The sequence below is a fragment of the Bos grunniens genome, chromosome 2 (genome assembly GCF_055505025.1).
Source record: "Bos grunniens cultivar Pamir isolate PY7600 chromosome 2, Bosgru_T2T1.0, whole genome shotgun sequence".
Classification (NCBI taxonomy): Eukaryota; Metazoa; Chordata; class Mammalia; order Artiodactyla; family Bovidae; genus Bos; species Bos grunniens.
The window spans coordinates 95,454,664-95,743,021 of NC_141166.1; the positions used below are offsets into that span (position 1 = coordinate 95,454,664).

General features: G+C 37.2%; 1 protein-coding gene and 1 long non-coding RNA gene across 6 annotated transcripts; one reads left to right on the plus strand and one right to left on the minus strand.

The window, feature by feature from the left end:
* Nucleotides 1–23,236: 23,236 nt before the first annotated feature.
* LOC147378368 (uncharacterized) lies at nucleotides 23,237–42,722 on the minus strand. The gene is made up of 3 exons (XR_015152041.1): nucleotides 42,584–42,722; nucleotides 28,240–28,368; nucleotides 23,237–25,231 (listed from the first exon to the last, which is right to left on the minus strand). It is a non-coding gene; the product is annotated as an uncharacterized LOC147378368 (long non-coding RNA).
* Nucleotides 40,956–238,429, plus strand: KCNJ3 (potassium inwardly rectifying channel subfamily J member 3). Of its 5 annotated transcripts, XM_086369052.1 has the most exons (4): nucleotides 40,956–42,149; nucleotides 52,008–52,224; nucleotides 183,111–183,171; nucleotides 235,131–238,429. In XM_086369052.1, exons 1-3 carry the CDS (start codon nucleotides 41,448–41,450, stop codon nucleotides 183,152–183,154), a joined length of 963 nt encoding a protein of 320 aa, XP_086225178.1. In that variant the 5' UTR covers nucleotides 40,956–41,447; the 3' UTR covers nucleotides 183,155–183,171; nucleotides 235,131–238,429. The 5 variants fall into 5 exon arrangements, with proteins under 5 accessions (XP_086225178.1, XP_086225179.1, XP_086225177.1 ...); XM_086369053.1 differs by lacking the exons at nucleotides 183,111–183,171; nucleotides 235,131–238,429 and adding an exon at nucleotides 90,510–93,616 and having other exon boundaries at nucleotides 40,961–42,149; XM_086369051.1 differs by lacking the exons at nucleotides 183,111–183,171; nucleotides 235,131–238,429 and adding an exon at nucleotides 58,870–59,345 and having other exon boundaries at nucleotides 40,961–42,149.
* The last annotated feature ends 49,929 nt before the right edge of the window (nucleotides 238,430–288,358 follow it).

Sequence of the window (288,358 nt, forward strand, 5' to 3'; positions counted from 1 at the left end):
GAACTCTGAGTAACAGAAAGCACAGCTTAGTAATCATAGTTATCTTTCTGGTAGTGTTTTCTTTCGCAAACTCTGTTATATAGAATTTCAAAGATCACTACATTGCAAAAAGTGATCATAAATGTGAATCTGAAGTATTTCTTTTCAATTTTTGGTAGCTTATCTTTAACCTGATTTTTATTTTGGAGTTCTCTAAATCCAACACTATTTGAACTTAAAATACAACACTATTTGAACTTAAAATACTTATTCTATAAATACAGTGTTTAGAGGTATAGTGCATAGATTATTTTAAAAGATGGCCTTTTATTTAGTTACCCATTTTTATAACTTTTATAATTTAAAGTTAATTAACTTCAATACATACAAAATGGTACTCAGCATGGTGATTTCACTTATTGCCAAGATTCTGTGATTCTTACGTCATATTTAGAGATGTAATATTATTTTCCCTCCTCAAACATATAAAGACAAAACAGTGGAGAAAAGGTAGAGTTCTAAAACTATATTCTTTAACAGTTAGTATTTGAAGGTAAAAGGCATTATTTCACAGTTGAGGTGACAGAATAAAGGCCATTATTGTCAACCCCCTGTTAGAATGATTGACTGTGAAGTGTTTATTTTCTCTGAACTTTTCCTTTTCTAATTTGTTCCCCTATTTAGAAGTTGGAAAAAGAATGAGCAAATTAGCCAAGAGGGACTTTTATATATTTTCACAAAGCAATTAATGCTTTATTCAACAGACTATTGGATAAAACCAATATTTATTAAGCATCAACTGTGCAGTAAACTAGGCATTTCCGTAAGTATATTTAACCCTATAGGTGAATGCTGTTATTTCAATTATTTGGATAGAGAAACTAATGCTAAAAAATTACACCAATTTGCCTGGAGTCATGCAATACATTGAAGTTTCAACTTTAACATAAGAAAGTGTTAATTCTATAGTTGTGGAATTTCCCAGTTTCCACTGATGCTGCTACAATAACAAGATACCGGATGATCAAATTAGTTGCATACATAACCCAAGTTCATATGAGACATTCCTGATGTAAAACCTTTGGAAACTCTATATATTTAACATGTCAAACATTCTTTTAAACAATTATAGTATGATATAATATTGAATGTATTATATTGATACAAAATAGGTTTGCACATAGAATTAAAATTGATTACTATAATAACTGTGAATTAGGTGGGATGATGATATATTGACCACATAATTAATAGATAAGGAAATACATACAAAGAAGTCTTAGTGTTATAGGTACAGATAGAAAAGTGTCAGAGTTTTAAGAAACTCTCAGAACTTCTCTACCCTGTCCCTTTTCCCTGTGTAAAGACGCTAGACCCTTCTGCATAACCACCATTCACCCTCACAAATGCCGATCGAGATTTACACACACACACACACACACACACACACACGTGTTTTTTCTTACTTTGTAATTTGAATTTGAATATGGTATCAGAATTGGTACTTGATAAGTTTTGTGGCAAGGATATAGAAGAGATTTATAGAATTTCTTCTTCAGAAGTAATTTAAACTAGAAGTGATTAGAAGTAAATATACTGTGTTTTTTTTTTTAAGTTGATATTTCAATCCTCTACTTGTATAACTTTGAAAAATTCATCATAATTTTTATAAAACATTAACTTAAAGAAGAAGTAATTCACAATTGATTCAGATCAGATCAGTCGCTCAGTCGTGTCTGACTCTTTGCGACCCCATGAATCGCAGCACGCCAGGACTCCCTGTCCATCACCAACTCCTGGAGTTCACTCAGACTCACGTCCATTGAGTCAGTAATGCCATCCAGCCATCTCATCCTCTGTCGTCCCCTTCTCCTCCTGCCCCCAATCCCTCCCAGCATCAGAGTCTTTTCCAATGAGTCAACTCTTCGCATGAGGTGGCCAAAGTACTGGAGTTTCAGCTTTAGCATCATTCCTTCCAAAGAAATCCCAGGGCTGATCTCCTTCAGAATGGATTGGTTGGATCTCCTTGCAGTCCAAGGGACTCTCAAGAGTCTTCTCCAACACCAAAGTTCAAAAGCATCAATTCTTTGGTGCTCAGCCTGCTTCACAGTCCAACTCTCACATCCATACATGACCACAGGAAAAACCATAGCCTTGACTAGACGGACCTTTGTTGGCAAAGTAGTATCTCTGTGTTTGAATATGCTATCTAGGTTGGTCATAACTTTCCTTCCAAGGAGTAAGCGTCTTTTAATTTCATGGCTGCAGTCACCATCTGTAGTGATTTTGGAGCCCAGAAAAATAAAGTCTGACACTGTTTCCACTGTTTCCCCATCTATTTCCCATGAAGTGGTGGGACCAGATGCTATGATCTTCGTTTTCTGAATGTTGGGCTTTAAGCCTACTTTTTCACTCTCCTCTTTCACTTTCATCAACAGGCTTTTTAGTTCCTCTTCACTTTCTGCCATAAGGGTGGTGTCATCTGCATATCTGAGATTATTGATATTTCTCCCAGCAATCTTGATTCCAGCTTGTGTTTCTTCCAGTCCAGCGTTTCTCATGATGTACTCTGCATAAGTGATTAATTTTGTATAAAAATTAAAAAAAAAGTGTTCAGAGCTATTTTGGCTTTAGTTATAATATTATTTGTTCTTTTTGTTCAATATAGTTCTGCATTTGGCTACTTCTGCTCCAATGTGATGCTGACATAATATGCAGTGAAGGACATTTACGTCAACAGATCCAAGAGCCCTGAAACAAAACCAGGTAACACTTGAAAAGGTTTCTTTCACCTTCCTAGGAAAACCGGAATGCAAAATGACAACTGTGCCTTAGGCATAATTTTTGAAATTTGTCTTTCTTCCTCTAAGGACTATTTTTCTGAATATGTTTTCTTACCAAATATCATGCCCTTATAGACATGTTTGAGCAATCCAACATTTTACTTGGTTCAGTAATTCCCTAAAATGCCTTTATATTCCAAATGTAAGTTTTGTGTAACTGATTCTGGGCTAGTGAATCTCAAGTTTTCAGTCAGGAATGTATGGAACTTACTGAACCCACCATTTAATTTTAACAGACATAAAAGTTTCAAATTGCCCTGTTAACTTTTAAAATTGGACACAAACATCACTGCTCCCTTACCCATTCTTAACATTCTGGGAGCAGAAAATTCTTTTGAGATTAAAAATTGAGACAAAAGCTATTTTTTGGTGTCAAGAAATGTAAGTAAATGATTGTCTAAAAGGTGTTCAACCACAATGATGCTCATAAATTTTTCTTAGTACTGGTACTTTTTGGCTGTTGGAGTAAATAAATGACATTTTACATGTAGATCTTAAATGACATATTAACCATAGATCTTTCAATAGAGAAATTCTATTTATCTATTCATGTATCATCTACCTATCTAGAGAAATGATTGGGCATAGGTACAGAGAGACATTTTCCTATTTTACAGACAGATAAAACCGTCTAGCTGCAATTAAGATTAAAAGAATACCAACTGAACAGTGGCCTCATAGAAGGAAAAAGACAATCACATAAATGATTAATAAATAATAATTTTGATAACTAATATAAAGATTGAGCCAAAGTATTGGACATGATTCATACTCTATATATATTACCTTATTTAATATAGAAATCATATGGTAGTTACTACCATTGTCCTGATTTTCAGATAAGACAACTAAAACTTAGAAAGGTTAACTACACTTCTTAAGTTTTATTATGAACTCAATGTTTGTGTCCCCTGAAATCAGTATATTAAATCTCTAATCCTCAAAGTGATGGTACTGGAGGCAGGGCCTTTAGGGAGTAGTTAGGTTTCAGTGAGGTGATAAGGGTAGGATCATGATGGGATTAGTGCCCTTCTAGGAAGAGGAAGAGACATAAAAGCTCTCTCTCCAGGAGTACACCCTGAGGAAAAGCTACATGAGGACACGGTGAGAAGGCAGCCATCACAATCCAGGGGAAGGGCCCCCATCTGACACCAAGTCTCCTGGCCCCTTGTTTTCAGACTTTGAGTTTCCAGAACGTGAGAAATATAACTCTGTTATTGAATAGTTGTGTTATCTTGTTAGAGGTAAAATAAGTTTACATGCTAGTAAGTTGTAGATCTAGGGCTCAAAATTACTCTCTGCCATATTCCAGAGAACACGCAGTTAACCATTAAAATATAAACTTGGATGAACAGTGTTTTATCTTCCTACCACTCTGGCTAACATGGTTTCATTCCAATTCCCAAGATAAAGAAAAGAGTGAACAGGATGAATGAGAGAACCTGTTCAATAAATTTCTGGATCATTCCTAGAAGATACTTAAGCATTTGCTACTTTTATATTTGGGCTCCCCTGGTGGCTCGGCTGGTAAAGAATCTGCCTGCAGTACAGGAGGCCCCAATTTGATTCCTGGGTCAGGAAGGAATCTTCCAGGTTCTATTCCTGGCTTCGATTCCTGGCTTTGATTCCTGGGTTGGGAACTTTTCACTTCCTGGGTTCGATTCCTGGGTCGAGACCTGGTTCTATTCCTAGGTCAGGAACTTTTATATTTACTTCAGAGATTTTTGACAGTCCTAAGGCTTTACTTCTGGCTGCCTTAGAATTAAGGTTTCACTAGACCATTAATTTTTAAGATATAAATTATTTGTTGCTAGGAATGTGTAGTATTCCCCATTTTTACATATTAAATTTAAATGAGTATAACACGGTTGTTGGTACAGGTAGACTATTTATGTACCTCTACCAAAAATACTATGTTTAAAACTTAACCCTCAAGATGATAATATTATGAAGTAGAGTCTTTGCAAAGGGGTAGTTCTGTGGCTCAGTGGTAAAGAATCTGCCTGCCAGTGCAGAAGACACAGGTTTGATCCCTGGTTTGCAAAGATTCCCTGGAGAAGGAAATGGCAACCCATTCCAGTATTCTTGCCTGGGAAATCCCATGGACAGAGGAGCCTGACAGGCTACAGTCTACAGAGTTGCAGAGTCCAACATGACTGAGAAAGTGAGAGCTCAGAGTCTTTGGGAGGTGATCAGGTCCTGAGAGCAGAGTTCTCATGATTGGAATTAGTTCTCATGATTGGCCTTTTAAAAAGAGAGCTCCTTCATCCTTTCTACTATGTCAGGACACAGTAAGACAACTTCTAGGAAGCAGGAAGCAGGCTGTCACCAGACACTGAATCAGCACATGCCTTGATATTGGACTTTCCAGCCTCTAGAACTGCAAAAAATACAGTTAATTTTGTGTATACTGTATTCAGTTTATCGTATTTTATGATAGCCACCCAAATGGACTGAGACAGTGGTCTTGGATAAAATTGCAGCTATGAAGTTTGTCAGAGGGATGAAGCAGATATTAAATCAGATGCAGCTATTTTCATTGCAGTTTAATTCATCCTAAGTAAATTAACCGGTTTATATTTTTGAATGTTGGTTGACTTGTTTTGAGCAGATTCCATTTGAATCCATATTCACCTGTCACTCATTAGATTGACAAGACTTCGTTAGATTACTGCTGCTGCTGCTGCTGCTAAGTTGCTTCAGTTGTGTCCGACTCTGTGTGACCCCATAGACGGCAGCCCACCAGGCTCCCCCGTCCCTGGGATTCTCCAGGCAAGACCACTGGAGTGGGTTGCCATTGCCTTCTCCGTTAGATTACTAGACTTCTACTAATACTCTCAATACATTTGATTTAATCATGATGATATTGCAAATACGAAGACTAATGAGTTTAAGAGAAAAACTTAACAAATGTGAATCTCATGAGTTTTATATTTGAATATCTTTGGCAAAATGGGGCAAAATTATAACAAATGAGAAAATAAACTCTGGAAAAAACAATGTCTTTAGTTGTGTAAAAACCTCCTTTTACATGTAAACTTTTACTAGTTTTGCTGTAATGCAATACATATATTTGATCTGAATTTCAAATTCTTTGCACCTTCTCATGAATATTAATATAAATATTGCTAAGAAATTGCCAAGATGGGCAAGAGTAGGAAAAAAGGAAAAAATTACTGGCTTGAATAAATCCTTAGGTTTATTAACAGAGTGAATCAAATCAAGGAGCAGAAGTCAGACTGATTTGTGGTGTAGGATTTCAAGATTTCAAGCTCATTAACCAATGGAAAAAGGTAGGGAAATAGTTTAGGATATTTTACAGTGCAACGATACTTTAGAAGTTTTATTGGGACCTGTAATTTCAAAGATCTAATAGTCTCATTGAGAGAAAAAGAACAGCAATGTCTTAAGCAGACTATAGAGATATCAGTTGTGTGAATGAAGCAGGGATTTCAGGCTAGATACACCTCTGAATTTGGCTCCATCTTCTCTGAAGGTTTACACCGTCAGGAAGAAGTAGTATAGGGCAAACATAAGATGAAGACACTGACGATGCATTTTAATGTTTATAAGTGAAAAGCACAACTACACAACACGGTACCACGCCCACTAAAACCAAGTTCTGGGGGTTGCAGATATGTTTATTTCTGGCCCTTCACTTCATTTCTGCCTTTGCTCTATTTTGCTGTGTAACTGAATGCTGAACCTGAAACTTTGACTCCTATCCTTTATTCTTTGCCGTGTTCACCTTAGGTACACTTTCTTCTTTTAATCTATGGAACATTATCATAGATGAACTGCATCTATGATAATTCATCTGATCTCATTGCATTTTTTTCAGACAGTCCCATGTGACATAAACTGGGGGATAGAAAGCCACTCTTGTGTCAAATCCTACTTGTTTGTCATTCTCAGCGACCTACTGCTCTCCCCAACCTCAGCAACCTATCCCCTCCCTCTTCTACCTTTATGCCCTCCTCCTAAAAGTGATCATGTATGTAACTCAGTAATATCTCTGAATATTCCATCATTCCCAGAAATGGATGAAATGGATCATTGTGGAAGATCTAACACTTTTCGGAATAAAACTAAAAAATGATGTCTTGAAGGCAGCAGGTAGGATTTGATTTGATTTGACAGGTAATTGGGAAGTTCTACAGAATGGAATAAATTATTACAGGTATGTATGTGTGCATATATTTAGGGACATTTAGCAGGAACTACATTCACATATGAGGTCAGCCTATTACATGAGATGATGTTTGAAGTGATTCAGAATTAGACTAAATATGTGACTGAAAAATTGAAGAAACTAATTCTCAATATCTTGAACTCTGAAACACTTTTCATGTTTTTTTCTAGCTACCTCATTCTTTTCTCCCTTTCTGGTAGAATAGAGTCATTTACATCTAATCCTAAATTGTTCTGGAAAGTACATCACAGGCATATTTTGATATTCAACTTAATCCCACACCTGACACACAGGGATTTTATTTTCATTGCAATTAAACTAATTAATTAATTAATATTTACAACATCCCATGGTTTTTTTTTTTTTTTTCCTGTGAGACAAATTTCCTCTGTTCATCAGTGGAGAGGCTGGAAAATCAACTTCATCATCACATCTTATATCTGTTTCCATTCTTCTATAGTCATCCAGGACTTCTGAGCATCTGTGAAGCAGAAATCAAAGATGTTGGCTAGGTTCCTACTCATTTGCTTTTTAGCTATAGTCACTCCTCTGCTTCTTCATGCTGAAATTCAGCCCTGTAGTCTATCGTTTTTTCTTGGACACGTCTTTTTAGAAAGCTTAGAAATTCCCCTAACAGCAGCCCTCCTTGCTGATGAGCCCCATGGGCCTTCAGCCATTTCATTTGTATCTCTGCTCTCTTGGGGAACTCTCATTCTGTCCATGATCTTCCTTGTCCATTTTCCCCATCAAAACACTTTCCTATTTCCAAATTCCTTGCAGGGACTTTGTACAAAATTCCACTCAGGGGACCATTAGAAACTCAGTGCTGGCTTCATCTAGATTTGGATGGAAATTCTAAAATTCATATGGAAATTCAAAGGTCAAAAATAGATAAAGCAATTATGCAGTAGAACAAACCTTCAAGATGGAAGACATATTGCATAGTTACAGTAATTAAGTAAATGTAGTTTTGGAGCAAGTGTGTGTGTGGGGGTGTGGGCAGGACAAATGGCCAATAGAACAAACTAGAATCTAGAAAGACACCTTCATGTTCAACTACCTGATTTATGAAAATGCAGTGTTGTCTGGAGAAGGCAATGGCATCCCACTCCAGTACTCTTGCCTGGAAAATCCCATGGACGGAGGAGCCTGGTAGGCTGCAGTCCATGAGGTTGCTAAGAGTTGGACACGACTGAATGACTTCCCTTTTACTTTTCACTTTCATGCATTGGAGAAGGAAATGGCAACCCACTCCAGTATTCTTGCCTGGAGAATCCCAGGGACAGGGGAGCCTGGTGGCCTGCAGTCTATGGAGTCGCACAGAGTCGGACACAACTGAAGCGACTTAGCAGCAGCAGCAGTGTTCTTGATGTGCTCAATCATTGGATATGCACATGAGAAGTATAAATTTTGACTCATTTCTCATACCAGCAATGTTTGCAGTACCAGTCTCCATATCTTCATCAACACTTATCAACCATTCTGTTTTCTTTTTGGCATATTAATTTTGCTTTAATTTGCATCCCCATGTTCATGCTAAGTAACTTGCCATTTGTTTGTTGGCCTTCTGATTTCAAGACTGAATCTAAATGGGGATCTTCTATAACATACATCTAATCCATCAAAATTATAAAAAAGAATATAAATACTTAAATTGCTGAGCTAGACTACAAGAAGAGAAATGCTTGGCAGACAGAGAGCTGAGAAATTCCAACCAGAATTAATCCTTTCTATTCATCTTTTCTCTTCCAGAACATGGCTTGAGCCTATATTTTGGCATTCATTTAATTCTTGTTACTAGAGTTGGACAGTTTTATGTCCTTCTGCTCCCTTTAGTTAATAAGCAAGATATTAAAAGCCATGTTGTTGTTTTTATCTGGATCCACCAAATAGGCAATAGAGCCATTTTATAAATGCAGTTAATGTGTGTTGAATAATGTAACATTGAAATTGAGAAGAAACCTCTTAAGCTGGATATAATAGTTTTCCAGGTCTGAGAATGAGCTTCCCAAAGCCTATTCGTCTGTTATATTTTAAAATAAAAGCTAGTGTCCTCCAAGAGAGCATACAAAGTCATAATCTTCCACTCTATATAACATTAAAATAATATATTTATGAGTGGGTAATCAGACAAAGGAAAACATATTTTTTAAAAATACCCATTTCAAATAATATTATAAACTCATTTTTATGAATGAAATTTGTTGATCAAGTTTGAATGTCCCATTTTTGATGTTAAACTATGGAAGGAATATCTAGGCAGCTTCCGGAGAACCTCTCTACTGTAGACACTTCCAATAAGTATTTTCTCAAAATATTCATAAAAGTACACACCACGTGTGTACACGTGTACATCCAAGTGACTAATTGGATGAAGATACATCTTTAATAGTTATCATCGAATATTTAAGTTGCTGTTTGGGTCTCTAAATTGTGACCTGAAAATAAGTTGCTCATTTATCAATAATAGTCCATTTAAAACATAATTAATAATGTTGCCCTAAAAGGCTTATTAATATATCACACAAGACATGGTTTATTTTAGAAGTTATTTTAAAAGCATGAAAGCACAGAAAAAGAAGTTTCTAGTCCAAAGAAACATTATATTTTCAGCTCCATAATTATTGTCATTTGCAGTGCTGTAAAGCTTTAATCCAGGGGAGCTCATCAGTGGAGTATGACTCAGTTTGATCTGAAAGTCCTTGAGAGGAGGAGAAATATCTGCAGATGGTGGTTCATCTGCATCGTGTAATTACAGTATATGTTCACACTCTAATAAACCTAAAAATATATGAAGACCAATATAGCCAATCCTCTGAATAAGCAATAACTAATGAACATCTGGGAATGGCTGCATGACATATAATTGAGTAGATAATTTCCAAATCAGTCAATGAAGTGGTGGCTGTTAATTTCTTAGTATAAGTACATACTCCAGTGCCATCTAGCTAGACTCATTTGAAAGGACTTCCCAGACGGTGCTAGTGGTAAAGAACCCGCCTGTCAATGCAGGAGATGTTAGAGATGCGGGTTCAATCCTTTGGTTGGGAAGATTCCCTGGAGGAGGGCATGGCAGCTCACCCCATTATTCTTGCCTGGAGAACCCCATGGACAGAGGAGCCTGGCAGGCTGCAGCCTATAGGGTCGCACAGAGCAGGACATGACTGAGGTGACTTAGCATTCATGCAGACCCATTTGAAACATTTCTTTATGCAAGTTATAATATATACTTTTAAACAAGTCTGTATATGAAAATGAATTGATTGGAGATAAACCACCACACAGTTGGGTGAACAACTGGTAACACAGATAAAATGATTCTAGGAAAAGCAGACAAGTGGGAAAATATATAAGCCCTGTTAATATATTTACTATAACTATAGCTGAGCCATAGGGGGAAAAAAGCACTCTCAGGAAAAAAGATTCAGAGAGGGCCAACTAGGACTAGCCTCAGTTCCAAAGACATTGCATTTTCTGTTGCCTTTCTAATTCAGTTACACTTACCATTTTTGTGGCCTTTGCAAAAAATGAATTGCTAAGCTTATTCACTGAAAAACATTACATTCTATAAGATAATGGTTTTCTCAATTTGTTATTTAACTTAGTGTTCCAGGCTCCTGGCTTCCTGAGTCTGCTTCAACAAGAGGAGCTCTGGTTTTATTTTCATGTTTCAAATGACATTAGTGCTTGTTTTAGTAATGCAGTGGGCTAACAAAAAGCAAGGTTTGAAATATTTTATTGTAAAAAGCCAGGTCAACACTTGACATCAACAGGTGAAACAACAGAGAAACTTGGCCTGGACAACCAGATCCTTAAAAATCTGTGATCTACATCACCCTTGGTTCCAAAGTCCCTTCCTTTTTGTTACCTCTTCAAGGAAGTAATACTTTGAGAGAATTCAGAGTGTGTCACTGTGTAAGTAAACTGGCCCTATTTGCTCTTCAATTCATATTTTTCTTGGGTATGTGAACAGAAGCAAGAATAAATAATGTGTATTTCAGTAAACTCAAAATTTAATTACCTCTTACTTAAGTACAAAAATATGATTAAGAAAAATGTTTTCAACTTAGGAGTCAATGATTATTTTCCCCCAAAGTAGACACTACATTATTTATTTTGGTGTAATAGATGGTGCTTAGGTTATTATGAATTTGAATGTATGCATTGCTATTAACTTATTTTCTAATCTCTCAACTAGTTTATGAGAAATAAAAATGACTGGTTCAAAACCAACATAATACTGCAAAACAATTATCCTTCAACTAAAAATAAATTTTTAAAAATGATTGGCTCTATTTCTTTAGAAAAAATTTTTTTACTTTGCTTTCATAAGAGCATCATTTGGTACTTTACAACAATTTTTTTTTTAGTCCTAAATCTGATACATTTATTTAAGATGCTATTTTAAAGTGATTTTTCTACCTGACAAAAAATTATTTTAACATATTTCATCTGATATTTTGTACTTGGTTGTCAAAAAATCATGTGAGTTGCTTAAGACAGTATACATTTTTTTAATGAATTAACTTTGGAGATAACATTGGTTTATAACATTATACAAAGTTCATGTGTACACTTTATATTTCTACTTCTGTAAACACTGAAACATGCTCACCACCAAAAATTTCCTTTTCCTCCATCGCCATACAGTTGATCTCCTTTACCCCGGTTGTTCTCCCCCCACCACTTCCCTTCTGGTAACCACTAGTCTATTCTTAGTATCTATATGTTAACTCTGTGTTTATTTTTGCTTAGTTTGGTTTGTTCATTTACTTATTTTCTTTCTTTTTTATATTTCACATAGGAGTGAAATCATATGGTAATAAGAAATGTAGGAGAAAAGGCAACCCTCCTACACTGTTGCTGGGGATGTAAGTCAGTGCAGCTCCTGTGGAAAACAGTACAGATTCCTCAAAAAAAAAAAAAAATTAAAAATAAAGCTATTGTATTATCCAGCTATTCTACTTCCGGATATTTATCGAAAGAATATGAAAACACTAATTTGAAAAGATACATCCACCCCTATGTTCATCTCAGCATTATTTACAATAGCCAAGATATGGAAATAACCTAAGCGTCCATCAACGATTGAATGGATACAGAAGATGTGTATTACATACAAAAGAATACTACTCAGTCACACAACAGATGAAATCTTGCCATGTAATAATAGGAATAGACCTTGAGGATATTCAGCTAAGTGAAATAAGTCAGATGAAGAAAAAAGAGAACAGCTCTTAAATGTTCTCATTACAGAAAAAACTGTAATTATATAATAGATGTATTAGTTAACATTATAGTGGCAATCAGGTTGCAATATATATGTGTATCAAATGACTGTGTTGTACACCTTAAAATTACATAATGTTGTATGTCAATTCTATCTCAGTACAGCCTAGAAAAAATAAAAATTAAAATACTATGTTTGATTTCTGTAATTATGTATGTTCTCTTGGCCAAGTGATACTTCTTTTTTTTTTCTATTTTTTAAAATTTTTATTTTATTTTTTAACTTTACAATATTGTGGGATGATTTGGGAGAATGGCATTGAAACATGTATAATATCATATATGAAATGAATTGCAAGTGGTACTTCTTTGCAAGTCATTTGCCTTGATTTCAGGAAACTGAAACAAATAATCAACATCTCTTACAACTTGTTATTCATATAATTTATTAGAATGGTTACTGTTAAAGACTGAATTCTAAACCCCCAAAGTCCATATGTTGAAGCCCTGACCATTAGCATCTTATCATATGACTGTTTTGGAGATGCCATGGATGTGTTCTGGCACAGAGGAAAGTTTATGTAAGTCACAGGAAGAAAGCAGCCACCTACAAACCAAGGAGCAAACCCTCGAGAGAAACCAAACCTGCTGACATTTTGATCTTGGACTTCCAGCATCCAGAAGTGTGAGGAAAAAATTGTTTAAGCCACCCAATCTATGGTAATTTATTATGGCAACCCTAGGAATGAATATAGGGCTTATTAAGTTTCTTGGTTGTGTAAATATGTGTGGACATAGAAGAACAGAACTCATTTGGACAGAACAAATTGACAGCTTACCTTTCATCTTTTGCTCACGCAGTGACTTACAAGACAAATATTTAAGAACTATGGAAAGACAGCCAATTTATAAGTGCCTAAATCTATGGGATGAACGTTTTATCATTATTTTCCTGTCCAATTTTAGAGAGGGTAATCATCATAATCATTATACTCAATTACTGATCATCTAAAGGATGTGGCATTAGATTAGATTCCAAATTCTAATCATGTCAAATCATCAAACATTAGAAAACAATTACCTGATAATGAGTCAATCTAAATAGTTTGGATCACAAAGTCTTCTCTTATTCTCTAGTTGCTTCTATATTTCCTCAAATCCATTCTTCTCACTCAAAAGAGTAACCATTCTGAAATGCCTTTGACCATGGAACTTTTGGGAAAACACTTTTGAATTGTTCCCTCATTAATTCAAGATAAATCTCAATCTCTGGAGCATAGCACAAAAAGTCTATGGTAACTTGATGACTTCTGTCTTGTCAACTTTCCTCCCAGGCCCTACCCTACTCTGTAGTCCAGCTCCCCAACCTACTGTGTCCCTGGGTTTTCCTTTTTGACATTTCACCTGCCTCTCTCTTTGCTTGGTTAGCCTTTCTCAAACACACCATGCTTGACAAATGAGTGTAGTGGCTAAGATTAAGAACTCTGATGTTAGACAAATCCCAGTTCTGTCATTAATTAGCTGTATGATCTGTCTGCTTTAGTTTTCTCATCTGTATGTATCTACAAGATTAAATTCATATCAAAATTAACATCTCAGGATAGTTACACTTAATAAGTTAATTCATGAAGAAAAAAATATTATTTGACTCATTATAAACATTCAGCAAATGTTGTTGTTCAGTCTCTAAGTTGTGTCCAATGCTTCTCCACTCCAGGAACTGTAGCACGCCAGGCTTCCCTGTCCTTCACTGTCTCCTGGAGTTTCCCAAACTCATGTCTGTTGAGTCAGTGATGACATCCAACCATCTTACCCTCTGTCACCCTCTTTTCCTCTTGCTCTCAATCTTTCCCAGAGGCAGGGTCTTTTCCAATGAGTCGGCTCTTTGTATCAGGTGGCCAAAATGTTAGATCTTCAGCTTCAGCCTCAGTCTTTCCAGTGAATATTCAGGATTGACTTCCTTTAGGTATTAAGATTTAGGATAAGGGTCTCCTCCTCCGGGGAACTGTCCATGAATAGAGTAGCTACCCTCCAAGTTTTTCCAATGTTATCAAGTCCATATTACACTTTATTTTAATTGACAAATACAATAGTATCTGTGATACAACTAGAGCATCTTGAAAAGAAGAATATGGTCTTATTTTCATTGCATTCCCAGAGCATATCACTGGACCAGATATATAGAAAACCTTTATAAATATTCATTGGATAAGTGAACAAAACAGTGGAGGAGCAGTGTTCGATTCAAAGATTAAAAAGGCTTAAAATAAATACTTGAGAGAGATGTTGTTCTTATACATAAATCAATTCATCTAGAATAACAATTTTCATTGCTTCTACCAACTAGTGTTTTTAAATATTGAATCACTAGGAAGAAATTTTTCATTATGAAACCAATACAAGTTTATTAATAAAATTAATAGTTACTTAAATGTTTGAAAATATGAACAGGAAAAATAAATATGAAAAATCCATAATAAAATCATCCAAAGATAGATGTTGTCAACATTTTAATATATTTTTGTCTTTTTACTCTTTAAAAAAGAATGTACATATTTTCTACATTATTCCAATATCTTCATAAACATAAACCACACAATAGATGTATCATTGTTTACTAAAATATTTTTTATTGTAGGTCACGGGTTTGACCAATCTTATTAGGCCATAAACAGTGTAAACAATAAACATCTTTTTGTATGAACCTTGTTTCTGCATATAGAATTATTCCTTGGAAAGCCATGTGAGTAATTCAATTTCCAGTTCAAAGTTTGTGGACACCATTAAGACACTTCAAATCTACTCATAAATTGGCTTGCAAAAGATTTATATTAACATATATTTTGTGAATTTTTCTAGTATTTCAAATTACTATTATAACTATGGAAATGTTTGCTTATCAAATAAATACCTTCCTTTGAATTATTATCTGTACTTTCCTAGTCTCCTTTGCTGTTTACTCACATCTTGCTAGAAAATGATTAATAATTTCCTTATATCCTAAGCCTTCTTAGGACAGGTAGTGAGAATTAGCAAACATAACAAAACCATTCTTAATGATCTCTTTTTCTTTGGTAAATGGGATGGATGAGCAAAGAAAGAGAAACCAAAGGCATGGAAGAAGAGAATAGGGCTAACCAGGAAGGATGTCTTGCTGCTAGATGAGTCTCATTTCAAGGTCTGTCCCTCCTTTTCTTAGGATTAGAAATTAAATTAGAGGCCACAGGATTGTGGAAGAAAGTTTTCTGTTAAATATACTAAGGGAGCTGATGCATAAAAACCTGAATGTCAAATGACTAATAAACAGTGAGAATAATAATTATATTTACTGCTCAAGAAATCTTACATGAGAAACCGAATTATTATTAAAAAATCACTGGGTGACCATGCAGTTAGAAAATGGAGAACTAGTTGCAATATATCTATGGCTGGTGTTGTCAAGTCAGGAATAGAATACAGCCTTCACTTCTGTTGGATGTATGTTACACAGAACCCGTGATCTTATTTATGGAGCACTGTTGGCATGTCAGCAACTTCCCATTTGGCTTATTTTTCCTCTACCTTCACAACAGAGAAATTGGCCTCTCATTAACAGTCTTACATTAGGTATGCTAATGTTCATAGTTTACAGAGCCTAGTTTAGCGGTCTGACAGTCATTTTGCCTAATGATGAAGACAATGATGGTCATTATACTGATGATGATATTGGGCCTAAAATTGCTTTCTGCTTTTCTGCTTTAGCTCTTTGTTGTTGCTATTTGTTGTTGCTTAGTCTTTAAGTCATGTCCAACTCTTTTGTGACCCCATGGACTGTAGTCCACTAGGCTCCTCCATCTACACACACACACACACAAATGCACCATGAATATTATCCAATTTCTTTGATTGTCAATATACAATGATGGAAAGGGGGCCTGGGGTGCTGCGATTCATGGGGTCGCAAAGAGTCGGACATGACTGAGCGACTGAATTGAACTGAACTGAACTGAATAATGGTGAAATGAATTTCTCTTTCTTTTACATTATAGGAAGTCAGGACCATACAGGTAAGACCACTTATCCCCTTTTGTGTGTGTGTGTGCACTCAGTTGTGTCCAACTCTTTGCGACCCCATGGACTACAGCTCCAATTTTACAATTTTACAAGAAGAATACTGGAGTGGGTTGCCATTTTCTTCTCCAGGGAATCTTCCTGACTCAGGGATTGAACCCATGTCTCTTGTGATTTATTCCTTTGCCTAGTTATAAAGGAAGCACAGCTTTTCTCTTTAGAAGTCTTTCATACCCAACACCAACTATGACCCAACACCAGTTTTGGATTTGCTTGTGACTTTCTTTAAAATCTCTCAGATTCTGCTGAATTTCAAAATTCAGTTGCTAACTCAATCTTATACATCTGCCATTGAAGTCACGCAAATCAACTGAACCATCACTGAACATTTTCTTTCTGGATGCTGTGGCTGCAATGGATTTATCTTTTTATCGTGTCATAATTCCTGTTTCCCAGTTGTTGCCAATGCTGTGCCTGTCAATCGGACCCACAGATCTCTGTAGCAGAAAGCAGAGTGCCAGACTCAAGCAATTACCCCAGGCGTGTGTGTGAGCACTTTTAGGAACAGCCTCACTGCAGTTATTTTGACTACAGGGTGAGGCTAATGAAGCAACTCCAAGAATTCTTCATAGTAAAAGCAATTACCCAGATATTGGGCTTGAACAACAACAACATGACCTTCCATCATGACACTCTCTTTATTAATATTTTAATTACTTCTATGCAGATACCCAGTAATATTGGCCACGTTTTATCTGATAATTTTGTTTTTCTGCAACCCCTGGATCATAGGTCAAAGAAACTGTTGTAGCAAAATTTGGGAGGAAAGAGTCATATATTTATACTTATCATCATATTCCCCAAAAATAACAAAGCCTTTTTTTTTTTTTTTTACTTCATTAACTTTGCTGACTGCTGAGTTCTTTTTGCCCTTGGTTGTAACATAGACAAGAAAATGTATATTACTTAAGTAATATAACAAAAAATATCTATAAAAGATATAAGACTTCTGAATATTTCAAAGTATTGACAATGATATCGTGCCAATATGAATATTATGATTATATACAGATTAGCCTAATTTACTGCTTTTCATTTGTTATTTTCATTCATTAATAATGCCACTTCTGATTATGCATCTTCTCAATAAAATCTGTGTGTGTCTTTGTAGATAAAAACTAAATTTACCTCCAATTAAAGCATAAAAGCTTAATTTACTAGAACTTTTGAGGCCAAATATACTAATACTTGGGATATTTTAGTTTTTGTGCAGGCTACTCTCTCAGGATCAAGTGAATCTTAACTCATAACATAGACATTATTTTTGCGTTCTTGTCATATATTCTGTGAAAATATACAGCCCAACTGAATTAAAATATAGCAGGCAACATAGATTGGTGGTGGTGGTGGGGTGTGTGTGTGTGTGTGAAGAGAGAAGTGAATGTGTATATCAACTTGTGATTATCTGTGGTGAAACTGTGCTTTACATTCATTGGCAACATTTATATTTTAACATAATTGACAGTTCCTAATCAGCTTAATTACCTGTTTGTTGACTTACTGTTTTAATTAGAAGGTCTTGAATTGCAAATAGCAGAAAGCTCCACTTTAATTGGCTTAAAAAATAAAGGAACATTCTGGTTGAGTAGATTTATTGGTGGAAAGGGAAGGACAGACTCAGGCAGGGATTTATCCTGAGATTTATAATATCATGAGGGATCTAGCTCTGGGTCTCTCAGCTCTGTCCATCTTCATTTATTGGTTTTTCCTCCTGATGACTTTATTAAACTGGTTGCAGCAGACTTAGGCCTCACATCTATGCAAAAAATTGTCTAGGGAAGAGAGCCCAGTCACAGCACATCAACAACCCTGAGGTTTACCATTCTCAGGTCAGTTTAGAATGAATATTCAGGTCTGAACCCCATGACTGTGCTGAAGAGAATAGGATGTACTGAGTCAAGATCACATTCCTGCGCCTGAAGCTTGCAGGATGCTCAGCTCCCATTACCTGTACCAGAAGGTAGGAGGGGAGCCAGTTTTCCTGGAAACACTGGGATGTCTAAATAAAAATCAGGGACTGTTAAAAAGGGATAGGATAAAAGGAAAAATGCATACTGAAAATAAAATCCACAAATAAGTTGTTGTTTTTTTTAAATCTGCATTGCCTACTGCAAAAATAGTCTGTGGTACTCACATGCTTATTTTGCTTTTCTGTATGGACTGACATGATTCTAAAAGACATTGAGCCATTCCTTGTGGTGTTAGAGAGTGGGAGTCAAAGAGAAATTCGGCGGGGAAGCAGAATGCAAAGAAAGCTGGACCATTTCCCAGCTCTCCTGAGTCAGGTCTTCACAGTATGGCTTCATTAATCTCTTTGAAGTAATTTCTCAGAACATCAGACACACATTCAAATGTTAGTACAAAAATACCTTTCAAAGCCAAATATGACTGCTTTTCACACCATGTATCATTTTGGATTAACCATATCTCTCTGATCAGGTGTAACTATTCCTCCGGGTTTTAGGCAGCAATGGCTTCGGTAGACCTATGTATGTTATGGGCTTCTGCCAATTGCAGCACCCCCAGCCAAGAAGATGGGTTGTCAGCTAATGTTCCTAACTTATGAGTCCAGGTAAAATGACAGCCTGCTTAGATCCTTCCACAAGGAATCCTTGCATAGTTATATTAATAGCAAATTTTTAAGATTTAAGAAAGATTTATTATTTAAAGAATGCAACTCTAGAGGTAAAAATGGACGCCAAATGACTTTATATTTGTGAGTATGGGGTCTCTTCCATTTCTTTCACTCTTGGTCTTTCACTATTTGGCCTACACTTTTCTACTACAGTCAGTCTGTCAGTCAGTTCAGTTGCTCAGTCGTGTCCGACTCTTTGCGACCCCATGAATCGCAGCACGCCAGGCCTCCATGTCCATCACCATTTCCCCGAGTTCACTCAAACTCACGTCCATTGAGTCGGTGATGCCATCCAGCCATCTCATCCTCTATCGTCCCCTTTTCCTCCTGCCCCCAATCTCTCCCAGCATCAGAGTCTTTTCCAGTAAGTCAACTCTTCGCATGAGGTGGCCAAAGTACTGGAGTTTCAGTTTTAGCATCATTCCTTCCAAAGAATACCAAGGACTGATCTCCTTTAGAATGGACTGGTTGGATCTCCTTGCAGTCCAAGGGACTCTCAAGAGTCTTCTCCAACACCACAGTTCAAAAGCATCAATTCTTCGGCGCTCAGCTTTCTTCACAGTCCAACTCTCACATCCATACGTGACCACTGGAAAAACCATAGCCTTGACTAGACAGACCTTTGTTGACAAGTAATGTCTCTGCTTTTCAATATGCTATCTAGGTTGGTCATAACTTTTCTTCCAAGCAGTAAGTGTCTTTTAATTTCATGGCTGCAGTCACCATCTGCAGTCATTTTGGAGCCCCCCAAAATAAAGTCTGACACTGTTTCCACTGTTGCCCCATCTATTTCCCATGAAGTGATGGACCAGATGCCATGATCTTCATTTTCTGAATGTTGAGCTTTAAGCCAACTTTTTCACTCTCCTCTTTCACTTTCATCAAGAGGCTTTTTAGTTCCTCTTCACTTTCTGCCATAAGGGTGGTGTTATCTGCATATCTGAGGTTATTGATATTTCTCTTGGCAATCTTGATTCCAGCTTATGCTTCTTCCAGCCCAGCGTTTCTCATGATGTGCTCTTTGGTATAAAATGCTGTTTTATAAATAGATAATTTATCAAACACACTTAAGCTTTATGATAAATAAGAATAAATGCACCTCCTAATTATAAATTATGTCTCCTATAGTTATAACCAGTTTATTGTTTTATCTTGTTTTTCATCTGTTGCTCCTGCATCAATGATCTGCCAATTATTTCTTACTTTATCTTCTGGGAGAATATGTGCTGAAATGAAACCACCTTGTCTTTGACTACTGTCCACTAATTGTCTGCATTCACAGCTCTGCCAATGTACAGGGCCCACTCTTGAGATCAGCCAAGCCATAAAGAAGGATCGTTTTGTTAGAAAACTGAATTTTTCTCAGAGAGGCTGCTGGTAACTTCTGGAAAAATTTTAGTAACTACTTTTCATTAGTCACCTATAGTTTCTTGATGCCATAGTCATTGTTCAGACTCACAGTGGAAGTATAACCCTAGAGTCAAGAAAATCAATTCCCTTAGTAGATTAGACAACATTTAGACATATTTGTATAACATCGGGAATAACTCATATTGGCATATGTGGGTCTATTAATAAATAAAATAAAAATCAAAGAAACTTTTAGTGAAGTGATTAGAACTGGATTTCCACTGACTGTAACTGCTATAGAAACTGCTTTTAATTGCATCTTCACTTACATTCTAAGCCAAAGAGAAAAGAAAAAAAACTGCTTTGAAGGATCATTTGGAAACTATTGATCTCTTTTTTTCCCTTCTTCTCAGAACAGCAATGCAGTATCTTAAGCATGGATAAAAGAAGCACATCTTGACCATACTTTAAATAAGTTAAAAAAATTCTTAGTGCAACCATTTTACACTTTTTAATTCAGCTCGTTTCTCATTTCTGTAATAATTCATAGTCCCTAGAACCAATGTGTTCTCAAAGAAGAGAGAGTACTGAGCTTGTCAGTATGACAATTAGTCCAAAATTTATTTCTGTATTCTAGACATACATATTCAACTTTGTGCATTTAAAACTTAAATGTCCAAGATAGAATTAAAACTTTGATTGTATTGCATTGATCCTATTTAGTAAAATGGTAGAATCTTGTGATCTATTGCTTGTAGAAACCCAGGAGTCATGGCTCACTCCCTCACTCTCTGCCCACATCCAGACAATCAATTGACAATTTCCCATCAGTTTCATCTCTTAATGTACCTTGAATCCATCAACTTTTTATTCTTCACTGCTATTTCCCTCACCCAAGTCACTTAATCTTCTGATGTTCACACTTTACCCTCCCTACCCAATTCATTCTGTCCCAGCTGTCAGCATGAGCATATAAAAAAAATCCTTAAGCCTGATAAGGACACCTTTTTATTCAAAAGCTTTGAGTGGTTTCCATGACTCCTAGAATTAAAAATAAACAAAACCACTGGCCTTGACATTGAACATAAACACTGATATCAGTGGTTCTCAGTCCTGGCTTCAATATTTCAAGTACCCCAAGGCAGATTGATTTTACTATTTCAGTTTTATTTCTGATGTTCAAGGGACAGAGTCTGGTTGGTTTATCCAGACATGCAGGGTGGAGTGGTGAAATGGGCATTCTCAGCAGTTTATAGAGTCCTGCAAACCAATCAATACAAATTCCAGAACCCAGCTTGAGAAACGTTAGAAGTTGATTAATTGGGCAACTGCTGACATTGTTTTCCCTGTGTATTAGTTAGAGTTCTCATGAGAAACAAAACCAATAGGATAGATTGATCTGTCTGTCTATCTGTCAGAATAACCTCTCGTGATTTTGGAAGACTTAAGTCCAAAATTTGATGGGGATAGGCTAGCAGGTGAGAACCTTCCTTGGTGGCTCAGATGGTAAAGCTTCTGCCTATAATGCAGGAGACCTGAGATCGATCCCTGGGTCGGGAAGATCCTCTGGAGAAGGAAATGGCAACTCACTCCAGTACTCCTGCCTGGGAAATCCCAGGAGGAGAATAGTAAGCTACAGCCCATGGGGTCATAAGCAGTCGGACACAACTGAGCGACTTCAAAGTAAATAAGTAAGCAGGTGAGAGACTAAGGAGACTTGCAGTTCAAATCCAAAGGCAGTCTTCTGGTGAAGCAGGAAGAGGTGCTGTTGCAGATGAAGTCTGAAGGCAGTGTGCTGGAGAATTTCCTCTTTCTCAGTTGGGAGTGGGGAGGTCAGCCTTTTGATCTAGGCAAGTCATCAACTGATTGGATAATGTTGCCCACATTATAACAGGCAATTGGCTTTACTTTAAGTCCACTGATTTAAGTGTGAATTTCATCAAAAACTTCACAGAAGTTCTTATCTTCTAATCTTCCCAGAAATATTAGAATAATGTTGGACCATCTATCTGGGCACCATGGCCAAGCCAGGTTGACACATAAAATTAGCCATCATACCCTATTCATTCACTTTCTTTTGTGTAGCCTTTCAATGGATTGTTATAAGTGAAGGCAGGGTATGTACATGTGTTATCTGTTAGCTCTGGACTTTTTGCATAAGAATTACAAGAAAAACTTGTTAAAGGACAGATTCCTGAGTCCCAATACAGGTTGATGTAGTCAGAACTTGCCTCTTTTAATAAAATTTGGCAAGTCATTTTCTACCTAGTAAAATATGAGAATAATTTGTGTTTCTTCTTAAATACCCTAATCAAAAAGTATTTTTCACTATTTCCTTGGATTGTTTGTTTTGGTACTTACATAATAATGATCAATGTGCTTATTTTCCATTGTCAGCTTTGCCCTGAGTTCTCGAGGTCTCGAGCCAACAATTTAGTGAAGGATATGAATACAATCCAGAAAAAAATACATGATAATTTATTTATTATTGTTATTGTCAGGAATATGAAATCATCCACAATATTTGCTTAGAATGGCATTGAAGAATTAACCTTGCCCTGTGTTCCTTTCATCTGCCTCGAAGAATAGTTTAAATTTAATTATAAGAAAACTATATAACCTTTGGGTTATATTATATATTCTTCTGATGAATAAAGATATATATGAGAGGAACCTGTCTTTATTACTGTCTAATAGTGAATTAGTGAACCTGCTCATAAAAACATTTTCAAAATAATTTCCTTAAAGTGTAACTCATTTCAAATATTGGTTTGGTAGCAAAATGTTCAGTGAATATTTTTATACTACATTGCTTTTTTAAGATTCATGATATGCATTAAAAAGAGATTCTGAGTAGTCCAGTTAAAATTATTTCATTTTTTTTCTAATATGTCCCCAATTGGTTTATCTACAAAACCATATTTATATATGACAGTATTTTAATATACTTCTGAAACATATTTTTGAAAGATCCTACTTTAGCAATTCCTGTCTCTATTCACTCAATAATAACCATTTTTGAGATCATACTCTGTTCTAACTGATAGATTATACTCTGGGGCATACAAATATGAATAGTATAGAGTTCTTATTATGATGGAAGGCTTAATTTAGAATTTCCAGAAACATAAATGGTTGACATATACTTCAAAACTAAGATTGAGATGTTTAATAGATGCTTGAACAGTGGAGTACCAGGAGTTGAGGGTTATATATATTTGTCTTCCAGGCAAACTTGAGGTTAAAAAATATTGTTTAAAAAATAATCCTTCTGTGAAAAGTGGGAACAAGGGAGGTTTTAAAACAGGAGAGGGACATGATCAATTAAAAATGCTTTCAGGAAGATCATTTGGCAGGAATTTGATGGAGGGACTATAGTAAGAGAGCCTGGTGAGAGAAGGAACAGATGGGAAGCTATTGCAATATTTCAGATGAGTGATCCCGAGTTCCTGAATTAAGGCAGTTGCAATGGAATTAGACAAGACAAGCCAGACTTGAGAAAGAATTAACAAGAGAGGCTGATGTGTTGAATATGGGGAAGAAAGGAGCCAATGATGACTCTAAGATTTCCATCTCAGGGCATGGCAGGGATAACAATTTCAATAGCGCCTCAAGACAGAAGAAGGACTACTGATGTGTCCTGGGAAAGAAGTACTGATTTCAGATTTGAGCCCACAAAATTTGATATGGGTGTATAGCAGCAACATGGGAGAAATATTGATATGGAACTCCAAAGAAATCAGGGTTGACAAAATAGATTTGAAAATCATCAGCCTATGGATAATTGTATTTGAGAGTGTCAACAAGATCATTCAGAGGGCATGGAGTGAGGACAAACAAGGCAAGGATGTGGCAAATCTCACATGCACAGTACAGACCTGGGTGAGAGTCCTTGAGGAGACCAAAGACATGCAATTCAGTGACACTGAAGGATAACAAGGAGAGGGCAGGGTTCTGGACTACACAGAAGGAAACAGCTTCAAGAAACGCATCAGTGCATCCCTCAGCGCTTCAAAGAATTGGGACTTCCCTTATCATTTTCTTTTGCTTTGCAGTCTCCTCTATCTCCAATGTTTTTATAAGCTTTTAGAGATGAATATACATCAATATCACCTTTCATTTAATTGTTTCATTTTCTATTTTCTTCTGTCTACTGGCATTTATTTTGGGGTAAGCATTGGCATACGGGTTTAAGTTGATACCTGACTTCCACACAATAGTTAATTTATTATTATTTTTTTTGGTTTCAGATACACACTACTTCAAAATGGTTCTCCCTCAGCCCTTCCATCTCACCGTTTTACCTGCTCCAACCCCAATAACTGTAGCCAGAACTAACGGGGTAGACTATGACCAACTTCACAACACAGACCTCCTGCCCTGAGGCCTTCTTACGGAAGAGTAGTGATGTAGAGGCATTTGTATCTGATGTCAAAATATATACAAGCGGGGACGTATGTGTGTGGCGTATACATGAGTGTTGTAGGAACTGGAGTAATTAATCTTTTGGCGGCACATCCTTGACTAACCAATAACAGGTGGGGGGACAACTAGGGATCACTTTTTTTTTTGCCTTATGAGAAGCTGTTGTCCATAATGCCTCTTAGAAAATGGTCTTTTGAGATGGAGCAGTCAGTCAACTCAATCCTTGCATCTTCTATTGCCTTTTCCCCCCTTCCTAAACTCATTCTCCTTTTCTTCACTCTCACTATCTAGGATTATATTCCCTGATACAGGGGTATCTCATGAATCTTTGCCACAGAATCTGCTTTTCAGGGATCCCCGGTTAAGACATTCCTGGGACGTTCTTGGCAGTCTAGTGGTTGGGACTTTGTCTTCCAGTGCAAGAGGTGTGGGTTCGATCCCTCATCATGAAGTTAGGATCCTACATGCCTTGTAGCCAAAAATATAAGAACATAAACAGCAGAAGTCAATATTGTAACAAATTCAATAAAGACTTTAATAAAAGACATTCCTTAACAATAACAACAACAACATTTATTACGAACCCACTCTGCATCACGAGTTTGGAATTCTTTTAGGTTTTTATGTGGGTTCTGGGTATGTAATCTGTTTAGTTAGTATCTCTTTAGCCTGTTTATTATAGCTATATAACATATTTTAGTATGATATTTACCAATTATCTTTAGAGAATCATTTATTTTCCAATGTTCTTATTTCTTTTGGTTGATGCATAATGCTATCAATGTATAATGTGATCACTGGCCCATGTGATCCATGGGTAATGTTATCGAGTTACAGCTGTGCTTCATTCACCAGGAGTCTGGAAAGTCATGAACAATGCAGTAGTTATGAAGTCCCTACATTTCTGAAATAAAGTGTCACAGACAACCTTGAGACATGCTCAGAGATCATAAAATTGGTTCAGTCAAAATTATGTCACCTGCTGTTTAAAAGGCTGTAGTGAGACAGCTTTTCAAAGAATTGACAGATTATTGTGTGTCCTCTTCACAATCTCCCAAGAGGGGAAAAATGAAAGACAACTCCAGATGGAAGGATTTTCAAGAAAATATTTTGGAAGGCTTGACATAGATTCCCTGGAGCTTGGGGGACCCTGGAACAAGAACCTGAGTCACACCAGGAAAGTGGAACAAAGCTTTGCTTTGATAGAACATCTGAAGCGGCGAAATAAGAGGCGTATCCCTGCGAACAAGCTGTAAAGTATCTGTGGGGAGTGGAACTGGCTGAGGACCATTTTGGAAAAGCCCCCAAGGGTGTTCCTGCTTGGAAAGCAAAAGAGAAAAGAGATGCACTCCCAAGACAGGAAGCTAAAGATGGAACTCTAGGCAGCCAGCACTGTCCATCTGCAATCAGAGGGCACCAGAGAAATTCTGAGGGTTCTCAAACAGAACCCTCAAAAAGCCTTTAAAAAGAAAATGTTCAAGCAATAAGGCAGATGCCTAGAGGATCGAGTCCTTTTAGTTCTCTGTCACTTCATGAACTTGAGACAGTGAGGCTTGGACTAAGGTGGATGCTAGTAGCAGGGAGCTTTATAGCTGCTGAGGGGCACTAGGGTGGCTCAAGTTGAGGCACTGTCTGAACCAGCCCCTTTGGAGCACATCTAGGAGACTGTTTTCTCTAGCCAAGGTTCCAGTTCTGGTGAATAAAATTTTCTCATCATATATAAGGCTACCTCTCAGAAAGGCAAATCTGGGTAGAAGCCAGCTTCCTACCATCTCATGGACACAGAATACATGGCTTCTTTTGCATTCTCTCTCAACCACATGGGGCCACAGTCTTTACCATCCTAAGGCTATGGCCTCCTCTGTGCATAAGTAAAGCAATTTCCCGTGATTCCAAGATGGATTACCTTTCTTAGCAATGCTAGCCTCAGTGATTCCACAGTAACTTTGTCTTATCTGTCTTGTAATGTAGCATCAGCTTTTCACATTAAAGAAAAAAGAAGGGAAGTCCACACATCTAATTTCATGTAAGGTGAACAGAATGAAAAGTACCTATGACATGTGAGCTCTAGAGGGCCACTGAGCTCTACTCAGCACAGAGAAGTATGGTTGGAATATTCTGGAGGTGCAAAGACAGAGTGTATAAGTAAGTACAGAAATAATTTGACCAATTACTTTCTTAATACTTGAAAGAGTAAAGGTTATGCAGTCTCCTTGCTGTCTAGTTGCTAAGTCTTTTTGAGACTCCATGGACTGTAGCTCACCAGACTCCTCTCTCCCTGGGATTCTCCAGGCAGGAATACTGGGATGAGTTGCTATTTCCTTCTCCAGAGGATCTTCCTGACCCAGGGACCAAACCCATGTTCTCCTGCATTGCAGGCCACTGAGGCACCAGGGAAGCCCCTCCTTCTCTATAGTTAACCTCTTATTCTGTTGTTGCCACTTGATCCTAGCACTTTCTTTTTCAACTAATGCAACTTCCACCATCCATCATATTTTGGGGGGAATCTTTTGGTGGTCACTCACTATTGTTGAGGTATAAGTCTAGGTCTGGTCAAGTAACAGAGGCTTTTTTTTTTTTCCTATTTTTTCCTGCTCTGCTGCCTCTCAGGGAATGGAAGTTTCCACTCAGGGGAGGAACCTGTGCGTACTGTCAGCTCTGTCACTTCTGACACTGTTCTCCCCTTGAGGAATCACACATGGAGCTGACTCTTCTGGGCATTTTGCTCTCCCTCTGTGACAGCCCCTGTTCTGAAGCTAGGATCAAGATTACTCCATCTCATAGCAGGTAGGCTAGGCAACTTTTGCATATCCCAATGCTCAGAAACCAAGCTTTTTCAAAATAGCTCTCATGCAGTGTTAATACCATTCCACAAGGGCACCAAAGTGTGCTGTTTATACTCAACATTTTTTTCCTCACAGAATTCTTAATGAAACAGTGTATTCTTTTTGAATTTAGGCTCCCATCAATCCTTCCCCACACCTGCACATCTGTAAGACTCATACATTATATCAGACCATTAGTGCCTGGATGAGGACATTTGGTGTGCTAGGTAACCTATGGCACAATTGCTCATCCCTCTATGACTAAGGCTTTGTTACTAGCTTCTCAACCTCACTCCTTCTTCTCTCAGAAGGAATGGACTTCCTTTCATGAGACTTTTAAGTCCTTCAAGGAATTCACTTTCATCAGTTCAGCCTCTTCATTCCTCAAATGTCAGAGCATCCTGGAAGTGGACCTGGTTTGGGATGAATTTGGCATCTCTCCCTCATCCTATCTCCATTCCATTCTATCAATTAAATTCCAGAGACATGGAGCATATGCCCTTCTGAGTGCTATAGTTTCTATTTGTGTTGAGGAGATTCTCTGCCACAACCCAGCCTCAACAGGAATAGCTCTGCTTTTATCTGCTTTATTTTTCCTTCCTTGTAAGTTCTCTTTTAAGAAGGAGTTCTAAGAATATTATTCTTCCTTACCTTCAATTACAGTTCTAGATGGTACATAGGGTCATGAGTTATTTAGCACTGGAAACTCTTCAAAGTAACCCTGGTATTACTGGAGCCAATTAAAACTTGCAGCAAACAGATGATGAATGCTATCAAATTCTAAAAAACAATATAAATATTTCTTATTTCCACATACTCATTGTGACAATTTCATGAAACTAATTGATTACTTATAGGTGTTTTGACTTTTGAAAATAAAATACTCTTGCTTTAGAAATGTGTGTATTAAGATGTTTCTTAGAAAAGTATATATATCACATATGTATTTATATAAATATGTATATATACATATGTGTATATATATAAATATATATACTGCTACAAGTCTTTACTTTTATTTGAAGTAAACCCTAAAGTTATAGCTTTTCATACTGTTTGAAAGGCATGTAGAATTGAAGTATCAGTATCACTTTTTATAGTACACCTATTTTGCCTTTAAATAGCACCAGTTTAAACATGCACTATTATGTTAGGTGGGTTTACTTTCTAAAGTCCTTATTTGAAATACTCTGATAGCATTTCCAGATTGTTATTTGCACAGTTATTTTAATAACTTAGCCCATCGCTATCTCTTAATTTCCAAATGCCCTTTTCTCACTTGTGTCACTTTGTAACCCACACAGAACACAATGAAAGGTTAATGGTGATTAAGCTGATCTGGTGCAGCCACTGGTCTCTTTGACTTAATAAGGAAAATGTTTTTAAATAAATCCAAAAAACAAATCAGGATTGTAAACCACGGGTCATGTTGGAGGCTCCTTACTCATCACAGAACTATTCCAACTTGATTTGACCCTTATGGCCTCACCCAATCCAAAGCCCTCCCAAGATGTCTCTGTTTTCAGGGCTTATTTCTTCCTGCATCTTTTTATCGTTCAGATCTTGCAGCTGCAAGGACCATCTTGGCTTTCCTTTATGTTATATCAAGAGGAATGTGTGTCCCAAGCACTTCACTGGGTTCAAAAACAATCATCAGACCAATGAACTTTGTGAATTTCAAAGACTGTCATTGGGAGGTCTCCCATCAGCACTGAGACTACTCTCAATTCTTCCTCTCTTCCTTTTGTCCTTCTTGCTCTCTCTCAAGACTAACAAGCACCTCTTGAAGTCTGACTTTGAAATAGTTCCATCCACTTTCACATGTCTCAGACTCTGCTCAAACACTTACACATCACAAAAAGTGCTCTGGTGAATACTTCTTTCACTGTTTCATTACAGGAGAAAGTTAAGGAAAGTTTTATTCTGTTTTGCTTCTAGCAGGAGTTTTGTTATTGTGGATAATGGATGAGGGCTGTCTTTTTGTTGGACTGCTAAGAAGCCCATTCTTTTCTTATACTGATGCAAGGACTTGGGTAGGGGTGGGGGTGGAATGAGTTGACCTGTGGACTTCTTCCATCAATAAGCAAAGGTATCCTGAATGAGTGAATGCAAGTGCCCATTAGACCAGAAATAGTAGACCCAGGTGGCGAAACTTCAGATACAGCCAGCATTGAGTGAGAAACAGGGAAATGGGAGAGCGGAGGGAAAGAAAGGGCTTTCCTGGTGGCTCAGCTGTAAACAACCCACCTGCCAATGCAGGAGGCTGAGGTTCAGTTCCTAGGTTGGGAAGATCCACAGGAGAAGGAAGTGGCAACCCATTCCCAAGTGGCAACCCTTGCCTGGGAAATTCTCTGGACAGAAAAGCCTGGAGGGCTACAGTCCATGCAGCTTGCAAAAGAGTCGTACCCGAATTAGTGACTAAGGAACAACAACAGGGAATGAAAACAGGCACATTCATTTCTGTTGACTTGAGAAAACAGAGTTTATAACTTGTAACTTACAATGTTACCTAAGAAGGTGAATATACTAAAATCTTTAGTTGTTGCTTTAATTTCATTATATTTCTGTGGCCGTAAAATCATCTGTAGGCTAATAGCAGGTGAGACGTTCTCCCTGTGCATATTTTATTCATTTAAAGATAATTTTTATTTGCTTTTCAGTGAATTTGAAAATATTTTGTGCCAAATATTAGACACTATGATTTATTTAGATTGTCAGTTAATTCTCACATCATACTACCTCAAAAAAGTTACTTTTATCTTATTTTAACAGTAAGAAAAGTGAGAAACAGAGACATCAGTAACTTACCTAAGATCACAAAGCCAGAAATTTCAAAGCAAGGGTTCATATTCCAACAACTGGGGACAGTATCAGAGGTCACAGTGAAGACCCCCCCCCCCACACACACCAAAAGCCTCGAGATTCAGTTAACATAGAATTGTGTTTCGAACATCTAATTTATTAGTACCTGTCAGGATGATGAACAGAGGAAAATGTTAGTAGAGTGTTATCCCTAATAAAACAATGTTTTAAAATTATTTTTAATATTTGAAAATGTATGGTGACAGATTTATAATCACCTTTCAGATTTTACTGATTGATTTGATAAAATATTTTCACAATGCTTAGTTTTATCCCATTGACCTACCTTAGAGAGAAGGAAATGGCAACCCACTCCAGTGCCCTTGCCTGGAAAATCCCATGGATGGAGAAGCCTGGTAGGCTACAGTGCATAGGGTCACAAAGAGTCAGACACGACTGAGCAACTTCACTTATCTCATTTAGCTGGGAGAGGAGACAAGGGATTCAGGAACAAAGGGGCTGGATATCTTAGTCCCTTTGTGTATATATTGCAAAGATTTTATCACTGTGTCATTTGGGTTTATTTTGTGTTATCCAAACTTTATTGGTGATAGCAATCTCCTGTAAGTACATGGACTTCAAATTCAATACCAGAAGAAAGAACATCTGAAACAACATGCAAATAAAGGAGAAAAATAAATGACACTTCTCCTTCAGTATGACTATCCACTTGATAGCAGGGATTCAGAAAGGCATTTAATCATTAAATGCTTTGCATTAAGTTGTTTAGTCAATATTTTTTCAATCAGGAGAATCACAGTTGTGTCTACTGTGTAGGCTGCTGGTAACATACCTAATTTAATGGCACAGTTTAAATGAATTTCTGCTGACTACGCTGTCCTTCATCTGTGTTACCCTAACAATTGATATGCAACCTCTCGCAGCTATAGAGGCAGCCTTGTCATTCATTGGTATTGTCAAGAAGCATAAATAATCACTATGTGACATTTTGACACAAGGGTTTATTTAGTGATGTTTGCATTCTGACATTGACAGAATATGTGAGGACATTTCATCAGCAGCAACTTTAGCCTCACAGAATACAAAAAAAGATAAGCACTTTACTGATGGCTAGAACTGGGCTATGACCTCGCTATTCCATCCTCTCTTTCTCCCCTTCTCTAATTGTTGCATCCTTGTTCTTTGATTTTGCTAAAAACTACTTGCTGGAAAAATTTTATTTCTACATACATGGAATTATTTGGTCCATTATTTGGTCATTTCACAGTATGTTTAATTTCTTTCTTTGGTTGTTCATCTTGATGCAAAACAAAAACAGTATAGAAAGGTAACTATTGAACAGCAGGCATCTTCTTTATCTTACCTGCATAATAGATTCCTAACACCTATCCTCTCTCTCCAGAGAAATTCACTAATTAAAAAAAAAAAAAAAAAGTGTCAATCACCTAAGCTCTGTTTGGAGGAGAGACTTTTCAATTAGTAGAGATGAGAGAGGGAAAAAAAGACTAGCTTTGGAGAATCATTACATTTAATTATTACTTCAATGCCAAGATGCTTTCAGAGCCTCAGTATAATCTATGGTGTCATAATAAATAGGTAGAAGCTCTTTATGAATAAACTAGATATAATCTTTACTTTCAGAGCAGTTTTGACAATAATTGCTTAGTCTAGCCAACCAGAAATTTGAATTGCTGAAGTACCCACTTTGAAAGTTGGAGGAGGAACCATGTAAGAGGGAAACGCAGAGTTTTAGTGCACTTCCTCCACTCTACCCCTGGAGTTTACCAACCCACAGCGCCTCTTCTGTTATCTCATAAGGAACATGAAGATGATCGCTGGATGGCTGGATCATCACTAACACGGGTGAGTTTACGATGTCATTTTACTAAATGAAAGCAAAGCTAAATGAAAAAAAATATTGAGAGTTTTCTCTGAGTAAAAAACTGGGAGGAATTTTAGAAGTAAGTGTGTATAAAAAGGACATTCCGGTTTCTAGTTGTTATTGTCTTTATTTCTGTAATTGTTCTTTACCCAGTCTTCTCCAGCTAATCATGTAATACAAAGCATGTATTAGCTGAGATCTGCTAATCTCAGCTTGGCTGTCGGCCGACGCGGCCACCTAGTTTCACGGGTAACGTGCTCTGCCACAGGTTGATCAGTGATCTTTGTGAGAGTTTTAATTTTTGTGCTCTTTCTTCTTCCCTCCTTTTCTTCCTTCCGCTCTCCCTCCCTTTCCTAGTTTCAGTGTTTTTAATTCAGGAAAGTATGATAAATAGTGGTGAAGAGAGATTATAAAGGCAGAATTTCTAAATTTACATCTGCATTCAGGGAAAGTTGTAGAAACATTATTAATGACAAAACTTAAAACATTAATAGGCTTAAGAATTTAGTGGCCCCAGATCCTTCTATTCAGTTGCATTATTTATGAGTGTGGGTGGTAGGACTGGATGAAACTGCAAGCAACCTGCACTGCGTCCTGCTTAGCCCAGGTGCTTTTCAAGGAGGGAAAGATCTTCCTGTTACGTTGCATTCAGATCTGCAGGTGTTGGACTCTGGTGATTTGTGACAGTTCATAGAACAAGGGGTTACTAATCCCAACTGTCTTTCTCCAGTTAATCAAAGGACGGGGCCTTTGAGGAATGGGGAAGAAAGAGTGATGATACTTCTACATGTGACATTTCCCAGGGAAGCTCATCCACCATAAGCAAGCAGTTCCTACAACCAATGTTTCCCAGTCCTAGCTGTGCTGTCAGAACCACCAAGGGGGCTTTTGAAAAACACTGATGCCTGGGCCTTATGCAGAGAGAATCTGATATAATGAGCTGGGGTGAGGTCACAAGGCGATGCTAATGCACAGTTATTGATAGAAATGATAACAGGATAATTAGATTTCAGAAAATTCTACATGTTGTTCCGCTTTCCTTTCTGGGGCTTCCCAGGTGGCACAGTGGTAAAGAATCCACCTGTTAATGCAAGAGATGTGAGAGACACGGGTTCAATTCCTGAGTTGGGAAGATCCCCTGAAGAAGGAAATTCCAGCTCACTCTTGCCTGAAAAATTCCACAGATAGAGGAGACTGGTAGGCTACAGAACATAGGGTCTCAAAGAATCAGACACGACTGAGCACACATAGCAGCACTTTCCTTTCTAATCTGGGTTTCCTGCTATGAAATGTTGCTTGATTTCCATCCTCCATCTCTTTATCATCTCGTGTATTTTCTGCCATAATTTATCTTTTTCTCTCTTCTCCTGTCCTATGCCTAACTGTTTCATGACTCTTGTCTCTCCCTCTGTCAAGCTGCCTCAGTCTTGGAAGATGCTAAAAGAAGTTATATATATATATATATATAGTCCTACCCTCTAGAATACTAAAACTGAAGACAAGATCAACATGGCCATAGGCTATTACTCCCTTCACTCCTGCCCGGGAAAAAAAAAAAAAGAGAGAGAGAGAGAGACATTCATGTCATTGTACCAGGACAAAACTGAAGATTTATGAACACAGTCATAAACAGTTGTTTAGACTATACTAGTATTTCTGGATATTTGTAACAAAACTTCTGAAAAGACTCTGATAGATTACACTTCTCTGATTAGCAGCCATGGAGGTTTGCCATATGATCTGCCCTGGAGAATGCCTTCAGCTGGAAGGAGCGCAAGGGATGGTCTGGCTTCTGGTGACAGCATCTTCCTGGTCTGCTGCAGCATTCAGCCAGTCATGTTCTTCTGAGGGCATCCCCTAGCCAATGACAGCTCAGTGAGCCCATGGGACAGGGCTATCTGTGCCTGACTTTGTATGGACACTATTCCAGGGGTCAAATTTTGCTCCCCATGGGGTTGGCCAATTTGCATCACAGTCTGAGTGTCTCTCTATTCTACTTCCTCTCACCTTTCTTTTCATTAGCATCAGATCAACATCACAGCCTAAAGGCTCTTTCTGCTTCATTCTGTCTCTTCCTCTTCCAAGTGTCACCCCTAAGAAAACTTTTGCCCTCCTAGCTTTGTCTGTGTATCTGCTTCCAGATAAATTGTACTGACACAATCTGTCAATCTTCTAACATTTTAATGAAAATGGCGAAAGTTGCATTTTTACTTTCCCATAGTGGAAACTAATTACAATCTTTTCTGTGTATACTAGCACAAAAATTAGCATGAAAAATGTACTCTATTGTTCCAAAATGCTACTCTTCGTATTTTTTCTTCCAGTATTTTAGTGTTTAACTTTTTATGAGTATAAGTGACTTCTTATTCCATTATGTAGAAATGTTACCTCTTAGAATTCTGGACATTAAAACTCTGTCTTTGGATATCTAAAATAAAGTCATTTGGATAGAGATAATTTAATGCCTAAAAATGTATGTGATTCATAGGTTTGGAAAACTCACCTTCAGAAGCATTTCCTAAAGAGACTCGTTCTTGTGAACCTTAACTAAAGCAATCTTTTTCCTTTAGATGCTCACTACATTGTATTATTATTGCTGTTGTTACATATTTTATTTATGTTACATCGTTATCATTTCTGACGTGCACAACCCTTGGCATAGCGCTGGGCACATGGTTTATGCACATTAAGTGTGTGTTGTATTGAACTAAGCAGCATTTTTGTACATATTTTGACATCTGGGACTTTATCAGTGTTCTCAGGGGAGAAATTCTCAGACATATAACTTCAACTGACATAATTCCAATAGGAAATTATTTTTTCTTTCATATCCTTAATAAACCCTTGAGTCTGATAATTATTTCTTTTCTAACAGACCTTAGTTTTGAAAGACTTTTTAAAAGTCTTTAGTCTTTCATAAACCAGAGTATTCCCATGTATGGGACTGGTGTAAAGAGCAGGTTTATGTCAGAAAAATTCTCACTAAATAAACGGTCTCCAAGTGACAATGGCATCTTGCCTTTCTCTGAATCCTCTGGCAGAGGCCAGGATTCGGAGCCAAGATGAAGGACTGGATGAGTCATCTGCTATGGTATGGCAATGCCTCTGTTCTCAAGTCTGTGCAATCAGATCTCAAACTGATTTCTCCCTTTCATTTTTTTTTCCTTCTTTTTTTGGCAAGAGAGAAAATAACTTCAGTATTTCTTTTTTTAGGAGGATTGGAAAAAAAAAAAAAACACACCATTCTATTGCCCAAAATTGCATACAGAATTTCAAAGAGTGACCTCTTCCCAAATATAGCAGAGCTTATGGTGGTAATGGGATATGTTAGCTTTTGAAGCATAAGAGCTTCAGATCCCAAGCCTGCCCATCCCTTCACCAGACTTTGGAGAATGGTAGGACTAGGAGTAAAGGAGTATTAAATATAATACCATTTTCACCTGGGAGTAATTAATATTTCTGGCCATGCAGACTGTCGCGTGGTGGGAGTCACAGTAACAATAAGTGAATGACGAGGAGATGAACCCCAGGTATGCTGAAATGTTCAAAGCCTTGCTTTTTTCACAGTTGGCAGACTAAGTCATTTTTAGAATTTGGACTTCTCGGGGGCAGAGGGTTTTTTCTTTTACATTAAATATACTCTTTTCTCCACACTGTTCTGTTATATAATAGGGTGAGTGCAAGTGCAAAGTCATGCTTTTTCAGTATTAAAACACAGAATCATATCCTTCATTTTTAAAGTTACAGTTATTCGTGTTATTACTAATTTTGGACACAGCAAATAAGACATTGCCAGAATCACTTTCTGGGAAGAATAAATGTGTAGCTTGTTTAGAACTGAGTTGGTTGTTAAATATAGCTTTGATTCCTTCCCCTCCTCCAGCTAAGAACTGCATGGTAGTTTTGTTGATAATCTACCACCCTGTCTTTAAATGGTAGCTTGTGTATTCTCCAGTTCTATTTTCCACATTGTTCTGGCTTTGTGGCCTTGGCTGAAACTGTGTGCCTCTCCTGTCTTTGACCCATTCTGTCCACAGTGTTTCACTTCAGTTCATCAGACAGCACCTGATTAGGTGGCCTTCTGTCATCCATTCTCTACACGTCTTGCCTGACCTCAGCACCACGGGGCTGGCTGCTCTCCAGAACCTCATCATGGAAGCAGCTGCCCTGACAGGGGAAGATGTGCTTGATTCATCTTTAAACATTTTCAAGGAGTGGGACTGGATGTCACAAAGAGGTCAAAAGCTCAGTCACATGTAAAGTGTGACAATGATGGCATCCTGAAAAATCTTTAACTTATCAGGCAGTACTGTTTCTCTCCAAGAGATACCTTGAAAATGGGGAGACATGCTTTGGGATCTCGTCTCTACCATCTTGCAGGCTCTGAAACAGGAATAGTAACTGTAAAGTTTCAAGCAAGTTTCCTGGCATGTTACAGTAGGCTCAGTAGTTTATGTTCTTTTTTAAAATGTATTAAATATTTAACTTTGCAAGGCAGGGTTGGGTAGCTGGAGTGCTAGATGGTATCTAAATATCAAGAGGTGGATGTTCAGGGTGTTTACCATTTTACAAGGGAAATCTTGGTAAATTCTGAACTCAGGCACAGGCCAGAAAGTAAAAGCCATATTGCAAATCTAGGGGAATTAGAATTCAGTGAAGGGATGATTGTGGCTAGGGGGAGCATAAGGTAAAGCTGGGGGAGATGGCACTTGAAATAAAAACTAAGAAATTTCCCCCTTCGCTTATGTATACACTGCTGCTGCTAAGTTGCTTCAGTCGTGTCCGACTCTGTGCGACCCCATAGACAGCAGCCCACCAGGCTTCCCGTCCCTGGAATTCTCCAGGCAAGAACACTGGAGTGGGTTGCCATTTCCTTCTCCAATGCATGAAAGTGAAAAGTGAAAGTGAAGTCGCTCAGTCATGTCCGACTCTTAGTGACCCCATGGACTGCAGCCTACCAGACTCCTCTGTCCATGACATTTTCCAGGCAAGAGTACTGGAGTGGGGTGCCATTGCCTTCTCCATGTATACACTAGAGATGGTAATTTGGACTTTTCAGGAATAGAAAAAGAAAACTTAAAGTGACAGGACAGACATTGAGCAAATGCAGTTAATGTTCAGGAAATTGCAGAACCAAAGTTGTCTGAATCAGAGACCACATTAAAGGGAACAGAGGAGATAATTTTGGAAAGATAGGTTAGGCTATATTCTGGTGGACCTTAGATCTCAACCTGTATGAGCAGTGTGGTGGAGTGGAGGGAGACCCTGGCTGTGGAGCAGGAATCCCAGATTCCTTTCTATGCATCTGGGAAATGATGGCAGAGCAACCAGGTTCTAAAGAGTCATTGCTTTGGGTTCAAATCTCAAAGTTTCTACGTATTAAGTCTGTGACATTGACCCAAGTGATTTCCCCCTTCTAGCCTCTAGACTAGACTATGCTTCTTAACATATAAACTTGTTTATAAATTTGGTTGTTGGTTAGGGACTTTGGGAAGGTCATGTACACACTGCTATATTTAAAATGGATAACCAACAAGAGCCTATTGTATAGCACATGGAACTTCGATCAATGTTATATACCAGCCTGGATGAGAGAGGTGTTTGGAGGGAATAGATGTATGTATATGTATGGTTGAGTACCTTCGCTGTTCACCTGAAACTACCACAACATTGTTAATTGGCTATACCCCAATACAAAATAAAAGTTTAAAGTTTGGGAAAAAAGATTGGGTGTTGGAAAATGGCAAAGGTTTTTCATAGAAAAACTTTTTTTTTTTTTAAGTGGGAATGTTTAAAAGCTTGGAAATGATATAATTAAATGAAATAATCAAATAACTCTTTGGTTTCCATGCCACTGATAAATGGATACGATTCTAAGGAGACAGACCTAGTAATATTACCTAGGACAGCCTGAAGGAGTAAAAGGCTAAAGGTAAGAACATCACTTGACTTTGGGTCTAAAACGAAATGACGATTTGAAGAAAGTAGCATTTAAAAAAGAGAGATCAGAGGGACAATCAAAGGATTTGGCAACTGACTGAATATCAGTTTGAAAACTAACAAGCACAGGAAGGATTGCTTTAATTTACGTGCTTTTTTATATTAAATTATTTAAGTGACCTGATTTAGGGATAACTTTTAATTTTGCATTACTCAGTACAGGTGGAGTTTCTAGTGATATATGTATGTTGGTATATGCTACTGATTGAATAAGTATTTATTGTGGACCCAGTACATGACAGATAGTGTTCGAGGTGTTAGGGACAAGATGTGTGCTTTTCCATTCCAGGACTCTGACAGAATGAGAGAGAAACAGGAAACAAATGAAGAAAATAGTAGCTGGAAAAAGAAGTATCATGAAGATGAACTAAGTTGATGTGATAGGGGGTAGATGAGAGGCTAGTGAAAGAGCTCCTTAAGGAGGACACATTCAAGCTGAGGTGAATGATTGAAGAAATCAGCAATATGGAATGCCATGGCAAGAACATTTCAGAAAGAGAACACAGATAAACAAAGGTCCAAGGATGAGGATTATGCCTCAGTGGGTTTCAGGATTTGAAAGAAGCCAGCCTGGCAAGGGCATCATGACTTAGGAGGAGAGCAGTCAGAGATGAGAGGAGAATATGTGCTAGTTCACAGCTTGAGACCAACTCCAAACACTCATTCCTCATCTCTTGGCCTCATTGCAACTTTACAGCCCAGTCTATGACATCCTTTGCAGCTAGAAGAGTTAATAAAACCACATTCATTCTCCTTTTCAGGTATCAACTTTGGGAAAATGTTCAAACTCCTAATTTTCCAGAATAGAAAGCTGAGGGTCAAAGACGTTGTGTGCAACTTGTTCAGGGTCACACAGTTTGTAAATAGCAGGGCCAAAACTCAAATCAGGTCTATGATCCAGGCCCAGAGAAATTTCCGCTTCCCACAGGGTCACTTTCCCTTCTTACCTAATCCTAAAGAATCACAGTCACTGACCTCTTATCAGACAGCCTGCAGCAGAAGTCTGTAACCTGGCGTAGGGATTTTAACCAAACCACAGGGCAAGAGTCCTCTACTTATGGCTGACCTGCACTAAGGTTGAGAGAGAATTAGAAGAGAGCACCTATTAGAGGAGAATTAGTAGAAAGATTCATTTTCCTTTGCCTGGGAGTCTTACAGCAGCCCCTTGTTTTCATAATCCCATGATTTGATGATTTTCCAACAACTCAATTTTATGGATCTGGAATGAATGGAATATGCCATAAGAGACCATGGCATCTTAGAACAAACATGAAATGTGGTAAACAAACTGATGTTTCCACATGGGCGCTATATTAGCTATTTCTGCACTTTGCCCTTCCATTAAGTTAACTGCCAGGCCTGGGCTGTTACAATCCAGCCTTCATCCTTCAATTACAGCCACACATTAACTCCGGACATTCTGAGCCTTTCTGATAGAGCCATTCTCAGGCAGGACTGTGAGCTCTCCTAAGAGTGTCTCCCGTCTCTTCTGTTCCCATCTTGAGCCCCCTCTGCTACTGGCAGCTCTGAGTTCTGAACAGGTTTATCACGAAGCCAGTTGCGGTCTCTCTTTATGGTGCATCCTTAAACCCAGGCATCCGTGTAAAGGAGAGCCCTAGTTATACAGACACATTATACTTCTCCCCTTTCAAAGAGAAGCCTTTCCTGCTTGTTGGGGGGTTTCTGCCTGATGCAGAGGGACGAGGAAGAAGAGTTGGCTAGCTTTGGGGAGCAGATTTAGAGTCGCATCTCATTGGAGGGGCTAGCTTTTTCCTGAGCTGCCAGACACTGCAGGCTCAACTGAGGCGCGGAGGTGCAATTCAGGCTGGTGAAACAGCGGGGGAAGCAGGACAGGCGGGGCTAGCGCGGCTCTGCAGCGGATCACAAGCACCCGCACACACACCACTCTCCCGCCGCCCCCGGCTCGCGCCTCGCTCCTTCCCACCCGGGCCGCAGAGACGCGGACCGGGAGTGGGGGGCCAGGGAGGGAAGAGGAAAAAGGCAGGCGCCGTGAAGCCGAGGAAAAGCTGGAGCGGCGCTGGTATTTCACCTGAGAGTCTGACCCGAATCCCGAAGCTCAGACCCCCTTCAGCAGCACCTTTGTCGGCAGCTAGGAGAGCGCGGCGGTGCCCAGGAACCCTCGAGTCCCGCTCCCAAGTCTTCCTGTGCCCGGTGCACCAGGATCCTCCCGGTGGGGGCCGCGCGGTGCCCCCAGGAAGGCGCGGAGCTTGGGGGACCGGCGTTGGCGCCCATCGTGGTGCGCCGGGAAAAGTGGAGGCGAGAAGAGCCTTGAGGGCAGAGTGCGAGGCCCTGCGGCCGCTGCCGCCCGCGGCGCCGCCTCCTGCCCTCTCCCCCAGGGTGAGTGCCGGGCTGTAGCGCACCGCCACCTCTACCGGGCGCGGGGGCGGCCGGGGGGGCCCTGGTGGCGCCCGTGGAAACTCCGCGGCCAGCGGACGGCAGGCGGACGCGTCTCTGGAGTCCGGAGAGGGGACTCTGAGCCGGGAGGACGTGGGTAGGGGCTGCTGCACCCGTGCCCGGGCAGAGATGCCTTTGGGCGGGATTTGGGCCAAAAGATAGGAGGCGGGAGCGCCGGAGGGAGCCGGCAGCCGTCCCGGGGGGTGGGGGGGACGGGCGAGCTGGGAGCGGCGGGGTGGGGGGGGAGGGTCTGGTCGGAGCAGGTAGTGCTGCTTGGGCAACCCGGTGAGTTGGCCGGTGGGGAGGAACTCGCTGGTCAACTCGTTAATTTTAAAGCAGTCAGTTTGGGAGTGCGGCAGGATAGTCAGGGGGGCTGTGAGAAGGCGAGAGGTGGCCCCCGGGATGCCGGTGGTGGGGGCAGAGAGGAGAAGCCTGGAAAAGCTTGGAGGCGAATTCGCGCTTGGGTTCGTGGTCCTCGCAGCCCTCCTGCCTTGAGTGTGGGAGAACACTTTTTTCGGTTTTAAGACTCAGCGTGGAGAGAAAGCCTCCGTCCCAGGGGAGGAGAGACGTCTGCGGGGGGCAGAGACCGCAGCTACCGCCGGGTGCGCCCCCCACCCCAGGCGCGCCGGTTTTGGTCCCCCCTTTCTCTCCCGCCCCCACCTCCTTATTGGTGCTGGTTTGCAGCGCTCGGCTCCTGCGCCTTCGCTTCGCGTTTGAATCTGGCTCGCCCCTCCGTATTATGTCTGCACTCCGAAGGAAATTTGGGGACGATTACCAGGTAGTGACCACCTCGTCCAGCGGCTCGGGCTTGCAGCCTCAGGGGCCGGGCCAGGGCCCGCAGCAGCAGCTTGTGCCCAAGAAGAAGCGACAGCGGTTCGTGGACAAGAACGGCCGGTGCAATGTCCAACACGGCAACCTGGGCAGTGAGACGAGCCGCTACCTCTCGGACCTTTTTACCACCCTGGTGGACCTCAAGTGGCGCTGGAACCTCTTCATCTTCATCCTCACCTATACAGTGGCCTGGCTCTTCATGGCGTCCATGTGGTGGGTGATCGCCTACACTCGGGGCGACCTGAACAAAGCCCACGTCGGCAACTACACGCCCTGCGTGGCCAATGTCTATAACTTCCCTTCGGCCTTCCTCTTCTTCATCGAGACCGAGGCCACCATCGGCTATGGCTACCGCTACATAACCGACAAGTGCCCCGAGGGCATCATCCTCTTCCTCTTCCAGTCCATTCTCGGCTCCATCGTGGACGCCTTCCTCATCGGCTGTATGTTCATCAAGATGTCCCAGCCCAAGAAGCGCGCGGAGACCCTGATGTTTAGCGAGCACGCGGTGATCTCTATGAGGGACGGGAAACTCACGCTCATGTTCCGAGTGGGCAACCTGCGCAACAGCCACATGGTCTCCGCGCAGATCCGCTGTAAGCTGCTCAAAGTAAGTGCTGTCCTCCCCCTCCCCACCTGGCGGCCGCCATTCCCCACGCTCGGGGGAATTAACCCACTAGAGAGCTACCTTCAGGCTCCTAGTCTGTCTTACGCTACAGGCAAACTTGTTTTTTCGGGGTGGAGGATGGGGCAGAGTACAATCGACAGTTCTGTTCTTTTCCCACCCATTCTCTTGCAGTTGTTTGTTTTATTCTTATTTATATTCATCGGACATACTTGTATCGCTTTCTGAAGGACTAATAACACTTACCGAGTGGTGTTGGCTCCTGGACTTCTGAGGTACAGGAATGCCCTGTTCTTCCTACCCTGGCTCTTTTCCTATTTAGAGAGCTTTGAATTTGTTGTCAGTACACGATTCCAGTAAACTTGAAGTAGTAAAACTGAACAGGCTTTTAGTCTGAAGACAAAAGGTGCTGAACTTACCTCAATTTTCACCTAAGGCTTTATTTATTTATTTGTAGTTCTCTCTCTTCCTCCTCCTCCCCCTCCCTAGTAGTACCAGCAAGTGGATTATTGCTTCAGGCCCAATAACTCTGTGGTTATCTTTTTAACAAGTACACAGATGGGAGAAGCAGTTTATAAAGTGAAAAAAGTAACACCTGGTTGTTATCAATTTTTATTTTTACTAAGTATTATCCTAGAGAAGTACTCTGTGCAAGCTGAGTGCTTTTCCTGCAGTCTCTTTAATTTTATTCTTAATTGCTTGTTTCTATGAAGCCTTTGTCGATTACAGATTTCACCTGAAACTTCCTAGTACCTATTAAAGAAGATTACTTCCTACCAACAGCCGTGTAAATGCAAAAAGAAATCGCTTCTGGAGTGATTTTTAAAGCAAGGTCCATCTAGTCGTTAGAGGGCACCACTACAAACAAGGAGAGAAGCCCACTCTGCACACTAACCCAATTAGAGTGAGGGATACAAGCCCAGTTCTCTGTGTGTTATTTATAGTTCATCTTTTTGAAGGATTCTCCTTAGTTTTCAAATGTTCATAAACTGAGAAAGATGACTGCAATACAATCTCAACAATTTATCTGACATTGCATAGAAAGCCATAGCCACATTCACAATTTTAGCACTAATAAAAATTTTAGGTTGACATTTTACCTTTGAAATTTCAATTCTATGTCCCAGGTCTATATGGTTTTATACAGCTTCAGTTTACATGGCAGTTAAAGTAGAACTGCGTGCTTTTAAAAAGTTTGGCTCTTGTGTTATTTTTATCATTCATTTATAAGGTCTTGCCCTAATCAATTTTGACTATCTTGCTCAGGATTGTGTTAAATTAAAGTAGCTCAGTTGTCCTGTCACTTCACATCATATGCATATACTTCCTATGCTATAGACAGTAAATAAACAAATTGTGTGTAGCTTTCTGGAAAATTTTTAATCTAGTTCCAATGTATATGTTAATTAAGATAATTGTGTAATTTGAGTGGATCATATTCTTTATAAAACTCCAACGAGCTGCATGTAATTTTTAAAACATTTTAACTTAGTGTATCCTGCTATGGACCACTGTTTGAACTGAGATATTTGGATCAGGCTAAACATGCTGTAGACATGTTTGTTGTATGTGCCTGTTTCTATGTATAGAACAAGATACATAGCCTCTTTTTTAGGTTAGGTGTACTGGGCACATTTTGTAAATATATTGCAAAAGTCTCTCGTGGAAGCCATGTTTGTGTGTCACTTTGAGATTCTTACTGAAGAATAGTTTACCATATTGATTGATCTACTAGAAATTAAAAATTAGACCTTAAAGGTCAGTTATTGCTATTCTCTAGTGTTTCAAACATATAAATAATTTATTAAATCATATCTTTTTAAGGAAACATATTTAGATGTTTGTAGATTGATCAGAAGTCAGAAATAAATAGAATTAATATACATAGCATGTTTTGGTTATGTTTTTGCTTTTTACAAAGTTATAGTGAATCTAAAGCCCTGGGTCTCTAGTGATTCAGGACGCTGATAGTGATTTTTCTGCATGAGACCATGTAGCGCATGTACTGTAAGAAGTGTCTTTATTAAAAAAATAGTTTTCTAGTGTTGGAAAATTTGGAGCAAGGTGCTATATTAACACAAGGTGATTAAAAACATCTAATTAAAACAATATGTATACTATTAAAATTCTTTACTTTTGATATGTTGGGAACATGTCAGGGTTAAAAGTAAAATTGATTGGCATGTGGCATCAGTTTCTATCTAAACAAAATTATGATGAAATTCTGTCCTGATTTTTTTGTGAAGGGAGAGGGTTGATGAGTGGCAACTCTTCATCCAGTCGCTTACTGTAGTTTGCTTGAAGTTGATTTGTCCAGTAGCCATGGTGACTAAAATGAATTCTCAGAGTTCTTGTCATTTCCTTAGACTTCATTAAAAAGGAGCCATGTTTTATTGGGAAAATGATAACATTCAGCAAAATTAGAGGGAAGATTTGCCTTTAGTAAATGACTCTTATTTTCTCTTAGGGACTGAGATGAAGTGACCCAAAGCAGCCAACTATATTTTTAAAGTGAAGCTATACCAAAAGCTTAAAGCAATAATATTTTGATGTTAGTCTTATACATCTTATTAAATATTGTTACACATTTCAGTTTCTTTTCTTAACCCATGTTTGAGATTTTAAATGTAAAATTTATGTATCTTTAATACAAAGAAATACATAGATTTTTAAGGCAACAAAAGCTTAATATTTAACAATAGTTATTATAGTCTGTATGAGTTCTTCCTATTACCTAATTTAATTTCATTTGTATTTTTTTCTATTGCTGTTTTCTTATTTGCTGAGTAAAGCCTATTGTAAACATTAATGTAAGAATTCTATTTGATGATTGTAAAGCGCTTTCTATTCTTGCAAAGACAGTAAGAACATTCATGTGGCTTTCTAATCCTCACCACTGTGAGGTTTTTCATGCATTTTTGGGGGTTCTCTTTCTTGATGGAAGTTTTTTTTATAGTTTTTCTGCTTAATTATTAACTGTTGTTAACTTACATGAAAGCAAATTTTATTTCAACTCTATTCCTATCTTCTGAGCTTGCAAATACTGAAATTTATTTTGATATTTAAATATAGATCTTCCAACTGTATGCTTGGAGTGATCAGTCCTTTTCTACTTAGGAAAAAATGAAAGTAGATTAAATAAAAATTTTAGAATATAATTGGAAATTATTCTTTAAAATTTATAATATTATTATAAATACAGCTATAGGAAGCTCTTTTAAGATGAGTGGTCTTTCTCTTTTCATCCCCATATTTTTTTTTTTTTTGAATTTTCAGTTTATTTTAGCTGTCTTTTTTAAGAAATCTAAAATATAGGAACTAATGAATGGCACAGTTGTGTTAAGTTAACATAACATCCAGTTTAAAATTTTAATAAAAATGCCTGAGTTAGGGAGTTGAGACTAATGGTTGATACTTTGGACCTTGTAATTTAGTGTTGGATTAAAAGGATTTGGAAATCTCACTCCTTCCCACAAATCTAATACTAATGGTCGACTGCCCTAGACTTCCATCTTAATAGGGAAAGATTTAAACTTTTTGATGCATCATGTAAGAGCTTGCACACTTACTGTCAAGAAGCCATTATACTTACATGTATGCATTTGTATATGTGTGTGTATGTATAGATACTCGGTCAAACCTTGTTTACATAAAGTAAGCATAAAATCAACTATTGTTAGATACATAATTTAAAATTAAGTGGTAAAGATATTTTTTTCTCATGGAAATATAATTTTATTTTTTCATATTTTTATTCATGGAAAATAGTCATCATCTTTCTTTCCTAGGATGTCAGCTATGTAACCCTTAAACTCTCAGTTGGTGAAAAGTAATGGTTCCCAGTTATCTTTTAATATATCACTTATATTATTTTTATAGTCATGTTTTCTATTCTCCATTTATATGGATACTCAAAATTGGATGTTATCTGGTTTCCTCATATGATTGTGATCCAGTGAAGATGCTATAAGAAACAAAATTGAACCTGCAAAACTAATAAGCTCTTCATTCTCTTCATATGTCTTAATCTTTTAGCCACAGTGATTCCTGGACCATATAATTCCTGATTTTTTTCCATATATTTATTAGTTTGTCTTCATTCTATACCTTGCACTTAAATGTCATTATGATTTTTGACTCTATATGACCCTATTTTATATGACTGACTCTTTTCCCCAGTTGATCTTGGCCAGTTTGCACTTTAGTTTTAATCTTGAGATTATTAGTCATCTCTTTTAAATAAAATAATTCACAAATGAATATCTATTAAAAAAAACACTCTTATCCTGAACATTATACATGTGGCTAGTAAAAAGATTCAAGGAGTCTAGGACTGAGTACTCCAAAACTCTTGGGCTAGATCTTAATGTCAGTGAGGTTTTTTTAGGTGGGTTTATTATGTCTTATTAAAAAAGTAAAGTTCGTATTTAGCCTAGCTTTGCTTTCTCTGACACAAGTACAATAATTCTGTAATAGGTATAGAACTTGGGTTCCTTTTAAAGACTATAATTATTCTTCTTTTAAATAATAGTAATATGTTGTTTTGTTTGTTTTTTATTTTTAATATGGTTCCTGCAAAGTACAGGGTGGCTTGTGCTTAGGGGAATACAGCATGAACAGAAATAAGGGCACAAAGACCCACAAATACACAGCAGTAGGTAAGAACAAATGAAGAGAAGCAGGGAAAAACACTTGATGGATTTGAGGGTGTTTGGTGAGTAGGAGGACAATGTGTAAGTAGGGTTACAAATCCCATCCACAGTTATTATTATAAATTCCATAAAAAGTCCCCAAGGAATTATAAAGCTGTTCTTTCATTTGAATGGAATAAAAGCCTCACAAAAATTTATTACAAGATAAATTACATTCCATTCTTTAAGTTAACTTTCTTTTCACAAAAATGAACATATTTTTATGGGATAATTGGCTTAGCATTAAAAAATCTTTATTTTAGGTTTGATGTTGGTCATATTTTTTCCACCTGAATATTGATGGGATTTCAAACTTAAGGAGTAAAAAATGTACAATTGTAGTTTATCCAGATGAAATTCTAGGTCCATACTTTCCTCTGCCTGACTCTAATTTTGGTCTGATCCCAAAACCATTGCCAGAACAGCTTTGAGTCACAAGACGTTGTTGTTCTTTATCTTTGTACCTGCTTTTGGCTCATTTCCTAATTTTAGATTCCACATGGTACCCTGATGTCATTGCGTGTAATTTTCTAACTTCAGCATATATTCAACATACACATAGACACACACATTGCCCATTTAAAGAGAAGTGAAATTTCAGATAGAATAGGGGAGAGATGGTAGGCAAGAAGAGCCACCCTCTCCATCTTCACCTGCTTTGTTTTCTTTTCCTTTCTGAACCACTGGCCCTCATTGCCTTTTCCAGTGGAGACGTGTGAAAGGTGGTAGAGGCGTAGATCAAGTCTTAGAATATGATAAAGGTGCATTTCACATGTCAGATGTTAGTGATTAAATGTTTTTTTTCTTTTTTCCCCAGATTCCCCTTGCTTGATTCTGAGCTAGGAAAGGTCACAACAGTTAAAATTATAGCACAGTTATGGGTTAGAGAGATGGGAGAAAGAGAGCAAAGAGATTGATTGTGTTGGTGAAGTTTGTCCATGTTGAATGAATGTGGTCAACTGACCACAAATTTCCCAGAAGGGGAATGAACAAACGTGGATCTGGTTATGCCAAGGGTAGTTGTAACTGTATCCCAGAGCACTGTGTGTGTATGTGTGTGTGTCTTTGGATATGTACTCAGCAGTCTTTCACTATAATAAGAAAGATATTTGTAAAGTACGTGACCACGATAATCCCTTCCAAGCATCTATGACTTTTGATTCTTTTTTCACCTATAGAATTTGTAATTGATTATCTTGCAGGCCTTTTTGGACTCTAAGGGAGTTCAAAGTCATTTGACATTAGCTGCTTCTTTGAAATTAGTACTTGTGACTATAAAATGAGTCACAAACCCTAAGTTCTAGACGTAAATCCATGTGACTTCTAACTGAAGGATATATAACAGAAATAGTATATTTCAATAATAATATTTTATTACAAATAATAACTTTATTGCTGAAATCTAAATTGTATAAAATAATTTCAAATATCTATGATATTCTACTTATAATTTATTTGGACAATAAATTTAAACAAACTTTATGCCTTAGATTTCCTTGATTTTTCTCTTAATTCCCAGAATTTTCTATATGCAACCAGCCAGAAAAGCTTTAAAATTTCAAAGAGATCTTTATTTCCTTTCGAAAAGTTATTCTATACAACTGAAAATAAAAGTTACATGGAAGTCATTCTGAGGTCCTAGTGTTTTCAAATTATGTTCTAAATTTTAAAGAATTAACTAATTTTCCATGAGCTGTTTTTCATTCCACCTTTCCCCCACTTATTCATCCAATAGTTTCAAGACTCTTAAGTGATTATTTCATCAAGTAAAGTCAACCTCAGAAATTTTAATAATTTACCACATTAATCTTAACCTTTAGCAGGTATTTTGAATTAATTTTTTGATTTTGACTGTATCTCTTTACATATTTTTATGTAAAAATGATCATGATTCTGTGTTCCCTTTGGAATTAGGAGGTATAATTTATAGAGCTAAAAGATACAACATAGACTAGGTGCAAACTGCTTTACTAATGAAAGATTCTTCTTTTATCAAAATTCTTAAGATAACATAATAAATTAAGGTTAAATAGGTTTTTCTCTAAATTTTTTCTGCCTATTATTAACATTTCTGAGTGAAATGCAGTAATTGTTATATAAATAAGATTATTAGAAATAGATGAAATATTATTGCTACTGATTTATTACATACTCAAGGTACAGATCACAGTTTAATTTTATAAAGGCATATACATAAATCCTCTTTTTTCTTTGTGTTTGTCATGTATGTATTACAATTCCTTGAGGAATAGTTCTCAAACTCCAGTTATACAAGTTGAGAAACTTAAAACTATCATAGGCTTTTTTCCCCCCTTGCTCCAGAAAATCTCTAGAATTGCACCAGAATTAGAAAATCCTGGATTATAATTCCTTGTAAGCCTAGAATAGAATGTGCCTGCTTCTAAAGATATATTTGGTAGGCATATATTAGTTTCTGGAATATTGTATTTGGCTGAGCGTTGATAAGATAACCTTGCTCTTGCCAGGAGCTCTGACTTCAAACAATTCCAGTTCTACAAGCACCTGCCAATCTCTTCCCAATCTTTAAATAGAAAAGCTTTCCTTTTAATTCACAGTGATTAATAGGCTTCCCAGTCTACTACAGAGTCACAGAAGCAAACAGAAATTAGTGAGGTAAGCATATTGATAGTTGAAATATCTCTTAACCAAACAAAATGGAAGAAGACTTGAAAGATAAAATTGTGGATATATGTAGTACTGCAGAGTCATTTAAATAAAGGTTTAGGTTTACCCACTGGGAAATAATTTCCAATGAATGTGTAGAGAATTTCACTTATCTAAAAAAGATGTAATTGTGAAAAACTTTATTCAGTGAAATGAAGTATTATTTTCCCTATAGTATCACAAAATAAATGCAGTTGTTAATTTTGTTTCTGCCAAGACTTAGGATATAAAGCATTTGGAGGAGGGTATAGGCATAATTTCGAGTATATGGAACACATTTTTAAAATCAGAAGATAATGTGGAGTCTGAATGAAATAGATTCATGCATATTTAAGTGTAAATTACCTATATATGAATTAACTGCCTTGCTAAAAATAAGCTATTTCTTGTTCTAGGTTGGCATTTTCCTGATAGCCAGTCTGTTTGTAGGCCACTTCTTTTCATGGGTTGTAGAATGAGCAGAGAATATGAAGCTAATAGCTTACTCTGAGAATGAGGCACATGTATAAATAACAAATATAAGAATGAGGGAGATGAATTTCAGTCTTGGTGTATTATATAAAAGTAAGAAAAATATATGTTCTTTGGGGGAAATTATTTTAAAATGAATAGGAAAGTGAGCTTAAAATTATATTTGTGAATATTTTTATTTCCTGCAGGAAAAGCAGAGCTTAGAATAGTTGGTAAAATGACCTAAATTCTGATATTAACTAGAAATGTCAGAATACCACCTTGTGTTTATATAGCACCTGTTTCTTAGTAGGTGGGAGAACAATGACCCAGGATTTTTGCTTTTATTTTTGCTTTGTATTTAGCTTTTATTTTGCTACATAATCAATATAACTATACAACTGTATACTTGGAAAGTTCTGCTGGCTTAGAAATGATTAGTTTTCTCCAACATTGGTTGTTAGAGCTGCTGTTTTTATTTTTGCACCATCAGGTTTTTCTGTTTGTTTGTTTTTTTTTCCCTTGTCAGTAATCATTTTCTTCTTCTTTTTAAAAATTTAATCAACTACTCCTAGGGCAGAGAAGAAAAATAGTCTCTGTCTTTTCATTGGATGTTTTTCCTACTCAAAACTCCTGAGTATCACTAATTACAAAGTAGCTTCATTAAATGAGTAGCTTTGTTTTTAAGAATCTGCAATTGCTGCTGTAACAATTTGTCACCAACTTTAAAGTCTTGGTTCTATTTTGCTGTGGAGGGCAGCTCACTATATACCATAGTTCTCAGTGTTTTCAAGCTCATTTACAAAACCTCTGTCTTTTCTGGAACTCTAAGAGTAAAGACTCTGTCTTCAATCTACTGATTCATTGGACAGATCAGTGTTATGGAGTCTGTTTTGTTTATTAAATTAGCTTTGCAAAGAGTCTCTTAAAATATATTGGATTCTTCCAAACCCCATTTGACCAGCAGCAAGCCTCCCTCCACCCTGATTTTTCTGTATGCAACTGCTTAACCCAGCTTTTATTTTACCAGCATCAGCATGTAAACCTAAATATTTGCTTTTGTGGTCCTTGTAAGTAAGATAAGGAATACGAATATGCAAAGACCAGATATGGAAAATGAATAGAAAAGGGAATTAAGTTTATTTTCATGGCTTGCTAATTGTTTATAATCATGTGTATACTTTTTTTTCACCATGTAAGCAGTTTGTTGAATTAACCTTTTCAGTGATTTTTATTGAATGCCACTGTCTTATAAAAATTTTAGTAAGCTACAAGTTTGTCTAATATAGATATTTTAAACTACATTTTGACTTAGATTCATTTGAGCATAAATTTTCACTATTTTTACAATTCGTTAAATAGGTAGAGAAATGAACAACTTTAATGCAGTTATTTAGTAGTAGTTCGAAAACCACTAGTTAACAGCATCTGCTTTTATTTTTATTATGTGAGTTGTTGTGTACATAACATTATTTAATATGATAACATCTTCACTATTCTAGTTTATATCTATTTATTACTTTTCAAATGTCCTGGAAAAATAAAGTATTATGCTTGTTTTGTAATAATGCAGTAAATCTGTTTTTAAATTATGATCAACCTTTTATCTTTAACTAACTCCATAAGAATTGCCTACTTATATGCTTTGAGAGGAAGAAACATCTGGCATGCAGTGTGTTATCATTTAGTGATTTATGTCAAGCCATAGCACATGTACAGTTAGTTCCACAGTTTGTGTTAACAGCCATTGTTGGACCAGGCGTTTCTCCAAAGCTCATGAGTTAGGGACTGGTAATTATAGTAAGTCGTATATTATAAATAATGCATGTATGTTCCACATGAGTTATGTGGGATTTCGGCCCATTTGCTAGAACATAGCCGCATAATGATTTGTTTGGATTTTGTTGCAGATGATTGATAGTGCAGAATGTTGGCAATAATGTAAATTACTGTTGGGCTTCCTTGCAAATTTCAGTACAAGTGGTGATTTCTTCTCTTTTTCTGTGTGCTTGTCTAGTCTCGGCAGACACCTGAGGGTGAGTTCCTTCCCCTTGATCAACTTGAACTGGATGTAGGTTTTAGTACAGGGGCAGATCAACTTTTTCTTGTTTCCCCCCTCACGATTTGCCACGTGATCGATGCCAAAAGCCCCTTTTATGACCTATCTCAGCGAAGCATGCAAAGTGAACAGTTCGAGATTGTCGTCATCCTAGAAGGCATTGTGGAAACAACTGGTGAGTAAAAACATAGCTATGCCATCAAATTTCTTTATTCCATAATAACTTTATATTACATGCATAATACCTCTCATAGATTGGGCTAAATGTCTCAGCTTGCAATAATGGAAGTAATGATTTGTCTGTTATTCTTTGTAACATTCAGTTGATACTGCTTTGAAAATGAAGATTTATTGTTGTGATGATTGCATGTGTAATGTTAACTCAGAAATACTTACTGCAAGACAAAAAAGGGAACTGAGATGACTCCTGGAAATGATTATGATGTTCTAGTTTAATTGTGGAGTTGGATTTCCTATAATCATATTTTTTAAAAGGTTTAAGGTTAAAATAAATTCAGGGCAATTAGTGAGCAGCCTGAACTCAGCAGGCATATTCTTGCCTTAGAGATGGTGATTTGGGTGTCACTGATAGAGCTTTGATATGCTACTAAGTGCAACCTCAGTGGAAAATTCCCTGTGTGTACATGTATATGTGTGTGTGCGCGTGTGCTAAAGCAGCATTTTAATTTCAAAGTAGGTCAGTAGATTTCCCCAGCTGAACCTTGACAAAAAAATATTTAAAAAGAAAATTTCTTCCTTTTCTGCTTTGCTATAGCTAGCTGTGTGCTGTATGTTATTCTTTAAGATGCAATGTTGGTAATGCTGCGAATACTCACAATTTGCTACTCTCTGAGGAGAACAAGGTTGGCAAAAGAAAAATAACAGTAAATCAGAGTGTATTATTTGGGACCTAAGCATTGCCAGTTGGTTCGCAATCTGCTGGATGCTTGAGACTAACAATGGAATATCTACATAGTTATATCTATCAGTCTATCTTGAGTTTTATCCTTGCTACAAATAGTGAGAAAGCAGAAATATTTTCACTTTCCTTTTTTTCTGGCAATATCATTCTAGTCATTTTAAAGTGCTAGTTATTATGTATAAACTATAGCACTGAAAGTTTTAATAACATTGGCAATAACATAGATGCATTCAAGCCTTATGTCAAGGTAGATGTTACAAAAGGAAAGAATCTCCCACCTTGACATAAAGCTTTGTCTAAGGAGTAGGGGGAGGCAAGCCATTGTAATATTATACATCTGCTAGATAATACATATTTGAAATGTCGGCAAGATACTTAATCTCTATAAACTTCTTTTTTTCTCTCTGAAAGGAGAAAGATATAATAATCACCTTGAAGCTACTTGTTGTATTACTATTATTTTGTTAACATTAGTGCTTCACTTTAAAATTTAAGGTTTGGAGGACAATGAGTAAAGACTTAATTCATCAATCTTTATCTGGAATTTGATTTCTGTGGACAATTTTATGGTTTAAATTCTCTAGATTTTTAACTTACAATTGAAATCATGTGATAGTATATTTTAAAAAATATATTGATAAATGATGAAACCAATCTGTAAAAGCTTCTAGTTCAAGAAATCTTTAAATTTAAGTTTTATTCTCCTCATTTATTGAAGTAATAATATATTGTTAGCGCTTAAACAGCAGATGGTTTTTATTGATTTGTTTTTGTAGCATATGGTTCTACTTTTGACACAGCTGGTTTTTATTTATTAATTGCTTATTATTCTAATCACTGCCACAGTGAAGTTTCTGTTTCACTTGACTGTCTCAGAAACATTTCACTAGTGATTTCTGTCTACCTATCTATCCATTCATCCATTTTTCCCTACTTATCTCTAGTTAGTGTGTATCTCTTAGGAATGAGAAAATTCTTCTACAAAATCACAATATAATTAAGAAAAAAATCAGAATATTAGACAATGATACAGTACTATTACTTAGCTCATACGCTACCTTCAGTTGTTCTCGTAATTTCCATCATGGCTATTTTTTCCTGGTTCAACATCAATTTAAGGATTACGCCCTTCTTTGTTTACTTGTCTTCTCAGTCTCAAGATGGAATAGTTCCTCAACCTTACTTTGTGTTCTTGACCTTGATGTACTTGAAGTGTAAAGGCCAGGTATTTAATAGAATGTCTCTCAACTTGGATTTGTCCAAGCCTTCCTTATTCATTAGTTCTTTCAAATTTTGCCTTCTACATGGGCATCTTAAGGGAATACTGAAGCGGACTGTTTTTAAAATACTCGTATGTGTTCTTGACTGAAGTGTCTCCATCAGATTTCAGAGGATCATGGTTAGTAAATGATATTCAACATAAAGTAATTTGGAGTTTTGTAACATTAAATTATTCATGAGGACTGTAGATTTCATTTAAACAATTTCTCTCTTCTCCTTTTTTTTTAAAAAATAATGAACCGGCAGAGAGTACTTTCCACAGAAAATGTGGAAACTTGACTGGAAACTGAATTTCTTATTTAGAGATCGCCTTTCATGGAGAAAAGAATAAAGTCTACCTCCTCTTAACCTCTTAACTAAGCCTGTTTTCTAGATCCAGTATAGCAAGAAAAACAGCAAAACATTACTCATAATTTATACATGTTATTTCATGGAAACTTTGATATTTTGTTTGTGTATATGCTCTAACTAATTAAATCATGTACTGTTCAAACTCTGTAAAATCTGTCTATATTCTCAGACCTTCCTGAGTCTGGTAAAAATATCATAAACATTCTTATGTCCATATGATCATTTAAAATTATACTGAGGCTTATTTAGATTCATTTTTCAGGATGTTTCCTCCTTTATCCTTTCATTCATAATACTTTCTCATAATACTTATTTGCTTAGAATAAGGCAAATATGATCTTTGGGGATGTTTTGAACATCAGTAATACCATTTTAGCTCCAGTGTTTTTTTTGTTTGTTTGTTTGTTTCACAGGCTTGTGACTGTTTACTCAATGTAACTTTTCATCATACTTAACGTTAAACCACTAAGATTTTTTTAAATCACTCATTCATTCACTAGATAAGTATATGAATACATGCTCTGTACTTGGAAAATATTTGAAATTCTGGCAATATAAAGCATGCTTCCCAGGCTTAGGTTGACAGTCAGGAAAGGTCTCTCTGAGAAGGAGATACCAAAGTGGAGACTTGCCTGTCAAGAAGGACCTTCTAGGTCTGTCTGGAGGAGAGCACAGCAGAGCTGAGAAGCAACTGGTACAAGGATCCTGAGTTGGGAACCAACCTAACTGATTCCAGGAACTAAAAGAAGGAGGTGGATGGTTAGGATAGAGTGAGCAATGTAGAGTGTGGGGTGAGAAGTCAGAGAGGTGGGGGGGCACCTCTACATGACAGAGGATTATATTGCATTGCTCCAGCAAGTGCTGGGATTTGATTCAAAAGCAAAGCCTGCATTGAAATGCTAAGAGTAGTAATTTAGTAATCTCAAACTCTATATAACTGACAAAAAGCTTTTTTTCATATAAACTGGATTGCATGCAGTTTACTTAAAAACAAGTGACCCCAATGCCTAGGGAATGTATTAAACTTTTGACAGTTTTTGTATTAATAGTACTAAACTTACAGCCTTTACCCCCCAGCACAGGCACACCATTGCTCACTTGGCTGCAATCCTCTGATGAGGATCTTCTGATGTCATTTGGTTTTTGCCTCTTTCTTTCCTATAGTCACAGTGGGAGTGGTGGTGGTGATGAGGAGGGGGGTGGAAAATTAGAAGCTTTCTCATTTCCTTGAGTCTCAGCTTCCAGCTCAAGACTCACAAATAATTACTTTCCCCACCTCCTTGGAAATACTCCTCAGTGATCAGGTTCAGGGATGCTGCCTTGCTTGTTTCTAATGAGCTGGTCTTTCACTTCAAGGAACAGAACATCCACCTCTTCATGAATAACCTCTGCTTCTTGGCTCACACAGCAAATTTCTAAACATAGGTTACCTCCAACTCTTGCTCTCTTTGCTGCTTCTCCCAGGAGGGAGAGCACTGCTAGCGGCAAACAGCATTGCAGATTTGGCTCATTAGAACTCGATGCTTTCAAACTTCAATCTGCTCTCCGCTGCTATTTGGCAGTCTTCTTAATTGTCTTTTCTGCACTCCCAGGCTCTGTCCCCATGAGATCTATTTTAGCCCTTTTCTCTCTTTCCATGCCCCTAGTCCCAGCTGTCCTGTGCCTTAGCGTACCATCTTTCCACCTAGTCTATCAAAAAGAATGTGATGCTTCAATTTTGATACTTTTTTTTTTTTGCCCTCTTTGTCCGTTTCTCATAACTATCTTCTCTTTTTCTTTGCTGGTGTCTGTGAGTAAAATATCTTTATTCTTCTTCAAAACCATCTCCTTTATCATTATGTTTATTATCTGTGACTCAAATGCCAATACTTATCATACCTAATACTTAAAATAACTGACTCTCATTTCTCTCAAACGTGTTCCAGGGTGTTCTTCATGAAAAAACATAATCCAATTATTTATTCCTTTATACTCAAGGTTCTTTCTGGAATTCAGAGACACCACATTCTCTCTCTCCTTCTTTTTTGTTTCTTCTAATTTTTATTTTCCAGTTGTTCCTTATAACCTGTATGACTGCCTCTCCCTATAATTTTTTCCTGGATCGCTGCCCTTCCCTCCTTTCCTTTTGAATCAAACTACTTGATTTTTTTTTTTAATGAATCCACAAAGTACTTTCAAGTCTGTTATTTCTCTTATCTCCAGCTATGAGAAGGAAATGGCAACCCACTCCAGTATTCTTGCCTGGAGAATCCCATGGACAGAGGAGCCTGGGAAGCTACAGTTCATAGGGTCGCAAGAGTCGGACACGACTTAGCGACTAAACTTCTACTATGAAGTCTCTCATTCAGTTGTGTCCGACTCTTTGTGACCCTGTGGACTGTAGCCCACCAGGCTCCTCTGTCCATGGGATTCTCCAGGCAAGAATACTGGAGTGGGTTGCCATTTCCTTCTCCAGGGGATCTTCCCGACCCAGGGATCAAACCCAGGTCTCCCATATTGCAGGCAGATGCTTTAACCCCTGAGCCACCAGGGAAGCCCCATGAAGTCTCTCATTGGCCTTATATATGCCATCAATTTCCAGGACATTCTTCTACTCAGATGTCACTTTTTTGATTCAGAGTCAACTTGTCTAAATACCAAGTAATCATCTTATCCTCAAATTACATCCTCATCTGGAAAGTTTGTCCCTTTTAATCATGACTGTTTTATCCAAGATCTCTTCCCCTTTCTTCCTTTTTAAAAATTATCAAATTAAATCATTTCACAAATATCTATTGAATACCTGTTACAGGCTAAACAGTATTCTAGACTTTGGGGACATGTTAGTTAACAAAACACAATTCCTGTTATAATCACATGTGGAAATGAGACAATAAAATGAAGAAGTGCCTCATTTAGAATGTTAGAAAATAAATGCTATGGAAAAAAAAATAAGAAAACAAGGCAAGAGGGATTAGAGTTGTAGGGAAGTCAGGGTAGGCTGCAATGAGAAGATGACTTTTAAGCCCAAACACAGTACCTTGAGTAAAGCAAATCCTTTTTCTTTGAAAGGGATTCTGGATAGAGCTTCAGCAGTTGTAAGTGCTCCGAGAGAGCCGGTAACTGGCTTCTGCTCTCTGTTAGTGATGTTTCTTAATTCAACTCTTCCTCTTTAAGTTCACTTCTAAATCACAGTAGTTGTCTCAGGAATGGATTTAGTATTTGCTTACATGGAGACTGTGCATTGAATGGTTGCTTGGTGAATTTGCTTCAACACTATCATAATAAACCTGTCCTCAAAAAGCCCTAATGACTGCCAATCAAAGTGCCTGTGTTCCTTCCTGAGAAAATTAGGCTGCTCTGCTTCCTGTAATGTCCATACACTGATGCTCCCTTTTGCTCCTATGTCTGGGATAATACCGTTTTCATTACCTAGGACAGCATTTCTCTCTTCTCTTACATGGTATGAGAACTGCCATATTTGTTTAGTTTTCCCTGGACTCTATAGTCCATGTGCTTTCCTTTAATAACTCATTTAAAATGCTGTTTTATTTTTTACTATGAAAGGGCTGTTAAATGCATTCTTATTATAGGAAAAAAATTAAAAATACAAATATGCAAAATAAAGACTTTAGTCTTATTTTCAGCTACTGTACAGTTAATGTATAGGTCATTGACCTTTCAAGTGTCCGTATTCAGATATATTGTTATTAAACATGTGCTGTTTTATAACGTTCTTTATTGTATAATATGTGTTTAACATCTCTCCTGTCAAATTACGGAGAAGGCAATGGCAACCCACTCCAGTACTCTTGCCTGGAACATCTCATGGACGAAGAGCCTGGTAGGCTGCAGTCCATGGGGTCGTGAAAAGTTGTACACGGCTGAGCGACTTCACTTTCACTTTTCACTTTCATGCATTGGAGAAGGAAATGGCAACCCACTCTAGTGTTCTTACTTGGAGAATCCCAGGGAAGGCAGGGCCTAGTGGGCTGCCATCTATGGGGTCGCACAGAGTTGGACAGCAGCAGCAGCAGCAGCATGTCAAATTAGGGTTCTACACCCTTCATCTTAATGACTTTATTGTATGCCAGTTGTATGTATTTGAATTTTTATTATCTGTCTCCTACTCTGGAATTTTTAGCCATTTCCTTTTTATTGAGATAAAGACCCTTATAGGCCATAGATTTAATTTATTACAACTTTACTATTTTATATTAATTCTTAGAGATGAAATTCCTGGGTAAAGGAACATATGTATTTATTTGTTTTTAACATCTATTTCAGGGTTGCTATATAGAAAGTTGACACCAATTTACATCTGGATATGAAGGTTCCCATTTCTTCATACCCTTGCCAATAATGGATATTATAATCAGTTTTATTTTTGCCAATTTGACATCATTTTATTCTAATTGATTACTAGCAAGGTTGAAATTATGGTATTTATTGACTATGAATTTTATTCCAGGAATTCTCAGATACTGTTGCTCATTTTGCTTGCAATTTATTGTATGTATAAATTGCTTATATAATTAGAACATTATTTTGAAAAACTCTATCCCTAGTAGTCTGTATACTATTATCAAAATAATTTCTTTATTATATATACATGTATGTATTTTTCACATTCATCTCCCATGTGCTTTATTAATATCTCGAGATAAACTGTAAACTGCCAAGATTGATTAAGGACTTTGTTTTGAGGCTATATTTTTTATATCACAAATTGTATATCATTGATTGCAAAAAGTAGTAGATACCAATAAACACTTCTAATCTGTTTTTTGTTATTTTTAACTGATTTTAATAGAGTTGCTCTCTATTTATAAGCTTGCTTTCTGAGTCACACATTATTTTCTTATAGGAAATTAATCAACAAATCCTTGTTGATGATTCATGTTATGGTAGGTGTACGTTCATGCCTGCTCTTTGTGACCCCATGGACTGTAGTCCACCAGGCTCCTCTGTCCTTGGAGTTCTCCAGGCAAGAATACTGGAGCGAGTTGCCATTTCCTCCCCCAGGGGATTTTCCTGACCCCGAGATCGAACCTGAGTCTCCTGTACCTCCTGCATTGGCAGGCAGATTCTTTACCACTGAGCCACCTGGGGATCCCCTATGGTAGGTGTAAGATATTACAAAGGTGATAAAGGAGGAAGCCCACAGTCCAAAGGGAGAAAGAAGTTGAACGAAATTGACTATTAGCAATGTGTGCTCAAACAGATGTATGTCATGCTATAGTATAGGCCAAGAGTAGTGGTTCCTGATGGATTTGTTCTTAAACAGTCTGAGAAAGCCCCCTAGGGGACACAGCATGGGTTGAGACAGGAAGGTGAAGCAGAAGGTCATAAGGAGGGTAAGGACAGCTGGACATTCCAGCCCAAGGAACAGCAAATGAGAATTCATTTTGTTAGAATCAAATCGTTTTATGTGGTCCGGATACAGGACAGGTGGAGGGGGATTGCCTGGAGATGAGCCTATCCCTGATCCGTGATTTGAACCTCATTCTACAAGTAGTAAAGCCCTCCAGGGATTTGAAGCAGGAGAATGCCACAATCCCATTTGCGGGATCGAAAGATCCCTCTGGCTGCAGGTGGAGGATGGATTGAGTGGGGCTGAAACCGGAGGCAGACCAGTCATTAGCTGTTACAATAGGCCAGACCAGAGATAATTGGTTCCTGCGTGAAATTGTCTGACTCAGACAACTATATAACTGTTGAAAGTAATGAAAAAGGCCTCTGGTTCCAAAGTTGTTACTTATGATTAAACACGAATGGGAAAAATCAGCTCCAGAATCTTTCCCACTGAAGTTCCTCTGGCTATTTAGAAGAAGCTGAGACAGAGAAACAATAAGATAAATTGAGAAAAATAAATCAAACAGCATGAAGAAGCCACTGACTTCTCCTTACTAGTGAAAAACAGTTGGAAATTTTCTAATGAAAAAAATCACAGAGCAGAAGCTCAACTTGTGAATAATTGAGATGTGCCTACAATTTTCCTCTGTGAATGAGTCTATAATATTTAGCTTTATTGGTGGTAATTAATAGTTACACTTTAATGATCCTTCCAAAGATAGTGTTCAGCAAACCCCTAGTGTTACTGCAAATGATGTAGCTCCCTCTTGACTACTGGAAATTTTATTCATCCTTCCTCATTGAAAGTACTGAATCATTAGCCTGTGGGCTCCTTGTCCCTTTTGTATTCAGGACCTAAATCAGGGATGTCTTGTTTATTTTCTGGTTTCCCTATTCCTTCCCAGGTTGCAGTTGCCTTTTAAGGTAAGTGGTATTTCAGAAGACTTATCTTGCCACATGAGACCCATGGATGTATATGTTTTGGAAATCTCAAAGTACCCTCCAAGTAACTTCTATGGTTATATATTTGTTTGACATTTATTGTTTCTTAATTGTGATTTTTTTTCTCTTTTAGAGATAGCTTTTGAATAATTTGTTGAGTCGAAATAGAATTCAGCATGGATTCTTTTTAAAATATAAGGGAATTTTTATGAATAATTTCTAAATAAAATCTTGTTTTTTTTTTTTTTCTTTTGATAGGCTATTATAAACATTTTCCCAGGGACTTTAAAAAATTAATGCCTAAACAGTGAGGCATGAAGTAGGATAACTAACCCCACTAATCTGAAACTGAAAGGTTTTCTGAGGCATGTAGCTTTCAGTGCTATAGGAGCTCTGAGCAAACTGGGATGGTTAGTCACCCAAATTCACAGTCAGGAATGTTAATTAAGCCCTCCTAGAAGCCTGCTTCAATATAATGTGGAAGTTTGCTTCATTGGTGGTGGAATAGGTCTTCTCAACTCATTATTGGAGTTACTCCACTGTTTTCCATATTCTGCCTTTATCAACGCTGAATCCTCAAAAATACATAAGAAGAATATTTTCATATGTTACTTTCTCTATTATTTTCCTATCTTGTATAGAATAATTAATACAATCCTCAGTGTTTTAGAATGAAGTTTATCATTTGTTGTGCAGGAGGGTGGTATGGGTAAGTTACTGAGGCTAAGGTGAGTTGGGAAGGGTTGACACTATATTTGTCACAATTTGCATATGAGGGATATGGTAAAGTAGTAGTAGTAATATGTGCACGCTCAGTTGTGTCTGACTCTTCGTGACCCCATGGACTGTAGCCCATCAGGCTCCTCTATCCACGAGACTTTTCCAGGCAAGAATTCCAGAGTGGGTTGCCACTTCCTACTCCAGGGGATCTTCTGGACCCAGAGATCAAACCCGCATCTCTTGTGTCTCCTGCGTTGGCAGGCAGATTCTTTACCACTGCGCTACCTGGGAAGCCAGCACAATAAAGAAGTCAGCAAACCTTATAGATAACATAGCTAATTGTTAAAATGTAAGCGTGAGGGATTGTAATTGGGGAAAACAGTTTTGATGAAGATGTGGCTTAGTCCAGTGACAAGGAACATCAAGATTTACACTTCAGGTAGTTTTCAGAGATTTTCAAGGTAGAGTCCTGGGACTGACTGCATTGGAGTCCCATGGGATACTTATTAAAATACTGACTTTGGGGCCCTCACTTAGTCTTACAGTGTTCAAATATCTGGTGTTTGCATTTGTAATTTGCATTTGTAATAGGCTCCCCCGTGATTCTTATTAAGAACATTAAAGTTTGAGAACTCCTCAATCCAGCAACTAGTAAAGCCACAAATATTTAGTGAATTAATTACTCAACTGAAATACGAAGGACTAATGAAAGAGAACATAGCTCTTTAAATTTCTGAAGTCTTCAGAGATGAAGCTTTGTGTCGACTCAGACTGTGCTGATCAATGTAGCCAAATGCAAATGAATGTGGGTGGAAAACAGTGAAAATCAGGAGTATGAATTAAAATGCATTGCTATTCATCATCTTAACGAAGAACAAGATGTGATAGCTATTGTAGAACATTGTGTGAAGATGTAATATAAATGCCAAACAGCAGTGTTAGTGCCACTCACTGCTGGAGAGTATTCCGATCACTGAAATCACTACATATGGGCTTGACCAGAACACTGCATGCAAGTATTTAATGCATGCAGTATTTACTGTTTCATAAGAGGAATTATGCCTGTGAATATCTTCAGCCCCCGGTCCCCACCTTATTTCTGAGTCTTATTTTTCTTTATTCTTCTGCGGCACTGCTCCCTCAGGTCGGTTCGTTGTTGGGCTGGTCCCAACATTTGGTGCCCAAACAGGGACCTGAGCTTTCAAGGCTTTCTTGACGGTGCCAAAAGACTCAGGGAATTCCAGCCGAGAGACTGGAGGACAGTGACAGTACTTGATGATGGACAACACCACTGGATACCAGGAAGGCATGTCAAAGAAAGGACGGAAGAGGACATAGTTTGACATCGATCCTCCTGGAGAGCCGCCAGTGATGGGGATAAGAAGACTGACAATCTGCAACTACTTGGAACAGGCTCCAAGGACCAACAAAGCCACACGGCCCACTTGGGGTCAATTGAAGAAATTGACCATTGAAGGGGAAACATTGGTCAAAGAGCAGGGACAGCTTTGACCTTGGCTGCCTTGTTCTTGGCTATGTTATCTGTGATAACTACCACGGTAGGTGCTAATCATACTTATTGGGCATATGTACTCAGTCCTCCCCTATTAAGCCCGATTACATGGAAGGATTCTTCTGTTCCAGTTTTCATAAATGACTCTTCTTTGTTACTCAGACCTTTGGACCCAACCTTCCTTTAAAACCAGAAGAGGGCCGACAACTTTCAAATGTTAGTGTTAATTATACTGTGGGAACAGGTCTTACACCTATATGTACGGGAGCGGAGACTCATTGTCTTGAGAGAGGATTTCAGAGTTGGTTATATATAGTTAAAGAACCTATAAAGAACCAGCGAACAAAACTAATTTTTTTAAATTAGAATTATTTTCCTTTAATATCACAGGAGAAAGTACTCCTATGTTTCTGCCCCATCTACTTAACCGTATTATTTCTATAAAATCTGGAATAGAACATTGGGTACAATGGAAATTGTGTAAAGCTAATACTGGACTTCCCTGGTGGCTCAGAGGGTAAAGTGTCTGCCTGCAATGCAGGAGACCTGGGTTCGATCCCTGGGTTGGGAAGATCCCCTGGAGAAGGAAATGTCAACCCATTCCAGTACCCTTGCCTGGAAAATCCCATGGATGGAGAAACCTGGTAGGCTACAGTCCATGGGGTTGTAAAGAGTTGGACACGACTTCACTTTCACTTTCACTTTCAAGAGGAATTATCTTTATGTTTACTGCAAAGTTCAATAGGACTTGTTTTTTTTTTTCCTTCATAATTTTACATTAATACTAACCCTGGCTGTTAATCATTAAAGCTAAAGATTTGAGGGCTTTGTTTTCTGGGGTAAGTTTTGTGGAAATTGCAGAGATTAAAGAGAAAGTTAAAATAGGAAATGGATAATGAGGGAGTAAGATTTGAGATTCAGATGGAGTGAGTTTATCTTGACAAATAAGGATTCTAGACCCAATTTTTGTTGCTTCACTTTGATTAGTTTTCTTTGTCCTAGGCTCTGTTTGGAAGAGCTGAGATCATTAACCCATTCAGCTCATAGCGGAGAGCTCAGAACTGCAGTTCAAGTGAAAAATCATGGCTGCTGTTGTTACTGTTGCAGTTGATAATGAATGTTGAATAAGATAAAAATATATGGAGTTATTTCATAAGCTTGTATTTTATTAGTCATAAATGATGGTAACAGAGTGCCATTACAAAACCGAGAAGCTATCATCCTGGGGCAGGAGAAAAAGGAGGACAATTCCTTCTTTGTTGTCCGAAGATGACTTACCTTTGGAGCCTAAACTTCATTGTGTTGATTATGGATGATGTGTATTTTCTGAATGTCTTGTGCCAAAAATAACTCACGAGCCTGAGAGTAGCTCTTGTTACAATCATTCCTGCTGTGTAGTTCAAAGAGTGATGTCTGGATGATTTGATCTTAAAGGCTTTTGAAAAAAATGCATCTTTGTCTTCCAAATATCTGTCAAGCAACCTTTTTGTACACCTCTAAATAATTTTTATTATAATTTATACCTTTTATTTTATTTTGTTTGATTTTGTTTTTACTGTAGATTTCTTGTCATTTAAAAAAGTTGGAAACTTAATGACATTAGTTTTCAGATCCCTTTTTAGGCACATGTAGTATTAACTCTGTAGCATATCTCAACATTTAGATACAGACAAAAATCTGAGTCCATGAGAGGAAATCTTTCTTCCAAATGTACAATATGAAGGGGTAACTTTGGGAAGGGAAGAGCTTTGATAATTAGGGAAGGATTGGACCTTCGGAACAGAATGTATATGTATAAGCTTCCAGCACCGTTTTTATTACTTTTTCAGTGCGAAGGGTTTACTTTCTGACTCATGCTCCTGATTCAGCAGTTTCCCAGAAATGGCTCTGATCCTTCCGTATTTGGCAGCACTGCTTAGAGAATGTAGAGAGAAAATGATGTAGCCTCTTTGTATGTGTGTATTTATTCAGATTAGCATTATCGGTTCCAAAAATGTTTTAACATGTGTTATCTGTTTCTTTCTAGTTTTGCTTTGCTCTACATTTCTCCCAGTGGCTTTTTTTTTCAAATGTGCTTCATTACCTTCATTTTAATTTGTATGCATTAAATGCAAAGGTTTGTTAAGCTTATTTGGCTTATTTTCTTCATTTAGTTAAGCTTTTAACATTTTATAGCCTGTAAATTATAGAATGGTAGTGACTCACCATAATCCCTTATGAAAAAGTTTAGGAGTCTTGAGTTTTTAAGGCCTGTTTGCCAAAATTGAGGACAGACTTTGGTCTTAAACTTTTAATGTAATACATTGATGGTTTGTTGTTTTTTGTTCAATTATTTATTAGTGTTTAAATTCAGTCTAACAAACTGAATTTTGCTTATCTTTTAAATATGTCTAAAACATTACTAAAGAAGGGACCTAACCTTTATAGAGTGCTTTTATATATTCCAGGTTCTCCTAGACCAGTTGTGTGGATATCAGTTAAAATATTGTATCTTAGTTGAACTGGTCATTTAATCATATCTGCCCAATATCATATGTTCCTTGGCTTGGATATGCTTGGTTAGTCTAATATGCTATTTCAGCTTTGAAGAAGTGTATTTCTTTCTTTTCTTTACACTAGAAGCCATAATATTACCAAAACCAGAGAAAGTTGACAGGAAGGAAAACAGGGCACATATATTATTTTTAAAAACTAATAGAATTGAAATGATAATATCATAAAGTACACCTTAGTGATATTTTAGTTGAAATGAAAATGGAAACTCTGATTCTATGAGGTAAAATAACTTGCCTGACTTTTGAGAACAAGTTGATGGAAGAGTCTGGAATATATTTTCGCACTTTGAGTCTTATTCAGGCTTTCTTCTCATTACCAACGATGATTCACTTACTTAAATGTAATTCTTGTTTACCATCTTCAAAATAATTAATAATGATGGCGATTGTGTATCTTTTAAGACATGTCAAGGATTTTCTCCCTGTTACTAGAGTTTTAGTTTTTGATCAGGTCAACAAGTTGCCCAGCTGAGGAGAGGGGAAGGTCAGTCAGGAGATGCATGCCTTATAAATAGGCCTGGTCTTGAACAGACTGCAAAGTCCTTTTGGGGATAAATACAATATGACTGATAGTTATCCAGCTCATTCATGTTTTCAATAACTATGTATTAAGTAACTGTGTATTTCAAGCACTGTTCCAGGCAGTGAGTACATGTGATGAATAAGAAAGTCTGAGGATGCCAGTTGGCAAAATTCATGATCCAGTGAGAACTAACACTTACCGAGGCAGTGAGAGTAATGTAAATTGGGAAATATACCGTTAGTGGTATAATTAGTAGGAGATGTCTCAAAGCTACAACCTATGCTTAGAAATGGTAAGGGAGTTAGCCAGGCTAAGAAGGAGTAGAGTACTACTGGAAGACTGAACAAACTTGGAAGACCTCAAGTGTAACAGACAGAGAACACTTGCTTTGTTTAAGGTATTGAGTGATGTTCACATGGTTAGAGATAGAGTATATATGGGGTTATTGTTGTAGTTCAGCTGCTAAGTCATGTCTGACTCTTAGCGACCCCATGAACTGCAGCACACCAGGCTTACCTGTCCTTCACTGTCTCCCAGAGTTTGCTCAGTTTCATGTCCATTGAGTTGATGATGCTATCTAGCCATCTCATCCTCTGCCACCCTCTTTTCTTTTTGTCTTCAGTCTTCCTGAGCATCAAGGTCTTTTCCAATGAATCGGCTCTTCTCATCAGGTAGCCAAAGTATTAGGGCTTCAACTTCAGCATCAGTCCTTCCAATGAATATTCAGGGTTGATGTCCTTTAGGAAAATATCATATGCAGATGATATATGGGGTAATGGAGAAATAAAGAAGTTTCAGGAGATGGTATTGGAAAAATAAAGGCTGGAAAATGTAGCACTTTTAAGACGTTTATGTGTTTGCACTTAATTATTTTGAGCAATGAGGAACCACAGATGGCTTTTAAGTAGAAGAATGATGTGATCATAATTACATTTTAGGAAAAAAATCACTCTGGCTGAATTTATCAAAAGTATTAAGCAGGAGAAAAAAATAAAGATGGGTTGATCAATTAGGGTGTTAGAGCAGTAATTTGGATGAGAAGTGATAATCTGTTGCTAGGGGAAGTTTGAAAATGCATCTGGTGGCTCAGATGGTAAAGAATCTGCCTGCAGTGTGGAAGAGCTGGATTCGATGCCTGGATTGGGAAGATCCCCTGGAGAAGGGAATGGCTACCCACTCCAGCGTTCTGGCCTAGAGAATTCCATGGGGTCGCAAAGAGTTGGACATGATTGAGCAATTTTCACTTTCACTTTGGCCAACATATTGGGAAAGACTTGTTGAAAAGTCTTGTTGAGGTATGTAAAATTTCACATTGCCCCTGATGAAATTTGATGTCTGAAGATGATGACACTTAAGATGAGGAAATTGCAGACTTAGGGGTGTAAAATACAGGGACTATATAGCATGAGATTTTCTAAATTCATATTTGGACTAAAGAGAGAGATGTATGCAGTGGAATAAGCCCAGAAATTACAGCTGGGAAAGTATTGGGAAGTCGTGGATAGATCTCAGGGCTGGAACTTCAATTTGTTAGGGAAAACAGAAGGTATAACAGGTATTTAGAGCAGGAGAGTGCTACGGTCAGATTTGTACCTAAAGGTCTCTGAATAATGATGTATAAAATAATAGTAGTGTATATATCAATTAACATTGTCTTTCTCATTTCATTGTTTTCTTTGTTCATTTTGAACCTCCTGGGAGAGGAAAGATAAATAAAATGGATATGGTTTGAATTCCTTTACCTTTTGAAAAATGCTTTACATCAATATGATTTGTAAATTTTGGAAATCAAATGAGAGATGCTAAATACTTTAGTTAAAATAAGTAGTCCTAAATTATTATTTTCCATCAATATTTGCTGCAAAAACTTATTCTTTAAATTAGATATGTAGAATGAGTTTGTCTTCAATGTGATCTTTTTTTTTAAAGACCTACTATAGTGTGGTATATAAACAAAAATGTCAAATTAGAATCGGAATTTAAAAACCTTTTTTAGATCTGTGTAAAGAAATCCTCTGTGTTAGTTGCTCAGTCATGTCCGATTCTTTGTGATCCCATAGACCGTAGCTCACCAGGCTCCTCTGTCCGTGGAATTCTCCAGGCAAAATATTTCTACAGGGAATCTTCCCAACCCAGGGATCAAACCCGGGTCTCCTGCATTGCAGGCAGATTATTTGCTCTCTGAACCACTGAAATGTTTATTTGTACTGTATAACTTAAAATTAAGTCCTAGAGAGCCCTGTTGAATTGTGCTCCACTTATCTTTCAGAGAAGGAAATGGTAAACCACTCCAGTATTCTTGCCTTGAGAATCCCATGGACGGGGAAGCCTTGTAGGCTACAGTCCACGGGGTCACAGAGAGTTGGAATGACTGAGCGGCTTCACCTTCACCTTATCTTTCAGAATTCTTTAAGAAATAAAATTATGACTCTGTGATGAAAACTAAAACCTCAGAAATTTTAAATGTGTTAAAATTAGATAAATGCTTTGTGTGAAGATAAAAATTGTAATTTTATAGTTATGGAAATTAGTCTATAAGTGACAACATCTAAGACGATACTGTGAGTGTCTGAACTTACAAAATGTTGATGTGTGTGTCTGTACAAATGTGTCTTCTGATGAATACACTTAAAATTAACCAAATGATGCTATTATTATTTTGATCTTTGCTATATTAAGAATAATTAAGTTCAGTGAGTGCTGAATATAGGTAAATTCTGCCATGTTTCTTTGAATAATATACTATTCAAAATGATCTCAGGAAAAATGATATAGAAAAGTTCATTTCTCCTTAGAGTCAAGAATTTTCTTTCAGTGTGTTGCCATATTGAAATTTAAGTTGTTATACAAAATCCCACGGATGGAGGAGTGTGGTAGGTTACAGTCCATGGGGTCGCAGAGTCGGACACGGCTGAGTGATTTCACTTTCACTTTCACAGTTCCTGCCTACGCAGTGGTTTTTACTCTGCAAGCAAAAGTGAGGTTAGAACATAACCTGTTGAAAAATGCCTTCCCTCACATTTTTCATTTCTTGGAATTGTGCTAGCAGTCACAGTCCTAGGAATGGATTATTTCCTTTACGTGAACACATAAGGAAATACGTGTATCATGTAATGATACTGAATAGAGTATCATTTCAAATTGGATGATGAGAAGCTTAACTGGCTGAACAAATTAAACCTGATGTAATGGGTTAAAGTAAATTCTATTCCAGTATTATATTATAAATGTAATGTTTCACTTTACATTATTTATAAAGTAAAATGTTACATTTTATGTTTAACCTACACATGTACCTTTAATGCAGAGCTGAGACTTGAAATATTACTTAACTCTGAAAGAGTTTTTATGACTCATCTGGACTTTTAGTGTTTCATTTGGGAGATTCTTCCGCAGCTTAATGGTTCATATTTCAAAAATAATTTTCTTAGACATTCAAAATCTCCTTCAAGAAATAAAACTTCACTGATAATAATATTAACTAGAGCCTTTTTACTTTTTTCTTTTTAAATGAAATCTTTGAATTTTTTTCTGGTTTTGACTGTATTCCCGCCATCACTCACTGGTCAGGTCAGACAATAAATGTTTATTTTCTTTTTTTTTTCCTTCCAAAATTCTCTTTTAGAAACTTGTCTTTTACTACTTTCTACATTTTGTATCTGGCAGCCTCCACCAACTACCTGTGTGTTTTGGGAAGACATCATTGAACAATTCCTGTTTTTAAAATTGGTAATAATACCTTCTCCACTTACCTCTCAGTTCCTATTCTAAGAATTCAAAGGGATGATGCCTAGACCATGCTTTGCAAAATTGAAGTTCTGTATAGTAAAACATCCTCAAACTCACTGTGTCTTCCATTTTTCACTTCTCCCCACACCTGTGCCACTTGTTTGAAAACATAAACTTATATGGTTTTGCTTCCTTTATTTTTCCCTAGTAATATTTGACTTAATTTTCTTTTGTCAAACTTTATTCCATTAACTCTTTTTCTCCTCTTTTTAAAATTTTTATTGCAGTATAGTTGATTTACAATATTGTGTTAGTTTCAGGTGTAGAGCAAAGTGATTCAGTCATATATATACCTACACTTTTTGAGATTCTATTCCCATATAGATCATTGCTGCTGCTAAGTAGCTTCAGTCATGTCCGACTCTGTGCGACCCTATGGACTGCAGCCTACCAGGCTTCTCCGTCCATGGGATTCTCCAGGCAAGAACACTGGAGTGGGTTTCCATTTCCTTCTCCACATAGAGATCATTACAGAGTATTGAATAGAGTTCCTTGTGCTATACAGTAGCTCCTTAGTTATCTGTTTTATATATAGTAATGTGTTTATGTCTGTCCCAATATTCCAATCTATTTGTTTCATTAACCCTTGACAATACTCTTAAACTTTCCATTTTTAGCTGTTTGGTGTGATCTACACAGATCTGCCAATAACCCAAAGATTATTTTAATTTATGGAAAGATTATAAATCAAATTTACTCAAAAGCTGAATGTTTATGTGTTTACAGAATACTGTAGATTCTTTTACATGATTTCTCACACTAACAGTTTGATTATATTGAAATCTAGAGTGCAGACATTATGTGTGGTATTAACTTTTTCAAGTGACATTTAGAGTAGTCTTCTACCAGTGTGGCCAGTTACTGTGCTAGAATGCTGAGTCAGAATCCAGTTCTGCCCCTAAATGGCCATGTTATCATCGCCAAGTCAAATAAGATCCTTGAATAAAATTTTCATTATTTACAATATATGAATAATACTCCTTGTTCTGGTTTTTGCTAAGGCCAAGGATAATTAATATTTTTGAAATTATTAAGTGCCATAATGTATAAAATATAATGATTTTGATGAATGGAAATAACAAATCTAGTTAGATTGCCTGACTTTAAAGACTATATGCTGTCTGTTATTCACATTGATTCTAGGAAAGTTGATTAATTTTCCTCTGCCTGGATATCTTCATCGGTAAAATGAAGGTAAAAGATTTTCCCATCTCTTTTTCTTCGTGTGTGTATGGGGGGTATTAAACTAACAATATTAAAACAAGATAATGTAGTGATTGTGCTTAGTATATTTAGGACTTAAGGGCCACCCAGTAAAATGACTACTTGCTGTTGCTATCATCAAAATCCTTAGGTCTTAGTTGAACTCATTTTTCAATAACTTATTAACATATGTAATATATACCAATTTCTTCAGACTAATGCTCTAAAACTATTGACTGACGATAAGCCTTTATGTGAAATTACAATGAAATTTTATTAATGAGTGGCAGAAATGAAGCCTTCTTCAGTTTCAGCAGGTTTTTAATTGACAAGTGCAGGTTTAGCATGATTAAAATGAATTGAAAATAATATTTATTTATTCCAGTTTGGAACAATTATATCCAAAATTTATTGTTGTTGTCATTGTTCAGTTGTTGTTCAGTCATGTTCAACTCTGTGATCTCATGGACTTCAGCATGCTAAGCTTCCCTGTCCTTCAATCTCTCCCAGAGTTAGCTCAAATTCATGTACATTGATGCTATCTAACCATTTCATCCTCTGTTGCCCCCTTTTCCTCCTGCCCTCAATCATTCTCAGCCTCAGGGTCTTTTCCAATGAGTTGGCTCTTGGCATCAGGTAGCCAAAGTATTGGAGCTTTAGCTTCAGCATCAGTCCTTCCAATGAATATTCGGGGTTGATTTCCTTTAGGATTGATTCGTTTGATCTCCCTGCAGTCCCAGGGACTCTCAAGAGTCTTCTCCAGCACTAGTATTCAAAAGCATCAATTCTTCGGTGCTTAACCTTCTTTATGATTTAACTCTTACATCTGTACATGTGATGGAAAACCATACAGGAAAAACCATAGCTTTGACTATACAGACCTTAGTCAGCACAGTGATGTCTCTCCTTTTTAATACACTGTCTAGGTTTGTCATAGCTTTCCTTTCAAGGAGCAAGCATCTTTTGGTAACTATACATGGAGGAATTTCGTCTATTTTTTATTTGCAAGTGCTGTAAAATGTCATAAAGTTCTAACAAGAGTAAGGAGCTTTCCTTTAACTGAGTCAGACATGGTCTTTAATTAAGTTCTTGAACTGGTCCATGAACTTGAATATAATATCCAGTGTTCAGAGCATTCTTAGATATTTTATGTGTAACTCCTAATTGACTTAGGCTTTTTTTTTCCTGTTCTGTAATGCTATGTTTTTGAAAGTGTTTTTCAGTAGCTTTATCATTTTATAAGCCACTGCCAATAAATCATATTGGCATAAAATGACTGACAAAAAAAGGTTAATTATTCTGACCTCTCATCAGTGAAAATCATGGACTTGGGACCAAAACGCTACATGTAGAGAGCAATAGAGACTATATTTTTTTGTTGTTGTTTAGTCACGTCCAACTCTTTTGTGACTCCATGGACTGTGGCCCACAGTCTCTTCTGTCCTTGGAATTTCCCAGACAAGAATACTGGAGTTGGTTGCCATTTCCTTCAATGTGCTACCTGGGAATCCTAGAGACTATGTAAATCCATTTAAAACACAAATGAATAAGAATAAGTTTTATTATAAAATAAACTACAGTGAAATAATTTAAAATCAGAATTACCTTAACTCAGAAATCTTGATGTATATTTGCAGTACTAAATAATACTGAATGAATTAGGCATGCATTTGATGGCAAATAGTAGAAAATCCAGTCAACAGTGATTTCAACAGCTAGAGCTTTATTTTTCATTTCTAACAAGATGTTCAGAAGCTGGCAGACAGGCTGGTCCAGCTGCTCAAAGACTGCTTGAAGACTCAAATACCTTCTTTCTTCTTGCTGTGCCATCTTTAACATATGTCTTTCCTGCCAGTGGCCATTATGGCTGCCTCACTTTTAGACATTATTTAAAGTTACAAGCAGAAAGAAGGGGAAGGAGGAAAGGCTAACAGAGCTCTGTCCTAGCTCTGTCCTAGTGAGACTTATATATCATATTCAGAGAGGAAATTTCCTAGCAGATTCTCTCTCCATTGCATGGGCCAAAACCTCCTCCGACTCTTATCACCCATGGAAGAGTTTTAGAGATTGAATATTTTGAGCAGTGCATAATTTCTTAGATTAAATCAAATAGTTAATATTAAGCTTTTATTTGTTTTTTTGGCTGTGCCTTGTGGCATGTGGGATCCCCAACCAGGGATCAAACCTGTGCCCCCTGCATTGGAAGTACACAGTCTTCACTGGACTGCCAGGGAAGTCCCTAGATTAAACAATACAATGCAGTATTACTCAGCCGTAAAAAGGAGCGAATGTAGTCAGTTGAACTGAGGTAGATGAACCTAGAGCCTCTTATACAGAGTGAAGCAAGTCAGAAAGAAAAAAATATTGTACATTAACACATTTATATGGAATCTAGAAAAATGATACAGATGAATCTATTAGCAAAGCAAGAATAGAGACACAAATGTAGAAAACAGACTTGTGGACACAGTGAGGAAGGAGAGGGTGAGACAAACTCAGGGAGTAGCATTGATATATATACATTTCCATGTGTAAAATAGCTAGTGGGAAGTTGCTGTATGGCCCAGGGAGCTCAGCCCAGTGTTCTGTAATGACCTAGAGGGGTGGGATTGGATGGGGGTGTTGTGAGGGAGGGTGAAGAGGGAGGGGATATATGTATATTTATGGCTGATTCATGTTGTATGGCAGAAACCAACATAACATTGTAAAGAAATTATCCTATAATGAAAAATAAATTTAAAAATACATTAAAAATATTAGAATGAAAATCTTGCTCTTTATAAGTTAAAGTTTCTACTTAAACCTTGTAAGGTAAGCCAAGATACCTACCTAATAGTTTAAAAAGTGCTGGCAGTATACTTTATTATTTTTCCTACCATTCTAAAACTCTTTGTAGAGATAAAGCTTGACAGAAAGTGAGTTTTTCTGCTGTGTCTAATTTTGCATATGTTTGTATTTTAAATTTCAAAATGTCCTAGGTATCCCAGGACAATTTTGTTGCTATGGAATTTGTCATTGTTTCCTAATTAGCATAGTATTTATGGGCTTTTCTCTTTCTCAACCCTTACTTCCTTTTCTTCATATCAGTCCATACTTTTCTTACCCACTGGTGTTTAGATAAATGAAAGACAATGGTAGACTTCAATGGACTCTTTAGAAACATAAAAACATCTTACAGGGTCATATTCTGGAACAGGATTCAAAAAGATTTGTGGCTTTCATCAATTTTTTTTCCCTTTGTATCACCACTTGGTTTGAAGTTTTTCTTGGATGCAGTGCCAGGCTGGCATCCCAAGTAGCTCATTAGCTGTTCATTTCTGCCTTCTTTGCATTATTTCACTAACTGCCCATCAAAATTCAGTGTGTAGCTCTAGGCCTGCTAAGAACAATCTGGCAAGATATCATTCAAAAGCATGTATTATTTACAGATCACTTGAAAGTATCAGGGATTAATCAAGGATAGAAAGTACAAAAACACATTTAGCTTCTATGAGTGATTCATTTTAAAAGTGGAAAATAAATCAGATGTTTAGTGCATTTCTAGAAAACAGAGGCTAAGTTTCACCACCATGATATTGGAAAAAGCAAGCAAGTAAAAGCTTTAGTATTGATTTTTAGACATTTCGTTTCTTGAAATCTACTTTCCTTATACAGATTTAGAGACTAAACCAGCCAGCTTACCGAGACAACCGACTTGTGTTAAACAAGGTGAAACTAAAGAGCTGTCAGTGTTGTGCTCCTCTGCCTCTAATCCCTCCTCCTACTGTCCTTTCCAGTTTTGCAGAACCAGCAGGTAGGAAAAGGGTGAGAGAGGTGATGGAGAGAGGGAAGGATCAAACCACATGCCTGCTTGTTTGGAGTAAAAGAAAAAAAAAGTGACATTGATGTTTGATTTTAGACAAGACTGAGCCATTTAATAGTAAAAGTGAATTGTCATGATCAGCAAACATACAGTTCTTTCCATGGAAATTGAGATGTTGTCATTCATTGAAGAATCAGGGGCCAACAGAGTGAACTGAAAGGAATTAAGTAGAGAAAAAGGAAGCTTTTTTTTCCTGTTCACCTGGCATTCAGGTTGTTCATTAAGCAGGTTCTGTTTACGTTCAGTCAGTAATAGCTCTGGCCTCAGCTTACTGGACTTTGCACCCAGCTGTTGTCTGTCTCCAGGTCACAGGAGTGAGTATCTTAATCTGTGTTGTTGTTGACACAAACCACCTGAGATTATAAGGCAATCAGCCTTCCAGGGTAAGAAGAGGCCTAATTTTGTGGCAGTTTTTCTCCAAACATGAAGGGAGACCCTGGAAATACGCTTAGTAAAATCCTACATTATTTTGTTTTCATCTGGGATGTAGTTAACTTAATTTGCTTGAATTATTGATTTAAGTACAAAATGTCTTTGAATATTAAGAAATCCATTTCAAAAGTGAAACTTGGCTTATATAGACACAGTGCCAATTGCTCTGAGAATTGTTTTTCTTTGTATATTATTATAGATGGCTTCATTTATTTAACATTTTTATATTTATTTTCTTCAGAATAGTCAAAGTTACATTTTGTAAAGTCAATGTGTATCACTCAGTTTCCCCCCCATATTATCTTTTAGGAGAAGCAAAAGAAAACTGTGAAATTTTGATTTTAAGTGACAGGTCCTGGACTGTTTCATAGAAAGATATTCTAGTTTGGCTTAAGAATTTTAGCTCTATCCTTCTAATTGGATACAATGAAGTAAATAAGCTCAATTCTGATTTTTAAGTTATGATTTTTGACTATTAGAAGAAGGCTACTGTGTCTCTATGAATGTCCTACGCCAGTGTGTACCATGTGTATGGCATTGCTCTTTGAAAATTCACAGTGTCTACTGAATAATTCTTGGAGTTTCTGTTTCCTGTGCTTCTTTCTCTCTTGTTGCTATAAACTATATAAGATTTTCCTGAACTTCACTGGTTGGTATAATAAGTCATAAACTTAGTTATTGCAGCTCTCAGTGCAGGTCACTTTAATGTCTAGAACTTGAGACTGTTTCAAAACTAATAGGCGCTGGATACTTCCCTGGTTGTCCAGTGGTTAGGACTCTGAGCTTCTACTGTGGGAGGCCAGGCTTCAGTTCCTAGTCAGGGAACTAAGATCTTGCAAGCTGCACTGCATAGCCAAAAAAGGAAAAACAACAACAACAACAACAAAACCCATAAAAGTAAGAGATCCTCAAAGCCATAAGAAGTGGGAGAAAGTGACAGGGTCACTGGTACTGAATATGAAGAAACAAAACAAAATGAAAAGACCTAAAGATTAAATTCTGCTTGTGCCAAGCCTGAGGATTTACAGTGTATATTTACTGAAGCAATAGAAATGGTAAAGAATAATGAATGTGGGGAGCAAAGAACAGACTCTTACTCCTTTTTTAAAAATATAAATTTATTTATTTTAATTGGAGGTTAATTACTTTACAATATAAGTCAGATATCTGTTTTTTTGGGTCAGACTCTTACTCTTAAAACTATACATTTAAAAGAAAAAAAACCAGATATCTGACTTAGCTACTAAATCATCATCATCCTGCAAAGATAGATTGACAGAGACAAAGTATATTATCTTGCCTGAAACATCTAAAAAAGAACACACTGTATTAGACAACAGTTTTCAAGACATTGGATATTAAACATGGAGAGGCTCTGATTCTTGAGACAAGAAACAAGTGAAGTGAGCCTGTGGACTGCTCCTGCTTGACAGGGTTGCAGGGAGAGAGCAGCAGGTGGAGCCTGGGGGTTTCCCTGAGTGAAAGGGAAGCGCTGGGAACCCAGAGAGATGAAAGTGCTGGAATATTCCAGAGGAGAGAGCTGCACAGAGACAGACTTTAGGAGATCTGCTGAGGTCTACTGTCTTCAGACTCATGTGCATGGTAACTACCTCAGGTGAGGGAAAGAACCACTGAAAAAGGTTAGAGGGATCTGACAGGGAGTGTTCTTATTTTCACCTGCCAGAGTGGAAAACCTCTTAATTTACAAGGCCTCAAAATTCAGTCTTGGGGAGAATGCACACAAAAATATACTGGCCTACTTAGGCTAATACTTCAAGATATAAGCTGCAGTGTATGCTTTGACAGATATGTTCCTTCTGCCTTTATTTTGATATTTGGGAAAGAATTCAGTATTTTCATTTGTGTTTGGCAGTTGACTAAGGTGGTATTGTGTCTTACAGGCATGTATGTGAGTTTTTTTCTAAGTAGAAATGAGAAGCAGTGAGGTGTAGAAATAGAAAACACTGGCTGATGAGAAGAAAACCTCCTTATCAATTTGCCTTAGAATGAAATGAAATACAAGTGGATAATTAGGGTTTCCTGGGGTGAAGTAAAATTTGAAGTTGACAAAATATTCACCTATGGTACTTCTTTAATTAAAATATTCACCTATGGCACTTCTTTTATTAATTCTTTTCTTTGGGTTATTTATTGGTGTTTGTTTTTTCTCATACATTGAAAGAGAAAGGAAAATTTATTTATTTGATTCTCTTTTATAGAGTTGTCTTCAGTGGGTCATATTAAGTCACTTAGTCATGTCCGACTCTTTTGAGACGCCATGGATTGTAGCCCACCAGGCTCCTCTGTCCATGGAATTGTCCAGGCAAGAATACTGGAGTGGGTGGCCATTCCCTTCTTCGGGGAATCTTCTCAATCCAAGGATTGAACCTGGGTCTCCCACATTGCAGGCAGATCCTTTACTGTCTGAACCACCAGGGAAGCCCATCATAGCTCATTACAACAGGCTTTATTAATGATTTTATTTTCCTCTGAAACACTAAATAAGTTAATAGCCATACTGGATTATTATTATTATTATTAGTGCTCCTTCCCACCTAAAACACAAGTCGAAATGTATACTGTTCTCTTACCTTTTAGAAATAAAGAAATAACAGATTTCTCTCATTTTCCCTTTCATTTCTTGAGAAATCTAGAATTACTTCTGACATTGGGGTGCTTTATAATCCAGTTTTTCTTAGCTAGTTTATATCTCTTATTTACAAAAACTGAACAGAATTTACAAATCATAAGGCTTTATCTTCATGTAAAAAGTCGTATGATATTTGGATTGCATGGCCGTATCATACTTCCCAAACAAAACAGCCTTCTTTATCTTTTTGAGTTTACTTAAATTTGAGACCTTTCAAGAGATCACCATCTGGCAACCTGTGTTGGATTTAGTTCATTGATGTATATGATGCCCATAGTTTTAAAATAATTCTTGGTATTTCTTTTTTAAAAAACAACAACACTTATGTAACTTGGAGATTCAAAGAGATGTGTTGTTGTTCAGTTGCTAAGTCCTATCCAACTCTTTGTGACCCCACGGACTGCAGCACGCTGGGCTTCTCTGTCCTTCACTTTCTCCTGGAAGTATGGAATTTCAAAATTTTATTTGGAAAGTGAGATTTAACTACACCAGGCTTGCTTTATCACACCCAGCTGAACAGCACTCATCTTCTGTCCTTGGGCCATTCTCTCTCCTGGTTCCCACAGTTCTCATACTGTTGGCCTCACTCATCCATGTTACCTGCTTGGCACTTGAAGTTTGCAAGCTTATGCTTTAGAAAATAAAGCCCTGCTCATCAAGTATACTTTCAGATTTAGCCCGATTGACAAACAGCTGAAGACTATGAAACCTTTAAAGCCAAGTTCCTCCTCTGATAGAATGAAAATCTAAAGGGAGTAAAAAATCAAGTTCAAAATACTTGAATGAGCATGAAATAGGTTTTACTAAAGGCTGTCTGTGCTTCTGGATCATAAATTCCCCAGTGTAATGGTATTAATTATAGATTGTTTTTCATTTTTCATGCTGAAAGCTGTCTTTGAATTATCAATTTTCATTATCAGGTCTCTATCTTTGTGTTGTTAAAACAGCAGGAGAGATTTCCTTATTGTTTTTCTTCAGCTCTGTGCTGTCATTAGAAACTATTTTTAGTAATGGCTTCTGTTATTATATTGCTGGTTGATCATATGTTCCCTGTTGTCACCCATGATTAAAAAAAAATACCTCCTGGTCTCTTGGAAACCAGTTCAATCCAGATTTTACTTCCCATCCCACAAACCAGTATGTTCAGTTTTGTTAACAAAATTTTAGTAGTATAACTAATGGAAGGCATTTTTCATTATGAAATGTGCTTTTGTTTTCTTCTTAATACTTTGTTGCCATTGTTACTGATGCTTTTTTAGAGAGAAATCATAGAATTCTGATGTCACGCCCTAGATGAGACTTTCCAGTTTTAGCATCTGTCCCCTTGGCATAATTCCTGGTGTTGACAGTTGGGTAAGAAGACACCCCTGGGTTTTAAGAAGTCCTCCTGCTACAGATGGTAGTTTTTGCTTGAGTCTGCTTTAGTACTGACTCTAATCTCCTTCCTATCTTTTTTTGTGTGTGTGTGTGAAAATTTTATATAATCAAAAAAAAAAAGAGAAGTTCCTCATATAAAATCAATATAAAATTTTACTATGGCATAGAACGTGAAATTAAAACCATATATTTTGAATTGGCCAAATCTACCAGTTCTGGCTTTATTTACTACCAGACAGAAAGTAAAAACAAATTGCAAATAAGCTGAAGACAAAGCGCTTTGGTCATTTTTCTTGAGCTTTTGAAGGATTGAGTACAGAGTAACTCAACATTTTCTCACTATGACATAGCTTTCCAGGGAATCCTGTAACCGAAATAATTCAGGTTGAAAGGATATATGGTCCGGATTTCCAGGCATTGCCATCTCTGTGCTTTCTGAGAAACACAGCTTTTTGTTTTTTGCCATATCGTGTGGCATGTGGGATCTTAGTTCCCTGACCAGGACTGAACCCCTGCCCCCTACATTGGGAACATGGATTTTTAATTAGTAGATCTCCAAGGAAGTCTCTACCTTTTAATAATTTTAAGAAATATTTATTGAGCAACTATTTTAGAGTAATTCTTATTTTGTGTCTTCATATATTATTTAAACCTCCTAATTAGGTAGACACTGTTATCATAGTTGATGAAAATAATTGTCAGAGAGGTTAAGTAACTTCCTTACAGTCACACAGCTGATCAGTGATGTCTTTGAGATACGAGCCCTAGTGGGCTGCCTCCAGCACATGTTCATTTGCTAATGAATAATATGCTGGACTGCTTGATTATCTCTAGGTTACTCCATGAACCTCTTTCATGTCACATTTGTTTGATAAGTTTAATTCAAACTATCCTGTATAGAAATAAAAATATATTTGGTTTAGCTTTGCAATATTATTTTCCAATATTGTAAGAAACATTTTGCTCAATACCCCCACACCTTAGGCAGTTTTTTTTCCTGTCTTCTTGAAATGGGTGACAAGGAATTAATTAAAAATTAATTAATGTGTTAAAAATTCTAATTCTTCATTTCTCCATTCAAATCTTCTTCTATGGAAGTAGGTAGAATAGGATGAAAAGTTGAACAAAAATTTTTCCAATTATTTGTGTGGAAAAGTATAGCTGGAAACACAACTTAGAGTATTGACTTGCCGTTTCAGATGGCAGGTTTAACATGTGAGTTTAGCCCAAATTTCATTGAAATGGCAGAAAAAGTAAATGCAAAAAATGAGTCCATTTAAGAATCATAGAAGCCAGAAAGGATACAGTCAGTAAATAAGTCACTTTGATGAATGTCTAAAGTATGTAAAACAAACGAAATGGAATAAGGGAGAAATCAGAGGAGAGAAATTCAAACCACAGAAGTCGAAACTGAAATTTGCTTCAGAGCAAATTGCTCCCAATGGACCTCACAAAATTTTTTTCCCCTTAGGGAGGGTGATAAACAGGAATTCTTGAAGACAGTCTGCTTAAGGGGTGGTCCATGTGGGTGCCTCTGCCCTTCTGCTTGATTTCGGTGCTTGTAACCTGGATACATCTGGGAGAACAGTTGTTTAGGTTAAGTGAGAATTTTCTCCTCTGAGACCGAGAGAAAGATGATATTGGCATGGACTGAGGGAAGAGACAGACAAACCTCATCGAACCCTCAAGACTCCAAAGTGATAAATCAGAGGTGCGTTTTCTGTTTGAAAGGAACTCTTGGATTAGTTTGTATATCCTAGCTCTGTGATACTTAAAATGACAAAGAAAGCTCAATTAGGGAGATGGAGCTATTACAGCAGATGAATAGGCAAAGATACACCAAGAAAAATGAACTCAATGATTTTTTAAAAACTCAAGTAATGTGTAATTTAGAGTCTAATGCATCAAATAGAAAAACAATTGTTAAAAGTTCCAGTCTACCAGAAGATAAAGCTTAAACCTCTTGGGTAATAAGTGGAAGAAACTTAAAAACGTTGAAATATTAGAAAAAAGTTACAAAATACAAGGAAAACTTGACAAATCTACAGTATTTCCAAAATTGATACTCATTTGACCACATTTCTTGCAACCATGACATAAAAATAGAAATTCAAAGCAAAAGATATATTTTTTACATCTCTAACCCCAATCTATAGCTCTGGAAATTTAAAAAGTTTAGAAAATGCAAAAATTAAACAAGCAGCAATTTATTTTATGACATTTTGAGTTTAAATAATTCACACTAAATTTACAGACTGTTTGATTCAAAATGACCAAGAATTCCACAAATTAAATCCTGTTTGGTGTCTAAATTTGTAGTCTTAATGGTATCTATTAGCAAATAAAAAGACATCACGAACTGAACTTAAACTAGAAAAGAACAATGAAATAAAGGTACAGAGGTAAATAAAACAGAGTAAAACCGAGATTAGTTAAATAAACCTCTCCACTCCCAAAGTAGAAGAGAACACAGAACCCTAAACTTGATTTGTTTAATGGGTTAAAAAAAAAAAAAAGACAAATAATTGGCAAATCAGAGTGAGATGCTGGGGGAGAAGATGTGATGCAAATGACTCTTTGAGAGTAAATGTGAACAGTAGTCTTGGTATCAACAATAAAGTTGAAGAATGTACAATATTATTGTACAATTGAGATTTGCTTCTTATAAAACGTGAAGCATGTATGTCACCTGTGGATTCTATTTAACTCACTTTACAGTCTTTTGAAATTAAAGTCACAAAGGGCTGACTTTGAATTACTGATTTCAGGTTAAGTGTGTTCCTAAGGAAGAAATAAAGCCATCTATGTATTGCAAGATTGTATTGCAAGATAGTGTCTTCAGATGCCTTATATTTTCTAAAATAAATTTGGAAAATAATGCTTTGCCAAAAGTATATGATTATATTAACATTATAGATTGGAATATTTCATTTGTATTTTGTCATGAAACAAAATTTCTGTATGCACTAAATTATTTGTGGTTATCCATTCCAGTATTCTTGCCTGGAGAATCCATGGACAGAGAAGCCTGGTGGGCCATAGTCCATAGCGTCACAGGAGTTGGATACAACTGAAGTGACTTTGCATGAATGCATACCTTACATACACACACACACACACACACACACACATATATATATATAGAGAGAGAGAGTTTCACTTTTGCTAAGTGAATAGTTTCACTTTTGCTAAAGTGATCTATTAAAAAAGCATTTATCTACAAATATGGGCTTTGGCATATGACAATAAAAGTGTCTTGACTTTTTAACAATGAATCTAAATGCCATAAATCAATATGTAATAGAGTAAGTATGCCAATAAAAGGGCTTAGAAATTAATGTGAATACCTCTTTGCTTCTTTATAGTACTGAGTGAAGTATTAGGAAAAGTCAAGGACTCAGTTAATTGTCCTATGATTATGACTGTGCCTCATAAGGACCATTTTCTCTATAAGTTTCTATTCAAATTTATAATGGAACTCTATTTGATATCTCCATTAGGAATTCCAGTATATATTTCCAATTTGGTTAGGATGAGTCTGGAATATGTGGATCTGGGCAAAGTCACAACTTTCATAAGCACAGAAAAAAAAAGCACATTTGTTTTCAAATAGCACACCATTATATATTAAGATGAAAATGTAAGGGATGTAATTATTTGTTTTTTAAGATTGTAAGGCAATTTAAATTACAGAATACAAAAGATGAGCTTTAGTCAAATATCTTCTAACCTGATGATTTTTTTCTTTTATATTATCGACTTGAGACACAAGATTTACATTTAGACTTGGTTTTTATTTAATTTTTATAAGTAATCAGCATCTGATATCTCATTTGATCCCTATAAAACCATGTGTATTCAAAATATTCTAATTTTATTAATGGAGAAGTTCAGAAATTTGTGCAAAGGTGAATAACTAATGCTTCTCTGTTGATTCAGTGGTAAAGAATCTGCCTGCTATTGCAGGAGACAAGGTTCAATTCCTGGGTTGGAAAGATCGTCTAGAGAAGGAAATGGCAATGTACTCCAGTATTCTTGCCTGGAACATAACATGGACAGAGGAACCTTGCAGTCTAGCCCATGAGGTCACCAAAGAGTCAGACATGATTTAGTGCCTTAACACAACAACATAACTTGTAAGTGGTGAAACAGTCAATGTGCTAGCCCAGAGACCCATTTACTCTTGAACTTAATGTTCATAATGGTTTACTTATAATAAACAATTTTGTACTGTTTTCTTATTACATTTTTAAATCCTTCAGGACAGATTTTATGTAATACCTTTCCCAAGTACTAAATATTTCTTGTAAGCTCTGCATAAATATTTATTAATTGATTTCTGATCCAAATTGGTGCTGGAGGAGGAGAGTTAGTTTTGTTATGTAGGAATCAAGCTTTGAACCAGTGAAAGTGAAGCATGTGCCATCAAGTGCAGTGTAGCCAAGTATTAATATTTGAAACTCCCAGACAATTTTCTGTTTCTAAATGTTCTGCTTTCTGTCTTTCCCATAGTCTAGACAGAAAACTTAACATTTTGCTTTTACTCTTTGACTTAGATCTCCTATTCTTGGTTTTGCTTCTGACTTGACTTTTTCTGCTGATTGATCTGCCTGTTTTAGATCCAGTCAACCCTGCTTTCTGATTACTTCTCTCATTTCAAGCTTTTGTTCAGATTCTGTGTTCTACAGTTGGCCTTCTATATCCACGGGTTCCACATCTACAGATTCAAACAACCAGGGATTGAAAATATTTTTTAAAAATTCCAGAAAGTTCCAAAAAGCAAAATGTTGCCACTCATTGGCAACTATTTCCATACCATGTACATGGTATTTATAACTATTTATATAACATTTATACTGTATTATATATTACAGGTGCTTCAGAGATGATTTAAAGTATAGGGGAGGATATAGGTAGGTTATATTCAAATACTACCCATTTTATATAAAAGACTTAAGCAACCTCTCAGATTTTGGTCTCTTCAGAGGTCCTGGAATCTATTCCCTGTGGATACTGAGGAACAGCCATATTCTAAGTTTGATTAACTCAGGCAGAGTGACTCATAAGAAAAAGCTAGGGCATCTTTCTAGCTACTTTCAGAATCAGTATTTTTGAGCCTGAATTTTTTAAACTTCTTGAGAGATAATTGCAAATTCACATGTATTTGTTAAGAAGTAATACAGATCCCATGTACCCTTTACCTCATTTCCCCTAATGGTAACCTCTTGCAAAACTATAAACATGACATCACAATTAAGATAATGACATTGGAATAGTCAAGATACAGAATATTTCCATCACTATTATATAGATTGCTTATGTTGATTTTTGAAAGTTCTTTGTATATTTTAGACACAAGTCTTTTGTTGGTTATGTGGTTTGCAAATATCCTCAACCAGTCTGTAGCCTATCTTTTTATCATCTTCACAGGGTCTTTCAGAGAGTAAAATTTTTTAATTTGTATGAGGTCCAATGTACCAACTTTTCACTTTATGAATTATGTTTTCCGAGTGAAGTTAATACCTCTTCCCCTGACCCTAGATCCCAAAGAATGTTTTTTGTTTTTTTCTAATAGTTTTTAGTTTTACATTTAACATGTAATAGTGTAAGATTTAAATCAAGGTTCGTTTTTCCATGTATGCCAATGAACGTTGAGTTTATCTAGCACTGTTGAAAGTGCCATCTTTCCTCCATCAAATTGCTTTTGCACCTTTGTCAAAAGTGAGTCCGACGTATTTGTGTGGATCTATTTTTGGATTCTCTACTCTGTGCCACTGACCTATGTATCTGTTGCTTTGACAAAACCAAATAGTCTTATTTATATAGTTGTATAGTAAGTCTCAAATCAGGTAGACAGATTCTTCCTGCCTTGTTCTTTATCAAGGTTGTTTAGAAATTCTAGTCCCTTTGCCTTTTCATATAAATTTTAGAGTAATTTTATCATGTCTATAAAACACCTTGCTGAGATTTTGAAACATATTAATTTGAACCTATAGATCAATTTTGGAGAGAATTGACTTCTTTACAATTTTGAATCTTCCAATCAGGAACAATGTATGTCTCCCCATTTATGAGATATTCTTTGATATATACACTTAGCACTTAATAATTTTTCAGGACACAAATCCTGTGTATGTTTTGTTAGATTTACTCCCAAGTATTTTCTTTTTTATTGATTGTGATGGTATTATGTTTTTTTTTTTTTTTTTTAATTTGAGTGTCTGTGTGTTCATTTCTAGTATATAGGGATAAAATAGATTTTAAAAAAATTAAAAAAATAGATTTTAAAATATTATACCTTGATATAGACTGAATATTTATGTTTCCTCCCCTCACCCCCAATTCATATATTGAAATTAAATCCCCAATGCAATGATATTAGTAAGGAGGGCCTTTAAGGTGGAACCTTCATGAACAGGAAAAGTGTTTGTATAAAAGAGATCTTAGAGCACTCCCTTGCCCCTTCTGCCTTGTGAGGACACAGCAGAAAGATGGCCATCTTTGAGCCAAGAAGTAGAAATTCAACAGACAACAAATTTGATGGTGCCATAAATTTTGTCAAATATTTTTCTGCATCAATTAATATGATGCAGTGATTTTTCTCTTTTAATGGGCTAGTGTGGTAGATCATATTGATTGATTTTTTCATATTGAAAGAGCTATGCATCCTTGGAATAAACCTCATTTGGTCATGGTTTATAATTACTTTTTACATGTTGCTGAACTCTATTTGTTTATATTTGTTAGAAATTTTGGCATCTATATTCATGAGGGATATCAATATTTTTTTAAAATTAACATGACAGTTAATAGTGTATTTTTCTTTCTTTATTTAAACAATGTTTTTTTGGCTGTGCTAGGTCTTTATTGCTGTCTGGGCTTTTCTTTAGTTGCAGTGAGCAGGGACTACTCTCTAGTTGCAGTATGAGGGCTTCTCATTGGGATAGCTTCTCTTGTTGCCAAGTGTAAGCCCTAGGGCGTGCGAGCTTTAGTAATTGCAGCACGTGGCTCAGCAGTTGTGGCTCTTGGGCTCTAGAGAAAAGGTTCAGTAGTTGTGGCACATGGGTTTAGTTGCCTGAGGCATGTGGCGTCTTCCCAGATCAGGGATCAAAACCGTGTCTCCTGCATTGGCAGGTGGATTCTTTACCACCGAGCAACCAGAGAAGCTTGGATATTGATATTTTTTGTACTGTTTTTGTTTTGGTATCAGGATAAGCCTTGCTTTATAAATGAATTTGTGAGTACTTCCTTCCTCTTCCATTTTTTTTCTTTTTGGAGGAGATTGTGTAAAATGGGTATTAGTTACTATTTAAATGTTTGGTAGAATTTTCCAGTAAAATTTTTTATTTGGGGGATTTTTAGGTAGGAATTAAATTCTTTATATCTGTAAGGCTGTTCATATTTTCTATCTCATATTCTATTTTGCTAGTTTATGTTTTTTTAAGGAATTAATTCATTTTATCTGAGTTGTCAAACATTTCTGTGTAAAATTGTTCATAGCATTCTCTTATAAACCTTCTAATGTCTACAAGGTCTGTCATCTTCCTTGCTGTGCATAGGCTTTATCTAGTTGTGGTGAGCAGGGGCTGCTCTAGTTGTGGCTCATAGGCTCTAGAGAGTAGGTTCAGTAGCTGTGGTGCAGTCTTTTTGCACGGTGGCATGTGGAATTATTCTGGAACAGGGATCACACCTGTGTTCCCTGTATTAGCAGGCAGATTCTTAACCAGTGGACCACCAGGGAAGTCCATGTTTTTAATTTCATTTTTTTAAATTTACTTCATTGTTTCTTCCTTCTGGCTTCTTGGGCTTATTTTACTTTTTTTTTTCTAAATTCTTGAAGTAGGATTTTAGAGTATTTATTTGAGGCCTCTCCTCTGTGCAAACATATGCATTTAGTGCTATACATTTCACTCTAGTGTTGCTTTATCTGTGTTGTGCTTTTTTCAATATGTTTTGGGGCTTCCCTGATGGCTCAGTGGTAAAGAATCTGCCTGTAGTGCAGTAGACTGCCTGCCATGCAGAAGACACAGATTTGATACCTGGGTAAAACAATCTCCTGGAGAAGGAAATGATAACATACTCCAGTATTCTTGCCTGGGAAGTCCCATGGACAGAGGAGCCTGGTGGGCTACAGTCCATGGGGGTCACAAGAGTCAGACATGACTTAGAGTCTAACCCACCACCAGGTATGTTATTTTTTTTCATTTTCATGCGGTTCATTGTGCTTTTTTGGATTTCCTCTGAGATTTCCTCTTGACCTATGAATTATTTAGAAGTATGTTGTTGGATTGTCAAGTATTTGGAGATTTCCCTTTTATCTTTTGTCACTAATTCTTGATTTGGTTCCATTGTGGTCAGTGAACTCATGCTGCATGATTTCAGCTCTCTTAAACCTGATGAGATTTATTTTATGGTCTACCTTGTTCTAGGTTCTGTGGGTATTGGAAACTAATGTACATTCTGATGTTCGTTAGTGGAATATTTTATAAATGTTGATTAGATTCTGTTGGTGGATGATGTTTGAACTTATTCTGTATCCTTCCTAGTTTTGGTGTAACTGTTCTATCAACTGTACAAAAAGGGGGTTTTGAGTGTCCAACTATAGTTGTCAATTTGTGTACTTTTCCTTTCATTTCTGTCAGATTTTGTTTCACATGTTTTTCATCTTTGCTGTTTGGGTATGAACACATTTAGGGTTGTTATATCTTCTTGGTGGTTTGGCTTTTTATCATTATTTAATGTCCCTCTGTGTCCCTGGTAATTATTATTTCAGTTATTGTGTTTTATACTTCTAAAATTTCCATTTTGTTTATCTTTATATCTTCTATTTGTTTGATGAGATTGTCTTTTCCATTTACTTCAAGTGGCTTTACACTTGCTCATTAAAGCATTTTTAGAAAGTCTGCTTTCAGTTTTTTCTCAAATAATTAACAGCATCTTTGTCGTCTTGGTTTTGGCATCTATTGGTTGCATTTTATCATTTGGTTTGAGGCCTTCCTGGTTCTTGGAATGACTAGTGGACATTTTATGGGTCTCTGAAATTCATTTAACCTTTCTGGTTTAGCTGGTTTCCTCTGACTCTGCTTGGATGGAAGACGGCAAGATGGCGGCAGAAATTTAGGTTCTCACTCAGCCTCCATTGACCCTGGAGTCTCCTCTTTACTGCTGAGCAGAAGTGGGGATTCTGGCCCTCTACTCAGCTTCTGCTGATATCTCTCTGTTGGGGAGGTATAGCAAAGCCACCGTACTTCTCCACAGGTGGCCTCCACTGACTGTAGAGGTGGAGGGGTGTGACATGGTTATGGAGAAATTTCTGTCTCTCTACCAGGCCTCCTCTGACACTGCCATAACGGTACTGGGGGGATACCTTGTTACTGCCTGTTGGTTATAGACATTCAGATTCCTCCTGCAGTCTCCACCAACACAAGAGAGAAGGCAGGAGTTCCCTGCTCAGTCTTCTCTGAGATCCCTCCAGTAGAAGTGGGCTACTTTGTTATAGTCAGGGGAGGGTGGAAATCTATATTCCCCACTTGACACTTGCTGGTGTGGGTGAGGTAAGGGTCGAAGGTTTTTGTGTGGTGTTTGACTGGAGTAGGATTTTTGCCTAATAGCTTTCCATCTTGTTGGGCTGTCCTTTCTCTTTCCTTTTGGCTAGAGGGAGCAAACTTTTGTTGAGGCATTTTATGTCTGTGCCCTTTGGTGTTTCTTAGTTGTGAGTTCTTTTGTTCCAAGTCTGGAATATATATGAAGTAAAAAGGAAATCCAGTGAACTAATTACTATGTCTTTTCTTGGGCCCTGAGATCTACCACTATTTTGCCTTATTCTCTTTCTTATGTTTGCTTTAAATATAACATCTATGGAGTTTAGTTGTACTTAACTGGAGACACAGGGATAAGTTTTACTCTGTCTTCCCAGGATTGGAAGTCCCTCTGAACTTTATTTTATTTATAAAATGTATACCATAAAATATATTAACTGGTATTCTACTAGAGAAATTTATAAAAATTTTTGATTCATAGATAGACATGTACTAATATTATAAAGACATGTAATGATATTATTATATTATTACTGGTGGTAAGGATGTACATACACACATATATATGTATTTGAAATGTATGTATTTTGAAAGGAAATGACAGTGAGCACAAAAATGTTCATAAAGATGGCTGAAGCTACATAGAAAATTAATAAGCACCAAATTCTTCTCTCACATGTTTCTTGCTATAACTTCCTGGAAAATCATTCATGAAATACATCGCCTGTCTTATGAGATCATAGTTATATGGACAGTGTTTTTATCTAAATGAGCAATAATTGCTTGCTGTTCAGATCATATCAATATAATTGAGTCTGCCCATTGTACAATGGCAGTAAGAACTTCTAGCAAGCAAACTACTTCCTGCTGTTGCTGTTGGAATATGAGGGAAGCTCCAGAACATTATTTTTGTGCAGCAGGGGATACATACCAAGCTTACAGTACTTTTTCACTACATAAATCCACTTTAAAGTTGTACTTTATAGTCTACTAAGAAGTGAATTGAAAATAATGCTTCTCTTGAGAGGTCAGTATTACATTTGTTATAAAATGTATACCTTTTGAGCTGTTAACAGTTATTCCTTGTACTCATTTATCAGTGTGATTAAAGCTATATTCTCTAGTTCTTTTAGAATGGTTTGCCAACTAGAAGAGTTACAAAACATAAGGCTAAAGAATTACTGAAAAGGAAATTGAGAAAATTCAATTAGTGTTCTACTTTATTTTTTTATTTTTTCTTATAAAATTAATGCAACAAGGTATATTTTTAAGAAGAAAACTAGTGTCCAGGTTTTTCTTTTAATTGTTGTTGCTGTGGTTCCGTTAGGGAAGAATGAATACAATATGTTTTCTATCCCTATTGTGGGAAAATGGGGGGTGGAGTGGAGGGGTAAAGTGGGGTGGTAAGGCACCGCATTAATATTTCTAAAAGTCTGAACTCTTCTTACATTACCCCCATCACTACAGGTAAACAGCCTTGCCATCTCATGCCCTTTCCAGACAAGTGAAAGAAGAGGTTATTGCTTGAATTTGAAAAGGACAAATAGCCCTCTGTGAATGTAATTTCTCAAGAGAAATGGGTTTAGAGCTGTAGATCTTTGAAATGGCAAGACTTTGATTGAGCCGAAAACACTATAGAGTCCCAGAGGAAGACCAGATGTTTGATAGAGCCAAATACCAAGGACCATGACTTTGGAAAATAAAGTAAAAGATTCCAGTGCCCAAGGCAGGAAAACAGTTAATCTTCAATGAACACGTGGGCTTGGTCAGGGAGCATTTTCTTAGTGTCCAGTTCTCACTAAACTCAGTTTTTCTTCAAGTTTTCTAGACAAAATATGCCTCCCTGGGACTCTAGTATATCCCTGCTGCTGCTGCTGCTGCTGTCGTGTCCGACTCTGTGCGACCCCATAGACGGGAGCCCACCAGGCTCTGCCGTCCCTGGGATTCTCCAGGCAAGAACACTGGAGTGGGTTGCCATTGCCTTCTCCATTGTGTGAAAGTGAAAAGTGAAAGTGAAGTCGCTCAGTTCTGTCAACTCTTAGCGACCCCATGGACTGCAGCCTACCAGGCTCCTCCATCCATGGGATTTTCTAGGCAAGAGTACTGGAGTGGCTTGCCATTGCCTTCTCCGAGTATATTCCTAGAGATCATTAAGCTTCCTTGCCTCTACCACCTACCACCTCAAAATATAATACATGAATAAGTTAGAATTTTCTGTGACCCTTTTATGACAAGAAATAAGCCTATTATATTATTTTGATTGTTTTAAATTTATATCTTGACTTTTCTTCCACTTGAATTCATAACCAAATTCGTAACTATCGCATATATGCCTATATGTGATATCTTTTTAAGCAATACTTAAAAAGATAATGTCACTCCTAATTCAAAATCAGCTTAAATTGATAGATCGATTGTCCTTTTTTTTTTTTTTTCTTTATTCTCTTTCATGCACTAAAGGTACAGTGGCCTTTCAAATAAAACTTCTGTAAAATATAAAAGTATTAGTTGCTCAGATGTGTCCAATTCTTTGCAACCACTTGTCTGTAGCCCACCAGGCTCCTCTGTCCATGGAATTCTCCAGGCAAGAATACTGAAGTGAGTAGCCATTCCCTTCTCCAGGGGATCTTCCCAACCCAGGGATTAAAGCCTTGTTTCCTGCATTGCCCACTCCCACTCCAGTACTCTTGCCTGGAAAATCCCATGGACAGAGAAACCTGGTAGGCTATAGTCCATGGGGTCACAAAGAGTCGGACACAACTGAGTGACGTCACTTTCACTTTCCTGCATTGCAGGAAGACTGTCTACCATCTGAGCCACCAGGGAAGCCAATGCATTGGCATCTTAGAGGTGTGATCGCTCACCTTGATTATCACCTTTAAGAACTGAGAAGTTGAAAAGTACAAGTGGGTTATCTGCAGAGGCTAGTTTTTCTTTTCCAGTTGTTGAGGTATAGGATATTATCCAGTGAAAACAAGTAAGGAAGCAATACTGTGTTACATTTCTAGGATGCCTGGTACCCTGTGTCTTATATCTTAGAACTAAATTCATCCAGTTGTAAGATCTAATTTAGAAGAAATATGAGTGCATTAAAAACTATCAGTCATACACTGATTGACAAATTTCTTAGACACCTATACTCCTTTATTCAGATGTATTAGGGAAATAGAATAAATACGATTTACATATTTACTTTACTTCTTTACTACTTTACTACATACTTCCTTTACTACTCAGGAAGCAGTGATAAAATTCAAATTTTTCTTTTAAATTTTACTTTCAGTGAGAAGACTGATATTCTGGGAAACACAAGTTGTTTAATGTGATTTTACATGGTAAATATACTATAGAAATGAATAAATTGACAGTTCTCTGTCAGCTGCTTGACTTTTCCCTCACTTGGTGGTGAAAATGAATTGGCTTGCAAAGCACTATACAGGTTTTAACTGACCAGACTCATTGAAAAAGAAACTGTTAATATTTTCACTATTCAACAGTAGCAGGAATTGTTCTCATTCCATTTTAAAAAATTACCAGATGCACTGCATAATGAGAATCACTGTTCTTGTTTTTGGTTGGAATGGGCAATGGTAGGGTAAATTCATGTCAACATAGATGTCAGTCTGTTCTTATGGAAGCTATTAATTTTGTATAAATTATTGATTAGGAATTTTGCCACTGACCACTAAATAACAGATTCACTGATAAATAAAAGACCTTTCAAATACACTTCAGTTCAGTTCAGTTGCTCAGTCGTATCCGACTCTTTGCGACCCCATGAATTGCAGCATGCCAGGCCTCCCTGTCCATCACCAACTCCCGGAGTTTACTCAAACTCATGTCCATTGAGTTGGTGATGCCATCCACATCCAACCATCTCATCCTCTGTCATCCCCTTCACCTCCTGCCTTCAATCTTCTCAGCATCAGGGTCTTTTCATATCAGTTAGCTCTTTGCATGAGGTGGCCAAAGTATTGGAGTTTCAGCTTCAACATCAGAACTTCCAATGAACACTTAGGACTGATCTCCTTTAGGAGAGACTGGTTGGATCTCCTTGCAGTCCAAGGGACTCTCAAGAGTCTTCTCCAACACCACAGTTCAAAAGCATCAATTCTTCGGTGCTCAGCTCTCTTTATAGCCCAACTCTCACATCCATACATGACTACTGTGAAAACCATAGCCTTGACTAGATGGACCTTTGTTGGCAAAGTAATGTCTCTGCTTTTTAATATGCTGTCTAGGTTGGTCATGACTTCCCTGCCAAAGAGTTAGTGTGTTTTAATTTCATGGCCGCAGTCACCATCTGCAGTGATTTTGGAGCTCCCCCCAAAATAAAGTCAGCCACTGTTTCCCACATCTATTTGCCAAGAAATGATGGGACCTGATGCCACGATCATCGTTTTCTGAATGTTGAGCTATAAGCCAACTTTTTCACTTGCCTCTTTCACTTTCATCAAGAGGCTTTTTAGTTTCTCTTCACTTTCTGCCATAAGGGTGGTGTCATCTGCATATCTGAGGTTATTGATATTTCTCATAACAATCGCCAGTCCAGCTTGTGTTTCTTCTAGCCCAGCGTTTCTCATGATGTACTCTGCATATAAGTTACTTAAGCAGGGTGATAATATACAGCCTTGATGTACTCCTTTTCCTATTTGGAACCAGTCTGTTGTTCCATGTCCAGTTCTAACCATTGCTTCCTGACCTGCATATAGGTTTCTCTTAGTTGACACCAAATGACCTCCACCCAAACTTAAAGTTTTCTCAGATGTCTAAATTTGTAGCCAGCTCATCTGTGTGTCCATGGAAAATTGAATTTGTTCAAAATTTTTAGGAGATCTGCTTTATCATAGTTCATAAAGGTTGTTAACTTGCCAGCCCCTCAGATGGTACCCAGTTTTCTGTCATCCTCAATGTTCTATGACTATGCTGTGTGAGCAAACAAGCAAAATAATCTTTGGTTGCATCTGATTGTCATATGTTGCATAGGCATAACCCCAAATTGTTAAACTCTACAAGAATGTAGTTATAACCCTCATCTCAGAAGGTTGTAACCCAAGATATTTTATCATTTGCTTTTCTGTATTTTAAACTGTGCTTGAATACTGTTGGTTTTTTTTTTTTTTCCCCTTAGTGTTTTGACCTTGGCAGAGTAACTTGACTTCTCTGATACTGATATCTCTCTTCTGAAATGAGAACAAGTTACTTCTGAATTTTTTGCTTCTATTATATTAGTTTGCTAGAGCTGCCTTAGAAAGTACCACAGACTGGTTGGTTGAAACAATAGAAATTTATTTTCTCACAGTTTTAGTGGCTAGAAGACCAAGATCAAGGTCTCAACTCAGTTTTTTCTGGCTTCTCTCTCCTTGGCTTGCAGATTGGCATCTTTTCTCTGTGATTTCACATGGTTTCCTTCTGTGTCTGCCTCTTGTATCTCTTCTTTCTATGACATCAGTCATACTGACGCAGGACCCACCTATGATCTCTTTTCAATGTAATTACTCATTTAAAAGCCCTATCTCCAAATACAGACACATTCTGAAGTGTTGGGGGTTAATTAGAACTTCAGTGTATGAATTTGAAGGGGACACAATTCAGCCTGTGACATCTACTAGAATTGTTTCTAATACATTTATGGAAATACAGCTTTTTAATTTTCATTTCAGTTAATTCTTTCTTAAACCAACTGTGCAAGCAAAATGGTTCTGTTTTAATAATCTTGAATACAGAAACAATGGATTAGTGTACTGAAATTGAGATTAATTTTCTTTTAAAATAGACTATTATCATTAAAAGAGTAATACCAATAAAGATCAGCAGTTTTCCTTTGCAACACCAATAACAAATTGAGAAATGTGATGAGAAAATTAAATCCATTCATAATAATAATATAAACTACCACATAAACTACAAAATATGTGTGAATAAATTTAAGAAATATGGAAGTTATACAAAAAGTATGAAGCTTAATAGGAGGATATGAAAAACTTGAAATGGAAATGCTTTTAAACTTTATGATTTAAAATATTAGTTTACTAAAATTTATCTATTTGGTATATCCTTAACTAGAGGAAGAGGAAATATGAAATTTCATTTGATGCTAATAATAGTAATCATGCTGCTGCTGCTACTGCTGCTAAGTCGCTTCAGTCGTGTCCGACTCTGTACGACCCCATAGACGGCAGCCCACCAGGCTCCCCCGTCCCTAGGATTCTCCAGGCAAGAACACTGTAGTGGGTTGCCATTTCCTTCTCCAATGCATGCAAGTGAAAAGTGAAAGTGAAGTCGCTCAGTTGTGTCTGACTCTTAGCAACCCCATGGACTGCAGCCTACCAGGCTCCTCCATCCATATAGTAATGGCTAACCAGAAGCCTTTTCTGAATATTTACCATTTGTAAGTTCCTCAGGTTCCTCAAATACGTATTACTTGTTAGGTCCAAATATTTCTCAAATAGTTACTCTATAAGATCCTCTGTAAACCTTCATATCACTAAATACATTGGTTTCCTTAACTGAAAAATTGAAATACTAATTGTTCTAGTAAGACATGAAGTGTTAGAAAGTTTGGGATTCTATTGAAACTGTTAGAACTCTGTAAGAAAGCTATTGTTAATATGACTATATGAAGATTAACATTTTTGTAACAAAAACATCATTAATGGATGAATGGCAGTCAGAAATAAAACATACGTGAAACATGACAAATTGTGTCTAAAACATCTTGTGTGTGTGTGTGTGTGTGTGTGTGTGTGTGTGTGTGTGTGTGTGCTCAGTCGTATCTGACTCCTGCGCCCTCATGGAGCCCACTAGACTCCTTTGTTTGTGAATTTTCCAGGGAAGAATACTGGAGCAGGTTGCTTTTTCCTACTTCAGGGGGTCTTCCCAACTCAGGGATTGAACTCACGTGTCCTGCATTGGCAGGTGGAGTCTCTACCGCTGTGCCACCTGGGAAGCCCAAACATTTAATAGATCTAACCAATCAGTATATGAGACAGCTTAATATAAGTAACACTGAACAGTTTTTATGTACCACATATTGTCCTGAAACAGCAATCCTATTTTGATTAGTGTTATTATTCACCTCAATGAAGACTTTAATCCTCTCTTATTGCACACAAATTTTGTCTAGTGAATTATAATATAATGACTATAGTTTTTGTAGCAAGACTTTTCGAGCTATTGAAATATTCTTTGTAATGCATTGTTAAAACTGTAATTATGAAGTCAAAGGCCAATAATGTGACAGCTCCCCATGCTTTCAGTGCAGGTTATATCAATTAAACTGCCCCATAAATGTTTATTTATATAATGTTTATTAATAGCAGCCTTTCTGATTGATGTGAAACCACTTAGAAATAGCATGACAAAATTGGCTTATTAAGTTTTTGTTGACACTAACATTTGAGAAAATGTCTCCTTTATTTCATATGTTATTTCTTTATATATTGTTGTTCTTTCTTGAATTTAGGATGATAAGAAATCATGTTCATTTTAGTATTAGTTCTGGACTCAGAACGGTAGTATAAATGCCTTGTCCTTCACCCAAATTTTAATTTCCAGTGAGTTTTTTCTTTTTTTCTCTTTGGTTTGTTTTAACCACATGAATGGCTTTGACTCACAAATTTAAAATGGCATTTTGAAAACTGTATCTGAAAAAGGAAAAAAAATAGAGGTGGAAAAGGCTTCCTGAGACTACTGAAAGGATGGGATGGGGAAAGGAAAAAAATTGGCATTAATATTAATATATAACAAATTTTATTACATTTTATTACATTATTCAGATGTTATTTCCAAAATTTTTTAATACATTTACTTCAATAGTATGATACATAGTTTCTCCTTTTCCCATGAAATTTGTCATATGCTTTCTTTTAAGATGCATTATTTTGAGATAATTTTATATTTACAGAAAACTTAAATAATATAGAGAGTTCCCACTTATATATCACCTAGCTTCTCTTGATGTTAATATCTTTCATAAGTGAGTGAAGTCGCTCAGTCGTGTCCAGCTCTTTGCGACTATGTGGACTGTAGCCCACCAGGCTCCTCCGTCCATGGGATTCTCCAGGCAAGAATACTAGAGTGGGTTGAATATCTTTTATAACTGTAATATAATTGTGAGAACCATTTTATATGTAATAGTTTGCATCTGCTGCTGCTAAGTCACTTCAGTTGTGTCCGACTCTGTGCAACCCCATAGACGGCAGCCCACCAGGCTCCCCCGTCCCTGGGATTCTCCAGGCAAGAACACTGGAGTGGGTCGCCGTTTCCTTCTTCAATGCATGAAAGTGAAAAGTGAAAGTGAAGTCGCTCAGTCATGTCTGACTCTTAGTGACCCTATGGACTGCAGCCTACCAGGCTCCTCCGTCCATGGGATTTTCCAGGCAAGAGTACTGGAGTGGGGTGCTATTGCCTTCTCCAAGTTTGCATCTACTAACCCCAAACTCCCAGTCCATCCTTCCTCTATCCTCCTCCTCCTGGGCAACCACAAATCTGTTCTCTGTGTCTGTATGATTGTTCTGTTTCATAGGTAAGTTCATTTGAGCTATATTTTAGATTCCACATGTAAGTATATCATATGCTATTTGTTTTTCTCTTTCTGACTTACTTCACCTACTATGATAATCTCTCTAGTTGCATCCATGTTGCCACAAATGGCATTTTTTTCCTTTTATGACTGAGTGGTATTCCATTGTATATATGTACCACATCTTCTTTATCCATTCATCTGCTTTCATGGTTGGCTATTGTGAATAGTGCTGCTGTGGGCATAGGAATGCAGGTATCTTTTGGAATTACAGTTTTGTCTGGGTATATGCCCAAGAGTAGGTATATGCTAGATCATCAAGAAATTATTTTTAGCTTTCTGAGGAACCTGCACCAACTTACATTTCCACCAACGGTTTAGGAGGGTTCCCTTTTCTCCACACCTTCTCTAGCATTTGTTACTTACTGACTTTTTAATCATGGCTATTCTGATTGGTGTGAGGTGATACCGCATTGTAGCTTTGATTTGTATTTTTCTAATAATTAGTGATGTTGAGCATTTCTGCTTGTGCTTTTTAGCCATTGGTATGTCTTTTTTGTAGAAATGTCTGTTTAACTCTTCTGCCCATTTTTTGGTTGTTTTCCTGTTGTTGAGTTGCATGAGCTGTCCGTATATTTTGGAAATTAAGCCCTCATCAGTCACATCATTTTCATCTATCTTCTGCATTTTCTTAATCCATTTATCTGTTAAAGAAAACTTTAGGTTGTAGTAGGTTTTAATTGCAAGTCTAATTTTTTTTTATCAGTAATATCATTATTCAGATTTTCTACTTTTTCTTGTATCAGTTTTGTCAGTTATATTTTTAAGAAATTTGTTTATTTATCCTAAGTTGTCAAATTTATTGGTACATAGTTGCTTATAATATCTATGTTTTACCTTTGTAATATTTTCAATCTATAATGATAGCTCCCTTTTCTTTCCTATAACTGGAAATATGTATTTTCTCTATATTTTATTCATCAGTCTTGCATGAGATTTTTCAACACTTAAAAAAGTTTTTCAAAAAACAGACTGTTTGCTGTGGGTTTTCAGAGCAGAAAAAGAAATAAAAGGAATCCAAATTGGAAAAGAAGAAGTAAAACTCTCACTATTTGCAGATGACATGATCCTCTACATAGAAAACCCTAAAGATTCCACCAGAAAATTACTAGAAATAATCAATAACTATAGTAAAGTTGCAGGATATAAAATCAACACACAGAAATCCCTTGCATTCCTATACACTAATAATGAGAAAACAGAAAGAGAAATTAAGGAAACAATTCCATTCACCATTGCAACGGAAAGAATAAAATACTTAGGAATATATCTACCTAAAGAAACTAAAGACCTATATATAGAAAACTATAAAACACTGGTGAAAGAAATCAAAGAGGACACTAATAGATGGAGAAATATACCATGTTCATGGATTGGAAGAATCAATATAGTGAAAATGAGTATACTACCCAAAGCAATTTATAGATTCAACGCAATCCCTATCAAGCTACCAACAGTATTCTTCACAGAGCTAGAACAAATAATTTCACAATTTGTATGGAAATACAAAAAACCTCGAATAGCCAAAGCGATCTTGAGAAAGAAGAATGGAACAGGAGGAATCAACCTACCTGACTTCAGGCTCTACTACAAAGCCACAGTTATCAAGACAGTATGGTACTGGCACAAAGACAGAAATATTGATCAATGGAATAAAATAGAAAGCCCAGAGATAAATCCATGCACATATGGACACCTTATCTTCGACAAAGGAGGCAAGAATATACAATGGATTAAAGACAATCTCTTTAACAAGTGGTGCTGGGAAATCTGGTCAACCACTTGTAAAAGAATGAAACTGGACCACTTTCTAACACCATACACAAAAATAAACTCAAAATGGATTAAAGATCTAAACGTAAGACCAGAAACTATAAAACTCCTAGAGGAGAACATAGGCAAAACACTCTCGGACATACATCACAGCAGGATCCTCTATGACCCACCTCCCAGAATATTGGAAATAAAAGCAAAAATAAACAAATGGGACTTAATTAACCTTAAAAGCTTCTGCACATCAAAGGAAACTATTAGCAAGGTGAAAAGACAGCCTTCAGAATGGGAGAAAATAATAGCAAATGAAGCAACCGACAAACAACTAATCTCAAAAATATACAAGCAACTCCTACAGCTCAACTCCAGAAAAATAAATGACCCAATCAAAAAATGGGCCAAAGAACTAAATAGACATTTCTCCAAAGAAGACATACAGATGGCTAACAAACACATGAAAAGATGCTCAACATCACTCATTATCAGAGAAATGCAAATCAAAACCACTATGAGGTACCATTTCACACCAGTCAGAATGGCTGCGATCCAAAAGTCTACAAATAATAAATGCTGGAGAGGGTGTGGAGAAAAGGGAACCCTCTTACACTGTTGGTGGGAATGCAAACTAGTACAGCCACTATGGAGAATAGTGTGGAGATTCCTTAAAAAACTGGAAATAGAACTGCCTTATGATCCAGCAATCCCACTTCTGGGCATACACACTGAGGAAACCAGAAGGGAAAGAGACACGTGTACCCCAATGTTTATCGCAGCACTGTTTATAATAGCCAAGACATGGAAGCAACCTAGATGTCCATCAGCAGATGAATGGATAAGAAAGCTGTGGTACATATACACAGTGGAGTATTACTCAGCCATTAAAAAGAATACATTTGAATCAGTTCTAATGAGGTGGATGAAACTGGAGCCTATTATACAGAGTGAAGTAAGCCAGAAGTAAAAACATAAATACAGTATACTAACGCATATATATGGAATTTAGAAAGATGGTAACAATAACCCAGTGTACGAGACAGCAAAAGAGACACTGATGTATAGAACAGTGTTTTGGACTCTGAGGGAGAGGGAGAGGGTGGGAAGATTTGGGAGAATGGCAGTGAAACATGTAAAATATCATGTAGGAAACGAGTTGCCAGTCCAGGTTTGATGCACGATGCTGGATGCTTGGGGCTGGTGCACTGGGACGGCCCAGAGGGATGGTATGGGGAGGGAGGAGGGAGGAGGGTTCGGGATGGGGAACACATGTATACCTGTGGCGGATTCATTGTAATATTTGGCAAAACTAATACAATTATGTAAAGTTTAAAAATAAAATAAAATTAGAAAAATAAAAATAAAAAAAACAGACTGTTGACTTTGTTGAGGTTCCCTGTTCTGTATCTGCCAATTTTGTTACTGATTTCTTCTTAACATTATTTTTTCTTTTTTTCCATTTCTTCTTGAGGTTGAGTTACAGTATTTTCCTAGCATCTTGAGATGAAAGCTTAGATTATTGATTCTTGATTTTTCATTTAATTCAAAATATTACCTAATTTTCATTGTGACAAAATCTGTCACATAGGATTTTTTTTGAAATTTTATGCTAAACATTAAATTATTGAATATTTTATTTAATCTGGTATTTCAGGCATTTACAAATATTATTCTGCCTAAGATTCATGCTAAGAAATGTTAAGACTCCCTGTGAATATTTGTGGCCAGAAAAATTACTCAATTCAAATTATTTTAATTTTTGTTAGAGTTTACTAGGTTGTTTGTCTCTATGGTCAGCATTTTATGTTCATAAAACCTGAGCGCAAAGATAGACATTTCATTCTAAGGTTCTCATTCATGTTTTTTCTCACAAACTCATTTTTCCTTTTAGTTTGATGTAGAATCAAGACTAATATATTCTCTATTGCTTTAAAGTTTACACAGAAATGAAGTTACACAAAAGGAATATAAAGAATGTAATATGATTTCATCTAAAGGTTAGTGAGATAGATTGGATAGTTTGGGTTTGGATTTTACCTCTAGTTTCTGCTAGCTTTTTGATATCAGATAAATTAATTAAACCTTCCTAGAACTTTTCACTTTCATGCATTGGAGAAGGAAATGGCAACCCACTCCAGTGTTTTTGCCTGGAGAATCCCAGAGACAGAGGAGCCTGGTAGGAGGCTGTCTATGGGGTTGCACAGAGTCGGACACGACTGAAGCAACTTAGCAGTAGCAGCGGCAGAGTTTCTTCATCTGTGAATTGGGGATAGTTAATATAGCTATAGGTATCTGGAAGACTCTGTCACCAGTTCTGTTTTAAGTGTGTTACTGTTCTTCCACATCATCTCCCCTTAAAGATGTCACTTTAAGGACCTTCACTGTTTACTTTTATTCCAGTGGTCTTCAGTATTTTTTTGTTATGGTTCCTGGATTTCCAGACAGTTTATGTCTTTGTGTAAATAGCATATATGATACATGCCTTCTTATTATCACCATTTGATCAATCCTAGAATACAATCTGTCTTCCTTACTTCAAGTTGATAGAAATTTCATGTTTATATATAGATAGTGCCTCTATTCTATACTTTTTTATATTCTTCATTTAGTGCACAAACAATGGGACTTAATTCAATAAAAAGGGAGTTAACTATTATCTATGAATATAAATGATAATAATGATAGTGATTGTAGCAATTATCATATATATTAATAACCTCCTATATATAAAGTTCTATCTTAAGCACTTTATATGTATGTAATTTAAAATTTCAAACTAACACTGTACTATGTACTCAAGGGCTGATATCCTCTAGTGTAATTGTGACTCATGTTTGATAATTCATTGAATAATAAATGAATTCATATTTTACATATTGGGAATCCTTACACTAGATTTCTATAAAATTGCTTCTATAGATGGTTGTATGTTCACAGTGCCATTTTTATCAAATGTGCTGTGTGGTATAAGAGAGCAAATACCTTTCTTTTAAGTCTAATTTAATATTTAGGATAAAAGAATTGGTTCAAATTTGTAAATTCTAAGAAATTTATAGTAGAAAGAACCCAAGATGTGTGTAAGAGGATTTTTTCTGAGATTTAGTGGGAAACTGTGTAATCTTGGGAAGTTATAAAACTTAACAAATCTAGGCTTCCCTATCCTTTCAAATTAAATAAGTAAAAAAAAAATGATAACTTGACAGGCTACTACAAATACATTAATAATGAATTTAAGAGATACTTTTAAGTAGGCATTATATAAATATTTTCAGAACAAATGTGGGTTTTTTAGAGTGAAATACAATGTATTAATAGATACAGTATTACAAATGAAGAATATAAATCAACATATTTGAATGCAACGGAATGTTCTTTCCATTCCTCATTTTTTTTTTTTTGGCTCTTTCTGGATGAGCAACTAAAGAAAGCTGCTGATTTTGTATTTGTGAGCAGCAGATCGGTATAATAAGTGAAGTGAATATTTTGGGGGAAGAAGGTTTAGTATTGCAACACCTGGTTCAGGCTGTTCCTTTATCAGAAATAGTGCCTCTAGACTATCAAAAATAGGAATAGGAACTTAAAATATAATTTTCACTCAATCAAGTAAACTTTGCCCTTTTTCACTTCTTATATTCATGTCTGTATCTCCCAACTTACAAATGTGCACATTTTGGCTTTTTCCCCCTTCACGGGAGATCTTATTATGTAGTATCAAATAGAAGAAAGATTTGGATACTTCAGTATATTTTGCAAGCTTAGTTTTAATCTCTGATTTTGATGGCCTCCTTAAAAATTATATGCTTAAAGTTAGAGAAATGCTCAGCATTTCAAGCTTATTGAACATAATCTTGACTAAGTAAGTTTCCTTAATTTCAGGCATTTTTGTAAATCTCTTGACAATAGAGAATCTTTTGACAATTAGTCCCTACATTTAAGTTGAGTGGTTTTGCAGGGATGTTGGCGGGGGATCCCTTAGAATTTCAGAACAAGGATTATTTTAGTGTGGGGAGGATGGCACTGGGTCAGCAACAGTGTTCAGAATTTATATCAAGTTTGACTTCCAGAGAAGTCATAGTATTTGAAATGCAACTGAGTACAAATTAAAGGCAAAGAACAAGAGGTAGTGATGTCCAAGCTGCTTCTAGCCAAGTTTAGAACTTTGCTTAGTACTATTGGGTGTCCCTGGAGGGACTGTAATCTTGGACAATAGGCGAAATGTGATAAAGGAAAAAGGATCTTTTTTTCATATGAAACAAATGCTAATTCTTTAATTGGATTAAATAATAAACTGAACATGTAAGAGACAATTTAACTACTTGAGAGCCCAGGTTTAAGTAAAAGAGTACCTCTAAATTGTCTTGAGAGCTCTTTTTTTAGCTTTTTCTTCAGGGCATTATGCTTAGTGATTGTAAGTTTGCAGCTTACACTGAAGATTGGACTCTTGAGTTGGCCCTGGAGGCCTCTGACAACAGAAAACAAGGCTCATAAGCAAAGAATTAAAACAGATGACAGAAATTCCCTGGTTTTGCTGACTCATGAACAGATGGTGCTCCCAATCCTTCCATTAAATGCTCTTTTATAAAATTGCTGTCTGTAGCCAACCGAGAATGAGTCTCATGGCTATAAAGTCTAGGTTTGTGTGAAATTGGGATGAATTTTGGAACAAACTCAGATTTCTGGGACACTAATGTCAATTCTTAGTCCTTCGTACAGTTGAACTGCACTCCAGTCTAGTGTTTAGCCTACGATGAATTTCAGATATACCAGAAGGATGTTGTACTTTTGATGTTAACGTGGTTCCAAGCAATTTTCCATTTGAGCCAGTTCCTTTTGCAATATACTTCAAGGATCTTCTTCATATTGGTTCTATTTCAATTGAATTTTATTTATAAAATATTTCAAACATATGGGTTAGAAGAAACATTTGTGTGTCCACTTCTCAGTCTTAACATTTGTTTGCAAGTTGAAATGTTTGAAATTTTGTTTTAAAAATACAAGTTGCTAAGATCTAACTGCACTTCTTTCCACTTCCTTATTCCCCCAAGGAAATTACTGTTCTGAAATGATGTGTATCAATACCATGCAGTTTTTTTATTTTCATCATATTTGTATGCATTTCTAAAATAAATATTGATTATTCTGCCCATATTTAAAATGTAAGTAAGTTATATCACTTGTGACTACTTGCTTGTTTTTTATTGTTGTTGACTTCACTGTGTGGGTTGAAAACTTAGATCAGCTTATCAGTTTCTAAAAAAAGACTCTCTAGAATGCTGATCAGAATCTTAATTTTAGACTTAAGTGGGGAAATTTGCAATTTTCATAATATTTAAATAATCATAATATTTATTTGGAAAAACTCATAATCTCCATAGTATTCCCATCCTTATATATTTTCAATATTTTTTATTGTTTTATTATGCTTTCTTAGGATACTCAGCATTACAGAACTTGTGAATATACTAATATTACCTTACACATTGAAAGGAGCTTTGCAGATGTGTAACTTGAGTATTTTGAGATGGTGAGATGATCCTGAATTATCCAGATGGACCCAGTATCACAACAAGTGCTCTTACAGGCTAAAGAGGAAGGTAGGAGGTAGAAAAAAGATTTGTAACTGATGGAAGTAGAGACTAGGTTGATGGGGCCACAAACCAAGTAATGTAGGCAGTCTTTAGAGGCTACAAAAGGCAAAGAATGGATTCTCTCCTAGAGCCTCTAGAAGAAACTCAGTCCTACCATTTCTTGGTTTTATATTTCTGACCTCCAGACATCTAAGATAACAAATTTGTGCTTAAACCACTAGCTGGTGATTTTTACTGAAGAAATAGGAAACAAATGGGCCTTCTGAAGAAATTGCTTTGCAAGGCTCTGATCTGATTTAGTGTGAGAAAGAAAATACCTTTAATATTATGTGTCAAATATCAAATGCTGTGTCTGTTTCTAAAAGGTTGTTATTTTGGTGAGATTAATCTGGAAACGAACATTTAGAAGAGGTTCATTCAGTCTTACCCAGTGTGTATAGGTGATGTATCCACATGTGTCTCAGAGAATAGGCCAGAATTTTAAGCCTGGTTGAAGGTGAAGGAGGCAGTTATTTGTAATAAGTAATGTAATAATGTTTGAGGATATGATGGTTACTTGTTTACATAAGTACCCCAGCAAAACCAGTTCACCTCCTGGGAACTTGGTTTCTATTTTTTGTGCAGGAGGATGTATACTGTTTCCTATATCCAAGAGTTGTTTGCAGAAACAAATAGGATTTTGTATATAAACTGTCAAGAGATACCACAAAGGGCTATGGTTAGAGGGACTCTAATCCTGGAGGCCTGCTGGTGGGGATCCTACCTGGATTCTTCAATGCCATTTAAATAAATTAGTCTCTCTGTACTCAGTTGTGGCATCAGTTTCTGTTGTCAGTTTACTAAGTCATTGAGTTAAGTATGAAAATCCACCTACAATGCAGGAGATGTAGGAGACTTGGGTTTAGTCCCTGGGTAGGGAAGATCCTCTGGAGAAGGAAATGGAAACCCACTCCAGTATTTTTACCTGGGAAATCCAATGGACAGAGGACCTTGCCGGGCTATAGTCCATGGAGTCACAAAGAGTTGGGCCAACTTAGCAACTAAATGGCAGCAGTTTACTGTAACTATATCAATTATGTTCTGGGATAAAAGAAATATCAATGTTAAAAGTAATGAAAGTAATTATTTTAAATGGAAGCTAAAGGGTGAAAGTGTCTCTGATTATAAAATGCCCTCCTCTCTTTGTCCCTTCAGGTTCTTTGGTTTGAACAAAAACCAAAGTTATGCTTGATCAACTATAGAATCTCACAGTTGCTCAGAGGCCAGTACAAGCCATGACATAGCCATTTAGTCACCATGTAGGCCTTTGTGTAGATCAGTGTTTTCCTTACTGTGTCTCATTTTACAGCAGAAGGTAAAGTTGAATCCTGCCATAATATACTGCCTGATATTTCCTTGAATAATTAAAATAACAGCTACTGGATTATTTAGGCAGAACAGCCTTTTTCATTACATTTTCCTCTAACTTTCTTGAGTGAATTTTAAGAATTGTTGCAGTTGTCTACACTGGCCTCCATCTGTGCAAACCCTCTCTTTGTTCTTTGGATGTACTATGAAAGTGGAAGTGTGGTCGCTCAGTCATGTCTGGCTCCTTGCAAACCCATGGACTGTAGCCTACTAGACCCCTCTATCCATGGGATTTTCCAGGCAAGGGAACTGTAGCAGATTGCCATTTCCTTCTCCAGGGTATCTTCCCAACCCAGGGATTGAACTCGGGTGTTCTGCACTACAGGCAGATGCTTTACCATCTGAGCCACCAGGGAAGCCATTGGATGTACTGTATTCTTACTATTTAAGAGTTTGTAAGTTCTGTTCCTTTTTCCTGGAATGCTCACTGGTCCCCACCAACCCCAAACACACACACACACACACACACACACACACACACACACCCCCATACCTATGTAAAGGCTTCTCAGCATTGTGAACATTTGGGGTCAGATAATTCTTTGTCAGGGTGTAGTACATGTGGGCTATGCTGTGTATTCTAGGATGTTTGCAGCATCTGTGGCTTTTACCTACTAGATTGCCTGTAGCATCCCTCCCAGTCACAACAGCTAGAATGTCTTCAAATTTTCCAGATGTCCCATGGGAAGCAGACTCACCTTCCATTAAAAATCACTGCTTCAGAGTTTAGCGCACATGTTATCTCTTTTAAGGAGGACTTCTTGTATCCCTTAAAGTAACTTGATTCCCTCCACCCATATTTATTCTCAAGCCAGCCTATGCTCTTTGTCAGTTTCCTTGTAGCCCTTACCACAAATAAAATGACATGATGAACATTTCTTTAGATATTTGGCATTAGTTGTTTTTGCTAGAATGTAAAGTGCAGGAGGGAAGTGACTTTTTTTGCCTGGTGCTTCATTGTATTCCTTGTGTCTCGTGTGCTGCAGCCTGTATGTAGGCACTCAGTATACATTGATCACCTTTGTGATCTTTGACTTGAGTTCAGTTGATATCCTGCTACATAAAATTAATAGTTTTGAAATGAATGATTCTTTGTTTGTTTTTGGCCACGTAGCTGTGGAATCTTAGTTCCCGGACCAGGGATCAAACCCTGGCCCAGGGCAGTGAAAACCCTGAGTCTTAACCACTGGACTGACAGGGAATTCTCGAAATGAATGTGATCATTGAAGCCCCAGCATTGAGTTTTGCTTTTGTGATCCTAAAGCATCCTTAGCCCTGTGGTTTCTAAACCACAGGCACTCCCATTGAACTCACAGGGGCTATGGAATATTTAAAATTTTCAAGGAAAATACAGTAACATTTCCCTTACACCCTACAAACTACATGCTCAAGTTAGTTCAGTTTCAACACCAGACTGCATTACATTACTTTTGATGATGTCATATATTTGTGAACTATAGGTTTTTGACAGTGCTGTGATATTACGAGAGCTATTACGAGAAGGAAAATTAATGTGTAACAGAAAATGGGGGTGATGATAGTCAAAGTGATTCTAGGATTTGAGATATGATATGGTGCCAAACAGGTGTACACATGCCAGTAGTAACTGTGGTTATTTAAGAATGAAATAAAATATTATTTTTCTTTTGAATTAGTTTTTAAAATGACTACTAAGTTGTTAAGGGCATAAATAATTAGTAAGTTGTTTGAACTTAACTACTTAATGAACAGAACAAGCAGATATTTCTTTTGGATAAAAAGGTAAAGAAAAAAATTACTGAAGCAGGAAGGGAGCAGTGAAGATAGAAAGTGTGGAAATCTCTGCATTCACCAATTTAACCATTTTCATTCTAAACATTATTTTTAATTGACCCTTAAGAAGTTTCTAGCTTCTTAAATAAGCAGTAACATATTTTAAAAGATCTGACTATATTTCTCATGTGATAAATTATTATTTCTTATGAAAGAATATGTGATAAGAAACTTAAGATGGGTATGAGTTGCAAATTTTCTTTTGCCCTTATGTGAAAATTCAGTCCTCCAGGAAAATGAGATTGGTTTTAGAGAGTTTTCTGTTACTCAAATTAGAAAGAAAAATATTTAGTTAAAATAATCTATTTTTTTATGTTCTCATTTTTATAGGGAGTGTCTGTTAATGCAGAAACTGAGCTTAATATATGTTTGACCTTATCGTTGTATCTACTAGGGTTACTAAGCTACTCATAGGTTATTAATATTCTTGGCTGAACTAGATAAGTTCCTTATAAGAAGTTATTTGGAATAAGCCTAAACTGTCACTTTTAATTAAACTCCAGATCTCTTTGCCTTTGCCTTTTCAATAACTTTCAGTAAATTGTACCATAGATTGCATAAATGCCATTATAATTAAAGCAAAATTATTTTAGCTGAAAATCTAAATTCTGTTTAATTGCTTTGATATTCTTTACATTTGTAATAGACTCCTTATACTGATACCAACATTCTGTGGTTATATGAATTACTGCAGACATGGGTAGAAGGGAAGCTTTATGAATGCTGAAACTATTAATAAATTTTGCATACTCATATTATTCTTCTATTGGTAGTTTAATGCAGAAATTTTCAGTAATAAATTCAGGTCTTTTAAAAGAAATTTATAATTATGATTGTATCTACAGACTTATTATTATCTCTGGCTCTGGAAAAGTACTACAATAAGAGATGAAATTTTAAACTGAGTTCCATACTGGGGAAATTCAATAATTTACAATTCTCAGTGTTAAACATATTTACAAAAGATACAACATTTTTTAAAAATTTATTATTATTTTTTAATTTATTTTATTTTATTTTTTAACTTTACAATATTGTATTGGGTTTGCCATATATCAAAATGAATCCGCCACAGGTATACATGTGTTCCCCATCCTGAACCCTCCTCCCTCCTCCCTCCCCATACCATCCCTCTGGGTCATCCCAGTGCACCAGCCCCAAGCATCCAGCATCGTGCATCAAACCTGGACTGGCGACTCGTTTCATATATGATATTATACGTGCTCCAATGGCATTCTCCCAAATCATCCCACCCTCTCCCTCTCCCACAGAGTCCAAAAGACTGTTCTATATATCAGTGTCTCTTTTGCTGTCTCGTACACCGGGTTATTGTTACCATCTTTCTAAATTCCATATATATGTGTTAGTAAGTATACTGTATTGGTGTTTTTCTTTCTGGCTTACTTCACTCTGTATAATAGGCTCCAGTTTCATCCACCTCATTAGAACTGATTCAAATGTATTCTTTTTAATGACTGAGTAATACTCCATTGTGTATATGTACCATAGCCTTTTTATCCATTCATCTGCTGATGGACATCTAGGTTGCTTCCATGTCCTGGCTATTATAAACAGTGCTGCAATGAACACTGGGGTACACGTGTCTCTTTCAGTTCTGGTTTCTTCAGTGTGTATGCCCAGCAGTGGGATTGCTGGATCATAAGGCAGTTCTGTTTCCAGTTTTTTAAGGAATCTCCACAACATTTTTAAAAATTATTTTATTATTGAAGAATAATTGCTTTACAGAATTTTGTTGTTTTTCTGTCAAACCTCAACATGAATCAGCCATAGGTATACATGTAATCCCCTCCATTTTGAACCTCCCTCCCATCTCCCTCCCCATCCCACCCCTCTAGGTTGGTACAGAGCCCCTGTTTGAGTTTCCTGAGCCATACAGCAAATTCCCATTGGCTTTCTCTTTTAATGTCAGTTTCCATGTTACTCTTTCCATACATCTCACCCTCTTCTCCCCTGTCCTCATGTTCATAAGTCTATTCTCTATGTCTGTTTCTTCATTGCTGCCCTGTAAATAAATTCTTCAGGACCATTTTTCTAGATTCCGTATATGTGTGTTAGAATACAATATTTTATCTTTCTCTAAAGGATATAGCATTTTTTGCTTTCTTACGCTTTCTCCATTAGTTCATATCTTTGAAATTCATTGCTGTCTCAACAGTTCTCTTTGAAATTCCAGATATTGTGCGCCTAACTAATTTGTTAAAAATTTGTGTCACTGAGATTTCTTGGAAGGATGGGTAGAATTCATGTTGGTGGAAATCTTCCTAGTCCTAAATTCTGCTCCAGCACAGCTCTTGGAAACTGGAAGCAGCATATTTGACAGATTGAAGGAACTGAGAAACAGGAATTTTTGCCTCTGTTTTTTAATTTTTTTCCTTGTCTTTCTTGCCTGCAGTGTTTTAAGGACTATTTATTATTTTTAAGGATTATTATTAAGAGTAATTATTTTGTACCGTTGCTAATTAGATGATTTTCTGAATTAAAGGGCTTGTGTTTTATGATTTTATTCATTCCGTGACTGATTAATCTTACAATATTGTTTTTGTTATTGCTTTGAAGTATTGAGGAGGCAGTGAATCCGGGGAAGTCAGGAATCATAAGGATCCATAAAGATCCTGTAATTTTCATTAACTAACTTATTAGAAGTAGTTTTGTTTTCCCCCATTCTAGTCTTCAGATGACAGCTTCCTCAGAGCAAAATACTGAAGCCAAACTTTTGAAGATGCTAGCAGAATTTGATTGATGTAATAAATTTGTGATAAAATAAATATTACATTTCTTTTCATAGATAATAAGCCTCAAGAAGATAAATTTTAAAGGTTGTTTGTTAAAATTAATTTGTTCAGAAGATGGAAAAAGGAGGACCAACTAGGATGTCTCTTCTACACAGACACAGAAAACAGGCCTTTTTGATAAATGATGCAGTACTTTTGATGAATAACACTAGAACAAGTACACAGTCATCTGGAAAAAAGTAAATGTGAATCTGTACCTCACATACGTGAGATAAATTACAAATGTTTTAAATATAAGAAATGAAGTAATGAAAGTAATAATAATAATATTGAGGGATTTTTGTGAATGTGGAATGGTGCTGTATAAGGCTAACTGTCAGTAAAAACTTTCTGTAGGAAAGTTTAAAGTTAATGGGGTCAGATAGCTGAAAAGTTAGTGATAGGGAGGCAGAACAGGACAGACCCAACTCTGGGAATTGAGAGGTGGTGTATTCCATAAAGTAGAACCTGTCATACCTTGGGCCATTTATCAAGCCACTGTTACTCATTAGTGTTGGTGTCAGCTGCATCCAACATGGTCACAGTATTCTGAGAGTCCAGTAGAAAAGAAACAAACACTTTTTAAGAGGATAGTAGACTCTAGGTACTCGACAATGTTATTCATCAATGGCAAGACCATAGCCTTACACTGAGGTCAGGATTTGGATTCCTCTAATCCTTAGAGGAGAAATTGGTGCTAGCAAGGTAGACTATACCAGTTACTATGTAAAGAACTTGGAGCACAAAATTAGTGGTGTCTTCATGCAAAGGGTGACTTTTTAAGAAGTATCAGAAATGATATATTAGTTTGAATTTCCCTTGTTTATGTTTGAAAATAAGCAGAGAAACTACATGGGTTGTAGACATTTAGTCCCATGTGTGCTGGGAAATAGAGGCCAAGGTAGAAGTGAAAGGAAATCTATCAAGATGCTGGAAATACATATATTGATACTGAGAAAGATGACTGGTTTTGAGTGAGGTCATAAACCAAAATTGACATAAACTAATCATCTGTATTGGAAATTTGGATTTAGGGAGAAATCTAAGCAGAAATAAAAGATTCTGAAAACTGCTTGCAAAGATGAAGGGTGTTTTTGTATTTCACATGCCAAATAATATATTCAGCAGATCAGTCTAATTCCCTATCCCCTATCCTTATATTTATATTCTCCCTGGGATAGGACACTGAGTAAAGAGAGGGAACAAGAAATAAAAGCTGAGAGTAATAGGCAATAGTTTCTCAGTTGTTTTTTAATTTGTTGCATACTCCTGGAATAAAGAAAACTCTAATGTGCAATTCATGGGTATTAAAAACACATCATGGAATTTGGATTGGTTGGAACACAGAAATATAAAATCTACACTAACGGTTGCTTTTGTTCTTGAGTATGGTTTTTGACAGTATGATGAATGGTAATCTTAACTTTTTACTTTCCTTGTGATAAGCTGTGCTATGTCGTTTCAGTTGTGTCTGACTGTGACCCCATAGACTGTAGCCCACAAGGCTCCTCTGTCCATGGGATTCACCAGGCAAGAATACTGGAGTGGGTTGCCATGCCCTCCTCCAGAGGATCTTCCTGACTCGGGGCTTGAACCTGTGTCTCTTATGTCTCCTGCATTGGCAGGTGGGTTCTTTACAAATAGCGCTACCTGGGAAGACCCTCACTTTCCTTGTTATTTTCCCTTAATTGGTAGAAAAGAAAATGTACTTTAGCAAGAAAAAACATACATAAAGCATTTGATTGGTTTTAAGCTTTACTTATACAGTGTAAGTGAGAAATAGATTTAAGGGCCTAGATCTGATAGATAGAGTGCCTGATGAACTATGGAATGAGGTTCGTGACATTGTACAGGAGACAGGCATCAAGACCATCCCCATGGAAAAGAAATGCAAAAAAGCAAAATGTCTGTCTGGGGAGGCCTTACAAATAGCTCTGAAAAGAAGAGAAGCTAAAAGCAAAGGAGCAAAGGAAAGATATAAGCATCTGAATGCAGAGTTCCAAAGAAGAGCAAGAAGAGATAAGAAAGCCTTCTTTAGCGATCAATGCAAAGAAATAGAGGAAAACAACAGAATGAGAAAGACTAGAGATCTCTTCAAGAAAATGAGAGATACCAAGGGAACATTTCATGCAAAGATGGCCTCGATAAAGGACAGAAATGGTATGGACCTAACAGAAGCAGAAGATATTAAGAAGAGATGGCAAGAATACACAGAAGAACTGTACAAAAAAGATCCAGGTAATCTTCACGACCCAGATAATCACGATGGTGTGATCACTGACCTAGAGCCAGACATCCTGGAATGTGAAGTCAAGTGGGCCTTAGAAAGCATCACTATGAACAAAGCTAGTGGAGGTGATGGAATTCCAGTTGAGCTATTTCAAATCCTGAAAGATGATGCTGTGAAAGTGCTGCACTTAATATGCCAGCAAATTTGGAAAACTCAGCAGTGGCCACAGGACTGGGAAAGGTCAGTTTTCATTCCAATCCCAAAGAAAGGCAATGCCAAAGAATGCTCGAACTACCGCACGATTGCACTCATCTCATACACTAGTAAAGTAATGCTCAAAATTCTCCAAGCCAGGCTTCAGCAATACATGAACCGTGAACTTCCTGATGTTCAAGCTGGTTTTAGAAAAGGCAGAGGAACCAGAGATCAAATTGCCAACATCCGCTGGATCATGGAAAAAGCAAGAGAGTTCCAGAAAAACATCTATTTCTGCTTTATTGACTATGCCAAAGCCTTTGACTGTGTGGATCACAATAAATTGTGGAAAATTCTGAAAGAGATGGGAATACCAGACCACCTGACCTGCCTCTTGAGAAATCTGTATGCAGGTCAGGAAGCAACAGTTAGAACTGGACATGGAACAACAGACTGGTTCCAAATAGGAAAAGGAGTTCGTCAAGGCTGTATATTGTCACCCTGTTTATTTAACTTATATGCAGAGTACATCATGAGAAACGCTGGACTGGAAGAAGCCCAAGCTGGAATCAAGATTGTTGGGAGAAATATCAATAGCCTCACATATGCAGATGACACCACCCTTATGGCAGAAAGTGAAGAGGAACTCAAAAGCCTCTTGATGAAAGTGAAAGTGGAGAGTGAAAAAGTTGGCTTAAAGGTCAACATTCAGAAAACGAAGATCATGGCATCCAGTCCCATCACTTCATGGGAAATAGATGGGGAAACAGTGGAAACAGTGTCAGACTTTATTTTTCTGGGCTCCAAAATCACTGCAGATGGTGACTGCAGCCATGAAATTAAAAGATGCTTATTCCTTGGAAGGAAAGTTATGACCAACCTAGATAGCATATTCAAAAGCAGAGACATTACTTTGCCAACAAAGGTTCGTCCAGTCAAGGCTGTGGTTTTTCCTGTGGTCATGTATGGATGTGAAAGTTGGACTGTGAAGAAGGCTGAGTTCCGTACAATTGATGCTTTTGAACTGTGGTGTTGGAGAAGACTCTTGAGAGTCCCTTGGACTGCAAGGAGATCCAACCAGTCCATTCTGAAGGAGATCAGCCCTGGGATTTCTTTGGAAGGAATGATGCTGAAGCTGAAACTCCAGTACTTTGGCCACCTCATGTGAAGAGTTGACTCATTGGAAAAGACTCTGATGCTGGGAGGGATTGGGGGCAGGAGGAGAAGGGGACGACAGAGGATGAGATGGCTGGATGGCATCACTGACTGGATGGACGTGAGTCTGAGTGAACTCCGGGAGTTGGTGATGGACAGGGAGGCCTGGTGTGCTGTGATTCATGGGGTCGCAAAGAGTCGGATACAACTGAGTGACTGAACTGACTGAAGCTTTACCTCAGAAAATCAGAGCAATGTGAAAGCTGAGAATCATTCTGAATTATTATCCATAAATTCTATTTTGAAAGGCCAGTTCTTATAAGCTAGATCAGAAATGGTAGTGGCATCTTTCAAAGCCTTATTCCCTTTACCAATCTCAGTGTCTAAAAAAGCTCAGAAAGTTTATAATTATTTGACCTGTACAGTTAAACAAATGTGTTGAAGTTTTTTTCTCAAAAATAGTTTTATTAATTCAGAACTGTATTAAATGATATTTCCAAATTTAAATTTCAGTTCAGTTCAGTTCAGTCGCTCAGTCGTGTCTGACTGTTTGTGACCCCATGAATCGCAACACGCCAGGCCTCCCTGTCCATCGCTAACTCCCAGAGTTTACTCAAACTCATGTCCATCGAGTCAGTGATGCCATCCAGCCATCTCATCCTCTATTGTCCCCTTCTCCTCCTGCCCCCAATCTCTCCCAGCATCAGAGTCTTTTCCAGTTAGTCAACTCTTCCCATGAGGTGGCCAAAGTACTGGAGTTTCAGCTTTAGCATCATTCCCTCCAAAGAAATCCCAGGGCTGATTTCCTTCAGAATGGACTGGTTGGATCTCCTTGCAGTCCAAGGGACTCTCAAGAGTCTTCTCCAACACCACAGTTCAAAAACATCAATTCTTCAGCACTCAGCTTTATTATAATTCCTTTGAAAATCATTGGAGTATTTTGTAGTTTTTGATATACCATTCATCAGCCTCCTGTACTGTACAGGAGGCAGTGATCAAGACCATCCCCAAGGAAAAAAAAAATGCAAAAGGGAAAATAGTTGTCTGAGGAAGCCTTACAGATAGCTGAGAAAAGAAGAGAAGCTAAAGGCAAAGCAGAAGAGGAAAGATATACCCATCTGAATGTAGAGTTCCAAAGAACAGCAGGAGAGGTAAGAAAGCCTTCCTCAGTGATCAGTGCAAATAAATAGAGGAAAACAATAGAATGGGAAAGACTAGAGATATCTTCAAGAAATTTAGAGATATCAAGGGAACATTTCATGCAAAGATGGCCACAATAAAGGACAGAAATGGTATGGACTGAAAAGCAGAAGATACTAAGAGGTGATAAGAATACACAGAAGAACTATACAAAGAAGATCTCAATGACCCAAATAACCATGATGGTGTGATCACTGGCCTAGAGCCAGACAGCCAGACATCCTGGAATGCGAAGTCAAGTTGTCCTTGGGAAGCATCATTACAAACAAAGCTAGTGGAGGTGATGGAATCCCAGTTGAGCTATTTCAAATACTAAAAGATGATGCTGTGAAAGTGATGCACTCAATGCCAGCAAAATGGAAAATCAGTAGTGACCACATGACTGGAAAAGGTCATATTTCATTCCAATCCCAAAGAAAGCCCATGCTAAAGAATGTTTAAACTACTACACAATTGCACTCATCTCACATGCCAGCAGAGTAATGCTCAAAGTTCTCCAAGCTAAGCTTCAACAGTACATGAACTATGAACCTCCAGATTTTCAAGCTGGATTTAGAAAAGGCAGAGGAACCAGAGATCAAATTGCCACCATCTGTTGGATCATTGAAAAAGGATAAGAGTTCCAGAGAAACATCTACTTCTGCTTTATTGACTATGCCAAAGCGTTTGTGTGGATCACAACAAACTCAGGAAAATTCTGAAAGAGATGGGATTACCACACAACCTTACCTGCTTCCTGAGAATTCTGTATGCAGGTCAGGAAGCAACAGGTAGAACTAGACATGGAAAGCAGACTGGTTGCAAATTGGGATAGGAGTACATCAAGGCTGTATATTGTCACCCTGCTTATTTAACTTACATGCAGATTACATCATGCAAAATGCCGGGCTGGGTGAAGCACAAGCTGGAATCAAGATTGCTGGGAGAAATATCAATAACCTCAGATATGCAGATGACACCACCCTTATGGCAGAAATTGAAGAACTAAAGAGACTCTTGATGAAAGTGAAAGAGGAGAGTGAAAAAGTTGGCATAAAACTCAACATTCAGAAAACAAATTCATGGCATCTGTTCCCATCACTTCTTGGCAAATAGATGGGGAAACAGCAGAAACAGTGACAGACTTTATTTTTGGGGGACTCCAAAATCACTGAAGATGCTGACTGCAGCCATGAAATTAAAAGACGCTTGCTCCTTGGAAAAAAAAGCTATGACCAACCTAGACAGCATATTAAAAAGCAGAGACATCACTTTGCCAACAAACGTCCATCTAGTCAAAGCCATGGTTTTCCAGTAGTGATGTATGGATGTGAGAGTTGGACTATAAAGAAAGCTGAGCACTGAAGAATTGATGCTTTTGAACTGTGGTGTTGGAGAAGACTCTTGAGAGTCCCTTGGACTGCAAGAAGATCCAACCAGTCCATCCTAAAGGAGATCAGTCCTGGGTGTTCATTGGGAGAACTGATGTTGAAGCTGAAACTCCAATATTTTGGCCACCTGATGAGAGGAATTGACTCATTTGAAAAGACCCTGATGCTGGGAAAATTGAAGGCATGAGGAGAAGGGGATGACAGAGGATGAGATGGTTGTATGGCATCACCAATTTGATGGACTTAAGTTTGAGTAAGCTCTGGGAGTAAGTTCCAGGGTGATGGACAGGGAGGGCTGGTGTGCTGCAGTCCCTGGGATCGCAGAGTCGGATATGACTGAGCGACTGAACTGAACTGATTCATCAGCCTCTAGGATGTCAGGTGGCAAATTCCAGTGAATAGATTGAGACAGTGAAGTTAGCATGAGATCTAAGAATATGCTCTGGATTAAAAGTTACTACATTTTTAAGGGGTAAGTGGTGTATTTCAGCAATTGAAATTAACTTTTAATTTATATTAATTTGTTTATATTTATTTTAATGTAGTCTTTGATTTTAAAATATAATCACCTCCTTAAAGAACTCACTGTATTTCTTTTAAACGTAGCACCATGGGATTTCTTTCTTCTTTGATAATTAGATAGCATCAAAGATGATATTTAAGAGTGTGTCTGAGGGATGGCTGTTAAATCTGGCAGCTTTTTGGATTGTGGGCCACTTTACTAGGTAGTTAACTTACATGTGATTCTGAAAATAAGAATTTGGTGTAGTTTAAGGGATGCATTTGGAGAGTAGATATGTAGAGTTTGGTAGAGATTTTATGATAGAGGTTTTTTGGAATACTTCTCAGTTTTGAGCAGATCCATGGTGCTGTCAAATTCATTTCTCTCCCACATGTTAAGAACCATTGAGTTGAGTTATTTGAAATCATGTTTCAATTAACAGCTTTAATTTCTAATGTGGGTATCTCTAGTATTTTAATATCATTTTAATAATTCAGACTTTTACCTTTGGGTTGCACATTTTTCTTTTATATACTTTTAAATGTTTTAAAGCATTATTAAAGTGATTGAATGTCTGCTATTCATACTTGAGAGCATGTTTTAATATACCTGCTAAAAACATTTGTGTTGTCATTATGTTACTTTTTTTCTTTAATACTTTGTCATAGAATGATTTTTTTTTAGATAAAAATTCATTAATTTTCAGCTGTTTTTATACTTACTGTGCGATTGTTAATACCACCAGTGCATAATTGCTAGAGGGTTTTCTTTATCTCTGTCCTTTCCTAAAGGTTCATATTTTCATTTATAGCATCACAATGAGCTGCAAAAAAAGTTCATCAAATGTACTTTTTGTCATATTAAGTTGGCCAAGGATGGGTATTGGTTTCCTCTATTTTATTAAATTTTAAAAAGTTAGTAAACTAATATTTTAATCACTTACAAGTATATTGATCAACATTTCCCAAGCATAATTTGCTTTCAAGCATGTCTGAAATGACACATATAATCAAAATGAAAAAAACAAAAAAATTCTGGTCCAGGGCAAATGCTTCAAAGTAAATCTTACAGAGTAGAACTAGTTCTCTCAGATTGAAACTAATTTCCATGTATATAAACTCTGCTTCATTTCCTCTCCAACACTGGATGAACAGCACTTGAATAAATAAGGTTACACTTTTCCACTTGCATTGATTCAGTGTTTTAACGAAGTCATTTATGATCAGATAGGTAAATTTAAGACTTTTATCAAATATTTATATATATTCCAATCTTTATTATACCCAAATAATACAAATATCCAATATAAGAGAATTTGGTCAGTTTAGTTTTATATTTGAGGCTTCTTGGGTGGCGCTAGTGGTAAAGAATCTGCCTGCCAGTGCAGGAGATGCAGGAGACCATGGGTTCAATTCCTGGGTTGGGAAGATACTCTGGAGAAGATAATGGCAACCCACTCTTTAGGTTGCCAAGTATTCTTGCCAGGAAAGTCCCACGGGGAGAGGATCCTGGTGGGCTACAGTCCATGGGGATGCAAAGAGTCAGACACTACTGAGTTCACACACAGTTTTACATTGAGAAATAAGTAATATAATTCCCTGCAACATCTTTGATTTATTTTAGGATTTAATTATTTAGGTTGATTTTTATTGGAGAAATATTTACTTTTTTTGACTTTCTATTTTGTATTGGAGTATAGCTGATTAACAAACAATGTTGTGATCATTTCAGGTGAACAGCAAGGTGACTCAGCCGTATATACATGCATGTATCCATTCTCCCCCAAACTCCTTTCCATCCAGGCTTCCATATAACATTGAGCAGAGTTCCCTGTGCTAGTAGGTCCTTGTTGGTAATCCATTTTAAATATGGCAATGAGAAATATTTATTTTTGAAGCATCAGATGCTTTCAGTGTTTCAAAAACTAATGTAGTAATAATGGGGCATATATTTTGATGAAATTGTGAAATCAGGTGGGGACACTATAATAAACAGGTGACAGAAAACATATACTTGATTTAAAATTACCAATTTTATACATAATGTGTAGGAGAAATTCTGAAATACATGGGAAAGACTTAGAATTCTGAACATATTAGCAAAAGCAAATGCAGAGTAATTTTTCTAAACCATGGTTAGCTTTTAAGGATGTCACTTATTTTTAGCATTTATAATGACAATGTAATAACTAGGCACTTTTTAATTATTAAATTCAGATAAATAGCCCATGAGGCTATTCCTCTTTTTTAACCTCACACTAAATTTTTTTTGCTACTTTTATTTCTTTTAGGATAAAAGAATTGTCTTCTCTATGATACTTTTGTATATCACAGAAAAGTGTCCTTCCTGTTGGATAGAATTAAAAAAAAATTCAAAGGAGCTTGGTCAGTTTATCTTGGTATTCAAGAGCCAGTATTTTGCAGAAAAGTTTTTTGCTAAACCACTCATCTATGTTATTTGTATCACATTCCTTTATTATAAGGCAGTTTGCTTCACAGATTTGGGTATCTATCTCCTTCTAGATTAAAGTTTCTTAAATACATAAATTCTTTTTATTTTCCTTTCTAATAGTTACTACTGCTAAAAAATAAAAGATTGAGGTTACAGCATATTTTATAAGTAAACATCAAAAATAATCAAATAGATTTTATAAAATATACTAGTTTAATTAAAATACATTTTTACTAATGTCATTATGTAAGACAATAGGCCTTCCTTGGTCCTGGTATTCAGTTCTGTTGCTCAGGAATGTCCAACCCATGTGACCCCATGGACTGCAGCACACCAGGTTTACCTGTCCATCACCAGCTCTTGAAGCTTGCTCAAACTCATGTCCATCGAGTCAGTTATGCCATCCAACCATCTCATCCTCTGTCGTCCCCTTCTCCTTCTGCCTTCAGTCTTTACCAGCATCAGGGTATTTTCCAGTGAGTGACACCTTCGCATCAGGTGGCCAAAGTATTGGAGTTTCAGCTTCAACATCAGTCCTTACAATGAATAGCCAGGATGTGCTTAAGGATGGACTGGTTGGATCTCCTTGCAGTTCAAGGGACTCTCAAGAGTCTTCAACACCACAGTTCAAAAGCATCAATTCTTCATCACTCAGCTTTCTTTATGGTCCAACTTTCACATCCATACCTGCCTACTGGAAAAATTGTAGTTTTGACTAGACGGACCTTTGTCGGCAAAGTAATATCTCTGCTTTTTAATAGGCTATCTAGGTTGGTTATAGTTTTTTTTCCAAGGAGCAAGTGCCTTTTAATTTCATAGCTGAAGTCACCACCTGCAGTGATTTTGGAGCCCAAGAAAATAAAATCTGTCACTGTTTCCATTGTTTCCCCTTATATTTTCCATGAAGGGATGGGACTGGATTCCATGATTTTCGTTTTCTGAATATTGAGTTTTAAGCCAACTTTTTCACTCTCCTCTTTCATTTTCATCAAGAGACTCTTACTTCTTCTTTGCTTTCTGCCATAATAGTGGTGTCATCTGCATAACTGAGGTTATTGATATTTTACCTGGCAGTCTTGATTCCAGTTTGTGCTTTATCCAGCCTGCATTTTGCACGATGCACTCTGCATATAAGTTAAATAAGCAGGGTGACAATACTGCCTTGACGTACTCCTTTCCCAACGTGGAGCCAATCTGTTGTATCATGTCCAGTTCTAACTGTTGCTTCTTGATAGGCATACAGATTTCTCAGGAGGCAGGTCAGGTGGTCTGGTATTCCCATCTCTTTCAGAATTTTCAACAGTTTGTTGTGATCCACACAATCAAAGGCTTTGGCATAGTCAATAAAGCAGGAATAAATGTTTTTCTGGAACTCTTGTGCATTTTCAATGATCCAATGGATTTTGGCAATTTGATCTCTGGTTCCTCTGCCTTTTCTAAATCAAGCTTGAACATCTGGAAGTTCTTGGTTCACATACTGTTGAAGCCTGGCTTGGAGAATTTTGAGCATTACTCTGTTGGCATGTGAAATGAGTGCAATTGTGTGGTAGTTTGAACATTCTTTGGCATTGGCTTTCTTTGGGATTGGATTGAAAACTGACCTTTTCCAGTCCTGTGGCCACTGCTCAGTTTTCCAAATTTGCTGGCATTTGAGTGCATCACTTTCACAGCATCATCTTTTAGAATTTGGAATTCCATCACCTCCACTAGCTTTGTTCATAATGATACTTCCTAAGGCCCACTTAAGTTCGCATTCCAGGATGTCTGGCTCTAGGCCAGTGACTGCACCATCATGGTTATTTCGGTCATTGAGATATTCTTTTTATAGTTCTTCTGTGTTCTTGTCACCTCTTAGTATCTTCTGCTTCTTTTCAGTCAATACCATTTCTATCCTTTATTTTGGCCATCTTTGCATGAAATATTCCTTTGGTATCTCTAATTTTCTTGAAGATATCTCTAGTCCTTCCCATTCTATTGTTTTCCTCTATTTGTTTGCACTGACCACTGAGGAAGGCTTTCTTATCTCTCCTTGCTGTTCTTTGGGACTCTGCATTCAGATGGGTATATCTTTCCTCTTCTGCTTTGCCTTTAGCTTCTCTTCTTTTGTCAGCTATCTGTAAGGCCTCCTTAGACAACCATTTTCCCTTTTTGCATTTTTTTTTTCTTGGGGATGGTCTTCATCACTGCCTCCTGTACAGTATTACAAACCTCTGTCTATAGTTCTTCAGGGACTCTGTCTATCTGTCTGGTGTCTATCTATCTATCTTCAGACACTCAGTCTATCCGTCTGTCTGTCTTCCCTGTTGGCTCAGTCGTAAATAATCCACCTGCAAGGTAGTATATTCAGATTGAATCTCATGGTTTGGAAGATCCCCTAGAGAAGGAAATGGCAATCCACTCCAGTATTCTTGCCTGGGAAATACCTTGGACAGAGGTGCCTGGTGATTATAGTCCATGGGGTCACAAAGAGTCAGACATGACCGAGCAACTCAACAGCAACACTGTGGCACAGTATTCATTTTAGAGTCGAGGGAATTCAGTATGTGTCTTTTTGAATGTGTATAGAAGTTTTTTAGTTAATGACTGTGCATAAGTAATTACACAGAATATAGAGGGAACAATAAGTAATTACACAGAATATAGAGGGGACAAGACTGAAGATCCTGGCAATCTTGGGAAATGGAAAAAGTACAAGGAAGTATGGAGATAATAGAATTTTGGTACACTTGCCTTATCTATGAGGCAGGATATTCCCTTCAAAATGCTGAGCTTGCTTTTTTCTTATTAGTCCATAACAAATTTCAAACTGAGCATTTTATGAGCACTTTTAATTGGAATTTGGGAGAAAGGAATTCTTAGGGTTTCTGCTGTTTCACTGTCTCAAGATTTCCTTTCTCATCCCCCTCTGCCTGGAAGTGTAGTGAGTAGATTGGGAAGGAGCTTGAATAAAAGCAGTTGTTCACTATCAGTCATGATAAAGAAGCATATGTAACATACTGATATACATATAATTAATGCTGAGCACCAAAGAATTGATGCTTTTGAACTGTGGTGTTGGAGAAGACTCTTGAGAGTCCCTTGGACTGCAAGGAGATCCAGCCGGTCCATTCTGAAGGAGATCAGCCCTGGGATTTCTTTGGAAGGAATGATGCTGAAGCTGAAACTCCAGTACTTTGGCCACCTCATGCGAAGAGTTGACTCGTTGGAAAAGACTCTGATGCTGGGAGGGATTGGGGGCAGGAGGAGAAGGGGACGACAGAGGATGAGATGGCTGGATGGCATCACTGACTCGATGGACGTGAGTCTGAGTGAACTCCGGGAGTTGGTGATGGAAAGGGAGGCCTGGTGTGCTGCGATTCATGGGGTCGCAAAGAGTCGGACACGACTGAGCGACTGATCTGATCTGATTGAATTAAATTTATTATATTTGAAGCTGAAGATTTCAGACATTTTTAAGTATTTTTGGTAAATTACTAATTTTGGTAAACATGTTTTGGTATTTGGTAATACCTAATATTTGGTAAAACATGTTTTTTCCATACCTAATATAGGAAACATTCTTTCAATTATGTGATCGTATCTCTACAGTATGATTCAGAAAGGACAGATAAGTACTTTACAAAATTATTCTTGATTATATTGAATAAATATCTTAGTCTAACTGAAGAAAAAAATATAGAGAGACAAATATAGAAATATGTACAATATTAGTTTTAAAAAATTACTATAGTTAAATGCTGATAATACCAGAAAAAGATGGCAGTACTAAATGTTTAGCGATGTTCTGCAGATTATTAAACATTTATTTTTGTCCTATATATTCATGTTTTGTAGCATCCCATGGGCAGAGTTGCCTGATAGGCTGCAGTCCATGGTGTCGCTAAGAGTCGGACACGACTGAGTGACTTCACTTTGACTTTTCACTTTCATACATTGGAGAAGGAAATGGCAACCCACTCCAGTGTTCTTGCCTGGAGAATCCCAGGGACAGGGGAGCCTGGTGGGCTGCCGTCTATGGGGTCGCACAGAGTCAGACACGACTGAAGTGACTTAGCAGTAGCAGTAGTATTGGTAATAAATGCTCCAGTCCTTGCTGTTGCAGTCAGACACGACTGAGCGACTGAACAACAACTTCCACATTTAGAAAAATTAGGTTTTCAGAAAAGCAGAATTATGTTCTGGTGTTCTATTTTTAAATGACATCACACATACCAATCACTCGGTTTCTAAATATTCCAAAGAAAAATTTTCAGAAGTCTCCTCAACCAATTCTCTCTCTCTCTCTCACACACACACACACACACACACACACAGGATCCAATTGGAAAGATGCAGTTGAGGCATAAGCTAAATTTGTCTGAATGATCAGAATGGTAAATCCAGCTTGAAAACACCTCTTCATACATAATGCACATAAATAAAAATTTTTTGTGCAAGTAGTATCTTTTCAAAGTTTTCACTGAGAATATATCGATTGAATCACAATCAGTTCAGTTCAGTTCAGTCGCTCAGTCGTGTCCGACTCTTTGTGACCCCACGAATCGCAGCACGCCAGGCCTCCCTGTCCATTACCGACTCCCAGAGTTCACTCAGACTTATGTCCATCGAGTCAGTGATGCCATCCAGCCATCTCATCCTCTGTCATCCCCTTCTCCTCCTGCCCCCAATCCCTCCCAGCATCAGAGTCTTTTCCAATGAGTCAACTCTTCGCATGAGGTGGCCAAAGTATTGGAGTTTCAGCTTTAGCATCATTCCCTCCAAAGAAATCCCAGGGCTGATCTCCTTCAAAATGGACTGGTTGGATCTCCTTGCAGTCCAAGCCTTGTAATTAACCTTTGACTATGTATTCCTGGACTTTGTGTGAGTATGAGTATGTGCATGTATGTGTCAAACTTAAGCAAATATTCTGTTTTTTTCCTTTTTATTCAATATCATGTGCATTTCTTAGTTTATCCAGGTTGATTTTATCTGCTGTCAAATATTATTGACCCAGTACATGCCAGACAACTATCAACAGTCCTGTGAAAGTCATTACTTACCTTCCTCTTTGCTGTCACTTTGTCAAATCCTCTTTATCATTTCTATTTCACTTTTCCCTCCTGTCCCATTCTGTGCCAGTGACCTGATACTTTTTATTCCTCTGCATGATGAAGGATGTTGAAAAGCGATAACCTTATTAATTGAATCAGTAACCACTCTACTCCCACTTCCATTGTTTGGTGTATTCTGTTTAAATATATTGGACTTTAGGAGTGTTTCATTTCTTAAATATTTTTTCTTTTGAAGTATATCCTTTAGTCATGCTCTTTCAAAGAATAAAAGTTTTTTGTATAAATGTGCTGAATATTTCAATCATAGCTGCTCTGAGTCAGTTGTTAAATTTAATGAACAGACTAAGTTGACAAAAGGAAACTAAAGAGAGAAAAGAGATTGCCTTTCTGTTAATCATAGGCAATAAAAATCAGTGTGAATATGGAGCTTTAATGGCAGAGAACCAAAAACTAACTCAGTGGACCGCTTCTTTCACCAACTCTGTTCCCTGCATGCCAACTCATGGATATAGTTTACTTTGTTCATTGGTTTGTTCTTAATTATTCTTCATAAAGAAAAGGAATAATCACAAATTTTAAAAGAAAGACACCAAATGTGATAATCTGTAAAATGTGTTATTTTCTAAATCTTTCTTGAAATAACTTTATGTCTTCTTATACAAGATGATTAATTAAAAGCTAAAGGTTTCTGAAAAATTTTTACAACTATATTTTATAGTCTCAGTATAGAGATCACATTTTGAAAAAAAATAAATTTCAAAAAAATTAAAAGACGCTTACTCCTTGGACGGAAAGTTATGACCAACCTAGATAGCATATTCAAAAGCAGAGACATTACTTTGCCAACAAAGATCCGTCTAGTCAAGGCTATGGTTTTTCCAGTGGTCATGTATGGATGTGAGAGTTGGACTGTGAAGAAAGCTGAGTGCCGAAGAATTGATGCCTTTGAACTGTGGTGTTGGACAAGACTCTTAAAAGTCCCTTGGATTGCAAGGAGATCCAACCAGTCCATTCTAAAGAAGATCAGTCCTGGGTGTTCTTTGGAAGGAATGATGTTAAAGCTGAAACTCCAGTACTTTGGCCACCTCATGCGAAGAGTTGACTCATTGGAAAAGACTCTGATGCTGGGAGGGATTGGGGGCAGGAGGAGAAGGGGACGACAGAGGATGAGATGGCTGGACGGCATCACTGACTCAATGGACGAGAGTTTGAGAGAACTCTGGGAGTTGGTGATGGACAGGGAGGCCTGGCGTGCTGCAATTCATGGGGTCGCAAAGAGTCGGACACGACTGAGCGACTGAACTGAACTGAACTGAGTAATTCTTTTTTTGTTAAAATATAGTTAATGATCAGCTACAGCTTCCATATTACTATGCTGTTACCAAGATTACTGTGTAGAACTGAGATACTTAAGGCCAAAGCAAAGCAACAAATATTGCTTTCAAGAATAAATGACAGATTTCTATTTTATAATTTTTATCTGGTAGACTAAAGCTCTAGTGTAGGAAGTGCTTTCTGCAGTATCACTCAGAGGGTATTGGTTTTTATTTTACTTATTTATCTGTTTATTTTTGGCTGCTCTGGGTCTGTGTTGCTGTGTGTGGGTTTTCTCTAGTTGTGGTGGTTCCTCTTGTTGCAGAGCATGGACTGTAGGCATGCAGGCTTCAGTAGTTGTAGTGCACGGGCTCAGTTGCTCCGCAGCATGTGGGATCTTCTTAGACCAGGGATTGAACTTGTGTCTCCTGCATTGGCAGGCAGATTTTAACTACTGGGCCACCAGGGAAGTTTGAGAGTGATGTTTTTGACAATTTAAAATACTAAACCTCTTTCAAACTTTTAGCCTATTATAAAGACTTAAGAGTTAAACTTGGTAGTTTTCCCTTAAGACAATTAAGTACTATTAAGTAAATATAAAGCCTATTATAAAGACTTAAGAGTTAAAATTGGTAGTTTTCCCTTAAGACAATTAAGTACAATTAAGTACATATAAATGATATAACAGCTTTAGTAGCTGAGATTAACTTTATTTAATTATTATTATTTAATCATTATAACATGTATGCGTACATTGGTCTCTTTTGGTGAGCAGTAATTTCCTTATGTATTTGAGACTGGAGATATTCTCCCTTCTCTGTAGTCTAAGAGAGGTTTATATTTTCTTTTTTCCTTTGTTTCAGGGAATGTAGGAAAGCCTACAGTTTAAGAGCATGGGCTTGTCTTTGGAGGGGACCAAAGCTTTGTGACTTTAGCAACAGGGGCTAGTGTAATGCCCTAATCTTTACTTTCTTCCTATGTGAAAGATAATATTCCTCTCAGTGAGATGTCATAAGGATTGGATCCATCCCATTATGTGTGTTGGCTCAGTGGCTTCAGTCATGTACGACTCTTGGCGACCTCATGGACCATAGCCTGCCAGGCTCCTCTGTCCATGGGATTTCCAAGCAAGAATACTGGAGTGGGTTGCCATGCCCTCCTCTAGGAGATCTTCCTGACCCAGAGATCATACTCATGTCTTCTGCATTTGCAAGCAGATTCTTTACCACTGAGCCACCCTGGAAGCCTCATCATAAGGATTAAATATATGTAAATCCAATACTTGCTTGGCAAAAAGTAGATGCCTAGTAAAGCATAGTATTACTTATCTTCTGAAATGAAAAGAAAAACAATACTAATTCATTGATGGTTTACTTTTTCTTATGTAGCACAAGGAACATCACAATATGTTGATCATTCATTGCATTGTGTAGTTGGAGATTGATTACTTACCTCTAGCCTGGAAGTAGTTTCTGTAGACTTTGTGCAAAGGAATTAGTGATAAAAGGATACCATCCTGGATGATACTTTGGGACCTGAAGTTGCTCAAGGTGTCTGCTTCTCTAACATGGCATCTCCAATGAGATAACTAGCACCTCAATGAATTTAAATACTTGATGACTTATCAGGCTAGTTCTCAGAGTCAGTGTTAGAATAATGCACTGATTAGCATATCTCTCAAATTGCTTCCAAAGTCTGACTCCCAAAGGAGTTGGACACTTCCATGTATTCTTCTAATTTAGGATTATAATGAGGTGTTTGAGTTTTTTTCTTTTTTTATTTTAAATTTTATTTTATTTTTAAACTTTACATAATTGTATTAGTTTTGCCAAATATCAAAATGAATCTGCCACAGGTATACATGTGTTCCCCATCATGAACCCTCCTCCCTCCCCATACCATCCCTCTGGGTCGTCCCAGTGCACTAGCCCCAAGCATCCAGTATCGTGCATCGAACCTGGACTGGCAACTCATTTCATACATGATATTTTACATGTTTCAATGCCATTCTCCCAAATCTTCCCACCCTCTCCCTCTCCCACAGAGTCCATAAGACTGTTCTCTTCTATTGTTTCAAAATGTGTCTCAGCACTTGTGACCTGGTAACTAAATACTAATAATAAGTTAGTATAATAAAATAATTATATATTACATATATAAGGCAATGCCAAAGAATGCTCAAACTACGGCACAATTGCACTTATCTTACACAGTAAAGTAATGCTCAAAATTCTCCAAGCCAGGCCTCAGCAATACATGAAGCATGAAATTCCAGATGTTCAAGCTGGTTTTAGAAAAGGCAGAGGAACCAGAGATCAAATTGCCAACATCCTCTGGACCATCAAAAAAGCAAGAGAGTTCCAGAAAAAACATCTATTTCTGCTTTATTGACTATGCCAAAGCCTTTGACTGTGTGGATCACAATTAACTGTGGAAAATGCTGAAAGAGATGGGAATACCAGACCACCTGACCTGCCTCTTGAGAAACCTGTATGCAGTCAGGAAGCAACAGTTAGAACTGGACATGGAACAACAGACTGGTTCCAAATAAGAAAAGGAGTACGTCAAGGCTGTATATTGTCACCCTGCTTATTTAACTTACATGCAGATTACATCATGCAAAATGCTGGGCTGGGTGAAGCACAAGCTGGAATCAAGATTTCTGGGAGAAATATCAATAACCTCAGATATGCAGATGACACCACCCTTATGGCAGAAAATGAAGAAGAACTAAAGAGCCTCTTGATGAAAGTGAAAATGGAGAGTGAAAAAGTTGGCTTAAAGCTCAACATCCAGAAAACGAAGATCATGGCATCTGGTCCCATCACTTATTGGCAAATAGATGGGGAAAAAGTGGAAACAGTGGCTGAATTTATTTTGGGGGGAGCTCCAAAATGACTGCAGATGGTGATTGCAGCCATGAAATTAAAAGACACTTACTCTTTGGCAGGAAAGTTATGACCAACCTAGACAGCATATTAAAAAGCAAAGACATCACTTTGCCAACAAAGGTCCATCTAGTCAAGGCTATGATTTTCCCAGTAGTCATGTATGGATGTGAGAGTTGGGCTATAAAGAAAGCTGAGCACCGAAGAATTGATGCTTTTGAACTGTGGTGTTGGAAAAGACTCTTGAGAGTCCCTTGGACTACAAGGAGATCCAACCAGTCTCTCCTAAAGGAGATCAGTCCTAAGTGTTCATTGGAAGTTCTGATGTTGAAGCTGAAACTCCAATACCTTGGCCACCTTATGCGAAGAGCTGACTAATTTGAAAAGATCCTGATGCTGGGAGGGATTGGGGGCAAGAGGAGAAGGGGATGACAGAGGATGAGATGGTTGAATGGCATCACTGACTCGATGGACATGAGTTTGAATAAACTCTGGGAGTTGGTGATGGACAAGGGAGGCCTGGCTGCTGCAGTCCATGGGGTCCCAAAGATTTGGACATGACGAGCGACTGAACTGAACTGCTGCTAAGTCACTTCAGTCATGTCCGACTCTGTGCGACCCCATAGATGGCAGCCCACTAGGCTCCCCCATCCCTGGGATTCTCCAGGCAAGAACACTGGAGTGGGTTGCCATTTCCTTCTCCAATGCATGAAAGTGAAAAGTGAAAGTGAAGTGGCTCAGTCGTGTCTGACCCTCAGTGACCCCATGGACTGCAGCCTTCCAGGCTCCTCCATCCATGTGATTTTCCAGGCAGGAGTACTGGAGTGGGGTGCCATTGCCTTCTCTGGAACTGAACTGATATTACATATATAATACAGTAATCAAAGAGTAACTTTTATTTCAGCAATATTTATTTAAAACCATCAGATGCTTCAGTTACATGTTGGATAGATTAAAAATGATGGTTGTACCATTCTTTCTCTTGAAGGGATGAGATTCTAGTCAGAGAGCAACAGAAATGAGAGAGACAGAAAGAGAGGAAAAGAGACAGAAAGAGGAGAGCAATATGTGTGTGAGTATGTGAGAGAGACAGAGAGAGAGAGAGAGAGATGTGGGAACACATATTTCAGTGCAACATGATAATATCACTAATAGAGTAGTGAAAATGAAAGTGAAGTCACTGAGTCGTGTCCAACTCTTTGCGACCCCGTGGACTGTAGCCCACCAGGCTCCTCCGTCCATGTGATTCTCCAAGCAAGAATACTGGAGTGGGTTGCCATTTCCTTCTCCAGGGGAATCTTCCCTACCCAGGGATCAAACCCTGGTCTCCCGCATTACAGGAAGATGCTTTAACCTCTGAGCCATCAGGGAAGCTCTAGAGTAGTATATCCTATTATATAAGGGAATACAGAGAAGGAAATATCCTACTTTGGGAAGGCCAGGGAGGAATTCACTCATGAGGAATTATTTGAACTGAATTACTAAAAGGACTTTTTGAGGCACACAAAGAAGGGATTTTTATAAAAGGGAAAACAAGGTACAAAAGCAGGAGACAGCCTGGCACATGCTGGGCATAATTATTTCAGTTTGGGGAGAGGAATGTATGTGTTTGTGCACATGTATGTGTGTATATGTTGCGATAGGATTATGTGTCAAGTGATTTGACTGCTGGATACTGAGACAGATTATTTTCACAAATGATTTAGTTTTATCCCACAGTGATACAGAACTATTTTAATCAAAGGGGTTATAACAGGATTACCATCATAGAAACTGACTGTCATCAGTGGGAAAGATGTTGGAAGAGGAAAAACCTGGTAATAGTAAATGTGTGCGTGCTCAGTCTTGTCTAACCCTTTCATGCCTTGTTGCTCAGTCATGTCGGACTCTTTGTGACCTCAGGGACTGTAGCCACCCAGACTCCTTTGTCAGTGGAGTTTTCCATGCAATACTGGAGTGCAATACTGGAGTATCTCCTGCATTGGCAGGCAGATTCTTTACCACTGACTTACCTGATTCTTTGCAACCTGCCAAAAGTAGATGGGCTTTAGTCCCAGGCAACAGAATTGAAGAGGGAGGAGAGGAACCTGATTATTGCTGAAGTGAGTTAGCTGGAGTGAGAGGGGATGGGTCCAGTAAGAGAACCTGAGTTCTGGTTTGCACAGTCTCTCAGGTGTGGGCTACAGGAGGTTTGTAGTGATGATGTTCTTGTTTTATCCATATGTATTACATGTTATGCACGTCTATTCAGAAGCTCTCCTTTAGGATTTCCTCTTTTTGGAACAGAAAGATTAGTGTGAATAATTTCTCAATATCAGAGAAAAACTGGCCTTTTTTGGTAGAGAGACTCATAGCCCTTCCCCCTGAAGATGTTCACATATGACTCTCAGAGCCTCTAATTAAATGTTACACTACAAGGCAAGGGGGAATTAAGGTGGAAGGTGGAATGAAAGCTGTTAACAAGCTGATTTTAAATTTGGGTGAGTCTCCATGATTTCCAACTTCCTTAATAAAGCTATCTCTCCTTTTATTCCCCACCCCAAATTAATAAATTAGGGAAAGTATTTTGAGTTATCTGGTGGGCCCAGTATAATCACCAGGGTCCTAAAATGAGGAGAAAAGCAGAAGAGTCAGTGTCAGTTGATGATTTGTGAGACTCAACCAACCCTTGCTGGCTTTGAAGATGGAAAGGGGTCATGAGCCGAGGAATTAAGGTATAATCATTTTTATAAAATGAAAAAAATCAAGGAAATGAATTTTCCCCTACAGCTTCCAGAAAGCAATGCAGCCTAGATGATACCTTGATTTTAGCCTGGAGACACTCATTTCAGATTTCTGATTTACATAACTGTAAGATAATACATTTATTTTGGACTACTGAATTTGTGATAGTTACAGCAGCACTAAGAAATCATTTCACCCTGGTACAACACTGAGCCTTATGACTGTAACTTTTGCCTTACAATCTTGTGTTCAATTATTTACATGAAGATTACACGTGCTACATTAGTACTAAAACATCACTCACAGTTTTCCAAAGAAGTCTTACCTTTGAATTTTAGTCTTTTGCTGATGGTAAAAGCAGTCTAGAGATAAAAAAAGAAGTAGCATGACAATAAAACAGAAATACAGAAACATGGATTATCCATGAGGACTGTTTAGAAATTTATACTTAACTAATGTGCATTTTAATTACTGAAATGGTAGAATTCAACAGCATGCAAGGTCTTGGCTTTTTATTGACTTGCTTCTTGGCTACTGATGATATGGTAGGACAAAAATAGATCTTAAAGGGAAAAAAATAAATATTTGGATACTTTTATTCCTCTGAACTATCTAGTAATTTATTTACTGTTGCTATATCTATGGGTAGAGGTTAATGATCTAAGTGTGGAGCACATCTGTGATTTTTTATTTCTCCCACTTTGCCTACCTTATATCTAGTGGGAGCTCAGTAAAGACTTAATGAATTCAGTTATTTTTATTTAGTGTTTTATTGGGTCAGACTAACAACAGTGAACTGGTGTGTACCACTGGGGAGAACATTCAGTGGTTTTGAGTTCTGCAAAGTTTTCTCAAGTGAGTGTATAATTCTTTGTGCCTTTAAAGATGTTATTGTGATTATTTGCCCTGTCAGTGAAATTGAATTAAGTATATTGCTGTTTTATTTGTGATACTTTAGGAGCTTCTTCTTGCTCATGTGCATTGTGATTATTGGAAAGTGTTACTTGATAAGGTAGTTTAAGGAAGCACTGTAGTGCTTGAGAAGAATAATTATAGAGCCAGAATACTAGCTTAAATGTGGTTCTGGTATCTGCTTACCATATAATTCTGGTCAAATTCCTTATCCTTTATATCCCTCACTTTCCTTATGTGTGAAATGATGATGATAATAATACCTATCTTAGAAGGATATTGGAAGAATCAAATGAGTTAGTGTATTTAAGATACTCAGGACAAGATAAGTACTAGACAAATGTTCAGTCAGTTCAGTTCAGTTGCTCGGTCGTGTCCAACTCTTTGCGACCCCATGGACTGCAGCATGCCAGGCCTCCCTGTCGATCATCATCTCCTGGAGTTTACTCAAACTCAAACTCAAAAATGGAGCCTAGTCCATTGAGTTGGTGATGCCATCCAACCATCTCATCCTCTGTCGTCCCCTTCTCCTCATGCCTTCAATCTTTCCTAGCATCAGGGGCTTTTCAAATGAGTCAACTCTTTGCATCAGGTGGCCAAAGTGTTGGAGTTTCAGCATCAGTCCTTACAATGAATATTCAGGACTGATTTCCTTTAGGATGGACTGGTTGGATCTCCTTACAGTCCAAGGGACTCTCAAGAGTCTTCACCAATACCACAGTTCAAAAGCATCAATTCTTTGACACTCAGCTTTCTTTATAGTCCAACTCTCACATCCATACATGACTACTGGAAAAACCATAGCCTTGACTAGACAGACCTTTGTCAAAATAATGTCTCTGCTTTTTAATATGCTGTCTAGGTTAGTCATAAGCATTAGCCATAATTATTTACTCTACACATGATTGCAAATGGGTGAAACATCCATTTTAAACTGTTATGAAACATAGCATATTCATATTCCTACAAAGCTTGTGCAGACACACACACACACACACACGATTCTTTCACCTCCAGCATATATTTTATAGATTAGAAAATTGGAGGCAAAAAGACATGATAAAATATCTGCTAATAAAACTGTGTCCCCAGCTGCCTGTCTGGTGCCATGCATGGGAACTAATAAAATGTTTCCTTGCAGTCTGCCTCAGTGAAAGATTGGGAAGAGAGATAGTTTCTTTACAGTATTCTACTCAGATCAATCATCTACAAAGAATCCTTATTTATTTTGTTTACTTTCTTAGTTGGCCAGGGTGTGTGAAGATACAAAAAGAGAATAAAGCTTAAAATTACTTCAGCCAAAATTTCATACGTCTTTTGAATGAAGAGCTCCACATTTAAATCATGGAAGAGTGAATTTAGCATGTTTTGGTGAAGAAACACTCCCAGGTGGCTGTAAAGCAACGGGCTTGGATTTCAGTAGCATTGGGATAGTCATGGATGTTAACGTTTTTAATCTCATCTGCCGGTGCATTTTGCATGAGTCCAGTGAGTTTTTTAAAAATGAGCTTAAATAATGTTCCCAGATCTATACCTTGTTTTTTGGTCTTTTTGTTTCACTTGGAATCAGATGGAGACGAGGAAACAGGTTGTTTTTTCATGACATAGTAAGAGAATGACTCCTTAGTACATATATTTCTGCCAACACTAACTTCCTGGATTAACCGCAAAATTATAATATTTCCATGTCTTTAAAAAATACATAGACGATACCGTGACTAAATCACAGTTTTAAGTGCCATATAAATGTAAACTTATTAAATCCTCATAAAAACTCTATCAAGTAGACACTATGATTTTCCACATAGAGCAGAAGAAAATGAGGCACAGAGAGGTTAAATAACTTGCCCAATGTCCCACAGCTATAAAGTGATGGAGTCATATCTGCACTCAGTAACCCTCTACTCTACTTTTCTCAACTACAGGAGACGCTGTGTTTTTTTTTTCTCCCATACAGGAAACTCATTTATAATTATTTCAATTATTCTATTTTTTTAATGCCTAGTTTAAATTCTGTGCATGCTACAGACTTAAAATGTATTTGGATTACTATGCTTTTATTGAATTAAGTGGAGAAAGCTATTTCTCAAACATATCATAATGAAATTCAACTTGGATTTATGAACAAGTGATGGAAGAGTGTGATACTCTTTCCAATTTATAAACTTTAAAATCTAAGTTTTATTTTTTTCTTTCTGGGAGATGAAGTTGGAAGTTTATAATATACGTCATTAAATTTTAGGGTATTACTTTAATGATATATCAATAATTGTGGCAAGGGTAATTTGGTTTTCCAACTGGTACTGTTACCAAGGATTTTCAAACAATTTTTAATATTTAAAAGTTCTCATTTACCACAGAAATATTATTTATGACCATTTCTAAACTGGAAACCTGGTAGGCTGCAGTCCATGGGGTCATGAAGAGTTGGACACAGCTGAGCGACTTCAGTTTCACTTTTCACTTTCATGAATTGGAGAAGGAAATGGCAACCCACTCCAGTGTTCTTGCCTGGGGAATCCTAGGGATGGTGGAGCCTGGTAGGCTGCCGAATATGGGGTCGCACAGAGTTGGACACGACTGAAGTGACTTAGCAGCAGCAGCATCAGCTAAACTGGAAAAAAATTCTATTTAGCTTATCTATCTGAACCAAAAAGGTATTGGTATTATATAAAAGAAAAAAAACTTTTGAGTGGAAAACAGGTATGACTTCTGTAATAAAAATTCAGGTTGTGTAAGGAGAATAATTGAACCAAAATGGACAGCAAATAAACTTTCTAAAAGGCAGAATACTATTTAAACCCTGTAATGTAAAATATAGTCCCAGTTGACTGCCAAAGTTTGTACTTTTGGCCAAGTTACCTACCACTCTGTGTCTATTTCTCAGTTAATAAAATGATCCTAAAAATAAATGTAACTGTGGAATCATGAGAATTGAGTGATTCAGTATGTCAAGCATTTAGAATAGTGCCTATAACATGCTAGTTACATTTTGCTGTTGTTGGAGTGATTAATGGTGGTGGATAGGAGGAAGAAGAGAAGGACTAGGAAGGGGAGAGCTTTACTGGATTGTGATCTACTGTGCAGATAGTACAACGCAGCATAGTATAAGTGAAACATTCCTCCAAATGTTGTTGTCAATTGTTCTCTAATAGAGAATATATGATGATTAAATAAACTGTGTAATGGTAAATTTCGTGTAAATGGTAAAGATGCATGGTAAAATTATCAGTATTAGTTTACTATGGATGCCGTAACAAAATATCCCAAACTGGATAGAATAAAAAACAAGAATTTATTTTTTAACAGCATTGCAGACTAGACGTCCAAAGCCAGGTGGCAAGTTTAGTTTCTTCTGAGGTCTCTGTCCTTGATTTGCAAACGGCCATTCTCACTGTGTCCTCACATAGTGTTTCATCTGTCTGCAGTCGTCCCAGGTCTCTGTGTGCAAATTTCCTCTTCATATAAGGACATCAGTCAGATTAAATTAAAGCCTGCCCTAATGGCCTCATTTTACTTCAAATAAAGATCATGGCATCCAGTCCCATCGCTTCATGGGAAATAGATGGGGAAACAGTGGAAGCAGCGTCAGACTTTATTTTTCTGGGCCCCAAAATCACTGCAGATGGTGACTGCAGCCATGAAATTAAAAGACGCTTACTCCTTGGAAGGAAAGTTATGACCAACCTAGATAGCATATTCAAAAGCAGAGACATTACTTTGCCAACAAAGGTCCATCTAGTCAAGGCTATGGTTTTTCCAGTGGTCATGTATGGATGTGAGAGTTGGACTATGAAGAAGGCTAAGCGCTGAAGAAATGATGCTTTTGAACTGTGGTGTTGGAGAAGACTCTTGAGAGTCCCTTGGACTGCAAGGAGATCCAATCAGTCCATTCTGAAGGAGATCAGCCCTGGGATTTCTTTGGAAGGAATGATGCTAAAGCTGAAACTCCAGTACTTTGGCCACCTCATGTGAAGAGTTGACTCATTGGAAAAGACTCTGATGCTGGGAGGGATTGGGGGCAGGAGGAGAAGGGGACAACAGAGGATGAGATGGCTGGATGGCATTACTGACTCAATGGACATGAGTCTGAGTGAACTCCGGGAGATGGTGATGGACAGGGAGGCCTGACGTGCTGCGATTCATGGGGTCACAAAGAGTTGGACACTACTGAGTGACAACTGAACTGAACTGAATGGCCTCATTTTACTTCATACCACCTTAAAGTTCCTATTGCCATATGTAGTCACATTCTAAGGACTAAGGGTTAGGAATCGATTCAAAAAATGAATTATAAAGAATGCAATTCAGCCATTAAGAGTCATATTTAGGATAGATGAAATTAAGACCAATCGCTAAGTATCTGGACCAAACTTGTTGTTGTTGTTTAGTTGCTCAGTTCTGCCCGAATCTTTGCAATCCCACGGGCTGCAACACACCAGGTTTCCCTGTCCTTCACCATCTCCTGGAGTTTGCTCAAACTCATATCCATTGATTCAGTGATACCATCCAACCATCTCATCCTCTGTTGTCCCCTTCTCCTCCTGCCTTCCTTCTTTCCAGCATCAGAGTCATTTCCAATGAGTCGGCTTTTTGCATCAGGTGAGCAAAGTAATGGAACTTCAGCTTCAACATCAGTCCTTCCAATGAATATTCAGGACTGATTTCCTTTAGGAATGACTGGTTGGATCTCCTTGAAGTTCAAGGGACTCTCATGAGTCTTCTCCAGCATTACAGTTTGAAGGCATCAGTTTTTTGGCACTCAACCTTTTTTATTGTCCAGGTCTCACATCCATATATGATTTCTGGAAAAACCATAGCTTTGACCATGTGGACATTTGTTGGCAAAGTAATATCTCTGCTTTTTTTAAAAAAAATAATTTATTTTAATTGGAGGCTAATTACTTTACAATATTGTAGTGATTTTTATCATGAACCCCCCTCCTGCCTCCCTCCACATGCCATCCCTTAGGATCATCCCAGTGCACTGTCCCTGAGCGCCTTGGCTCATGCATCGAACCTGCACTGGCGACCTATTTCACATATGGTAATATACATGTTTCAATGCTGTCCTTTCAAATCATCTCACCCTTACCTTCTCCCACAGAGTCTAAAAGTCTATTCTTTACATCTGTATCTCTTTTGTTGTCTCGCATATAGGGTCATCATTACCGTCTTTCTAAATTCCATATATATGCCTTAATATACTGTATTGGTGTTTTTCTCTGACTTACTTCACTCTGTATAACAGGCTTCAGATTCATCCACCTCATTAGAACTGATTCAAATGCATTCTTTTTAATAGCTGAGTAATATTCCATTGTGTATTTGTACCACAGCTTTCTTATCCATTCATCTGCTGATGGACATCTAGGTTGCTTCTGTGTCCTGGCTATCATAAACAGTGCTGCAATGAACATTGGGGTACACATGTCTCTCTCAATTCTGGTTTCTTCAGTGTGTATGCCCAGCAGTGGGATTGCTATGTCATATGGCAGTTCTATTTCCAGTTTTGTAAGGAGTCTCCACACTCTTCTCCATAGTGGCTGTACTAGTTTGCATTCCCACCAACAGTGTAAGAGGGTTCCCTTTTTTCTGCACCCTCTTCAGCATTAATTGTTCATAGATTTTTTGATAGCAGCCATTCTGATTGGCGTGAGATGGTACCTCATTGTGGTTTTGATTTGGATTTCTCTGATAATGAGTGATACTGAGCATCTTTTCTTGTGTTTGTTAGCCATCTGCATGTCTTCTTTAGAGAAATGTCTATTTAGTTCTTTGGCCTACTTTTTGATTGGGTCGTTTATTTTTCTGTAATTGAGCTTCATGAGTTGCTAGTATATTTTTGAGATTAATTCTTTGTCAGTTGCTTCATTTGCTATTATTTTCTCCCATTCTGAAGGCTGCCTTTTCACCTTGCTTTTCACTTTTCCTTCATTGTGCAAAAGCTTTTAATTTTAATTAGGTCCAATTTGTTTATTTTTGCTTTTATTTCCATTACTCTGGGAGGTGAGTCATACAGGATCCTGCTTTGATTTATGTAAGAGAGTGTTTAGCCTATGTTTTCCTCTAGGAGTTTTATAGTTTCTGGTCTTACATTTAGATCTTTAATCCATTTTGTTTATTTTTGTATATGGTGTTAGAAAGTGTTCTAGTTTCATCCTTTTACAAGTGGTTGACCAGTTTTCCCAGCATTACTTGTTAAAGAGATTGTCTTTTCTCCATTGTGTATTCTTGCCGCCTTTGTCAAAGATAAGGTGTCCATAGGTGTGTGGATTTATCTCTGGGCTTCCTATTTTGTTCCATTGATCTATATTTCTATCTTTGTGCCAGTACCGTACTGTCTTAATGAATGTAGCTTTGTAGTATAGTCTGAAGTTAGGCAGGTTGATTCCTCCAGATCCATTCTTCTTTCTCAGATTGCTTTGGCTATTCGAGGTTTTTTGTATTTCCATATAAATTGTGAAATAATTTGTTCTAGTTCTCTGAAAAATACTGTTAGTAGCTTGATAGGGATTGCATTGAATCTATAGATTGCTTTGGGTTCGGTTCAGTTCAGTCTCTCAGTTGTGTCCAACATTTTGCGATTCCAAGAACTGCAATGCTTCAGGCCCTCGGTCTATCACCAACTCCTGGAGTTTACCCAAACTAGAGTCAGACATGACTGAAGTGACTTAGCAGCAGCAGCAGCATGCCCATTGAATCGGTGATGCCATCCAAACATCTATCCTTTGTCATCCCCTTCTCCTGCTGCCCTCAATCTTTCCCAGCATCAGGGTCTTTTCTAATGAGTCAGCTCTTCACATCAGGTGGTCAAAGTATTGGAGTTTTAGCTTAAACATCAGACCTTCCAATGAACACCCAGGACTGATCTCCCTTAGGATAGACTGGTTGGATCTCCTTGCAATCCAAGGGACTCTCAAGAGTCTTCTCCAATACCACAGTTCAAAAGCATCAATTCTTTGGCGCTTAGCTTTCTTTATAGTCCAACTCTCACATCCATACAGACTACTGGAAAAACCATAGCCTTGACTAGATGGACGTTTGTCGGCAATGTCTTTGCTTTTTAATATACTGTCTAGGTTGGTCATAACTTTCCTTCCAAGGAGTAAGTGTCTTTTAATTTCATGGCTGCAGTCACCATCTGCAGTGATTTTGGAGCCCCCCAAAATAAAGTCAGCCACTGTTTCCCCATCTGTTTGCCATGAACTAATGGGAGGGATTCCATGATCTTAATTTTCTGAATGTTGAACTTAAAGCCAACTTTTTCACTCTCCTCTTTCACTTTAATCAAGAGGCTCTTTAGTTCTTCTTCACTTTTTGCTATAAGGGTGGTGTCATCTGCATATATGAGGTTATTGATATTTCTCCCAGCAGTCTCGATTCCAGTTGTGCTTCATCCAGCCCAGCGTTTCTCATGATGTACTCTGCATATAAGTTAAAGAAGAAGGGTGACAATATACAGCCTTGACGTACTCCTTTCCCGATTTGGAACCAGTCTGTTGTTCCATGTCCAGTTCTAACTGTTGCTTCCTGACCTGCATACAGGCTTCTCAAGAGGCAGGTCAGGTGGTCTGGTATTCCCATCTCTTTCAGAATTTTCCACAGTTTATTGTGATCCACACAGTCAAAGACTTTGGCATAGTCAATAAAGCAGAAATAGATGTTTTTTCTGGAACTCTCTTGCTTTTTCGATGGTCTAGCAGATGTTGGTAATTTGATCTCTCATTCCTCTGCATTTTCTAAAACCAACTTGAACATCTGGAAGTTCATAGTTCACGTAATGCTGAAGCTTGGATTGGAGAATTTTGAGCATTACTATACTATCATGTGAGATGGGTGCAATTGTGTGGTAGTTTGATCAATTTTTGGCCTTGCCTTTCTTTGGGATTGGAATTAAAACTGACCTTTTCCAGTCCTGTGGCCACTGCTCAGTTTTTCAAATTTGCTGGCATATTGGGTGCAGCACTTTCACAGTATCATCTTTTAGGATGTGAAATAGCTCACCTGGAATTCCATCACCTGCACTAGCTTTGTTTGGGTAGTATAGTCATTTTCACTATATTATTTCTTCCAATCCACGAACATGGTATATTTCTCCATCTCTTTGTGTTATCTTTGATTTCTCATCAATGTTTTATAGTTTTCTATATGTAGATCTTTTGTTTCTTTAGATATATTTATTCCTAAGTATTTTATTCTTTTCATTGCAGTGGTGAATGGAATTGTTTCCTTAATTTCTCTGTTTCTTCATTGTTAGTATATAGGAATGTAAGGGATTTCTGTGTGTTAATTTTATATCTTGCAACTTTACTGTATTCATTGGTTAGCTCTACTAATTTTCTGGTGTCTTTACGGTTTCTATGTAGAGGATCATGTCATCTGCAAACAGTGAAAGTTTTACTTTTTTTCAAATCTGGATTCCTTTTATTTCTTTTTCTTCTCTGATTGCTGTGGCAAAAACTTCCATAACTATGTTGAATAGTAGTGATGAGAGTGGGCACCCTTGTCTTGTTTCTGACTTTATGGGAAATACTTTCAATTTTTCACCATGAGGATAATGTTTGCTGAGGGTTTATCATATATGGCTTTTATTATCTTGAGGTATGTTCCTTCTGTGCCTGCTTTCTGGAGGGTTTTTGTCATAAATGGATGTTGAATTTTGTCAAAGGCTTTCTCTGCATCTTTTGAGATAATCATATGGTTTTTATCTTTCAGTTTGTTAATGTGGTGTATGACATTGATTGCTTTGTGAATTTTAAAGAATCCTTGCATCCCTGGGATAAAGCCCACTTGGTCGTGATGTATGATCTTTTTAATATGTTGTTGGATTCTGTTTGCTAGAATTTTGTTGAGGATTTTTGCATCTATGTTCATCAGTGATATTGGCCTATATTTTTCTTTTTTTGTGTGGCATCTTTGTCTGGTTTTGGTATTAGGGTGATGGTGGTCTCATAGAATGAGTTTGGGAGTTTACCTTCCTCTGCAATTTTTTGGAAGAGTTTGACTGGATAGGTGTTAGTTCTTCTCTAAATTTTTGGTAGAATTCCCCTGTGAAGTCATCTCATCCTAGGCTTTTGTTTGTTGGAAGATTTTTGATTCCAGTTCCTATTTCTGTGCTTGTGATAGCTCTGTTAAGATTTTCTATTTCTTCCTGGTTCAGTTTTGGAAGGTTATAATTTTCTAAGAATTTGTCCATTTCATCCAAGTTGTCCATTTTATTGGCACATAGTTTCTGATAGTAGTCTCTTATCAGCCTTTGTATTTCTGTGTTGTCTGTTGTGATTTCTCCATTTTCATTTCTAATTTTGTTGATTTGATTCTTCTCCCTTTTTTTCTTGATGAGTCTGACTAATGGTTTTTCTATTTTATTTATCTTCTCAAAGAACCAGCTTTTAGATTTGTTGATTTTTGCTATAGTCTCCTTTGTTTCTTTTTCACTTATTTCTGCCCTAATTTTTATGATTTCTTTCCTTCTGCTAATCCTGGTGTTCTTCATTTCTTCTTTTTCTAGTTGCTTTAGGTGTAAAGTTAGGTTATTTATTTGATTTTTCTCTTGTTTCTTTGAAACTCCAATACTTTGGCCACCTGATGCAAAGAGCTGACTCATTTGAAAAGACCCTGATGCTGGGAAAGATTGAGGGCAGGAGGAGAAGGGATGACAGAGGATGAGATGGTTGGATGGCATCACCGACTTGATGTACATGGGTTTGGGTGGACTCTGGGACTTGGTGATGGACAGGGAGGCCTGGCGTGCTGCAGTTCATGGGGTTGCAAAGAGTCAGACATGACTGAGTGGTTGAACTGAACTGAACTGAACTCTTCTTTCTTGAAGTAAGCATGTATTGCTGTGAACCTTCCCCTTAGCGCTGCTTTTACTGAATCCCATAGGTTTTGGGTTGTCGTCTTTTCATTTTCATTCATTGCTATACATGTTTTGATTTCTTTTTGGATTTCTTCTGTGATTTGTTGGTTATTCAGAAGCACATTGTTTAGCTTCCATATATTTGTATTTTTATTAGTTTTTTTCCTGTAGTTGACATCTAATCTTACTGCATTGTGATCAGAAAAGGGGCTTAAAATGATTTCATTATTTTTTTGAAGTTACCAAGGCTAGATTTATGGCCCAAGGTGTTAGCTATCCTGGAGAATGTTTCGTGTGCACTTGAGAAAAAGGTGAAATTCATTGTTTTGGGGTGAATTGTCCTATAGATATCAATTATGTCTATCTGGTCCATTGCATCATTTAAAGTTTGTGTTTCCTTGCTAATTTTCTGTTTAGTTGATCCATCCATAGGTCTTAGTGGGGTATTAAAGTCTCCCACTATTATTGTGTTATTGTTAATTTCCCCTTTCATACTTGTTAGTATTTGCCTTACATACCGTGGTGCTCTTATGTTGGGTGCATTTATATTTATAATTGTTATATCTTCTTGTTGGATTGATCCTTTGGTCATTATGTAGTGTCCTTCTTTGTCTCTTTTCACGACCTTTATTTCAAAGTCTATTTTATCTGATATGAGTATTGCTACTCCTGCTTTCTTTTGGTCTCCATTTGCATGAAGTATCTTTTTCCAGCCCTTCACTTTCAGTCTGTATGTGTTCCTTGTTTTGAGGTGGGTCTTTTGTAGACGGCATATATAGGGGTCTTGTTTTTGTATCCATTCAGCCAGTCTTTGTCTTTTGGTTGGGGCATTCAGCCCATTTACGTTTAAGGTAATTATTGATAAGTATGTTCCCATTGCCATTTACTTTGTTGTTTTGGGTTCAAGTTTATAAACCTTTTCTGTGTTTCTTGTCTCGAAAAGATCCTTTAGCAGTTGTTGAAGAGCTGATTTGGTCTCAGCTTTTGCTTGTCTGTAAAGCTTTTGATTTCACCTTCAAATTTGAATGAGATCCTTGCTGGGTATATTAATCTGGGTTGTAGGTTTTTCTCTTTCATGACTTTAGGTATGTCCAGCCATTCCTGTCTGACCTGAAGAGTTTCTATTGAAAAATCAGCTATTATGCTTTCTAATATGTTGTCTAGGTTTGTGGTAGCTTTTCTTCCAAGGAGCAAGTGTCTTTTAATTCCATGACTGCAGTCACCATCCACAGTGATTTTGCAGCCCAAGAAAATAAAGTGTGTCACTGTTTCCATTGTTTCCCCATCTATTTGCCATGAAGCAATGGGACCAGATGCTATGATCTTAGTTTTTTGAATGTTGAGTTTTAAGCCAGCTTTTTCACTCTCCTCTTTCACTTTCATTAAAATGCTCTTTAGTTACTCTTCATTTTCTGCCAAAAGGCTGTTGTCATCTGCATATCTGAATTTATTGATATTTCTTGCAGTAATCTTGATTTCAGCTTGTGCTCCACCCAGCCTGGCATTTCACATGATGTATTCTGCATGTAAGTTAAATAACAGGGTGACAATATAGAGGCTTGGTACACTCTCTTCCCAATTTTGCACCAGTCCTTTGTTCCATGTCTGACTCTAACTGTTGCTTCTTGACCTGCATACAGGTTTCTCAGGAGGGAGGTAAGGTGGTCTTGTATTTCCATCTGTTTAAGAATTTTCCACAGTTTTTTGGACCAACCTAGAAATGTCACCATCTCCTTTCAAGGTCTCAATCTTGAAATTGATGGCTATCAATTCTTTGGGATCCCTTGTTGTGATATGAATATTATCTTCTAAAGTAATAGATTGACTGTATTTGAATCACTGTTCTCACTCAGACTGAACCTATTTTAGAAATCGGGTGGAAACTTTTGAAATACAGTTTTGACTCTGTATATTCAGAACTGAAATGATTACTAGTTAGAAAATTCAGTGTTTACTTTTTATTCCTTTATTTTAAGAACTGAAGTGAGAAAGTTATTAAATTTTCCTTCATAGACCCTTGGGAACATAAGGATACTAAAGGTCCTTTCCAAAGAAAAGTTATTCAAACATAAATATTTCACTCATTTATGGGGCCAGAGACAGTAGACATGAGAAATGTTTTTCAGGATCAATGATGTCATCCACCAAAACTATAGCCATTGGTTATTGGGCACCATTTTATATGAGGAATGAAATGTCATTCCTCAGGTTATTTTAAGTCAGTCAAATTGTTCCTTAGTACTCTGTGCTATTTTATTTTATACCACTGAGATGCAGATATATAGTCAGGATTCCTCTGTTTATTTATTTATTTATTACCCTGGCCAAATTGCTGTGCATCATTAATAAAACTGTGTTATCATAAAAGAGTTTCATTTTGATCAAGAAAAATACATATATTCTTTTGTTTAGTACAGTATTCTAAAAGCTAAATTATAAAATGTTTTTTTTTTTGATGAAGAACAAACCAAAATGAATTAGCCATAATATATTAGTATAATGCACATTATAAGGGAAGCGGAAGATTTAATAGTTATATTTCAAATATAAACCAGAGAATATCAATTTGTTAATTTCAAATTTCATTTACTGTACAACATACAGGACTCTTGAGATATCAAGTGGTAACAGTGAATGATATTACTTGGCTTTTTATAAATCTTTCAATAAATATTTTTCTGCTACTCTAAAGAATATATATCAATTTAAAGACAATAAACCATATATTAAGATGAAAAAGATTTCCATACTTGGAAAATGGAGGAAAAAAATTTTTTTTCTTTGTATTCTGTTTTGGAATTAAGATTCCATCTCATTGTCCTTGCATTTTCTATGATATAAAATATTGCTGACATTGTATTGTATTCCTCTCATTTTTCCAGCTCCAGCAGTCACTAATGGCTCTATTTCCTAGCAATCTTTCTGAAAAAAAATTGATTTTCATTATGTATTTTTCTCTTATTTACTCTTTTCACTGTTTTTTTTTTTTTTGTGTGTGTGTGTGTTAAACTTCAGTAGAATATTAACGTATCTCTATGGAGCTGCCCTGCACCAGGGACTGTGTCACCTTATTTGTTCTTCTCTCCTTTTGCCTCCCTCCCATGCCCCAACACATCACAGCAACCATTGGCTGCCTCTTGGAAACCCTAGGGAACCAGGAAGAAGATACGAATATGACTGCTCCACGCATTACAGAGATATTTGTTTACCTCTTGTTATTCTTTCTGTTTTCTCAAACTTCCCTAAGTCCAATTCTCATGAAAGGAGCTTAATAAACACAAAAGCCATATCTGGGTTGATTTAGATGTAGATAAATGAGGCACACTTCCCCCACTATTCACACTTCCCCCACTTGTACTTCTCAAGTTCCTTGAATTTACTCTGTGTCCTTCTGCATTCATTTTTCCACAAATTTCCCTTTAAGTAGAACATAGCTTCTTACATCTCTGCCTTTTGAAAAGCCATACATCCTTTGACAGTCATCTCAAGTACTCTAACTCTCATTCCCTGATGCTTTCCAACTAAATGATATTAGACAATTACGATGATAATCTTACCCTTCCTTATAATGTATTACAAAATACACTTGTGTTGTTGGCAAAAAAAAAACCAAAAAAACAAACCTCCTTCAGTGGAGGGAAGAATGTTCAGGGAAAGACTCAGGCATTCATCCACACTCATTTTTTCAGTTTGGAATTTTAACAAATAGAGTAGCTGATATTGCTGTGAAAATATGCATGAAAAATGAGATGAGAAGAGCCTTTGAGATAACTAATATTTAAGATAGAGCAAAGAAGGTCAATCAGAATGATTAAGAAGAAACATACATATCACATATCTATATGCTTTATTGATAAGTAAGATCAATAAAGTTACATATATTTCATCCATAATGTGTACTATGCAAAATAGAAGTAGTGCGAAGATATAATGAAAACTACAAAACTATCCCAGAGTATTGTATTCAGATGCTTTTTGGTGTTAGTCGAATAGCGTTAGTCACTCAGTCATGTTCGACTCTTTGCAATCCCATGGACTGTAGCCTGCCAGACTCCTCTGTCCATGGAATTCTCCAGGCAAGAATACTGGAGTGGTTAGCTGTTCCCTTCTCCATGAGATCTTCCAGACCCAGGGACTGAATATGAATTCATGAGTGGTCCTGGTGTGTACCACAGACTACTGGTATTTTGGAACTTGAATTGTGGTATCATACCACTACAACTGAGAAAATGGCAGTCTCTTCTCATTTTGCAGAAGAAGCAATTTACTGTATAGCGTTTTCTTGCACCTAATTGGATATTTTGTCATTTTCTCTCATTCCTTTGATATCACAGCTTGTCTGCTAGCAAACATGGTCTTTTATATAAATATTGATGGAAAATTTTGAGATGGCTAGTGACATTTCTAATAGACAAGCGTTTTGCATGGCCCCATGTTCTTATTTTAAAAATATTAATGAAATATATTTATGTTTTTGACATTAGTATTGCTATCATTTTTAAGACAGAGGAAAAGATATCACTGGCTGAGTTTGAGGTATTTTTCAACTCAAATATGAAGATTGCTAGTCAAATATATTCGAAGGGATAATTTTCAAAAAGTAAGGTAGCATGCTCTTTCCTTGAAAAATGTGAATATCATGGAGAAAAAAAAAAGTTATCCAAAATTTGCCTTGATGTGGATGTGAGTGTTTTTTAAAAACCTTATCTTTTCTTGATTCAGAGTTATTTGTGATTCTCACTCTGAAGTTCAATTTTAGAGTTTGAGAAACCTTTGCCACGTGGTCAAGAATGTGTTGATATAAATGTTAACTTTTGCTATTATTGGTAGTTCTGTGTTATATTGTTTTCATAACCCTTAATTTGCTGAAAACTCAGGGATTTTGTGGTTGATATTTTTCTTAGCTGTATAATATTGCAGTGAGATAAAGTACAAGAATTTCTGTATATTAGATTTGTTTTTCTAACCAGCAAGTCCAGAAGTTATCATGTACCTAGGGGCTAATAGTAAGCAGCTTAAGCCTAAAATGAAGAAGACAGTGGCCCCAGGGGAAATTAAACCCACTATTGCTTTGAATTTGTTTGTTGGAATATCATGAGGCTTTTATATGAAGAGAACACTAAGGATACATATTTACGTTATCAAGGAATCCTAATTGTGGTAGTTTGTTTTATACAGGGCTTTATTAGAAACTAGAGAAGCAAAGGGATCTTGGAAACTCGAGTTACTTTCTTTGGAAAATACTAACTCTAAATATTATGATCTTAATAGACTTAACAGAAGACAATAGAAGTCTGCTCTGCTTACTGAGATAATGCACTCAAAACTGCCTTGAAATATACAAAACACCATTCAAATGATAGATATCATTATTTTATTAAAATGTAAACTCTTCTTGACAAAACACAGTCACACAAGATAATAGGGAAAACAATTTTATTTATCTTTTCTCAATATTATAGATGTGTATATTTACCCAGGTATTCCACATTGTCCTCTTGAATATAAAATCTTCATTGACATTCTGTGGAAAAATGTACAGTATTGACACTGAGGAGCCCAAATAGAAAAGGCTTTGGATATTCAAAAATAAATGGGTAGATAGCAGAAGAAAATTTAAAGACAATGTGATGGAGAGAATAAAGATTTACAACAGAGAGCATTTGAAGCAAAAATTAAGTGAACAAATGAATACTACTGTAATCAGAGTTATCTAATAAGAATATTATTAACAATACATTCTAATATTTTAGAAATTCATAGGAATCAGATTCCGTTCAGTATGTTTAGTAACAAGCAGCTGTTTTATTACAGAAAAGGGGAAGGCATCATAAATATGACTGTCATCATGAAGCATGACCTTGTCTCCTTTTCTTGAACAGACATATATCTGATAGTACTTTGATAAAAGTCTGCAAATAGTACAGCTTTCAAGACAGGGTGACCAAATTATTCAAAGTAATACAGAGAACTAAAAAGATACCCTGCCCATGCTACTGCTGCTAAGTTGCTTCAGTCATGTCCGACTCTGTGCGACCCCATAGACAGCAGCCCACCAGGCTTCCCCGTCCCTGGGATTCTCCAGGCAAGAACACTGGAGTGGGTTGCCATTTCCTTCTCCAATGCATGAAAGTGAACAGTGAAAGTAAAGTTGCTCAGTCATGTCCAACTCTTCGCAACCCCGTGGACTGCAGCCTACTAGGCTCTTCTGCCCATGGGATTTTCCAGGCAAGAGTACTGGAGTGGGTTGCCATTGCCTTCTCCAAAAGATACCCTAGAATGTATATTTTGTCATCACAGGTAATATAGTCATGTGTGGAACAAACCTTAATTTTGGTGAATCTTACTCTGACAACCAAATTACTAGGGAATAGGGCAAGAGACACCAGATATCAGTTGTACCTTCTTCTGACACTGTGGATGCTTCCCTACTTATATTGTTGCATGAACTTCAATTATCTCCTCCACTTTCTTTCATTATTCTTCTTAATACTTGTCCTGAATCTGACACTCTTAAATGACTCTGAGGCTTTCCAAATGAATGATTAGTGAGGTAAGATGATAGATACATTAACATTTAGCTATTTCATTTGTCTTCATTTTTCACCATCATTTTGTTGTGAGGTTATGTGCTTTGTAGAAAGTTTCCTCTCCCTTCAAAAAAACCAAACAACTTTATAAGGGTTATCATAAGATGCAAGTGAAAAGAGTGCAAGTGAAGTCTCTCAGTCATGTCTCTTTGTGACTACATGGACTGTAGCCTACCAGGCTTCTCTGTCCATGGGATTTTCCAGGCAAGAGTATTGGAGCGAGTTGCCATTTCCTTCTCCAGGGGTCTTCAGGGATCTAACCCAGGTCTCCCACTTTGCAGGCAGACGCTTTATCCCCTGAGCCACTAAGGAAGCCCCATAAGATGTAAGAGTATTTCCTTATTTTTGATGACTAAGATTCTGGGGTTTGGTTTTATGAATTTCCAGTTAGAAGGCATGTTTCCAAATGTATATCCTTCCAAAAGTGGTGGCGCGAGCAGAGAAGAGCTCTATGGAGTGTACATCAGGAGTTGGATAAGAATCTGGTGGGTTCTGCCAGGGAGTTTTTGCTCGTGTTGCCTAAGGAATGGGGTAGGGGGGAGGACTCCAGCAAGGTTAGAGGGTGATCTTTGAATAAGTCAGGAAAATACTCCAATAAAGATAACTAGTACTTGGATTTCAACAGCAATAGTTAAGTAAGACCTTGATTTTATCCTTATTTCTCCTCTTCTTCTTCAGTCTAGATAGTCTGAAGATGTCCAGTGATAAGAGGTTAAGAGGAGAAGGTGAAACTTTGAGGAGGAGGAGAAAACACAGGGAAAAAAGATAAGTCCTACCTGCACTGTCAGCCTTTGGAAATCATTAGTTGTGCCTGATTTAGGGAAGTATTGCAGGTTTAATTGGTTAAGATTGAAGTCTTAGGAGACATTAGAACATATCCAGGGGCATAAAAGAAGGTACAAACATTTCATCGTCTAAAGGTTTGTACCTTGTTTTATGCCCTGGGGAATATTCCAATGTAATCTGGTTTATAGTCTATGGGAACTTGAATAGAATATGTACCCTGCTGTTGTATGAAAGTTATATAAATCTTCATTATGTTGAATTGGTTTATAGTGCTTTTCAGATCTACTATATCCTTCTACTTTTCTGTCTATTCACTCTATGAATTTTTGAGAGTTTGATATTGAAACTCTAAATATCTTAATTTATTTAAAAATAATTGTAATATATAGTAGAACTATATATCACTTTGTTCTGTTTTTTCCAAGGCTCCTGTGTGTTATCATGCTTTCATAATTTAAAAATAAATATTAAAATTTTATTATCTTAAAATACGTAAGAACTGCTAGTTCATTAACTTCTGAAAATGGTTAAAAATCTAAAGGATGTACCCCACATTTTGTCCAGGAAAGAGGTGAAGGGGTGCAGAAAAGTTAGTTTTGGAAGCTAGCATGTGAAAAAAAAATAAAGTTTCTTATTGTTCATTGAACTTTCTGGATCTAGCCTGTTCTGTGAACTGTTTGCACATGGTTTGCCTCATTTAATTTTCATGAGGTAGATTATATTATTATTATCATTTTAACAAATGTAAGTCAAAGCGAGACTACAAGGCCTGTCTGAGTTCATACAGCTAGTAGCTAACTGAATCACATTTTGAAAATGGACTTTGACCAAGAAATTCACTCTTTTAAACAATATGGACAAGTGTTCAGAGCTGGTTAGAACAGTAAGTAAGGATCCACAGCTGTGGAGAACAGAAATGAAGTAGTGATCTAAAAACTCTGAGGGAGATAAAAGTGAGAGTTAAAGCAAGGGTCTGGGAACAAGGGCATCCAAGGAGAGACCAGAAAGTCTTCAGTATTAGTTGACAGTAACAAGTCACATTTTATCACAGCCAAGGACGGTGATTCAAGCAGAAAGTACCCCAGATGCAACTGGTTAAATCAGCAAGGTGCCTAATAGAATGAAACAAATGGCGGACATAATTTATTTAATCATTCAACAAAAAATACATTGAACTTTTCTTAACCCCATTAGACTTCCTGGTAGCACAATGGACAGGAATCTGCCAGCCAATGCAGGGGACACGGGTTGATCCCTGATCCAGGAAGATTTCACATGCCACTGAGCAGCTAAGCCCATGAACAACTATTAAGCCCACCATCTAGAGCCCACAAGCAGCAACTGCTGAGCCAACGTGCTGCAACTACTGAAGCCCGTGCATCCTAGAGCATGGGCTCTGCATCAAGACCACCACGTGAGAAGAGTAGAAGACTTCTCACCAAGTGAGAAGTCCAAGCACCACGACGAAGAGTAGCCCTTGTTTGCCACAGCTAGAGAAAAGCTCCTGAGCAGCAACAGAGACCCAGTGCAACCAATAAATAAATAAATAAATAGTTAAAAAAACCTTAACCCTCAATTAGAGTCCAGATTCTATGTTTTGCCCTAAGATTAAATTAACCTAAGGAACAAATAAAATCTATCCTTGTACAGCTTCTTCAGAAGGTAAACTGGAACTATAATAGAATTGGAAAATTTTTTCTTGAACTATTTTTTTTTTTGGTATTACATTGTTACATATTTTAGATTTCTAGATCTAAAATATTTGTTATTCTGTTGTTGCTGTTCAGTCACTCAGTCATGTCTGACTCTTTGCGATCCCATGAACTGCAGCATGCCAGGCTTCCCTGTCCTTAACCTTCTCCCAGAATTTGCTCAAACTCATGTCCATTGAGTTGATGATACCATCAACCATCTCATCTTCTGCCATTCCCTTCTCCTCCTGCCTTCAATATTTCCCAGCATCAGGGTCTTTTTAATGAGTTGGCTCTTCCCTTGACATACTCCTTTCACAATTTTGAACCAGTCCAATGTTCCATGATCCATTCTAACTATTTCTTCTTGTCCTGAATGCATGTTTTTCAGGAGGCAGTTCAGGTGGTCTGGTATTTCCATATCTTGAAGAATTTTCCACAGTTAGTTGTGATCCACACAGTCAAAGGCTTTAGCATAGTCAATGAAGCAGAAGTAGATGTTCTTCTGGAATTCTCTTGCTTTTTCTATGATCCAGCAGATGTTGGCAATTTGATTTCTTGTTCCTCTGTCATTTCTAAATCCAGCTTCAACATCTGGAAGTTCTTCATTCAAGTACTATTGAAGCCTAACTTGGAAAATTTTGAGCGTTACTTTGCTAGTATGTGAAATGAGTGCAATTGTGCAGTAGTTTGAACATTCTTTGGCATTGCCCTTCTTTGTGATTGAATGAAAACTGACCTTTTCCAGTCCTATGGCCACTGCCTAGTTTTCCAAATTCTGGCATATTGAGGGCAGCACTTTCACAACATCATCTTTTAGGATTTGACATAGCTCAGCTGGAATTCCATCTCCTCCAGTAGCTTTGTTCGTAGTGATGCTTTCTAAGGCCCACTTGACTTCACACTCCCGATGTCTGGCTCTAGGTGAGTGATCACACCATCATGGTTACTTGGGTCATGAAGATCTTTTTTGTATAGTTCTTCTGTATATTCTTGCCACGTCTTCTTAATATCTTCTGCTTCTGTTTGGTCCATACCATTTCTCTCTGTTATTGTGCCCATCTTTGCATGAAGTGTTCCCTTGATGTCTCTAATTTTCTTGAAGATATCTCTAGTCTTACCCATTCTATTTTTTCTTCTGTTTCTTTACATTGTTCACTTAGGAAGGCTTTCTTATCTCTCTTTGCTGTTCTTTGTAACTCTGCATTCAAATGAGTATATTCTTTCCTTTTTTTCCTTTGCCCTTAGCTTCTCTTCTTTTCTCAGCTATTTGTAAAGCCTCCTCAGACATGTCAGATTTTACTGACATGTAAATTGACATATAGCAGTATATAAATTTAAGGTGTGCAGCATCATGATTTGACTTACGTAAGTCATGAAATGGTTTTTATTTTTTAATTAATTTGTTTTTAATTGAATGATAATTTCTTTGCATTGTTGTGTTGGTTTCTGTCATACATCAGCCATAGTTATACATATGTCCCCTACCTCTTGACCCTACCTCCTACCTCCTACCTCCCACCTCATCCCACCCCTCTAGGTTATTACAGAGCTCCAGTTGAGGTCCCTGAGTCATAGAGCAAATTCCCACTGGCTATCTATTTTACATATGGTAGTGAGTCATTCGGAGAAGAAAATGGCACCCCACTCCAATACTCTTGCTTGGAAAATCCCATGGATGGAGGAGCCTGGTGGGCTGCAGTCCATGGGATCGCAAAGAGTCGGACATGACTGAGTGACTTCATTTTCACTTTTCACTCTCATGCATTGGAGAAGGAAATGGCAACCCACTCCAGTGTTCTTGCCTGGAGAATCCCAGGGACGGGGGGAGCCTGGCGGGCTGCCGTCTATGGGGTCGCACAGAGCCGGACGTGACTGAAGTGACTTAGCAGCAGCAGCAGCAGCAGCAGCAGCAAGTCATTGGAGAAGGAAATGGCAACCCATTCCATTGTTCTTGCCTGGAGAATCCCAGGGACGGGGGGAGCCTGGTGGGCTGCCATCTATGGGGTCGCACAGAGTTGAACACGACTGAAGCAACTTAGCAGCAGCAGCAGCGAGTCTAGAGAACATCCATCAACTTGTAAACATACAAAACTAAAGAAATAGAAAACAATTTTTCCTTGTGATGAGAACTCTTAGAATTTAACTTCTTAACAACTTTCATATATAACAACTTTCATATATAACATATAGTAATGCTAATAATATTTACCATGGTGTAAATTACATCTGTGCTACTTATTTATCTTATAACTAGAAGTTGGTACTTTTTGGTTCCCTTCCTCCACTTCCCCTCCCTCCATCATCTACCTCATATAACCACAAATCCGATCTCTTTTTCTATGAGTTTGTTTTTAATTTTTAGTTTATGGGACTTTACAACTGTAGGTGCATGCAAATCAATTGTCAGATCTGTTGCCTGGCAGTCCACCATGGTCCCCTTGACATCTTCCATGTCTTGCACAGTGTGCCAAACCATCCTTTCCCTATGTTCCTTCTTAGGATATGCAGCTGCTGATTCTGCAAAGTAGGGAAACACATCCCAGGGGTGCACCTTTTAGTCCTAAACTAGACTTAGTTTCCTTCTGGGCAGAACTGCATGTAAGAGCAGATTCCCTGAGCTTGGGGTTCCTCTCTGCTAACATGTCCCACTGCATGTCCAAGCTCCACATAGACCTTTGGGTTACCTTGTGGGTTTTGGGGCTTCGAGAACTAAAGCAGCTATGCTGAAACTTTTACCTCTGATTTTGTTGTGAGTAATAAAGTTAATTGTCCTTGATCAAGGATTCCTTGTCTTCTGTGAGAATCCATGGGGCTGTGACAGACTAATTATGAGCCCATATAGTTATTTTAATGAGAATTCTGCTTCTAGCATTTAATCACACTTATTTTAGTAGTGAAAATTCAAAAAAAAAAAATCTATTTGGAGCAGTGCAGATTTTGTTTAAATCAGTTCATAACTGATGGGTGATTGTATTGACCCGGAGAATCATTCTGTATTTTGATCATAGCCAAGGGCAAAGGCAGAAAATGGCCTCACAGAATGTTTGGCCTTGTTTATTTATTTCTCTTTCAGTTATCCGTGTATTTTTAAACATGACTACCCTCATGAAAAATATTAACTGTATTGTGCTGTCAGACACACTTCAACCAACTTGAACAGAAAAACATCTTCTGGAGCCTATTATACAGAGTGAAATAAGCCAGAAAGAAAAACACCAATACAGTATACTAACGCATGTATATGGAATTTAGAAAGATGGTAATGATAACCTTGTATGCAAGATGGCAAAAGAGACACAGATGTATAGAACAGTCTTTTGGACTCTGTGGGAGAGGGCGAGGGTGGGATGATTTGGGAGAATGGCATTGAAACATGTATAATATCATATGTGAAACGAATCACCAGTCCAGGTTCGATGCATGATACCGGATGCTCGGGGCTGGTGCACTGGGACAACCCAGAGGGATGGTATGGGGAGGGAGGTGGGAGGTGGGTACAGGATGGGGAACATGTCTACACCCGTGGCAGATTCATGTTGATGTATGGCAAAACCAATATAATATTGTAAAGTAATTAGCTTCCAATTAAAATAAATACATTTATATTAAAAAAAACATTCTGAAGAAAGTTGCCATTTATGATTATAAATAAAATCATAGAGGTAGGGGAAAGAGAAAGGAAATCTCTACTACAAATTCATAGCACAAATTTTCAGAAAAGTAAAAGTTTATTGCTCAGTCGTGTCTGACCCTTTATAATCCCATGGATTATAGCCTGCCAAGCTCCTCTGTCTATGAAATTCTCCAGGCAAGAGTACTGGAGTGGGTTGTCATTTCCTTCTTCAGGGGATCTTCCCAACCCAGAGATCAAACCCGGGTCTCCTGCATTGCAGATTCTTTACCAACTGAACCACTGGGGCATTAAAAATAAAATGAAATTTTGTTGAAAATGAAAACCCAGGGTTGTACTAAGTAGAACTTTAGGAAATACTTCTTAAAATGGTCAGTTTAAACTTAGGCACCAGGCTGACTTAATTTTTTCTTTCCTCAGAAAATAGTATAGTTTCTAAGGATTCATTCCATGGCCCTTGAAAATAAGACTGCGAGTACTTGGGGAAATAAATGAGCTAATGAAAAATGCAAGTCACATCATAAGAATTATATTGGTGAGTTTCCACTGTTTCCCCCTCTCTTTGCGGCAGTTCAATACCTGCAGTCTGCTTTCCACCACCTCATTTTGCTCTGTGGAAAACATCCACTGATGACATTGAGTCGTTTTAAGTAATCAAAGGCAACTGCATAAACTCCATCAGGATTATGCCTTCCAGGCACATGCTCATCAATTTATGGTGAAAGCTGGAAACTGCATGCATATATCTGAGCAGATGAAAACGAGGAGATGAAAATGTTGCTCTAGCGCTCTGCCTTTTCATGTCTTTCTTAAATCATGATTTCTAAGACTATACTCTACCATAAAAATTCAGAAAAATGTGATTGTGTGACTTTACCATAATCACACAGTCCTCAATCTTTAACATTTTTACCCGCATGAAGTTTTCTAAAGTGATTTCAGAATGCAATATCTGTGGTTTAAAACCTATAAACAGAAATCTTCTGAATGAGGGTATTGCAATATATAGTATTTATCACCTTAAACTTTTCAAATTCGGGGTTTGCCAAGTATTGGCTATTGGATAGCTCCTTTAAAAACACACAGAGACATACAGACACAGATACACAGACATACACACACACACACACACCACGGCAGCTACACTGGAATTTTAAGTTTCCAGAAACTGATGACTAACCTTTAATACATATGTCTGTAAGTTCACCAGCTAGTGCAAGGAGTCTGGCATTTAACAAATATTTGTTGATTGAATGAATAAATGTGAGTGAATAGCAGCATGAGAGATGGTCATGAATTGAATATAGGTAATTGGATTTAATGCCTCTAGGCATTCATACTGTAGATTCTGAGCCCAGACTTTATGGTAATTTTTTTTTTTTTCCTGAAGCAAATGCCTTGCTATTTTCAGGAACTGGTATATGTTCACTTCCAGCAATGTAACGTGGAGGTGTCTGGAAATGCCTCCAAACTAATCTATGAGGAAAGTTTGGTTTTGCTGAATTGGGAGCTGACAGTTCACATCTGACTGGAAAAATCAGATTAATACGTAATTTCACATTCTGGGCCCTTGAGTAAGAATTTCTGTTGCTTTATTGATAGGAATCTATTCTTCAGATTGAATTGTTTTTGTCATATAGGAGAGAATATATATTTTATTGTCATTTCTCATTGATGTTTTTATTTCCTTTAAGGGAACTGACTTTAGAAACTTTTGTTCTTATTTAGTATTTCCTTTCAATGTTCTTAAAAACACATCTGCCAAGAAAAATAATTCACCTTCTTGCAAAATGTTAACATTTTCCATTTTAAGTTAAAACCACCTTGCCAACAATGTTATTTCAAAATGTTTGATTTGTCATGATATGTTCAGTCTATTTTTAAGGTTCTCCAAATTATATTTTGAAGTTGGTACTTGTTCCAAGTTAAAGCAGTGTGCAATATGTTGCAGTATGACTGAGTGGAGGAGAGAAAGAGATCCAGGAATAAATATAACTAAGAGAAGAGCACTCAGAGCTACATTCTCTCTTTTCATTTCCAAGCAAAGGGGATTAACCTGCCAAATGGCAGCTTGCCCTCAAAATCACACTGGGTCTCATTCATGAATGAGTGTGATCATTACTTATATAACATTTAATATTTTTTAAATTAGAGGATAATTACCATAACGTGATGATTTTTGATGAAAATTTTCACTGATATGAAGCACTCAGTATTGTTGAATAATAAGAAAATCATCTGAATTCTCATTGTTTTCCATCAGAGGTAGTTTTGTGCCCAGTTCTAGTGAAATAAATAATTGCACAATACTCAAAATGTAGTAGGTATTCCATGAATATAAATGGATGATGAAATATTGATATCTATTAAAAAAAGCCTAGTTCTTTTCCTATAAAAGAATACTTGCAATATATCATTTTCTTTCCTAATACCCAAACTTTATGCCAGCCACTGTGTAATGGGATATAAAAATGAGTATAAAACAATTTTAGCCATCATGACACTCGCAATCGCAGTAAGCCAGGGACACAGGTCTGTAATCAGTCAGTTCAGTTCAGTTGCTCAATTGTGTCCGACTCTCTGTGACCCCATGGACTGCAGGCTTCCCTGTCCATCACCAGCTATCGGAGCTCGCTCAAACCCATGTCCATTGCATCGGTGATGCCATCCAACCATCTCATCCTCTGTCATCCCCTTCTCCTGCTTTCAATCTTTCCCAGCATCAGGGTCTTTTCAAATGAGTCAGTTCTTTGCATCAGGTGGCCAAAGTATTGGAGTTTCAGCTTAAACATTAGTCCTTCCAATGAATATTCAGGACTGATTTCCTTTAGGAGTGACTGGTTTGACCTTATTGCAGTCCAAGGGACTCCCAAGAGTCTTCTCCAGTACCACAGTTCAAAAGTACCAATTCTTCAGTGCTCAGCTTTCTTTATAGGCCAACTCTCACATCCATGCATGACTAGTGGAAATACCATAGCTTTGACTAGATGGACCTTTGTTGGCAAAGGAATGTCTCTGTTTTTAATATGCTGTCTAGGTTGGTCATAGCTTTTCTTCCAAGAAGCAAGCATCTTTTAATTTCATGGCTTCAGTCACCATCTGCAGTGATTTTTGTAGCCCCCCAAAATAAAGTCTGTCACTATTTCCATTGTTTCCCCACATATTTGCCATGAAGTTATGGGACTGGATGCCATGAAGTGACGGGACCAGATGGTATGATCTTAGTTTTTTGAATGTTGTGTTTTAAGCCAGCTTTTTACTCTCCTCTTTCACTTTCATCAAGAGGCTCTTTAGTTACTCTTCACTTTCTGCCATATGGGTGGTATAATCTGTGTATCTGAGTGGCAATCTTGATTCCAGCTTGTGCTTAATCCAGCCTGGCATTTCACACGATGTACTATGCATATAAGTTAAATAAGTAGGGTGACAATATACAGCCATGACGTACTCCTTTCCCAGTTTGGAACCAGTCCAGTGTTCCACGTCCGCTTCTGACTGTTGCTTCTTGACAGGCATACAGATTTCTCAAGAGGCAGGTCAGGTGGTCTGGTATTCCCATCTCTTTAAGAATTTTCCAGTTTGTTGTGATCTACACAGTCAAAGGATTTGGGATAATCAATAAAGCAGTAATAGATGTTTTCCTAGAATTCTCTTGCTTTCTCTGTGTCCAGTGGATGGTGGTAATTTGATCTTTGTTTCCTCTGCCTTTTCTAAATCCAGCTTGAACACCTGGAAGTTCATGGTTCATGTACCTTTGAAGCCTAGCTTGAAGAATTTTGAGCATTACTTTGCTGGCATGTGAGATGAATGCAATTGTACAGAGTTTGAACCCTTTGGGACTGGAATGAAAACTGACCTTTTCCAGTCCTGTGGCCACTGCTGAGTTTTCCAAATTTGCTTGCTGTTATAGGTAGAAAATGTTGCACAGGATGCTTCATCAAGGAAGCCATCATTTTAGTAACATTTGCAAATAGTTTTATATAATCTGATTGAAACTACCATTTTTGAAGAATCTGCTCTTTAAACAATCATTATTTTCTTTTCTCTATGAAGCCTGTATTTTAAGCTTAGCAAATGAATTTGCTTTGTTGAACAGTACATGCACGTACCTTGTCACAAATCAGTGCTATTCAGTAGATAACTTTGGTCGACACCATATATCTATACTAGATTATATTCAGACTTATTAAACATATGTTTTGTTTCATCTGTGTGTAACTTGTTTTAATTTTGTTCATTTTTTCTTTGTAAGTTCTGTGCCTAAGAAGGCCTATTATGTTGACTTTCCCATTTCTCCTTTAAATGGCTTGGTGTGTACAATTATATGTTTTCTACAGTTTTAGAGGAAAATTAGTGCTTTTTTTAAAGGAAAATTAGAGATCATGAATCTATAATCTTTACCTTGGAAAACAAAAATCAAGTCAAACTGTGTCTTTGAAGCTGAAATTATATTTTGCTGCCTATTTTATCAATATGTGTGAATATTATATACTACATGTTAATATATTTATATATGTGTGTGTATATATATGTGTATAATGAGTGTGTGTTTTTATACACAGTCATTTAGTGGACAACCAACACTTAAAATTATTTCCTATGGCTATTTCACTATTCTAATGTAGTAATACTTTTTATTATACTTTTTATAAATGTTTCAGAAACTTTAAATGCTAAGACTCAGGTTGTTTTTTTTTTTTTCCTATCTACATGTATATTTTTTTTATTTCATATTTTTCAAGTCTTTCAGCTTCTTAAGGATATTTTTATTTAGTATTCCAGAGCTGATCTAATAGGCTTAAAGTCTTTTAAATGCTTTATAATACTGATTTGCCACCTGTCTAGATGAAATAGATTATGATTGATACTTTTTGTCCTGTAGACTCTTGAAAAGCAGACCCTTTGGAGTCATAAAAGAAACCCTGGTGTTTTGCTTTTGCATTTCTCTGTGAGGTGCTTTTGTTTTCATCCTCCCTGTTAAATCAGTGTGGAGCCCAAAGCATCATTACAGAGTAAGGAATGACTTAAGTAATTGGATTTCTACCTGGGAAATTGGATTTTGAGGAATTGGATTTCCCCATTGGAGTGTGAATGACAGTAACACAAATTCTAAAGGAAGGGCATCTTTTGGAATATCCTTGCAGACTAATTCACAAACCCTGGACTGATGTTATTTTCTACAAAACTGCAGATTTTTTTCATTGCCATTTCTCTTACTGTCACTTGCATAACATAGATTATGGATTAAACAGCAAATTATGTTGAGTGTCTGAATGAAGATGGTGACATAGTGCTGAATTACATAATCATGTGAGGTTATCTGAAGGACTTGAATTTATCTTTAAGGTAGAAGATTTACAAAAAAAGACTCATTTTAGGAATGGCACTCAGGATATACAATACAAAAAGAAAAGATGCCAAATCAGGTAGATACTGAATAGAACTGTGGATTTCCATGGATATAAAAAATCCTGCAGAGTATCATCATGAAAAAGGGAAAAACTGAAGTTTTTTCCAGTTATGTTGTTTAGACAATATTTATGTATCACATATTATTGACTATGCCAAAGCCTTTGACTGTGTGGATCACAACAAACAGTGGAAAATTCTTAAAGAGATGGGAATACCAGACCACCTGACCTGCGGAGAAATCTGTATGCAGGTCAAGAAGCAACAGTTAGAACTGGACATGGAATAACAGACTGGTTCCAAATTGGAAAAGGAGTACGTCATGGCTGTATATTGTTACCCTGCTTATTTAACTTTTATGCAGAGTATATCATGAGAAATGCTGGACTGGATGAAGCACCAGCTGAAATCAAAATTTCCAGGAGAAATATCAATAACCTCAGATATGCAAATAACACCACCCTTATGGCAGAAATCGAAGAAGAACTAAGAAGCCTCTTGATGAAAGTGAAAAAGGAGTGGAAAAGTTAGCTTAAAACTCAACCTTCAGAAAACTAAGATTGTGGCATCTGGTCCTATCACTTCATGGCAAATAGATGGGGAAACAATGGAAACAGTGACAGACTTTTTCTGGGGGGGGGGGCCTCCAAAATCACTGCAGATGATAACTGCAGCCATGAAATTAAAAGACACTTGCTCCTTGGAAGAAAAGTTACAACCCAGACAGCATATTAAAAAGCAGAGACATTGCTTTGCCAACAAAGGTCCATCTAGTTAAGGCTGTGGATTTTCCAGTAGTCATGTATGGATGTGAGTTGGACTAGAAAGAAAGCTGAGTGCTGAAGAATTGATGCTTTTGAACTGTGGTGTTGGAGAAGACTTTTGAGAGTCCCTTGGACTGCAAGGATATCCCACCAGTCCATCCTAAAGGAAATCAGTCCTGAATATTCATTGGAAGGACTGTTGTTGGAGCTGAAACTCCAACACTTTGGCCACCTGATGCGAAGAACTGACTTATTGGAAAAAACCCTGATCTGGGAAAGATTGAAGGCGGGAGGAAAAGGGGATGATGGAGGATGAGATGGTTGGATGGCATCACCGACTAATGGACACGAGTTTGAGTAAACTCTGGGAGTTGGTGATCGACAAGGAGGCCTGGAGTGCCGCAGTCCATGGGGTCGCAAAGAGTCAGACAGGACTGAACCACTGAACTGAACTAAAGTATCACATTTAGCTGCCTTGGTTATTTTGTCTCAGTGATTTCACTGAAATGTTGACATAATTATTTGTTTTGTGTCTTTTAAATGCTAACCACCTTGCTCAATGAAGTGACATCTTTTTGTCCTTACTCACTTGATACTCCTGGGCCATGTTTTTCCATTAAGTGAAGGCAAAGAATTTAATACTTGAAAAGCTAATATGGTAGTCTGTGTTGCTCTCCAACTTTTGAGTCACTGAGTTCAAATAATGTGTTAAAGTTTCCTTCATGATTTTAATTATGAAAAAGATACTATTAATATATAACAGTAGAATGGCTTTATGCAGACATCATTTAAAGTAGGTTACCTGGGTAAACCACTGAATACCCTATTAGTGTTTTTTACTGTTATCACTTAAAATTTAGTTCATAAGAGTACTTAAGAGTCATCAAATATATTTATTAGGAAGAACAATAAATTCAACTGTGTAAACTATTCCTTTAAAGATAAAGAATTCTTATCAGAATACTTGCTTTAGGATCTGTGGTGATAGCTTGCTGAGTCTTTTCTATTCTAGACCCATTCTCAAGCCTATTTTATTGTAGCATTCTGATCAAAAGTCATATAACCTGTTCAGGAGTGTCTAGAAAGGACTCACCTGCCCGGGTATAGGTTACAAAAAAGCCTCAAATTAGATGTTTAGGTTCCTGGTCCCTAGAAATATGTCTTTTATTTGTGTCATTGAGTACCTACTGAGATGTATCACCTGGCTTCACATATAAAGTCAGCTGTCACCTTTCCAGTGCCTAAGCATTCCCATTGTCTTCTATGGAGCATTTTTTATTTCATTACTAATTTTGTGAAATTGAATATTAACATGTATGATTGTGTTTCACAAAGTTGATGTAAGACTTCAGTTAGATAATGGATATTCTTCAAAGATCCTGAAATTTGATGCCATGATACGTGTATAGATATGTGTTTAATTACAAAAGCAAAGCATGAAATATGTTCTTTGTTTAAAATTTCCAATAACACAGAACCCTAAAATAAAAAGTCAAGTCCTGCTTTTCCAAACCTTACTGTTCAGTTTAGTGTGTTCTCTGATGTTTTTAGCCATGTGCACGTATACAATGCAAGTACATTTAATCTTGTTATTGTTTCTGTTTGAGTGTTAATATTTTATAAAAATGGGAGCATATTTTATATGCATGTATGTATATGCATGTACATATGTGTTTGTACATATATTTATGTACATACATATAGTATAATTTGCTTTTCTCTCGTAAAGAAAATATTACAGGCATTCTTTCTTACACACTATATTTTGTAGTGTGTATGATAATTAATAATCTTCCCTAGGTTGAACATTTAGATTGTCTCTATTATATTTTAACATTAAACGAAGTTGCAACAAATGTCATAGTTTATCTTGATGCTTAAGTACAGACATTCATGGGCTTTATTCTTTGTTTTTTTTTTTTATTAATTCCTGCACTGAAAACACTATATTAATGACTACAACTTTTTGTACATTTGTACTTTTTTATATCTAAAAGGCTAGCCTTCCTTATTATCCCACTTGGCTGTTCTTTCAGTTTTTCTTCCAGATGGACATTAGAATCAACCTGAAAAAGTCTACACACACACACACACACACACACACACACACTTTGTTGAAATTTTGATTGAGATTGCCTTGAATTTTAGATGTGTTTGGGAAGAGTTCACATGATTAAAGTGTTGAATATTTGTCTAGGAGTCTTCGAAGTTTAACCATGTTTCTTAACATTTGGTGTGCACACACCAAACGTGGCTAAGGAACAGACTGTGTGTGTTGGGGGTGTGTGTGCACTCCATAGTGTATGCTGGGGTGGGAAAGAAGCAGGGCTCAACATGTAAGACTGGAGTCTTTGAGGATTGTATGTATGTTTTTACAAATTTGTAGAAGGGTGGTGGAGAAGAAGGGGATGCATAGAGAAGCCAGTAGTATAATCAGGTTCTAGATGTTTCCAAGGCTCTCCTTTTTGGATTCAAACACCCCACTCTTCTTTTAACTTGGACACCTTCATGAATCCTGATAATATATAAGAATTTATATCATACATTATTATGTGCTAGGCACTTAACATCGATAAAAACAGAGCAGAGTGGGCTCGAGTAGAGAGTAGACTGTAATTTTAAATAGGATAGTCAGGACAGAGTCAACAAAGAGGTGACATTTTTGTCACCTAGTCGTGAAAGTGACAGGGGATTAGCAGTGCAAATATCTGGTCTCTACAGTAAAAGGCTTATTTTCGTTGCCCCTGAAACCCCAAAAGGTCAAGAAAATGTGTACATATTGTTTCATTTGTGTTATGCTTGCCTAGTCTTCAGAGACTTTTTTTGATCTATAGGTTCAGGTACTTCCCACCCCCAGCTCTGGGAAATTTACTGTCCAAAACTTTGAACACATCTTAGTTTGTTCTAGCTTTTTCTATAATAATCCTTGGAACTTCACTAAAATTCAAGCAAAGTGAGGGTAAAAGATCAGCTTCTTTCAATTTATGAGTTCTATAAAAATATGGGTATGATTTTAGAGGCAAAGAATTTTAGGTTTTGAATAGTCGTAGGGGGGAAAAATATCTGTTGAGTGAAGGGACAGAAATGGATGTGTTCGTTTGCCTCCCTCCCGCCATTCTGTTTCCCCCACGTCAATCATTTATTATATTGAATAGCTTTTCTTTCAGTGACCTTTTTGTTTATGTTTAAAGTATTTATGTTTTTCCTCTAGATCACTTATTTTCAGTTTTTAATTCTGCTTTTTATTGCCTATTGGCTTCAATATGGATTTTAATTGAGCTTCAGTATTTAGAATACTTTGTATTTTCTTCCTATTTCTGCCAACTTCTTTTATAATATCTTGTTCATTCTCACTTATTTTCTACTTCTGGCATGTTTTTATTTTTTCTTGATACTCTTTTATTACACTAACCAATTATTTTAAAAAATATATTTAAGTCCTATAGAAAAGCTATTTTAGTTTTACTGTTGTGCTTTTCCCTGGTGACTTTGGAAGAAGCTTTGGGTTATTGTATAGATTATGTTTTAAGTGAAAATTATATACAAAAGCCAAATTGAAAAATGGCTGTGCAAATCAGGACCTTTGGTATCATCCCCACCAGAGGAGCATGCTCCATTGAGCTTCCTGTCCTTAAGAGCCTCCTGCCTATTTGACTCCACTTGATTTGGAGTAGGCACCCAGTAGTGTTTTAAGAATCTGTGGTAGATGTTCTCACTTTCTTGAAATCCTTAGATGTATCAAATAAAGTTAATGTTAAGTCTGTGTACTCTGGAGTCAGATGCCTGAGTTTTAAATCCCTCTTTTGCCTACTTGTGCTCACTGCCTGACCCAGCATAAATCACTTACCTTAACTTGGTAAGTTACGTGGCTTCATTTTTCCTATTTCTAAGATAGATATAAAATCCCATTTACTATAGAGGATTGTCATTAGGATTAAATAAGTGGCTATGTGTTAAATATTTAAAAGCATAATTGGCAAATAGTAAGAGCCTAGTAAGAGTCGCACTAAGAATAACTAACTCTAAGTGTAGCAAGTTTATTCTTAATTTTTATGATTATTTGTCGATCCCATAGCTTTTATTTATGTTTACTCAAAACAGAACCTCCAAAATTAGTCTTAGCCCTGTTCTCTTAGTGTGTGTGAATGCAGTTTGGATCTGTATCCCGCTGATTTGGGATTTTCTCCTGGTCTGGCTATTTGGTTCTGACTCTAGTTCAGTCAGGGTTAGTGTGCTGTTTATATGTGTCTTTGATGAAAGAATCTGCTACTCATTATGTGATGTCATCAGGGTTTTAAAAGAGTTCTTGTTTTTGACAACAGCTCTTCAGCTGCACTGTGCCTCTAGGACTCTTGTCTATAGAAAGTGCTGGTGGGGGCAAAAGAGGAGTGGCCACGTGGGGAGGTGTTATTCAGTGTGGCTGGGGGAGGGAGCTGAGTTTTGCTACTGGTGTTCTGGTCCCTGCTGAGACTTGGTTCTGTTATCCTTATATATCCTTTCAGTTCTCTTGCCAGTTCTGCAGTTGCATATCTCCATAGTGTTTCTGAGCAGCAAGCTTCAGAGAAAAACTAAGAAAATCTGTATCACAGGTTCTTTATCATGAATTTATCCTTCATTCTTTAACTAAATTATTGTATCTCTTTAATCTTAACTTAAAAAACCTATGATTTAAATTCTGGCTACTAACTATATTCTTTCATATGAAGGTATGCTGACTTTTTTCTTCTGTCATGTATTTGAAATTAGAGTGAAAACAGTTAATTAGAGCATCTTGAAAAAAAAAAAAATAGAGCATCTTGTTAACAAGATGCCTATAGAAATAAAGCTATTTTGTGGCATGGAAAGGCAGTGTATTCAAGATTAATAGTGAAATTTGAACTGAAGTGTAACACAAAATGAGTTAATAATGCTGATTACCTTGTAGATGAATAAATAATGCTGCTGTTGCTATAGAAAATTGTTCTAAGTATAATTTTTGAATTGCATGAAAGAAATAAAAACACCAGAAAGGTTACAAAATCTAAGAGTTATCATAGTGTCTTAGTATTTCAATGCATTCTATATTAAGATATTTTTTAAAGCTTTTGCATTTCTAAGAAATGTTTATTTTAGGGTTATGAAGGCTATTTAAAAATATAGGGGGCTAGAATTTTATTTGGCATGATTGTCCTCAAGACATTTTATTTTTTGAACAAGGAAATGGCAACCCACTCTAGTTCTCTTGCCTGGAAAAATCCATGGACAGAGGAGCCTGGTAGGCTGCAGTCCATGGGATCACAAAGAGTCAGACAAGACAAATTCACTTTGTTTATAAAATAGTGAAAATAATACCTACTTCAAAGACATATAATATCTCTAAGGAAATAGTTATTAGGGTTTCGACTTAACTGAAAAGTGCCAGTTTTAGCTGAAATGTAATCAGTAGGTTTCCTGCAGAGCTATTTCTGATATGATGTCTTGTGCATTGCTTGCCAGTCACACAGAATTTTCTTTATTTTCCTCCGTGGTCCTTATTTGCAAAAATTCTGCCTTTCTAGATTGTCTAGTGGATAGTTCACAATATTGTAATGTAGAGAACAGGTCAAGTAAATAAGAGTGAAGGAGAAATCATATTGCACCATATTCTCATGATAAATTTTCTGCTGAATTTTTCATGAGATAATAATAGATAAACTCCATTGTGATGAGTAAATCCAGGTACCATGCAAGTATGGTAGCATCCAACTCTGTGAAGTAGATATTATTTACACTTTATTGATGAATAATGCTAAGTAGAGGAAATTGAGGAGTTTATCTGTGTGCACATACTAACCAACAGTGGTGCTGAGGTTCAGATCTGGATCAGTTTCACTCAAATCTGTGTTCCCAGCTGGAGGAATGCTTGCCAATATTTAGTATTAAATATTAAATACCTATTTAGTATTAAAACATAAATAAGTTATAATATAAAATAATTATACATGATCAATTTTCCATTATTACATCATTTGAGTTTTCCTATATTTTAATAGAAATTTCTAGGCAGTTCCCAAGTTGCAAGTGGATTTTCTTCCTGAAGTTCATTTCCAAATCAGATTTCAAAACATGAAAATAAGAAATTGATTTTTTTTAAGTTGACAAAAAGCAAATATAGACAAAGATAGTAAATAGGTAGATTGAGGTATATAAAATTCCAAAGGGGGGTTCTGTATACTTTGAAGGACTAAAAAATGGAATCCTGAGAAAAAATAAATGATTTTCTAAGAAGTCCCTTCAGCAGTTGGAATATGCATGCATGTGAAAAGCATAATCTATATTTATGTGTACCAAAGAGGTGGATTTAATAACTGATAAAAGACTTTTAAAAATAGGTATGAATGTGCAGTATTTTGTACAAACCGTGTCTTAACAGACTCGAGGGGTCAAGAGGAAGTAATGGACCTCTGGGGCAAAATAATTTCCTCCTGTGTTCTGGAGGTTGCACCTGCAGTCTGGGTGGCTTTATTGTTGAAATGGTGTCAGTAGCTGGATAGGAGTGAAAACCTAGAAGGATCTGAAGAACATTGAAGATGAAATAGAAGTCTTGTCAAGTTGACTTATTTTGTACTCAAAATAGGGTAGTCTCTTCATTAACCTTTCTGTTTTTCAGAGGAATTACTGTAGGTGGAGAGATATATTAGGGATTTCATCTGTTCTATCTTGATCTGAAAGAAGGATACTTAGGACAGTCTTCCATAACAGTCCTGGCCAATGAGTTGAAACTGACCCAAATACCTTCTGTGTACAAAATAGTATCCCTTGTAACTTCAGCTAAGTCAGGGACACGTATGTTAGCATCTTTTCTAATTGGATGGCTCCAATTTTAAGGATGACCACCCAATGACTGCATATACCACAAGTCAGTCATTTATTAGTAACTAAGGTTGTCCAATCCCCAAAGACCTCCACATTTATCTGAGAATTTATGATTCACTGGTAGTATTTCCTTAAACACTTGAAGGGCTCTTTTGACCACTCCTGAGGTAAAATCAAACCAAAGTAATTTATAGATAAATTAATGTCTGGCTTCCACAGAAATAGTGCAGTCCTAGAGACATACATGGTGCTCCTGGAAAGAGGGTGTTAATTGAGATGGTTCTTCTACCTAAGGGTAATATACATCAATCAGGGGACAGAGGGTAGAGATACTTCCCACGTGGCTTCCTGGCCAGCTAGTAAATCTTAGGTTCCCCAAGTCCAGTTCAACCCCTTTAGAAGGATTGCTTAAAGGAAGTCAGTCAGATCAATCATACTTGACTACACCCCTGGCCAGGTGGCATTCATCAATCATGTGTAAAAACCAAGCGAGACAGATGGGAATGGAAACACTTAGAGGTGCTGAAAGGCATTTTACATGATAGCTGCAGGAGCAGGGGCCACACTTCTTGCTTCTTATTGCCTTCGATAAAGTTGTAGAGACTGGAGATCAAGTCAGGGTTATCATCATTTAATGAGGAATGGCAGATCTAGGAGTCTTTTAAATGTAACCAGCTTACTACCTTTTGAGAGAGTGTATCAAGATGTTTTCTTTAATTTTTTTTGTAAAGAAGACTCCAGAGTGGCTTTGTAACAATGAGAGATTATTAATGTCTCTCCCTGCTCTGTACATCCTGAATTCTAAGGTGATTCCCCTCCCAGGGCTGGAATTGTTCCTCTCTCTGTACACTGACAAAATCAGTGTATCCTGTTCCACGAACTGTAAATCCACCTTTTCTCTAATCACCATCTCCATGTATCCAGACCTGTCATACAGAGTGTCCAATGCAAGAAGAATAAGGGCATTTTGATAAAATTTATTGAGATGCATTAATACCTTCCTTGCTTCATGTGGATCTCATCAGCTACCTTTTGACCAGGTACCCGCACTTGCCTGGAAATTACCTGCCACTCTGGCCTGAGGCTGTTGTTAGGGGGAAAAAGAAGCAGCATCATGGGCAGGAATGATAGGATGGAATCCTAGAGTTTCAAAGAAGAGGTCTGTATAACTCCTCAATCCTGTGGTCCTAATCACTACCCAGGAGGTGGCCAAGAAAAGAATTATTGGGGGAAATTTCCTTATCTAGTAATCAGACTGCTTTTTACAAAGGTATTTGGATTGGAAAAAAGGTGAGGGAGTTGCAATCAAAAAGATAAACCTTTTTTCAGAGTATTTATTCAAAGACCATTCCACTTCTTAACAAGACCAACGTTTAAGGATGAGAACAGGCATGAATTGCCCTGACTATTGGTTTAATACTACAAACAAAGCTAGTGGAGGTGATGGAATTCCAGTTGAGCTATTTCAAATCCTGAAAGATGATGCTGTGAAAGTGCTGCACTCAATATGCCAGCAAATTTGGAAAACTCAGCAGTGGCCACAGGACTGGAAAAGGTCAGTTTGCATTCCAATCCCAAAGAAAGGCAATGCCAAAGAATGCTCAGACTACCGCACAATTGCACTCATCTCACATGCTAGTAAAGTCATGCTCAAAATTCTCCAAGCCAGGCTTTAGCAATACGTGAACCATGAACTTCCAGATGTTCAAGCTGGTTCTAGAAAAGGCAGAGAAACCAGAGATCAAATTGCCAACATCCGCTGGATCATGGAAAAAGCAAGAGAGTTCCAGAAAAACATCTATTTCTGCTTTATTGACTATGGCAAAGCCTTTGACTGTGTGGATCACAATAAACTGTGGAAAATTCTGAAAGAGATGGGAATACCAGACCACCTGACCTGCCTCTTGAGAAATCTGTATGCAGGTCAGGAAGCAACAGTTAGAACTGGACATGGAACAAAAGACTGGTTCCAAATAGGAAAAGGAGGACGTCAAGGCTGTATATTGTCACCCTTATTTAACTTATGTGCAGAGTACATCATGAGAAATGCTGGACTGGAAGAAACACAAGCTGGAATCAAGATTGCCGGGAGAAATATCAATAACCTCAGATATGCATATGACACCACCCTTATGGCAGAAAGTGAAGAGGAACTCAAAAGCCTCTTGATGAAGGTGAAAGTGGAGAGTGAAAAAGTTGGCTTAAAAGCTCAACATTCAGAAAACGAAGATCATGGCATCCGGTCCCGTCACTTCATGGGAAATAGATGGGGAAACAGTGGAAACAGTGTCAGACTTTATTTTTCTGGGCTCCAAAATCACTGCAGATGGTGACTGCAGCCATGAAATTAAAAGACGCTTACTCCTTGGAAGGGAAGTTATGACCAACCTAGATAGCATATTCAAAACCAGAGACATTACTTTACCAACAAAGGTCCATCTAGTCAAGGCTATGGTTTTTCCTGTGTTCATGTATAGATGTGGGAGTTGGACTGTGAAGAAGGCTGAGTGCCGAAGAGTTGATGCTTTTGAACTGTGGTGTTGGAGAAGACTCTTGAGAGTCCCTTGGACTGCAAGGAGATCCAACCAGTCCATTCTGAAGGAGATCAGCCCTGGGATTTCTTTGGAGGGAATGATGCTGAAGCTGAAACTCCAGTACTTTGGCCACCTCATGTGAAGAGTTGACTCATTGGAAAAGACTCTGATGCTGGGAGGGATTGGGGGCAGGAGGAGAAGGGGACGACAGAGAATGAGATGGCTGGATGGCATCACTGACTCGATGGACATGAGTCTGAGTGAACTCCGGGAGTTGGTGATGGACAGTGAGGGCTGGCAGGCTGTGATTCATGGGGTCACGAAGAGTCGGACATGACTGAGCGACTGAACTGAACTGAACTGACTGACTGAACTGACCTTTGTGACAAAAATTACACCATTGTCAAAGGGTAAAACCCACCCCAGTCACCGCCCCAAGACTGTCCCGGGCAGTTAGATGTGCTGGGAGCTTTTCCTTCATTAGCTCACCCATTATGATGATCACCTACAGCTGCATTGCAAATCACCGAGCGGTCCTAGTGGAGCTGGCCTTAAATAGTGGCTCTTACCAGGAAGCAGAAGCAGCAGTGGTTAAACTAGTACTTCTTAGAGCTGAACCAAAGATCATAATTCAAATGGGAAGCTTACACTTATTATAAGACTGCTTCACTGGACTGGCAGTGAGGAGATACCCCATGTCCAAGGTCAGAGAAACCCCAGTAAGACGGTAGGCACTGGAGCAGATGTGAGGAGATACCCCCATGTCCAAGGGCAAAGGAGAAGCCCCAGCAAGTGGTAGGAGGGGTGAATTCGCATTTACAATTAAACCCCATTCCCGCCAGAGATGCTAAGAGGGCTTAAGCAAACCTTATATGCACCAGGATCCAGGGACCCCACAGAGACGGAGACAGAACAGTGTTTGAACATCTCCTGTGGAGGTATGGGTCAGCAATGGACTGCTACAGGGACAGGGGCTCTAGGTGCAGCAGATTTGGGTATGGCATAAGCCCTTTTGGAGGCAATTACCATTAACTCCACCATAGAGGCTGCCAGAACTTACACAGGACTGGGAAACAGACCCTTGGAAGGCACAAACAGAACCTTGTGCACCAGGACCCAGGAGAAAGGAGCAGTGACCATACAAGAGACTATTTCAGACTTGCCTGTGACTGTCCAGGAGTCTCCAGTAGAGGCGGGGGTTAGAGGTGGCCTGCTGCAGGGTTGGGGGAACTCAATGTAGCAGTCCATGCATGGGATCTTTTGAAGGAGGTCACCATTATCTTCATACCTCTACCATGCTTTGGCCCCAGGTAAATAGCAGGGAAGGAACACAGCTCCACCCATCAACAGAAAATTGGATTAAAGATTTACTGAATATCAGTTCAGTTCAGTTTCTCAGTCCAGCCAACTCTGCCACCCCATGGACTGCAGCATGCCAACCCTCCCAGTCCATCACCAACTCCCAGAGTTTACTCAAACTCATGCCCGTTGAGTCAATGATGCCATCCAGCCATCTCATCCTCTGTCGTCCCCTTCTCCTCCCACCTTCAATCTTTCCCAGCATCAGGGTCTTTTCAAATGAGTCAGCTCTTTGCATCAGGTGGCCAAAGTATTGGAGTTTCAGCTTCAACATCAGTCCTTTCAATGAACACCCAGGGCTGATCTCCCTTAGGATGGACTGGTTGGATCTCCTTGCAGTCCAAGGAACTCTCAAGAGTCTTCTCCAACACCACAGTTAAAAGCATCAACTCTTCGGCACTCAGCTTTCTTTATAGTCCAACTCTCACATTCATACATGACTACTGAAAAGCCATAGCCTTGATGAGATGGACCTTTGTTGGCAAAATAATGTCTCTGCTTTTTAATATGCTGTCTAGGTTGGTCATAACTTTTCTTCCAAGGAGTAAGCGTCTTTTAATTTCATGGCTGCAGTCACCATCTGCAGTCATTTTGGAGCCCAAAAAATAAAGTCTGCTTACTGAGCATGAAGCCACACATCAGAACAAGATCCAGTTGCCCCTTCAGTCAGTCTCTCCCATCATAAGCCTCTTAACCTTCTCCAGAAGTGGGAAGACAGACAGAAGACCACAGTCATAGAGAACTAACCAATCTAATCAAATGGACCACAGCCTTGTCTAACTCAATGAAACTATGAGCCATGCTGTGTAGTGCTACCCAAGACGAACAGGTCATGGTGGAGAGGTCTGACAGAATGTGGTCCACTGGAGAAGGGAATGACAAACCATTTCAGTATTCTTGCCTTGAGAACCCCATAAACCGAATGAAAAGGCAAAAAGATAGGATACTAAAAGATGAACTCCCCAGGTCATGAACATAGGTGCCCAATATGTTGCTGCATCAGTGGAGAAATAACTGGAGAAAGAATGAAGAGATGGAGCCAAAGCAAAAACACCACCCAGTTGTGGATGTGACTGATGATGGAAGCAAGGTCAATGCTGTAAAGAGCAATACTGCACAGGAAATTGAAATGTTAGGTCCATGGCAAATTGGAAGTGGTCAAAGAGCAGATGGCAAGAGTGAATGTCGACATTTTAGGAATCACCAAACTAAAATGGACTGGAATGGGTGAATTTAACTCAGATGACCATTATATCTACTACTGCGGGCAGGAATCCCTTAGGAGAAATGGGGTAGCCATCATGGTCAACAAAAGAGTCCAAAATGCAGTACTTAGATGCAATCTCAAAAACGACAGAATGATTTCTGTTCGTTTCCAAGGCAAACCATTCAATATCACAGTAATCCAAGTCTATGCCCCAACCAGTAACACTGAAGAAGCTGAAGTTGAACGATTCTATGAAGACCTACAAGACCTTTTAGAACTAACACCGAAAAAAGATGTCCTTTTCATTACAGGGGACTGGAGTGCAAAAGTAGGAAGTCAAGAAACACCTGGAGTAACAGGCAAATTTGGCCTTTGAGTACATATTAAGCAGGGCAAAGGCTAATAGAGTTTTGCCAAGAGAATGCATTGGTGATAGCAAACACCCTCTTCCAACACAAGAGAAGACTCTACACATGGACATCACCAGATGGTCAACACTGAAATCAGATTGATTATATTCTTTGCAGTCAAAGATGGAGAACCTCTATACAGTCAGCGAAACAAGACCAGGAGCTGACTGTGGCTCAGATCATGAACTCCTTATTGCCAAATTTAGACTTAAATTGAAGAAAGTACGGAAAACCACTAGATCATTCAGCTATGACCTAAATCAAATTCCTTATGACTATACAGTGGAAGTGAGAAATAGATTTAAGGCACTAAATCTGATAGAGTACTTGATGAACTATGGATGGAGGTTCATAACATTGTACAGGAGACAAGGATCAAGACCATCACCAAGAAAAGAAACGCAAAAAAGCCAAATGGCTGTCTGAGGAGGCCTTACAAATAACTGCGAAAAGAAGAGAAATGAAAAGCAAAGAGAAAAGAAAAAATATAACCATCTGATTGCAGAGTTCCAAGGAATAGCAAGGAGAAATAAGAAAGCCTTCCTCAGTGATCAGTGCAAAAAAATAGATGAAAACAATAGAATGAGAAAGACTAGAGATCTCTTCAGAAAAATTAGAGATACCAAGGGAACAGTTCATGCAAAGATGGGCTCAATAAAGGACAGAAATGGTATGGACCTAACAGAAGCAGAAGATATTAAGAAGAGATGGCAAGAATACACAGAAGAACTGTACAAAAAAGATGTTCATGACGCATATAATAATGATGGTGTAATCACTCACCTAGAGCCATACATCCTGGAATATGAAGTCAAGTGGGCTTTAGGAAGCATCACTATGAACAAAGCTAGTGGAGGTGATGGAATCCCAGTTGAGCTATTTCAAATCCTAAAAGATGATGCTGTGAAAGTGCTGCAGTCAATATGCCAGCAAATTTGGAAAACTCAGCAGTGGCCACAGGACTGGAAATGGTCAGTGTTCATTCCAGTCCCTAAGAAAGGCAATGCCAAAGAATGCTCAAACTACTACACAATTGTACTCATCTCACATGCTAGCAAAGTAAGGCTTAAAATTGTCCAAGCCAGGCTTCAAGCATACATGAACCATGACTTCCATATGTTCAAGCTGGTTTTAGAAAAGGCAGAGGAACCAGAGATCAAATTGCCAACATTCATTGGATCATCAAAAAAGCAGCAGAGTTCCAGGAAAATATCTATTACTGCTTTAATGACTATGCCAAAGCATTTGACGATGTGGATCACAGTAAACTGTGGAAAATTCTGAAAGAGATGGGAATACCAGACCACCTGATCTGCCTCTTGAGAAATCTGTATGCAGATCAAGAAGCAACAGTTAGAACTGGACATGAGCAACAGACAGGTTCCAAATAGGAAAAGGAGTACGTCAAGGCTGTATATTGTCACCCTTCTTATTTAACTTATATGCAGAGTACATCATGAGAAATGCTGGGCTGGATGAAGCAGAAGCTGGAATCAAGATTGCCCGGAGAAATATCAAAAACCTCAGATATGTAGATGAAACCACCCTTATGGCAGAAAGTGAAGGAAAACTAAAGAACCTCTTGAAAGTGAAAGAGGAGACTGAAAAAGTTGGCTTAAAGGTCAACCTTCAGAAAACGAAGATCATGGCATCCGGTCCCATCACTTCATGGGAAATAGATGGGGAAACAGTGGATACAGCGGCAGACTTTATTTTGGGGGGCTCCAAAATCACTGCAGATGTTGACTGCAGCCATGAAATTAAAAGTCACTTACTCCTTGGCAGGAAAGTTATGACCAACCTAGACAGCATATTAAAAAGCAGAGACATCACTTTGCCAACAAAGGTCCGTCTAGTCAAGGCTATGGTTTTTTCAGTAGTCTTGTATGGATGTGAGAGTTGGACTATGAAGAAATCTGAATGCCAAAGAATTGATGCTTTTGGACTGTGGTGTTGGAGAAGACTCTTGAGAGTCCCTTGGACTGTAAGAAGTCCACCCAGTCCATCATAAAGGAGATCAATCTGTCCTGGGTGTTCATTGAAAGGACTGAAACTGAAACTCTAGTACTTTGGCCACCTGATGCAAAGGGCTGACTCAGTTGAAAAGACCCTGATGCTGGGAAAGATTGAAGGTGGGAGGAGAAGGGACAACAGAGGATGAATTGGTTGGATGGCATAACCGACTCAGTGGAGATGTGTTTGGGTAAACTCCGAGAGTTGGCGATGGAGAGGGAGGTCTGGCTGCTGCAGTCCTTGGGGTCGTAAGGAGTCGGGACGACTGAGCGACTGAACTGAAGTGAAGTGACTAAAATTGGTAAATGGTATGGAATGCCTAAAACACAACACTATTTCGTTTCCTTGGTCACAGTGATGTGACTGTTGTTGGACTGAGCGATTGGAATGGCTATTTCATGGTTTCCCATCAGCTTATTTCACTAGTTATGAGCAACTCCAAGCATTGCAGATAACTCTCTTCAGAGTGGGCATCTGACCACATAGCAGAAAGAGGCAGTAGGAAGAAAACCTGCAACTCCTGAAAAATCACCCAGTTCTTTTTCCTGGTCTCCATGGTCAAATAAGTAAGATTGGGTTAGAGGGGTTTCCCTGTTATCTCTGAGAGATGAGAATGTCGTTTCAAAAGTCAGAAAACTGAAAAGAGGGAATGATATCACCTAAACAGTGCTAGACTAGAGAGTAAGCTAATTACATTGGCAAATCAAGTTAATAAATTAAGAGGCAAAGTGAATTGTCTACACAAGCAATTATCTGAAACACTCATACAAGGCTGAAAATAAGTAGCATTGGATGGGCAGAATTGTCAGGTTTTTGTTTCAGTAAGATCTACCACGGAAAGTCTTGGCTTGGGATTTTTCTTTATTCACCATGTTTCCATCAGAAGCAGTGGGGTCAGTGGTATCTTTTTTTTTTTTAAATAAAACTTTAAACTGAAACCCAAAACCTTCTTGACTATGTACTAATATAGAGCAATATTAAACATATTTCCTAGAATAAAATGATACTTTATTTTTACCTGGTACTCAAGGAACTGGCATTACATACCTAGTTTTACAAGTTCTTATACTTTTGTATGAAGTTTTATAAAGAGATAACATCAGCTATTTCACAAAGTGAATATGAAATTCCACATCATTGAAAAATATATCTATATATATGTACATGTGCATGTATATAATGTATAAAATTTATTTTACTTTTCTGTATTATAATTTTTCCAAAATTAAGTGCCACATTTATATGTGCAGGGCACTGATTTTTTTTTTTTTTTATCTTTATTGGTGGATAGTCACTTTACATGGAGAAGGCAATGGCACCCCACTCCAGTACTCTTGCCTGGAAAATCCCATGGATGGAGGAGCCTCGTAGGCTGCAGTCCATGGGGTCGCACAGAGTTGGACATGACTGAGGCGACTTAGCAGCAGCAGTAGCAGCAGCAGTCACTTTACAATATTGTATTAGTTTCTGCTGTATAGTAATGTGAATCAGTTATATGTATTCATATATCTTGTCTTTTTTAGATTTCCTTTCCATTTAGGTCACCCAGAGCATTGAGTAGAGTTCCCTGTGCTATACAGTAGGTTCTCATTAGTTATTTATTTTATACATAGTAGTGTATAAATATGATTTTAAAGGTAATTGAGACTCTCTACATTAAGGGTCAAAGTATAAGAGAAACAGATAAGACAAGGGCATATTTAAAAGCATGTCCTACTGTGTGCTTAGTCACTCACTCATATCTGACTCTTTGTAACCCCATGGACTGTATAGCCCACCAGGCTTCTCTGTCCATGGGGGTTCTCCAGGCAAGAATACTGGAGTGGGTTGCCATGCCCTCCTCCAGGAGATCCTCCCAACCCAGGGATCCAACCCAGGTTTCTTGCATTGAAGGCAGATTCTTTACCATAGGATCACCAGGGAAGCCTACTAGACAGGCTAAAATATGGGCCAGTAAAAACAGTCTGTGAAATTAAGAGATTATGTACTTAAAATAATACTAGCATAATAATTCAGGGAAGCCTGGCATGCTGCAGTCCATGGGGATGCAAAGAGTCGGACATGACTGAGCGACTGAACTGAACTGAGCATAAGAATATACAGAAAAGTTAATCGGAACAAAGGACCCAGAAATAGATTCAGCATATCTTAAACTTGGCATTTCAAATCATTTTATTTTTAAAAAATTATTAAATGATACTATAAAAGTAGGTTTACTGTTTGAAAAATATTCAAAAATATGTAAAGTTCCCATGAATTAAAAAATAAAAATCAAGCCAAAATTAACTAGATAATAATGTGATTTAAATATTTATTTGAGCTCATTGTGACTAAGTTATTTATTAGATCAGTAAAAAGAAACTATAATAGATAAATATATTAAACTTACTTTCCTGGAAAGGGCTTTGGTCTCACCCTTTAATAAAATTTTATCAGAATAAAAATATTTTATTTCCCACTGCTTATAGGTGGTCCTTTCACTATTCCAAAAATTTAGAATGTATGTCTCTTGCATTTTCTTGCCCAGGGTGGAAATAGAATGATTAGGTGTCTTTCAGTGTGGGATAGAGCCTTGGTAACATTTTTTCCATCTTTATGTATTTATTACATTGGCTGTATACTTACTATGTTCCAAGCAGTACTCTAAGTGTTAAAAGCTCACTTAAACCCAGCTGTAGGCTGATTGACACCTGAGTTCAAGTGAGGGACGTGAGTGGGAAAGGCCATGCTGGAAGAATTAAGTGCCTTTTTGATGTTATTTAGTCCCTAAGTCGTGTCTGACTGACCCTTTGCAAACACATGGACTGAAGCTTACCAGGCTCTTCTGTCCATGGGATTTTCCAGCCAAGAATACTGGTGTGGGATGCCATTTCCTTTCCTAGGGGATTTTTCGACCCAGGGATTGTACCCACATCTTTTGTATTGGCAGGAGGATTCTTTACCACTGAGCTACCAGGGAAGAGTCTTTTGGGGATACCCAGATCTTCTGAAAGGCATGATCAAAAGAGAGGTAGAACAGGGAAGTGTTAAATGACAAGCTGTGGAATTTTTTACCTTTTTATTTATTTTGTAAAAATAATTTTTATTGGAATATAGTTGCTTTACAATGTTATATTAGTTTCTGCTGTATATCAGTGTGAATCAGTTATACATATATCCCCTTTTTTTATGGATTTCCTTCCTATTTAGGTCACCACAGAGCACTTAATAGAGTTCCCTATACTATATGGTAGGTTGCCATTGGAAGTGAAAGTGAAAGTCGCTCAGTTGTATCTGACTCTGTGAATTCTACAGGCCAGAGTACTAGAGTGGATAGCCGCTCCCTTCTGCAGGGGATCTTCCCAACCCAGGGATTAAAACTCAGGTCTCCCACATTGCAGGTGGATTCTTTACCAGCTGAGCTATAGGGAAGCCTGGGTTACTATTAATTATTTATTTTATACATAGTTGTGTAAATATGTCCATACTAATTTCCCTATCATTCGATATCTCCCCCCTGCTTTCTTTCCCACCTTGGTGTCCCTACATTTGTTCTCTACCTCTGTGTCTCTGTTTCTGCTTTGCAAATAAGTTCATCTGTATCATTTTTCTAGATTCCACATAAAAGTGGTATTGTATGATACTTATTTTTCTCTTTTCTGACTTACTTTTCTCTGTATGGGAGTCTCTAGTTCCATCCATATCTCTGCAAATGGCACTATTTCATTCTTTTTTATGACTGAGTAATATTCCATTGGCATCTGGTCCCATCACTTCATGGGAAATAGATAGAGAAACAGTGGAAACAATGTCAGACTTTATTTTTGGGGGCTCCAAAATCACTGCAGATGGTGATTGGAGCCATGAAATTAAAAGACGCTTACTCCTTTGAAGGAAAGTTATGACCAACCTAGATAGTATATTGAAAAGCAGAGACGTTACTTTGCCAACAAAGGTCCATCTAGTAAAGGCTATGGTTTTTCCATTGGTCATGTATGGATGTGAGAGTTGGACTGTGAAGAAAGCTGAGTGCCGAAGAATTGATGGTTTTGAACTGTGGTGTTGGAGAAGACTCTTGAGAGTCCCTTGGACTGCAAGGAGATCCAACCAGTCCATTCTGAAAGAGATCAGTCCTGGGTGTTCATTGGAAGGAATGCTGCTAAAGCTGAAACTCCAATACTTTGGCCACCTCATGTGAAGAGTTGACTCATTGGAAAAGACTCTGATGCTGGGAGAGATTGGGGGCAGGAGGAGAAGGGGGTGACAGAGGATGAGATGGCTGGATGGCATCACTGACTCCATGGACATGAGTTTGAGTGAACTCCGGGAGATGGTGATAGACAGGGAGGCCTGGCGTGCTGTGATTCCTGGGGTCACAAAGAGTCAGACACGGCGGAGCAACTGAACTGAACTGAACTGAACTGAATATTCCATTATATATATGTACTACATCTTTATCCATTCATCTGTTGATTAACATTTCAGTTGCTTCCTAGTCTTGGATATTGTAAATAGTGCTCCAGTGAACACTGGGCACATGTACCATTTTGAATTGTGTTTTTTTTCTGGGTATATGCTCTGGAATGGATTGCTGGGTCATATGGTAGTTCTATTTAGTTTTTTAAGGAACCTCCATACTGTTCTCTGTAGTGATTGTATCAAATTACATACCTACCAACAGTGTAAGAGGATTCCCTTTGCTTCACAGCCCCTCCAGCATTTATTGTTTGTAGATTTTTTAGTGATGGCCTTTGACCAGTGTGAGGTGATATTTCACTGTTATTTTGATTTACATTTCTCTCATAATTAGTGATATTGAGCATCTTTCCATGTGCCTTTTGGTCATCTATATGTCTTTGGAGAAATGTCTATTAGGTCTTCTGTCCATTTTTTGATTTTTTTTTTTTATGGAGCTGTATGAGCTATTACTATATTTTGGAGATTAATCCCTTGCCAGTTGCATCATTTGCAAATATTTTCTCCCATTCTGTAAGCTGGCTTTTTATTTTGCTTATAGTTTCCTTTGCTGCACAGAAGTTTTTAATTAGATCCCTAATATAACATTATAAAATGACTATAATTATAATTTAAAATAAATTAAAACAAGAAAATATAAAAATGGATCTGAAAAATAAGACAGGTGTATGAAGTGTTATAGGGAGCAGAGGGTGATGCCTCTAAAGTGATTTCCTATGCTTTTATTCTTTGGGAGCTCTGCTAATGAAGAAGACAAGAATGTTTGGGGACAGTTTTCAAGTTTGTTTCAAGCCCCTCCATCACTTCCTTGGAGAGCAGCAGCTTTGTCTCCCTTTGGCCTCCATCAACTAACCATGAGCCCTTGCTCTACCACGTCTTGTCCGTTCTTGTCCCACTGCCATGAGTTGCTCCATGCTCCCGTTTCAGTATGTCCAGGAAAGAAGCAATTTTCAGTGTGCTTTGAGCTGTCTTAGTGAAAAAGGATATGAGAAGGAGAATTGCAGGTGTGCTACAAAGACTGGTGGAATTTCATCCAGTTCCCAGGTGGTGCAGTGGTAAAGAATCCACTAACGAGTGCAGGAGATGTAAGAGACATGGGTTCAATCCCTTGGTTGGGAAGATCCCTTCGAGGAGGAAATGGCAACCCACTCCAGTGTTCTTGCCTGGAAAATCCCATGGACAGAGGAGCCTGGCGAACTACAGTCCATGCGGATCACACAAGAGTCGAACACAATTGATGGAGCGTGTACAGTGGCTGCCACACTTAATAAGCCTGGAAGGAAGGTGTGGTCCCTGTTGCTTTAAGTTCTCTTTAAAATAAAAATTTTAAAACTACTAAAAACGTTCTTGGTGTTTTTGTAGTTGTTCCCTAGGTGTTGTTCCCTAGGTGTCAATTGTTGGGCAAAGGAAGTCTCACTCAGCAGCCTTTCTTACTAGTGACAATTAAGTAGAAAATTCTGTAAGAGGAAAAAGATTTAATTTACCAAAAATATCTTGAATCAACTTGAAATTTTAGGACCTATTCTAAGAGCATGACAAATATCACTGAGTGGGATTTATTTATTCCTTATATAAATGCCTATTGACTGAGTATTATACAAAAGAAAATTTGAATGTCATCACCCTCAATGAGAGGAATCAATATTAGAAGGGTGAAACTTTACTCAAATTGATCTCTTAATGCAATGGTGATCAAAAGCTCAGTACAACCAAACAGGCACTTATTTAATCAAGGAAATTTTGACAAACTGCCTTTTCATAGTGTGGGGCATACTGAACTTGTCCTATTTGTTAATTGAAAAAGAAGTGTAAGGACAAAAGGTAATATACATATATATACACATATGTGTATTTATATATGTATATATATGGTTTTTTAAATTTTTAAATTTTATTATTGGGGTATAATTGCTTTACAATGTTGTATTAGTTTCTGCTATACAACAGAGTGAATAAGCTATATATATATTTTTAATTTTAAATAAATGTTTAAAAAAAATTCAGTCTAAGTTTTCCTAGTGTATTATAACCATTCTGTTGTGAAAGCCACAGAATCTTTTGAATTCTGTTAGAAATGAGAAACTTTCTGAAGTTGTTTCACATTTTTTGTAGGATATTGATTTCATGGTAAGTCAGTGATTCTGTCTCCATGGTACTCCCTTTTTTTCAGACTAAAGAATTTTTTGTTTTTAAACATTGACAGATCTGTTTTCTCATTCTTACAGGCACAGTACAACACTGGCAGTTGATTTGGGCTCTACAAAAGTTTGTTTTGATTTATTTGGTTCTCCCATAACCAGATCAAGAGATACTAAAATAGTTTATCTACAGATTATTTTGGTATATCATATGGCAATCAGATTGCCTGACATATGACATAGTCAGTGAATGAAGCTGGAAAAAGGGCAATAAAAGCTTCATTTTATAGATATTATGTATATTAATAATAATCAAAACTAAAGTTTATTGAGCACATTCTATGTGTCTCCTATATGGTTTTCATTCAGTGTCTCTGTTAATCCCAGCAATAGAGACAAGCTAGATATTATTATTATTGTCATTTCTGTTTTTTCAGATGCGGGAATTGATGTTAGTAAGCAATTGAAGTTAACTTATTAACCCAGGATATATAGAGAGTAAGTATCTGGAATATACCCCTAAGCATTATTTTGAATGGCTAAAGAGTTTTTTTTTTTTTTTTTTCATATATTTCGTGTCAGCAGGGGCTGCTGTCCCGTGTTTTTTGTTTTATTCCTAGCCTATATGCCTTCATTAGTAACCAGCTTGCAGCCGTGCCCCACTTTCTTTCTACCTGGCACAGCAGTCTTTTCCAAATGCAAACCTCAAGCCTCTTCTTGAAGATTACTAGATAGGAACCTACCATCCATGAAGTCTGTTTTTGAAGAGCAGGATATCCATGTCTTATGAGATCTGCTCTACTTTTTTTTCAGAATCATAGATTGGAGTTGTGTTTCCATTTTCTGATTCCACATTCTATTTGACAGAGTTTTCTTCTATTAGGATCCAAATTTAACTCCAGTTTTCCCTTTTCCTTACCTGGTTTTGCCTACTTCAGTGACTGCTAATAAGAGCATAGCTTTATATAGATATGATGATATGCCACTGTTCAAGGTAAATTTATTATTTGGGGTCAGTTTTATGACTATCTCGGCAAAATATGAAATAAAATATGTTAAATGTTGGCATCATCCAGTAAATTGAAACAGATTTCACTGTAGAAACTGAAATATGAAAAAAATTGTTATTGATCTTATCAATTCAACCTTTTTACCCTAAGAACAAAATGTTAGAAATTGGGGAGATTTTGAGTTACAAATGATAATGGTGTCAACTGGCACCTTCCTCACCTATGAAGAACTATACATTATACCCTACTGCATCAGAGATAAATGCATTGTCCATGTAATAATATGTTTCAAAATTGGGTTTACATGCCCCAGATAAATTGTCAAAACTCACAGCATATATAAAAATGCATATATTAATCAACTTCTTGTGGTGTCTACAGAGTTGCCACTCACTGCACACTTACTATTATTCTCTCTAAATGGTGTCAGCAATTCCAATCTGCACACATTTTCTCCTGTCTTGTTTCTTCCTCAAAATTTATGCCAAGATTATTACCTGATACACACATGTTTTAAGAAGAGATAGCTTTTCTTTTTAAAAGAGATAACTTTTCTTTTTAAACTAATTTTGGTGATTTCTCTTGGTTTTCAGTACTTAAGTAACTTTTGGCATTGATGACATATCTCCATTCCTAGGGGACAAATATCATTTTATGAATTATTAGCAACATTTTCAAATATATCATTCTTAATATAATATATAGGTATAGCAATAGTATGACTTCCCAGGTGGTGCTAATGGTAAAGAACATGCATGCCAATGCAAGAGACACCAGAGATGCAGGCTCGATTTTCTGGCTCAGGAAGACTGTCTGGAGGAGGGAATGGTAATCCACTCCAGTATACTTGCCTGGAGAATCCCATGGACAGAAGAGCCTGGCAAACTAAAGTCCATAGGGTTGCAAAGAGTTGGACATGACAAGTAACTTCACACACACACACACACACACACACACACACAATAATAGTACAAGTCGTGGTGTACAATAATAGTACAGGTCATGGTGAAATTGTATATAAAAATGAAGTATTTTAAAGGAGGAGATCACAATATAGTAAGCTAATAAAATGATTTTTGCTCACTTTTTGGTCTTTTTCTTTTATAATTTAATCTCAGTAGAAATGCTTTACAGGGCCTTTGGGTGAAAAATATATAATCAGTAATGTTATGTGCATTATTGTGAAAGGTGACCACCCAGGAACATTTTAAGATCTTTGTCAAATCCTAGGAATACAGTGGTAACAAAAGGATTTATTGTAAACCAGGCAATTTAACAAAATACTTTTAGAGCCAGATAGCAATTCTGGAAAAGATCACAGCCATAAATAGGTAAGACAGTTAAAAGCAGGCACCGTGACTTCCACAGAGACAAGGCTGGTGTATTTATGGCATGTTGAATGTGCAGGAATAGCTGCCGTAGCCCCAGTAGTTAGATAGGAAAGTAGAGTTGCCTAATTTGTTTGACTTTTATTCAGTATAAACATTTCCTTTAGAGTCATGTCTGTGTGTGTGCTCAGTTGCTCAGTCGTATTCAACTCTTTGCAACCCCATGGTCTTTTAGCCCACTAGGTTCCTCTGTCCATGAAATTTTCCAGGCAAGAATACTGGAGTGGGTTGCCATTTGCTATCCCAGGAGATCTTCCCAACCCAGAGATTGAACCCTCATCTCTTGCATCTCCTGCATTGACAGGCAGATTTTTTTTCCCACTGTGCCACCTATATAGAAGCCATGTTTCTATATAATTATTCTTCTATATTCTTGTTTTCATTCTGCTTAAGGAAAAGGTCCTCCTTAGCTTCTTAAATATATGTTTTGAATATAACTCAGTCCTAAAGAGGTGAACATGTATGGTTATTAATTCTGTTGTAGAAAATTCTCAGGAATTTAACAAGTATCAACAGCTAATTCTGTCCCAAAGAACTATATTAATAATCGGTATTAACAAATAGATTCTGTGGATTTTATTCAATTCTTTACCTCTTTTTGTTTACTAAAACTGCCTTAGACATTAATATTGATTGTAGAGTCAGCTTTCAACAGTGTCCTTCTCTGTAATTTAATTATAGATTTATTATACATGACCTTGTTCACCAGAAAGAATCAAAGTTGAATAGATGGAAAATGTGTGAGTCAACCCAGTTTTGACCTTATGTACTTAAGCGTAGGTGTATATGAAGCCCTCCTGGGATTTGACTGGCTATAGATCCCCTTCCTGTCTTCCATATATCCTTCCTCCAATTTATGAGGTTCACATGACAGTCTCCCTGACTCTATTCTTAATATTCATTGCCTCGCATTTTGCCCTGCAGTCATGGTGGACTCTCACCCTGCCCCCGCAACTACAGTTGTTTATAATTGCCATCTTTACACCCACCCAGGACCTTTGCATTCATGGTCCTTTTGATGAACCCCGGTTCTGCCAGATGTTTTCATGGTTTCCGTTGCTTACTTTATTTACACATCTGTCCGTCAGGGAGTTATTTCTTGACACCTAACATATGGATGCCTGCTCCATTAGTCACACTGCTTTATTATTCCTTTCCTTGTGGCTCAGCTGGTAAAGAATCTCCCTGCAATTCAGGAGACTTGAGTTTGATCCCTGGTTTGGGAAGATCCCCTAGAGAAGGGAAAGGCTACCCAATCCAGTATTCTGGCCTGAAGAATTCCACTAAATGTATAGTCCATGGGGTCACAAAGAGTTGGACACTACTGAGTGACTTTCACTTTCACTATTGTTCTTCAAAGAGCTTATTATTTTCTAGCATGATGTCATTCAGTTGTTTATCTTTTGTGTCCCTTTCCATTAGAATATATATTTCATTAGGGTGTTCCTTTGCCTGGTATATAGTACTTTCTTGAGATTATTTATAATAGAAATAATTAAGAATTAATATTTAATAATTAATAAAAATGTTTTTATGATAAATTTAGAATATTTTTAATGAAAAGGAATAACTAGTTAATGTAATCAAATAAATAAAAATTCTAGAGTTGAGCTGTAGGAGTTGCTTGTATATTTTTGAGATTAGTTGTTTGTCCGTTGCTTCATTTGCTATTATTTTCTCCCATTCTGAAGGCTGCCTTTTCACCTTGCTAATAGTTTCCTTTGTTGTGCAGAAGCTTTTAAGTTTAATTAGGTCCCATTTGTTTATTTTTGCTTTTATTTCCAATATTCTGGGAGGTGGGTCATAGAGGATCCTGCTGTGATGTATGTCGGAGAGTGTTTTGCCTATGTTCTCCTCTAGGAGTTTTATAGTTTCTGGTCTTACATTTAGATCTTTAATCCATTTTGAGTTTATTTTTGTGTAAGGTGTTAGAAAGTGTTCTAGTTTCATTCTTTTACAAGTGGTTGACCAGTTTTCCCAGCACCACTTGTTAAAGAGATTGTCTTTAATCCATTGTATATTCTTGCCTCCTTTGTCAAAGATAAGGTGTCCATATGTGCGTGGATTTATCTCTGGGCTTTCTATTTTGTTCCATTGATCAATATTTCTGTCTTTGTGCCAGTACCATACTGTCTTGATAACTGTGGCTTTGTAATAGAGCCTGAAGTCAGGTAGGTTGATTCCTCCAGTTCCATTCTTCTTTCTCAAGATCGCTTTGGCTATTCGAGGTTTTTTGTATTTCCATACAAATTGTGAAATTATTTGTTCTAGCTCTGTGAAGAATACTGTTGGTAGCTTGATAGGGATTGCATTGAATCTATAAATTGCTTTGGGTAGTATACTCATTTTCACTATATTGATTCTTCCAATCCATGAACATGGTATATTTTGCCATCTATTAGTGTCCTCTTTGATTTCTTTCACCAGTGTTTTATAGTTTTCTACATATAGGTCTTTAGTTTCTTTAGGTAGATATATTCCTAAGTATTTTATTCTTTCCGTTGCAATGGTGAATGGAATTGTTTCCTTAATTTCTCTTTCAGTTTTCTCATTATTAGTGTATGGGAATGCAAGGGATTTCTGTATGTTGATTTTACATCCTGCAACTTTACTATAATCATTGATTAGTTCTAGTAATTTTCTGGTGGAGTCTTTAGGGTTTTCTATGTAGAGGATCATGTCATCTGCAAATAGTGAGAGTTTTACTTCTTCTTTTCCAATTTGGATTCCTTTTATTTCTTTTTCTGCTCTGATTGCTGTGGCCAAAACTTCCAAAAAATAAATGACCCAATCAAAAAATGGGCCAAAGAACTAAATAGACATTTCTCCAAAGAAGACATACAGATGGCTAACAAACACATGAAAAGATGCTCAACATCACTCATTATCAGAGAAATGCAAATCAAAACCACTATGAGGTACCATTTCACGCCAGTCAGAATGGCTGCCATCCAAAAGTCTACAAATAATAAATGCTGGAGAGGGTGTGGAGAAAAGGGAACCCTCTTACACTGTTGGTGGGAATGCAAACTAGTACAGCCACTATGGAGAACAGTGTGGAGATTCCTTAAAAAACTGGAAATAGAACTGCCTTATGATCCAGCAATCCCACTTCTGGGCATACACACTGAGGAAACCAGAAGGGAAAGAGACACGTGTACCCCAATGTTTATCGCAGCACTGTTTATAATAGCCAAGACATGGAAGCAACCTAGATGCCCATCAGCAGATGAATGGATAAGAAAGCTGTGGTACATACACACAATGGAGTATTACTCAGTCATTAAAAAGAATACATTTGAATCAGTTCTAATGAGATGGATGAAACTGGAACCTATTATACAGAGTGAAGTAAGCCAGAAAGAAAAACACCAATACAGTATACTAATGCATATATATGGAATTTAGAAAGATGGTAACAATAACCCTGTGTACGAGACAGCAAAAGAGACACCAATGTATAGATCAGTCTTATGGACTCTGTGGGAGAGGGAGAGGGTGGGGAGATTTGGGAGAATAGCATTGAAACATGTATAATATCATGTATGAAATGAGTCACCAGTCCAGGTTCGATGCACGGTACTGGATGCTTGGGGCTGGTGCACTGGGACGACCCAGAGGGAGGGTAGGGGAGGGAGGTGGGAGGAGGGTTCACGATGGGGAACGTGGGTATACCTGTGGCGGATTCATTTCGATATTTGGCAAAACTAATACAATATTGTAAAGTTTAAAAGTAAAATAAAATTTAAAAAAAGAAAAAAGAAAAAAAAGAAAAATTCTATATAAAAGCTACACTGAGTAAAAATTGCTGTACATCATACTGTGCAAAAGGGAATATTGATTGTTGGGAATTGATCAGAATTTTTTAAAAGTTGTGCATGTAAGAAAATAGTTTTCAACTACAGTATGATTATCACTGGCTCAGAAGAAAATATATTAGTTGTTTTTAGTTTTGACTTGTTTTTTACTTTTCCCTTCATCTGTGTTGCATTTTGGAGCTTGCTATCTTTATGTATGAGTTCAGCTCAGTCGCTCAGTTGTGTCCCCGACTCTTTGCGACCCCATGAATCACAGCACTCCAGGCCTCCCTGTCCATCGCCAACTCCCGGAGTTCATTCAGACTCACGTCCATCGAGTCAGTGATGCCATCCAGCCATCTCATCCTCTGTCGTCCCCTTTTCCTCCTGCCCCAATCCCTCCCAGCATCAGAGTCTTTTCCAGTGAATCAACTCTTCGCATGAGGTGGCCAAATTACTGGAGTTTCAGCTTTAGCAGCATTCCTTCCAAAGAAATCCCAGGGCTGATCTCCTTTAGAATGGACTGGTTGGATCTCCTTGCAGTCCAAGGGACTCTCAAGAGTCTTCTCCAACACCACAGTTCAAAAGCATCAATTCTTCAGCGCTCAGCTTTCTTTATGGCCCAACTCTCACATCATGCATGACCACTGGAAAAACCATAGCCTTGACTAGATGGACCTTTGTTGGCAAAGTAATGTCTCTGCTTTTGAATATGCTATCTAGGTTGGTCATAATTTTCCTTCCAAGGAGTAAGCGTCTTTTAATTTCATGGCTGCAGTCACCATGTGCAGTGATTTTGGAGCCCAGAAAAATAAAGTCTGATACTGTTTCCACTATTTCCCATGAAGTGATGGGACCGAATGCCATGATCTTCGTTTTCTGAATGTTGAGCTTTAAGCCAACTTTTTCACTCTCCTCTTTCACTTTCATCAAGAGGCTTTTTAGTTCCTCTTCACTTTCTGCCACACGGGTGGTGTCATCTGCATATTTGAGGTTATTGATATTTCTCCCGGAAATCTTGATTCCAGCCTGTGCTTCTTCCAGCCCAGTGTTTCTCATGCTGTACTCTGTGTATAAGTTAAATAAGAAGGGTGACAATATACAGCCTTGACATACTCCTTTTCCTATTTGGAGGCAGTCTGTTGTTCCATATCCAGTTCTAACTGTTGCTTCCTGACCTGCATACAGGTTTCTCAAGCGGCAGATCAGGTGGTCTGGTATTCCTATCTCTTTCAGAATTTTCCACAGTTTATTGTGATCCACACAGTCAAAGGCTTTGGCATAGTCAATAAAGCAGAAATAGATGTTTTTCTGGAACTCTCTTGCTGTTTCCATGATCCAGCGGATGTTGGCAATTTGATCTCTGGTTCCTCTGCCTATTCTCGAACCAGCTTGAACATCTGGAAGTTTACGGTTCACATATTGCTGAAGCCTGGCTTGGAGAATTTTGAGTGTTACTTTACTAGCGTGTGAGATGAGTGCAGCTGTGCGGTAGTCTGAGCATTCTTTGGCATTGCCTTTCTTTGGGATTGGAATGAAAACTGACCTTTTCCAGTCCTGTGGCCACTGCTGAGTTTTCCAAATTCGGTGGCATATTGAGTGCAGCACTTTCACAGCATCATCTTTCAGGATTTGAAATAGCTCAACTGGAATTCCATCACCTCCACTAGCTTTGTTCGTAGTGATGCTTTCTAAGGCCCACTTGACTTCACATTCCAGGATGTCTGGCTCTAGGTGAGTGATCACACCATTGTAATTATCTTGGTCATGAAGATCTTTTTTGTACAGTTCTTCTGTGTATTCCTGTCACCTCTTCTTAATATCTACTGCTTCTGTTAGGTCCATACCATTTCTGTCCTTTATCGAGGCTATCTTTGCATGAAATGTTCCCCTTGGTATCTCTAATTTTCTTGAAGAGACCTCTAGTCTTTCCCATTCTGTTGTTTTCCTCTATTTCTTTGCATTGGTCACTGGGGAAAGCTTTCTTATTTCTCCTTGCTATTCTTTGGAACTCTGCATTCAGATGCTTATATCTTTCCTTTTCTCCTTTGCTTTTTGCTTCTCTTCTTTTCACAGCTATTTGTAAGGCCTCCTCAGACAGCCATGTTGCTTTTCTGCATTTCTTTTCCATGGGGATGGTCTTGATCCCTGTCTCCTGTACAATGTCACGAACCTCATTCCATAGTTCATCATAGCACTCTATCTATCAGATCTAGGCCCTTAAATCTATTTCTCACTTCCACTGTATAATCATAAGGGATTTTATTTAGGTCATACCCGAATGGTCTAGTGTTTTTCCCTACTTTTTTCAATTTCAGTCTGAATTTGTCAATTAGGTGTTAATGATCTGAGCCACAGTCAGTTCCTGGTCTTCTTTTTGTTGACTGTATAGAGCTTATCCATATTTGGCTGCAAAGAATATAATAAATCTGATTTTGGTGTTGACCATCTGGTGATGTCCATGTGTAGAGTCTTCTCTTGTGTTGTTGGCAGAGGGTGTTTGCTATGACCAGTGCATTTTCTTGGCAAAACTCTATTAGCCTTTGCCCTGCTTCATTCCGTATTCCAAGGCCAAATTTGCCTGTTATTCCAGGTGTTTCTTGACTTCCTACTTTTGCATTCCAGTCCCCTGTAATGAAAAGGACATCTTTTTTGGGTGTTAGTTCTAAAAGGTTTGTAGGTCTTCATAGAATCGTTCACAGCTTCTTCAGCGTTACTGGTTGGGGCATTGGCTTGGATTACTGTGATATTGAATGGTTTGCCTTGGAAACGAGTAGAAATCATTCTGTCGTTTTTGAGATTGCATCTAAGTACTGCATTTCGGACTCTTTTGTTGACCATGATGGCTACTCTATTTCTCCTAAGGACTCCTGCCCACAGTAGTAGATACAATGGTCATCTGAGTTAAATTCACCCATTCCAGTCCATTTTAGTTTTCTGATTCCTAGAATGTCAACGTTCACTCTTGCCATCTGCTGTTTGACCACTTCCAATTTGCCTTGATTCAATGACCTGACATTCCAGGTTCCTATGCAATATTGCTTTTTACAGCATCGGCCCTTGCTTCTATCACCAGTCACATCCACAACTGGGTATTGTTTTTGCTTTGGCTCCATCCCTTCATTCTTTCTGGAGTTATTTCTTCACTGATCTCCAGTAGCATATTGGGCCCCTACTGACCTGGGGAGTTCCTTTTTCAGCATCCTATCATTTTGTCTTTTCATACTGTTCATGGGGTTCTCAAGGCAAGAATACTGAAGTGGTTTGCCATTCCCTTCTCCAGTGGACCACATTCTGTCAGACTTCTCCACCTTAAGCCGCTTATCTTGGGTGACCCCACAGGATATGGCTTAGTTTCATTGAGTTAGACAAGGCTGTGGTCCTAGTGTGATTAGATTGACTAGTTTTCTGTGATATGGTTTCAGTGTGTCTGCCCTCTGATGCCCTCTTGCAACACCTACCGTCTTACTTGCGTTTCTCTTACCTTGGATGTGGGGTATCTCTTCATGGCTGCTGCAGCAAAGCACAGTCATTGTTCCTTACCTTGGACGAGGGGTATCTCCTCACTGCTGCCCCTCCTGACCTGAACGTGGAATAGCTCCTCTAGGCCCTCCTGTGCCCGCGCAGCCATGGCTCCTTGGATGTGGGGTTGCTCGTCTTGGCCGCCGCCCCTGGCCTCGGGCATGGGGTAGCTCCTCCCGGCCGCTGCCCCTGACCTCAGACATGGGGTAACTCCTCTTGTCTGCTCCTGTGCTGTCGCAGCCTGGCACTCTCGGCCGCTGCCCCTGACTTCGGACATTGGGTAGCTCCTCTCGGCTGCCACCCCTGACCTCGGACATGGGGTAGCTCCTCCCCGCCCCTGCCCTGACCTCGGATGTGGGGTAGCTCCTCTCGGCCATTCCTGCGCCGTCGCAGCCTGGCACTCTCGGCCACTGCCTCTGACCTCGGACATGGGGTAACTCCTCTTGGCCGCCGCGCCTCGGGAATGGGGTCCTCCTGGTTTCTGCCCCCGATCTCGGACGTGGGGTAGTTCTTCTTGGCTGCGCTCTGTGCGCCATCGCAGCTGCCTGTGCTCTGTGTGCCGTCGATACAAATATAGATATATACAAACATATGCATATGTCTATCCCTCTATCTACTTACCTATCTATCATCTATCTATCTCACACAATGTGGTGTTTGGATAAATGAGAGTCTTAAGCCAAAAGAGATCAGATTAGAGTTGGGGAAGAAAAGCACATTCACAAATATCATTCAGTATGTGTGAACTGTTACAAACCTAAAAGCACTAAAAATTGACTATAAAAAATTATATCTGTTATTTAATAAATGTAAATGGATATGTATTGATTGACAGTATTCTTTATAACTTTGGGTTATAAGATGATAGAAAAGTATGAATACATCAGCAAATGTTTTTGTAAATAACCTACCATTAAACTTGCAGTTTATGGAAGTTTTGAAAAACTTCCATGAAGTGACATTTTCATATGTGTGAATAATTATTCTGTAGATATATTCTGATATATGGTTTTAAAGTGTAGTTCAGAGTTAGTTCTTTTATACGTATTGCAGTTTCTCATCGACCTTTACTTTAGTCACTAATAATAGTTTCATATCTTAAAGATAAAGCCTTATGAGAGATTTTAAACAACTCAGGACTTTGTTTTTGTTCTCCTGACAAGTCATTTAGCCCTGAGGCATTATGTCATATCTATGCATGTCCTCAGCTATAAAAGTGACTAATGTGAGAAAAAAACAGAACACCTATTACAGTCATTTTAGTGCATTAATTGCATTCAAGATACAATCTTTTTCTTCCCCCAGATAATAAGAACTCATGTTTGGATTTCTTCCCATTTACTGCATATTCCTTTTTCATTCTAATAATAACCTGCAATCTGCAGCCTTAATCATGATAAGCAGTCTCAAATCACTTTATCTCATCACAGTGTTGGATAAACACTTCTGATTTAAATTTCAATAATTCTGCATTAGCAGTGCTGATATGAGCCTTAGATGACTGATGGAAATTCTGCACAGAGATTACTTAGTAATTATTGGTTTCATTGAGGTTTACATTAGAGCTATAGTTAGTGCAGTGCCAGTAACCCAAGCCCCAGAGAGCAAGCCAGGCCAAGCTTGCATGATCACTGCTGTTCACCTATTAACTGTGTCATAAAAAATGAAATTAAAGTCTCTACAGGGTGATCAAGCTGTCTAAAAATCTTACAGAATTTTAGAATCATGGACATTTAAAGATGAGACAGTTCTATTACATTATCTAATCAACCTCCCACCCCTATCTTCCTCCTGAGGGACTGTTCTCTTACTGCCATTTTTGATGATTTTGTCTAATCTATTTGAAGTGATTTGGTTCTTAAGACTTCGATACTTCCCCCAGGAGAACTTTCCCTGCTCTAATAGATTTCCTTATTGGGAAGTGCTTTTTAATTGCTAAATCTCCCCCCTTTAATTTCATGCTATTGTCTTATTTTTTTAACCTTTGTTTTACTCTCTGGTTGTTTCTGTACTTTATATTCAATCCACATCTCAAACAAGTTTTACATTTATCCTATTGGGGTTCAGAAAATGGGCAATAAGAAAACTCACAAAAAGTAAAACCTAGTTAACCAGTCATATTTATTCATCAACTAAGAAATTCTCTTATTTAATATGTCTGTTGGAGAGTGAGCTAATCATTTTTATGTAATTGTTTCTCCCTTCATGTTCCTAGATTAAAACACTGAGCCACACTTGGTCATTCAGAGATGTTTGTCCCCTCACCCTTGGTGGTGGTGGGAGAGTCAGAACAAATATTCCATTGATATGTGCTGTGGTCTGGATTGTTCAGTTGCTCAGTCATATCCTACTCTTTGTGACCCCTTGGACTGTAGTCCACCAGGCTCCTCTGTCCATGGGATTTTTCAGGCAAGAATACTGGAGTGGGTTGCCATTCCCTCTTCCAGAGCATGTTCCCATCCCAAGGATTGAACCCACGTCTCCTGTTTCTCCTGCATTGGCAGGCAAATTCTGTACCACTTAGCCACTTGGGAAGCCCCATGGACTGAATTTTAACCCTCTAAGTTCATTTGTTGAAGCCCTGAACCCCAAGATGACTACATTTGGAGGATCTTTATGAGGTAATTAAGGTTAAAATGAGGTCCTGAAGGGTTGGACCCTAATCCAATAGGATTGGTGGCTTCATAAGAAGAGGAAAAGAGACATTTCTCTCTCTCTGTCTCTCTCTTTCTCCCCATCTCCACTCACCCGTACAGAGAAAAGGCTATGTGAGGTCTTATCAAGAAGGTGACTGTGTGCAAGCCAGGACGAGAGCTTTCCCCAGGATTTGAATTGGCTGGTATCTTGATCTAGGACTTCCACCTTCAAGAGTTTTTAGAAAATAAACTTCTGTTGTTTAAGTCACCCCATCTGAAGTATTTTGTTGTGGCAACCCAACGGATGTGACTGATACATCTGACATTTTGTTTTTTGGAAGTTGGTAGTATGCTAGGAGTCGGACACGACTGAGCAACTTCACTTTCACTTTTCACTTTCATGCATTGGAGAAGGAAATGGCAACCCACTCCAGTATTCTTGCTTGGAGAATCCCAGGGACAGAGGAGCCTAGTGGGCTGCCATCTACGGGGTTGCAAAGAGTAGGACACGACTGAAACGACTTAGCAGCAGCAGCAGTGTTAATAAAAATCCTGTAGCACTTGTGTTTTAGTTACTAAAACTTTTCTTTATTATTAATATCTGTGAGATTCTCTTGCAGGCTCATAGTAGGCACAGACATTGCCAGGCAGTCCTCATTGGTCATAAGGCAGTTGTGGGATTCAATAGCATATATATAGCCAGTGACTGATGTGGGTCAGGGCTGAGTGAGCCCAGAACTCTGTTCTTATTGCATGACCAAGCAGAGGTTACAGAACATAAACCGTTTAAAAGCTAACACAGATGTGGAAAGTATGTTATAATGAACTCCCATATACTTATCCCCAGATTCAACCCATATCAATGAAAAATCATCATGAATTTTCCTTTTCTCACTTCGTATAGAATTTTAAAAGTCAAATCCTTGGCACCATGACATTCATCTCTAATTACATCTGTATTTGTTTCTTTCAAAATAATTTGTTCTTCTACGTTCGTAATGCTGTTATCGTACCTACAAAATTAAGTATATCTAAGATTGAATTCATCTTTGAATTTCCCAATTTGTCAGGAAGATCTCCTGGAGTAGGAACTAGCAACCCACTCCAATATTCTTGCCTGGGAAATCCCATGGACAGAGGAGTCTGGAGGGCTACAGTCAATGGTGTTGCACGACTTGAGTGAATGCATACAGACACACACACACACACACACACACACACACAAGTTGTCTTAAAAAATGTCTCTTTGTAATTAAATGTCCAAATTGGGAAGCAAGGACACTGTGCACTTTGCATTTGTTGTATGTCACTCTTTCTTTTTAACTTTCAAATTTGAAATAATTTTAGTTATTTGAACATTGCAGATTTCAGTAAGTTGCAGAATAGCATTTACCCTCCTTCCTTTAATGTTACCATCTTGTATAACCATAGTTCAATGATCCAAGGGAAGAAGTTAGTATTGGTGCAGTATTATTAACTAAACTATACACTTTGTTTGAATTTCATCAGTTTCTCACTGATGTTTTTTACCCCCAGAATCCAAAGGGTCTCTTGTATATACAATCCAGTCTCCCACTCCCTTATCTCCAGTCACCTAATTAAAAACGCAAAACAATTAGTGGGCAGAATGTCTTACTTTCTAACCTTGTCTGCTTCCTCACGGTCTTACTAAATATGTACCTGCATCTATAGTTGTATTTTATGAGAATTGGAAGTGAAAGCCAAACATGTAATTGAATTTAGGTTTATCTTTTTGACAAAAATATTTCAAAGCTGATACTGTGTAATTAATGTCATATCACATAGGGTACAGGTAATATCTGCTTGTTCCACTTTAGTGATGGAGACAGGTTGAGGGATGAAGGTGGTCCCAGACAGGTTGTTTTGTTGTTAATTTCCATTCAACTTTTTTCATGATTTTAGTATCCATTGATGATCATTGCCTGAATCATTATTTCATCTGGGATTGAAAAACGGTGGTGATTTTCTTATTTTGTAATTTCTTGTATAATTTGTTATCAGGAATGATACTGTAAAGGCAAACTTGCCCTGAATGACTAGAGGTTTTTAGTTACCTAATGTATTAGTTGGGTTAGCTGGGGTGACCATAACAAATTACCACCTACCGAGTGGTTAACAACACTTTAAAAAATTTGTTTGCCACAGTTCTGAAAGTTGCAAGTCTAAAACTTAGATGTCAGCAGGTTTGGTTTCTCCTGAGCTCTGTCTCCTTGGCTTGCACATGGCAGTCTTTTCACTGTGCCCTTACCTGGCTTTTTCTTTGTGCTCCAGCATTGCTGGTTTCCCTTTTTCGTATTCCCTTTCTCATATATTAACACTAGTCATATTGGCTTAAACCCCACACTAGTGACCTCATTTAATCATTATTACCTCTTTAAAAGCCTTGTCTCTAAATATAGTCACATTCTAAGGTATGGGGGCTTAGAGTTTCAGTTTATGAATTTTGAGTGGACACAAATTCGTTCCATAACACCCTGAATATTAATTTTCTATTTAATTGCCAGTTTTTGTCTAAAGGGTTGGTGTTCCAGCTACCTCCAATCACAACCAGAAATTTTATTTTTTCTCTTTTATTCTGTTTGAGCATTTCTCTCTCTTTGTAGCTGTGTCTGTCTGTATCTGTTTCTATAGAGAGATATGTTTTGAAGTGTCATTATGAGCTCATGGGTTTTTGTACATTCAGTGTTTCTATTAATAGTACTTGTTATTCTTTTTCATGCTGAAATCCTCCATCTCTTATCAGTACTAACCAAATTGACTTGTTTCCTGTGTCCTTTTTACATGACTTTAGATTTTGACAGGTTTCTTGTTTTTCAGTATAAAAAGTCCGAGTTTCACCTTGTGCATTTCTTGTTTAAGACCCGGAATGAGTTATTTCTTCAAAGTGCCCAAGCTCTTTGTGTGTTAAAATGAGATTGAGAATCGTAAGCTGGAAGCATGATTCAAAAACATAGACACTATTTCCTTGAAGTACATTATTTCATGGGCAGATGACTGAGCAATTGACTATTGGAAAATAATCTCCTGTAAAAATTAAAAGGTTGAACATATATTGAAAAAAAATTTTTCCTATAACATTTCAAAATCAGATTATCTACAAATCATTTTTCTACAGAGTACTTTAAACAGAATCCCATTGGTTATATCTTGTACTCTTGTAGAGATGGCTTTCTGATTTCAAGAAAGCAAAACCACCCACAGAAGCTTATAGTCACTGGATGGAAATGTGCGCACCAAAACCTTTCCAAGAAAGGAAAAGAGAAGGCTCTAATTTTTTCAAATAAGTGTGCATCTGTCTGGCAGCAGAAGTATACCAAATGCTATATGCTACTTTTTTATTTTTGGACTTAGATCACCTTGGCATGCTATTGCTACTGCTCACTACATACCCTACAGTCCACTTGTCAAACTTAATGATGCTGTTCTTCACAAAAACCTTCAAAACCTACACAGGTGCAGTGTAATATTTTTCTGACTCTAGTATGAGGTTTGGAGCACGATCTCCACAGATGTTTACAAGTGAAACTGAGCAGGATTTCAAATATCTGAGGTGAAATAAGTCATACATGAGTGACTGGTTATTTTTTTTTTTTAATATGTGAATTTAAAACTACAACACTAAAGAAGGTATCCACTTGCTTTCATCTCCAGTCTCTATGTCTCATAATTTTCTTGAACCACTGGGACATTTCAGCAACTCTAACTGACCTAGTTATATAACATTTAAATATGTTTTATTCAATTTCTGTTATTGACAAAATGAAATAGTGAGTGTGGCTTATAGTAAAAGACTTGGATCCAAGACAATCCGTCCATTCATTATAAACCCGAAACTCAGTCTCTTTCCATTTGCTTTTGCTTCATTGACAAGGGTGAACTGTAACCAGTGCAGTTGAAACTTTATGTAGCACAGCTTCCAAATATTTTGCTGTAATAATGGATACTATGTTTCCATGGGAACAGAATATACCTGTTATTTTATAAAAGTAAATGAATCATTATTTTAATTAACATGCTAATTAGATATTATTAAAGCTACATTTTAATTTCTCAAGTTATTATAGTAAAAATATCCTTTCTAAAAGTATCAGCATTTGTGTGTACAGCATACCAATAAAGAATAGGATAAAAAAATCTGATGCAATAGAAATACAGTTTGTAGTATTTTATTATAAATGCTTTTTGCTTGACTAAGCAGTTGTTGGGTCTTCAAATTTGGCATTGAATATTTTGTGAAAATATTGAAGCTTGGGACTGTTTTCTAACATGAAGGATATTATTTTAATGAAGTGGATGATACATATGTATTTATTTTTTGACAGCTTGGAACTTTAGCAGATTATTCTTAATAATTTATATTGCATAATAATATTGATATAGGACTGATAGAAAGTATGACATATAAATCATGCATATGCAACATTGAGTTGACTTTTATCCATTTTTACTAGTGTACACTAATGTAGCTTTATGAATCATAATTGAAAGATAGACAGTGATACAATGAGGGATAATCAATGTTGATATAGAAAGGAACATTGAAGGAGTAAAACAAGGATAACAAAAAAGAGGCCAGGGTAAATTTGAGGACTGAGATACCATAGCTGCTGCTGCTAAGTTGCTTCAGTCATGTCTGACTCTGTGCAGCTCCATAGACAGCAGCCCACCAGGCTTCTATGTCCCTGGGATTCTCCAGGCAAGAATACTGGAGTGAGTTGCCATTTCCTTCTCCAGTGCATACATGCATGCTAAGTCACTTCAGTCATCTCCAACTCTGTGCGACCCCATGGACAGCAGCCCACCAGGCTCTTCTGTCCACGGGATTCTCCAGGCAAGAATACTGGAGTGGGTTGCCATTTCCTTCTCTGAGATACCATAGAGATTTCTCTTACCTACTCAGTGAACAAAGTCCAGTGATAATTCATGGTTTTATTTATTCAGGCTTTTTTTCCCTCAATCAACAAATATTTTTCCAGCACCTAACATATGATAATCTCATGAATCCTAATGCCTCTGTCTGTCTCATGTAATCTGTCTCTAATTTTACTGCCTTCATTATACTTTGAATATATTATATCCATTCCTTTTCTTATATTTCCTCTTTTAATCATGTATCTTTTCCACATATTTTAAGCTCAGTTCATATGTCTCTTTTTCTGAATGATATTTCTGATCTCACCCACAATGACCAGTATCAGTTACTTCCTTATTTGTTATCTTTCTATATATACATATATGTCTTGCTTTGTTTCTATTGCTTTTTAGTGGGGTATCTGTTTATAATTTTGCTTCTGTATAAGGCTGTGATCTCCTAAATCAAAGGTTTTGTCTTATTTTTTCATCTCTGGTCTGATGACCATTTAGTATTGTGCACAAAGCAAGTATTCACATACTTGAATGATTGAGTGCATTTTTGGTGTGCAGTATTTGATTTCTTTGCTTAGGTTTTAAAGGAGTGAGAATTTGAGAAGAGTTTATTTGGCCCTAAATTATTTCATACTTGAGAATAAATCACTGTGTTAGTAATTTTATTAATATTTATTTCTTGGTATCCTTAAATATTAAATACCAGGCTTTCATTTTTAACAAAGATTTGCATACCTAATGTAATAGACATCAAAGTCACATTGTACCAGTTTTCAGTCCTTTCAAAGTTATTCAAAAGTCAAGAGTTCATTGTGCGATATCACTGAAATAAAATCAGTGGACAGTCTATTAAAAAAACTCAACGTATACCTCTGGCCTGCAGCGATATTCCTTAAGTTAGAAATATGTAAATCAATCTACAAAATGGGGAAACTATTTAAATCATATGACACAAATCATAAATATACATTTTCATGTATAGAAGCCATAAAGCAGAATCTAGTCACAAGAAACCCAGATGAGGAATTGTGAACTAGAAACTGCCTTATATAAAAAACAGATTTATAGGTAACCTTCCAGGGGATGCAGGTCAAAGTAACTACTGGAAACTAATGATGGTAATAAAGTCTTCTTGAAAGGGCTTTAGTAAACCACATGTGATGCTCCTTTAAGGGAAAATAGTCATGTGGATTATTTGGTGCTAGCCATCCTGTGAAATGTATGTGAAGGAGACCTTTGAAAGGGAAATCAAACAAATCTGTAAGGGAATTGATCACTTGCTAGGTATGTGACACATTTAATATTCTTCAATGCTTCTGTGTTTCTCTCAAGTTCACTCTGCTTAGTATGACTTCATGGCTCTCTATGACCTGGCTGTCTATGAAATGCCTCTCTATGACTCAGTCATGTCTGACTCTTTGCAACTGCATGGACTGTAACCTACCAGGCTTCTCTGTCCATGAAATTCTCCAGGCAAGAATACTGAAGTGGGTAGCCATTCCCTTCTCCAGGAGATCTTCCCAACCCAGGGATCAACCTGGGTCTCCTTCACTGAAAGCAGTACCTTTACCATCTGAGCCACCAGGGAAGCCTGTGGCCTGGTCACTACCTACTTATTTGTTATGTTATTATTGCTTACCTTATTTTTAATAGTCTGTGTTTGTCCATAACTGGTTTTATTCAATATATTCAGTGTGTTTTCTGGCCTCCACTTTCAGCATTTAAGTTTTCCTATCTCTTGGCCTGGAACAATCTCCCTCCCAATTTGCTTTTTCATTATCATTTCTCTGTGTACTATCTACTGTGGGAGACCTTATTTTTCCTGACCTGGGTGGGTACATCAGCCTTTTGTTCCAGAAGTGCCTAGAGGGAAGTTATCACATTTTATTGAAATGTGATTAGAAATCTATTCTTTCCTACACTCTTGTGTCAACTAGATGGGGATCAAACTGCTTTTATTGTTCTATTTACATTTAGTGCCTAGTATTTAATATAATGCTCAATACCTAAATGTTTGAGTGTATTAATGACATAACTGAAATATTTAGAGAAATGTTAAGAAACTTTGAGGAGTTAGTCGTGGGAATGAAGACTCAGGACCCAAGTACCCATGTGATATTTTTCATTAGACATCAGTATTACAAATGAACTTAATTGTACATTCATACTCAACCAAGAACATAGGACTGGGATAGAAATTTTAAGAGTTAAAGATCAGTGGTAGAATTACCTAACATGAAATCACTCACCATTTGTTTTGTTGAAGACATCCTAGGTAATACTTCTTTCCTAGTTTTTGACGTTGTAGAGGAGGCATTCTCCCCTCTATTTAACTTAGAGGGGAGAGTAAGAGAGAGAGTGTTTGACTGAGGCTCTGATTCATTTCCCCATGACATCCTTGGTCACTTAGTATTCAGGATCCATGAATTGTTTAGTGAGGGTCAAATATGCAGCTGAGCACAGCTAATCATTAGAAAGGGCACAGAAAATTAAGGAATAGTTTTTGCCTAATGAGATATGTGAAAATATCCATAAAGAAAAGTTCAGAGGACATAGCATTTGACTAACAACAGATTTTTTTTTTTCTAAAATGTTATTGGAAATCTGGAAATTTTCCAAAACTTATAAAATATTTAGAGTTTTTAGCTCCATGTTACTTTCTTTTTATTTATATAAAGAAAATTTGGTTAAGAAATTAATTTACAATATAAGTTCATGGAGTTTTACTAATTTAACTTAATGTGGGGCCAACTTTGCCACACAGATACAAAACTGTTTCCACACATATAGTTTGAGAATTGTCACTAACATTTGCTTTTCAGAGATAATGTTAAAGCTAATTTTGTATTTAACTAGAAATAAATACATGTGGATACTTTTGAACAGCGGTTTCTCTTTGATGAGAGCTTGCCAATAATTAGGGTATTTAGGTTATAGATAGTATGGGTTTCCAGCAACACAGCTTGTTCTAAAATGCTTCAAAATGAATCCAAAGAGTACCAATTCTCTGAATGTGGCTCAGACCATGAAGTCCTTATTGCCAAATTCAGACTTAAATTGAAGAAAGGAGGGAAAACGACTAGACCATTCAGGTATGACCTAAATCAAATCCCTTATGATTATACAGTGGAAGTGAGAAATAGATTTAAGGGCCTAGATCTGATAGATAGAGTGCCTGATGAACTATGGAATGAGGTTCGTGACATTGTACAGGAGACAGGGATCAAGACCATCCCCATGAAAAAGAAATGCAAAAAAGCAAAATGGCTGTCTGGGGAGGCCTTACAAATAGCTGTGAAAAGAAGAGAAGCGAAAAGCAAAGGAGAAAAGGAAAGATATAAACATCTGAATGCAGAGTTCCAAAGAATAGCAAGAAGAGATAAGAAAGCCTTCTTCAGCGGTCAATGCAAAGAAATAGAGGAAAACAACAGAATGGGAAAGACCAGGGATCTCTTCAAGAAAATCAGAGATTCCAAAGGAACATTTCATGCAAAGATGAGCTTGATAAAGGACAGAAATGGTATGGACCTAACAGAAGCAGAAGATATTAAGAAGATATGGCAAGAATACACAGAAGAACTGTACAAAAAAGATATTCATGACCCAGATAATCACAATGGTGTGATCACTGACCTAAAGCCAGACATCCTGGAATGTGAAGTCAAGTGGCCCTTGGAAAGCATCACTACGAACAAAGCTAGTGGAGGTGATGGAATTCCAGTTGAGCTATTCCAAATCCTGAAAGATGATGCTGTGAAAGTGCTGCACTAAAAATGCCAGCATATTTGGAAACCGCAGCAGTGGCCACAGGACTGGAAAAGGTCAGTTTTCATTCCAATCCCAAAGAAAGGCAATGCCAAAGAATGCTCAAACTACTGCACAATTGCACTCATCTCACATGCTAGTAAAGTCATGCTCAAAATTCTCCAAGCCAGGCTTCAGCAATATGTGAACCGTGAACTTCCTGATGTTCAAGCTGGTTTTAGAAAAGGCAGAGGAACCAGAGATCAAATTGCCAACATCCGCTGGATCATGGAAAAAGCAAGAGAGTTCCAGAAAAACATCTATTTCTGCTTTATTAACTATGCCAAAGCCTTTGACTGTGTGGATCACAAGAAACTGTGGAAAATTCTGAAAGAGATGGGAATACCAGACCACCTGACCTGCCTCTTGAGAAATCTGTATGCAGGTCAGGAAGCAACAGTTAGAACTGGACATGGAACAACAGACTGGTTCCAAATAGGAAAAGGAGTTCGTCAAGGCTGTATATTGTCACTCTGTTTATTTAACTTATATGCAGAGTACATCATGAGAAACGCTGGACTGGAAGAAACACAAGCCTGAATGAAGATTGCCGGGAGAAATATCAATAATCTCAGATATGCAGATGACACCACCCTTATGGCAGAAAGTGAAGAGGAACTCAAAAGCCTCTTGATGAAAGTGAAAGAGGAGAGTGAAAAAGTTGGCTTAAAGGTCAACATTCAGAAAACGAAGATCATGGCATCCAGTCCCATCACTTCATGGGAAATAGATGGGTAAACAGTGGAAACAGTGTCAGACTTTATTTTTCTGGGCTCCAAAATCACTGCAGATGGTGACTGCAGCCATGAAATTAAAAGACGCTTACTCCTTGGAAGGAAAGTTATGACCAACCTAGATAGCATATTCAAAAGCAGAGACATTACTTTGTCAACAAAGGTCCGTCTAGTCAAGGCTATGGTTTTTCCTGTCATCATGTATGGATGTGAGAGTTGGACTTTGAGGGAGGCTGAGCGCCGCAGAATTGATGCTTTTGAACTGTGGTGTTGGAGAAGACTCTTGAGAGTCCATTGGACTGCAAGAAGATCGAACCAGTCCATTCTGAAGGACATCAGCCCTGGGATTTCTTTGGAAGTAATGCTGCTAAAGCTGAAACTCCAGTACTTTGGCCACCTCATGTGAAGAGTTGACTCATTGGAAAAGACTTTGATGCTGGGAGGGATTGGGGGCAGGAGGAGAAGGGGACGACAGAGGATGAGATGGCTGGATGGCATGACTGACTCGATGGACGTGAGTCTCAGTGAACTCCGGGAGTTGGTGATGGACAGGGAGGCCTGGTGTGCTTCGATTCATGGTGTTGCAAAGAGTCGGACACGACTGAGCGACTGATCTGATCTGATCTGACTGATTTGTACCTGTATTTCTATATATATAAGTGTGTGTTTGTTTTGGGGGATATTTTCTGCAATTACATTTTAATGTAAAGCAGACACACTTGATGTAACAGACTAACTTGCTAAATTTGCATATATTTGTAGTTACTGTTCAAAAACAGCATACATGGATTAGGGACCTCTCGTCATCTCACACAGTTTCATTTTTAAGAACAGGTTAGAATGTGTAAATCTCCATTCCTTTTATGTGTCTGTGTTTCTGAGCCTCCAGGATTCTCATTTCCCTTTATTATTGGTACATTCTGTTCTCTAACATGACAACCTTTCGCCAAATCAAATCCTTCACTCCTTTCCAACTTAATAAATCTTCCTTTATTTCGCATTCTGATCATAAACATATCTTTTAATTTATACCTTCCTTGATTTGCTGAGGAAACCTAACTCCTGCAAGCAAAGTGTTCTAGACATAAGCTTCTTTCTGGCTTCTTAGTTTTTTGGTTAGCAGTATATATTTCTTTTATACTTCAATCAAAGAAGTTCTCAAAATGATCTCTCCTTCCTTTTGACTTGTGTGTTGATAAAATCTATCACTTTTCTGTGGCTTAGTACTTAGAAATTTCAGTAACTCAGAAATTTCCTTTAAGACTTTGAAAGGTGATATTTTCCTAAGTCAGATTAACAGGTGTTCTACTAAATTAACTGCCTCATTCATGTTGATGTTTCTCTCTGCATGTCAAGTATGAAGAGACCATTGCCTCTTTCCTGTGATGACCCCTAATTGAAATACAATTCGTCACAGCTCTAAACTTCTAGGAGTCTCACAAACTAGTGATTGTTGGAGGACACAAGGATCAGAGATAGTAAACAATTTGAAGACAGAAGTGTATAGGTGCTTCCTGTGAATGTTCAAAAAATTGCAAATTTATTGAAACAAGTGCATTTAAGAGATTTCGTGAGCAAATAGGTTTTTAAGATAGATGCTATCTCACGTATAATATATTCCAATCTAATATGTTTAATAGAGTATAAGCATATTTTATAAGCCATATAGTTCAACATAATTATGATAAGGAATTTTATTTTCTGATATCACTAGTAATGATTCTAATAATCAGATTTTGGAGAAAAATTTTTCCTGTAATTCACATTTTAGAAAATACAAGCAGACTATCAGAAGATTAATAGTATGTTAGTATGTTATGCATAACATTCATATTATATATAATATCTTATATATGTAAGAGAGCATATATAGGCATACTAATATGGAATCTGTTAGTACAATCTAACAATATATTAGATTCAAGAACACATTTTTGAGTGCATTTCTGTACTCTGCTAACTTTCATATTAAACTGATGACATGAGTTTGACATTTGAATTCTAGTTGTGCTAAAATTAAGGCCTAGAAGATTAAGTAAATAGCCAGAACAATAACGACTCCATTTTCAAAATCACATTCTTTGGCGTTGCCTTTCTTTGGGATTGGAGTGAAAATGACCTTTTCCAGTCCTGTGGCCACTGCTGAGTTTTCCAAATTTGCTGGCATATTGATTGCAGCACTTTCACAGCATCATCTTTCAGGATTTGAAACAGCTCAACTGGAATTCCATCACCTCCACTAGCTTTGTTAACTGATGCTTCCTAAGGCCCAGTTGACTTCACATTTCAAGATGTCTGGCTCTTGGTGATCATACCTTTGTGATTATCTGGGTCATGAACATCCTTTTTGTACAAATCTTCTGTGTATTCTTGCCACCTCTTGTTAACATCTTCTGCTTCTGTTAGGTCCATACCATTACTGTCCTTTATTGAGCCCATCTTTGCATGAAATGTTCCCTTGGTATCTCTGATTTTCTTGAAGAGATCGTTAATCTTTCCCATTCTGTTGTTTTTCTCTATTCCTTTGCATTGATCACTGAGGAAGGCTTTCTTATCTCTCCTTGCTATTCTTTGGAACTCTGCATTCATATGCATATATCTTTCCTTTTCTTCTTTGTTTTTCACTTCTCCTCTTTTCTCAGATATCTATAAGGCCTCCTCAGACAACCATTTTACCTTTTTGCATTTCTTTTTCTTGTGGATAGTCTTGATCACTGCCTCCAGTTAACCAATGCAGTGTATCAAAAATGTGTTATGCCATTATGCTCTCTTGTATATAATAGATTTTGTATAATAGTTAGATCTAAAGTAATAAACTTTAAAAAGCCTCTGCTTAATGGTACCATATCACCCGCCGTACCATCCAGGTTCTGTTACTTACTTCCTCGCCTAGGTAAGCAAAGGTTGAAAAGTATCTGAAAGGACCTTGGAATAGATATAAAGGTTTGAAACACAGACTTTATTTTTAAATGACAGTAAAGAGAGAAGCAGATGGCTGTTCCCTTTACATATTTTAATAACAACCAGTACTGTCAATTAAAATAAGACATAGCTCAAAATATAACTAAACCTATACTGAGAGTGAAATTCCTGAGACAAGACCACAGCTGTCTTCACTTTAAAGCAAGGCTTTAGGTTGTGTTCAAATTAGTTGGTCATTGAACTCACATTCCCAGTTCACTTTCCTAGTGTTGAAATCATCTTATACATTGAATCGTGTTATAAGTGAAAAATAGATGAGCCTGGCACCTTTATAGGAAGTTGTTCTTGTATCTCAGTTTCCCTCTTTGAAACAAGTTAATGTTTTAGATTATGTTTCCTAACAGAGACATTACTTTGCCAACAAAGGTCCATCTAATCAAGGCTATGGTTTTTCCAGTGGTCATGTATGGATGAGAGAGTTGGACTGTGAAAAAAGCTGAACTCTGAAGAATTGATGCTTTTGAACTGTGGTGTTGGAGAAGACTCCTGAGAGTCCCTTGGACTGCAAGGAGATCCAACCAGTCCATTCTGAAGGAGATCAGTCCTGGGTGTTCTTTGGAGGGAATGATGCTAAAGCTGAAGCTCCAGTACTTTGGCCATCTCATGCAAAGAGTTGACTCATTCAAAAAGACTCTGATGCTGGGAGGGATTGGGGGCAGGAGGAAAAGGGGACGACAGAGGATGAGATGGCTGGATGACATCACCAACTCGATGGACGTGAGTTTGAGTGAACTCCGGGAGTTGGTGATGGACAGGGAGGCCTGGCATGCTGCGATTCATGGGGTCACAAAGAGTCGGACACGACTGACCAACTGAACTGAACTGAACTGAACTCAAGTTATTCTGAGTTTCTTTAATTATGCTATTCAGGCTAAGATTGCTCAGCTTACCTTAGATACATTTCTTTGTCACAGTTCTTAATAAAGTACTTTTTTTTTTTTTTTTTGGCTTATTTTGCTCTTGTATTCTTGGAAAAGAAGCAGTAAATTGTGGCTGTTTGCCAACAGATTTCTATTGATTTTAGGAAAGTTAATGGCTTCTATAAAAATTATATTTTAAAATATCACCAAATCACTGTAATATTATTGATAGCTATTTGTCCAGAAAGGAGCCTTGGAAAAACAATTGCATTGATGTGCATCATGTACTTCAAATTCAGTGTATTTAATCTGATTTACTTGGCTGAGACCTAGTCAGTGCTTTGTCAGCATATCAGGAGTGAAACAAAGAAGCTATAGTTAATTAAATAAATGCTAGATATGGAAACTTGAGATTTGAGGTGACATTTTGGTCATAACATTTCCTTTGAGCTTAGCAGAATGGACAGACAGCTTAGTTGAAAGTAATTGTTCTTGGTTTAATGGCACATGATTAGATAAGGATGGTTATTTTTCTCATGCTACTGGCTGCTAGGACTCTTAGTTGGCAGGCAGGATGGTACAAAACTGTCAAACATTTAATCAAAAAGTTCAGAAAATAAAAGGGTATGATTTAATTTGATATTATTATCTTCTCTTTCTTATGAGAAATACTAGTAAAATTTCATGGCATGTCCATCCATCTTCATCTTTCTAACAATATGAAATTGTTGGTCTCCCGTCTTTCTCACCTTCTAAATATAATCAGTTTTCAAGTCTTGTTAAATTTGCCTCTTAAATATCTTTTCAATCTATCTCACAGTCATTGTCTTTTAACACAGCTTCTCAACTGGTCTACTTGCTTTTGTCTTGCCCTGATCAGATATTTTCTCCAGGAAACAGTCAAGGTGATTTCTGCAAAGCCTATCAGACAGTGTCACAACCTTTGATTAAACACATCAATTACCCCCCACTGAGTGGAGCAGCACATTTTTTTTCCAGGTGATAAGTACAAATTTCCTTCAATATAAAACAGCAGATACTCCTTGTCAGATAGTGGTTTTTCAGCATTCCAAGGAAATGAGAGTTTAACCTTTCACTATAAAAATAGTTGTGTACAATATGATCTTGGTCCCTGAAAGTAAACATTGAAATTTGATAATAGTAGTAGTACTAATAACAGGCAACATTTATTAAATTTTCTATGAAATCAAAGAATGGAAATGGTGAGGAAGAGTCCTCAGGCTAATTGCCAGGTGCTGATTTCTGAGTTAGATCTGAGGTGGGGAAACATGACGTCATGTTTGGGCACTTTGTACAGAGAAGTTATGTACTTGAGGTGAAATAGGGAATGTCGTTAAAAGGTATGCAGAATGCATAATCTCCTTCCAAAGTTACAAAATACTAAGAACAGATAAATTATAAAATAATTGCACCAAGATAATGGAAAATCTTTTTAATTGTGCATGCAGTCTGTGTCACTGAGCATGTCACTTTGATTGTATGTTATAGCACTTTGTGGGTACAAATCTAGGCAGCAATGGATGCTCTTATAATTTGAGGAGGAGGTCTTTTTAAGGAAAAAGGAATACAAAATGATGAAATCAAGTATGTGAAAATGAAAAGGACGTGTCCTAGTGGAAGTCCCTGAAGCATAAGCTTCATGAGTATCATCTTAAATCACCTCTGGCAGATTGAGGTTTTGAATGTTTACTTTCTGCTTCTCTTGATGAATAGTCTATGTACATTTCCCTTTCTCTTATGATAGGAACATTTATTCATTAAGATCCTAGAATGTTCTCATAACAGGCCTAGACTTAGATCTTATTTGTTAAATACTTTACAGTAAGGTCTACTTCTTCCACAGTTTATTAGATATTATATGCACTTAAAGAATTCATGTCTGAAGAAAGATTAAAAAAAGAGTATGTATTGCTTAAGGGAAGAAGTAGATTAAAAAGAGCATGAGAACAGCCTATAAATAACTAAGAACTGTCAGTATCAGAGGGAATGGAGCTCCTGTAGATGGTATAAGCAGTAATAATAGTTTAAAATTACAGAGGGAAAATTTTGTTTATATTTTTAAAGAATGGCTGCATAATTATATCTTTGTTTGTGGAAACTTTGACTTTAAACTTAGGTTCTGAAAATTAACTTAGACTACATAGAAAATACACCTATTTCTTACTTCCATTCATTTTGTGGAGATACAATATAGTATACTATCTCTCACAGTAAGAGAGATGTGCCCATTTACACTTACATAAATAGGCTAGGCCTGTTGTGAGCAGGATAATTAGAGTGTACAAATGTAAGAACAGCAAAATAGGGTATTCAATTATGTGACCTTTCATTCCACCCTTAAAAGTAATGTTTTTGGTTTTTTTTAAGTGTTTCAGACCCCTTTGTGAATTATAATATTAAAGATTTAGAAGCTGTTAAAGAAAACAGATTTGATAGTGTATCTGTCAATAGTTTTTTTGTTTTGTTTTCCCACCATGTGCATCATGGTACCTAGGTTCACCTTTAAGGCAGACTAAAATGGTTGAAATGTAGCATGTAAGCACTGAATAGTTTTACTGCCTTAAAAACCTTGGTGTGCCAGCTGTTCATCCCCAAACCCTGTACTGATTAATCTTTTCACTCTCTCCATCATTGCCTTTTCCAGACCAGAATGCCATATAATTGGAATCATACAGTATGTAGACTTTTCAGATTTGCTTATTTTCACTTAGTAATATCCATTTGAAATTACTCCATGTCTTTTTGTGGCATGATAGCTCATTTATTTTTATCACTGAATAGTATTCTTTTGTGGAGATACACACCAGTTTGTTTATCTGTTTATCTATTGAAGAATATTTTAGTTGCTTCCAAGTTTGGGCAATTATGAATAAAGTTACTGTAAATATTTGTGTGCAGATTTTTGTGTGGACATAAATTTTCAATTCATTTGAATAAGTAACAGACTTATTGCTGGATCATATAGTAAGACTACATTTTGTTTTGGAAGAAATTGTCAAACTGTCTTCCAAGGTGGCTGTACCATTTTGCGTTCCCATAGCAGTGCCTGGGAGTTCCAGTTGCTTCGCAACCCCATCAGCATCTGCTATTGTCAGTGCTCCTGATTTTGGCCATTCTAATAAGGGTATAGTGGTATCTCGTTGTTATTTTACTCTTCAATTTTTTAATGACATATAATGTGGAGCATCTTTTCATATGATTGGTTGCCATCTGTATATCTTCTTTGATGAATGGTTTGTTCAGATCTTTTGCCCTTTTTTTAGGTGCAGGTTTATTAGCTAAAAATGAGATAGCAACAACTTTACATGAATTTTGAAAATAAAATAATTCATTTCAAATCTTAGCATAGACTAGAATATGTATGTACAATAAATTTTAGGTGATATTGCTATAAACTGTGTATATTACATCATAATAACATGTCTGCAACAAAGATTACTCCCCACACCTCATCCCATCAACCAACTTCCCTTTCCTCTTTTAAAAATCAATACTGCCAATATTCTTCCTTTTGATTTAGTTTAAAAGATTTCTATTATTCTTTATTAAAGTATTCCCAAAATGTAGACAAATTTATTTCACTTTTTTTGTAATTCTTGATAAATAAAGGTATAAGTTAGTAAATGAAACAGTCTCAGGATAACTTTGGATACTTTTGTGTCAGTATATTTCAGAGGATTTAATAATACACCTTTCATGTATTTTTCAGGTCAGTCAAAAGAAATATAACCTTGTTTATCTTCAGGAATATTTATCAGGAAGAGTAAAATATTTCTTGAAATAAAACTGTAAGATGTTATTTTCTAATCCTTGTTTTAATCTTGTTCACAAAGTCATGTATCGAAGTATAAACGTCAATAGCTGCAAGTCTGTTAAAATTGGTAGAATATTTGAGAATGTAGTTTCTGATGATGATTTATATAAAAATTGATACCTGTAGGTATATATGGTCAGAAAATGAGCCTCTTCTTTACCAGTTATTAATTCTATCTTATGTTTCATTAAGTGGGCATCTATCCAGAGAGCTTGGGTCCTAATATTCTAAGTGGATTAATTTACTTGCCGTTTCTGCTTTCTCTTTCTCTTCTTTAGTTAGACCTTGGTAATTAGGTCATAATTTAGACCTTTGTAATATTAATAAGTATTTGAATATTAGATAGTTTTATATATTATATACCGAGCATCATTTATATGATATAAATAATTCTGTTTATAAATGTCAAAACTTTCTGCAAAGATATATATGATAAAATTTCCCCACAAGGTCATCAAACCAGTGGGGACCACTGTGGGGGGTCACCAGTTGAGAATTTTTCCTCTATATCTTGGTTCCCTTCATTAATGAAATGCTGTAGAGAGATCATTTTTTACTTAAAACATGGGAAAAAATTTAGGGTGCCTTAGGAGTTGAGCTGTATTTTAGCTTAAAGCTACAGAGTTTGGCTTCTTCTGAAAATGCCAATTTAAGGAAGTTACTATTCGCATCTCATATGTTATTTGCCTTAGCATTTTTATATATGACTTTTTACTTGAAGTGATTTTATTTTTTTAATTCAAATAATTTAAAGTGTTATTCATAGAGATGAGAAACAATGTAGTTTAAGGAAACCTTTAATAGTTTGACTTTTAAATACCTGTTTATGTCATGGAAGATAAATAGATTATTTCAGAAGACTTGTGTGTATGTGTTCAAACCAATCATTTTCCTATAGAATATCATATATTTGTGATTATTACTGTGATGTGGTGTTTTTCACTCCTAAAATGAAAGCTCTTCTGTAATAGTTCTCATAAAATTTTAGGGACTTATTTTTAATTTAAAGGCTCTGTAAATAACCACAACAAAATTAGAAGCAAAATTCTCTGACCTTTTACTGCAAAGCATAGAACCAGCACAACCGCTGAATTGCAAATATTTATTCAGGCTCTGTTCTAAGCCTGCAAGCAAACAAAATGTATTTGAATTTCTGCCAAAGAAGATGTTAAAAAAATAGCCATAGTTTGTGATGCAAAAAGATATAGCAACCTATATAAAAAGTCAATCTCATGAATTAAAGGGAAAATAAGTTTTCAAATATCCAATAAAAATGGATTGTCTCCATTTTCTAAGGTGATCAATTATATTTGCACAAGGGGTAGTTTCCTCAAGACTTTAGCTATAACTAGAGGTCACATAGTCAAGTAATTTAATTATCATAATACTTAATGGTTAAATGCAGATTAATCTAACCTCTAGTAGAGGTATCTAGTTGTACATCTATCAGTGTATAATTTCACAAAAATGACTGCTTATCATTGAATATGATTTATTAGCGAGTATGTCTTGCTTCTATGTGCAAGAATCATTCATATTATACATAGTGATTATATATAATATATTTTAAGATTTTCCCCTTCCTACTTTACTAATCAAAATATGAAGCTCTTAATATAGTTGTTTCAAAGTGAATTTTTGAGTTCATGTGTTGAACTAATTACTAGATCATCACCTTAAAAGCATAGAAAGTAATCAATATTGTCATATGTATCTATATTGCAGTTATATCCCTTCCATTTTCTTGACTACAGTCTTTCCTGGTGGTGAATAAATTACCCCTGTGTATTGGGAACTCTGTTCATTCAAAAAGTTGACCTTTTTTGCACTGCTGTTTTAGCCTTCACATTTGTCCCTTTCCTCTATTCCTTTCACTGTCTCTTCCCAAGAAAGCATTAAGCATCCAATACAGGCACAGTGTTGGATATTAGCAATGTTATGTTGTAAAAGAGTTCTCTTAAGAAGCTTACTCTAATATTTATCTGTAACCATAATGAATGAACAAAAAGGAAGAAGTGAAGTTACTCAGTTGTGTTCGGCTCTTTGCAACCCTGTGGACTGTAGCCTACTAGGCTCCTCTGTCTGCAGAATTCTCCAGGCAAGAATACTGGAGTGGGTTGACATTTCCTTCTCCAGGGGATCTTCCTGACCCAGGGATCGAACCCAGGTCTCCTGCATTGCAGGCAGACGCTTTACCCTCTGAGCCACCAGGGGAGCATATACAGTATAAGATACCTAATAAAAATGGATCAAATATGTGATTTCTCCATTACTTATCACTGCATAAAAAGGAACTGTATCCTAAATTCAGGTACAATTGGTTGTGCCCTTACATAGCTGAATGTGTGCACAAGTCTGTCCTCACCCCAGAATGTGTTTTTTGTTCACATAGTGGGTGTGAACTGTGTGGTAGACTACTAGTCATTTTTCAGACTAGGTTTATTATTTTTTTTTAATTGAAAATGTAAATGTAGTATTCCACTGCATCCTAAGAGACAAGTGCTTTTATTTTTATTTATGTTTTAAATTTTTCTGGCTGTACTCTGTGGCATATGGGACCCCTGTTCCCCATCGAGGAATCAAACCTGTGCCCTCTGTAGTGGATGAGCAGGGTCATAACCATTGGACTGCCAGGGAAGTACCCAAAAACTTGGGTTTAAACATGGAGGTTAAGAGTGTTGATCTCTCATCCCATTGCCATAACACCTTGTAATTCAGCACCTAGAAGAGTGCCTGGCAGAAAGGAGATGTTTAACAAATTAATAAATGTTAAACATTATCATTGATCAATATGTATATGTATATATGTGTGTGTGTGTCATTGAGATATTTAATACACTTACTTGTCAATGTGAATCTTTGTATATGTGCATATGAACATGAAAATAAGACACATTTAAAACACAGTAAATTAAAGTAGAAAAATCCTATTAGGAAAGACTCCATAGAATTAATGACATCTGATCTTAACTTCAAGTTCAATTCAGTTCAGTTGCTCAGTTGTATCCGATTCTTTGTGACCACGTGAGCTGCAGCACGCCAGGCCTTGCTGTCCAACACCAACTCCTGGAGCCCACCCAAATTCATGTCCATTGGTTTGGTGATGCCATTCAGCCATCTCATCTTCTGTCATCCCCTTCTCATCCTGCCCTCAATCTTTCCCAGCATCAGGGTCTTCTCAAATGAGTCAGCTCTTCACATCAGGTGGCCAGAGTATTGGAGTTTCAGCTTCAACATCAGACCTTCCAATGAACAGCCAGGACTGATCTCCTTTAGGATGGACTGGTTGGATCTCCTTGCAGTCCAGGGACTCTCAAGAGGCTTCTGCAACACCACAGTTCAAAAGCATCAGTTCTTCGGCACTCAGCATTCTTTATAGTCCAACTCTCACATCCATACATGACTACTGGAAAAACCATAACCTTGATTGGATGGACCTTTGTTGGCAAAGTAATGTCTCTGCTTTTTAATATGCTGTCTAGGTTGATCATAACTTTCCTTCCAAGGAGTAAGCATCTTTTAATTTCATGGCTGCAATCACCATCTGCAGTGATTTTGAAGCCCCCCAAAATAGTCAGGCACTGTTTCCACTGTTTTCCCATCTCTTTGCCATGAAGTGATGGGACTGGATGCTATGATCTTAGTTTTCTGAATGTCGAGCTATAAGCCAACTTTTTCACTCTCCTCTTTAAATATGAGAAATTACGTCATATTTGGACAGGTAGAGAGATGGTAGAGGACAATTCAAGCAGTCAAAATAGCATAAACCAAGCAGTATGTATGGAAAACAGTACTTAACTAATAGGAAAGTCATCCATTTAAGAAAACCAGAGCAGAGTATCATAGAGGATAAAAAGACTAGTTCTGAATTTGGAGGTTTGAGTTTATATCTAGACTGCAACATACTTTGTCATGTGACAATGGACAAGCTGTTGATTAAATTCCACCATTCAATTCAGTTTAGTTCAGTCACTTAGTCATGTATCACTCTTTGTGATGCCATGGACTGCAGTACACCAGGCTTCCCTCTCCATCACCAACTCCCAGAGCTTACTCAAACTCATGTGCATTGAGTTGGTGATGGCATGCAACATCCTCATTTGTCATCCTCTGTTGTCCCCTTTTCCTCCTGCCTTCAATCTTTCCCAGCATCAGGGTCTTTTGCAGTGAATCAGATCTTCTCATCAGGTGGCCAAAGTACTGGAGTTTCAGCTTCAGCATCAGTACTTCCAATGAATATTCAAGGACTGATTTCCTTTAGCATAGACTGGTTGGATCTCCTTGCAGTCCAAGAGACTCTCAAGAGTCTTCTCCAACACCACAGTTCAAAAGCATCAATTCTTCGGTGCTCAGCTTTCTTTATAGTCCAACTCTCACATCCGTACACGACTACTGGAAAAACCATAGCTTTGACTAGATGGACTTTTTTTGGCCAAGTAATGTCTCTGCTTTACAATATTCTGTCTATGTTGGTGATAGCTTTTCTTCCAAGGATCAAGAGTTTTTTTTTTTAATTTCAAGGCTGCGGTCACCATCTGCAGTGATTTTGGGGCCTCCCAATAGAAAGTTTCTTACTGTTTCCATTGTTTCCCCATCTATTTGCCATGAAGTGATGGGACTGCAAGGAGATCCAACCAGTCCATCCTGAAGGAAATCAGTCTTGAATATTCATTGGAAGGACTGATGCTGAAGCTGAAACTCCAATACTTTGGCCACGTGATATGAACAACTGACTCATTGGAAAAGGCCCTGTTGCTGGGAGGGATTAGGGGCAGGAGAAGAAGGGGATGACAGAAGACGAGATTGTTGGATGGCATCACTGACTCAATGGACATGAGTTTGTGTAAATTCCGGGAGTTGGCCATGGACAAGGAGGCCTGGCTTCCTGCAGTCCATGGAGTCGTAAAAAGCTGGACATGACTGAGTGACTGAACTGAACTGAACTGATAGGACTGGATGCCATGATCTTTGTTTTTTGGATGTAGAGTTTTAAGCCAACTTTTCACTCTCCTCTTTCACTTTCATCAAGAGGCTCTTTAGTTCCTCTTCACTTTCTCCCATAAGGGTGGTGTCATCTGCAAATCTGAGTTTATTGATATTAATCCCAGTAGTCTTCATTCCGTCTTGTGCTTCATCCAGCCTGGTATTTCTCATGATGTACTCTGCATATAAGTTAAATAAGCAGGGTGACAGTATACAGCCTTGATGTACTCCTTTCCTAATTTTGAACCAGTTCCTTATTCCATGTCCAGTTCTAACTGTTGCTCCTTGATCTGCATACAGATTTCTCAAGAGGCAGGTCAGGTAGTCTGGTATTCCCATATCTTTCAGAATTTTCCAGTTTCTTTATGATCCACAGAGTCAAAGGCTTTAGCATAGTCAATAAAGCAGAAGTAGATGTTTTTCTACAATTCTCTTTCTTTTTCTGTGATCCAGCGGATGTTGGCAATTTGATCTCTGGTTCCTCTGCCTTTTCTAAATTCAGCTTGAACATCTGGAAGTTCACAGTTCACCTACTGTTGAAGCCTAGCTTGGAGAATTTTGAGCATTACTTTGCTAGCTTGTGAGATGTGTACAGTTGTGTGGTAGTTTGAACATTCTTTGGCATTGTATTTCTTTGGGATTGGAATGAACACTGACCTTTTCCAGTCCTGTAGCCACTGCTGAGTTTTCCAAATTTGCTGGCCTATTGAGTGCAGCACTTTCACAGCATCATCTTGTAGGATTTTAAATAGTTCCACTGGAATTCCATCACCTCCATTAGCTTTGTTACTACTGATGTTTCTAAGACCCACTTGACTTCACATTCTAGGATGTTTGGCTCTAGGTGAACGGCCATACCATTGTTGTCATCTGGGTCACTAAGATCTTTTTTGGTATAATTCTTCTGTGTATTCTTGCCACGTTTAATTAATACATTATGCTTCTGTTAGGTCCATACCATTTGTGTCCTTTATTGTGCCCATCTTTGCATGAAATGTTCTCTTGGTATCTCTAATTTTCTTGAAGAAATATCTAGTGTTTCCCATTCTATTGTTTCCCTCTATTTCTTCCAGAATTATCTGAAAGATATTCTGTTTTCTTTTAAGCTAAAAATCTATTACATTTTTCCCTTTGAAAAGTATCTTTTATGATTTCAGTCTAATAGGGTATTTTCCTATACATTGGTATATTCCTAACAGTAATTAGGTTGCATTATACCTATACTATTAAGATATTTCAGAAGCTAAAAATCATATCTTAACAGGTGAAAACAATAGCATGAATGGATTTAGTTAGCTTTGATTCTATATGCAAGAAAGAATGTTTAATAGATGCTGTAAAGGAAAATAGAAAAAGATATGCAAGAATTGAACATTTCCAGTTAGTTAAAGGAATGATAATCATTTGAAAATATATCCTTTAAAATCTGCAGTGCTTCTATATGAAGTGAGTGTGGAGAGCTGAAGATAGTGCCTTGTCAACAAAGTAGAGAATTTAATTGTATTTTGAGGGGAATTATTGCTGCTGTAAAGTTAGTCACATTAGTGCAGGGCAGTCCAGGTTAACTGTGCTAGACTTGACTCACTTTATTATGTATGCATTAATAGATCTTTCCTCATACTCTAGATAAATATAAACAACCTGGAATATATCAGATTAATAGAAACAAGATGAAAATTATTTCATTTACCTTGAGTTGATTCTAAGGAAATGTTCACTAAAGAATTGAAATAAAATGATCCTTTATCTAGTTGGAACACTAATAATAATAATACTTGATAATAGCTACCAATTATTGAACCTTTATTTTTATCAGATATATGGTAAACTCATCAGCTAGATAATATCTTATAATCATAATAGCCTTATAAATATTATTATCCTTGATATATTATTATCCCTTATTACTGTTGTTTTCTTTTTAGTAATCAAAATTCAGATCATTAAAATAGTATGCCCAAGGCCTTACTGCTACTGCTGCTTCTAAGTCACTTCAGTTGTGTCTGACTCTGTGCGACCCCATAGACAGCAGCCCACCAGACTTTCCTGTCCCTGGGATTCTCCAGGCAAGAACACTGGAGTGGGTTTCCATTTCCTTCTCCAATGCATCAGAGTGAAAAGTGGAAATGAAGTTGCTCAGTCGTGTCCGACCCTCAGCGACCCCATTGACTGCAGGCTTCCAGGCTTCTCCATCCATGGGATTTTCCAGGCAAGAGTACTGGAATGGGAAACCCATTGCCTTCTCCGCAAGGCCTTACTAATGAGTGGTTAAAACAGCAACAGTCTTGTTTATATTCAAGACCCATGTCCTTTTACTTAATATCACCCTGATTCTCTTAACTATATTTTCATCAGTATGGTAATGCATTCTGCATCATATATTCCATCTGCCATTGACCCTTAGGACCTGCACTTATATTCCTTTCTGGGAAGCTAACATTTTGTTCTGTTGGAATTGGATAAAAACATATTTTATTTTCTTTTGTTCTTCTGGGAACTCAGAAATCTAAAGTAATTCATTTTAAACATTTATTGCTAAATGTCCTATTCACACTTCATTCTCTAACAAGTATAATTGTTTTTTTCTTCTTGTTTTTATTTATTTAATTATTGGACTTTGACCTAACTTAGGCAATAATAGCAATTTGATGTCTGTGAGCACAGTGTAAGACCAAGTGCTTGTAAATAATAGAGGATAATATTTGGTTGAATGTATGCCAGCAACATCTTACCAAAGTCTGTCTGATCAAAATATGCTGAGCTTTAAAGACATCCATCTTTTTGAAAACTGCAGATTCTGGAAGCCAATGATGTATTCTTAGGACCTTTGCAACATATATCATAGAAGAGACTGATGCCATGACTTTAGTCTTATTGAGTAGCAGTGTACACAGGGTCTTTATGTTTTGTAAACAAGATAAAGCCCCAAACATCATATGCTTCCCCAGAACCTTTATCCTTTAGAGTTCAGCTCAGTGCAACACAATAGGGAGAATGCAGAGAATGCCAAGTGAGCTTTACAGTTGTTACATCTTGGGTGATGGGTGAAATTTTGGAAGTACTTTAGGAATGGCACAGCTACAGACCTTGTTCAATAATCCTCAGAGCAGTGCATAGGGCAGACTAGGAAATTACTTTGTGATATAGCACATGGGCTTCCCTGATAGCTCAGTTGGTAAAGAATCCACCTGCAGTTCAGGAGACCCCAGTTTGATTCCTGGGTTGGGAAAATCAGCTGGAGAAGGGATAGGCTACCCACTCCAGTATTCTTGGGCTTCCCTGGTGGCTCAGCTGGTAAAGAATCCGCCTTTAATGTGGGAGACCTGGGTTGGATCCCTGGGTTGGGAAGATCCTTTGGAGAAAGGAAAGGCTCCCCACTCCAGTATTCTGGCCTGGAAAATTCCACAGACTGTATAATCCATGGGATCACAAAGAGTCGGACATGACTGAGCAACTTTCACTTCACTTTCATAGCACATGACATGCTAAGCTATTAGTCAACTCAGTTATAAAAACCACTGCCAATTTAAAGAAAAAATAGACAAACAGGATAGAATTAAGAATCAAAAAGTTGTAACTTGGCTAAATATTTCAGCTGTGTGTATAAATGTATAATGAAGTTTGTAGAGTTGTATAGCCTGTAAGTCTTGTGGATGAAAGTGACGAATTTTTATTGCACAAGCTATATATATATTTTATAATTATAATTATATATATATATAATTTAATTATACATGTAAGTTACATAAATATAACTTAATTATATATATTAATTAATTTCATTTAATTCTCAGAATATTGAGGTGCAATCATTTGTTCAGTCACTCAGTTGTTGCAACCCCATGGACTGCAGAACACCAGGCTTCCCTGTCCTTCATCATCTCCCAGAGCTCGCTCAAACTCATGTCCATTGAGTTGGTGATGCCGTCCAACCATCTCGTCCTCTGTCATCCCCTTCTCCTCTTGGCCTCAGTCTTTCCCAGCATCATGGTCTTTTCTAATGAGCTGGCTCTTCACATCAGATGGCCAAAGTGTTGGAGCTTCAGCATCAGTCCTTCCAATGAATATTCAGGGTTGATTTCCTTTAGGACTGACTGGTTTGATCTCCTTGTAGTCCAAAGGACTCTCAAGAGTCTTCTCCAATACCACAGTTCAAAAGCATCAATTCTTTGGCACTCAGCCTTCCTTTGTCCAACTCTCACATCCATACACGAGTACTGGAAAAACCATAGTTTTGACTAGATGGACCTTTGTCAACAAGGTAATGTCTCTGGTTTTATTACACTGTCTAGGTTGGTCAGAGCTTTTCTTCCAAGGAGCAAGTGTCTTTAATTTTACATATGATGAAATTGAAGTTTAAGAGATTTAGTAGATTTTTTTAAGATCATACGTTAATTAGTGGTAGAGCTGAGGTTCACATACTTTCTTTAAGGAGTTGTGAAGATTCTGAAAAATGATTAGAATGATATTTGACACACAGTAAGCCTTATAGCAATGTTATTTATTATTATTATTATGTCATGGCTTATTTAAAGGAGTTCTGCTTTTGTCTTTCTTTTTATTTCACACATGATAAAACACAGTCACAACCACCATTACTGAAGAATTTCTAACCCTCCACCCCTCTTTCTCTCTCAATAACTTCTATATTGAGTAAGGTTTAGGTTAAGCTTCCACTGTGCAGAAGTTATTGATTATTTGATAATTTTGCATCACAGCACCCACTCACCTTAGACTGTGGTAATACTGTATTTAACTATCACATACTCACTGCATGTAGGTGACGTATGCATCACCTCTGTCCAGAAGAAGCGACAGAGGACAGCTAACTTAGAAATATTCTGATAGTTTAATTAAAGACTTATCAGGTAACAACTCACTTTACCATTTTTACTTTAAAAGCTTTCATACTTCTTATCTGAATGAACATTCAATTTAGTTAAGGAAATGAACTTAGTGATATAAAGGCAGAATCAGGAAAAAGAAAAGTCAAAAATAAAAAGATTAGACTACATTGCCTCTATCATTTTAAGTTAAAACACTGACTTTGGAATAAATTTTAAAATAATATATAGTTTCTTTGTCCATGAATCAATGAACAGATAAGTCATTTTTTCACAAAATGTTTTTCATCTCAGGATTCAAAAGTCCCAGCTATTTCCAGTTAAAGCAGCATCTGTTGCTTTGCCAGTTTCCACAGAGATGAGCTCGTGTTGATTTTCATCACATTTGTTCAAGTCTGGAATCTGGTTAAAACATGCAAACAGTTGCATTGCAAGTTAAGAGGCGCAATCAGATAGTATCTTTTCACCTGCATTTATTTTGATTCAAATGACATTTGTAATTACGATTCCAAGCATGGATTATTTTTAAATAATTTGGCTGGGAAGGAATATCATAAGTTAAAGCCTTCAAGAAGGAAGAATACTATGATATATAATGTTCTTAGAAAACATAGTTATGTTTACATTAAATCATCTCTTGGATTCTGTATTCTTTTTTTTTTCCAACATCGTTTTGGATGTTACTTATTTGGGATAATTGTAAAAAGAAGTAGTTTATCAATTATGTCTTAGCACATTGTCTAAACTGCAGACTGACCATCATAGACATTTTCCTGTTATTCAGTTTATAATGTCATTATCCAGATGTTGATTGTACATTAATATTCTCAGGTGAAACCAGATTTTTAAAAAATGATGTTGTTGAATTGGAAATTTCTGATATTTGTGTCGGTCAGTTCAGTCTCTCAGTCGTGTCCGACTCTTTGTGACACCATGAATCGCAGCACGCCAGGCCTCCCTGTCATCACCAACTCCCAGAGTTTACCCAAACTCATGTCCATTGAGTCAGTGATGCCATCCAGCCATCTCATCCTCTGTCATCCCCTTCTCCTCCTGCCCCCAATCCCTCCCAGCATCAGAGTCTTTTCCAATGAGTCAACTCTTCGCATGAGGTGGCCAAAGTACTGGAGTTTGAGCTTTAGCAGCATTTCTTCCAAAGAATACCCAGGTCCAATCTCTTTTAGAATGGACTGGTTGGATCTCCTTGCAGTCCAAGGGACTCTCAAGAGTCTTCTCCAACACCACAGTTCAAAAGCATCAATTCTTTGGTGCTCAGCTTTCTTCACTGGCCAACTCTCACATCCATACATGACCACTGGAAAAACCATGGCCTTGACTAGATGGGCCTTTGTTGGCAAAGTAATGTCTCTGCTTTTGAATATGCAATCTAGGTTGGTCATAACTTTCTTTCAAAGGGGTAAGCATCTTTCAATTTCATGGCTGCAATCACCATCTGCAGTGAATTTGGAGCCCCCAAAATAAAGAAGTCTGACACTGTTTCCCCATCTATTTCCCATGAAGTGATGGGACTGGATGCATGATCTTTGTTTTCTGAATGTTGAGCTTTAAGTCAACTTTCTCACTCTCCTCTTTCACTTTGATCAAGAGGCTTTTTAGTTCCTCTTCACTTTCTGCCATAAGGGTGGTGTAATCTGCATATCTGAGGTTACTGATATTTCTCCCGGCAATCTTGATTCCAGCTTGTGCTTCTTCCAGCCCAGTGTTTCTCATGATGTACCCTGCATAGAAGTTAAATAAGCAGGGTGACAATATACAGCCTTGACGTCCTCCTTTTCCTATAGGAACCAGTCTGTTGTTCCATGTCCAGTTCTAACCGTTGCTTCCTGACCTGCTATAGGTTTCTCAAGCAGCAGGTCAGGTGGTCTGGTATTCCCATCTCTTTCAGAATTTTCCACAATTTATTGTGATCCACACAGTCAAAGGCTTTGGCATAGTCAATAAAGCAGAAATAGATGTTTTTCTAGAACTCTCTTACTTTTTCAACGATCCAGTGGATGTTGGCAATTTGATATCTGGTTCTTCTGCCTTTTCTAAAACCAGCTTGAACATCAGGAAGTTCACGGTTCACATATTGCTGAAACCTGGCTTGGAGAATTTTGAGCATTACTTTACTAGCGTGTGAGATGAGTGCAATTGTGCAGTAGTTTGAGCATTCTTTGGCATTGCCTTTCTTTGGGATTGGAATGAAAACTGACCTTTTCCAGTCCTGTGGCCACTGCTGAGTTATCCAAATTTGCTGGCATATTGAGTGCAGCATTTTCACAGCATCATCTTTCAGGATTTGGAATAGCTCAAATGGAATTCCATCACCTCCACTAGCTTTGTTCACAATGATGCTTTCTCCTTCATATTTGAATGAGATCCTTGCTGGGTACAATAATCTGGGCTGTAGGCTATTTTCTTTCATCACTTTAAGTATGTCTTGCCATTCCCTCCTGGCTTGAAGAGTTTCTATTGAAAGATCAGCTGTTATCCTTATGGGAATTCCCTTGTGTGTTATTTGTTGTTTTTCCCTTGCTACTTTTAATATTTGTTCTTTGTGTTTGATCTTTGTTAATTTGATTAATATGTGTCTTGGGGTGTTTCACCTTGGGTTTATCCTGTTTGGGACTCTCTGGGTTTCTTGGACTTGGGTGATTATTTCCTTCCCCATTTTAGGGAAGTTTTCAACTATTATCTCTTCAAGTATTTTCTCATGGTCTTTCTTTTTGTCTTCTTCTTCTGGGACCCCTATGATTCGAATGTTGTAGCATTTAATATTGTCCTGGAGGTCTCTGAGATTGTCCTCATTTCTTTTAATTCGTTTTTCTTTTATCCTCTCTGATTCATTTATTTCTACCTTTCTATCTTTAATTCACTAATCCTATCTTCTGCCTCTGTTATTCTACTATTTGTTGCCTCCAGAGTGTTTTTAATTTCATTTATTGCATTATTCATTATATATTGACTCTCTTTTATTTCTTCTAGGTCCTTGTTAAACCTTTCTTGCATCTTCTCAATCTTTGTCTCCAAGCTATTTATCTGTGATTCCATTTTGTTTTCAAGATTTTGGATCAATTTCACTGTCATTATTTGGAATTCTTTATCAGGTAGATTCCCTATCTCTTCCTCTTTTGTTTGGTTTGGTGGGCATTTATCCTGTTCCTTTATCCGCTGGGTATTCCTCTGTCTCTTCATCTTGTTTAAATTGCTGAGTTTGGAGTGTCCTTTCTGTATTCTGGCAGTTTGTGGAGTTCTCTTTATTGTGGCGTTTCCTCGCTCTGTGTGGGTTTGTACAGGTGGCTTGTCAAGGTTTCCTGGTTAGGGAAGCTTGTGTCGGTGTTCTGGTGGGTGGAGCTGTATTTCTTCTCTCTGGAGTGCAATGAAATGTCCAGTAATGAATTATGGGATGTCTATGGTTTTGGGGTGACTTTGGGCTGCCTGTATCTTGGAGCTCAGGGCTGTGTTCCTTGCTGCTGGAGAATTTGCTTGGTATGTCTTGCCCTGAAACTTGTTTCACCCAGAGAGGTTTACAGCGTTATATGGAGAAGAGTGAGGAGGGAGTTAGAAGTGACCCAAATGAGATGAGGTGGAATCAATAGAGGAGAGAGTGGGCTATTCAGTAATCTCTTCCTTATGTGCACTCCACAACTGGACCGCTCAGAGTTGTTCACAAAGTTATACAGAGAAGAGAAGAAGGAGGAAGGTGGCAGAGGTGGCCAGGAGGATAAATGGGGGGAATGAAAAGGAGGGAGACAGATCCAGCCAGTAATCAGTTCCCTAAGTGTTCTCCACCGTCTGGAACATACAGAAATTCACAGAGTTGGGTAGAGTAGAGAGGGGTTAGGGAGGAGACACAGGCGACCTGGTGGAGAAAAAGGAGAGTCCAAAGGGAGAGAGAGCAGTTAAGCCAGTAATCTCGCTCCCTAGTGAAAAATGGGTACTGAAGATTGGATTCTTAAAGGTACAAAATTGGTAACAAATACATAAAAGCAAAAATTAAAAATCTAGAGTAGAGTTTGGAATTTTAAAAATACAATGTTAAAGAAAAGAAGAAGGAAAAGAAAGAGAGAAAAAACGAACAAACAAAAACAAACAAGGCTGTGAAAATTATAAAGAAAATATAGGTACAAAATTGATAACTAATACCAAAAAGCAAAAGTTAAAAATCTAGAGTAGAGTTTGGAATTTCAAAAATACAATGTTAAAAAAAGAAGAAGAAAAAGAAAGAAAAACAAAAAAAAAAAAAAAACAAGAACAAACAAAGTCGCGTAAATTATAAAAAAAAAAAAAAATACCGGTACAAAATTGATAACAAATACCAAAAAGCATAAATTAAAAATCTAGAGTAGAGTTTGGAATTTCAGATATACAGTGTTGTTTAAAAGAAGAAGAGAAAGAAACAGAGAAAAAGAAAAAAGAAAAAAGGGTCACAGAAATTATAAAAAAAAAAAAACTATAGGTACAAAATTGATAATAAATACCAAAAAGCTAAAATTAAAAATCTAGAGTAGAGTTTGGAATTTCAAAAATACAATGTTAAAGAAAAGAAGGAAAAAAAAGAAAAAAAAAAGGTCAAAAAAATTATAAAAAATATATATATATATGAAGTTTACTTTAAAAAAAAATAGGGTCTTCTTTTTTTTTTTTGCAAAGTAATCGGTTATAAAAGTGGAAATTAAAGGAATAATAGAAGACTTAAATTTTTTTTAATTAAAAAAAAAGAAAGAATGATCGTACAAATAGTAAAAATATATCTAGGACTTTCTCTGGTTTTGTTGTGAGTATTGTGGGTTCAGTTCATTTTTGGCTAGTTCCTTGGTCCGACTTATATTTCTCAAGATCTATAGGCCCTTCCTATGTAGTTGGTAGTAACCACAGGGTTTTAATCTATTGCCTGTAGCTTCCAAGGCAGTTCCCTCTGTTATAGCTTCTTCTGTTTGCTGGTCTCTTCAGTGTCTGGTTTCCGCCCTGACACAAAGGGGATGGTGGAGGACACTTTTTTTTTTTTTTTAGGCTCACTTGTTCAGTCACGCTGAGGGGAGGTAGGGAGGGATGCTGCAAACAAATAACACTGGCGTGTGTTCGCAGTACCTCAGCCACACTGGGTCTGCCCCCCGTTCACGGCGCGTGTAGCCTCTCTTCCCACACTGCTCAGGCTCTAGGTTGCTCCGCCGGGAACCATCCGTGGCCGGCCCTGGGCTGCCTGTACTTCCCAGGTCCAAGCCGCTCAGGTTCAGGCACTCGGGTAGTCCTCAGAGGCGCATACTCTCGGTTGGGCCTGTGTTTTGTGCCCTTCCCAGATCCGAGCAGCTCAGGTGATGAGGTGTTTGGCGCACGCGATTGCTGCGACTTATCGCCTCCCCGCCGCTCAGTTATCTAGGTGTGCACTGGCACACCTTCTCAGGCAGATGTTGACTGTCCAGACCCCCAAGAAGTTTTAGTTAGCAAAGAAGCCTGCTTACAGTTTTATAGATAATGTCTCTCTGGGGCTGCGATTGTCCCCTTCCGGCTCTGGCTGCCTATCACCGGAGGGGGATGGTCTGCCGCCGGCTATCTCTGTTCAGTCCTTTGTTCCGTGTGCGGGCCTGGCGGTGTCATAGGTTAGGGCTGGCTTTTCGCATGGTAGATATCCCACAGTCTGGTTTGCTAGCCCAAATTATTTCGCTCAGATAGCGCTAGGGGTATTCAGGCCAGATTCTTGTGATGCAGCCCGCGCCGCGCCTCCCTGCCCAGCCCCCGCTTGCTAATGGCGGATGCAGGCATCTGCACTGCTTCTCCACTGGGGGAGTTACCATAGGGCTCGCAATGTGTGGGTTTTAATTGTTTATTTATTTTTCCTTCCTGTTATGTTGCCCTCTGTGCTTCCAAGGCTCGGCACAGATTAGGCAGTGAGAAGGTTTCCTGGTGTTTGGAAACTTCTCTATTTTTAAGACTCCCTTCCCGAGACGGAACTCTGTCCCCTCCCTCTTTTGTCCCTTTTTTTTGTCTTTTATATTTTTTCCTACCTCCTTACGAAGACTTGGGTTGCTTTTCTGGGTGCCTGATGTCCTCTGCCGGCATTCAGAAGTTGTTTTGTGGAATTTTCTCGGTGTTTAAATGTTCTTTTGATGAATTTGTGGGGGAGAAAGTGTTCTCCCTGTCCTACTCCTCCGCCATCTTAGTTTGAAAACCCATAGTGATGCTTTCTAAGGCCCATTTGACTTCACATTCCAGGATGTCTGGCTCTAGGTGAGTGATCACACCATCATGATTATCTTGGTTGTGAAGGTCTTTTTTGTATAGGTCTTCTTTGTATTCTTGCCACCTCTTCTTAATATCTTCTGCTTCTGTTAGGTCCATACCATTTCTGTCCTTTATAGAGCTCATCTTTGCATGAAATGTTCCCTTGGTATCTCTAATTTTCTTGAAGAGATCTCTAGTCTTTCCCATTCTGTTGTTTTCCTCTATTTCTTTGCATTGATCGCTAAAGAAGGTTTTCTTATCTCTTCTTGCTATTCTTTGGAACTCTGCATTCAGATGCTTATATCTTTCATTTTCTCCTTTGTTTTTTGCTTCTCTTCTTTTCACAGCTATTTGTAAGGCCTCCCCAGACAGCTGTTTTGCTTTTTTGCATTTCTTTTCCATGAGGATGATCTTGATCCCTGTCTCCTGTACAATGTTATGAACCTCCATCCATAGTTCATCAGGCACTCTATCTATCAGATCTAGTCCCTTAAATCTATTTCTCACTTCCACTGTATAATCATAAGGGATTTTATTTAGGTCATACCTGAATGGTCTAGTAGTTTTCCCTACTTTCTTCAACTTAAGTCTGGATTTGGCAATAAGGAGTTCATGATCTGAGCCTCAGTCAGCTCCCAGTCTTGTTTTTGCTGACTATATAGAGCTTCTCCAATCTTTGGCTGCAAAGAACATAATCAATCTGATTTTGGTGTTGACCATCTGGTGATGTCCATGTGTAGAGTCTTCTCTTGTGTTGTTGGAAGAGGGTGTTTGCTATGACCACTGTGTTCTCTTGGCAAAACTCTATTAGTCTTTGCCCTGCTTCATTCCGTATTCCAAGGCCAAATTTGCCTGTTACTCCAGGTGTTTCTTGACTTCCTACTTTTGCATTCCAGTCCCCTATAATGAAAAGGACATCTTTTTGGGGTGTTAGTTCTAAAAGGTCTTGTAGGTCTTCATAGAATTGTTCAACTTCAGCTTCTTCAGTGTTACTGGTTGGGGCATAGGCTTGGATTACTGTGATATTGAATGGTTTGCCTTGGAAACGAACAGAGATCATTCTGTCGTTTTTGAGATTGCATCCAAGTACTGCATTTCAGACTCTTTTGTTAACCATGATGGCTACTCCATTTCTTCTAAGGGATTCCTGCCCACAGTAGTAGATATAATGGTCATCTGAGTTAAATTCACCCATTCCAGTCCATTTTAGTTCGCTGATTCCTAGAATGTCAACGTTCACTCTTGCCATCTCCTATTTTGACCACTTCCAATTTGCCTTGATTTAATGACCTGACATTCCAGGTTCCTATGCAATATTGCTCTTTACAGCATTGGACCTTGATTCTATCACCAGTCACATCCACAACAGGGTATTGATTTTGCTTTGGCTCCATCCCTTCATTCTTTCTGGAGTTATTTCTCCACTGATCTCCAGTAGCATATTGGGCACCTACTGACCTGGGGAGTTCCTCTTTTAGTAACCTATCTTTTTGCCTTTTCATACTGTTCATGGGTTCTCAAGGCAAGAATACTGAAGTGGTTTGCCATTCCATTCTCTAGTGGACAACATTCTGTCAGACCTTTCCACCATGACCCGCCAAGGAACAGAAGAAGAACAGACAAAGGTTAAAGTGCTGGCAAATGTCCTTCATTACCAAAGTTTATAGTGGATTGTAGTCAGTTACCTTGTCAAGGCCTTTTTAGTATACTGCAAGTTTTCACTCTTAGTCTCCTCTGCTATTCTAGATAATTAGGTGGAAAATGTTGAGAAACCCTAAAAATTGGGAAGATGAGTAATATATCTTTTTCTGCATTTTAAATATTTCAGATATTTAATTCACCATTTCAAAAGAAAATTGCGGTGTGATGCCTAGCAATTTTTAAGTAAATTTCCTATATTACTGCTGCTGCTAAGTCACTTCAGTCATGTCCGACTCTGTGCGACCCCATAGACGGCAGCCCACCAGGCTCCCTTGTCCCTGGGATTCTCCAGGCAAGAACACTGGAGTGGGTTGCCATTTCCTTCTCCAGTGCATGAAACTGAAAAGTGAAAGTGAATTCGCTCAGTCATGTCTGACTCTTCATGACCCCCTGGACTGCAGCCTACCAGGCTCCTCTGTCCATGGGATTTTCCAGGCAAGAGTACTGGAGTGGGGTGCCATTGCCTTCTCCGTTCTATATTACTAATATGGGACAAATTACTAATATGTCAAAATTGTCCAGTTATAATAATGATTTATCACTAATGTCTAGGAAAAACATAAATACAAAGGATCACCCACAGAATGATTTAAAATAAATAGTTATGATGGAGCAATGTGTAATACCAAGCACTGTTTTAGACACTTCACTTATCTCAAACTCTCAATAGCTCAGAGGATACTGTTATCCTTATACGTAGAAGAGTAAACTGAAGCTCAGAGAGCTTTGATTTCTACAAGCTGTTTAGTAGTGTATTAGGCAGCCAAATTTATATATTTTTCAATTATATAAAGATGTTGCCTCACAAGTATTAGTTCCCTATGGAAGGAAGTAAAGTCAACTTCATGTAGTAGAATAAAATTACCACCGTTTTTTTTTTTTCAGTCAGAATTAACCACCGGCATTTTAGTAACAAAGCTTACAGGTATTTTTATGCAAACAAATATCTGAAATTGAAATACCTGTTTCCATTGTAGATGTCACATCACCCTTATCAGTCCTGTTTCCTCAAAGTGAAATCTTCACAAGATTTTATTTCCCTATTTTTTTCCTTCCATTTAAGTTTCTCTCTCTGATTTCTGATAACTTCATAATAAACAACTCAGGGTAGGCATTGAGGATCAGCAATGCTGTATATTATAATAAGTAATGGAGACAGAATTTTGATTTTTTTAATTTCATAGACCTTTCCTAATGTTAAAAAAGTGTCACTAAATATGGGCTTAGATGATGATAGGAATCAAATTTTGTTTCAGTATGTACTCTATTGTTAGAAATAATCAAACAAAGTTCATGATATGAATTTACTTCAGCTGTTAATATATACATGCATTTATAGTGATCAAAGGACAAGCACACAGGTCTATGTTACAAAAGTAAATACCGAGTTAGTTATATCTGCCCTCTTGTCAGATAATCCCATCCACTATCAATTTTCAGTGGTGTGTTTTTAAAATTAAAATGAGGTTGTAAGGGAAGTACTGTCACTTAATAAGTATATTTTTATAATAATTTTTCTTTAATTTAAATTAATACCCCAGACTGGAAACTTTTCATAAAGAATTCATGAGAATGATTGCTCTTAAAGAGAAATTAAAGGGTACTTTTAAACTAAACAAATAAAAGGTATTTACTCACTCACTCCAGTACTATTGCCTGGAAAATCCCATGGACAGAGGAACTTGGTAGGCTGCAGTCCATGGGGTCGCGAAGAGTCGGACATGACTGAGCGACTTCACTTTCACTTTTTACTTTCATGCATTGGAGAAGGAAATGGCAACCCACTCCATTGTTCTTGCCTGGAGAATCCCAGGGACAGAGGAGCCTGGTGGGCTGCCGTCTATGGGGTCGCACAGAGTCAGACAGGACCGAAGCGACTTAGCAGCAGCAGCAACTCACTTTAATATTCCTATATTGATACTAATGGATAAGAACATCAGTATTTGTTTTTCTAAGTCGTTTGTTCAATATTTAAACATCTTGAAATTAAACCAAGTAGATATATCAGGAAATATATATTTTATCATTTTAAATAAGTGATGATCTATAATTTTTTGTCATGAAATATTTAGTCAGAGGCTAGAAATGTTTGAAATACAGAATACTACTTACTGTGTGCATGTCTATAAAATGTACAAATCATTTTTAAACTATTTTGTTATTTTCACTGTACATATTTCTGGAGGTGGGAGTGCTTCCCTGGTGGTTCAGTGGTTAAGAATCCACCCACCAGTGCAGGAGACACGGGTTCTATCCCTGGTCTTAGAGGATCCCACATGCCATGGAACAACTAAGCCTGTGCACCTCAACTATTGAACCTGTGCTCAAGAGCCTGAGAACCACAGCCGCTGAGCCCACACACCACAGCCGCTGAAGACAGCATGCCCTCCACAACAAGAGAAGCCACCGCAATGAGAAACTCATGCACCACAGCTACAGAGGGGCCCCCACTCATGGCAACTAGAGGAATACCTGCATATTAACAAAGACCCAGCACAGCTTAAATAAATAAATATTTCTGGGGGCTATTCTTGATATGATAAAGATTATGAAAACTAATATTGGATCACTATTAGATATACACCATAACGGTGAGATTGATAAGTTGTTTAGAATCAGGTTCCTAACTAAAATAACAGAGACATCATGGCAAAGTAAAAACAACAACAAAAACATCAGTTAGAATAATACTGACATCTTTTCTTTTCAGCTGCCTAGATCTATGTACTAGGAGGGCAAGAAATTTAATCTGAGAACTACATTCCTTATCTTTAAAATGGACATAAGAAGATTTTCTTAGCAAGATAATATTGATGATTAGAGATAATATGGAGAGAGAGCACCTCACATAGTGCCTGAGATGGGCATTTATTTTCTACATAAGTTTCTTTAAAAGCTGTCTGGAGAAAACCAATATATTTGTCATAACAACTGATTTCCTGGCCATATAGAACTGATAATAATTATAAGATAAGATTTTGGAAGGATTTCAGTGAAGGATTTAATTTCTCTTCAATATGATTTTTGAATTATGCCTTTTATCTTCATTCTTAGTATTATATGTGTGATTACTAGTCAGGGGAAAAAAGGAATATCTCTTTATCCAAACTATTCCAGGCTTAAACACAATAGAAATTATTTATAAAGTGGCAAAGAAAGAATAGAAATGAAAGAAGAAAGACTGTCATTACTTGTTAAATTATACTTAACTACTGAAGAGATGCATTTTTAAAATTCATCTTTTATTTTACACTTTAATAGCCTTTAATAGAAGTCTGATAGTAAAGCTAGAGGACAGTAATGACTTTTGCAAATGATACAGAAAATTGTACCTTTTGATAAATATAAAACTGAAATCTATGGCTTTAATTTATTCATATATTTCCAATTTTCACAAAGGAATATTGAAGTTGACTGAATTAACAGTAACTCAGTCTTAACATATGATTTATGAGAACAGAGCTGAGTAAATCAGAGTAGCATAAGGTAAATGATATCCAAGCAACATAATATTAATATACAAATAGCAACATTTCACATCTTATATGCAGCATCAAGTTTCCAAAGCTTTTATACCAAGAATAGAACTTGTAACATCACAGTGGCCTAGAGTACTGATTTTATAGGTTTCTAAAACTTGAGCAAAAGTTCATTCTGGCCTTAAAGGTCCAGAAGATGGGAATCACTACAGTAACTTTACATTATGCAACAGAAATGTTTTCAACTTTTATTCATTTAGCAAATACTTGTGATGCTTATCATGCTCTCATTTATAAAAGGCAACCATTTTTAGACATTATAAGGTATGTTTTACATTTCAGCGACTTCCCCTTCACTTTTCCCTTTCATGCATTGGAGAAGGAAATGGCAACCCACTCCAGTGTTCTTGCCTGGAGAATCCCAGGGACGGGGGAGCCTGGTGGGCCGCCGTCTATGGGGTCGCACAGAGTCGGACACGACTGAAGCGACTTAGCAGCAGCAGCATGAGTACTTTGGGGCTCACCTGGTGAAAAAATGTGAGTGAAAGCTGACTTAAATTCAACATTCACAATATTAAGATCATGGCATCCGGTTGCATCACTTCATGGCAAAAGAGTGGGGAAAAGTAGAAACAGTGACAGATTTTATTTTCTTGGGTTCCAAAATCACAGTGGATGGTGACCGCAGCCATGAAATTAAAAGATGCTTGCTCCATGGAAGGAAAGCTATGATAAACCTAGAGAGCATATTAAAAAGCAGAGACCTCACTTTGCCAACAAAGTTCCATATAATCAAAGCTATGGTTTTTCCAGTAGTCATGTACAGATGTGAGATTTGGACCATAAAAAAATCTGAGCACTGAAGAATTAATGCTTTCAAAGTGTGCTCGAGAAGACTCTTGAGAGTCTCTTGGACTGCGAGGAGATCAAACCAGTCAATCCTAGAGGAAATCAACTCTGAATATTCACTGGAAGGACTGATTGATGCTGAAGCTGAACGTCCAATATTTTGGCCTGATGGGAACAGCCAGATTACTGGAAAAGGCACTGATGCTGGGAAAGATTGAAGGCAGGAGGAAAGGGCAGTGACAGAGGATGAAATGGTTAGATGGCATTACCAACTCAATGGACATGAGTTTAAGCAAAACTCAGGAGATAGAGAAGGGCAAGGAAGCCTGGCATGCTGCAGTCTGTGGGGTCACAAAGAGTTGGACACAACTTAGCGACTAAACAACAACATGAGTGATTTTATTTCGTACTCATAGCATTCCTGGGAGATAGGTATTGCTTTTTATGCTTTACTCTTCAGAAGAGGAAGCTGTACTCAGCTAAATATCCTTAAGTTTCCACAGACATAAAGTTTGGATTCAAAGTCAGGTTTGTTTGTTTCATATATCATATTGCTTCTTCAATGATGGAAAATGACTATGTGATTTTTTTTTTCCACTTACCTCCTTACAGAAGAGACATACGTTATGACACTGTTCTGTGCCATTTTTACTTTTGGTTTATGATAATAAACAATTAGTAATGCTTTGGCGTACTATCCTTCAAATGTAAACACTAAATGTACCCTTCATTTTTTATGGGAAGAAAGTATATGTATCAAAGTTATTAACACCACAGCTTTGAACATATTCTATGTTCAGTCTACTCAGATAAACAGTCCAGAGCTTAAATAAGAAAGCAAAATGAATTCCTTTGTGAAAAATGCCTGAACGTGTGCTTCTACTATGCCTAATTTATCAAAGACTTTCTTTTTGCTTTCAGGGATGACTTGTCAAGCTCGAACATCATACACCGAAGATGAAGTTCTCTGGGGTCATCGTTTTTTCCCTGTAATTTCCTTAGAAGAAGGATTCTTTAAAGTTGATTACTCCCAGTTCCATGCAACATTTGAAGTCCCCACCCCACCTTACAGTGTGAAAGAACAGGAGGAAATGCTCCTTATGTCATCTCCTTTAATAGCACCAGCCATAACTAACAGCAAAGAAAGACATAACTCTGTGGAATGCTTAGATGGACTTGATGACATTAGTACCAAACTTCCATCTAAGCTGCAAAAAATTACTGGAAGAGAAGACTTTCCCAAAAAACTCTTGAGAATGAGTTCTACAACTTCTGAAAAAGCCTACAGCTTGGGCGATTTGCCCATGAAACTTCAACGAATAAGTTCAGTTCCTGGCAACTCAGAAGAAAAACTGGTATCTAAAACCACCAAAATGTTGTCTGATCCCATGAGCCAATCAGTGGCTGATTTGCCACCAAAGCTTCAAAAGATGGCAGCAGGAGCAACCAGGATGGAAGGGAATCTTCCAGCAAAATTAAGAAAAATGAACTCTGATAGATTCACATAACAAAACACCCCTTCAGGCATTATTTATTGTTTGATTTAGTAATAGTCCAATATTTGGCTGATAAGGTAATCCTCTCTAAGGAGTTTGAAAGGTACATTTTTTTCTCCCAGTCATATATGCATATTTGAGAACCCTACCTTTTCAAGCATTGCTACTGCGCAGAAAGAAAATGTTGTAAAGGGAGGACATCAGAAGGAAGTTCTTAATAATGGGCATGTATTATCACATCAAGCATGCAATAATGTGCAAATTTTGCATTTAGTTTTATGGCATGATTTATATATGGTATATTTATATTGTATATTATGGAAAATGTATATATATATTTAAAGGGGTGGTACTATCCACAATATTTCTAACATATGTATTAAGCCAAACATGAGTTGATAGCTTTCAGGGTGATAAAACTATATATATGTGTGTGTACACATAGTTTTATATATACACACACATATATATGTACATATATATATATATACACACACACACACACACACAGACATATATCTGATAAAATTGTGATGTTTTGTTCAAAGTTGTAGTTCTTGTGCATGTTTACTTTATTAGGCTAGGAAAGCTTCTGGCATTAATTATTAATACCAAATATTTTAGCCTTAAATTATTTGTCATTTTAAAATCTGATTTAATGTTTTCTGCTGTTTAAGGACCTGGAAGGTTTTCAATTGTACTTTATATGAGGGAGTCTCACAAGTATGTGCTACTTATGGCCCTGCAAAAATGTAACCATTATATATTTGACATGTAAATTTTGAAGCATACTAATACACTGACAATTTCTAATGATTTTTAAAAGTTGCCAGTACTGGGGAAAAAAATAAACATTGCTTATTTTGAGAGTTGGTCCTTTCCTGGACTAAAGTCTGTAAATCTCTTTGGTATATGATCTAATTTAAATATGAGCTCTGAATAAATGCTGAGTCATTGTAATAGTCAGTGGCCAAGTAATATTGAATATATTGGAATCTGTGTGAAATTGCATAATGAATGGTCCCTGTTTCAAGCTGAGTGAATTGGTAATATTTTTCACTCTTTTTCTCGAACTTTTGTCATTTTAAAAACCAATAATTAATCCTTGAGTAGACAAAACAACACAATGAAATAGATGATAGATATTTATGCATAAATTATGTATGTCTAATTGTGTCTCTCATTTTATGCCATTTTCTTGTTTGTGGCATTTGTTATAACAGGACAGATTTTTTCCTCACCTGGGCAACCTATTTTATCCCATACCTGTCACTCAATTCAGACAGAATGTTTTGTACATACCTGAGAGAATTTAAAATCAGATAACTTGAAGATATTTTACCCATGTGAGTTTTTTGCTTTGTTTTGTTTCAGTAAACAATCAATTTATTGGTGTCTTGGATCTCTGGCCTACCGAAATAAGTGTAGCAGTACTATTTTTTTAACCCAAAGGTCTGATATTTATGACTCATTAATGGGAATTAAAACTATTCCTCAAAAGAATACAGGTGAAATAAAGATTTGGAATGTAGAGATTTTAATGAAAATTTATAAGTGCTCCTTATTGGAATATCATGGACTTTCCTATAAAACTTCTTTGGGTGTTGTACTTAAAGTCTGTCCAGAATTAATCTATTTCTCCTTATAAATATGTAAATCCTTAATAGCTGGTTTGGGCTCCCACCATTTCCCCCCTTTTTAGCAATCCTTTGATGATTTTCATATTGGAAAATTATTACATCAACAATTCTATCATTGACTACAATAATATTAATACCTTCTGGCTACCTCTGTATCAATCAAATTCTGCAGGTGCAAACATATACCAGGGAATTGTTACTGGCAAAATGATCAACTTTGGGCATCCATCCACTGTGAATAGACCTGGTTGACCTAACCCTTTACCCCCAAATTTCTTATTTGCTGGATACAGGAAATGAAATAGTAACACAGCGAGAAGGGGCCCGAGGGGCACAGTATATTTATTATCAGTGGAAGAAACTGCACAGATCATTTAGTCCAACCACTTAAAACTAAAAAGCCATAATTTAATTTGGAGAGCCAATTTGAGTTTGGTTTTGGTGCCAAGGGGAAAATGGGACCAAAAATAAACTCTCCAAATACATTCAATCATTCATGCAATGAAATTCTGCATGTCTTTTAAGTTCTAGGCATTTTTAGCTCCTATAGATTTGGATATGACTAAGTCAGAGGTGATCATTGCTCATTCAAACACCACATATCAGTTGGAGAGGGGGGAGGGGAGATAAAAATAACACTATTTCAGAGTCAAAATATCAGTTAATGGAAGGAAAGCAGACTAACACAGTGGAAAATGATTGGGTGAAATAATTGATTATTTTGGAAGGGGGAGAGGGTGATATTTAAACAGAGACCTGAATGATTGAGAGAGAAGCATTGTTGCCAAATTAATTTTTCTTAGTGACTGCTATTCCTTTATCTTTCCCACATACATATGGGAAAGGTATGATTTCTGCATGTAATTGCAGTTAAACTCCTGTTACTAAGTTGATCATTGGTCCCGGTTTACCCAGGAGAGTTCCAGTTTTTACTTGTTGTACCTGTGTAATTATTAATAGTACTCCCTTTCACTCTTATAATGTCTTGGTTTGGATGATATATGGTGACTCTACATTTTTGTTGAGACTATATTATGAAGTCTGATATATTTGGATAAAAATAAAGAATTGCTTTTTCTTCTCATTTTGCTGATTTTTTTGACACTGGCATTCCAAGCAAAGTCATCTCAGTTTCATATATTTCTTCCTGGAGGACTTCTTAACAAAGTTATTTCCTGTAACATTTGTTTAATCTGTACAGGACAGGTCTTCCTAGCAGTGAAAAGTTACGCATTTTATTGACTGAATAAAAGGTAAATCTCTGATGTTTCCATTTCAGGAATTTGTAAGAGCTCAAATCAAAGGGAGTAAAAGTTAACTTAAGTCAAGATAATTTTCAGCCCACCAATATGGCAACTATTGTAAAGCAAAATATAGTATTCATTGAACTGAATAATTCAACTTTAATAGAGACTAGTCCCTTTTAATGGTATTTTCATGGATAGTTCTTTCATGGTAAAGTATTTCATTCTATTTATTAAAATGTAAATGAAAATACAATTATTTTGATAATGCCTATCTTCAATTTAAATATCCTTCTCAGGAATATGTGGATACTTTTTGTAAATATGTATTCAATTAAAAATTAGAATATTTTATCATTAACTATTTTTGAAAAAATTCTTATGCTGTTTTAAATTCATCCATATATGGGATTAAATACTTTGGAAAGTACTTAGTTGTGTCAGTACTCAAGAGACACTTTGTAGAAATAGGATGCAACCATAAAGTGTGATTTCTTTTGGAGGAAAAGTGAGATTATGGGGAAGGTGGTTTACATTCCATTTGAATGAAGGTTTCTACTATTTCATACCTTGAAGAGAGTTCAGCTTGACAACACAGCATATCCATGAGCTCTACTTCAGAATTTGTGTTTGAGTTATGTTGTACATATTTAAATTAGCATCAAGCTAATTGCATTGTCTGGCAAGCAGTTTATTATTATTTAAATGTGCGAGGTCATTTAGGTTACAAAAGTAGTAACTTATGTATTCAATACTGCAAGTTCAGTTTTATAAAAACTGTTTTAAACTTTCAAAATATGATTGGGTTAAATTTTTATAGCATGCTCATCCTTTTTCTATTTCCCAAAAGTTGATTACTCACATTGCTTTATTTGGTCTATCATAAGACTCTTAACTACTGAAAATCAATAATTCAGTCCATTACAAGCCTTTCCTCAAAGGTTACTTTTATTTTGGCTCCTTACTGATGAGATGCTTCAGCAATATGGGACCTGAACTTACTAATACAAATCATTTGAGACCTGCATTTCTTGGAAGAAGCTTCATGACTATCTTACCCTTTGCTGAACCCAAGTCTCAAAAGCCACAGTAAGTAAAGCAGACAAATACACAGTTTTCCTAATTTTGTTTAAATATCAAATCACATTTTGGAAAAATGGTCATTTACTTTTTCTGATAGTGTTTCAAGGAAACAGTGTTTTCCTAATTTTAGATCAGATGAGTTTGATGATACGTCATATATTCAAGTCTCTGGTGCCTCACAGAATTAATCCACAAAGTCATGTTCCTACAGATTCTGCCATAGTGGAGTTCAAAAAGGATGATCTGCATCATCCAGTAGAATTTTTTTCCAAATTATGGTTTTTCGTACCTGAGAATTTTCTCAAAATCATGGCTGTTTTTGAATATTCAGGCTGTGTGTGACCAATGGACAAAAGATATAGGAGGGCCCATTATCTTTCCTCATTACTTATTAAATTCAGCATTCAATTTAACTACTCTTTATCCTTTCCCAGCTTCGCTAGTCAATCACTTGTGTACAAATTTGCACATATTTGTGCAAATTGAATCTTTACATCAACTTTACGTGGTGGAGATTATCCCTGTTTTACACTTGATAAAAATGATTCTCAGTGAGGTTGCTTAGAGGGTTTTTAATTAAATGAAATCCACAAAGCTGAGGAGTCCCTACCTTCTTGGGTGGTTCTATTGCTATGCTGTTGCTTCTGGATTTTCCATTTGGGGCATTATCTGTTTACATTGTGGTAGATGGAGATATATTTCTACTTCTATACTTGCTGTTCACCACACCTCTACTGTGTACACATGTGCATGTTCTGTTGCTCAGTCATGTCCAACTCTTTGCATCCCCATGGACTCCTATGTCCATGGCGTTATCCAGGCAAGAATACTGGAGTGGGTTGCCATTTCCTCCTGCAGGGGATCTTCCCAACCCAGGAATCAAACTCATGTTTCTTATGGCTCCTGCATTGACAGGCAAACTCTTTACCACTGAGCCACCTGGGAAGCCCCTACTATGTACACCCTGCCCTAGAGTTACAATATTGTTATATATTTTCATATTTTTAACTAGATTAATTAGCAGTGTTTTAAGTTCTACTACATTTGAATTCATATATTTTGATCATTTTTCTCATCCTTCACAGCTTTTCCCCCCTAAAGTTGGTAGAGTGTTTTTCCTTTGCTTATTTATACTTATACTTGTGGGACTAGTGGTAAAAGAATCCATCTGCCAATGAAGGAGACACAAGAGATGCATATTGCATGTTTGATCCCTGATTTGAGACAATCCCCTGGAGGAGAAAAGGGCAACCCACTCCAGTATTCTTGCCTGGAAAATTCCATGGGTAGAGAAGCCTGGCAGGCTACAGACCATAGACCACAAAGAGTCAGACACAACTGAACACACGCAGGCATACCTCACGAATTTAGCCATAGTGTCTTTCCCAATTATAAATATTTCCCTGTTAATTCCTCAAACATAAAATATTGGAACAGTGTTATCTTCTTGATGATCTCTATCAAAACATCCTAATCTGCTCAGTTGTGTAAATCTTTCTCCATTTAGTGCACAGCTATCGTCTTTGGATCTCCCTTTATAATCATGGGAATTCCATTCATGTCTTTCTTGGTATAGAAACCCAGTTTCTATATCAATACATAGCTTACTTGGTTTACTCCTTGTTTTTGTTTTTCTGGCTGTGCTACATGACACATGGGATCTTTCTTAGTTTCCTACTAAGGTTGGAACCATTCCTCTTCAGCGAAAGGGTAGAGTCGTAACCATTGGACTGCCTGGGAAGTCTTTACTCTTTCAGTTTTGATGAATCACATTTTCCAGGCGTTTCTCAGGAGAAAAAGGTAGGGGAACTAGAAGTAAACTTTTTGAAAGTTTGATATCTTTAAAAAAGATAACTTGTCCCTAATAATTAAGAGTTTGGTCTAGTATAGAAATTATGTCCCTTGTGAATTTCAGCAACATTGTTCCTTTTACTGCTAGACTCTAATGTTGCTATTAGATGTCTAACACCATTAAGTTTTAGTTCCTTGTGTAAAACTGATTTCTCTTCTTAAAGCTAATAGGATATTCTAATCCTCCCTAGTGTTCTAAAATGTCAAAATTTCTACCTAAGTGTGCATTCATTTTAATCTATTTTGCTGTGCACTTTCAATCTGGAAATTCAGGAAAATTTTCTTAAGTTCTTTTTCCTTTATTTACTCATTTCCATCTTCCTCTAGCCTTCTTTCTGGAATCTTCATTATTTGGATGTCAGAACTCTTGGAATGATTTTCTAATATTCTCCTATTTTCTCTTCTATGTAACTCTTTGTATTTTTTTCTCCACTTTCTTGGAGATTTTCTTAATTTTATCATCCATAACTTTCATCTATATGCATCTATTTGATTTCATTTATCTTCCAAGATATTCTTCTATAGTAGTCTTAATTTTTAAGAACATTTTATTGTTGTTTTCTAAAGGTTTCCTTTTTTTTTTTAAGAGTCTTTTTCTTGTATCATAAGTGAAGGATTTTAGTGCTTTCAAATTTTTGACTGTGTTTTAACTGTTTATTCTGCACATATTCTATTTCTAATATCTATTAATATTTTGAATTTAAGATTATTGAGACTCTGCACAATTGTATGCAGTAAGTCTGTCGACTTCCATTTTCAGTGATGTGGTTCAACTCTTCACCAGAAGTTGGTATCTTTAGACTTCTTTAAAGTCAATGACATTGTCCAGGTAAGACACTTAATCACCTTCCTACAGAGAGGTGCCTTGCTGTCATTGTTCTGAAAACCAGTTGAGTTGATTAAAACAAAGGTAAGTGTGCTTTTTAAACATACTTTCAAGGAGTTCTTTTTACACTCTCCTTTCCTGATCTTTTTACTCTCCTATGCTTTGAAAATCCCTCTACTATTGTTTCAGAAAATAGCAGTAATAAATACTTATGGTTAATCTTCCATTTGGAGAAGGAAGGCCAGCTTTCCTGATGGTTAATCTTCCATTTGGAGAAGGAAGGCCAGCTTTCCTGTATTAGTTTTCTATCACTGTTATAATTCCCAGGTGGTGCTAGTGGTAAAGAACTCACCTGACAATGAGGGAGATGTGAGAGACTAAGATTCCATCCCTGTGTTGGGAAGATCCCCTGGAGTAGATAATGGCAACCCACTCCAGTATTCCTGCCTGGAGAATCCTATGGACAAAGAGACCTGGTGGGCTACAGTCCACTGTGTCGCAGAGTCTGACACAGCTGAAGTGACTCGGCACACATCCACATACACTACAAACTTGAAGCCTCAGTAGCGCAAATGTATAATACTATGGTCTATAGGTAGAAGTTTGACATAGGCCTCGTTGGGCTAAAATCAATATGTTACCAGGGCTTAAGTTCTGTCTGGAAGCTCTAGAAGAGAATTAATTTCCTTGATGTCTTCAGTTTCTAGAGGCCATCCCTATTCTTTGGCTCATTGCCCTCTCCTTCCATCATCAAAGCCAAAAAATTTGCATCTCTCTGTGCTTTTGTTCATAGTCATATCTTCTGATTCTTCTACCTTCTTCCTCCAATTTTAAGGACCGTTGTGATTACACTGGCCTCACCTAGATAATCTGAAATAATCTTCCCATATCTGTCCCTAATATAGTCACATATGCCAGTCACTTTTGCCAAGTAAAGTAGCCTAATTCGCAGGTTCCATAGATTATGATGTGGATTTCTTTGAGGATTATTGTATCTCACTAATTTTTCTTCTTTCCTCCTTTTGTATCAAATGAAATATTGTCTCAACAAAAATTTTTTCCCAGTGTATCAGGATATGTAAAAATAGAGGCAGTATTTATTTTCATTAATAACATCCTTCTTTGTAAAAAAACATATTTAACAACACATTATTTAATTATTCTTTAGGAATTTATTTTTGTCCTAGTCTATGAGCAAGCCTCATAGTCTATGAGGTTTTATTTTCCACTTCTTTAGAGAGGATAAAAACAAAACAAAGCAGTGTTTCATTAAATAGATTGAAAATAACATCCAAAACTTCAGTGTCCTGAATCTGAGCTTATATATCAAGGTCACTTTTCTTGGTAAGAACCCTATCCTTTGGTCTTAAAAAAAATATCAAAAATGGATTTACATTTCAGTATGTAACCTAAAAGCTGGTGTCAGTATTTGTTGGCAGAAAACTATCTGCCGTATAGACACTTAAAATGTATGAAAGCTTGTGACCTAGAAGTTAATTTTAGAAATAAATCCTGTAATATTTTAACCAAATGATCAATGAACAGTATGCAGACACGTAGATGGGCTCATGAGACTTGTATTAAGATCAAGATTATATTTCAGTGGCTGACTAAATGAGAAGGGAAAATCAGAAAATATCACTTACATTAAGGTTTATTTTTGTAAAGGAAAGGTAACAGCATGTCTTTTACTAGTAGTCTGTTATAATGATATGGACTTACAGTAATATAAATTTTTAAAGTATGAGATATATGGCTTCCTTTTTCATTAAAGCTTCCTAAATAAATGACTGCTTTTTTTTTTTTTTAACTTTTATCTCTTCCCCTTATTCATTGATGATATAGCTTCTTGGTTTCATAAGCTATTTGTATTAAAAGGGAAGTTGTGCACAGAATAAGAGAATTAATGATATCATAGACTACTTTTTTTGTACCCCTGTAAAGGTTTGACTTCACTGGCTCTCACTTCCCCATACGTACAATTTATAGTGTGAAACTGTATTATTATACTATATTCTAAGATTTGTATTCCACATTATTCAGAACTTTACTTATTAATAAAATATTTAGATTTGCACATGTGAATGAACCCTCTCATCCAACTGTGGTATTTTGACTAAGATGACTCATGTTTAATATAAGACACTTTCCATTCTGGATGACTTACTGAGTTGATATTTAACAGTAAAGAAGACATTGTGGCAGATATTTGGTAAATTGAGATCTATGCTGTGACACTCAGAGAAGGCAATGGCACTCCACTCCAGTACTCTTGCCTGGAAAATCCCATGGACGGAGGAGACTGGTGGGCTGCAGTCTATGGGGTCTCAAAGAGTCGGACACGACTGAGTGACTTCACTTTCACTTTTCACTTTCATGCATTGGAGAAGGAAATGGCAACCCACTCCAGTGTTCTTGCCTGGAGAATCCCAGGGATGGCAGAGCCTGGTGGGCTGCCGTCTATGGGGTCGTACAGAGTTGGACACAACTGAAGCGACTTAGCAGTAGCATGCTGTGATAAGATATATAGTTTCTTAACGAAAGTAAGGATTAATCACAAGTTTTACGCTTATTAGAGGATAAAATAATGATTGATGATCAAGTTGGAGGACAAAAAATTTGCTTGGGAAAGTGTGTACTTGCGCACAGATGATTAGTCATGTCTGACTCTTTGGACTGTAGCCTACCAGGCACCTCTGTCCATGGAATTGCCCAGGCAAGAATTCTGGAGTTGGTTGCCGTTTCCTCCTCCAGGGGATCTTCGCAACCCAGGGATCAAACCCGCATCTCTCGGGTCTCCTGCATTGGCAAGCAGATTCTTTACCACTAGCACCATCTGGGAAGCCTTTGGGAAAGTATGCATTACAGTTAGTCTTGAAGAGGGTAGTCTCCCTCTCCACTGAGAATCTAATGTTGGTAAAGTTGGAATGGAGCACTACTGTGAATGACCAGTATTTATACCAATAATCTATTCTGAATCCATAAATTATTTTTTAGCCATTGGTTATATATTTTACTTTGATTCTTTTCCCAGTGCCCCCTTCTAATACTTTCCAAGTTCTCAAGCATGCCTTTTATATATGGAAGATCTTATTTGAAGATGATGTAATCAATTTTACCATATGTATAATCTATGCCACCTTTTGTCCATTGACATGAATTTTCTGGGTACTCATCCAGTTTGAAATTTTCTGCAGTGTTGATATATCCACAGAGACCCATCAACTTAAAAGTCAAATCAGTAAATACTTGTTTGATCAATTTTGTGTGCCTATCATGTTGTAGGTGTTAAGATATACACTAGAGTTATACAAAAGCATCTCAAACATTCAGTGTTCTGAATGTTTTGAAGCATAGCTATACATGATACTATGGGCACAATGAGGAAGAAAGTGATCCAACTCATCAGGTTTGGGATTGGGGTGGGTTTAAACAATGTGGGAGGATCTTGAAAAGCATTTTGTAGCAAGGGACACTGGGACTGTATTTTCTGAGATTTGGAGAAATTACATAGATAATGAAAAGAAGAAGTAAAAGAAGCACTGTTATAGATTAATACAGTTTGGAAAACATATTATGTGTTCAAATATAAGTAGTTCAGAAAGACTAGATGTTGGGTCATGAGAAGTACATTAATATAGGTGATAATTAGAGAGGTAAATAGGGACCCATTCATGAATATTATAATCCTCAAAAAAAGTTGGGTTTTTATGTTGAAAACCAACTTTTAAAGATTTTAAAAGGATGGAGGAATCAGATACTTAATTTAGGAAGTTTACTCTTCCAATATGTACATGGGATAAAAGGACTTCACAATTTTTATTTCAGTGGAACCAATATGTTGCTCACTAAACTTTATTTACAGTTTTGCATCCATCAGAATTTATAGGGCTTACAAAATGATATAAAATACAAATAAGATTGAATGCATAAGAGGTGAGAAAAAAAAAAAAAAACATTATTATTGCAATGGTTAATATAGATACTGTAATTGATGTAACATTTCTCTCCTGAAAAGTAGGGAGGAAAAAGAGAACCACTTTATGTGGTTCCCCTTACCTGAAAAGGAAAACACTAACATTTCCCCAAAGAACAGCCAGCAATTTCAGATCTTTTTAACTCTCATTATATTTTCACAACATTGTCTCCTTCCTCAAACATTGCAATCAAGCACTCCAAATTACCTGAACTGTTCCCCAAAGGAAGATGTTATTTGAAAGTTTATTTCCTCTCTTTACTTTTCTTGCTTCGTTTAAGAGCATTAACTTGATTTAAAGAAAGATGGTAAAATGCAAACTATGAACAAGCAAATATTGAAACAATAAAATAGTTTTGATATTGGCCGTTTGCTAATCAAGAGGTGATTTTTGGATCAGGTATGTGTTTCAGAGGAATAATTCCTGATTTCTAATCCAAGATGGAATTTAAGAAAAAACAATATTGAGTGTTAGCACTTAAGTTAGAATCATCTGGAATAATATTTTAGATTTTCCACTACTTAAAGTTTAATAATGAATGATTCACTGGTTAAATCACTTGAATTTAAAATTTATGCAACAAAATGTATTTTTCAAATAATTATTTGTAGGAAAATAAAAACTTGATTCTTATTCAACATCACTCAAGGGAATAAATGTTCATATATTGGCCCTTTCATTCAGCCTTGGGATTCAACATAGTGATGCACCAATGTAGACCACATATAGATTGATATTCATACACAAACCATATATAGTTAAATCCCTGCAACTGTGTGAGCTTTGATGAGGTACAAGTCAGAATTTCTGCTTTACAATTTTAATTTATAGCTAACTTGTAGGGCCTTACCTTTGGCTTCCCTGGTGACTCAGATGGTAAAGCGTCTGCCTACAATGCGGGAGACCCGGGTTCAATCCCTGGGTTGGGAAGATCTCCTGGAGAAGGAAATGGCAACACACTCCAGTACTCTTACCTGGAAAATCTCATGGACAGAGGAACCTGGTAGGCTACAGTCTATGGGGTCGCAAAGAATCAGACACAACCAAGCGACTTCACTTTCACTTTGCTATAATATAGCTAATTTCCCACATCTGGGGAAAGAGAATCAGTGGTATATGTCTTGGTCTCCCCCAGGTCATATAGATCATTTGAAATTTCAATAGAAATTGAATTTAATAGACCACTCTAAGCAATATCTGGGATGATGGGCACAGATACAATGTATTCTCTTGAGTATCCTGGTTGGGTTAGGCAAATGCCATTTGACAAATGCCAATCTCCACCCAGTTTCACCATGTAAATTGGTCTAATTTATATCCAGTGAAAAGTTAAATAAACATGGCAGACATTTTTTTGCCATACTAAGATAATTGTAATTTTATTTTATTTTTTAAATATGAATTTATTTATTTTAATTGGAGGTTAATTACTTTACAATATTGTATTGGTTTTGCCATACATCAGCATGAATCCACCACAGGTGTACACGTGTTCCCCATCCTGAACCCCCCTCCCTCCTCCCTCCGCATACCATCCCTTCGGGTCATCCCAGTGCACCAGCCCCAATTGTAATTTTAATTAAAGGTTTAACTTTAACTTTCTTTCAGACTAAGTCCTCAACTTAGTGTGCTCTCTCGAAAGAAACTCATTCCTGAGCTATCTGAGTATTCAGTGTGCTTAATGGCAGCTGACTTGGCAAAACCTGAAAGGGAAATCTGAAGCCTGATGACAAGAAAACAAGTCAACCAAACTCCATCTCAAAGTAATTTTTTAAAAATCTAAATTTCCAGATCACTATTCCAAGTACTTGCTTTAATTAATGTTAGAATTCATGCCTATTCAGTGCATTAAAAATAACTAAATCATATTTTCAAAATAATAAAATGACCTGATTTTTTCTGATAGATATATATATACACATATATATCTATATACATATTCCCATAAAGTTTGAAATGTGGAAGTGATATTCTTTGAGATGGAAGAAAGAGACTACAATAATTATTTTAGATATTTGCATGTCTTTGTTGTTATTCAGTCACTAAGTCAGACTGTCTGACTCTTTGAGACCCCATGGGCTGCAGCATGCCAGGATCCTCTATCCTCCACTATCTCCCAGAGTGTGCTCATATTCACGCCCATTCTGTCAGTGATGCTATATAACCATCTCATCCTCTGCTGCTCCCTTCTCTTTTGGCTTTCGATCCTTCCCAGCATCAGGGTCTTTCCCAATGAGTCAGCTCTTTGTATTAGATGGCCAAAGTATTGGAGCTTCGGCAACAGTCCTTCCAATGAATATTCATGGTTGGTATCCTTTAGTATTGACTGGTTTGATGATTTTACTGTCCAAGGGACTCTCAAGAGTCTTTTCCAGCACCACAACTTGGAAACATCACAGCACTCAGCCTTTCTTATGGTCCAGCTCTTATATCCATGAGTGACTACTGGAAAAACCATAGCTTTGACTATACAGACCTATACATTATATTCTTTGAGATGGAAGAAATAATTATTTTAGATGTTTGCATTCATGTATATAAATGATTTCAAAATCAGTATGCAAGTTTTAAGAGAATATGTAAAATAGAATATTCAGATAATTTTTAAGATATTAGGAAAACTATTTTTGTATTTACCTATAAAGGAGAGAGTCAGGTCAGAGAATAATTTTAGTTGAGTCTAGAAGAGGAAACTAATTATAATGCAAAGAATTTGGCAACTAGTTTGTACTAGGCCTCCATGTAAACAATCTGAATGACGTGAACAGATTGCTTCATTCTGTGACTTAATTGTCATTCATTGTTCTCAGGAAACAGGTGACCCCTTATTTGCCCAACTGTAGAACCATTTTTTTCCCCATACTCATCTTCCAGATAATCATTTTCCAGTAATCATGTACAGATATGAGAGCTGGACCATAATAAAGGCTGAATGCTGAAGAATTGATGCTTTCAAACTGTAGTTCTGGAGAAGACTCTTAAGAGTCCCTTGGACTATGAGGAAATCAAACCACACCAATTTCCCAATTCTAAGGGAAATCAACCCTGAATATTCACTGGAAGGACTGATGCTGAAGCTGAAGCTCCAATACTTTAGCCACCTGATGTGAAGAGTCGACTCAGTGTAAAAGACCCTGATGCTGGGCAGAAGGATAAGGGGATGACAGAGGATGAGATGGTTGGATGGCATCACCAACTCAATGGACATGAGTTTGAGCAAATTCTGGGAGATAGTGAAGGACAGGGACGCCTGGCATGCTGCAGTCCATGGGGTCGCAAAGAGTCAGACACAACTGAGTGACTGAACAACAACATATCTTCCTGATATGTTACTCCCATGCCAGTGAGGATATATTTGATAGTGAATTACATCCCATTTTCTTCCAGAACTATGGAATTGAATGTGCAACTACTGTTTCAACCATCCTATGGAAGATTTTAGATATATGCTCACTGAACGCTTACTTAATCTGCATTCCTTTTACATCCAACACAATGGTAGCTTCTAACATAAAATATGTAATATAATTGATGAGTGCTATTTTCATAATAAAGTCTAATTAAATTGACTCTTTTGATCTCTGGCCCTTGAATGAGAAGTATATGGGTCTGTCTTATCTTTGAATAATAATTAAGTTATGTACTATAATAACCCTGCTATTCAGAAGTAATATGAAAAAGGTAAGTGAGAAACATTCCTTTCCTTGTGGCTGTAGGATTAATGGAAACTTGCTTCTTTTTATTATTATTATTTTTTTAATTTTTACAATATTTGTTAGTTTCTGCCATACAGCAATGGGAAGAAGCTTGCTTCTTTAAAGCCAGCAATAGAAAGAGAGACAGGTGCTATCACATCTATGTAACTATCTAAATCCCTTTGTCTTTCCTCCAGTTTTTCTATGTAAGCAAGCCACAGGTGCTGCCCACACTCTAAGGGTAGAGATTACATAAAAGCATTAATATCAGGAGATAGGGTTCAGGGATTTATTTCTTTATTTGGTCTGTCTTGAAGACTATGACAATTTTGAATAGAATTTAACAATCTGAACAAATAAATTCCCAAAATTATAAGTCATCAGAAAATTTCCAGAATGCATCCTCTGCTGCTCTTTCCATCTTAAAAAGTATCAAATGTGTAGGACTGCACACAGACCTCTAAGTAGCTCACTTTTATTTAGTCCTACAGAAGTATCAAGATTTCCAAAATGACCTGAAGAAAGTGTATCTACCTCTGAGTCAGATCTTACCCATGATGTTAAGTGAGAATTTTATAGGGAAAGAAAAGTTGTGTAGCAGTAACTAGAAAAGGTAATTTTCTATTTATCCTTATATTAATATTTTTCCTTCCTAATATTAGTTATAAATAGGGAACCTTTCTTTTTACTTGCTTATTTACTCATTTATGACCACCTGACCTGCCTCTTGAGAAATCTGTATGCAGGTCAGGAAGCAACAGTTAGAACTGGACATGGAACAACAGACTGGTTCCAAATAGGAAAAGGAGTACGTCAAGGCTGTATATTGTCACCCTGTTTATTTAACTTATATGCAGAGTACATCATGAGAAACGCCGGACTGGAAGAAACACAAGCTGGAATCAAGATTGCCAGGAGAAATATCAATAACCTCAGATATGCAGATGACACCACCCTTATGGCAGAAAGTGAAGAGGAACTCAAAAGCCTCTTGATGAAAGTGAAAGTGGAGACTGAAAAAGTTGGCTTAAAGCTCAACATTCAAAAAATGAAGATCATGGCATCTGGTCCCATCACTTCATGGGAAATAGATGGGGAAACAGTGGAAACAGTGTCAGACTTTATTTTGGGGGGCTCCAAAATCACTGCAGATGGTGACTGCAGCCATGAAATTAAAAGATGCTTACTCCTTGGAAGAAAAGTTATGTCCAACCTAGATAGCATATTCAAAAGCAGGAACATTACTTTACCAACAAAGGTCCGTCTAGTCAAGGCTATGGTTTTTCCTGTGGTCATGTATGGATGTGAGAGTTGGACTGTGAAGAAGGCTGAGCGCAGAAGAATTGATGCTTTTGAACTGTGGTGTTGGAGAAGACTCTTGAGAGTCCCTTGGACTGCAAGGAGATCCAACCAGTCCATCCTGAAGGAGATCAGCCCTGGGTGTTCTCTGGAAGGAATGATGCTAAAGCTGAAACTCCAGTACCTTGGCCACCTCATGTGAAGAGTTGACTCATTGGAAAAGACTCTGATGCTGGGAGGGATTGGGGGCAGGAGGAGAAGGGGATGACAGAGGATGAGATGGCTGGATGGCATCACTGACTCAATGAACGTGAGTCTGAGTGAACTCCGGGAGTTGGTGATGGACAGGGAGGCCTGGCGTGCTGCAATTCATGGGGTCACAAAGAGTCGGACACAACTGAGCGACTGAACTGAACTAAATTATATTCTTTTCCCTGTGTTTAGAATCCTTAACCACAGAGAATCTAAGATAGTTTTTAAAATACAGTAAAAGTGTAAAATTATTTTTTAAAAATCTAAACACAGAAGTATGCCCAAACTGAAAAGAACAAAAAATTAAACAGAAATATGTGACTTAAAAGACCATTGTATTTTAATTGGGCTGAGAATTTGGGTTGAGTTTGCCGGCAAAGTAATATGAGGAACATTTATTTCATTTTTATATAGAAAACCTCATTGAAAAATATGGCTGTATGTATTAAAGTTGGAACTATCTATATCTAGAATCAGTATTTCCTCTTCTATGTATAAGCACTAGAGAAACTCAGGAATATTTTTACACCAGGGTACATGTAAAAGAATATTTACAATCTTATTTTCCATAATGTTGAAAAATAAAAAGACCCAAATGCCCTTCAGTAGTAGAAAGGAAAAATAAATTGTGGTAAATGTATACAATCAAATCCTATAAAGTAATAAAAATAAAAGAACCAGACTACAGATAACAGTGTGCATTAATCTTGCAAGCATAATATTAATATAGGAAAAAGAAAAAAAATTTAACTTCATATTAATTTTTTGCAAAAGAAAACCTAATGGATACCTTATATGATGTCACCAATCAAACTGTATCAGTAACCACATTTTGTAATAGCCAGGCTTGTGTAGCTTTATCCTGTAGCTTCCATCTGTAAGTAGTAAGACATAGCAGCTACCACTATCATGACAACGAAACCTCACAAGCTAAAATTTGAAAATGTCAACACTGTTGTTTGGATAACCACTTAAAAAACTCAGAAAGAAATGTGATATTGCATTTCTCATGAAAATGGTCAACAAGAAAATAGTCATTTTTGTGCACATTCATAGACTAAATATTATCCTGTTTTCAAAAAATGTGACTTATTGTCTGTTTTAAATTTTTTTGGTGGTCTTGAGTATTTAGATTATACTGCTTTTGTTAAAAGGGAGCAATTTATCAAAGAGTTATTCCTTTGATAATTTGGGCTTTCTGTTTCTCCTTAAAATCTTTTCCTACAAAAGTAACTGTAGTATGAGTATAAGTGAAAGCATACAAGTGCACTCAGTCACTGAATTCACCATCTATTTTCAAATAGCAAGCATTTTAAAAACTGGCTTAACTACAAATACATTTCTTTGCGTTAAGGTTCAAGTACAACTAAATTTTAACAGTACAAATATTAGCAATGTTTATTTCACTAGAATATTTTTTTTAAAAAACAAAAACCATCTTTGATTATAACTTTGAAAATCGTCATTTTTCTGGGTTAACAAGGTAACTTTTTTTTTGTTACCTTGCATATTAGAACTGTGTTGACTAAAATTACTGAAAAAATAGGCCATATTCATATTTCAGCTTCTAAGATCAGTTTTTAAAATCAAATTTTGAAAAGTTAATTTGCAAAGTTCAATAAAAATTCATATGGAATATATTTAAGACTGTTTGATAATGTACCTCAAAATTAGTAAATCTTTAGATAAAGCTGATTGCAGAATGGTAGTAATAATTTTGACATGTGTATCTGTAAACCTATTTGATAAAGTAATAATAGTATCACTAAATTGCTAAAACAATCATATCCAATTATTTAGAGAATGAAGTTTTAAGCAGTGAAGCAAAGAATAGACACATGCAATTGATGATAACAATAAGAATGAGTGTGGATATATAAGAGCCCAATAATGTGGAAGGGAAAGTGGTTTTTTATTCACCTGAAACGGAAAACTTATAAAAAGAAGTTATATTTAGTGAGATGATTTGGTAACAGGGACCAGCGGCTGTAATTGCCTCTGAGAATTAAAGCCTTGAGAAAATAAAATGTTTGCCTCTATGTTTTAGACTGCACAGCTTGAATAATGAAACGTGTGAAAGGAGAATCTTTTGTTTCAAAAGATGATTTGTTTGATTTGACAGTGTATATAGGAAGGAGAATTATGATAAAATGAAGCAGCAAGGTAGAGAAGGAGACAAATTATGCATTTGAAATGGACTTCCCTGATGAATGTAGGATAACCAGCCAATACTAACAAACTCCTGATGGTGAGTCTTTAGCTCATCAGATTCTAGTTGTTCCAGCTGTTTTTAAGGGATAGGCAATGAGCTTTTTATTTTGTTTTGTGTATTTCAAGAGACCAAATCCAGCTAAGTATTCCCTGAATCAGGTAACAAACAATCATTCATCATTATTATCATACTTACAACATTGTATTTATGGAGTCCTTACTATGTTCCTGATAGTGACAATTCTTATGGGATTTTATTCTTTTTAACCTTCACAAACATTCAATGGGTTAAAAGAATTGTTATCTTCGTATTAAAAATGATAATATTACACACAGAAGCATTAAGTAGCTCTTTTAATTCAGGAAAGTACATGTTCAATGAATGAAATAAATATCTTTCCTAAACAAATATACATTTCAGAAGACTGAATACCCAAAACAAACAAAAATATGTTTTATAGAATCATGTATTGTTTTGTTGTAAATATAAACAATAACTTAAAATAGGTAAAGTAAAGAATCTGCCTGCCAATTCAGGAGACACAGGAGAAGTGGGTTCAATCCCTGGGTCGGGAATATCCTCTGGAGGAGGAACTGGCAACCCACTCCAGTATTCTTGTCTGGGAAATCCCATGGACAGAGGAGCCTGGTGGGCTACAGTTCATGGGATCGCAGAGTCGGACACAACTGAACAACTAAACACAAGATCTGTATACACTGATTATTGCTAGACATAAAAATGTCGGAGGGATGGTAGGAAGTACTAGAGGGGGCACTTACTAGAGGAAGTGCTTACTAAGGCAATGACATTGGAATAAAGACCTGAGGAGGTCCCAGAAGCTCTGTGAGAAGAAAGCATCCAGAAAGTAGGCATATTCTCAAGACATGAACATGGTTAGCAATTTGATTTCAAGAGACAGCAAGAACAATTTAGCTAGAAAGCAAAAGTAAAAATAAACAGATGGGACCTCATTAAACTTGAAGGTTTTTGCACAGCAAAGAAAACCAACAAAATGAAAACATCTATTGAATGGGAGAAAATATTTCCAAATGATATGACTGATAAAGTGTTGATATCCAAAATGTATAAATAGATCATACAATTCAATTAAAAAAAAAAAGCCCCATTAAAAAATGAGGAGAGGACCTGAATAGACATTTTTCCAAAGAAGACATACAGATGGTCAACAGGCACATGAAAAGATGCTCAACATTATTAGTGTCAGAGAAATGCAAATTGAAATCACAATGAGATGTCACCTTTTGATGATGGCTATCATCAAAAAGAACACAAATAGCAAATGGTGGTGGTGTGGAGAAAAGGAAAACCTGGCACACTTTCCGTGGGAATGTAAATTGCTTCAGGTTTACATTCTGAAGGTCTCTCAAAAAGCTAAAAACAGAACTATCATATGACCCCAAAATTTCACTCCTGGGCATCCAAAAATACTAAAACAAAAATACAAATTCAAAAAGATAATATGCCCAAATATTCGTAGCAGCATTATTTAGAAGATATGGAAACAATCTAAGTGACTATTAACAGATGAAAGGATATATATATATGTATATACACACACATATATGAATTTTACTGATGTGAACTGAGAATTTATTGAGACAACTTTCTGCAAAGAAGTGACATTGATTTCATTTACACTTTAATATTATCACACTACCTGCTGTGTTGAAAGTAGACTGATAAGGAGCACAGACAACTCAGGGAGACCATTTAGATGTTTGTAATAATCCATACAGGAGATGTTGACAGAAGAAGTAGGGATTCAGCTGTGGATTTAGTGAGAAGTAGTTGCACTCTGTATTTTTGAAGATAGCTGACAAAATGTGCTGGCATGGTAGCATGTGATTGCCATTGTAGTTATAACATGCATGCTAAGTCTCTTCAGTCTTGTCTGACTCTTTGGACCCCATGGGCTGTAGCCCGCCAAGCTCCTCTGTCCATGGGAGTCCATACTTGTGTGGGTTGTCCTGCCCTCCTCCAGGATATCTTCCTGACCCAGGGATAAAACCCGTATCTCTTATGTCTCAGGAACCGGCAAGTGCATTCTTTACCACTAGCACCACCTGGGAAACCCAATTATAATTATATGACAAATCAAGCTTCTTACCTATTTCATAACTCTTACTGTCCCACCATTTTTTAAATGAAAATTATCAAGACTCAGATATAAAAGAAAAAAGTTTGCTTTCAAAGAAGTCTACAAGACAGGTACTGATTTCACCAAATAAAAATATCTCAGGTGTTGAAAAAATAATCCACAACAATAACAAGATTATTGATGGGAACCAGTTGTTGATAGAAACTGCTATTTTCCTTGTCAGAGATTTTCAGAGATCAGCTCTCCAAAATTGAGGAAAAATGGTGCTTCTTGAGAGGTTTCTGGTAAAGCTCAAGATGACTTTATTTAGCAGACAGGAACTAAGTGGAGATAGGGTTACTACTCTGTTTTGAGGAGAAGGTTATTTATTTATATTTATTTAAATATACTGATTTATCAGAGAAACCAAAATTCTTTTTTATTCCTCTCTAACATAGGTTCTGTTGCTCTGCTCATTCGAAGTGAAGGCAGGCAAGGTGTCAGTTTTCTTTGGCATAACTGGTGTTAGCTTATATTAGGTGGAATAACAGTTCTGAGCTGCACCCGACCTTTGTCTCCATCCCTGGGCTGGCCAAGGCAGCCCCGTTGCTCAGAGTTGGGTGGCTTGTACTCTGGCCAAGGGGCTGACATCCCTCTGCACACATACCAAGTTGTACCCTGAGCTCCTTACCAGATAGGGAAACTTTTTACCTAATTGCTCAGTTCAGAGAGGAACTTTTTATCCAGTTTGTCTTTGAACAGAGAGTTCCTTTTTCTAATTTTCACAGAAGAGCTGATTTACTTAGCTTTTGAAAGCACTGAGTAGTATCATACCAGTATGACTAATCCTAGATCAGAGGACAGAATCCTTATTGTCAGGTTCAAGTGCTATACTTGTGATACTCTAAAAAATAAACAAAAGAAGCAGAAATATTGGCTTTCCTAATATATTTTAGTTCATATTAACAGAATTACACAGTTTATGAATTTAACCAAAAACAGGTAATGGATAATCAGAGGATTCCTGGATGGCAAACTCAGATACCACATCATATCACCTCTTCAAATATTCCTATTCATTAACCTCGTGTAGATAGAGGCTAGTGGTTGAAAAAAAAAATTAGGAAATGATGACTAAAGTCGATGACTAAAGTCTTTATCTGAAGTAGAGACAAATGTTATGTTTTTCAATAAAATAAATGTCCATGTTTATTACTGAACTGCTGTTCAGAAGAGAGAAAGTGATGAAAAGAATAAAGAAAATGAGAAACAATGCCTTAGCTGTTAGGAGAGACAACTGTTATTAGCTGCCAGGACACCTAGAAATGTTCAGAGAACTCCAGAAAATCCGACCACTCAAAAATTTCGTATTGAATTTTAAATCACATATCCATTTCCAGTGACATCTTAAAGGGTTGTGCAGTATGACAGTAGCAGACATAAGAGACCCTGGGCTGGGACGATCCCCTGGAGGAGGGCATGGCAACCCACTCGAGTATTTTGCCTGGAGAATCCCGTGACAGAGCAGCCTGGCGGGCTACAGTCCATAGGGTCACAAAGATTCAGACACGACTGAAGCAACTTGGCACATATGCACGAGTAGTAAACAGTGGGACTCCTGTACTTTTCTCACTAAGCAGTTTTGTTCCCATCTCCTGAGGCAGAGACTCTTGCCAGTTTGTTTTATGTGTGCATGCTCAGTCTTAGGTATCATTTCTTTCATTATAAGAGGAATTAAGCATATTTTCACATTTTAAAGTCCATTTTGTTTTTCTGTGCATGTCCAGTTTATAACCTTTGGCTTTTTCTGTTGAGTTTTTCCCCTTATCTCTAAGCTTTTGCATCCTCCTGTGGAAACAGATCTGATTGTGTGGATGGTAAAGTCTCCCACTTCAAGTTCTTCTATGAAACTTCAATTTGAGCTTATTCCATTTTGCACAAGCACAGTTACAAGTTTGTCTGCTGTCACAGATTAGATTCTTTGGAAAGTATTTAGTGTGAGATATTTACTAAGTGCTTCAGGCATCTATGGAAACAGCAAAGCCAAGCAGTGATGTAGGTTCCATGACAGTTTTGCTGACTGTATAAAAAGCTCTGTGACTAAAATGACCCGAGATGCCAGGCCTGTGTGTATCTTCAATGTTCAAATGCTGGATGTAGTCACCTGTGAAAGAAAATTACTTTGACACTTAGGAACTGAGGTTAACCCTGTTGGATACATTTATTTGTATCTGTATTGTAATAAAACATATTCAAATGGAGTTTAGCAAAAATTGCCTGTAAATTGGATGGGAGTATGAACCAACTACATAAAAGGAAAGGCTTAGCAATTTCAAGAATTAGCACAATATGTAGTCAATGAAAGGGGTTAGTGTTTAGTATACAAAATGAGAGCAAGAATAATTTTGGAAAAGATATATGGTTGGTTAGAAAGTATTAGCAGAGAAGGCAATGGCATCCCACTCCAGTACTCTTGCCTGGAAAATCCCATGGACGGAGGAGCCTGGTGGGCTGCCATCTATGGGGTCGCACAGAGTTGGACACGACTGAAGCAACTTAGCAGAAGCAGCAGCTGTAGAAAGTATTAAAAAGTGAAATGATTTCAAAAGTATTTCTATATGTACCCATTTTTTACTGTAATTTTTCCTTTAATTAAATAAAAAATCATTATTCTTATCCATCAATACTTCATACAGTGCAAATAAAAATGTAATAGAATGTCATAGCTAAGAGGTAATAAGACTGTAAAACTGATTAATTAAATTCTGAAGGTAGGCCTTAAAAATAGCTTTGGTGAATAATGTATTATATTTTGTTACAAAGGACAATTTAAACACACTTTGGCGTAATTAATACTTCCATAGCTCAGGAATTGTTTGGCAGGTCTCCTAACTTCATTGTGATTAAAATTACAAGCTCTAAAATAATGGATTTGTCTGGGGGGAAGGCGCCAAGATGGCGGAGGAGTAGGACGGGGAAAACACTTTCTCCCCCACAAATTCATCAAAAGAGCATTTAAACGTCGAGTAAACTCCACAAAACAACTTCTGAATGCCGGCAGAGGACATCAGGCACCCAGAAAAGCAACCCAACTCTTCGAAAGGAGGTAGGAAAAAATATTAAAGACAATAAAAGAGACAAAAGAGGGAGGGACGGAGTTCCGTCCCGGGAAGGGAGTCTTAAAAAGAGAGAAGTTTCCAAACACCAGGAAACCTTCTCACTGCCGAATCCGTGCCGAGCTTTGGAAGCACAGAGGACAACATAACAGGGAGAAAAAATAAATAAACAATTAAAACTCGCAGATTGCGAGCCCTACGGTAACTCCTCCAGCAGAGAAGCAGCGCAGACGCCTGCATCCGCCATTAGCAAGCGGGGGCTGGGCAGGGAGGCGTGGCGCGGGCTGCATCACTGAGAGTAAGAATCTGGCCTGAATACCCTGAGCACTATCTGAGCGAAATAATTTGGGCTAGCAAACCAGACTGTGGGATATCTACCATACGAAAAGCCAGCCCTAACCTAAGACACCGCCAGCCCGCGCACGGAACAAAGGACTAAACAGAGGTAGCCGGCTGCAAACCTTCCCCCTCCGGTGACAGGCAGCCAGAGCCGGAAGGGGGCAATCGCAGCCCCAGAGAGACATTATCTATAAAACTGGCTTCTTTGCTAACTAAAACTTATTGGGGGTCTGGACGGTCAACATCTGCCTGAGAAGGTGCGCCGGTTTTACACCCAGATAACCAAGTGGCGGGGAGGCGATAAGTCGCAGCATTGGCGCTCGCCAAACACCTCATCACCTGAGCTGCTCGGACCTGGGAAGAGCACAAAACGCAGGCCCAACTGAGTCTGCGCCTCTGAGGACTACCTGAGTGCCTGAACCTGAGCGGCTTGGACCTGGGAGGTGCATGCAACCCAGGCCCAGCCTCGGATTGTTCCCGGCGGAACAACCTAGAGCCTGAGCAGTGTGGGCAGGGAGGCTACACGCGCCGTGAGCGGGGGCAGACCCAGTGTGGCTGAGGCACTGCGAGCGCACGCCAGTGTCATTTGTTTGCAGCATCCCTCCCTCCCTCCCCATAGCGCGACTGAACAAAGAGAAGAAATACAGCTCCACCCACCAGAACACCGACACAAGCTTCCCTAACCAGGAAACCTTGACAAGCCACCTCTACATACCCACACACAGCGAGGAAACACCACAATATAAGAGAACTCCACAAACTGCCAGAATACAGAAAGGACTCCCAAACTCAGCAATTTAAACAAGATGAAGAGACAGAGGAATACCCAGCAGATAAAGGAACAGGATAAATGCCCACCAAACCAAACAAAAGAGGAAGAGATAGGGAATCTACCTGATAAAGAATTCCAAATAATGATAGTGAAATTGATCCAAAATCTTGAAATTAAAATGGAATCACAGATAAATAGCCTGGAGACAAGGATTGAGAAGATGCAAGAAAGGTTTAACAAGGACCTAGAAGAAATAAAAAAGAGTCAATATATAATGAATAATGCAATAAATGAAATTAAAAACACTCTGGAGCCAACAAATAGTAGAATAACAGAGGTAGAAGATAGGATTAGTGAATTAGAAGATAGAATGGTAGAAATAAATGAATCAGAGAGGATAAAAGAAAAACGAATTAAAAGAAATGAGGACAATCTCAGAGACCTCCAGGACAATATTAAACGCTACAACATTCGAATCATAGGGGTTCCAGAAGAAGAAGACAAAAAGAAAGACCATGAGAAAATACTTGAGGAGATAATAGTTGAAAACTTCCCTAAAATGGGGAAGGAAATAATCACCCAAGTCCAAGAAACCCAGAGAGTCCCAAACAGGATAAACCCAAGGAGAAACACCCCAAGACACATATTAATCAAATTAACAAAGATCAAACACAAAGAGCAAATATTAAAAGCAGCAAGGGAAAAACAACAAATAACACACAAGAGAATTCCCATAAGGATAACAGCTGATCTTTCAATAGAAACTCTTCAAGCCAGGAGGGAATGGCAAGACATACTTAAAATGATGAAAGAAAATAACCTACAGCCCAGATTATTGTACCCAGCAAGGATCTCATTCAAGTATGAAGGAGAAATCAAAAGCTTTTCAGACAAGCAAAAGCTGAGAGAATTCTGCACCACCAAACCAGCTCTCCAACAAATACTAAAGGATATTCTCTAGACAGGAAACACAAAAATGGTGTATAAACTCGAACCCAAAACAATAAAGTAAATGGCAACGGGATCATACTTATTAGTAATTACCTTAAACGTAAATGGGTTGAATGCCCCAACCAAAAGACAAAGACTGGCTGAATGGATACAAAAACAAGACCCCTACATATGTTGTCTACAAGAGACCCACCTCAAAACAGGGGACACATACAGACTGAAAGTGAAGGGCTGGAAAAAGATTTTCCATGCAAATTGGGACCAAAAGAAAGCAGGAGTCACAATACTCGTATCAGATAAATTAGACTTTAAAACAAAGGCTGTGAAAAGAGACAAAGAAGGTCACTACATAATGATCAAAGGATCAATCCAAGAAGAAGATATAACAATTATAAATATATATCCACCCAACATGGGAGCACCGCAGTATGTAAGACAAATCCTAACAAGTATGAAAGGAGAAATTAACAATAACACAATAATAGTGGGAGACTTTAATACCCCACTCACACTTATGGATAGATCAACTAAACAGAAAATTAACAAGGGGAAAAAAAAAAAAAACATGTATCTATAAAGCTCACTAAAGCAAAGCACAGTAAAATGAGGTATGGCAATAAAAGGCGTTAAATTTATCAAATTAAAAAAAAAAATAAAGTGCTGAAAAATTAAAGCTGTCAAAAAAAAAAAAAAAACAAAGTAGGGGCAGTATTCTTTAACAATGACAATATCATAAAAAACAAAGAAAGGCTGTAAAAGTGTTCCAGATTAAAAGAGACTTTATCAACATGACAAAAAAGAAAAAATAAAATAAAATAAAATAATGGATTTGTCAATTAATGCTATTACATGCTTATACAGTAGACAAAATTTAACTCTAGGCATTTTCTAAGACATGCAAGTCAAGGATAAAAGTAGATACACTGTATCTAAACATAAACATAGTAATGCTTCCCCAAATAAACCAGGGGTAGCTGTATTCATAACAGGCAAACAGACTTAAAGGAAAATAACTCTTCCAAAGATGATTAAAGGCATTAATCATGAGAAAATACACTTTCAGCCACAATGACCTAAAATATAAACTAAGTTATATAAAGAAAAGTTAATAAATTTAAAGAAGATATAGGCAAATTCACAATTACTATGGAAAACTTCGATGTAGCTCTTTCAGTAATCAATTGAAAAATAGACACAAATTATTAAGGATATTAGAAAAGTAAGATTTATAATAAATGCACTGACTTTATATAAGGCCTTGCACTGCAGGAAAAAAAAAGGAACAAAAAATAATTTGATAGGTCAGTTGGTAAAGAACATGCCTGCAATATGGGAGACCTGGGTTTGATCCCTGGGTTGGGAAGATCCCCTGGAGAAGGAAAAGGTTATCCATTCAAGTATTCTGGTCTGGAGAATTCCATGGACTGTACAGTCCATGGGGTCGCAAAGAGTTGGACATGACTGAGCGACTTTCATTTTCACTTTCATGCTATTTAAGTACATGGATCATTCACAAGATTTGATCAGATACTGAGTCATGAAACAGGTCAACAAATTTCAAATTACTAAAATCAAAGGATCTGCTCTCTGATCATAGCAAAATTTAGCTATTAATCAATACAACAAAAGTAACTAGAAGTTTTTATATGTTTGAAAATTAAGAAAGCACTTCAAATTGTCCATGGTTCTATTGGGTAGGAAGTTATGCCCAAGCACAAGAAGTGGCCTAGCTGAAAAGGATGCAACCTGAATCTCTAATCCCCACTTAGACATGCCCAGGAGAGCTCACAGATATGCTAGAAAAATAACCACAAAGACTTTTCCAACTTCTGAGCATGTGCCCTGGGCATGCAGTGGTACAAAGTAACCACAGGGGCTTCTCCAATTCAAGCACATGTACCCTGGATGCACAGCTGTGTCCTCAAGTAACCTTAGGCACCCAGGAGCCCCATTAAGCATTCATCAATATTCTATATATACATACATCTGATTATAACAGACTGAATTATGGGAAAGATGTGCAGTAGAGTCTGTTGTTATATAATTCGCAACTGTCAATCAAAACTCTCAGTCCATGCCTAGATGAATATGTAAAAGCCTTATTTTTCATGTACCCAGACATGCCGTCTTTCCTGATTGACCTTGATCATGCACCCAGTATACATTTCCATTCCTGATTGGTGACTGGTACAAGTTCTATCTGTTTGAGCTGTAACCAATCTGTTGGTTTGAATCCTTGCTCGGATGAGACAGAAGCCAAGAGATCTGCCTGCTTGAGCTATAATTAGTCTGTCATTCCAAATCTTTTTTACTCCAAGAGAACATACTGATATCGGTGCATAAGATCACTATGTACAAGAGGGCCATGATTTTTTCAGCCTCCTAAACAAAGGATAAAATGTCCTAGTGGCTAAATGAACTAAGGAGTATTTTTACACTGTCAGAGAATTTACTGGTAGCAAAAACCTCTCAATAAGCAACTCCGACAAGTCTGAAATATTTATGGATTTGATAATTTAAAAAAATGTGATCCTTGTATTTATGGGGTTTATAGATAACTGCCATTTATATGTAACATATCAAGTTGTAAAGATGATACCTGGAAGATAAAACATCCAAGAACCCCCCCCTTTTAAATAAAGTACAGAAAATAAAAGAGGACTATAAATAATCCTACCCATAATCACATCTGGTCCCATCACTTCATGGGAAATAGATGGGGTAACAGTGGAAACTGTGTCAGACTTTATTTTTGGGGGCTCCAAAATCATTGCAGATGGTGATTGGAGCCATGAAATTAAGACACTTACTCCTTGGAAGGAAAGTTATGACCAAACTAGACAGCATATTCAAAAGCAGAGACATTACTTTGCCAACAAAGGTCCATCTAGTCAAGGCTATGGTTTTCCCTGTGGTCATGTATGAATGTGAGAGTTGGACTGTGAAGAAAGCTGAGCGCCGAAGAATTGATGCTTTTGAACCGTGGTGTCGGAGAAGGCTCTTGAGAGTCCCTTGGACTGCAAGGAGATCCAACCAGTCCATTCTAAAGGAGATCAGTCCTGGGTGTTCATTGGAAGGAATGATGTTAAAGCTGAAACTCCAGTACTTTGGCCACCTGATAAGAAGAGTTGATTCACTGGAGAAGACTGATGCTGAGAGGGATTGGGGGAAGGAGGAGAAGGAACAACAGAGGATGAGATGGCTGGATGGCATGACTGACTCGATGGACGTGAGTCTGAGTGAACTCTGGGAGTTAGCGATGGACAGGGAGGCCTGGCATGCTGCGATTCACGGGGTCACAAAGAGTCAGACACGACTGAACAACTGAACTGAACTGAACTGAATTGACAGTGTTTTTGCCTAGGAAATCCAATGGAGAGAGGAGCCTGGCAGGCTACAGCCCTTGGAGTTGCAAAAAGAGTTAGGCACAACTTGGTGACCAAATAGCAAAAAACATACACAAGTAATTTTATCATATCTGAATTATAATTTTCCCTATTCCTTTTCATTTTTTAAATGGCGTCCTTAGAAAGAAAGCTATTAATTTTTATGAAGTTCAATTTTTTGTATTTATTTTATGGGTCATGCTTTTAATCATATTTTAGAAATCTTTGACTAATTCAAAGTCATGAAAATATCTTCTTTATGTTTTCTTATAAAATGTTTACAGTTTAGCTCTTGCATTTAAATCTGTTATCCTTTTAAGCTAATGTTTGCGTGATATGAGATAGGGATAAATATCTGCATTGTTATATCTTACTGTCCCAGGATGTTGTGGTGAAAAGTCCGGCTTTTTCCTATCAAACTGTCTTGATGACTTTGTGAAAAATCAAGGTACCACAAATGTAAGAATTTATTTTTGGATTATCAAACCTGCTCTATTGATCTACTTGTGTATTCTCATGATATTCCCAGATGGTCTATGTTAGTGTAGCTTTAGATTGAGCAAGTTTTCAAAGTGTATGAATAACTTAAAACAGGTGTACAGTTAGGTAAATCACCACAAGATGATTTTTTCTACTACTGGAAGAAATGCAAATTAAAATAATGTTAAGATTCAAATAAATTCTTATTAAACTAGAACAATGAATTAACAAGTTATAAAACCAAATATCAGACTGTGAATTTATGTTTGAGTCTACACCCTGGAAATATATGAAGAAAGAAAAAGCTTTTAAAAATATTTTACTAAGGAACACTGTACCGTATACTGCATAAAAGTAAGAAAAAAATACTCTCCCAAGCAACCAAGAAAATGAGGAGAAGCCATATTTTAAATGATAATATCAATAAACATAAGAATGTGCAGTCTGTCAGACATGAAAATACAGTATCAGTCAGTCAGTTCAGTCGCTCAGTCATGTCCGACTCTTTGCGACCCCATAAATCGCAGCACGCCAGGCCTCCCTGTCCATCACCAACTCCCGGAGTTCACTCAGACTCACGTCCATCGAGTCGGTGATGCCATCCAGCCATCTCATCCTCTGTCGTCCCCTTTTCCTCCTGCCCCCAATCTCCCCCAGCATCAGTCTTTTCCAATGAGTCAACTCTTCACATAAGGTGGCCGAAGTACTGGAGTTTCAGCTTTAGCAGCATTCCTTCCAAAGAACACCCAGGACTGATCTCCTTCAGGATGGACTGGATGGATCTCCTTGCAGTCCAAGGGACTCTCAAGAGTCTTCTCCAACACCACAGTTCAAAAGCATCAATTCTTCAGCACTCAGCTTTCTTCACAGTCCAACTCTCACATCCATACGTGACCACTGGAAAAACCATAGCCTTGACTAGACAGACCTTTGTTGGCAAAGTAATGTCTCTGCTTTTCAATATGCTATCTAGGTTGGTCATAACTTTTCTTCCAAGGAGTAAGTGTCTTTTAATTTCATGGCTTCAATCACCATCTGCAGTGATTTTGGAGCCCAAAAAAATAAAGTCTGACACTGTTTCCACTGCTTCCCCATCTATTTCCCAAAAAGTGATGGGACCAGATGCCATGATCTTTGTTTTCTGAATGTTGAGCTTTAAGCCAACTTTTTCACTTTCCTCTTTCACTTTCATCAAGAGGCTTTTTAGTTCCTCTTCACTCTCTGTCATGAGGGTGGTGTCATCTGCATATCTGAGGTTATTGATATTTCTCCTGGCAATCTTGACTCCAACTTGTGCTTCTTCCAGCCCAGCGTTTCTCATGATGTACTCTGCATATAATTTAAATAAGCAGGGTGATAATATACAGCCTTGACCAACTCCTTTTCTTATTTGGAACCAGTCTGTTGTTCCATGTCCAGTTCTAACTGTTGCTTCCTGACCTGTATAAGAAATACACTAAGTTGCATGAACAAAACTGAAAATAAAACAGAAATATTGACAAGAGCATTTTACTTCATTGCTTTGGATAAATGATAAAGGTCAGATGTAATTTGGTGTGATTAAATAACTTATATGCAGAGTATATCATGCAAAACACTGGGCTGGATGATGCACAAGCTGGAATCATGATTGCTGGGAGAAATATCAATCACCACAGATATGCAGATGATACCACCCTTACAGCAGAAAGCAAAGAAGAACTAAAGAGCCTCTTGATGAAAGTGAAACAGAAAAATGAAAAAGCTGGCTTAAAACTCAACAATCAGAAAACTAAGATCATGGCATCTGGTCCCATCACTTCATGTGAAATAGATGGGAAAGTGGAAACAGTGACAGACTCTATTTTCTTGGGCTCTAAAATCGCTGTAGATGGTGACTGCAGCCATGACATTAGAAGAGGCTTGCTCCTTGGAGGAAAAGCTATGACTAACCTAGACAGCATTAAAAAGCAGAGACATTACTTTGCCAACAAACGTCCATCTAGTCAAAGCTAATATTTTTCCAGTAGTTGTGTATGGATGTGATAGTTGGACTATAAAGAAAGCTGAGCACTAAAGAATTGATGCTTTTGAACTGTGGTGTTGGAGAAGACTCTTGAGAGTCCACTGGACTGCAAGGAGATCCAACTAGTCCATCCTAAAGGAACTCAGTCCTGGATATCCATTGGAAGAACTGATGCTAAAGCTGGAACTCCAATACTTTGGCCACCTCATGCGAAGAACTGACGCATTTGAAAAGACCCTGATGCTGGCAAAGAGTGAAGGTGGGAGGAGAAGGGAACCACAGAGGATTAAATGGTTGGATGGTATCACTGACTCAATGGACATGAGTTTGAGTAAGTTCTGGGAGATGGTGATGGACAGGGAAGCCTGGCCAAGTGCAGTCCATGGGGCCGCAAAGAGTCGGACACAACTGAGTGACCTGAACTGAACTGAAATAGCTTCACTAACCTTATGTTTGTCTTGTAAATTTGTCTTACATTCAATGTATTTCTTCTGCATAATTGCCTAAGGTCAAAATTACACACAAATGCATATTATAAAATACTAATGTAACTTCATGAAAAACGCTCCTTTCCTGTGAGTATGTGTGTGTGTTTGTGCGTGTGTGCATGTGCACATGTGTCATGACCAACAGTAATATGTGAAGAATGGAAATAACAAAGAGTATATGTCCTTATCTTATTGGAGAACAGACTTACTGACCTCAGCATTTGCAGAAAAAAATTTTGGGAAAGGAGTACGGATTTCCAGTGACAGGTCAGATTTGTTGAGCGAGGAAGACGAATTGAGAGCCTCAACGTCCTGGAGAATATTTTCTCAACAGTGGCCCTTACATTTTTAATGCTTTCATTATTTTTCAATCTTCCATTTCTTATACTTTGTGTCACTTAATTTCTTTGCCTCCCAGTTTACTCTCATTTATACTTCACTTTCATTACACCTGTTCGCCATTTTTTCTGTCCCCATCTCTTTAATTTTCTCCAGATTAGTATTGTTGACTCCATCTTTGAAATGAAAAATGTTACCATAGGTTAGGATCTCAGCACTACAGAGCATTTATTGGCAAGACGCCTGAGGGATAAATAGCAAATGAGTGGGTGTGTCCTTGTGGCCCCTGAGGCAAAGATAGCACAGTTAGTATTAATATTTTTCCTACTGTGAAAAGAAAGACCAAGGGCTAAGCTGAGACCTGGAACAAGAGATTCCTATAAAGACGTCCATAGCAGTTCCGTTTACTTTCCAGCATCCCAACACACAGAGCACTGACATGCTCTGTGCAAAAATTCAATATCAGGAGATTTTAGAAAATAGGCATTGAGATATAAAGTCAGACATTCTTTACTAACCCAGTGATTATCTGTATTATTCTCTTAAAAATGAATTACTGTTGTGAAAGGAGGAAACATTTATTTTCCGTTCCTGAGGTGGCTGTTATTTAAACAGTTTCATATAACATGCTGTATTAGTTGTAATTTGACTCTGGCAATTTTGGTGTTTTTTTTTTGTTTTTGTTTTTTAATATCTTCCTTTAACCCTCCTATAATCATCTTTGGACTTCCCTGGTGGCTCAGACAGTGAAGAATCTGCCCACAGTGCAAAAGATCCCAGTTCAATCCCTGGGTCAGGAAGATCCCCTGGAGAAGGGAATGGCTACTCACTCCAGTATTCTTGCTTGGAGAATTCCATGGACAGAGAAGCCTGGCAGGCTATAGTCTAAGGGGTCACAAAGCGTTGGACATGACTGAGTGACTAACACTATTATTACTACTATAATCATCCTATAGCTGGACATATTAGCATAGTCCTTTGCATTGTTCTAACAGCCCAATGTAACCTGTATACCTTTTCCATTTAGGTCACGGAGATTAGTTGGCACTGTGCCTACTGAGTTATTAATGATACCTTGCTTGCAGAGGACTTTTTAAATAAACCATACTGCATTCAATTCATGATACTTGTGGCTCATTATGACTTTATAATAATGTTCTAACTTTAAGAAAGTTATTTATGATTTTTGATTAAGAAGTGAAAAAATCTTTGCATTGCCTTGCAATGTCAATACAAAAGAACAAGAAGGGCATAATGAGTCTTCCAAATGCATTTTTCACAACATAGTTGTAAATAACTTGATCTCTAAAACAATGCTTCTTTCCAAGAGAAAACATAATTGCCTTCTACTAGTAAAGTTAACAGTAACCAATAATTTTAATTTTTGGTTGTTAAACCACAAAGTATAGTGAAATCTTTTAAGACAGGGGTCCACAACCCCCTGATCAGAACAGGGCTGCTGAGCAGGAGGGGAGTGGCCAGTGAATGAGTAAAGCTTCATCTTTATCTGTAGCTCCCCATCACTCCCCATGCTCACATTACTGCCTGAACCATCACCTTCTTCCTCTGTAGAAAAATCGTCTTCCATAAAATCAGTCCCTGGTACCAAAAAAGTTGGGGACTGCGGCTTGCATTACTTGGGGATGAATTCATTGCTTTTGAAAAAGGGTCATTTTGTAGATCTTTACCTTTCTGCTCATCTATAAATTTTAATATTGAATATAGATACCACTAAAATTATTTAATTATAGCTCTATGAGATTGTAGAGTCCTGTGCTGAACGTATCTGAATGAGAAGATGACTGGTCTCTCCTCTTCTGCGTATGTACATAAACACATGGTTCTGTTTACGTTTCCATTCCATTCCAATGAATAATACAGAAAGACAGTCACTTGTATTTAGACAAGTAGAGTGAAAATATGGGTTCAAAAATATCGTGAAGAAAGAGAGGAGTAAGTAAGATTAAAGGAAAAAGGAAGAAAAAAGAAAAATACTGTCCAAAAATAAAAGCAATTTGGTATGTGGTTACAATTTTCATTCAGGTACATTTAAATATATATGATAATATACATAAAAATAAAATGCTTATATTTTATTTAAAAGCTAAGATCAATCAATTAAAAACACAAATTAATTTTAAAGCCTAGATGAGAGACAATTTCTCTGTAAATAATGAGTGAGAGCCAGTGGAATTCTTCTTTGCAAAGTGAGACATATGGGTTTGTACTATGCATTCATTTGACAATTAAGATCGATGATTTGGTAAAAAATTTATTTGGACTATTGCCACAAGAGAATCTATGAAGAAGAAATTTTTACAAATTTACTTATTGATTCTAATTTGAGAGATATACTTTGATCAACTATGATGGGAGGGCAAGTCTGGGACTTGGATGATTTGTTCTGTACAAAACAAAGAAATATAGCCATACTGTTATCATAAAACACTGATAAGGAATTTGTAATTTGCTGTAAGAAGGGAGAAATTGGAGTGGGGGAAGGGAAGTAGGCAGGCAACAAGGCACATAAGGCTGGGCTCTCTCTGGAGAAGGGTGGCCGGACAAAAATGATGGTCTATGAGGAGGCCAAAGAACTTTTAAGGATAACAGGACATGCAAGCATTTCTGACATATAAAAGTTTTTCACCATGCAAAATCTTCACTAAAATTTGCCATGCATTACTAACTTTGGATGCAATAGTTTGGGAAAAAATGAGCAAAAGTGATTCCATTGTCTGTCTAGGTTAAAGCTGTAAGGTAGAAAGTAAGTGCTCATGGAAAGAATTAGTTTATCAGAGTCCAGAATTGGTAACTTATAACTGCCATGCAAATATTAACTGTCAAAATTTTGCTAACGTTTTAAGGAAAACTTCTCGCTGTTTCTGAATAACACTGGAAATTGAAATCAACTCAAAGATTCAAGCAGATGATGTGGGTTTGTTTGTTACTTTGTGAACAAGCTCCCTGTACCTAAACAGTGCCACAGGTGTAACCAAGTCCGTTAAAGTTTTAGAAGCCCGACCCTACGTTACTGACGGTCCAAATCCATGCTGTACCCAATGCAGAAGTGAGATAAATGCTAATCCATGATTTCTCATCTGGACATCTGAGCACTATTTATGCCTTGTGCCTGGTGTAAAAACAGCTTTTTATTTTTTAGCCTAGAGTTTCTCTCTCCTTAGGCCCTCAAGCACAAGTTCATTGGCCATGCTGGGGAATTATTATCCAAGGCAGGCACCATGCTATCTGAAACACAGAAATTTTTTCCCTAATTTTATTTTTAGGTTTTAAAAATATCCATCTTGCAAATAACTCCTGGTGGACTCTCCAAATGTTTATCAAACAAGCCTAGAAACAAGCAGAATCAAAATCTTGTAACATTATATCCAATTATAAAGTGATACAGTGGTGTGGTTGGGAGAGAGGTTTCTAAAGCTACATTGCCTGGGTTTGAATACTTGCTTTTCCATTTACTTTCTGTAGGTTCTTAGGCAAACCACAAAATGTTCCCTCAATTTCCTCATCTATAAAATAGAGGTAATTGTAGCACCTACACATTAACTGAGTTAACCTGCCTGTGTGAGTGATAACTTGCTTCAGTGGTGTCTGACTCTGTGTGACCCTATGGACTGTAGCCTGCCAGGCTCCTCTCTGTCCATGGGATGTTTCAGGAAAGAATACTGGAGAGTGTTTCCATTTCCTTTTCCTGGGAAATCAGGGGATTTTCCGGATCCAGGGATCAAACCTGCGTCTCTTCTGTCTCCTGCATTGGCAGGTGGGTTCTTTACCTCTAGTGCCATCTGAGAATATATGAATGTATTTTTTATCTTGTTTTGTTTTAGGAAATTTCCCAGTATAGAAAGCATTAGATAATATTAAATATTAGAAACATTATATATTAGATAATGTTGAATGACAAATATTAGAGACTATTGTTTCCCTAGATAGCAATATAATTTAGTCACTAATTCTCCAGGCAAGAATACTTGAATAGGTAGCCATTCCCTTCTCCAGGGGGCTCTTCCTGACCCAGGGATTAAACCCAGGTCTCCTGTATTGCAGGAGGATTCTCCACCATCTGAGTCACCAGGGAAGTGCACTCATACACTCAATAAATATTTATTAAGCTCCTGCTGCTGCTAAGTCACTTCAGTAGTGTCCGACTCTGTGCGACCCCGTAGACAGCAGCCCACCAGGCTTCCCCGTCCCTGGGATTCTCCAGGCAAGAACACTGGAGTGGGTTGCCATTGCCTTCTCCAATGCATGAAAGTGAAAAGTGAAAGTAAAGTCGCTGAGTCGTGTCCGACTTTAGCGACCCCATGGACTGCAGCCTACCAGGCTCCTCCATCCATGGGATTTTCTAGGCAAAAGTACTGGAGTGGCGTGCCATTGCCTTCTCCGTATTAAGCTCCTAATATGTACTAAATAGCTTCCTAGGTGGCTCAGGTGGTAAAGAATCTGCCTGCTGATGCAGGAAATGTGGGTTCAATCCCTGGGTCGAGAAGATCTCCTGGAAGAGGAAATGGCAACCCACTGCAGCATTCTTACCCAGAAAATTCTATGGATAGAGAAGCCTGGCAGGCTACAGTCCATGGGGTCACAAAGTCAGACATGCTGAGCATGTCCATCCAATATGTACTATGACTGTGCTAGTGTGTAGGAACACAGTGATGAGAATATTTAATCCCCAGGTGATAAAGAACCCTTCTGCTAATGCAAGAGATGTGTGAGATGAGACTTTGATCCCTGAGTCAGGAAGGTCCCCTGGAGGAGGGCACGGCAACCCACTGCAGTATTCTTGCCTGGATTATCCCATGGACAAAGGATCCTTGTGGGCCACAGTCAATAGGGTCGCAAAGAGTCGGACACAACTGAAGCGACTTAGCACATCCACAAGAAAGTATGCAGTTTATTAGATAGGCAAGCTAATTATAAAAACACTAATAATAATGAGTCTAATATATGAGAAGAGGTGGGAAAATAATCGAAGAAGCTATTAGGCTGATTTGTAAGCACAACATAGACCATCACAGAACAAGCAACATTAATCTAAGATTTGAAAGAAGAGTTAGATTTTTCTGATAAGTCAGCTTGGGTATTTCTGAGAAAAAAATACTCAATGCAAAGATTTTGCTGCAAATGTGAATTGTGCTTTGGAAACTGCAAATAATTATAAATTCCTGTAGCATAAAGTTTGGGGATGCTGGTTGTGAACAAGGGGAGGTAGAATTATAAAGGCTGTGAGAGCCATGTAGTAAACATTAAAATTTCTCTTTCAGGTGGTAAGAACCATTGCAGAATTTTGAACAAGGATGCTACAATGATGTGGTTTACATGATGGGTCTTCCTGCAAGATGTGATGACAGAAGGACTCAGGTACCAGGAACCACAGAGGCAGCTGTTGGCTATTCAGGCAAAGTACGGTGATGAGATTGTTGATTAAGGGAAGCTAGTGGGAGAGAAGACAAGCGGTTTAAGAAATATGTAAGTGGGAGAAAAGTCACAGCCTACATGATTGTCTACATGGTGTGAATGTAGAAACATGAGGAAAGAATGACTTCTGTGTTTCTAGCTAAATGATGTTTAATAGATGGTGAAACTGACATGAAGTTCTAACTTCTCTTCTCTAGCCTGAAACACTCAGCAATGTGGATGACCTTTACTCTACAAGGTCACTTGAAAATGCATAGGAATAACCTTCATGTGGATGATTGTCACCTGCCATTTCTATGTAAGAATACATTACTACAATTCATCACATTAATCATCACATTGAAATATAACTTAATAACTGAACCTTGGAAATATAAACCATAAGACATATTTAGGATTTAGGTATGGAAGACAGCACTGTGAGAGCTGTCTTCAGCTCTCACAGGAAAAGAAGCAGACTTTACTGAGGGTGGAAAGTGGAGGCGGATAAACTAGAGACAATACCAATAGACAGACACATATACAATGAACAGTTAGGAATAAAGTGATAGAGGAAGTGATGAGTAAATTAAAACTCATAAAAAAGTAAATGAGGGTCAATAAGATCTCAGACTTTCATTTGGTAGGTCTGTGCTGATTATTTAGGCAAGTGAATAGGAGACAGTTTATAATAGTAAGAAGAAAAATGTATCTAATCAATAGACATCATGTAAAATAGTTAAATATTATATATTAGTATAACAAGTAATATGTTATAATTATGCCGTATGTAATATAATTAATATATAATAGTAAACAAAGAGACATAGTATTTAGACATGTTCATATGGACTAACTACAACTGGTATCAGTTTGTTAGCCAAAAGTATTGCATCTACATTAGGTCATCATTAAAGAGAAATATTAATACAGGGAGGTCAAGGTTGATTTCTCACCTGTGAATCTCAATACTCAATCATTTTTCTCCATTCTCTTGTAATATTTAGAGTTTAAATATTTTTCTTTTATGATTTTTTAACATATAGCTTAGCTTCTTCATGATATATGAAAAGTAGTTCACGAAATTATTAAAATGTTGAAATTTAGTTACCCATATGCAACTAAATTCAGAAACATTTCTCAAGCTCTGACTTGTAAGACTACAAGATATTAATAATTACATATAAGAATGAGTGATAAAAATTAACTTTTATTTTGATACATTGATTGGCTTTATAAAAATATTACACTAGAAGTAAATTGAATTACATAAAATCTGTGGTCTATCTTACTCATATAAACATTGTATTCATATCCTTAAATTGATTATTGTAATCCCTGAATTTGATATGGACTTCCCAGGTGGCTCTAGGGGTAAAGAACCCTCCTGCCAATGCTGGAGTAGTGAGAGACGCTGGTTCCATCCCTGGGTCAGGAAGATTCCCTGGAGGAGGGCATGGCAACCCACTCCAGTACTCTTGCCTGGAGAATCCCATGGACAGAGTCCAGGCTACAGTCCATAGGGTCGCAATTGGACACGACTGAAGTAGCTTAGCGTACTCACATGCACTTGATATAAGGTGTTTTTAGGAACTTGAGGAATTTTCCCCTTGATCCCAGGAAACATTTTCAGAGTAACAACTGTGTATTAGATAATGGGGCTCAGAGATAAGACATGATTTCTGCACTCAGGAACTCACAGTTTAGCGGGCAGACATAGATAATGCAGTGTTTAACTATAATTCAGCTTGTTAGGTGGTGTTATCTGCAAGGCCAACTTTATGATAAACACTAAATAGTAGTCACTCCTTACTTCTTTTGGGTCAGGCACTATATATGACATTATCTCTAATTACAACAAAAACCCTGTAAGGCTGGTTTTCTTGTGGCTTTTATAGATAACGAAAAGGAAGATTAAAGAGGTGATAGCTTGTTAATGTTATAGCTGCAAAAAGGATGTTTTGAGTCAAGATTACATTCCAAGGCCAGCTGACCGTGTTTACAACTTCATGAGTTACATGTCACTCTCTATTCCTTGAAACTATATTTCAGAGCATAATAATGTAAAGGCAACTTGTATGTGTAAAATTTATTTTCTTGGATTATCTAAGTAATTTGTATGTGATTGAACTGCCAAAACTGCTGTATCTGTTCAAAACAAAGAATGACAAACTCTAGCTTCTTATCAATAAATTGTCTACTACATTTGAAGGATTAAACACGTTGTCTTGATGATATTTTTTGAAGCCAGTGAGTTTTGTTTGGTGTCTTTCTGTCTTCCCTGGGATTTGCTGAGCTACAATAAGTCTGTCCCTTTCAAAATCTCTTGGCTTTCAGAAAATACCTGCTGTCTAATGTGGAGCAAAGCAGGACATTAGCCCTACAGGTACATGTAGACAGCTCTAGGAGGGATGAATTGGGACATGGCCAATGTAAGCTGGCAGCTGAATCATTTGGCACTAAAATTAAATTCATCAGAATTATGCTCCTGAAAATATAGGCTGAAAATATATAACACATTGCTAATTTGAAACAATAACACACAGATGATTTTTTTGTTATATGAACTTATCTGAAGCAATGTAAGCATTTGTTGTTTGAAGAAAGCAACCCTTCCTTAAACTACATTGACTTTACACCATTTTGGCTTGAATTTCCCTTTAGGTATTTAAACAGTGCAAATTCCCACTTTACATCTCTCTGCTTCACTCTGTGTTATTCAAACTTGAAAAAGGTTTTCTCCACTTGAATACTCCTAGTCTCTATCTCAATAATGGTTAGCACTGTGTATGTCAAAGTGAGTTTCCTGGCTAGTGGACATTCCTCAAAGTCAACTAATATTGGATAAATGGAAACATTCACATATTTTTGATGGCACAAGTCCTAGGACAAGTTATACTGAATGGCAATTTCCAAATATATTTTAAAAATTAGGACATACTTATTTCCTAAGCAATTTTCCTATGGAAATGCATCTCCCAAAAAATACAGAAGAAAGCATGAATAAATATGGAATGGATATTCATCAAAGAAATATTGATATTTGTAATAGTTGGGAAAAATATTTACTAAAAGCTGAATGGTTTTTGTTAATATGAATGATACTATTAATAAAACTAACAATGCCACATACAAATTACCACTTTAAGCATAACATAACATCAGTGTTACAAAAATATTGCAAAGAATCCATATGGCAAATTATCTCTTCAGATCAATAAAATTTATGTAGTTTTCAATTTATACTTGAATATACATATATTTCTTCAATAAATGGATGTGACAAGTGTATTTTTAAGTGCATAAGATATATTTCATTTATATAGTCAAGGTGCAGAATATATTCATCACCACAAAAATCCCTCATGCTGAGCTTTTAGAACTACCCAGGGATTTAAGCTGGGTCTCCCACACTATAGGCAGATGCTTTACCATCTGAGCCACCAGGGAAGTCCTTTTCAGAACTACATCACCTCCTTATTTGTCTGCTCCATCTCTGACTCTCGGTGACTATTAATCTGTTGTCCAGTTGTATAATTTTGCTATCATGAAATATGGAATATGTAACCTTTAGGCATTGTTTTTTTATCCAGAATTGTTTGAAAATGCATTCAAGTCATTACATGAATCAAAAGTGTTTTTTTTAATTGTTAAATAATTTTCCCTATGTGAATGCAAACACAGTTACAGTAGATGCAAGTTTACTTTTTAAAGAAACTGTTAAACTATGTTCCAGACTATTTGTATTCCTTTATGTCACTACCAGTAAAGTGTGAGTTTTCTGGAATTTCCCAGTGGCATTTGTTTTTGTCACTATTTATCTTTGCCAGCATTTGTTGTTTATTTTAATTTTAGTCATCCTGATAGGTGTGTGGTGATAGCTCACTGAGAGTTTCATTTCTTGATGGCTAATGGTGTCAAACTTCTTTTGATGTTCTTTGTTTCATCTTGTATTCCCTTCGGTGAAACATCTATTCATTTTTTTCATAATTTTGTTCTATTTTCTTTATGACATTTAGATTTACAACTCTAGCAACAACTCTAGCATCCTAAATCAAAATAATAATATTCATACAGACATAATCAAATCTTAGTTTTTAGAACAGTTTAGGTAATTTTCTTATTTAGGCAAAAATAGTGTGGAGTCATATGGGCTAGAAAATAAAATTATAATACACCCAGACCTAAGAAATTCAGATTAGCCAAAAATACTTAGATGGACTAAAATTTACATTGCAAGAGATAAAATATATAATTATTGACACTACTATTCTGTGGGATATTTCTGCTGAACTCAATCTCTTTTATGATACATTATTAATAGCTTATAACTGTTAGATGATATTTATTCCACTTAACTTTATTTCACACCTAGACTGATGAGAATTTTATCTCAAAGTACTGATAGAATATTGCATAATTTTTACATTAATTTTATTTTAGGGTGTTTCATTATCAATTTCTAAATATGAAAGCTGATTCTTCTAAAACATGTTATTACTCGCTAAAATGCAGAATATAAATGTGGTATTATTTACATGTTAAAAGTCTTGTATTTGAATGAGATATAATGTAGACTCTAAATTTTTTTTGATATACTAACCTATCACTGCTGATCATTTTGATTTTTTGGCACAGAATTATACCTAAGATCAGTATGTAAATCGTTATATTTTCTTGAGTTCATTTTTAAAGTAGACTTATAAAAGATCATAGAAAATAATAATGAGCTTCATATACTATTATTTTTTAGTTCTGCATTTATAAATAAATTCTCTATGCATTTAGCTACAGTCCCTCCTATTGTGCATTAACCTCCATCCCCAACCTACTTACAGACATCACAGCTGGAGAGGAAGACAGATTTTTTATTTGAAAACTATAATGTGTCATTGGGAATTTAAATTAAACAAAACTTTTTATAATAATAACAAAAAGATGAAATATTTAGAGATTTCTACCCATTAAAATCTACAAAACATTGTGAAGATAATACTTTGGCCACCTGATGGGAAGAGTCAATTCTTTGGAAAAGACCCTAATGCTGGGAAAGATTGAGGGCAAGAGGAATAGGGGACGACAGAGGATGAGATGGTTGGATGGAATCACTGATGTGATGGACATGAGTTTGAGCAAACTCTGGGAGATAATAAAGGACAGAGAAGCCTGGTGCGCTGCCGTTCATGGGATCACAAAGAGTCAGACATGACTTAGTGACTGAACAACAAGTAAATGCAAATATGTACCATGATTGGGGATTGGAAAAAAATAGTATGTTTAGATATTGAATTTCTTCCAAAATGATCTATAATATCAGTGCAATATCAACGTATTTCCTGAAATTGTTTTTGTAGAAACTGACCACTCAATTATGAAATTCATATGGAAAAGCACAAGAGCAACCAAACAAATTTAAAAACTAACAAATAAATTAGATAACTATCAGATATCAAGAAAAAAAAAGCTAAGAGAATTCAAGACAGTATTGTTTTAGAAAAGACATATATACCAATGAAATATAACAAAGTCCAGAAATATACCCACATATATAAGTGTATTGATTTTTGACAATGGGGTCAAATTAATTCAGAGGGAAAGATAATTGTCTTTTGAACAAAGGGTACTCTAATAAATGGACTTTCATACACAAAAGTAAGTACATTTTTACTTTTACTTCACATTATATACAAATTAACTTGAATAAATAGATATAAAACAAACTAACAATTTTAGTCAAAACATAAAAACTTTTTGTACCTTAGGCAAATATTTGTTAGAACAAAAGAACATGAACCATAAAGAAGAAAAACTAATACATTAAGCTATCAAAATTTAAAATGTATGCTCTTCAGAAAACACTGTAAAAATTAAAACATTAGCAGTGGAATGGCAGAAAACAGTTACAAAATAACCTATCTGATGAAGAACTTGTATCCAAGCACTAACAAAAGCAGTTTATTTACTGAGGTGTAGTCAAGTACATACTTAAAATCACCTTTTTGTTGAATCTCTTTAATGTTCATGCTGAATCAGACTTTGCAATCTATGGATGCTCTGTAATTTAGATAGACTTACTACAAACTTTTCCGTTCTTCTGGTTTTACCTTTATTTCTAATATGAAATTCATCAATTAGTCTCAGTGCCTTGTTATTTATGACTATGGTAATGGAAGACCTTATGAACTTATTGCTTTTGTCTCATCAACTGCAATGAGATATAAAACCTTACTTATAGTTTTAAACAAATATAATGCCTAATATATGAACTATTACCAAATGGTGAGAAGATGACCTACTTCTTGTTCATAATTAGATTTATTCTTTGTGATAAATTCCTTGCTCTTTAGCCAAAAGCCCTGCTTGGTGTTATCACTAGCAAGGATTGAGAGAGAAAATGTGTATTTCTAGGAACATTTATTTTCATTAGTGCTTTTTAGATTGATAAGATATATATATATATATAAAAGATTAAGAATAAGACATTTACTCAATTTCTTCTCCAAACTCTTCCTGTAAATGTTAAGGAGAAAGGATTTTGTGATTTAACTAAGTGTAGGAAGGCAGCTATCTTTTTCAGCCTTTTAGACCAAGTATTTGAATTAGAGTATTTCTTACAAGTTATAAGAAATACAGTCCTAGTTTTATTTCTGTTATAGTGAAACAACTACCAGTAAGTTTCATTTTACACTTTCGCAACTTCATGAATGTAAAAAGAAAAGGGGCACCTGTCCATTTTTCAGCATTTCACTCCATATCTCCCTCAAAAATCTCCTTCCCTCTCATTGCCCCTTATTGGACCAGATGCCAAGCCCCAAACCTATATTATGGCTAGAATACTGAATTACTCTAATAGGTAAGGCCTCAGTCCATTGCCCACTCCTATGGAAAGAAGTGGAGTCTTCCCTCTAGAAACACATAGACTGTTCTTCCTAGAGAATCAGTAGGAGGTCACCAGAAGAGATGTAAAAGAAATATTAGATAGAAAAGCAGCAAACAGTTAATTACTTTCTGCGCCAGGCTCTATTATATGTGCTTAACAAATATTAATTTTTTAATATTCAGAAAAATTCTCTGACATCTTTTATTGTAAGGGGAGGAAACCAAGAATGTAAGAATGTAACAACTTGCCACAGGTTGTATGGATACTAACAGAATTTATATTCCAATCCAGGCAGTCTGGTTTCCAATTAAAAGCATCTGCAACCTTCTTTGGGAGATATAGAGTCATAGGTATATGAAAAAAAAAATTCATATCAAGTATAAACCAGAGAGTGGGGAGTGAGGAAATTAAGGAAGACCATGTAGGAGACCTTCTGAAGGCCTGGGGAATATCCAAATCAGATATAAACCCACAAATGCCCTGGAAAAGGAGAGATCAGGTAATAAACATACTCTGTGACAGGGACTTCCCTGGTGATCCAATGGTTAAGTCTCTGTGCCTTCAATGCAGGGCGTGCAGATTTGATCCCTGGTCAGCGAATGAAGGTTCCCACATGCCTCAGAGGGGCTAAAAACATACTCGGACCAATTCAAACACATTGTAGTGTTCTAGAATAATCTCAATTCCTTAATCAAGAAAGTGTAAAACTTCCATTGTGATACAGAGCTGTATTTCTAGTGGGAAAGAGATTTGGGGAGTAGAAAGTTAGGCAAGATTTATATCATTAGCAAGTAGAAGCCCTAATGATATCATCCTTGTTCTCGTTCTGCACTATCCTATATCTAGTGATGAAGCTCCTGGACAACAGTAATCGATACCAGAATTTACCCTCTCTGGAGCCACATCCATTGTGGGACCAATCAAATACAGTACAATTATAAAGAAAGACTGGTCTTTCCTGGTGGCTCAGATGGTAAAGAATCTGTCTGCAATGCAGGAGACCTGGGTTCAATCCCAAGGTCAGGAATATGTCTTGTAGAAGGAAATGGCTACCCACTCCAGTATACTTGCCTGGGAATTCCCAAGGACAGAGGAGACTGGTGGACTACAGTCCATGTGGTCATAAAGAGTCGACATGACTGAGCAACTAACACACTTAATGCCTAATAAAGAAAGACTGAATTTGTTCAAAGTAGGAAATATATACACATCAACTAATAATGTCTCTGACAAGTTTCAAGGCCCATTTAGTCTCTAATACTGTCTTCTAAATGCCTGGTTATCTCTCACTGTTTCGGAATACAAAATCTGCTCCTTCCAAATCAAGCTCCTCATTAAATAAACCTTAGTAATGTTCACTTCCCTAACTTATCTTGTTTCCTTATCTTGTTATGTCTTCGCTTGCTTTTATCAAATACTTTGATTTTTGAGGCTTATTTGAGATTACAAATTCTTGCATGTTTAATTGTCTTTATTTGTGTCAGTTTCTTCTCCCCTATTGCATCTGTATTTCACATTCACATTTCATTGCATTTCGTGTCATACGTATTTCACAGATCATGACATTTACTGCTTATAATGATGTAGTATCGCTTGAGAATGAAGATAATATTTTATATGTAATGTTTTCTCCTTGCAAATAAAGTTGCTCAGGATAGACCTTTTATATGTAGTTGTTGATTGAAGTAGAAACTACCAAATCTAATACACAAGGGAAATTAATTATGAGATTAAGCCTGACACTTAAAGCATTTTTATTTTGATACTTTAAAAATAATAGCAATGGTAATAAAATACAGAATAAAGTGTAACTGAATCCAAGTATGCCCTACTAATATTTGTCAAAGGTTAATATGTAATTTCCTTCAATTTTTTCATGAAAGTAGAACATTATGCATAAATTTTAAATATATTTCTTTCTCTCCACAAGTCTGTTGCCCTTTTGCTATGTATTTAAGAAGTATCTTTTTAGATTGTGAGTATTATAGAAATCAGATTAGTTAATTCATATAGTATTACAATTTATGGCTTTGTCATAAATATATACAAATGAGTATACATGTGCATATAAATAGATATGTGTGTGCTTATCCTATATGTACTCCAAGAAGTGAAATACATACACATACGTACATATACGTATACTTATAAGAGCAAGAAAGCTATGGAGCATAAGGTCCAGAAAGCTGAGAAGTACAAAGCTAAAGTTTAGAAAGAGTGGGGAAAAAAGTGTTTTCCAAGTATTTGCTTGAATCTTATGCATGAAAGAAGCCGTTGATGATGAAAAACTTCAAGGCAAGATCAACAAAGAAGGCAAACAAAAATTCTTAGTAAGTCTGATGAAATCAACTGGCTTGAAAAGAATGAGACTTCAGAGAAAGAATCTGAACACTTGTAGAAAGAGCTAGAAAGTCTGCAATTCCATTGTTACCAGACTCCAGAGTTCAGGAGGCATGCCAGAGGACATCCTGGTGGTGGAGCTCTTCTATCCGTGGAGGCCTTCTCTGGGCCCACCACTGATGAGTTAAGTCAACCTTAGCATAGATTTAACATTTTCCCATACAATGAAGCACTGAAAGATCCAAATTTATAACATAGCATTACATCTTCCCTGGTGGCTCAGATGGTAAAGAGTCTACCTGCAATGTAGGTGACCTGGGTTCAATCCCTTGGTTGGGAAGATTCCCTGGAGAAGGGAATGGCTACCCACTCCAGTATTCTGACCTGGAGAATTCCTTGGACAGAGGAGACTGGCAGGCTACAGTCCATGGGGTCACAAAGAGAGACATGACTGAATGATGTTCACATCTTAAGCACGCTATTCTAAGTGGAAAACACAGTGTCTTAAGTAAAACTGAATTTAAATCTGGCATCATAAAATGTATACTTACATGTGCATATGTGTGTATACACATGTATGTATAGGGATGTGTGTATATTATTTCCAAGCTTCATTTCTTTACACTATTTCAAACAATGCTGCATCTTACATTCTTCACAGCTCTCCTTGTGTACATGTTGTATTTCTAAAGCAGAATGACTACCAAAATTGCATTGGTTATATGCATTGCAAATATTTTTCTCAGACTGTTGATTTTCTCTTAATTTTATGGGATAATTCCCCCCCCCCTTTTTTTTGGTAATCTTTCTGCATTGATGTCACAAAGATGCTTTCACACATATTCTTATAAATGTTGCAATGTTTTGCTTTTTATATACAGGTATTTAACCCATCTGGAACTTATTTTTGAGTATGGTGTGAGGTAGGTATCTAATTTATCCTTCTCCATATGGAGAACCAGTTGTCCTAGCATCATTTACAGGAAAAGTGTGTCCTTTCCTTGCTGATGCACAGCACTTCTGCCAAAATCACCTTCAGAATATTCAGAGGGGTGTTTATGCCACATGCCATGAATTTTTGTGTGTGTGTGTTTTACTAGTCTATCTTGAAGCATAACTATATACTTGGCTAACAGTTCTCTGAAACCACATTGTTCTAATTAGCCAATAAAATTTGAAATCCGATGGACAAGTTTGTGTTATTTATAACTTTTAAAAATTGTCTTGCCTACTCTTGCATTTCTTTATATACCTTTTAGATAGCTTGGTAAGTTTTATGAAAAACTCTGCTGGAACATTTTTGCAGCTATGTTAAATTTATGAGTAACTTGGGAAGAAACAACTCCAAAATATTGATTTTTTCCATAAAATGTTACATTTCTCATCTTTCTTGTCCTCTAATAATACTTTAATTATACTTTTAGATGTTGGACATGGACAACATTTGATTTCCTTATTTATAGCTATGTTATAGTTAGACTTTAAAAATTATTATAAAATTGTTCCTGGCATATTAAATATATTAATTTTTATATCATTTTATAGCTGATGACATTGCTGAAATTTCTCATGAATTTTTATAATTAGTTTTGGTTTTGGATTTTCTGTGATTAAACATCTAACATCTATGAATATTAGTTTTTTTCTTTCAATCCTTAAATCTCATTTCTTTCACTAATTAATTGCATTGACAAAAATATCCTCTTGATTCAGTTTTAAAAATGCACAATTTAGATTAAGGAAGTAATTATTTTTCAAATTTATTTTTGTAATGTAGTTTGTAATACTTACTTATAATTATTTTCTTTTAACTGTCTTTTTTTATTTCTAGCATTACTTTTTAACTTTCTATTGAAGACTAACATATACACTAGTCATAACCGTATGACTTGTTAAATTTTTACATATAGATGCACCCAATTTTCTAAGTGGTTAAATCAATTTAAACTCCTGCCAAAAGCATATGAAAGTTCTAGATGTTTTTCCTTGGCATACACCTTGTATCATTAGCTCTTTTAATTATAGCTTTTGTGATGGGTATAATTATCTCCTGGTTTTACTTTGCATTTCCTTGATGATTAATGATGTTATGCATACTTTCCCATGCATGTTGGACAATTGTCTGGATATATTTTATTCAAGTCTGCAATTTTTCTTCTTATTCTTTTATTTTAACATTTGATGAACAAAAATTCTTTAAAATTGTTCCTTTTATGTTTAATACTTCCTGTGTCTTGTTTAAGAAAAATGATTATTAACCCAAGGTCATGGATTTTCTTTTTGTGGCTACTTTTTTTAATCTTTAACATTTAGACCTAAGATCTGTCTCTAATTCATTTTTATTCGTGCTTTGAGGTTATGCTCCAAGTTTTGCTATACTTTTTCTTTTTTTAAATAGATGTTTAACTGACGGAGCACCATTTTTTGGTAAAGACTATTGTTTCTTCACCAACTCGCAGCACTTTTTTTGATCATAAAACATGTCCTTGTATATGTTTGTGTCTATTTACAGACTCTATTTTGTTCCAATGATTGTTTTTTCTAGACTTATGCCCAAATCACCCTGTCTTGAGTATAATAATATTGAGTAACTCTAGATGTTAATATTTATTAGTCTAAGTCTTTAGCATTGTTATTCTATGTTTCTAAAATCATGTGGGCTTCTTGTTTTCTAAATCAGTCTCACTGTCTTTTCTCTTTTGTGAGTGCTTTCAAAGAGGCTTGTTTTTCTATTTTTTAGTATTTCTTTTTATCCTCTTCTATTTTAAATACTCTTACAATTATCATTATTTCTCTTCTTTTTGCTTTACATATCACACTTGTTTTCTCGTGTTGCTATAACAAATTGCCACAAGCTTTTGGGCTTAAAAACACATTAGCTTAGAGGTGTGTAGGTCAGAAGCTCAGGTGAGTGTTACTGATTCCTCTACTCATGGCCACACAAGGAGAAAATCAAGGTGTTGGTTGGCTCATTGGGCTTTTGCCTGATGGAGAGTCTACTTCTAAGCTCATTTGTATCATTGACACCATTCAGTTTCTTGAGGCTGTTGGGCTGACACCCTCATTTCCTTGTCGTATGACAGCACTGGAGTCTCTCAGCTTTTTAAAGCCATCTTCTCTGATGCCCTGTGGAGCCCATCCATCTTCAGACTAGCAAGTCAAGTCCTTCTGGTCCTTCAAATATCCCTGACTTCCTCCCACCACATCTGTTCTTCTTCCTGAAAATTCTCTACTCTTAGGAGCTCAGATACTAAACAGAACATGTTGTATACTCTCACACCTGAAGTATTTTAAAAACTAAATCTATGGTTATAAAAAGGAGATTTGGTGGTTGTCAGGCCACAGAGAGGGTTAGAATTAATCAGGCAGGGTAGGGGAAACATTTGGGGAGAATAGAAATCTCCTATATCTTGATTCTGTTAGTGGTTAAAAGGTGTGTACATTTGACAAAACTCTTGAACTATCCACTCAAGATGGGTTCAATTTGTATAATGCAACTTATACCTCAGTAAAGTTGATTACACAAAACTGTGGCTCACCAGTGTTTAGATGTACAAGATTAAGTTTTACTGTTTGTTTCAGGAGATATTGTAATGTACTAGAAAAGAAAGGTAGCAGATTACTATGTTCTAACTTCATTGTATCCTGATATAAGTTAGAAAATTTTACATGCTATATAGAAGAACAATTTTTTTGATTATAAAACAGAGGAATGTTCAGGAAAGAAAAAAAATTTTAATGTCCTCAAGCATCTCAGGCTGAGTCCCAGCAGAGAGAAAATATATAAATATTCATTCTAAAAATTTGGAGTTCTGAGAGTTATAAATGTATGTTAGACTAGATTGCGCTTTTGCTATGCCTTTCTATCTACAATTTATTTTTGGGACTGTGCATTTGGAATATCACTTCCTCAGTTTTAATGATTTTTATACCAATAATTGCAAAACATTAAAAAACAAGAATCACCTCCGAAAAGTCCATTTTAGCTCCTTTTTATATGTTTTGCAACATATTTTCCATTTTGTGCTAACTACAATATTGATGATTGTCATGACCCCTAGGAAATCCTCCCCCCTCAATAATTAAAATATTATATTTTAAAGAAATGCTCTTTTTAGAAAAATTCCTTTAATTTTATGTTTATAATGTTTAGATACCCTCTAAACGCTTTATTTTCAATTTAATTTAATTTTTAAAATTACGATAAAATACTTATATATACTATACATAACATGGGGCTTGCCTGGTGACTCAGACAGTAAAGAATCTGCCTGTAATGCAGGAGACCAGGGTTTGATCTCTGAGTTGAGAAGATCCCCTGGAGAAGGGAAAGGCTACTCACACCAGTATTCTTGCCTGGAAAATTCCAAGGACAGAGGAGCCTGGTGGGTTACAGTCCATAGGGTCTCAAAGAGTTGGACACAACTGAGCCACTAACATACATACATATACATAACATACAATGTACTATTCTCAAAACTTGAGTGTATAAATCAGTGACATTAAGCACATTTATATTATTGTGCAACCATCATCACCATCCAGTTCCTGAACTTCCCAAACTGAAACTTCATAACCATTAAACAATAAAATGATCCTCTCCCTTCACCAGCCCCTAACCACCACTCTTCTTGAATCATCTCTACGAATTTGGTTATTTCAGGCACTTTATTAAATAGATTCATATGGTATATATCCTTTTGTGAATGACTTATATCACTTAGTATAATGTCTTAGTACTTAATGTCATTCATGTTGTAGCATGTATCAAAATTTCCTTCTTTTTCAGGCTGAAAAATTTCCATTCATTCATGACCCAGACACTTTGTTAACTGCTGCTTCTGTACTGGTCATTGGAGCAAGTGAGTTTTTGCATGTGAACTTCCAGAAAAAATTCTGCATTTGCTACAGTCCTCCAGCTCCCCGAGTCCTGCTGGTTTTCAGAGTCAGACATATGGGGGTTCCTCTTCCCAGTGCAGGTCCCCAAGCTGGGGAGCCTGATGCGGAATGCAGAGCCCTCACTCCTCAGGAAGGACATCTGAGGTTGTGCATTCCTCCTGCCTGTGTTTCACAGTACCAGGAGTGTGAGTTCCAGCGAGACCAGGTTTCCACTGCTCCTAAACATCTCAGTGTGGTTTTTTATTTTTATCCTTAGTTTCAAAATATCTTTTCTTCTAGTCTTCAGGTTATTCTCAGAGATAGTTGCTTACATGCAGTTGTAATTTTGGTGTGTCTGTGGGAGGAGGCAAGCCTAGGATTTTCCTGCTCCACCATCTTCCAGCATGAATTTCTTTTTTCTTCTTCACAAATTCACAGATTTGTTCAGATTTGTTCTTATCACAGATCTTAGCTACCTCAGTATATGCTTTTGTTTTCCTTTTTAAGTAGAGAACTTTCTGCTTTTCATTTAAAGGAAGCACTTTACTGTTTTGTTGGTGTGACTAAATTGCCAGCATCATTACTCTTGTGCTTTGGGGTCATTATTAAGTAAAATAAGGGCTACTTGAACACACTGATATAGCACAATAGCTGATCTGATAACCGAGATGACTGCTAAGTAACTAATGGGCAGGATACATTGGACAGAGGGATGATTCAGCAGGTGGGAGGAGCAGGGTAGCATGAGATTCTATTATGCTATTCAAAATGGCCTGGCCTGAAATTTAAAACTTATGAATTGTTTATTTCTGGAACTTTTCATAATATTTTCAGACCTTAATTAACCATAGGTAACTGAAGCCATGAAAGCAAAACAGCAGATAAGGGGGGACAAATGTATAAGCATAACTCATATATTTATATGTATGTGTGTGTATATATATATATATAAAACTACCTAATAAAGAGATACTACCTAATAAATATAATAGTATTCTAAATCTGATTATTTAAGATACTGGATACACAGCCTACAAATGTCCAGTGAACATTCGGCACATTTTTCTCTAAGTGTGTATTTTTCTCTCAA

Bases quoted from the DNA above. Each gene is read 5' to 3' on its own strand.
- KCNJ3 (XM_086369050.1), top strand. From the start codon at position 41,448: ATGTCTGCACTCCGAAGGAAATTTGGGGACGATTACCAGGTAGTGACC. The intron at 42,150-52,007 runs GTAAGTGCTGTC...GTGCTTGTCTAG, and splicing joins TCCGCTGTAAGCTGCTCAAA to TCTCGGCAGACACCTGAGGG. The intron at 52,225-235,130 runs GTGAGTAAAAAC...TTTTGCTTTCAG, and splicing joins AGGCATTGTGGAAACAACTG to GGATGACTTGTCAAGCTCGA.